Source organism: Malus domestica, chromosome 02, assembly GCF_042453785.1.
Source record: "Malus domestica chromosome 02, GDT2T_hap1".
Classification (NCBI taxonomy): domain Eukaryota; kingdom Viridiplantae; phylum Streptophyta; class Magnoliopsida; order Rosales; family Rosaceae; genus Malus; species Malus domestica.
This window is the reverse complement of record NC_091662.1, coordinates 4,040,180-4,281,721: the sequence shown is the minus strand read 5'-3', so window position 1 is coordinate 4,281,721 and position 241,542 is coordinate 4,040,180. Positions and strand designations below refer to the sequence as shown.

The 241,542-nt window shown below is 38.6% G+C and overlaps 23 protein-coding genes, 6 long non-coding RNA genes and 1 pseudogene across 46 annotated transcripts; 23 read left to right on the top strand and 7 right to left on the bottom strand.

Moving 5' to 3' along the window:
* The first annotated feature begins 4,136 nt into the window (after window positions 1-4,136).
* On the top strand, window positions 4,137-20,668 carry LOC108170050 (disease resistance protein RUN1-like). The gene is made up of 9 exons (XM_070806309.1): window positions 4,137-4,991; window positions 12,217-13,579; window positions 13,695-13,761; window positions 14,562-15,210; window positions 16,426-17,515; window positions 17,898-18,176; window positions 18,308-19,084; window positions 19,181-19,939; window positions 20,172-20,668. Exons 5-8 carry the CDS (start codon window positions 17,414-17,416, stop codon window positions 19,772-19,774), a joined length of 1,752 nt encoding a protein of 583 aa, XP_070662410.1. The 5' UTR covers window positions 4,137-4,991; window positions 12,217-13,579; window positions 13,695-13,761; window positions 14,562-15,210; window positions 16,426-17,413; the 3' UTR covers window positions 19,775-19,939; window positions 20,172-20,668.
* LOC139188709 (uncharacterized) lies at window positions 6,018-12,256 on the top strand. The gene is made up of 2 exons (XM_070806394.1): window positions 6,018-11,758; window positions 11,977-12,256. Exon 1 carries the CDS (start codon window positions 9,316-9,318, stop codon window positions 9,988-9,990), a length of 675 nt encoding a protein of 224 aa, XP_070662495.1. The 5' UTR covers window positions 6,018-9,315; the 3' UTR covers window positions 9,991-11,758; window positions 11,977-12,256.
* A 13,065-nt stretch (window positions 20,669-33,733) lies between the features above and the next one.
* On the top strand, window positions 33,734-35,406 carry LOC139188752 (uncharacterized). Of its 2 annotated transcripts, none has more exons than XR_011572001.1 (3): window positions 33,734-34,021; window positions 34,116-34,187; window positions 35,077-35,406. It is a non-coding gene; the product is annotated as an uncharacterized lncRNA (long non-coding RNA). The 2 variants fall into 2 exon arrangements; XR_011572000.1 differs by lacking the exon at window positions 35,077-35,406 and adding an exon at window positions 34,482-34,623.
* A 5,275-nt stretch (window positions 35,407-40,681) lies between these two features.
* Window positions 40,682-52,031, top strand: LOC103452746 (disease resistance protein RPV1-like). Its single transcript, XM_070806263.1, has 16 exons — window positions 40,682-41,003; window positions 41,162-41,202; window positions 41,573-41,677; window positions 41,888-41,942; window positions 42,022-42,204; window positions 42,762-42,817; window positions 43,348-43,428; window positions 43,884-43,976; window positions 44,891-44,936; window positions 45,381-45,467; window positions 45,720-46,460; window positions 47,792-48,887; window positions 49,371-49,667; window positions 49,784-50,566; window positions 50,667-51,472; window positions 51,806-52,031. The coding sequence occupies exons 11-15, from the start codon at window positions 45,808-45,810 to the stop codon at window positions 51,273-51,275; spliced, it is 3,438 nt and encodes a 1,145-aa protein (XP_070662364.1). The 5' UTR covers window positions 40,682-41,003; window positions 41,162-41,202; window positions 41,573-41,677; window positions 41,888-41,942; window positions 42,022-42,204; window positions 42,762-42,817; window positions 43,348-43,428; window positions 43,884-43,976; window positions 44,891-44,936; window positions 45,381-45,467; window positions 45,720-45,807; the 3' UTR covers window positions 51,276-51,472; window positions 51,806-52,031.
* An 85-nt stretch (window positions 52,032-52,116) lies between these two features.
* Window positions 52,117-52,496, top strand: LOC139188751 (uncharacterized). The gene is made up of 2 exons (XR_011571998.1): window positions 52,117-52,294; window positions 52,373-52,496. It is a non-coding gene; the product is annotated as an uncharacterized lncRNA (long non-coding RNA).
* A 901-nt stretch (window positions 52,497-53,397) lies between these two features.
* On the bottom strand, window positions 53,398-57,727 carry LOC103449395 (uncharacterized). The gene is made up of 10 exons (XR_003776920.2): window positions 57,516-57,727; window positions 57,342-57,404; window positions 57,154-57,244; window positions 56,929-57,047; window positions 56,791-56,840; window positions 56,196-56,499; window positions 55,971-56,038; window positions 55,574-55,651; window positions 54,812-54,922; window positions 53,398-53,868 (listed from the first exon to the last, which is right to left on the bottom strand). It is a non-coding gene; the product is annotated as an uncharacterized lncRNA (long non-coding RNA).
* A 20,483-nt stretch (window positions 57,728-78,210) lies between these two features.
* LOC103419296 (disease resistance protein RUN1-like) lies at window positions 78,211-144,996 on the top strand. Its single transcript, XM_070806305.1, has 11 exons — window positions 78,211-78,238; window positions 80,240-80,303; window positions 82,475-82,541; window positions 137,390-138,019; window positions 139,919-141,014; window positions 141,206-141,490; window positions 141,611-142,459; window positions 142,560-143,436; window positions 143,675-143,776; window positions 143,920-144,022; window positions 144,862-144,996. Exons 4-8 carry the CDS (start codon window positions 137,487-137,489, stop codon window positions 143,112-143,114), a joined length of 3,318 nt encoding a protein of 1,105 aa, XP_070662406.1. The 5' UTR covers window positions 78,211-78,238; window positions 80,240-80,303; window positions 82,475-82,541; window positions 137,390-137,486; the 3' UTR covers window positions 143,115-143,436; window positions 143,675-143,776; window positions 143,920-144,022; window positions 144,862-144,996.
* LOC139188750 (uncharacterized) lies at window positions 80,776-81,617 on the top strand. Its single transcript, XR_011571995.1, has 2 exons — window positions 80,776-80,914; window positions 81,135-81,617. It is a non-coding gene; the product is annotated as an uncharacterized lncRNA (long non-coding RNA).
* LOC103452726 (disease resistance protein RUN1-like) lies at window positions 83,422-88,245 on the top strand. Its single transcript, XM_070809912.1, has 6 exons — window positions 83,422-83,669; window positions 83,784-84,071; window positions 85,007-86,099; window positions 86,291-86,614; window positions 86,734-87,588; window positions 87,685-88,245. The coding sequence occupies exons 1-6, from the start codon at window positions 83,422-83,424 to the stop codon at window positions 88,243-88,245; spliced, it is 3,369 nt and encodes a 1,122-aa protein (XP_070666013.1).
* Window positions 88,243-92,264, top strand: LOC103426716 (3-hydroxyisobutyryl-CoA hydrolase-like protein 3, mitochondrial). Of its 7 annotated transcripts, XM_070806421.1 has the most exons (8): window positions 88,243-88,665; window positions 88,900-89,001; window positions 89,182-89,269; window positions 89,359-89,447; window positions 89,527-90,033; window positions 90,770-90,903; window positions 90,999-91,266; window positions 91,439-91,696. In XM_070806421.1, exons 1-5 carry the CDS (start codon window positions 88,656-88,658, stop codon window positions 89,559-89,561), a joined length of 324 nt encoding a protein of 107 aa, XP_070662522.1. In that variant the 5' UTR covers window positions 88,243-88,655; the 3' UTR covers window positions 89,562-90,033; window positions 90,770-90,903; window positions 90,999-91,266; window positions 91,439-91,696. The 7 variants fall into 7 exon arrangements, with proteins under 7 accessions (XP_070662522.1, XP_070662520.1, XP_070662527.1 ...); XM_070806419.1 differs by lacking the exons at window positions 89,359-89,447; window positions 89,527-90,033 and adding an exon at window positions 91,871-92,264 and having other exon boundaries at window positions 91,439-91,494; XM_070806426.1 differs by lacking the exon at window positions 89,359-89,447 and having other exon boundaries at window positions 89,182-89,238; window positions 89,981-90,033.
* Window positions 93,435-96,749, top strand: LOC139188740 (uncharacterized). Of its 4 annotated transcripts, none has more exons than XR_011571987.1 (7): window positions 93,435-93,665; window positions 93,966-94,043; window positions 94,575-94,647; window positions 94,941-95,002; window positions 95,077-95,145; window positions 95,642-95,904; window positions 96,010-96,749. XR_011571987.1 is itself a non-coding variant. In XM_070806435.1 (6 exons), the coding sequence occupies exons 1-3, from the start codon at window positions 93,498-93,500 to the stop codon at window positions 94,349-94,351; spliced, it is 327 nt and encodes a 108-aa protein (XP_070662536.1). In that variant the 5' UTR covers window positions 93,436-93,497; the 3' UTR covers window positions 94,352-94,647; window positions 94,941-95,002; window positions 95,077-95,904; window positions 96,010-96,749. The 4 variants fall into 4 exon arrangements, 2 of the variants coding, with proteins under 2 accessions (XP_070662536.1, XP_070662539.1); XR_011571985.1 differs by having other exon boundaries at window positions 95,077-95,904; window positions 96,010-96,175; window positions 96,346-96,749; XM_070806435.1 differs by having other exon boundaries at window positions 93,436-93,665; window positions 94,271-94,647; window positions 95,077-95,904.
* Window positions 97,223-98,943, bottom strand: LOC114819194 (1-aminocyclopropane-1-carboxylate oxidase homolog 1-like). Its single transcript, XM_070806370.1, has 3 exons — window positions 98,286-98,943; window positions 97,829-98,153; window positions 97,223-97,618 (listed from the first exon to the last, which is right to left on the bottom strand). The coding sequence occupies exons 1-3, from the start codon at window positions 98,828-98,830 to the stop codon at window positions 97,361-97,363; spliced, it is 1,128 nt and encodes a 375-aa protein (XP_070662471.1). The 5' UTR covers window positions 98,831-98,943; the 3' UTR covers window positions 97,223-97,360.
* Window positions 109,863-112,595, bottom strand: LOC103407243 (dehydrogenase/reductase SDR family member FEY-like). 2 transcript variants are annotated; one of them, XM_070806373.1, is made up of 7 exons: window positions 112,187-112,595; window positions 111,844-111,964; window positions 111,646-111,763; window positions 111,410-111,546; window positions 111,057-111,158; window positions 110,427-110,581; window positions 109,863-110,285 (listed from the first exon to the last, which is right to left on the bottom strand). In XM_070806373.1, the coding sequence occupies exons 1-7, from the start codon at window positions 112,513-112,515 to the stop codon at window positions 110,243-110,245; spliced, it is 1,005 nt and encodes a 334-aa protein (XP_070662474.1). In that variant the 5' UTR covers window positions 112,516-112,595; the 3' UTR covers window positions 109,863-110,242. The 2 variants fall into 2 exon arrangements, with proteins under 2 accessions (XP_070662474.1, XP_028965843.1); XM_029110010.2 differs by having other exon boundaries at window positions 109,867-110,285; window positions 110,489-110,581.
* Window positions 113,136-141,014, top strand: LOC108169351 (disease resistance protein RPV1-like). The gene is made up of 3 exons (XM_017327535.3): window positions 113,136-113,857; window positions 118,079-119,081; window positions 140,922-141,014. The coding sequence occupies exons 1-2, from the start codon at window positions 113,169-113,171 to the stop codon at window positions 118,803-118,805; spliced, it is 1,416 nt and encodes a 471-aa protein (XP_017183024.3). The 5' UTR covers window positions 113,136-113,168; the 3' UTR covers window positions 118,806-119,081; window positions 140,922-141,014.
* Window positions 123,938-132,180, top strand: LOC103408332 (uncharacterized). The gene is made up of 10 exons (XM_029110055.2): window positions 123,938-124,158; window positions 124,471-124,548; window positions 124,916-124,965; window positions 125,086-125,139; window positions 125,414-125,466; window positions 125,561-125,633; window positions 125,928-125,989; window positions 126,064-126,132; window positions 126,607-126,712; window positions 131,908-132,180. Exons 1-10 carry the CDS (start codon window positions 124,090-124,092, stop codon window positions 131,927-131,929), a joined length of 636 nt encoding a protein of 211 aa, XP_028965888.1. The 5' UTR covers window positions 123,938-124,089; the 3' UTR covers window positions 131,930-132,180.
* A 402-nt stretch (window positions 144,997-145,398) lies between the features above and the next one.
* On the top strand, window positions 145,399-146,468 carry LOC139188746 (3-hydroxyisobutyryl-CoA hydrolase-like protein 3, mitochondrial). Its single transcript, XM_070806453.1, has 3 exons — window positions 145,399-145,435; window positions 145,758-145,858; window positions 145,985-146,468. Exons 1-3 carry the CDS (start codon window positions 145,427-145,429, stop codon window positions 146,100-146,102), a joined length of 228 nt encoding a protein of 75 aa, XP_070662554.1. The 5' UTR covers window positions 145,399-145,426; the 3' UTR covers window positions 146,103-146,468.
* A 1,419-nt stretch (window positions 146,469-147,887) lies between these two features.
* Window positions 147,888-163,186, top strand: LOC139188596 (uncharacterized). Its single transcript, XR_011571978.1, has 3 exons — window positions 147,888-148,017; window positions 148,723-148,781; window positions 163,135-163,186. It is a non-coding gene; the product is annotated as an uncharacterized lncRNA (long non-coding RNA).
* LOC139192260 (uncharacterized) lies at window positions 153,398-154,531 on the top strand. 2 transcript variants are annotated; one of them, XR_011576307.1, is made up of 3 exons: window positions 153,398-153,655; window positions 153,739-153,836; window positions 154,193-154,531. It is a non-coding gene; the product is annotated as an uncharacterized lncRNA (long non-coding RNA). The 2 variants fall into 2 exon arrangements; XR_011576308.1 differs by lacking the exon at window positions 154,193-154,531 and adding an exon at window positions 153,944-153,959 and having other exon boundaries at window positions 153,431-153,655.
* A 2,545-nt stretch (window positions 163,187-165,731) lies between the features above and the next one.
* Window positions 165,732-170,052, top strand: LOC103449386 (uncharacterized). The gene is made up of 15 exons (XM_029110411.2): window positions 165,732-165,907; window positions 166,224-166,301; window positions 166,669-166,718; window positions 166,839-166,892; window positions 167,167-167,219; window positions 167,314-167,386; window positions 167,681-167,742; window positions 167,817-167,885; window positions 168,360-168,465; window positions 168,789-168,859; window positions 168,943-169,043; window positions 169,219-169,314; window positions 169,442-169,509; window positions 169,584-169,629; window positions 169,754-170,052. Exons 1-15 carry the CDS (start codon window positions 165,839-165,841, stop codon window positions 169,832-169,834), a joined length of 1,077 nt encoding a protein of 358 aa, XP_028966244.2. The 5' UTR covers window positions 165,732-165,838; the 3' UTR covers window positions 169,835-170,052.
* A 3,337-nt stretch (window positions 170,053-173,389) lies between these two features.
* On the top strand, window positions 173,390-174,051 carry LOC103449249 (small polypeptide DEVIL 10-like). The gene has a single exon (XM_008388538.4). The coding sequence runs from the start codon at window positions 173,477-173,479 to the stop codon at window positions 173,657-173,659; it is 183 nt and encodes a 60-aa protein (XP_008386760.1). The 5' UTR covers window positions 173,390-173,476; the 3' UTR covers window positions 173,660-174,051.
* Window positions 174,052-175,156: 1,105 nt separating this feature from the next.
* On the top strand, window positions 175,157-178,801 carry LOC103406770 (tRNA (guanine(37)-N(1))-methyltransferase 2). 3 transcript variants are annotated; one of them, XM_029110428.2, is made up of 13 exons: window positions 175,259-175,295; window positions 175,412-175,424; window positions 175,598-175,721; window positions 175,816-175,913; window positions 176,007-176,111; window positions 176,225-176,287; window positions 176,469-176,542; window positions 176,822-177,350; window positions 177,433-177,552; window positions 177,664-177,822; window positions 177,954-178,060; window positions 178,277-178,351; window positions 178,444-178,801. In XM_029110428.2, exons 3-13 carry the CDS (start codon window positions 175,627-175,629, stop codon window positions 178,489-178,491), a joined length of 1,473 nt encoding a protein of 490 aa, XP_028966261.1. In that variant the 5' UTR covers window positions 175,259-175,295; window positions 175,412-175,424; window positions 175,598-175,626; the 3' UTR covers window positions 178,492-178,801. The 3 variants fall into 3 exon arrangements, with proteins under 3 accessions (XP_008343983.2, XP_028966259.1, XP_028966261.1); XM_008345761.4 differs by lacking the exon at window positions 175,412-175,424 and having other exon boundaries at window positions 175,157-175,295; XM_029110426.2 differs by lacking the exon at window positions 175,412-175,424 and having other exon boundaries at window positions 175,201-175,301.
* A 1,154-nt stretch (window positions 178,802-179,955) lies between these two features.
* Window positions 179,956-181,888, top strand: LOC103426636 (glucan endo-1,3-beta-glucosidase 5-like). Its single transcript, XM_008364716.4, has 2 exons — window positions 179,956-180,508; window positions 180,748-181,888. Exons 1-2 carry the CDS (start codon window positions 180,162-180,164, stop codon window positions 181,868-181,870), a joined length of 1,470 nt encoding a protein of 489 aa, XP_008362938.2. The 5' UTR covers window positions 179,956-180,161; the 3' UTR covers window positions 181,871-181,888.
* A 1,074-nt stretch (window positions 181,889-182,962) lies between these two features.
* On the top strand, window positions 182,963-185,620 carry LOC103426635 (uncharacterized). Its single transcript, XM_008364715.4, has 4 exons — window positions 182,963-184,164; window positions 184,251-184,475; window positions 184,582-184,673; window positions 184,769-185,620. Exons 1-4 carry the CDS (start codon window positions 183,061-183,063, stop codon window positions 185,478-185,480), a joined length of 2,133 nt encoding a protein of 710 aa, XP_008362937.2. The 5' UTR covers window positions 182,963-183,060; the 3' UTR covers window positions 185,481-185,620.
* A 921-nt stretch (window positions 185,621-186,541) lies between these two features.
* Window positions 186,542-189,889, top strand: LOC114827808 (uncharacterized). Its single transcript, XM_029110458.2, has 3 exons — window positions 186,542-187,174; window positions 188,765-189,017; window positions 189,318-189,889. The coding sequence occupies exons 1-3, from the start codon at window positions 186,842-186,844 to the stop codon at window positions 189,704-189,706; spliced, it is 975 nt and encodes a 324-aa protein (XP_028966291.1). The 5' UTR covers window positions 186,542-186,841; the 3' UTR covers window positions 189,707-189,889.
* Window positions 189,890-190,535: 646 nt separating this feature from the next.
* On the bottom strand, window positions 190,536-192,838 carry LOC108171421 (cyclin-dependent kinase F-1-like). Its single transcript, XM_029110443.2, has 2 exons — window positions 192,249-192,838; window positions 190,536-191,661 (listed from the first exon to the last, which is right to left on the bottom strand). The coding sequence occupies exons 1-2, from the start codon at window positions 192,732-192,734 to the stop codon at window positions 190,753-190,755; spliced, it is 1,395 nt and encodes a 464-aa protein (XP_028966276.1). The 5' UTR covers window positions 192,735-192,838; the 3' UTR covers window positions 190,536-190,752.
* Window positions 192,839-195,211: 2,373 nt separating this feature from the next.
* LOC103449213 (rac-like GTP-binding protein ARAC7) lies at window positions 195,212-198,005 on the bottom strand. 3 transcript variants are annotated; one of them, XM_029087575.2, is made up of 9 exons: window positions 197,860-198,001; window positions 197,553-197,730; window positions 197,313-197,400; window positions 196,966-197,075; window positions 196,803-196,866; window positions 196,629-196,696; window positions 196,469-196,534; window positions 196,209-196,315; window positions 195,212-195,476 (listed from the first exon to the last, which is right to left on the bottom strand). In XM_029087575.2, the coding sequence occupies exons 2-9, from the start codon at window positions 197,649-197,651 to the stop codon at window positions 195,446-195,448; spliced, it is 633 nt and encodes a 210-aa protein (XP_028943408.1). In that variant the 5' UTR covers window positions 197,652-197,730; window positions 197,860-198,001; the 3' UTR covers window positions 195,212-195,445. The 3 variants fall into 3 exon arrangements, 2 of the variants coding, with proteins under 2 accessions (XP_028943408.1, XP_028966297.1); XR_011571977.1 differs by having other exon boundaries at window positions 195,557-196,315; window positions 197,553-198,001; XM_029110464.2 differs by having other exon boundaries at window positions 197,553-198,005.
* A 2,529-nt stretch (window positions 198,006-200,534) lies between these two features.
* Window positions 200,535-202,413, bottom strand: LOC103449231 (peroxiredoxin-2B-like). Its single transcript, XM_008388522.4, has 3 exons — window positions 202,083-202,413; window positions 201,733-201,812; window positions 200,535-201,000 (listed from the first exon to the last, which is right to left on the bottom strand). The coding sequence occupies exons 1-3, from the start codon at window positions 202,235-202,237 to the stop codon at window positions 200,747-200,749; spliced, it is 489 nt and encodes a 162-aa protein (XP_008386744.1). The 5' UTR covers window positions 202,238-202,413; the 3' UTR covers window positions 200,535-200,746.
* A 7,941-nt stretch (window positions 202,414-210,354) lies between these two features.
* LOC103418025 (protein SODIUM POTASSIUM ROOT DEFECTIVE 2-like) lies at window positions 210,355-214,545 on the bottom strand. Of its 2 annotated transcripts, XM_070814052.1 has the most exons (6): window positions 214,390-214,545; window positions 213,857-214,028; window positions 212,165-213,755; window positions 211,058-211,226; window positions 210,842-210,917; window positions 210,355-210,739 (listed from the first exon to the last, which is right to left on the bottom strand). In XM_070814052.1, exons 3-6 carry the CDS (start codon window positions 212,230-212,232, stop codon window positions 210,615-210,617), a joined length of 438 nt encoding a protein of 145 aa, XP_070670153.1. In that variant the 5' UTR covers window positions 212,233-213,755; window positions 213,857-214,028; window positions 214,390-214,545; the 3' UTR covers window positions 210,355-210,614. The 2 variants fall into 2 exon arrangements, with proteins under 2 accessions (XP_070670153.1, XP_008354403.2); XM_008356181.4 differs by lacking the exons at window positions 212,165-213,755; window positions 213,857-214,028; window positions 214,390-214,545 and having other exon boundaries at window positions 211,058-211,455.
* Window positions 214,546-217,241: 2,696 nt separating this feature from the next.
* On the top strand, window positions 217,242-225,058 carry LOC103406764 (probable ADP-ribosylation factor GTPase-activating protein AGD14). Its single transcript, XM_029087590.2, has 13 exons — window positions 217,242-217,656; window positions 218,119-218,225; window positions 218,838-218,899; window positions 219,093-219,180; window positions 219,284-219,345; window positions 219,420-219,516; window positions 219,646-220,104; window positions 220,644-221,264; window positions 221,741-221,845; window positions 221,956-222,036; window positions 222,249-222,519; window positions 222,635-222,680; window positions 224,553-225,058. Exons 2-13 carry the CDS (start codon window positions 218,130-218,132, stop codon window positions 224,689-224,691), a joined length of 2,127 nt encoding a protein of 708 aa, XP_028943423.1. The 5' UTR covers window positions 217,242-217,656; window positions 218,119-218,129; the 3' UTR covers window positions 224,692-225,058.
* A 2,531-nt stretch (window positions 225,059-227,589) lies between these two features.
* Window positions 227,590-232,856, top strand: LOC103426713 (disease resistance protein RPV1-like; annotated as a pseudogene).
* Window positions 232,857-241,542: the final 8,686 nt, after the last annotated feature.

Here is a 241,542-nt window from a genome sequence, read left to right as displayed (position 1 = left end):
AATATACTGAAAGCCTTAAGGGAAGGGATTCCTATTTTTCAAAAAAAATGGGAACACCCTATTGATCGTTAAATATAGCTTTAATGAAATTCTATGGTTGAGATTCTGTGGTTTGTGATTTAATCTCAACCACAAAATTTCGTTAAAGTCAAATCTAACAGTAAAAAAGGTGTCCACATTTAAAAAAACAAGAATGGAAATCCCTTCTCTTAGAGCAACTCCACCCATGCATGTAGGCCGGGGGACAGGGGAAAAGAAAGGCCCGAGGGCTAGTCAATCAGCTCCAGTCTTGAAGAGCCCGAGCTCGTGGAGAAGGCCCGAGCAGAAGGCCTGTCAATTTGTGACAGCCGTGAGCCCGAGCTCTTCACCCATTTTTTTTTTTTTTGTCAGGCGCGTGCACCCCACTCGCGCGTGGGGGCGCGTCGCCTGACAGCTTTTCAGAAAAGCAGCCCACTTTTGCAGTTGTCTCAGTTACCATTGGGAAGCCACGTGGTTTCCCACGGTCCGTTCGATCTCAACGGCTCTTTCATTTGGACTGTTGGATCTCAACGGTAAAAAAAATAAAACAAATCTTATTTAATATCAACCGTTCGATTTCAGATCAACGGTCGATATTAATATGCTTTATAAATAAAGAAAAAATAGTTTTAAAATTAAGAAAAATTACCGTTGTGACACGTGGCACAATCTGGAGTGTTGGAATTCAATTTTTTTTAAATCCAACGGCAGAGATTAATTATTTGAAAAAAAAATTAAAAAAAATGGAAAAAATCCGAAAAAATTGTAAAAAATCTAAAAAAAAAAATTTGTAAAAAATTGTTTTTACTTTTCTATAAATACCACTTCTTCTCCATCTACCTTACACCACAATTTCATATTTTCTTACCAATTGGAATTACATAAACACACCAAATAAAATTACATAAACATACGAAATAATAAAAAACTCACTACAAAAAACACACCAAATAAAATTACATAAACATACCAAATACAAACAAACATACTAAATAAACTTAAGTATCTTCAGCTTGTTTTAATGTCCACTGGTGCTCTATCAAGTCAATTTGCCGATCATTGTGCATAGATGACATTTGAAGTGCAGTATATCGTTGAATGACCATTTCATTGTAACGTTCATCCCTTTCTAATGGCTCATGTTGCACGGGTTCTTTGGTGGCATCATGCGCACAATATATCCGTGTTCTTGAATTGTTCATCGTGTCTGGCTCTGGCTCATATTCATCAACCGCATCATAATCGAACTCATCTTCCACAATCATATTGTGAAGAATGACGCATGTCATCATGATGGATCAAAGTGACTCTACATCGAACATTCTGGCAGCACCCCTGACGATCGCCCAACGAGCTTGAAGGATACCAAAACAACGCTCCACATCCTTCCTGCACCCCTTTTGACAGCTTGCAAAGTGTTTTTCCTTTGCACTTCGCGGACGTGGCACTGTTTTGACAAATGTTTCCCACCGTGGGTAAATGCCGTCAGCTAGATAGTATGGCCCGTCGTACCTACGTCCGTTGACGATGTACGTGACTTTTGGTGCCTTTCCTTGCAGGATGTCGTTGAACGCTGGGGATTGGGCAAGGACGTTGAGATCATTTTGAGCCCCCGGAACCCCGAAAAAGGCGTGCCATATCCATGTATCAAAAGATGCCACTGCCTCCAAAATGATAGTTTTTGATCCTTTTATGTCCCCATATGCGCCTTGCCATGCACTTGGACAATTTTTCCACGTCCAGTGCATACAATTGATGCTTCCTATCATCCCAGGAAAACCTCGCATCTCGCCCTTCTTCAGAAGCCTTTGCAAGTCCCTACAAGTAGGTTTTCGGAGGTACTATGCGGTGTACAAAGATTCGACTGCTCCGCAAAACCTCATAAGGGCCTCAAGAATGGTTGATTTCCCCATCCTCGTTATCTCATCCACTTGGTCTACAGATGCTCCATACGCAAGCATCCGCAACGCAACAGTGATTTTTTGCTCAGGCAGGAAACCCATAACACCACAAGCATCATTCTTTTGCACAAAGTAAGAATCATGGTTGTAAACATCAGTCATGATTCTGTTGAACAAATGTCGTTCCATTCTAAAACGACGTCTGAAGTACGTATCAGGAAATGCACTGTTATGGACAAAGTAATCGTCCAATAGCTCTTCACCCCATCGTTGCCTGCTTCTACCAAGGTTTCTTGAACGGTTGGGCATGCATATCTGAGCAACAGTCTGGATGACTCAACGGGAATGTGAGGCTCTGGCCATTCTTGTTTCGTCGTCTCTCCTTCTACGCTCCTCATCCTCATCCATCTCATTTTCGGCTATCTGAAGGTTGAACATTCCTTCAGATTGGTTAAACAATTCTTCCTCTTGCTGATCGATTTCCCACATCATCCTTGATGAAGAAGAAGACATTGTAATGATGGATGGTGAAGAAGAAGCAGAAACTATGAATAATGAGATAGAAATGTTGAGAAATTTGGTGTGAGATTTGTGAGGATGGATGGTGGATTATATGGATGATTCAGAAAGGATTGGATTGTAGATAAGGCCACGTGGCATGCCGTCATTCGTTAAAAATCTGATCGAAATCTATCCTCAAATATTATGAAAAGATAATGAAACGTGACAAGATCGTATTGGATAAAAATCTTATCGAAATCGATCTCCAATAATTATCTTTTCGAATAATGACACGTGACGCAATTTTGAACGAGTTAAAATCTGATCGAAAGATATCGTCAAAGATTATCAAAAGATAACGACATGTGACACGATGACATTGGATAAAAATCTTATCGAAATCCATCGCTAAATAATTGTTTTTTTTATAAAATGACACGTGGCGCAACGAGAACGATTTAAAAAATCTTATCCAAAATTACAAATAATTTTATTTTGTATTATTTAAACAAACAAAAAAAATTAATATTTTATTGCCTATTGCCAGGGGGGAGGGCTCCAAGGGTGGAGATGCAAATGACAATTATTGTTCATTAATGGTAGTTACTATTTATTAAAGGCAGTTACTGTTCAAAAAGGTGAATTCAATAGTAGATTGTCAGAGAGGAGGGCTCCATGGGTGGAGTTGCTCTGTAGGGCTCTATATATACCTATATTAAATCTCAAACACAAAGCTACTGTTTATTAAAGTGGCTAGAATGCCCTCAAATTACTCTTTGATTGTGCCTTTTTTCACTTTCGTTCACAGCAAAATGGCAGATTTGCCCTCAATTTCCACGCGTCGATCATCGCTTAAAATGATTCCTCCTCTACTCGCTTCTCTTCATTCCGCATTCTCGTGAAAAAAAAAAATCAGAGCGCTTCGCGAATCCTGTCTTCGTCAGCCAGCTCTACATTCCCCGTTCATTTTCGTCCTTGGCACAGTGGAATGCTACCCACGCGTCGATAATCGTGACTTCTTGAATTTCGTTTGCTGCTGCTGATCTGCAGGTAAAGCTTCAATTTCCATATAAAGTTTCCATTTTTCATGATTTCTGGAATTTGGGTTTTAAACAATGGAAGTATTGCTAGATTCTTATCATTATGTGCAAATTACTGGTGATTTGGATTGGTGCCTGAGATTTAGAGAATGGCTCGCAGCTTTAATTTCTTTTTCCTTCATTATTACTGTTTTAAAAAAATTTATTACTTTTTCCTTCAATCTGTTGGAATTTTGAACAATTATTGCTTCATCGGAATTTGGGTGGTCAAAATTTTGAATTAGAAGAAACCCATTTGATTAATATTTTTGGTGGATTGGCCTTGTGTTTTCTCTGTTATTTCTTCCCCAGTTGGAAAGTGGAAGCCCCAACTGTGAGCTCAGAGCTTGAATTTCTCAATCATTCGTTTCTCTGCACTCTCATCATTCACTCTTGATCCTCTCTCTGAGGAACTGGGTAATTTTCCAGCTCTATCAAGTAATACTCCATTTAATTGCTTAATTTAGGTGTTTTGTTTATCTTTTCCTAATAAATTTCCTATATGTTTCAGTTATAAATTTTTCTCATCTATTAGCAAACAAGTTTCGGTATGTTCTTACTTCTTCTCATGGAAAAATGTTTTGTTTTTAGTAATCGGCAGGCTTAATGTATACGACATTATTTTTGTTTTTGGCAGCAAATCACAGGCAATTATTCTCAGAGTCTTCGTTTTTATAATTTATTTTCTTAGTGAAGGTGTAATTCTTGTGTAATTATCTTTTTTCTTGATTCGATTTCTTTTATTTCTGTGATTTTACTCGGGGGGAGGCTGTTTCATACCTTGCATGCAATAAGTATTATATTGGATGTCTTTTTCTGAGCCTTCCCAACCTCCCCCCCAAAACAAAAAAAAAAGTTATTTTTTGAGAGGAAATGTTCAATCTCTTTGTTTACAAAGGATATCTCTGATTTCGGCTTGGGTATCAGGCCTTCTTAATTATCATCTATTAATCTTTCCATTCATAGTGAAGCTTGATTATTAACCTGTTTTGCGGTGGCCACGTGAACCATTCTGTATTCTTCTCTGCATTCTCTCCTTCCTTTTAAGAAATTACATTTCCTTTCACAACTTCAACCCAAACCATTAAGTGACAAGCATATTCACGGAGGTAGTTGGTGGTTCAAATACCAATTTCAGGCATCGATACTCCAACTCTGTATCAACATTTTTTGGATTGCATAGGTAATTTTTTTTGGAGTTGATAGTAATGAAAATTTTCTTTAGTTTCACATGTGCTTATCTATCATTGTTACTGGGCAATAATTTCTTTAGTGCCCTACATATTTTGGCTTATTAGATTGGCCTTCATTCGGTGCTTATCTGTGATTGTTAATAATTGCTGGGACTTTCTGGGTTGCAAATTCTCGAACAGAATTTGACTTGCAAAATCCATTACAAAACTGAAGACATTCCTTCTGTTTTTAACTTTTTACCTCTCCATTGTTGGTTAAGGTATCAATTTTGTTGATTTACATGAAGTTCACAAGACATGCAACAAAAAAAAAAAAAAAAAAAAAAAAAAAAAAGGGAACAAGGCATTGCCTAAAGATGAGATATCTATCGGACGAGTTTCTGTTTTGAACCTATTGTAGTCATTTTGTTTTGCAGTTTTAGTTATCAATTAAATTCCTTCATTGCTAATATTACTGTCTCCTTTAAGCATCTTCATTGAATACAACAACAACAACAACAAAGCCTTTTCCCACTAAGTGGGGTCGGCTATATGAATCCTAGAACGCCATTGCGCTCGGTTTTGTGTCATGTCCTCCGTTAGATCCAAGTACTCTAAGTCTTTTCTTATAGTCTCTTCCAAAGTTTTCCTAGGTCTTCCTCTACCCCTTCAACCCTGAACCTCTGTCCCGTAGTCACATCTTCGAACCGGAGCGTCATTCAGCCTTCTTTGCACATGTCCAAATCACCGGAGCCGATTTTCTCTCATCTTTCCTACAATTTCGGCTACTCCTACTTTACCTCGGATATCCTCATTCCCAATCTTATCCTTTCTCGTGTGCCCACACATCCCACGAAGCATCCTCATCTCCGCTACACCCATTTTGTGTACGTGTTGATGCTTCACCACCCAACATTCTGTGCCATACAACATCGCTGGCCTTATTGCCGTCCTATAAAATTTTCCCTTGAGCTTCAGTGGCCTACGACGGTCACACAACACGCCGGATGCATTCTTACACTTCATCCATCCAGCTCGTATTCTATGGTTGAGATCTCCATCTAATTCTCCGTTCTCTTGCAAGATAGATCCTAGGTAGCGAAAACGGTCGCTTTTTGTGATCTTCGCTAGATTGCTCCGGTCATTAGTGTGGATAAGTATATAAATGGATAGAGATAGGAAAGCAAACACAAGATGTACGTGGTTCACCCAGATTGGCTACGTCCACGGAATAGAAGAGTTCTCATTAATTGTGAAGGGTTTACACAAGTACATAGGTTCAAGCTCTCCTTTAGTGAGTACAAGTGAATGATTTAGTACAAATGACATTAGGAAATATTGTGGGAGAATGATCTCGTAATCACGAAACTTCTAAGTATCGGAGTGTGGTGTCGTCTTGACTTGCCTTATCTGTCTCATAGGTAGATGTGGCATCTTCTCTGGAAGTATTCTTCCTCCATCCAGGGGTGGTATCTTTAACTGGTGGAGATGCACAAGGTAATGTATCAATTTCACTTGAAGCTTACTTGTAGTTTCAGGCTTGGTCAAGCGCGATACAAACCATGTAGTAGGAGTCCCCCAAGTCGCCGAGCTAGGGGGTCTGCTGAAAGAGGTGACAGACAAGGTAAGCAATCAGAGCTCCGACTGATTGTTCACCTTCTCCCCATCTTGCAGCAGCATGAAGGATAAAGAGAAGAAAAATGAGAAGAGATGATATGAGATACTTTTGCTTTTGAAGAAGTAACTTTCCACAGGCTTATTCTTGAACTGAGCTGGAGGGTTTTCTGGTTTCCTCCAGAGTATAAGGTCGACTGAAGAATTTGAGGGTCAAAACAAGTCCATCAAATCTAGAGTACGTTCCACCCTGCTGATATGGGATACTTTTGCTTTTGACAGAGTAATGGATGTATCGGCACGTGTGCTGTTATGCTTGTCTCCACATGCTTCCTTGTATCCTTCGCACTTGCCCTATCTGTTCCTCAAGCAGATGCGGAATCTTCCTTGGAAACATAAGATGTTGAAGATGAGTACTCGAGAGCAATGCCAGGTAAGTAATCAGGTAAGGGGTTCCAGGCAGTCAGTTTCTGGCTGGAAGCTTGATTCCAAGTGCTGACTGATTGCTCTCTTTCTCCTTGTCTTGCAGGTAAAAACAAGGCCAAAGGAAAAGACAGGGAAAAAGCATGATATGGGATACTCTTGCTTTTAACCCTGATGATATGAGATATTCTTGCTCTAGTATAGCTTGTTTGCAGAGGTATTATCGGGGGGAAAGAAAGCTGAATATTTCGAAAGGCTTCGTTGGGAGTGCCCTCTCAGATATGATGAAAGGTTGAGCATTTTTGCAGGTCTGCCTGTCTGTTGGGGATGGAGGTCGACATATATAGGAGTCTCCCTAACAAGTAGTAATGCTATTCCTTTACCCTGCTTGGTCATAGTACGGTAGTGGGAGCTGCCAGTTTCACATGTTTTAACTCTGTCAGAGCACTTTGAAAAAGTGGTCTGTGGTATCTGGCTCTCGAGATTCGGAGAACGATGCCTCTTTGATTTTTGAGAAAGCAATCATGCTGGGGGTCTGGCTCTCGAGATTCGGAGAGCAGTGTCTCTTCGATTTTTGAGAAAGTAATCATGTTGGGAGTCTGGCTCTCGAGATTCGGAGGGCGGTGCCTCTTCGATTTTGGAGCAAGCAATCTTGTTGGGAGTGTTGTCTCGAATGTGAGTAAAGGTTGGGCATGTTTGCTAGTCTACCTTGCCACGAAGCACAAAGGTTGACACACAGGGACTTTCCAATTATCCAGCAATGGTACTGTTCCTTTACCCTCTCTTCGATTTTGAGAAAGTAGTCATGTTGGGAGTCTGGCTCTCGAGATTCGGAGGACGGTGTCTCTTCGATTTTGGAGCAAGCAATCTTGTTGGGAGTGTTTTCTCGAATGTGAGTAAAGGTTGGACATGTTTGCTAGTCTACCTTGCCACGAAGCACAGAGGTTGACAAATAGGGACTTTCCAATTATCCAGCAATGGTACTGTTCCTTTACCCTTGTGGGTAATAATATGGTAGCTAGACCTTCAAAATTTATGTGTCTAAACTTTGTTAGTGCTGTTTCTTTGCTATTCTTTTACCTTTCTTGGTCAGAGCGATGTAGTGGGAGCTGCAAGCTTCACGTGCTCAACTTTGGCAGAGAACTTTGGCAAAGTTATCTGTGGTACCCATGAGCTATTGTTGCGTGTGGGAAGTGGGTGATTGAACAGTAAGATTCATGTGCTTTCTACTTCACCAGAAGTCTTCGACAGAATGCCCATAATTTCTGCAAAGCTGAGTGTGCGTGTGACAGGTGCTGACAAGGCTAGAAAAGTAGGTGCCTCTTCGATTTCTGAGATCGGCCCTCGTGGTCTCTGAGCAGCCCAGCTTTTGAGAAAGCGAGCGCCTCTTCGATTGATTCGGAGAACGATGCCTCATCGATTTTTGAGAAAGCAATCATGCTGGGGGTCTGGCTCTCGAAGATTCGGGGAGCAGTGTCTTTTCGATTTTTGAGAAAGTAATCATGTTGGGAGTTTGGCTCTCGAGATTCGGAGGGCGGTGCCTCTTCGATTTTGGAGCAAGCAATCTTGTTGGGAGTGTTTTCTCGAATGTGAGTAAAGGTTGGGCATGTTTGCTAGTCTACCTTGCCACGAAGCACAGAGGTTGACACACAGGGACTTTCCAATTATCCAACAATGGTACTGTTCCTTTACCCTCTCTTCGATTTTTAAGAAAGTAGTCATGTTGGGAGTCTGGCTCTCGAGATTCGGAGGACGGTGCCTCTTCGATTTTGGAGCAAGCAATCTTATTGGGAGTGTTTTCTCGAATGTGAGTAAAGGTTGGGCATGTTTGCTAGTCTACCTTGCCACGAAGCACAGAGGTTGACACATAGGGACTTTCCAATTATCCAGCAGTGGTACTGTTCCTTTACCCTTGTGGGTAATAATATGGTAGCTAGACCTTCAAAATTTATGGGTCTAAACTTTGTTAGTGCTGTTTCTTTGCTATTCTTTTACCCTTCTTGATCAGAGCGATGTAGTGGGAGCTGCAAGCTTCACGTGCTCAACTTTGGCAGAGAACTTTGACAAAGTTATCTGTGGTACCCATGAGCTATTGTTGCGTGTGGGAAGTGGGTGATTGAACAGTAAGATTCATGTGTTTTCTACTTCCCCAGAAGTCTTCGACAGAATGCCCATAATTTCCGCAAAGCTGAGTGTGCGTGTGACAGGTGCTGACAAGGCTGGAAAAGTAGGTGCCTCTTCGATTTCTGAGATCGGCCCTCGTGGTCTCTGGGGAGCCCAGCTTTTGAGAAAGCGAGCGCCTCTTCGATTTATGAGATCAGCCTTCGAGGTCTTTGAGCAGCCCAACTTTTGAGAAAGCAAACGCCTCTTCGATTTCTGAGACCAACCCTCGTGATCTCTAAGCAGCCCAGCTTTTGAGAAAGCAAACGCCTCTTCGATTTCTGAGCAGGCGCCTCTTCGATTTTTGAAGCTCCGTTGAGTGCAGATTTTTATAGGGGCTGGCATTAAGTTCCAAAGCACACTTGAATCTCCACCAGTAGAAGCTTCATTCTTGCACTTCTAAGATCTTGATTTGTCCGACCTCTTCTCTCTTCAACACCTTTGAAAATGTCTGGCCCCTCCGACCGTTGTTTTGACTTGAACCTTGTTGAAGAGGCAGCCCCGCCTTCTCCAGACAACATATGGCGCCCATCCTTCGTCTCCCCTACTGGTCCTCTTACCGTTGGGGATTCCGTGATGAAGAATGATATGACCGCTGCGGTGGTGGCCAGGAACCTTCTCACTCCCAAAGATAACAGACTACTTTCCAAACGGTCTGATGAGTTAGCTGTTAAGGATTCGCTGGCTCTCAGTGTTCAGTGTGCAGGTTCTGTGTCTAATATGGCCCAACGCCTATTTGCTCGAACCTGCCAAGTTGAATCATTGGCGGCTGAAGTGATGAGTCTCAAACAGGAGATTAGAGGGCTCAAGCATGAGAATAAACAGTTGCACCGGCTCGCACATGACTATGCTACAAACATGAAGAGGAAGCTTGACCAGATGAAGGAAACTGATGGTCAGGTTTTACTTGATCATCAGAGATTTGTGGGTTTGTTCCAAAGGCATTTATTGCCTTCGTCTTCTGGGGCTGTACCGCGTAATGAAGCTCCAAATGATCAACCTCTGATGCCTCCTCCTTCTAGGGTTCTGTCCAGTACTGAGGCTCCAAATGATCCCCCTCCGGTGCCTTCTCTTTCTGGGGCTCTACCGACTGCTGAGACTTCTCCTAAGCAACCTTTGTGAAGGCTCCCTCTTGTGTGTTTATTTTGACTCATGTATATGTACATATTTGTAGCTTATCGGGGATATCAATAAATAAGCTTTCCTTCATTTCAACGTATTGTGTTAGATACACCAAAGCCTTCTTCGCTAAGTTCTTTGAATTTTCTTTTGTTGAAGCTTGTATGTTGAAGCTTTCTGAGTGGAGCATGTAGGTTGGGGTAGTGTTCCCTTAATTTTCCGAGTGAGGAAAACTTCTCGGTTGGAGACTTGGAAAATCCAAGTCACTGAGTGGGATCGGCTATATGAATCTTAGAACGCCATTGTGCTCGATCCTGTGTCATGTCCTTCGTTAGATCCAAATACTCTAAGTCTTTTCTTAGAGTCTCTTCCAAAGTTTTCCTAGGTCTTCCTCTACACCTTCGGCCCTGAACCTCTGTCCCATAGTCGCATCTTCTAATCGGAGCGTCAGTAGGCCTTCTTTGCACATGTCCAAACCACCGTAACCGATTTTCTCTCATCTTTCCTACAATTTCGGCTACTCCTACTTTACCCCGGATATCCTCATTCCTAATCTTATCCTTTCTCGTGTGCCCACACATCCAACGAAGCATCCTCATCTCCGCTACACCCATTTTGTGTACGTGTTGATGTTTCACCGCCCAACATTCTGTGCCATACAGCATCGCCGGCCTTATTGCCGTCTTATAAAATTTTCCCTTGAGCTTCAGTGGCATACGGCGGTCACATAACACGCCGGATGCACTCTTCCACTTCATCCATCCAGCTTGTATTCTATGGTTGAGATCTCCATCTAATTCTCCGTTCTTTTGCAAGATAGATCCTAGGTAACGAAAACGGTCGCTCTTTAGTATTTCTTGATCTCCGATCCTCACCCCTAACTCGTTTTGGCCTCCATTTGCACTGAACTTGCACTCCATATATTCTGTCTTTGATCGGCTTAGGCGAAGACCTTTAGATTCCAACACTTCTCTCCAAAGGTTAAGCTTTGCATTTACCCCTTCCTGAGTTTCATCTATCAACACTATATCGTCTGCGAAAAGCATACACCAAGGAATATTAGTGGTGAATTGTATTCCAGTTTAATTAGGGGCAGAACAGGTAAACTTATTCTACGTTTCTTTCGTTTTTAGTTGAGCATTTATTGGTATTTTCCACAAATTTTTGGATTGTTTAAGTTTGACTTTCCCACTTAGTGGGAAAAGGCTTTGTTGTTGTTGTTGTTGTTGTTGTTGTTTAAGTTTGACTTTGATGATTGTGGCGTTTCAGATAAAGGTATATCCCAAACCTAATAATTTTGTTTGGTTGTTTCTTCCTTTTTCACTTCTCTTTTTTTGATTTCCTGTTTATATATTCTGTATTTTCTCATGACAGTTTTGAACCTTTTCTTTTCTGAATTTGTATGCTTTATGGGTCATCATTTAATCTGCTTAATTATCATCGTGATCAACTAAGATATCACTTTTTCAAACACTATAGACTTTGAGTTATTGGTTGAATTATGAATTGAGAAGTGGACAATGCCATTAAAAAATTGCTAGGAGTAGGAGGATGTTCTTGGCACACTATAAGAAGTTTTCTTTTTCTTTTTGGCAAGTTCATATTCATAATTCCGTTATCAGTGCATTTACTTTCCCATGATTTCTCATAAATTGGACGTGAATGTATTTATAGATTTTTATTTTTTTAGCCAGACAGAGGATTTGATTGAGCAACAGGTGCATCAACCATATATTATTACTACAACTGTACGACGCCTCAGCGTTACAAGGTTTTGAAATTACCTCTCTCTTTTTTGGTTTTTGACAGATTATATGAGATTTTATTGCTGTTAGTTTAATGAAGTTCTCGATTCATCACCATATATTTTTTTCAACTTCTACCATTTGGTTTCTGTTGACTTTAACTCTGAGTTGTGGTGTTTGTGTTTTCTAAATTTCTTCCAACAGCTTAGTTTTAGTTTGATTTTGTTTGCATATATCTCTTCAGAGCAATTCTTGGAGTTGCAATCCTACCAGCCACGAAAAGGAAAGTTATTGAGAAAATCTGGAGCGAAGGACCTCCTAAATTATTATGGCCACCAGAAGCTGTAAGTCCTTTTTTAGATCATTCAACAGGGAGATGGTAATCTCCATGACAACTGCTCCAAAAGCAATAGCTCATTTTCCCCCGGATTGACCAAAATATCAACTTCAAAGCAAGTTTTGTCGGGTGTAATGACATTTGTAGGGCAACAAACATTTAACTAATCAGATTTAATTTAGGGCAATTTTGGATTTGCTTTCATTTGTTTTGATTTGTAATTTTATAAGCAATTTTGAGTTTGTGTGAAAAATAATATTGTTTTTATTCTCTCTCTCTCTCTCTCTCTCTCTCTCTCTCTCTATCTCTCTATCTCTCTCATATGTTTTTGGGGAGTTTGAGTCCTAAAGTGTGTTTCTGTTTCTGGGTTTTGAGTGTTTTGTTGTTTTCTAAAAGTGGCAATCAGTGTTGTGTATTTTATGCATGATAAAACTTAGTGTAGTACTGTGGTGTTCATTTTTGGTTAAAAGTTAAAAGAGTCTCTTCTTAAGATTTTGGTCGATTCATATCCCACTTAGACCAATCTTCAGCGTATACTATCAAGAAACATGTTATCACATGACTGAAATCATCTATTTACATTGATAAACATTCAATTACGACATGATTGATATGGATATATAGACCCAATAGCTTTAGCTATATGTTATAGTTTTACACATAAAAATTGAATATATCAATTTGAAATCTTTCAACCATGTCATTCAACAGATACCATAAACTGCCATACTTTTATGAACTCTGTAGAAAAGGAATTTATATGCAACATGATCTGAATGACTACATAAACTGCTTATAAAATATCTTTTCAAATATATAAGGAGAAAGAGTGATGGTTCTCAACGCGTCTTTATTGTTGCCCAAGTTTTTGCTAATTTTGAAAGCTATGAATTGCTAATGGGCTTACTCTTTTTTTGTGTGGAATTTTCAGAATTTTGGGTCGTCGGAGGAAGAACTTAGTTGCTTGACATTTTGAGGTATGTACTTTGCTTTACTTTTGTTTTAGTTTCTTCAATTAGATACAGTTAATTCACACCAATGCTTTTGTTTCTGTTGGGTTTTTGAGTTTAAACTTTATCCGGAATCATTTGGTGGGTGTTTGGAACTTTGGAATCAGATTTTCAATTGGTTTTGTGAAGTCCTAACTTTTAATTTCATTTGGGTCTGACGTTGAGTTTAAAACTTTATCTGGAATCATTTGGTGGGTGTTTGTAACTTTGGAATTAGATTTTTAATTGGTTTTGTGAAGTCCTAAGTTTTATTTTCATTTGGATCTGACCTTTTAGCTATCATTGAAAATAATCATAAAAAGTAAAGTTGTGCATTCCTTAATTCAGTCTTTGGCAAGCCATCATGCATGATAACCAAGTAACTGGTTTTTAGTAAATGTTGATTTTGGAAAATTCTTTGTTTAAATTTCTAGTTTCTGATGAATTCTTCATTTAGAGTTGGTGGCCAACAATCGACCCACCACAAATTTTAGATCAAGATTTGAGCATGCCTTAAAAGTGTAAGTCATTTTTCCATTCTCTTTTGTTGATTTTGTCATCTGGGTTTCTAAGAAAGCTTGCACCTCGGTTCGTTTCTGACTAGGATGTTACCTTTTTATCTGTATTGTTTGGAAGATTTCAGAAAGCTTGCATTCAAGTTTGGCTCTTTGAGTAGGACTTCAGGATTGAAGGCTGAATTATTGTAAGTCTGTTTTCTTTTTCTTTTGTTTTTGCAAACGAAATTTGAATTATGTTCAACTATGGATTATAGTTATTTTGTTGATGTTGTTACACTACTCATGATTACTAATCTTGTACCAATCGTCTTTAATACATTTTGCAAAATGACATTTGTGGAATAATTTCTCAAAACTCATTTGTTATTTGTCCTTTATGCTTCCACGACTTCACAACTTTATAGGCGACCTTGCTATCCCACAGTTGAATCTGATTAATTTGTCAAAAAATTTCCAAGTTATGAAGTTTACGTATTCTGGAACTCAGTTATATATATATATCTATATATCATTCCATAACTTAATGCATGTAGATAGAAAAAAATTTACCATCTTTTGATGTGGATTGTATCGTAAAATCTTTTGTATGTAAAACTTTTTCCAACGTTTTCAATGTAAATAGTATTAATCTTCAATCACACAATCTATTATATATTTCAAAGATAATCTTTCTTACAATTTCAAATCACGTAGCAACACGCGGGTAAAAATTTCTAGTACAAACGAAAGTTGTTTCTCCTATTAAAATATCTCTGTTGAAATATATTATAAATGAAGATGGGCAGGTTGTTTCTCCTATGAAAATATGTCCATTGTTTCTCCTATGAATAGCTGTAATCACAGCCAAGAATCATTTGGATAGTCTTTTCTCCTTTCATTCGTCTTTTCCTCTCTCTTTCTCTGCACTTTCCGGCCAACATTATGTCGTTTCTCAAGTCCATACACCAACATTATTATATTAAAACTTTGTTCTTGTTGACTGAAGGAGCTTGACTTGGGTTTAGGTATTTCAGGATCATCCGTTCGACAGCACGAGCACAACTACTGCCATTTTTCAGTCGTGATCTGAACCACTGCAGCGCCATAATGGTGGATACCGCCATGACGACCCACGAAGCCTCCTCTTCATCGTCCTCCAAGTCAAAACTTTGGAATTACGACGTGTTCTTGAGCTTCAGCGGTGTAGACACACGCAATGGTTTCACGGGCCACCTCCACAGGGCATTAACGGACAGGGGATACCAGGCTTATATTGATGAGGACGATCTAAAAAGAGGGGAAGAAATACAAAAAGAACTGTTCCAGGCAATCGAAGAATCGAAGATCTCTATCATTGTCTTCTCAAAGAGGTATGCGAGTTCGAGTTGGTGTCTTAATGAGCTGATGAAGATCATCGAGTGCAGAGACAAACTGGAGCGCCATGTTTTGCCAATATTCTATCACGTTGATCCTTCACATGTCAGGAACCAGAATGGAGTTTTAGCCCAAGCATTTAAGAAACACAAAAAGAACATTCGTAAAGAAAAAGATGACAAGAAACGTGAAGAAAAACAAGAAAGGGTAAAGCAGTGGAGAAATGCTCTTAGAGAAGCTGCAAATTTGTCTGGCTACCATCTTCAAATCACTGATAATAGGTAATCATTCACGTGCTTTTCAATATCTAAGTTGCATTACTCTAATTAACATGCTTAATTAATACGCCTTAAATCTCATATCAAATCTAGAGGAAAATTGTAGCTTTGGTTCCTAAACTAAAATTTCATTATATTTTGTCCTTGAACTTGATAAAATATGGAGCGTTAGTCCTTCGTAACCAATTCCTTTCAGTTTTAGTTAAAAGTGTTTACAACTTTACATGTTAGTTTCACCTATATTATATATACATACATATATATACATATATACATACATACATATATATATACATACATACATACATACATACATACATACATATATATATATAATTGCAGGCCTACCTCATCCCACCAACACTCGCAGGCTCGCAGCCCACCCCTTCACCTTCAATCGTTGATTCCCACCCCGTCAACCTCCCACTTCCAACCCCCAATCCCTAATCCCCACTCCCCAGCCGACCCCAACCTTTAGCCCACGGACCACAGCCTTCACCCGAACCCCGAACCCGCATCCCACAAATTTCTTGAATCTTACCTTTCGAGACAGCGTAGATGAATGTCATTGTGAAGTCGTTTGCAAGGTGAGGTGTGTTCCAAATTTGGATGAGGAACTTTTCTTTTGTTTTGGCTGTTGGGAAAGTGCTACAATGGTGTGGCTGGGGTTTGGAGAAGGTGAGGCGGAAGGGAGGATGGGAGAGAGTTAACTTTTATAATTTAAAGTATTTTTTTTTCTCTTTGTTTCTCAATGCTTGTATTTATTTTCTTTTATTTGAATTTTCAAGCAACGTGGCATCTAATAAACAAAAATATGGAGCCCACAAAGACGACGTTATCAAATTAACAGAAAATCTTACGGTGTTAACATGGAGGGACCAATGTTCCATATTTTGTTAAGTTCAGGGACGAGATTTAATGAATTTTTAGTTTAAGAACCAAAGCTACAATTCGATCATAGTTCATGGACCATTTCTCCAATTTCTTCTAAAATCTAAACCATAATGAGTTTAATTGATACACCAAACTTTAATATATCAGTGAATGAATTTGTTTCTTTTATTGAAGTTGATCACAAACTCACATACTAGCTAGTAGCTAGTTAGTGTGTATACACACACACACACACACACACACACACACACACGAAGGAAAGAAAATTGTTTGTGTACTAATAGCTCCTACTGAGCTTACTAAGCTTGCCAATTCAATTTTCAGTTGCGAAGCACAGCGTATTAGAGAAATTGTTGACAAGATTATTCCGGAATGGCTTCGGAGAGCAAACAAATTACATGTGGCCAATCACCTGGTTGGAATCAATTCTCGCGTTCAAGATATTATCAGTTATCTTTCAAGTGGTGGATCAGATGATGTTCGCATGGTTGGAATTTGGGGGATGGGTGGATTGGGTAAAACAACAGCTGCCAAAGCCATTTATAACAAAATTCATCATGAGTTCCAATTCAAAAGTTTCCTTGACAACGTTAGTGAAAAAGATCTGGTTGTTTCGCAAAAAAAACTTGTTTCTGACATCTTGAAACAGACCAAGCCTGAGATAACCAGTGTTGATGAAGGTATCGGCCTGATAAAATATCATCTCCAACGTAGAAGCGTACTTGTCATTATTGACAATGTAGACAAAATGAAACAACTAAATGCAATAGCTGGAAATTGTGATTGGTTTGGCTTAGGAAGTAGAATTATCATAACGACACGAGATGAACATTTACTACGCCAAGTTGGAGTGGACAAGATATATCCGCTTCATAAAATGAATGAAGAAGAAGCTCTGGAGCTCTTTAGTTGGCATGCCTTTAGAAATTGTTGGCCTAATGAAGGATATCTTGAACTCTCAAGGAAGATCGTTTCTTACTGTGGAGGTTTGCCACTAGCACTTGAAGTTTTAGGCACTTTTTTAATTGGAAGAACCATAGCAGAGTGGGAAAATCAATTGGTAAAATTGAAAACAACTCCTGAAGGAGAAATAATACAACGACTAAGAATAAGCTTTGAAGGGCTAGATGATAAACAGAAGGCTATATTCCTTGACATATCTTGTTTCTTCATTGGATGGGATAATGACTATGTCACAAAAATATTAGATGGATGTGACTTTTTTGCGACAATAGGAATGAGTGTCCTTCGTGAATGATGCCTTATAACTGTTGAAGACAACAAGTTGAATATACATGATTTGCTTCGAGAAATGGCCAAATTAATCATTTCTGAAAAATCCCCTCGTCACCCTGGAGAATGGAGTAGGTTGTGGAACCAGCAGGAGGTCACTGATGTATTGAGAGATAAATCTGTAAGTACATTCCCTATAAAATTTTGTATTAATGCATCGTACAAGAAAAGCAAATATGTAACCCACGTATAGCTGTCATACATTAAAAACATTTATGTGTAAATATATGTATTCAGAGGTCGCACTTGGTGCGATGGCAAGTGCCTTCGCCCATGAGCGGTAGGTCTCGGGTTCGAGACTTGGGAGCAGCCTCTCCATAAATGGGGGTAAGGCTAGCCGACATTCACCTCTCCCAGACCCTGCGTAAAGCGGGAGCCTTGTGCACTGGGTACGACCTTTATGTGTAAATATATGTATTCGCATTAAGAAGCTCAATTAGCAAAATCACGTAAAATAGATGCACATAATCCTTTTCTTACCCAGTATAATGTGTTGTTAACAGGGAACTAAAGAAGTTGAAGGACTTGTTGTAGGTTTCCCTGATCTTCTGTCTCCAAGTATCAGTACAGAAGCATTTGCCAATATGAAGAAACTGAGACTGCTCCAGCTCTACAACGTGCAACTCAATGGAGAATACAAACATCTCCCCAAAGAGTTAATATGGTTGTGTTGGAATGAATGCCCTTTAAAGTCCATACCAGATGACTTCTTTGATCAACCAAGACTAGTTATTTTAGAGATAAAGTATAGCAAACTGGTACAAGTTTGGGAGGGCTCGAAGGTACAATCGATTACACATGATGATGTTAAGTTTCTATTTGTTTTTGGATTTCCTTCTCTCTTTATTTATTTATTTTATGAGATATTCCTTTTGGATATTAATTTTAATTTTTCTTGGATTTTGTGCAACAGTCGCTTAAAAACTTGAAAATCCTTGATTTCAGTGGTTGCTCTGACTTAGAAAAATCACCAGACTTATCAAATCTCCCAAGTCTTGAAGAGTTGATATTGGAATGGTGTGAGAGTTTGTCCGAGATTCACCCCTCCATTGGTCATCTTAAAAAACTTTCTTTGGTGAACCTCACAGGCTGCAAGAATCTTATTTCTCTTCCTGGGGATTTCTACAGGTCCAAATCCGTTCAGACTCTTGTTCTTGATTTTTGTGGGCAATTCAGTGAACTGTCCGAGGATTTAGGGAATATGATATCATTGAGAGTACTTAAAGCATATGAGACAGCCATAAGACAAGTACCGCGTTCCACAGTAAGATTGAAGAATCTCACTCATTTATCTCTAGGATTGACGAATCTCACTCATTTGCAATTTCCCGATTCGTTACTCAGCTTAGACTTTTTAAGAAATTTAGATCTCTCATCTAATGATTTTCATACCCTACCCAGCCTCAGTGGTCTTTCAAAGCTTGAAAATTTGTGGTTAGGTTACTGCCATAACCTTCATACAATCTATGGTTTACCAACAAATTTGAAATTTCTGGATGCGTCTCGTTGCTATCGTTTGATAACAATGCCAAATTTTTCGAAAATGTCGAATATAAGAGAGCTAAATGTACGTGATTCACATGCACTCACTGAGGTTCCAGACTTGGATAAGTCATTAAACTCCATGACATGGATTGATATGACGTATTGCGCCGAACTCACCGCTGATTTTATGAGGAAAGTCCTAAAGGTATCTCTCTCTTTAATTGTCTTCCTATTGGGCACATGCACACACACAACGCACATGTACATGTATATATATATGACACTTGCACTGTGTATATAGGGATGGACTTCTTGCGGATATGGTGGCATTTTTCTCAATGGGAATTATGTTCCTGATTGGTTCGAGTTTGTCAACGATGGTAATAAAATCACTTTTGATATCCCCCCGAGTGATGGTTGTAATTTTGAAGGGCTGACTCTGTTATGCTTTTATTGCTCAAGTCCTTCTCAGTTCGGCCCTTATATCAGATGTAAAGATAGTCATCCTCTTGCCAGGATTGATATAAATAATACCAAGCGTACTGAGTTGCGGACCTGCATAAGCAAGGAAGATTGGGTTATAAAAATGCGCGATTGTTACGCCAAAAAAAGAAAAAACCTCATGCGCGATGTTGTATATAAAGAATGTTTTCTTTGGCAGGGACAAATATCGAACGATAAGCTCAATTTGCAAAGCGGGGATACAGTTGATATAACTTTTGAAATGCCAGAGCCATACGTTACATTAGATAATGTGACAATTAAGGGAACAGGGGTTAATCTAGTATGGGACAAACCTATGAAGGAAAATGAGCACGATTTTGATGGTGATGGTGGGTTTTTGATCCAGAGGCACAACCAAGGTGGTGATGCATCGTCATCATCACATGTTTGAGTCAGATCACAATCAATAAATTTCAACTTTTTCGATTTTTGAGTCACTCTCATAAGAGGGACGAGCGACCCAAATTCTGAGCAAATCCCCTCGCCTTCTCCGCACCTTTGGCGTCGCCGTCATCACCCTCGGTCGCCCCCCGAGCTCTCAACGCCATAAACCTAGGTATGTAGATAAACACACAAACGCATATGTATACATGTGTATATCTGTAATTGCTTTTGATTTGGAGATGATTTGAATTTTTGAGCTTGAACTTTATGGCATCGTATTGATTACAAGTCTATGTTATTGCATTTGTTATAAGACGAAACGTTAGATTCAAATTTCGAAGAAGTTAGCTCTTTTTGGAAGAATTTTGTGTTTCTGTTTAAGTGGGAATTGTTGGAAAATGCAGATTTGGATGTGAAATACAAGAGCTATCTGGATGAATGGGAATCTGACCCAAATGTGAAGTGTGTTCTTGTTGATAGCCGCTCGGCTCGTGCCTTTTGTGGCAGTAACGCCCAGAACTCGTATTTGAATAGTTTCTTATCTTTCCTGGCAATTTTACACTTCCATTTTAGCATGTAGTTGAATAAGTTTTTCTAGATATGTATGTTCAGCTCTTTTGGCAGTTATTTTGGTTTTTGGGTCTCTTAGGTAAGGTTTTGAGAGTGACCAATCATGGTAAATGCAGGTAAGGATATTAAAGTTGTTGTTGCCGAAATTCAAAAGGACAAAAAAGAAAAAAAAAGAACAAGGCACTGCCTAAAGATGAGACATCTAACAGACGAGTTTCTGTTGTGAACCTATTGTAGTCATTTGGTCTTGCAGTTTTAGTTATCAATTCAATTCCTCCATTGCTAATATTACTGTCTCCATTAAGCGTCTTCATTGAATATTTCTACTAAATTTTTCAGGCTGAAGAGGATGACGAGAATATTAGTGGTGAATTGTATTCCAGTTTAATTAGGGGGAGAACATGTAAACTTATTCTACGTTTTCTTTCGTTTTTAGTTAAGCATTTATTGTTATTTTCCACAAATTTTTGGATTGTTTATGTTTGACTTTGATGATTGTGGCGTTTCGGATAAAGGTATATCACAAACCTAATAATTTTGTTTGGTTTTTTCTTCCTTTTTCGCTTCTCTTCTTTTGATTTCCCGTTTATATATTCTGTGTTTTCTTATGGCAGTTTTGAACCTTTTCTTTTCTGAATTTGTATGCTTTATGGGTCGTCATTTAATCTGCTTAATTATCATCGTGATCAACTAAGATATCACTTTTTCATACACTATAGACTTTGAGTTACTGGTTGAATTATGAATTGAGAAGTGGATAATGCCATAAAAAATTTGCTAGGAGTAGGAGGATGTTCTTGGCACACTATAAGAAGTTTTCTTTTTCTTTTTGGCAAGTTCTTCATATTCATGATTCCGTTATCAGTGCATTTGCTTTCCCATGATTTCTCATAAATTGGACGTGAATGTATTTATAGATTTTTATTTTTTTAGCCAGACAAAGGATTTGATTGAGCAACAGGTGCATCAACCATATATTATTACTACAACTGTACGAGGCCTTAGCGTTACAAGGTCTTGAAATTACCTCTCTCTCTCTTTTGGTTTTAGACAGATTATATGAGATTTTATTGCTGTTAGTTTGATGAAGTTCTCGATTCATGACCATATATTTTTTCAACTTCTCCCATTTGGTTTCTATTGACTTTAACTCTGAGTTGTAGTGGTGTTTGTGTTTTCCAAATTTGTTCCAATAGCTTAGTTTTAGGTTGATTTTGTTTGTATATATCTCTTCAGAGCAATTCTTGGAGTTGCAATCTTACCAGCTACGAAAAGCAAAGTTATTGAGAAAATCTGGAGAGAAGGGCCTCCTAAATTATTGTGGCCACCAGAAGATGTAAGTAATTTTTTAGATCATTCAACATGGAGATGGGATTCTCCATGACAACTGCTCCAAAAGAAATAACTCCTTTTCCCCTGGATTGACCAAAATATCAACTTCAAAGCAATTGTCAGGTGTAATGACATTTGAAGGGCAACAAACATTTAACTAAACAGATTTAATTTAGGGCAATTTTGGATTTGCATTCATTTGTTTTGATTTGTAATTTTATAAGCAATTTTGAGTTTGTGAAAAATAATATTTTTTTTATTCTCTCTCCTCATGCACTCTCTTTCTTATGTTTTTGAGGAGTTTGAGTCCTAAGTGTGTTTCTGTTTCTGGGTTTTGAGTGTTTTGTTGTTTTCGTCTGGTAAAGTATTGTTCTTGCTCTAAAAGTGGCTATCAGTGTTGTATATTTTGTGCATGATAAAACTTATGAGTGTAGTATTGTGGTGCTCATTTTTTGGTTAAAAGTTAAAAGAGTCTCTTACTAAGATTTTGGTCGATTTTTATCCAACTTAGACCAAACTTCAGCGTATACTAACAAGAAACATGTTATCACATGACTGAAATCATCTATTTACATCGATAAACATTTAATTACAACATGATTGATATGGATATATAGACCAAATAGCTTTAGGTATATGTTATAGTTTTACACATAAAAATTGAATGTATCAATTTTAAATCTTTCAACCATGTTGTTCAACAGATGCCATAAACTGCCATATAATTTTGAACTCTGTGGAAAAGGAATTTAACTGCAACATGATCAGAATGACTACATAAACTGCTTATAAAATATATTTTCAAATACACAAGGAGAAAGAGTGATGGTTCTCAACGTGTCTTTATTGTTGCCCAAGTTTTTGTTAATTTTGAAAGCTATGAATTGCTTACGGATTTACCCTTTTTGTGTGGAATTTTCAGAGTTTTGGGTTGTCGGAGGAAGAACTTAGTTGGTTGATATTTTGAGGTATATACTTTGCTTTATTTTTGTTTTAGTTTCTTCAATTAGATACAATTAAGTCACACCAATTGGTGGGTGTTTGGAACTTTGGGTTTTTGTTTCTGTTGGGTTTTTGAGTTTAAACTTTATCCAGAATCATTTGGTGGGTGTTTGGAACTTTGGAATCAGATTTTCAATTGGTTTTGTGAAGTCCTAACTTTTAATTTCATTTGGGTCTGACTTTGAGTTTAAAACTTTATCTGGAATCATTTGGTTGGTGTTTGTAACTTTGGAATTAGATTTTTAATTGGTTTTGTGAAGTCCTAACTTTTATTTTCATTTGAATCTGACCTTTTAGCTGTCATTGAAAATATCATAAAGGTAAAGTTGTGCATTCCTTAATTTAGTCTTTGGCAAGCCATCATGCATGATAACCAAGTAACTGGTTTTTAGTAAATGTTGATTTTGGAAAATTCTTTGTTTAAATTTCTAGGTTCTGATGAATTCTTCATTTAGAGTTGGTGACCAACAATCGACCCACCACCAATTTTAGATCACGATTCGAGCATGCCTTAAAAGTGTAAGTCATTTTTTCATTCTATTTTGTTGATTTTTTCATCTGAGTTTCTAAGAAAGCTCGCACCTTGGTTCATTTCTGACTAGGGTGTTACCTTTTTATCTGTATTGTTTGGAAGATTTCAGAAAGCTTGCATTCAAGTTTGGATCTTTGAGTAGGACTTTAGGATTAAAGGCTGAATTATTGTAAGTATGTTTTCTTTCTTTTTCTTTTGTTTTTGCAAACGAAATTTGAATTATGTTCAACTATGGTTTATAGTTATTTTGTTGATGTTGTTACACTACTTATGATTACTAATCTTGTACCAATCGTCTTTAATACATTTGCATTTTGCAAAATGACTTTTGTGGAATAATTTCTCAAAACTCATTTGTTATTTGTCCTTTATGCTTCCACGACTTCACAACTTTATAGGCGACCTTTCTATCCCACAGTTGAATCTGATTAATTTGTCAAAAAAATTCGAAATTATGAAATTTACGTATTCTGGAACTTAGTTATATATATATCATTCCATAACATAATGCATGTAGATAGAAAAAAATTTACCATCTTTTGTATGTGGATTGTATTGTAAAATCTTTTGTATGTAAAACTTTTCCCAACGTTTTCAGTGTAAATAGTATTAATCTTCAATCACACAATCTATTATATATTTCAAAGATAATCTTTTATACAATTTCAAATCCTGTAGCAACGTGTGGGTAAAAATTTCTAGTAAAAACTAAAGTTGTTTCTCCTAGGGCTGGGCATGGGCCGGGCCGGGCCCAGGGCCGGGCCCAATTTTGAAGGGACCGGCCGGACCCAGGTTTAAAAGAAACAGGTCGGGCAGGGGCGGGTACAACTAATTTTAACACAGAAACCTGACCTAACCCGGCCCGGGTCCACGGGTTATTTTTTTTTTTCTTCTCTTCTTCTTCTTCGTCGACAGAGTCAAGAGCGCTCGGAATCGGTTGAGTCGCACCAGATTGGGCAGTCACCAGCCGAATTTGAAGCCTCGTGACTCGTGTGGTGGCTGATTTGATGTCGACGCAGTCGATTCGAGGGGTGGGAGGGAGAAAGAGAACCCTAAAGTTCTCTAAATCTGGGATGCCATCGAGGACTCGAGGAAGACAATCGAGGTTGCTGGCTCGTCGTGGTGGTCGCCAGGGCCCAGACTCGCGACGGGGTTGATGTCGGGGTGGTGGAGGAGGTGACTGACGGAGAGTGACGGAGAGTGACAGAGTGTAGTGGAAGAACCGTGGAGGGAATGACGCACGCGGGAGAGAAACGATCGAGGACTTGAGTGATAGACATAGGGGAGACCTAGGGTGAAACTAACGGTTAATAGCGTCTGCGATGGTGATGGTCGCCACGGCGGTGATGGGTGACGATGGTGGTGAATCGGTGGTTCTGTGTTCGGTGATGCCGACGAGGAGAGAGAGTAGTGGGATTTGGGGATCGATCCAGGAGAGATAGGAGTCGGATCATAGTTTCTAGAGTATTCGAGCAGTAAGCCCACATGGGCCATTGCCTTGTGTAGTAAGCCCACAACATATTGTCCAGGTTCCAATCAGTCCATTTTAGGAACGGGTCGGCCCGGGGCCCCATGCTTGTACAAATTTGAACTCGACCCGCCCCATAAATACCACCTCCCCGCCCCCACCCCGTTTCTTCTTTAAAAAAATAAGACCCGGCCTGTACCCGCCCTGAACCGCCATTACCCGCCCCGACCTGCGGTTCCTGGACCCGTTTGCCCACCCCTAGTTTCTCCTATTAAAATATGTCTGTTGAAATGTATTATATATGAAGATGGGCAAGTTGTTTCTCCTATGAAAATATGTACGTTGTTTCTCCTATGAATAGCTGTAATCACAGCCAAGAATCATTTGGATAGTCTTTCTCCTTTTGTTCCTCTTTTCCTCTCTCTTTCTCTGCACTTTCCGGCCAACATTATGTCGTTTCTCAAGTCCATACACCAACATTATTATATTAAAACTTTATTCTTGTTGACTGAAGGAGCTTGACTTGGGTTTTAGGTATTTCAGGATCATTCGTTCGACAGCATGAGCACAACTACTGCCATTTTTCAGTCGTGATCTGAACCACTGCAGTGCCATAACGGTGGATACCGCCATGACGACCCACGAAGCCTCCTCTTCATCGTCCTCCAAGTCAAAACTTTGGAATTACGACATGTTCTTGAGATTCAGCGGTGTAGACACACGCAATGGTTTCACGGGCCACCTCCATGCGGCATTAACTGACAGGGGATACCAGGCTTATATCGATGAGGACGATCTAGAAAGAGGGGAAGAAATAAAAGAGGAACTGGTCCGGGCAATCAAAGAGGCGAGGATCTCTATCATTGTCTTCTCAAAGAGTTATGCGGACTCGAGTTGGTGTCTTGACGAGCTGGTGAAGATCATGGAGTGCAGATACAAACTGGGGCGACGTGTTTTGCCAATATTCTATCATGTTGATCCTTCACATATTAGGAAGCAGAACGGAGATTTAGCTCAAGCATTTCAGAAGCACGAAGAGGGCATCCATGAAGAAAAAGATGACAAGGAACGTGAAGCTAAACAAGAAAGGGTAAAGCAATGGAGAAAGGCTCTTACAGAAGCTGCAAATTTGTTTGGCCAACATCTTCAAATCACTAACAATGGGTAATCATTCACCTGCTTTTCAAGTTTTGAAACATTTTAGTGAATGAATTTCTTTCTTTTATGAAGTAAAGACAATTGTCTATGTACTGATAGCTCCTACTGTTCATTGAGTCCCACTAACGCTTACGAATTCAATTTTCAGGCGCGAAGCAAAGCTTATTAGAGAAATTGTTGACAAGATTATCCCGGAATGGCTTCCGAGCGCAGAAAAATTACATGTGGCCAAGCACCCAGTTGGAATATATACCCGCATTCAAGATATCATCACTTATCTTTCAAATGGTGGATCAGATGTACGCATGGTTGGAATTTGGGGGATGGGTGGATTGGGTAAAACAACAGCTGCCAAAGCCATTTATAACCAAATTCATCATAAGTTCCAGTTCAAAAGTTTCCTTGCCAACGTTAGCGAATATGATCTGGTTGATTTGCAAAGAAAACTTGTTTCTGACATCTTGAAACAGACCGAGTCTAATAAGATAACCAGTGTTGATGGAGGTATCAGTCTGATAAAAAATCATCTCCGACGTAGAAGCGTATTTGTCATTGTTGACAATGTAGACAAAGTGGAACAACTAAATGCAATGGCTGGAAATCGTGATTGGTTTGGCCCAGGAAGTAGAATTATCATAACGACACGAGATGAACGTTTACTAAAGCAAGTGAACATGAAAGTGGACAAGACATATCCGCTTCAAGAAATGAATGAAGAAGAAGCCCTGATGCTCTTTAGTTGGCATGCCTTTGGAAATAGTTGGCCTAATGAAGGATATCTTGAACTCTCAAAAGAGGTGGTTTCTTACTGTGGTGGTTTGCCACTAGCCCTTGAAGTTTTAGGTTCTTCTATGACTGAAAGAACCCCAGCAGAGTGGAAAAGTCAATTGAAGAAATTGAAAAAATTTCATGATGAAGGAATAATGAAACCGCTAAAAGTAAGCTTTGAAAGGCTAGATCCTACGCAGAAGGATATATTCCTTGACATATCTTGTTTCTTTATTGGATGGGATAAGGACGATGTCGCAAAAATATTAGATGAATGTAAGTTTTTTGCAACAATAGGAATCAGTAACCTCCGTGAACGATGCCTTATAACTGTTGAAGACAAGAAGTTGAATATGCATGATTTGCTTCGAGAAATGGCCAAATTAATCATTTCTGAAAAATCCACTCGTCCCCCTGGAGAATGGAGCAGGTTGTGGATCCCTGGAGATGTCTATGATGTACTAACAAATAAATCTGTAAGTAGATTCCCAAAAAAAATTTGTATTAATGCATCGTACAAGAAAAGCATATATGTAACCCACGTATGCCTATTATACATTAAAAAATTCATGTGTAAATATATGTATTTGCATTAAGAAGCTCAATTAGCAAAATCACGTAAAATAGATGCACATAATCCTTTTCTTACCCAGTATAATGTGTTGTTAACAGGGAACTAAAGAAGTTGAAGGACTTGTTGTAAGTTTCCCTACCAATTCGAGGGAACTGGGACTGATCCACCGCGTGCAGCTCCGTGGAGAATTCCCTTTAAAGTCTAGTTGTATCAGTACAGAAGCATTTGCTAATATGAAGAAACTGAGACTGCTCATGCTCCAGAACGTGCAGCTCAATGGAGAATACAAACATCTCCCCAAAGAGTTAGTATGGTTGCGTTGGGAAGGATACCTTTTAGAGTCCATACCAGATGACTTCTTTGATCAACCAAGAACACTAGTTATTTTAGAGATAAAGCATAGCAAACTGGTACAAGTTTGGGAGGGCTCCAAGGTACAATCGATTACACATGATGATGTTAAGTTTCTATTTGTTTTTGGATTTCCTTCTCTCTTTATTTATTTATTTATTTATTTATTTTATGAGATATTCCTTTTGGATATTAATTTTAATTTTTCTTGGATTTCCCCAAAGAGGTCGCACTTGGTGCGATGACAAATGCCTTCGCCCATAAGCGGTAGGTCTCGGGTTCGAGACTTGGGAGCAGCCTCTCCATAAATGGGGGTAAGGCTAGCCGACATTCACCTCTCCCAGACCCTGCGTAAAGCGGGAGCCTTGTGCACTGGGTATGACCTTTTGGATTTTGTGCAACAGTCGCTTGAAAACTTGAAAATCCTTAATCTCAGTAATTGCTGTGACTTAAAAAAATCACCAGACTTATCAAATCTCCCAAGTCTTGAAGAGTTGATATTGGGAAGGTGTGAGAGTTTGTTCGAGATTCACCCCTCCATTGGTCAGCTTAAAAAACTTTCTTTGGTGAACCTCACATGCTGCCATAATCTTATTTCTCTTCCTGGGGATTTCTACAAGTCCAAATCCGTTCAGACTCTTGTTCTTGATTTTTGTAGGCGATTCAATGAACTGCCCGAGGATTTAGGGAAGATGATATCATTGAGAGTACTTAAAGCGTCTGAAACAGCCATAAGACAAGTACCGCGTTCCACAGTAAGATTGAAGAATCTCACTCATTTATTTCTACGGAAATCATGGTTTACCACTGATTTCATTTTAAGGGGGCATGTCACACAATTTCCCAATTCGTTACACGGCTTAGACTCTTTAAGAAATTTAGATCTCTCATTCCAGCGCTTAAGCGATGATGCATTCCCAAAAGATTTTGGGAGTCTAATTTCTTTGCAAGATTTGTGTCTCACATGTAATGATTTTCATACCTTACCCAGCCTCATTGGTTTTTCAAAGCTTGAACGTTTGCAGTTAAATTACTGCCGTAACCTTCATACAATCTATGGTTTACCAACAAATTTGAAATTTCTGTATGCGTCTGATTGCTCCCGTTTGGTAACAATGCCCAATTTTTCGAAAATGTCGAATATGAGAGAGCTACATGTATGTGATTCACGCGCACTCACTGAGGTTCCAGACTTGGATAAGTCATTAAACTCCACGACATTTTAATATGAGGTACTGCCCCAAACTCACCGCTGGTTTTATGAGTAACGTCCTAAAGGTATCTCTCTTTAATTGTCTTCCTATTGCGCACATGCACACACACAACGCACATGTACATTGTGTGTGTGTATATATATAAATATGACACTTGCACTGTATATGTAGGGATGGACTTCTTGCGGATATTTTTTTCAAAGGGAAATATGTTCCTGATTGGTTCAAGTTTGTCAACGATGGTAATAAAGTCAGTTTTGATATCCTCCCGAGTGATGGCATTTTTCTCAATGGGAATTATGTTCCTGATGTTCCTGATTGGTTTGAGTTTGTCAACGATGGTAATAAAGTCAGTTTTGATATCCTCCCAAGTGATGGCATTTTTCTCAATGGGAATTATGTTCCTGATTGGTTCGAGTTTGTCAACGATGGTAATAAAGTCAGTTTTGATATCCTCCCGAGTGATGGTCGTAATTTGGAAGGACTGACTCTATTATGCTTTTACTGCTCAAATACTAATGAGTCAAGAAGCCCTTATGCCAGTTGTGGAGAATGTCATCCTCGTGCCAATATTGATATAAATAATACCAAGCGTACTGAGTTGCAGACCTACATAGGCAAAGAAGATTGGGTTATAAAAATGTGCAATGTATCTGGAAAATGTTATCTTTGGCAGGGACAAATATCGAATGATAAGCTCAATTTGCAAAGCGGGGATAAAGTTGATATAACTTTTGAAATGCCAGAGCCATACAGTAAATATGGTAATGTGACAATTAAGGGAACAGGGGTTAATCTAGTATGGGACAAACCTATGAAGGAAAATGAGCACGAATTTGATGGAACAGGATTTTGATCCAGAGGCACAACCAAGGTTGTGATGCATCGTCATCATCACATGTTTGAGTCAGATCACAATCAATAAATTTCAACTTTTTCGATTTTTGAATCACTCTCATAAGAGGGACGAGCGACCCAAATTCTGAGCAAATCCCCTCTTTACAAAACCCTCCAAATCCCCTCGCCTTCTCCGCACCTTTGGCGTCGCCGTCATCACCCTCGGTCGCCCCCCGAGCTCTCAACGCCATAAACCTAGGTATGTAGATAAACACACACACGCATATGTATATATGTATATATCTGTAATTGCTTTTGATTTGGAGATGATTTGAATTTTTGAGCTTGAACTTTATGGCATCGTATTGATTACAAATCTATGTTATTGCATTTGTTATAAGACGAAACGTTGGATTCAAATTTCAAAGAAGTTAGCTCTTTTTGGAAGAATTTTGTGTTTCTGTTTAAGTGGGAATTGTTGGAAAATGCAGATTTGGATGTGAAATACAAGAGCTATCTGGATGAATGGGAATCTGACCCAAATGTGAAGTGTGTTCTTGTTGATAGCCGCTCGGCTCGTGCCTTTTGTGGCGGTAACGCCCAGAACTCGTATTTGAATAGTTTCTTATCTTTCCTGGCAATTTTACACTTCCATTTTAGCATGTAGTTGAATAAGTTTTTCTAGATATGTATGTTCAGCTCTTTTAGCAGTTATTTTGGTTTTTGGGTCTCTTAGGTAAGGTTTTGAGAGTGACCAATCATGGTAAATGCAGGTAAGGATATTAAAGTTGTTGTTGCCGAAATTCAAAAGGACAAAAACACGCCTCTTGTGCTGAAGGTTTCTACATTACGCTTTGCTTTGAACTAAAGTTGTTTCTTGTTTAGGTGCTTATGTGATAGATTGTTGGTCTTTGATGTTTGTGCTGTTTCATGTCATGTTGTTTATTGTTTCACTTCATTGTTCCTTTTTGTGTTATTTTTTTGCCATAGAGAGATAGTTGGTGTCCGATAAGTTGGCACTTTGATTCATTGATAAGTAATAACCCAGATTTAGATTACCTGCGGGCGGTGATGTGAAGCAGATCACGGCCAAAAACCAACCACCGAATATGATTGTTGTCTAATTGTGTCCTTTAAACTATATAGAATAACAGACTTATAACCTTACACCGTCTTCTAAAATCCAGATAATATAAGATGACTTCCTTCTCTACCATATAAGATGTAATTTTGGTAATTTTCATAGTGCATGGATTTACAACTAGCAAGACGATTGACCCTTGCAAAATCATTGATGATTAAGCCTTAATACAAGCAAGCAAGCCCCTTTTAACAAAATTCATGCGTTAGAATCGTAATGATGTATTTGCTGATAAGCCTAAAAGTTCAAAGTGAAAATCACTTATATGAGTTCTGCTACTTCTTTAATTGCTTTGGCTATTCAATCTCGTATAAATGTCATAAATTGCAGCTAAGATTGTGCTTTCAGCAAGTATTTATTAATGTTCAATACATACGATTGTTTTTTTTTCTTTTGTAATTTCATGTTTGACATTCTCGGGCAACCTACAACATCTGATCATTTGTTTAGTCGTGATTTTGCTTGAACTTGGGTAATATGATTTGTATTGGTTGGATAGGATTCATATCTTTTCTAAGCTACCATTTCTTAAGATTGAGAGGCTACCGGTATGATACTTGTGCTGCATGTTTTTCAGGTATTCACTGCTGAGTATTCTCTAATATGCAAAATCTCTGAGTACAAGAAGCCCTATCTTCATGGATGGCATAACAATGGGCTTTGGTGTTGGCCTATCAGGTCACGGTCACTACCAGATCATTACAGAGGTATTATTGCCTTGTCAGACAGAGATTGTCAATGTTGTGAATTACATTGCCTTTTTGAATTTTTTGTGTCTTAACTTTGTATGGATACATTTCAGAGGACTGTTCTTGCTATGGCAGAGAATGTAATTTGTTTGTTCCCAGATGTTGGGTTTTCACGTATAGCGGCAAAGAGTCCAGGAGGAGGATCTGTAGGTATGTCTTTTCTATACTCCAGGCGCAATTTATTTCCTATGACTGAAGCAAGCTGTTTTTCCAGTGTTGATAAGGAGAAATGTTTAGATTATAAGAATATAAAGAGAATGGCCTGTACCATTTCTCTGTTTGATTCATGCATCAATTCTTAGTTCTGTATTTGTTTTAAGTTTAACACTGTCATGTCTTTCTTGGCGCTTATCTTTGACTTACTGGGAAAAGGATTTCAACACCATCGGATGCGCTGTATGTGGGTCTTGGGACCCATTTTGTCCCATCTCAAAACTTTAGCTATTTGTGCCAAAGAATCAAGGTGAGACCTTTAGAGCTTAGCTTTTACAAAACTAGTTGTAAATTATGCCTTCTGCATGAATTTTTGCCTTTCTTCATTCAAAACCATCTGCAATATCCCCCCAAATAGAGAGAACTTTAACAATGCTGCTTATGAAACATTTAACAGATGGAGAGGTGGAGAGCTTCAAGTGGATTCGGTGATGCATGTTGCAAGCATCATACGGAGGACACAATATTTCAAGCCAAATTGCTCTTTTGTCATCATTGACTTCCTTTCCCGACACGGGTATTTCACTTTCACTACTGATATTCTTATAATAAGTGATCAGATACGAGAGAAACTCACACCTGGAGGATGCCTCTATGATGGTATCTCAAACCATTCATGCACGGCCAAGTATTTTAACCACTATGTGACTCCCTTCCACAAATCTGATTTTTGTTTCTTGTTAATGCAGGTACATTAGCCCCGAGTCCATCAGATACCTGGATCTACTACAAAGTTTGAGAAGTGGCGATTGTTCCTAATTGTACATTTTTCTTTTTTGGTACTGCCTGATTGTGTTTTTTTTTTACTCCTGTTTCTTCCCCGGAATTACAGAAAGCTAATGTTACAAACTAGGCAACTAAAGCAGCTTTCTCCAAATGCAGCTGTTTCTTCTTCTCTGTATCGCTCGTTAATGAAAAATAACTAATCTAGCTTAAAATTTGCATCGAGTTTCGTCTAATCTTCTTCTCTGTATCTCACAATTTTTCGGCCCCTTTTGTCAACTAACTTCGATATTTCTTCTTTTCTACATTCGTTTGTCCTTGATAATTTCTTGAGGTGCCTCCAAATACTGAAGACGGTTGTGAAAAGATGACTGCTGACTGCTGTATGTTCTCCCAGTAGAAAAACACATTATCGCAATCGTTGTCAACCGCCTGTGTCTGCTTGGAACAATGTGAGACAGTCCCCTCTCTTGAGCACTACACTGCCGAACCAAAATTTGCAACCGGAAACACCAAACTCGAGAAACAGGATGTGAAATAAGAACAACACAGCAAGAGCCATGACGAGAGACTCAATACGTTGTAAGAAATCCAAACTTGTCTTTGTATTTCCTTCTCTACAGTGCTAAGTAGTGTCGGGACTGCAACGAAACCCAATCCATGCTCTATGCCCGGAACCGTGCCGTGCCGTAAGGGTAAGTGTGATGGTTTCGTCAAGAAAATGAACAAAAAGTGGAACTTGCCGTGTCAGGGTCATAGGACACCAGAACCAGAATATTGAACAATGAACTTGCCGTGTCAGGGGAAATGTGAGAAAAAAGCATATTGGCTAGTGATTGTGAGTCCAAATTCTTGACTGGAGGTTGGCGTAAATTGCCTCTTCACTCGTTGCATAATCAAAGTAGCGCATAATCTTTCAGTTTATTCGCTCATCGTCAATTAATTTTGGATAAAATCTTCACAGTGTAATAAAGTAGTAGAGAGCATGTTATTCACGTGTCAAGCTTGACAGCCACACATATTCTCATAACATCCGATATATATTTTTCACTGTCTAACTTAATAATATGACACATGCGGAAATATACATGAATTGATATTAATAACAACCTTAATGGCAGTAGGTTCCGGGATATTCTTCCTTGCGTGAGAATCTTCTAGGCTTGTCACCTAGGTATATCCCTTCTACGTAGGATTTTCATGTTCATTTTAAGTTTTAACTGCAATTCATAATGAATTTAGGAAGATAGTTTGTTATAGCACTGCTCATGGGAGTTTTCTTTTCGTTTATTAGATTAGCCAATCTGCCCGAAGAGGTGAAGAAGGAACTTGAAGATCCTCATAGTAGCTAAGTCATTTTAGTCCCATTGTTATGCTTTCATTTTAGTCCCAATAGAGAAAAATTCCAAAAATTCCTGCCTGAAAGATAGTCTCATCTCAACTCTTGGATTTGTCACAGACTATGGTCTTGGCATTATTAACTAATATTTACGTAGTTTTATTGCTTTTCTTGGGAATCTTTACAAAGTCTTATTGCTTATCTTCTTTTTACCTGCCATCCATGTTTAGGTACAATTTTGGATGGAGTCATGGAAAAGAGAAGCTGGAATCTGGAAAGCCTGGTATCACTTTATGTTCTTTGTTTTAAATTTTGTTTCTTTGGAAACTCTAAGAACGTAGGATCATTCATTTTCCGTTTCTGTTCTGGTTTTGCAGATACGTTAAAAGGCTCGTTTTATGCAAATCCAATATTGGAAGCCCTACAACAGATGAATCTCTAATTCAAAGGTAAAAGTCTATAGGGACATCAATCATAATCTGGGTCCATGTGGGATCTGTTTTGTCTGAGGTCACACAGTATACGGCTCAGACCAGAAATGTTCGGCAAAACTATTGTTTGTGTTAGTTATGAATAACTATCATACATTTGATACAAGGTTTCTTAGAATTAGCCAGGACAAATCGTCTTTATGCTGGGATATGTTTATCTTTATTTATCCTATTTGAGAACTTACAGATTTTGTGTAAACAGAACATAATACTTTGTGTCTGCTCAGATTTTATTTGTGATCTGTATTGTAGGTATCCATCATACTGTGGTTCAAATATATGGCCCAATAGTGAATTGCCAGAACTAGAAGTCGGTATGTTTTCCTTTAATTTATGATTGTATTTTTTCATGATTATGTCGTCACTGCATGTAACTTTTGATTTGTAGCCTTCAAAGCTCTTGGAGTTGGGCTTATGGTCGCATATCACTGTGACAGATACGGTATAGTCTTTGTTGTTAAGGTTTACACTAAGAGAGCATAGCAATCTTGTTTAGTGTTTTTCCGGTCGCATTTTACACTGAAGTTGTTTGGGAGCAGCCTCTCCATAAATGGGGGTAAGGTTAGCCGACATTCACCTCTCCCAGACCCTGCGTAAAGCGGGAGCCTTGTGCACTGGGTACGACCTTTATTTTACACTGAAGTTGTCATGACAATTTCCTGCATGATTTTGTTTCTGTCCTGGCCAGAAAACAAGTGTCATATTAGTGTATTACGAGCACTCATAAGACCTAAGATATAAGTTGAGATGACACAACCTATGATCTTGATAAAGGGTTAAATCAAGATTTCTGAATGTTTTACATGATTTCATCACAAGAACTTTAAACTTATTGTCTCTCGTGCAGAAGGGATAAAGAATGCTTTGAGCCCGAACGTTGAGGAGTTGAGTGTGTGACGGAGTGGCATGTGAAACTAAGTTAAATGAAACTACATGAGGAGAAAGCACTTTCACTTGGACGCTTTTAGTGCTTTTGTACTGCGTTCTATATGGCCAGTTATGAACTAACATTCTGATTGTGGTTATTTGCGTGGACTTGTTGGAGGAATATGAATTATGCTTTCGGTTTCTGAATATCCATAGTTTGATGCACTACTATCTGATTATCCAATTAAACCCAAACTTAAAACCATTCGTAAATATACAGAATAGTATTAGCCAAAATGGCGTTAAGACCTCCTTTAGTCTCAATAAGTTTGGTAAACAAGAAGGTGCTCGTAGAAGCTTTGTAAAAGCGTTTACCTCTCAATTGAAGGTCTTGTGTTTGAATCTCCTATCTAATAGTGACACAAATCCCTTGCAAAGGGGAGAAGGAAAACACTTTGGTAGGGAAGTGCTCCCCTCTAGCTCCACTCTTGAGAACGTGGTAACTAACTTCTTAATGAACAACCTACAAGTCTGACCATGTGTCACCCGTACTGAATATTCACTAAATGTGATGTAGCATATGCACTCAACTAATATGGTTACAATTTGTAATTAGATGGACCGGTTTTGACTAGGGATGGGTAAATACTCATTGGTTATGGGTAACTGCGGTTATCCGCCTATTTAAATTTCACGGTTACAGTTATGGGCGTTTACTCGTGAAATTTAAATGGGCGGTATGGGTATTAACCGTGGTTATAAACGGGTAACCATTTACCCATTTATTTTATATATGTAAAATTAACACAAACCATGTTCACTATCGGACAAAACTTAGATCAATGCTATTGACTATAGTGCATGATTTCTATAGCTAATATAATATAGTTTTCCTTAACCACTTTAAATTTCATGGTCCATTATATATATTATACATTCTGAGTTAAATAACCCAAGAATACTGTCTTTTAACAGTTTTCGTAACCAAAGAATACTTAGCAAATTTTATATTACCTTCATTGCTAACAATTAAAAATATTGTCTGTAAACTATTATTTCAATTATTGAAATGGTATAAGGACTTAAAAATTAAAATACGGAAATGTATGATGAATGTACTACAACGGTGTTTAATTGTTAGAAAAAGAAAATTATGACAAATTTTTCTTTTTTAATTTTCAAGTTGTTAAAAAAACACGTAGATGCGTGAAAAATGAGTAAATGGTAAAAAAGAAAGGATAAACGGGTTTAAAAATGATAAATGGGTAAATGGGTACTAAACGGTTACGGTTAAATGGGTACACGGTTATGGTTATGGTTAACCGTTTATAAACGGTTATGGGTATGGGTATAACCGTTTAGACAATTACCCAACGGGTAAACAGTTATGCATGTATGAGAATAAACGGTTATGGATAATTAACCGCGGTTACCCGCCCGCCATAACCGTTGCCCATACCTAGTTTTGACAAAACGCAACAACTTCTTATTAAAGACAGTCTTACAAGTCTGATCATGACACTGTTACAATTGGATTGTGACATCCCACATCGCTCAGAGGAGTGATACTTAAATGTATATTCTCATCCCTACCTATCACGAGGCCTTTTGGGAGTTCACTGGCTTCGGGTTCCGTAGGAACTCCGAAGTTAAGCGAGAAGGGGGCCAGAGCACTCCCAGGATAGGTGACCCACTGGGAAGTTGCTCGTGAGTTCCCAAAAACAAAACCGTGAGGGAATGGTAAGCCCAAAGTGGACAATATCGTGCTACGGTGGTGGAGCGGGCCCGGGAAGTGTTCTGCCCCGGGCCGGGATGTGACAATGGTATCAGAGCCAATCCCTGGCCGGAAGTGTGCCGACGAGGACGTCAGGCCCCTAAGGGGGGTGGATTGTAACATCCCACATCGCCCAGGGGAGTGATCCTTAAATGTATATTCTCATCCCTATCTAGCATGAGGCCTTTTGGGAGCTCACTGGCTTCGGGTTCCTTCGGAACTCCGAAGTTAAGCGAGAAGGTGGCCAGAGCACTCCCATAATGGGTGATCCACTGGGAAGTTGCTCGTGAGTTCCTAGAAACAAAACCGTAATGGCGTGGTCGGGGCCCAAAGCGGACAATATCATGCTACGGTAGTGGAGTGAGCCCGGGAAGTGGTCTGCCCCGAGCTAGGATGTGACACTCAAACCCTTTATTTACGGCCGGATGTTTTAACTACTATGTGATGCGTTTACAAAAATACGCAAGTTTACAAAAAAACTCAAGCCCTATTGAGCGAGCCTTGCTTTCAGTTGTGTAGAGTTGCAATTGAACTTTCTAGTTTTCTGAGATAATGTCTTCCACATGTACGTGGTTAAGTTGATAACTGTAAATAAGTTTTTACGTTACACAATTAACTTACAACTTGGACCATTGAAATTTATTATAATGGATCGATAGGGTCTGCAGTTTCGTGCTAGTTTCTTTCCTCTTCCCCCCATACCGGCAAGAAAGTCATTTCATCCTTTGAAAACATTGTTTATATATGCATATATGGCATCCATTTGGGTGTGTTATATGCAGGTTCATTTGACTAATTAATTACGACCTGACTACTAAACTAAACAAAAATAGTATGCATATATGGCATCCATTTGCGTGTGTTATATGCAGGTTCATTTGACTAATTAATTACGACCTGACTACTAAACTAAACAAAACTAGTTAACCACTTGCTAAGGAATCCAACTGTCTAATAAATACATTAGTTAATTAGCTCCAGTAAAATTCATTTAGGGTTGTTGCTTACATATATAAAAAGACAGCGTTAGCTACCTTGTCCCTTCAAAACATTGTTTATATATGGCATGATGCCATCCATTTGGGTGTATTGTATGGTTCATTTGACTAGTAAGGAAAGATAGCTAATACAAGTTTAATCCTAATGTCCACTTTGCATTAGTTTTTAGCAGTGGAGCCTAAAAATGGTCCATTTGGGTGTATTATATGGTCGGTCCCCATTTGGATCTATTATATTAGAACACCACTTAATAGTTAATACAACGATCAAATAGATTGTTGTTCTAAGTTCATATCTTGTAAATAGTTGAATCATTTATCGCTTATCTTAAATAATTGTTTTTAATTATTCTTTCACATTTTGGGTCTTTTTTCTAATCACTTTAGTTTAGTATGTGGTTGTTGCCATGTTACTTCTCAAATGCTTCCAAATTCCAAACTAAAATAATGCGTTGTTGATAGTTGAATAGCTGTAATCACCCCAAGAAGTAATTGCTTATAACCTATTGGTTAGTCTTTGTCATTCCGTGTTGACTTCTTTCTTCCTTTCCTCTCTTTCACTGCACCTTCCCCGCCGGCCGATAGTATGTCGTCTCTCAAGTTCATACACAAACGTTATTAAAACTTTTCAATTCTAGCAATGTGAGACAATGAGATAACCGAAAAAAATTATGGTCAAACTCTAACGTGTATAACATCCATTTTGGATATGGTTCATTTGCCTAGTAAGGAAAGGCGCAGCTAATAGAAGTATAAGCCCAACGCGCATTTTGCAATAGTTTTTAGCGAACCATTGGGGTGTATTATGTGGTCCACCCCCATTTGGATGTATTATATCAAAGCACCGCCTAATAGTTAATACAGTCATCCAGTAGATCGTGGTCCCATGTTTGAATCTTGTAAATGACTGAATCATTTACTACCCACCTTGAATAATTGTTTTTAATTGTTTCATATTTGTGTCTTTTCTCCTATCACATTTGGGATTTTGAGGGAGTCTTTTTACCATTTCTCCTTCATATAATAGTTTATATGAACTCAATAGAAGTTGTGTTGAAAAAGAATGCCAATCTCATAAAACCGGAAAATCTACAAAAGTTGAATAGCTGTAACCACGGCCTCTTGGATTTTAAATTTAATTTTGTGTAACAATTGCTTGGGAAGTTGAAAATTATTAATGTCACTCATACACATAACCTAACAAAATCACCAAACTTTTCAAAGCTTCAATGGTTTTTCAAAGCTTGAAACACAATATTTAGATTAGTGCGAAAATTTTCGCGCAATCCTCTTCCCCCATACCGGCAAGAAAGTCATTTCATCCTTCGAAAACATTGTTTATATATGCACATCCATTTGGGTGTATTATATGGTTCATTTGACTAATTAATTACCACCTGACTACTAATCTAAACAAAAATAGTTAACCCCTTGCTAAGGAATCCAACTGTCTAATAAATACATTAGTTAATTAGCTCCAATAAGATTCATTTAGGGTTGTTGCTTACATATATAAAAAGACAGCGTTAGCTACCTTGTCCTTTCAAAACATTGTTTATATATGGCATGATGGCATCCATTTGGGTGTATTGTATGGTTCATTTGACTAGTAAGGAAAGATAGCTATAAAAGTCTACTCCTAATGCCCATGGTGCATTAGTTTTTAGCAGTGGAGCCTAAAAATGATCCATTTGGGTGTATTATGTGGTCCGTTCCGATTTGGATCTATTATATTAGAGCACCACTTAATAATTAATACAACGATCTAATAGATTGTTGTTCTAAGTTCATATCTTGTAAATGGTTGAATCATTTATCACTAATCTTGAATAATTGTTTTTAATTATTCTTTCACATTCGGGTCTTTTTTCTAATCATCTTTGTTTATTATGTGGTTGTTGTCATGTTACTTCTCAAATGCTTCCAAATTCCAAACTAAAATAATGCATTATTGATGGTTGAATAGCTGTAATCACCCCCAAGAAGTCATTGTTTATAATCTATTGGATAGTCCTTATCCTTTCGTGTTTGTTACTTTCTTTCCTCTCCTTCACTGCACCTTCCAGGCCAACCAGTAGTATGTTGTTTCTCAAGTTCATACGTGAATGTTATTATATTATGAACTTTTCAATTCTAGCAATGTGAGACATGATAACAAAAAGAATTCTGCTCAAACTCCAACGTGTATAACATCCATCTTGGTGTACTATATGGTTCATTTGCCTAGTAAGGAAAGGCGTAGCTAATAGAAGTATAAATCCTAATGCGCATTTTGCAATAGTTTTAGCAGTGGAGTAGCTTAAAACGACCTATTGGGTGTATTATGTGGTCCACCCCCATTTGGATGTATTATATTAGAGCACCGCCTAATAGTTAATACAATCATCCAGTAGATCGTGATCCTACGTTTTGAATCTTGTAAATGGCTGAATCATTTACCGTCCACCTTGAATAATTGTTTATAGTTGTCATTTCACATTTGGGTCTCCAATACTTTATAATATATATATCATTTTATTTTATAATTTATATATCACAATACAATTATGTGTCATTTTAAGTGTAAAAATATATTTATTTATTTAATATAGAGTAAATTTACTTAAATTCGCATAGACAATAAGCCTCGCCTAGCCACAACATCTATTATATTAGAACCTTGTATAATATATGGACCTAGCTCTTGTTATGAAATATTATTGATTAATTATATAAACCAAGCCAAGTCTTGACTTTTGGGTTCACAGCAAAATGGCAAATTTGCCCTCAATTCCCACGCGTCCATCATCGCTTAAAATGGTTCCTCCTCTTGTCGATTCTCTTCATTCCTCTTTCCCTCTCTCATATAAAAAAAAAAATCAGAACGTTGCTTCTCGAATTCTGTCTCCCTCAGCCAAGCTCCCCATTCCCCGTTCATTTTCGAACTTGGCACAGTGGAATGCAACCCACGCGTCGATAATCGTGACTTCTTCTCCGCTTTTCCTTTCCTTTACGTTTTTCTCTCTCGCCGTCCAACCTCTCACGAATTACAAACAAGGTGCTTTCTTGCTGGAAAAACCACTGAACCAGTAGAATTTTCCTCGGTTCTTCAATTCGATTCGAACAATTTTTTTACCCAGAAAAGCTAGCTTCCTGGTGAGTATTGCAGCTTTCTCAGTGTGGGTGTTTCAATTTCGTTTTTGTGATTTTGGATTTGCAAATTTGTTTTCTGTTCAATTTTCCTTTTGTGATTTTGGGGGGTTTTGTTTATCGATTCTCTCACTCATCTCTCAACTCTCTCTCTCACTTTTGAGGTACATGCCGTTGGATTCCGTTTGCTGCTGCTGATCTGCAGGTAAAGCTTCAATTTCCAAATAAAGTTTCCATTTTTCATGATTTCTTGAATTTGGGTTTTTAAACAATGGAAATACCGCTAGATTCTTATCATTATGTGCAAATTACTGGTGATTTGGATTGGTGCCTGAGATTTAGAGAATGGCTCGCAGCTTTAATTTCTTTTTCCTTCATTATTACTGTTTTCAAATTTTTTATTGCTGGGTATTGATAATTTGTAGTCTGTGAGGGCTTCAATCTGTTGGAATTTTGAATGGTTATTGCTTCATCGGAAATTGGGTGGTCCAAATTTTGAATTAGAAGAAACCCATTTGATTAATATTTTTGGTGGATTGGCTCTCTCTGTGTTTTCTCTGTTATTTCTTCCCCAGTTGGAAAGTGGAGGCCCCAACTTTGAGCTCAGAACTTGAATTTCTCAATAATTCGTTTCTCTGCACTCTCATCAGTCACTCTTGATCCTCTCTCTGAGGAATTGGGTAATTTCCAGCTCTATCAAGTAATACTCCATTTAATTGCTTAATTGAGGTTTTTTGTTTCTCTTTTTCGCTCTTTCATCAGTTCATTGGCTTTGTTGTCCGGCTTAAGTAAATGGGAAATCATTAATTGGCATTGTTCAAGATATAATTATGTGTTGTTGGATTTATGAAACGATTTGGCTAATGAAGAGAGTGGTTTTTTGTATATAGATTACACACATGTGGGCTGATCTATCTTTCCTAATAAATTTCCCATCTGTTTGAGGTATAATTTTTCTCATCTATTTGCAAACAAGTTTCGGTATGTTCTTACTTCTCCTCATGGCAAAATGTTTTGTTTTTAGTAATTGGCAGGCTTAATGTATACGACATTATTGTTTTGAGGGTGGCCACGTGAACCATTCTGTATTTGTCTCTGCATTCTCCTTCTTTTAAGAAATTGCATTTCCTTTCACAACTTCAACGCAAACCATTAAGCAAACAAACATATTCACGGAGGTAGTTGGTGGTTCAAATACCAATTTCAGGCATGTATCAACATTTTTTGAATTGTATAGGTTATTTTTTTGGAGTTGATAGTAAGGAAAAATTTCTTTAGTTTCACATGTGCTTATCTATCATTTGTTACTGGGCAATAATTTCTTTAGTGCCCTACATATTTTGGCTTATTAGATTGGCCTTCATTCGGTGCTTATCTGTGATTGTTAATAATTGCTGGCGGACTTTCTGGGTTGCAAATTCTCGAACAGAATTTCTGACTTGCAAAATCTATTACATAACAAAAGACATTCCTTCTGTTTTTAACTTTTTACCTCTCCATTGTTGGTTGTGTCAAAAGTATCAATTTTGTTCATTTACATGAACGTCACAAGACGTGCAACCAAAAACAAAAAAAAAAAAAGAACAAAAAAAAGAAAAGAACAAGGCACTGCCTAAAGATGAGACATCTAACAGATGAGTTTCTGTTTTGAACCTATCGTAGTCAATTGGTCTTGCAGTTTTAGTTATCAATTCAATTCCTCCATTGCTAATATTACTGTCTCCATTAAGCGCCTTCATTGAATATTTCTACTAAATTTTTCAGGCTGAAGAGGATGACGAGAATATAAGTGGTGAATTGTATTATTAGGGGGAGGACAGGTAAACTTATTCTACGTTTCTTTCGTTTTTCGTTGAGCATTTATTGTTATTTTCCACAACTTTTTGGATTGTTTATGTTTGACTTTGATGATTGTGGCGTTTCAGATAAAGGTATATCCCAAACCTAATAATTTTGTTTGGTTTTTTCTTCCTTTTTCGCCTCTCTTCTTTTGATTTCCCGTTTATATATTCTATGTTTTCTTATGGCAGTTTTGAACCTTTTCTTTTCTGAATTTGTATGCTTTATGGGTTGTCATTTAATCTGCTTAATTATCATCGTGATCAACTAAGATATCACTTTTTCATACACTATAGACTTTGAGTTAGTGGTTGAATTATGAATTGAGAAGTGGATAATGCCATAAAAAGTTTGCTAGGAGTAGGAGGATGTTCTTGGCACACTATAAGAAGTTTTCTTTTTCTTTTTGGCAAGTTTTTCATATTCATGATTCCGTTATCAGTGCATTTGCTTTCCCATGATTTCTCATAAATTGGACATGAATGTATTTATAGATTTTTATTTTTTTTAGCCAGACAAAGGATTTGATTGAGCAACAGGTGCATCAACCATATATTATTACTACAATTGTACGAGGCCTCGGCATTACAAGGTCTTGAAATTACCTCTCTCTCTTTTTTGGTTTTTGACAGATTATATGAGATTTTATTGCTGTTAGCTTGATGAAGGCCGACTGACGCTCCGGTTCGAAGATGTGACTACGGGACAGAGGTTCAGGGCCGAAGGGGTAGAGGAAGACCTAGGAAAACTTTGGAAGAGACTCTAAGAAAAGACTTAGAGTACTTGGATCTAACGGAGGACATGACACAAAACCGAGCGCAATGGCGTTCTAGGATTCATATAGCCGACCCCACTTAGTGGGAAAAGGCTTTGTTGTTGTTGTTGTTGTTGTAGCTTGATGAAGTTCTCGATTCATGACCATGTATTTTTTCAACTTCTACCATTTGGTTTCTGTTGACTTTAAATCTGAGTTGTAGTGATGTTTGTGTTTTCTAAATTTCTTCCAATAGCTTAGTTTTAGTTTGATTTTTTTGTATATCTCTTCAGAGCAATTCTTGGAGTTGCAATCTTACCAGCTACGAAAAGGAAAGTTATTGAGAAAATCTGGAGAGAAGGGCCTTATTATGGCCAGCAGAAGCTGTAAGTCCTTTTTTAGATCATTCAACAGGGAGATGGTATTCTCCATGACAACCGCTCCAAAACCAATAACTCCTTTTTCCCTGGATTGACCAAAATATCAACTTCAAAGCAAGTTGTGTCGGGTGTAACGACATTTGTAGGGCAACAAACGTTTAACTAATCAGATTTAATTTAGGGCAATTTGGATTTGCTTTCATTTGTTTTGATTTGTAATTTTATAAGCAATTTTGAGTTTGTGTGAAAATTAATATGGTTTTTTATTCTCTCTCCTCGCACACACTCTCTCTCTTTCTCATGTTTTTGAGGAGTTGGAGTCCTAAGTGTGTTTCTGTTTCTGGGTTTTGAGTGTTTTGTTGTTTTCTTGGAAAGTATTGTTCTTGCTCTAAAAGTAGCAATCAGTGCTATGTATTTTGTGCATGATAAAACTTATAAGTGTAGTATTGTGGTGCTCATTTTTTGGTTAAAAGCTAAAAGAGTCTCTTATTAAGATTTTGGTCAATTTTTATCTAACTTAGACCAAACTTCAGCATATACTTCACATGACTGAAATCATCTATTTACATCGATAAACCTTCAATTACGACATGATTGATATGGATATATAGACCCAATAGCTTTAGCTATATGTTATAGTTTTACACATAAAAATTGAATTTATCAATTTTAAATCTTTCAACCATGTTATTCAACAGATGCCATAAACTGCCCTATTTTTTTTGAACTCTGTAGAAAAGGAATTTATATGCAACATGATCAGAATGACTACATAAATTGCTTATAAAATATCTTTTCAAATACATAAGGAGAAAGAGTGATGGTTCTCAACGCATCTTTATTGTTGCCCAAGTTTTTGCTGATTTTGAAAGCTATGAATTGCTAATGGATTTACCTTTTTTTTTGTGTGGAATTTTCAGAGTTTTGGGTCATCGGAGGAAGAACTTAATTGCTTGATATTTTGAGGTATATACTTTACTTTACTTTTGTTTTAGTTTCTTCAATTAGATACTGTTAATTCACACCAATGCTTTTGTTTCTGTTGGGTTTTTTAGTTTAAACTTTATTCGGAATCATTTGGTGTGTGTTTGAAACTTTGGAATCAGATTTTCAATTGGTTTTGTGAAGTCCTAACTTTTAATTTCATTTGGGTCTGACCTTGAGTTTAAAACTTTATCTGGAATCATTTGGTGGGTGTTTGTAACTTTGGAATTAGATTTTAATTGGTTTTGTGAAGTCCTAACTTTTATTTTCATTTGGTTCTGACCTTTTAGCTGTCATTGGAAATCATCATAAAAGTAAAGTTTTGCATTCCTTAATTCAATCTTTGGCAAGCCATCTTGCATGATAACCAAGTAAATGGTTTTTAGTAAATGTTGATTTTGGAAAGTTCTTTGTTTAATTTTCTAGGTTCTGATGAATTCTTCATTTAGAGTTGGTGACCAACAATCGACCCACCACCAATTTTAGATCAAGATTCTAGCATGCCTTAAAAGTGTAAGTCAGTTTTCCATTCTATTTTGTTGATTTTGTCATCTGGGTGTCTTAGAAAGCTAACACCTCAGTTCATTTCTGACTAGGGTGTTACCTTTTTATCTGTATTGGTTGGAAGATTTCAGAAAGCTTGCATTCAAGTTTGTCTCTGCACCTTCTGGCCAACATTATGTCGTTTCCATACGCCAACATTATTATATTATAAACTTTGTTCTTGTTGACTTAAGGAGCTTGACTTGGGTTTAGGTGTTTCAGGATCATCTGTTCAATAGCACAAACACAACTACTGCCATTTTTCAGTCATAATCTGAACCACTGCAGTGCCATAACAGTGGATACCGCCATGACAAACCATGAAGCCTCCTCTTCATCCTCCCCCAAGTCAAAACTTTGGAATTACGACGTGTTCTTGAGCTTCAGCGGTGTAGACACACACAGTGGCTTCACGGACCACCTCCACGCGGCATTAACAGATAGGGGATATCAAGCGTATATCGATGAGGACGATCTAGAAAGAGGGGAAGAAATAAAAAAAGAACTGGAACAGGCAATCGAAAAATCGAAGATCTATATCATTGTCTTCTCAGAGAGGTATGCGGATTCGAGTTGGTGTCTTAACGAGCTGGTGAAGATCATGGAGTGCAGAGACAAATTGGGGCGACATGTTTTGCCAATATTCTATCACGTTGATCCTTCACATGTCAGGAAGCAGAATGGAGTTTTGGCCCAAGCATTTAAGAAACACGAAGAGAACATCAGTAAAGAAAAAGATGACAAGAAACGTGAAGAAAAACGAGAAAGGGTAAAGCAGTGGACAGAGGCTCTTAGAGAAGCTGCAGAGTTGGCTGAAGAATTTCAGAAGCACGAAGAGGGCATCGGTGAAGAAAAGGATGACAAGAAACGTGAAGCTAAACAAGAAGGGATAAAGCAGTGGGGAGAGGTTCTTACAAAAGCTGCAAATTTGTCTGGCTACCATCTTCAAATCACTGATAAGAGGTAATCATTGTGCTTTTCAATATTTAAGTTGTATTACTCTAATTAACATGCTTAATTAATACACCTTAATCTCTCATATAAAATCTAGAGGAAAATTGTAGCTTTGGTTCCTAAATTAAAAATTCATTATATTTTGTCCTTGAACTTGATAAAATATGGAGCGTTAGTCCTTCGTAACCAATTCCTTTAAATTTTAGTTAAAAGTGTCTACTATATATATATATATATATATATATATAATTGCAGGTAATCATTGTGCTTTTCAATATTTAAGTTGTATTACTCTAATTAACATGCTTAATTAATACACCTTAATCTCTCATATAAAATCTTGAGGAAAATTGTAGCTTTGGTTCCTAAATTAAAAATTCATTATATTTTGTCCTTGAACTTGATAAAATATGGAGCATTAGTCCTTCGTAACCAATTCCTTTAAATTTTAGTTAAAAGTGTCTACTATATATATATATATATAATTGCAGGCGTACCTCATCCCACCAACACTCGCAGGCTCGCAGCCCACCCCTTCACCTTCAATCTTTGATTCACACCCGTCAACCTCCCACTTCCAACCCCAAATCCCTAATCCCCACTCCCCAGCCGGCCCCAACCTGTAGCCCATGGACCACAGCCGTCACCCAAACCCACATCTCACAAATTTCTTGAATCTTACCTGTCGAGACAACGTGGATGGATGTCATTGTGAATTTGTTTGCAAAGGGAGATGTGTTCCAAATTTGGATTATAAACTTTCTTTGTTTTTGCTGTTGGGAAAGTGCTACAATGGTGTGGCTGGGGTTTGGAGGAGGGGAGGCGGAAGGGAGGATTGGAGAGAGTTAACTTTTATAATTGAAATATTTTTTTTTTCTTTTTCTTTCTCTATGTTTGTATTTATTTTCTTTTATTTTGAATTTTCAAGCCACGTGGCATCTAGTAAACAAAAATATAGAGCCCACAAAGATGACGTCATCAAATTAACAGAAAATCTTACGGTGTTAACATGGAGGGATGAATGCTCCATATTTTGTTAAGTTCAAGGACAAGATTTATTGAATTTTTTAGTTTAAGAACCAAAGCTACAGTTCAATCATAGTTCAGGGACCATTTCTCCAATTTCCTGTAAAACCTAAACCATAATTGGAGTTTAATTGATACACCAAACTTTAATATATCCATGAATGAATTTGTTTCTTTTATTGACGTTGGTCCCAAAATCACATACTAGCTATAGTAGATAGTTTGTGTGCACACACGCGCGCGAAGGAAACAAGGAAATATACTAATAGCTCATACTGAGCCTACTTACTAAGCTTACCAATTCAATTTTTCAGGTGCGAAGCAAAGCTTATTAGAGAAATTGTTAACAAGATTATCCCGGAATGGCTTCCGAGCGCAGAAAGTTTACATGTGGCCAAGCACCCAGTTGGAATATATACTCGCATTCAAGATATCATCACTTTTCTTTCAAATGGTGGATCAAATGTTGTTCGCATGGTTGGAATTTGGGGGATGGGTGGATTGGGTAAAACAACAGCTGCCAAAGCCATTTATAACAAAATTCATCATGAGTTCCAATTCAAAAGTTTCCTTAACAACGTTAGTGAAAAAGATCTGGTTGTTTCGCAAGAACAACTTGTTTCTAACATCTTGAAACAGAACAAGCGTGAGATAACCAGTGTTGATGAAGGTATCAGTCTGATAAAACATCATCTCCAAAGTAGAAGAGTACTTGTCATTATTGACAATGTAGACAAAGTGGAACAACTAAATGCAATAGCTGGAAATCGTGATTGGTTTGGCCTAGGAAGTAGAATTATCATAACGACACGAGATGATCGTTTACTAAAGCAAGTGAACATGAAAGTGGACGAGACATATCCGCTTAAGGAAATGAATGAAGAAGAAGCTTTGAAACTCTTTAGTTGGCATGCCTTTGGAAATAGTTGTCCTAATGAAGGATATCTTGAACTCTCAAAAGAGGTTGTTTCTCACTGTGGTGGTTTGCCACTAGCCCTTGAAGTTTTAGGTTCTTCTATGATTGAAAGAGTCCCAACAGAGTGGAAAAGTCAGTTGGAGAAATTAAAAAAAATTCCTCATGAAGGAATAATGAAACCGCTAAGAGTAAGCTTTGAAAAGCTGGATCGTACACAAAAGGCTACTTTCCTTGACATATCTTGTTTCTTTATTGGATGGGAAAAGGACTATGTCGCAAAAGTATTAGATGGATGTGAATTTTTTGCAACAATAGAAATCAGTGTCCTCTGTGAACGATGCCTTGTAACTGTTGAACGCAACATATTGTATATGCATGATTTGCTTCGAGAAATGGCCAGAGTAATCATTTCTGAAAAGTCCCCCGGTCACCCTGGAAAATGGAGCAGGTTGTGGAATTCTCGAGAGGTCACCAATGTATTAACAAATAAATTTGTAAGTATATTCCCAATAAAATTTTGGATTAATGCATTGTACAGGAAAAGCATATATAACCCACGTATGTCTATTATACATTTTTTCTTTAACAAAATGTCTATTATACATTAGACAACATTCATGTGTATATATGTTAGTTGCACAAGGAAAGCTCAATTAGCCAACAATAGTACTCGCATTTATTCATAGTACGTGATTTTGCCTAAGTAACATATCAATAATGAATTATCCATTTATTGATACATTTGGATGTCTAAATTAAGTGATCTCTGATTCAAATTTTTTGTAATGATTATAAGAGTAAGAAATTGAATGGTTCCACAATGAAAATTTGTACGATTAAGAAATGTTATTTGCAAGCGGCAGAATGAGCTTGTCACCCCAAAGGGGGAATGCAAGTATAATTCATTATGCAAAATCATGTAAACATATGCAAATAATCTATTTCTTACTTAAACTTTTTTTTTTTTTTTTTAACAGGGAACTGAAGAAGTTGAAGGACTTGCTCTAGATATCCCTTATCCCGGGTTACCAAGCTCTGACAAGACTAGTTTCAGTACAGAAGCATTTGCCAATATGAAGAAACTGAGATTACTTCGGCTCGACTACGCTAATAAGCTCAATGGAAAATACGAACATCTTCCCAAAGAGTTAATATGGTTCTGTTGGAGTAAATTCCCTTTACAGTCCATACCAGATGACTTTTTAAATCAAGAGAAACTAGTTGCTATACAGATGCACGATAGTAAATTGGTACAGTTTTGGCAGGGTTCCAAGGTATAATCAATTACACGTCATAATGTTCTGTTTCTATTTGTTTTTGGATTCCTTCTTTTTTATAAGATTTTCTTTTTGGATATTAATTTCAATTTTTCTTTGGTTTTGTGCATTAGTCGCTCTCGCTCCAGAAGTTGAAGATCATTGATCTCAGTTTTTCTAGTGACCTAATTAAATCACCAGACTTTTCACAAGTCCCAAATCTTGAAGAGTTGATATTGGAATACTGCAATAAATTGTCCGGAATTCACCCCTCTATTGGTTATCTTAAAAGACTTTCTTTGGTGAACCTTAGATTCTGTGACAATCTTATTTTTCTTCCAGGGGATTTCTATAAGTCGAAATCTGTTGAGACTCTTTTTCTTTCGTTCTGTTCAAATTTCAAAAAACTGCATAAGGATTTAGGGAAGATGATATCATTGAAAATACTTGATGCAGATTCCACAGCCATAAAACGAGTACCACCTTCCATAGTAAGATTGAACAATCTCACTCGGTTAGATCTCTCATGGTGCAAATTAGATGATAATAAAATCCCTAAGGATCTTGGGAGTCTAATTTCCTTACAAGATTTGAATCTTAAAGGGAATTCTTTTTGTAGCCTACCGAGCCTCAATGATCTTTCAAAGCTTGAAACTCTGAAGCTCAGTAAATGCAGAAATCTTCATACAATCCCCAATTTACCAACAAATTTGGAAGTCTTGAAGGCACCTGGTTGCCCTACATTGAAAATAATGCCCAATTTTTCGGAAATGTCAAAGATGAGAAAACTGAATTTAAGTGATTCGTCCAAACTCACTGAGGTTCCAGGCTTGGATAAGTCATTATCCTCCATGACATTGATTGATATGAAAAGGTGCACCAATCTCACAGATAATTTTAAGAAGAACATCCTACAGGTATCTCTCCCTCTTTCTTTTAATTGCCTTCCTATCGTGCGCATGCACGCACAAACGCACATGTACATGTATATATATGACACTTGCATTGTTTATATAGGGATGGACTTCTTGCGGATTTGGTGGCATTTTCTTCCATGGGAATTATGTTCCTGGTTGGTTTGAGTTTGTCAACAATGGCAATAAAGTCAGTTTTGATATTCCCCGGAGTGTTCGTAATTTTAAAGGCCTGACTCTATTCTGCTTTTACCACTCAAAAAATAATTATTATTCTCTTCACATTACTGTTATAAATCACACCAAGCGTACTGAGTTGCGAGCCTGCATAGCCATACGCGGAGAAGAAATAGACGGAGAAGAAATAGACGACATGCCTGAACCTGATTATATTTGGCTAGGACAACTATCGAACGATAAGCTCAATTTGCAAGGCGGGGATAAAGTTGATATAATTTTTGAAGAACCTTTTGTAAGTGTGGATCCTTATTATTTATTTACTGTTAAGAGAACAGGAGTTAATCTAGCGTGGGATAAGCCAATGAAAGAAAATATGCTTGCTATGAATAGTGCTGGTTATGTTTCTGACCCACATCCAGCTTGGTTCTATGATGAGGCAGAACCAAGCCATGAATCATCTGATAATAGTAATCCCAGTAATCAAATGAGAATTACTACAGATGACAGAAAGGGGAAAAGGCAAAAATTTTGAAGTGAAAGCATCTTCTGTCAAGATTAAGTCACACCCAGATCGGTTCTATGGTGAGACACGATCAAGGTCGTGTTGCATTGTCATCATCAGACTCATCCTCATCATCACATTCTGAGCTCCTGGACTACAGATTACCTCCAGCTTCATCATCAGCAAGTCAACATTTCATACTTCTTTCAGATTCTTATGATTTTCCAGTAAGTAATTGTTTTGAATTTTGAAGACATATTGCATCCGGAAACATTTCAACATTACAAAAACCCATGTAAAATTTCAACATTTCTTTAATTGCTAAGATTGTGCTTTCATCATTTATTTACTAATGTCCAACACATACGATTTTTCCTTTTGTAATTTCATGTTTGGCATTCTCGGGCAACCTACAACATCTGATCATTTGTTAGTCTTGATTTTGCTTTGACTTGGGTAGTATGATATGTATTGGTTGGATAGGATTCATTTCTTTTATAAGCTACCATTTATAGTATTCTCAAGATTCAGAGGCTAGCGATATGATATCTGTGCTGCAGGTTTTTCAGGTATCCACTGCTGAGTATTCTCTAATATGCAAAATCTCTGTGCAAGAAGCCCTATATAAGCTTCATGGGTGACATAACAGTGGGCTTTGGTATTGGCCTATCAGGTCACCGGTCGCTACCGGATCATTGCAGAGGTACTATTGCCTTGTCAGACAGAGATTGTCAATGTTGTCAATTACATTGCAGTGGCTTTTCAAATTTCAGAGCACTGTTCTTGCTATGCGTTTCCGATGCTTTAGTTGGCATCATCACATTGTCTAATGCGTTTGTTGAGATAAAAGCAACTCCATTGTTGATGCAGTTCCCAGGATCCCCTTCAGAACATTGAAACAACTGTGGCCAAATTCAGCAGCAACCCAGATTCTGGAACGCAACTCAAGAGGCTTTTGCCTCAAATAACTTCAGCATTTGGTGTAAATAAGTCGGTTCTTGAGACAATTGATGAACTTAAAAAGCAGCAGCTGAGTTCAGATGCTACTGGTAAGTTTGTCGTACTCTTCTATTGAGAGGCTTGTATGTCACTGTCAAGTATTTTCGACCAAATTGTTTCTATTGCAGTGGAGTGGGCTAACAAAGCTCTTCAAGGTCTTGGAGAGGGTGCTCCTTTTTCACTTTATTTGACAAAAAATTACTTCTCCAAAGTTGGCATCTGCGCTTGGGAAAAATGACAACCAATTATGAATTATCCAGTGAGTCTGGACTTCGTACCTTTTCGTTTCTTTCATCACATGGTTGCATCCTTTTGATAGGTTTTGTTTTGTAGTATTTCACATTTTCTGTGAGTAACATGTGCTTTACTTGACCAACAAAAGTTGACTGATGTGATAATATCGCCTTGCTATAAGATCGTCTTTGTGGACTGAGTTGCTATAAGATCGCCTCTACAAGACCTACAGTTATATAATCATCTTACTTTCTGTATATCAGAACGGATCTTTATCTTTGGCTTCGGTTTCTTGTCAATGCAGAATCCGAAGTGGAACCTGTCAAGGTTAGAGGAGGTGAATCAGAGTGAAGTGGAAGCTCTCTTGGAGCCATTGAGCCCGAACGTTCAGGACTTGAGTGTGTGACTGATTGGCATGTCAAAACTAAGTTAAATGAAACTACATGAGAAGAAAGTACTTTCACTTGGACGCTTTTAGTGCTTTTGTACTGCGTTCTACATGGCCAGTTATAAAATAACATTGTGATTGTGGTTATTTGCGTGGACTTGTTAGAAGAATATGAATTATGCTTTCAGTTTCTGAATATCCATAGTCTGACGCACTACTCTCTGATTATCCAATTAAACCCAAACTTTAAACCATTCGTAAATATACAGAACAGTATTTGGCGTTAAGACCTCCTTTAGTCTCAACGAGAAAATATGCCCGCGTGTTGCTGCGGGACTTGAATGCACCCACCTTAACTGCATAAATAAGATATATTTAACCTGAATAAATTAAGACACATGCACCATGCACTCGTCTCTTAGTTATAAGAAAACTTGTTTGCAATGCTGAGAAAAAGCTTATTATTGTTGATAAAAATGCACACAACACCAATGGATCATGCCATAAAAATTACACCATGAAAAATCCAGAGACCAAAATCCCCGCTGGCAGAATTTATTCACATCAAATTTAAAATCTAACACCATACGATCAAATGTTAATCAAACACACAATCTCAAAAAGCCGAAACCATGTTAAGCAAAAGAAACAGAAGGAAAAGAGTGAAGATGTAAGCATTGATAAGAATATGAAAAGTGGCAGCACTGATATCATGCACACATAGGGCAATGAAATATCGGAACCAGCAGCAACAAATAGAACCAAGAAGGAAAAGGATTGATAAAATAAATAAATAAATAAGAAATAGGACAGAGGCACAAACCAACGACATGAGCTCAGTTTTTTCACCATGAATTTTGCATGGCCTGAAATCAAGAAAAGGATGTGTTTACCGGGATTTTGAAGTGGACGCCTGCAGTCCGAATGACAGCGATCATCCCTCTTTTGTTGGTCCAGAACCGACCCGGGACACTCATACGAAATCCAAAAAGGCAGCATTATCTGGAAGGAACATGCGAAGCTGTCAACAACAACGAAGTAAATATATAGTTCCATAGATGCAAACAAAATAACACTATGGCATGATATTTGATTAAGATCAGTCTCTACCAATTTGATGGCAAAAACACACCTCTCCCATACGGGAATGAACCTAACCATTTAACGAAAAAAAGACGAAAACCCATGCGGGAATGAACCTAACCGCACTGCATGCACTCGCATAGACTGCATACACATACACTCACACACACCGAAGAATGAACGCATTATATTCAGTTAGCACCATTCAACTTTAATAGCAGTGAGACCTTCCAAAGGCACAGCCCAATTGGCCTCGGTTCAAAGAACCAAATTGAGAACTACAGTTCAATTTTAGAAAAGTTGTACGAGGGAAAACAAAAAAGAAAAAAAGAGAGACAAAACAATCCTATAACCACAACTGAAAAACAAAATCAAAATGAACAGAATAAAATATCAGCAGAGCATGAACACTAACTAACATCCTTTGGAAACATGTTCTGGTTACGTATAATATATATGCGCATAAATTAAGAAAATGGCTTGAGTGCCCTAGCAATGGTCTTTACGCTGAACCAAATCACTATTAGGTTAATTGTATTGATTCACGCATCTTCTTTTATGTCTAAATATCTACTAAATTGCCCTACAAAAATGAAATAAAACTAATTAAAATTCCCAATGTATATGAGAAATACAACTTTTAAAAGTGTGAGAATATATGCAGCACCAAGATGTTGCAGAACTCACTGCCCCAATTTAAGATTCGGTTTTTGTCCAATGTATGTATATGCTTATATACATCTGAGAATTTGCTTTGCAACAGTTGCTACTCTCATCGTCTTTTGAGAGAGATAGATACAAAGGTAAAGATTACAATGGGGAATAGTTAAGAATCCCTCTAAAATACTAAAGAAAAACATACCTAGAACGGAGTAAACAACTGCTTGTCTCCATAGTAGCTTCTCAGAGCATTTATGCTGTCAGAAAGATAGTGCTCCACTCCAGAAGGATGGACACATGTACCAGATGGAGACTGACCCAAAGAAAACATAATTAAAAGTTAGCATCTGATGAACAATTAAGGTGATGCAAAAGGGCAACACGTGATGTGAAATTATTATACCAAATATCCAAAGTCTGTTAATCTAATCACCCAATAAAATAAAATAGAAATTAAGCACAATAATATCAAAATTAAAAGGAAGGAATAACATGAAACCTTGTGCATAGAACGTTCGTGAGAATGAATCACACAACAATCAAGGGTGGACAAAGCACAAATGTGACACTGAAAGGGGACCTAACGAACACCCCCATCTCTCTCTGCAATTGCAGCAATCCCTCGGGTTTGAGGAAGCAAATGGAAAACGAAATGTTTTTCCATCCCCTACCCATACCCATACCTCCCTTACCCGTTCCCTCTACCCTCGCAGAAAATCCTCCCATCTCTCTCTCACCCTTGTCCCATCTCTCTGTCTGCAAATCGCAGAAAAGAAACCCTAAACAAATCCCTGAAATCCCTCGCCTAAATCCTCCCACATTTCTCTCGGACACACTCTCTTTGCAAAATCTAAACCAGATCTCCTAAATCCTATCTCATACACCCCACAAACAGCAAAGAAGCCAAGATATTAAAGCAATCTCTACATAATACTTTGAAACAATGAAACAAAATGGTACTTACTTGTTCCTTGTCCAAAACCGTTGGTGCCGCCGCACATTGTTATCAATTGTGGGTTTATCAAATCCTTCATGGCTTAGACTGCATGAAGAATTAGAATCTAAAAGATAAATATATGCTGTAAATCATCATATAAATGTAACTGCATTTAAAAAAAAAGGAATGAAAAAATTGAATTCTATTTCATCAGTATGTAACTGCATGAAAAGTTACATTGAATGCAGACTCAATCAATTTCCCCAAAGTCATTGTTAATCTGAAAATCAATACCAAACCCATAAATACCACCATTGAATTTGGCAAAACCCAAAAACAAAAAACATAAATTTACTCGTATAATCACAGAAAAACGTGAAATTTGAGCACCCATTTGGCCAAGTTAAAGAATAAAGGCACTCACATCATCACAGTACTCTTTGGGAAGATCTTCTAATACTGGTTCTTCCTTTTTCTTGCTCTTCCTCAGAACTGCCATTAAAAAACCCAGAGAAGCACACAAATTCAGAAAAGATAAGGTCCAAAACTGCCATAAAAATCCAGAAAGCATACAAATTTATTAGAAAAAAAAGTTCAAATTACAAAAACCAACTGATGTGAGTGAGTAGTGAGAGGTTGTGTTAGGCACCTGAAACACGTTTTGGTTTCAATTGAAAGGGCCAGAGCCTTGCATGCGAGGAAGATGACGATAGGATTCCAGAGACAGAGAAAGGAGGAGTAAGACGACGGAGGTGAGAGAAGGGAGACGGCGGCGAGAGGAGGATAGGACAGAGGCAAGTGCCAGAGTTTCTGCTTGTCTGCAAAATTGGCAAAATTGGCACACAGGTTCACAACTCGTCGTCTTCCCTTTATCAATGGCTCCTTTAAATATCCAAATGATCAAGGTCGATCGTGCTCGCAGAATACTTGATGAGCTCCTTTTGGTAATCCACCTAAAACAAATAAGCACAATATCTATGTAAACTAGCATTTCACTCAATTATACATTAAGCAGTATGTTTCTATATTTTAAATCCTGTTATGATAACAGGTAAATATAGATGATACAAAAGTAATTTAGTTTCATCATGCATATTTTCGCACTATTTAGTAAAGAACTCGGCCAGACTTGATTCCGAATGACATTCACAATTTCATATAGAATTTCAAAAGCCAGAGATTACAATAAAATTTCACAAAGAAAGCAAATTGTAATATAAGTCTGATCTACAATTCGGATTTACCTGGATATGGTGATTTACGTTTCCATTGGAATTTTTGCATGCATTTACATCTGATGAAAAAATAATACATCATTAGTTGGCAGGAAGGAACTTTGATAAGCAGATAAAGAAGTACGATTGAATATAAGTTTCATGTACCCTGAAGTTGTTTGTTCTTGCTACAGAATACTCGCATCTGTTGCAGCCGCTTCTATTTTCTTCATGGTTTCAGTAATGGTATGCTTGGGTCCAATTCTTGTTGTCTTCTATTTCTCATCCTAAATTAAGTTAACAGTTCAACATTATTCGTTATAAGCTAAAAAAGTAGGATTAGTTATTTTAGTAAATCTATTTCTTGTAAACTTGCCTGTTCCTCGAACATACCTGACAAATCGAGATCATTTGACATGGCTATCAATTGGAATGCATTTATAAAACTCGAGGATTTGGGAATTATTGTCTCCGCCACATTTTCCTGCAATGAAAATAGCAATTGTAACAAAAATCAGATATTTGGATCGAAGGTAAGATTCTAGCATTTTCTCCGTATCACAATCATGCAGAGCTTTTACCTCAATTGAATCAAATCCAACACCAACCCATCACAGCTCGATGATCACTCAAAAGTCAGAACACTGAACGCAAAAATCAACAAAATTTCCCCATTTTAAATTATAATTCGTTTCATATTCTTTAATCCACTAAAAAAGCAAAAAATTAAAATTAAAATTAAATTAAAAGTGAACCTGGTGGTCGTGGGTGCCGCTGCCGATGAGGAGGTTGAAGGGATTGATTTTAGCTTTTTCATTGAAAAGCTGGCTTTCTTCTTTTCCTTGCAAATCGGATTCTATTATGTGTAGCTCTTCTTCTTTTTGTTCCTTCAAAACTTTGTTCAGCATTCGCCTGAGGAGAGGGGAAATGGTTCAGAGCGAGGTGTCTCCATTGCTGCGACCCTGTCCATTGAACTTTTTGCAGTTGCTTTTAAGCTTCGCTCCGTCCCTCTACAAGTCGCATGCCTTCCCCTCACCAAACCCCTCTCTCTCTCCCTCCCCCTCCATCCTTCCCTCTCTCTCCAACTCTCTCCCTCCTTCCTCTCTGCAAGTCGCATGCCTTCCCCTCACCAAACCCCTCTCTCTCTCCCTCCCCTTCCCTCATTCCCTCTCTCATCCTCTCTCCCTCACTCCTCTCTGCAAGTCGCATGCCTTCCCCTCACCAAACCCATATCTCTCCCTCCCCCTCCCTCATTCCCTCTCTCCTCCTCTTTGCAAGCAACATGCATTCCCACCAAATCCCACACCGAGCCATCGATCCCACCGAATGCAACCCTAACTGACAACAATGCCCACCTAACTTGTTCGCTTCAGGAATTCCCGTCGGGCAAGTTTCCTGGTCGGCGAGATGCACAGCTCCCCTGGAGGTTTGGCGTCGGTTGAGGGCTGCTGTCGGGCTTCTGCTTCACGGTTGGGCTCTGTCGGGCAAGTTTCGTCAGGCGAATCTTTATCGGGCAAGACTCGTCGGGCAAGGCTCGTCGGGCAAGGCTGAAAGAGAAGGACAAAGTTAACTTTGAAATGTGCCTTTGTGGGGCCTTAGGTGTAGGCCTTGAGGCTCACAATCAAAATTAACTTTTAGGTGCTCAGGCGTGCCACTGCCATCTTCAGCATGGCAGATATGAAATGGATGTCGAGTTTTAGTTGTATGTATATATATATGTGCCCGAGGAACCGGGTTAGTTATGATAGGTGCCTTTGTGGGGCCTTAGGTGTAGGCCTTGAGGCTTCCCATCGGTTACTAAACCAGTACTCGAATACATAATACTTATTCCATTGATTGCAGGAGTTTTATAACTATTATACTTCTGATTACCTGCGTCCGAGAGATAGAACAAACCCAAATATGTGCCTTTGTGGGGCCTTAGGTGTAGGCCTTGAGGCTTTCTATCAGAATTTGTTCTTTCTACTCAGAACGCTCTAGATCGCAGAACGGAATGAACCCAAATAGGTGCTTTTGTGGGGCCTTAGGTGTAGGCCTTGAGGCTTCCTATCAGAATCCATTCCATGCATAAACGTTCTATGATAATCATCATATAATAGAAATAAAACTAAGTGGTAGGTCGATTACTTGCGCCCCAAGTAACTTTGGACTTCTCGTTTATCAAGGATTGTCGTGGATGGGTTAAGTCCACATAAGGTTCTTTTTTATGCCTTGAGGCCAAGGACTTTTAACTGATCAAATATGCATGCCCGAGGGCTTAGGACTTAGATCTGATTTGAATACTGAAGATCTATTCAAATCGGGTCTATGTACTGAGAAAGCTTTTTAATGGTCATCTTGCTAGAAATAACTTGCATATAACTGGGATCATACAACATATTACTAGGCTTAATGAATGAAAAGACAAAAAATACAAAGCATAGAAGGTCAGGCAAGGTTAAACCTTATCAGGCAAGGCTGCTCGTCTTGCAGGCTCCTATCTTTGTAGTTTTGTTAAAGGTCTGAAAGTTTTGAGAGAGGGAGAGAGATTACAAAAGGTGAATCGATACTACAACAAGGTTGAACAAGGTAGCAGAGCTATTACAAAGGTTTGAAGGAAAGGTTATCCCGCGATGGATGAAGGCTTGGGCTGACTACAGCTTCGTTTTGAAGGCAAATATGGCTTTTGAGCAGAGTTTGTGCTTGCATTTGTTTGTTTGATTGAGTGTCCTTAATCCTGATTTCTCTTTCTTCTTTTATAGACAACCCAGCATGTCCTCCTGTAGCAACAGCCTTGCCCGAATGTGGTTTGAGGGTGATGACTCATCAGCTTTTTTACATGTAATGCCACCATAAAGTACTTTATGGGCTGTGTAGCTGGTCAGTCTATACCACTTGACCTTTGGGTAGGTGGGCAAGTGGTCTTCATGAGCTGCACCAAGTCAGAGGAGACCCTTTCCTGCTTTTCTAGGTCTCGGCTGGGCTTCGGCCGACTCTTCCTTCAGGCCTTCTTTTGGGCCTTCTTTTGCTTGGGCCCAAAGTTAAGTTTTGATCCAAACAGTGCCCCCTTCAATTGATATTTAGCCTGGAATTCCAGGCGCCAATATTAATTGAAAAGTTCTTCATGCGGCTGCATCTTTGCCCTTGGAACTTGTGTTTTTTGGATGAAATTAATGGCACCCGGAGTCTCTTGATCTTCCCACGACCTTTGAACTGTCCTCTGGGTCCTATAAATTCTGGCTTGGAACCCCTCCTGTCAAAACCATCTAATCTTCCTCGGAAAAAAAAAAACTGAGAAATGGGTTCTTCAGATTTTGAGTGGAGTTTCCTAAAACTCCCTTTTCGTGAGAAAAAAGGGGGTTTCATCAAATGACTGCTATCTCCAACACCATTGGTCGAACACCCTGCTATCCCCAACACCCTTGGTCAGGCGAGTTCTTCACGAAGGCTTGATTTCCTGCTTGCTGCCGTCATAAGTCAGGCTTCACCATCACATATGGTGGTGGCTCTGTCGGATGATCCTCTACCAAGCATATGTTGGCCGCACAACCCGATCACCTGATCGGGTTCCATCCATGAAGACATCGGAAAACCAGCTGAAGAAATCACTATACTTAGAGAGAATCAAATGTAATATGTAGAAATTGAATCTTTTGTTAATTTCACCAATTTGTCGACATGAAATAAAAATTATTTCAGCAACTTTTGTCTTTTTGTTTTCTTTGAATGGTTGATGAACAAACACTGCATATGAAACTCCCGACGCCTGCTTTACTTTGCCCCCTCTTCAATGTAACAATCTCTAACATCCCATAATGTAGGACAGTATTTCTTTAAGAATTTAACATTAATGGGATGTTTCTGCCCATTTCCTTCGAGGTATGCTAGGTAGTATCCTCCTTTATTCAAAACTCGACTAATAATGAAAGGACCTTCCCATGTCGGGCTCCACTTTCCAAAGCCCCTGAGCTGAGCTCCTAGCGGGATGACTGTTTTCCACACTAAATCTCCTTCTTTGAAAGACTTTATCTTCACCTTCTTGTTATAAGCTCGGGCAACAACTTTCTTTCCTTCTTGAATCTGGTTCAAGGCTTCAATTCGGGCTACATCCAAGTCTTCAATTCCTTGACACATGGCTTCGATGTATTCTTCACTATGTAACCCAAATTGGTTCTGAATTCTGACCGAACTTACATTGATCTCCATAGGGAGTACCGCATCTTGCCCGAAAGTTAAAGCATAAGGAGTTGTCCCTGTTCCTGCCCTCTTGGAAGTTCTGTATGCCCACAAAGTGTTCCCCAGCCTTTCATGCCACTTTTCTGGACTATCTACCACCATTCTTTTGATGATGTTGACCAAGATCTTGTTGCTGGCCTCTGCTTGGCCATTTGATTGAGGGTAGTATGGACTGGATTGGATCATCTTTATTTTGTACTTGCTTGCAAACTCCTCAACTTCTTTTGAGATAAAAGATGGCCCACGATCCGTTACTATAGTTTCGGGCACCCCATACCTGTGCAGAATCTTGGTCTCGATAAAATTCTTGACCTCGGCCGAAGTTATGGATTTTACTGTTGATGCTTCCACCCACTTGGTGAAGTAATCCGTTGCCACAATTATGAAAGTGTGCCATTTACTAGAAGCTGGATAGATTTGCCCGATGAAGTCCATTGCCCATCCTCTGAAAGGCCAAGGCTTGACTACTGGATTTAAAGGTACTGAGGGCACATGCTGGAGAGGTCCGTGCCGTTGACATTCTTCACAACCTTTGGCATAAGACTTGCAATCTTTTTCCATGTCGGGCCAGAAATAACCATATCTTCTAAGCAACCACCTCATCTTAGTTCCTGCCTGATGTGCTCCACATACCCCTTCATGTACTTCGGCCATTACCCTCATGGATTCTTCTTGGCCCAAGCATTTCAATAGTAATCCATCTGGAGTTTTCCTTAGCAAGTTCTTCGCCCACAAGACATACTTGGTTGCTTGCTGTCTATTCTTCTTGCTTGTAGGTGAAGAGGGATCCTTCAAATGACGAATGATAGGGGACCTCCAATCTTCTATTTCGGTTTCTAGAGCTATTACATCCAGGCTGAATCCCCTTTCTAAGATAGAAGGGAGGTTCCTTCTTTGGATCTCGACATCTACCCCATATCTTCTCTCCTGTATTGGCACTCCTGAGGCTAGTTGTGCCATCTCGTTGGCTGCTAAGTTGGATTCCCTGGGAACATGATTGACTGATATCTCAGAATCCCAGAAACTCAGTAATTGCGTAGCCGTCAAGTAATATCCTGCCATGGTAATATGTCTGCACTTGAACTCCCCATTTAGCTGGTTTATTACTAACTCTGAATCTCCAAAGATCTCCACCTCTACTGCCCCCAGATCCATCAAGATTTCCAGACCAATTATCAAAGCTTCATACTCTGCCCGATTATTAGTATTTCCTTGGTAGTCTAGGAGGAATGAATAATAATGATAGACCCCATGAGGGTTTATAATCACAATCCCTGCTTCTTAAGCCTTCTGAGTGTGAGATCCATCAAAATATAACCTCCAAGGAGTGATCCAGAGACCAGTCACTCTTCTTATCTCTTGCTGGACCCAATCTTCTTTGCCCGAGATATCTTCTCTTAGCGGGATCCAAATGCTAGTGACCTCCAGGCTTCCTGGGATATTGATTACTTCGTCTTGAGATTCTTGATGTTCGGCCAGGAAGTCAGCAATTGCTTGGCCTTTGACCGCTCTCTGGGGTACATACTGGAAACTGAATTCTGACAATGCTAGAATCCACTTCCCAATCCTCCCTGTTAGCATTGGCTTTGACAACATGTACTTTATCACATCTGTCTTGGCGATGATGTGTACGTGACAAGGTAACATGTAATGCCTTAGCTTGCTGGCAGTGAAATATAGAGCCAAGCATAATCTTTCCACTGGGGAATATCTAGTTTCTACCTCGGTCAGAATCCTACTGAGGTAGTACGATGCCTGCTCCTTCCCGCCTTCATTATTTTGGGCTAGCAAACTCCCGATTGACTTCTCTAAGGCAGAAATATACAGCTTTAAGGGTTTTCCCCTTTGAGGTGGCACCAACACTGGTGGAGAAGTTAAATAGACCTTGATGCTGTCAAAGGCTTGTTGATGTGGTGGTCCCCACTCAAAGTTTTCTTTATCTTTCAGTCTTAATAAAGGAGTCAACGGCTGGATCTTGCTCGCTAAATTGGCAATGAATCTCCTCAAGAAATTGATTTTGCCCAATAGCCTCTGGAGTTGTACCTTGTTGGTGGGTGACGGTGACTCCATTATTGCCCGAGACTTGTTCTTGTCTACTTCTACACCTCTTTGATGCACCAGGAATCCCAAGAAGTTGCCTGCTCTCACTCCAAACACGCACTTCTTTGGATTCATCTTCAATTTGTGGATCCTCATCCTTGTTAATGCTTGTCTGAGGTCTTCCAAATGCTGCTCTTCTGTCTTAGACTTCACTACGATGTCATCAATGTATACTTTCATACTCTGGCCAATCAGATCGTGAAAGATGACATTCATTGCCCTCTGGTAGGTGGCACCAGCATTCTTGAGCCCGAATGGCATGACCAGATATTCATATACCCCCACATGACCGGGACACTTGAATGTTGTTTTATGTATATCTTCTGAAGCCATCTTTATCTGATTATACCCGGCATTCCCATCCATAAAAGATAAGACTTTATGTTTTGCTACTGCATCTATGGATAGATCGGCCATGGGCATAGGATACTCATCTTTTGGTGTAGCACTATTAAGATTTTTGTAATCAACACAACATCGTACTGCTTTTGTTATAGCTTTTAAAACGGGTACAATGTTGGCTAACCACTCTACATATTTGGCCGGTCTGATAAAGCCAGCTTTTACTAGCCTTTCGATCTCTTCTTTGACATTTTCTTCTATCTCCTTTGACATCCTTCGTGGTGCTTGCTTAACTGGTTTATATCCCTCCTTGATGGGCATTCTATGTTCCACCAAGGCTGAATCTAACCCTGGCATCTCAGTATAATGCCAAGCAAAACAGTCTTTGAACTCTCGCAACAGATCGACAACCTTTGCCCGATCATCAACCCCCAATAAACCACTAATTTGTATTGGTCTCGGATCCTCCTTTGTTCCTAGCAATAACTTCCAGAGGATCCTGGACTTCTGGTGGTGGCTTATCCGGTTCTGCACACAAAAACTCGACCAACTCCGGGCTCTCGGGCAGGTCTTCTGGCCCGTCTAGATCGTATCTCCCACCTGCTATTCCTGCTCTTCCTTGTCCAAGAGCTCTCTTTCTTGCCTTCTTCCATTCTCATACACCAACAGTCTTTTAATCAGGGATCTGACTGCCATTACCTGATCTTTTTTCTTCTGTCCAGTCATTGATGGTGTAGGGGATTTGGGATGATACAAGGTCTATCTCACTCATCTCTTGTGAGGAGCATTCCTTGTTCCAAAAGCTTTTGGGTCGTCACATTGGTAGGGCGGCCGTTCTCATCAGCTCCTGAACATTTCAAGATTCCTACGTTGGGGTTGTAGAAACTTGTTTCCGCAACGTTGGCTGTGGGGAGAAATGGCCCTGATTCGGCCTCCACCATCTCCCAAAAACCTGGTCCTTCTGTGCCCGCCTCATGGTAAACAGCTACCTGTTGATGAAGAGTGGAGGGTATGGCCAGACTTTGGTGGATCCAATCTCTTCCGAGTAAGGCTCCATAAGTGGAGGTGCAGTCCACCACAAAGAATGCCAGCATGATTTGCTTAGACCCCAAATCCACTTCTAAAGGCAATATCCCATGGGTCTTGGTGATAGCGCCTGAGAAGCTAGAGACCGTGAGGTCTGTCGGAATAAGATCCTCCGTTCCTCTTCCCATTTTCTTCATTTGCTTGGCTGGTAACACATTAACAGCTGCTCCACCATCTATTAAAATTCTTTTGAAGGGCACACATTCCAGGTGAGCTGTAACGTATATGGGCTTCAGATGGTTGGCTAGCGAGATGTTCGGGCGGCTGAACACCATTTCATCGGTATAAATCCTTAAAGGACCACTTTTGGATGCTTCAGAAGTTTCAGCCTTGCCCGATTCTCCTTCTTTGACTTCCTCTATATTGACATGTGCCATCATTGGCTCAGTTGTCAAGTAATCACCTTCCATAGTAGCTGGCTGATCAGGTCGGGCACCAAACGTGGCAGATAATACGTATGTCATGTTGATATGGAAATTACTAGGCTCGAGCAAATCTTCTTTCTTGCTCCCAATCTGGTCCATAAACTCATCCAACCAGGCCATGGCATCGGCTGGAAGTAGTGGTTCTGGTGCCCCCTCCTGTTGCTGTTGATTCATGCCCGCATATAGTGTTTGTTTTGGAACTTCACCAAAAGGATCTACCAATGGCAGAGAAGGTGGTTTCCTTTCAGATGAAACAGCTCCAACGCAAGTAGGCTTTGGCTTCCATCCAGGGGTTGGCACCATGATCAGATCTTCTTGAGCTCTCCTCAAGATCCTATACTTCCCAGGGTGCTGGTTCTGCGGTACATGATTCCCCACACCTTCTTTTTTGCTGCTGGCATTTTCCACCTCTTTCTTACTTCTCCAGCGGAGCTGATTACTTCCCCCAGATGATGTCTTCTCCAGTTTTTTATTCTGGGAGGCTTCAGATGTTGCGGGGGTCTTCAGAGAATTCATGTAGGCTTTGTGCTGCCTTTGAACTCTCCTGATCATAGAGGCTCCCATCGGTTTAGTAGGCTCCCATCGGTTTAGTAGGCTGTCCATTCTTCCATCCTGGTCGGCGAAATGCACAGCTCCCCTGGAGGTTTTGCGTCGGTTGAGGGCTGCTGTCGGGCTTCTGCTTCACGGTTGGGCTTTGTCGGGCAAGTCTCGTCAGGCGAATCTTTATCGGGCAAGACTCGTCGGCAAGGCTCGTCGGGCAAGGCTGAAAGAAAAGGACAAAGTTAACTTTGAAATGTGCCTTTGTGGGGCCTTAGGTGTAGGCCTTGAGGCTCACAATCAAAATTAACTTTTAGGTACTCAGGCGTGCCACTGCCATCTTCAGCATGGCAGATATGAAATGGATGTCGAGTTTTAGTTGTATGTATATATATATGTGCCCGAGGAACCGGGTTAGTTATGATAGGTGCCTTTGTGGGGCCTTAGGTGTAGGCCTTGAGGCTTCCCATCGGTTACTAAACCAGTACTCGAATACATAATACTTATTCCATTGATTGCAGGAGTTTTATAACTATTATACTTCTGATTACCTGCGTCCGAGAGATAGAACAAACCCAAATAGGTGCCTTTGTGGGGCCTTAGGTGTAGGCCTTGAGGCTTCCTATCAGAATTTGTTCTTTCTACTCAGAACGCTCTAGACCGCAGAACGGAATGAACCCAAATAGGTGCCTTTGTGGGGCCTTAGGTGTAGGCCTTGAGGCTTCCTATCAGAATTTGTTCTTTCTACTCAGAACGCTCTAGACCGCAGAACGGAATGAACCCAAATAGGTGCCTTTGTGGGGCCTTAGGTGTAGGCCTTGAGGCTTCCTATCAGAATCCATTCCATGCATAAACGTTCTATGATAATCATCATATAATAGAAATAAAACTAAATGGTAGGTCGATTACTTGCGCCCCAAGTAACTTTGGACTTCTCGTTTATCAAGGATTGTTGTGGATGGGTTAAGTCCACATAAGGTTCTTTTTTATGCCTGGAGGCCAAGGACTTTTAACTGATCAAATATACATGCCCGAGGGCTTATGACTTAGATCTGATTTGAATACTGAAGATCTATTCAAATCGGGTCTATGTACTGAGAAAGCTTTTTAATGGTCATCTTGCTAGAAATAACTTGCATATAACTGGGATCATACAACATATTACTAGGCTTAATGAATGAAAAGACAAAAAATACAAAGCATAGAAGGTCGGGCAAGGTTAAACCTTATCAGGCAAGGCTGCTCGTCTTGCAGGCTCCTATCTTTGTAGTTTTGTTAAAGGTCTGAAAGTTTTGAGAGAGGGAGAAAGATTACAAAAGGTGAATCGATACTACAACAAGGTTGAACAAGGTAGCAGAGCTATTACAAAGGTTTGAAGGAAAGGTTATCCCGCGAGGGATGAAGGCTTGGGCTGACTACAACTTCGTTTTGAAGGCAAATCTAGCTTTTGAGCAGAGTTTGTGCTTGCATTTGTTTGTTTGATTGAGTGTCCTTAATCCTGATTTCTCTTTCTTTTTTTATAGACAACCCAGCATGTCCTCCTGTAGCAACAGCCTTGCCCGAATGCGGTTTGAGGGTGATGACTCATCAGTTTTTTTACATGTAATGCCACCATAAAGTACTTTACGGGCTGTGTAGCTGGTCAGTCTATACCACTTGACCTTTGGGTAGGTGGGCAAGTGGTCTTCATGAGCTGCACCAAGTCAGAGGAGGCCCTTTCCTGCTTTTCTGGGTCTCGGCTGGGCTTCGGCCGACTCTTCCTTCAGGCCTTCTTTTGGGCATTCTTTTGCTTGGGCCCAAAGTTAAGTTTTGATCCAAACACAACTTTTACCCCCAACCGTGTGATGTTAACCCCATACGGGCATTCCCATCATTCGAACTGATGGCATCTTCGTTAAAAGCTAAAAGCATCTGAGTGGCAATCTTGTAAATAAACTGAAATGTGGTCTAAAACACTGTTCATATGAATAGTACGATTTCCCCTCCTACTTTAGACTCAAGTAATTTGCATCGAGTTTCTTCTTATCTTCTTTTTCTCTGTATCTCACAATTTTTCGTCCCCTTTGTCAACTAACTTCGATATTTCTTCTTTTCTACATTCGTTTGTCCTTGATAATTTCTTGAGGTGCCTCGAAATACTGAAGACAGTTGTGAAAAGATAACTGATGACTGCTGTATGTTCTCCCAGTAGAAAAACACATTATCACAATCGTTGTCAACCGCCTCTGTCTGCCTGGAACAACGTGAAACAGTCCCCTCTCCTGAGCACTACACTGCCGAACCAAAATTTGCAACCGGAAACACCAAGCTCGAGAAACAGGACGTGAAATAAGAACAACACAGCAAGAGCCATGACGAGAGACTCAATACGTTGTAAGAAATCCAAAGTTGTCTTTGTATTTCCTTCTCTACAGTGCTAAATAGTGTCGGGACTGCAACGGAACCCAATCCATACTCCATGCCCGGAACTGTGCCGTGCCGTAAGGGTAAATGTGATGGTTTCGTCAAGAAAATGAACAAAAAGTGGAACTTGTCGTGTCAGGGTCATCGGACACCAGAATATTGAACTATGAACTTAAGGCATGAGAAAAAAGCATATTGGCTAGTGATTGTGAGCCCAAATTCTTGACTGGAGGTTGGTGTAAATTGCTTCTTCACTCGTTGCATAATCAAAGTTGCGCATAATCTTTCAGTTTATTCGCTCATCGTCAATTAATTTTGGATAAAATCTTCACAGTGTAATAAAGTAGTAGAGAGCATGTTATTCACGTGTCGGGCTTGACAACCACACATATTCTCATAACATCCAGGGCCGGTCCAGAGATTTTTGAGGCTCGGGACGACACAAAAAAAAGTGCCCTAACTTCATATAAGAAAATTATTTATTTTCACACGTAAGACATTAATAAAATTATACTTAGAAAAGCACTTCAAACTCAATAATTTAGAAACACAAAAGGACTAATTTATTTTGTATTGAGAGAAGAAAACCAAACAACTCTGGGCTTATAAGTAGATAGACGATGAGTTTTGTTTTCCATTTGAACTTTGAAAGTGTTTTTGTATAAATCATGAGGTGTTTTTTCTTATTTACTAACCTTGTCAATATGGGACTAAAAACAATAATGATGTTTTCGAGTCCTTAATTGATATGTATTAGTAATGAATGAGCATTAAATTAAATATTTTGATAACACGTCATATAATTTACAAATTTGCGCTACAAATTTGGTTTACGTATTACTCATTGTTGAAGATTGGACTTGAATTGAAACGAATATTTAAAAATAACAACCTACATAGCTACTAGCTAGTAACTAAAAATAAATTAACAACCAAACAAAAATTTGTTAAAATTGAAAAAAATAAACATGCCCAAAGCGTTTCGAACTTAGGACCTCTTGCTAATTTTAAACAACAAAAACCATTGCTTCTAATTAAACTTCTTGATCCTTTAACCAAATTTTATAAATTTATACTCTTATGAAAAGAAATTTGTAAAAATTAGAAAGTAAAAATTAGAAATTTATAAATTTAGCTTTGGATCGAAATGGAATCGCACGTTAGAGAATTAAAGCGTTTCATAATCTTCACATGAACCATCCGCCTAAAATAATTAATAAAAACCTTAATTAGAATATCCTTATTTCATATTTTGTTATTTTTCCCAATTGAATCCTTTCTTTTTTGCCGGAAACAACTTAAATATTATTAAAGACCCAATGCATATTACATCCCAATTCAAAGTTTTAGAATTTAATACAAATTAGTGCTGGTTTTAAAGTCTTTTAAAAATGAATAAAGGTGAATTTGAACATTATTAATATGATAGTCCATTGTGAGGTTAAGCTCATCCCCTCCCTTAAAGTAGATAATATCGTTTGTTCAAAAATAAAAAAGACTAGACACACTTTTGTTAAATTAATTTTGGGTTCCAAAAGCGCTTCAAGTGCTCAAGATATGTGATTTTTGTAGAAAGTAATCCAAATGACTTTTTAGAATCCACTTGGTTTTACTAAGGATTGATTTAAAGAACATTTTAATAAAAAACGCTTTCAGTTATTATAAAAATATTTTCAAACAAATTTTTAATAGTACACAATTAATTTTAAATTTAACTAATACTTATACCTATTTAATATAGGGGTGTGATATCCACACACCCCTTTTTACTTCTCACACACCCTTTTAATTTTCGATCGTTAGATCAGATGAAATGAAGAAGATCAACGGACAGAAATTAACAAATGGTGTGTGAGAAGTAAAAAAGGTGTGTGGATAGCACATCCCTTTAATATATTCGTCTCCACCTTCAATTTTTTGCCACACATCATGAACGTGAATGTATTATTTGGTTTGGAGGGAAAGGGAATTGATACTCAACCTCTCTTCTTTCTTTATTCCTAAAAAAAAAATTTGAAATTGACAATCACGCCTTTCGCTCTCAACCTCCCTCCCTCCCTCCCTCCCTCCGATATAAAAACCCTCCTTCCGCACCAAAATTGCTCTTCGTTCCCACGGATTCTTCCCCATCGTCACGCTCCAACCGCCGTCTTTCCCGCCAAATTTATTGTCGAACTATGCCTCCGTCCTCCGACCCCGCCGTCCCCACCGTCACACCAGTCACCATATCCTACTCCGAGCTCCAAGTAACTCTCTCTCTCTCCCCCCCCCCCTCTAAGTTCTTTTTGCGGTTGCCGAGAAAATTGAGCATGAGAGTTTGGTTTGATTGCCTATAATTTTTTTTTTTCTGTTTGGGTGCTCAGAAACTCAAGAGAATTCGTTGAAGTTAGAGCAAAATTTTATTTCAGTTGACTTTTTGGTTGTTATTCTCTTCATTTTCTCAGCAACCAAACAGAATCTAATTGTTTTATTCATAGTTTTGTTTAATTGCTATGTTTTAACTCGTCGATCATGTCGAGAATTCGATTTTTCTAATTGTCGTTTTTTGATTTTGGATTGATACAGGACAGGGACAAAGATTTGTCAGTGAAGATTGAAGAAGGATTTGGACCAAATGGGTTGGGAATCCTATCAATCACTCAAGTATGATTTCGTTATGCGATTACCGTTTTTAATTACTGATTATCTCTCTTCCATTACCAGTTTTGGTAAGTTAAAACTATATGTGCAGAAAGAATTTGTTAACGAATCGGTTAAAAAGATAAACCACATGAACTTGCATATGTAATGTCGGGGTACTTTCTCCGTCATGTAGATTGTAGATTGTGCTGTTTGGGCAACGATATTTTGCTCCATTATTCCATTCATAGCTCATAAGTTATGATGTCTCATGCTATTGTTTTGATGCTTCATACCTAATCGATTCTCATGAGCGCTAGCGTTTTGTTGTAAACTGATACGTATTTTCTTTCTAGCATCTTTGTAATTGTTTCTTTGAGTTTCCAATTGCAGGTTCCGGGATATTCTTCCTTGCGCGGGAATCTTCTAGGCTTGTCACCTAGGTATATCCCTTCTACGTAGGATTTTCATGTTCATTTTAAGTTTTAACTGCAATTCATAATGAATTTAGGAAGATAGTTTGTTATAGCACTGCTCATGGGAGTTTTCTTTTCGTTTATTAGATTAGCCAATCTGCCCGAAGAGGTGAAGAAGGAACTTGAAGATCCTCATAGTAGGTAAGTCATTTTAGTCCCATTGTTATGCTTTGATTTCTCCTAAGCCGTTGGCATAATTTTCGTGTAAACACAAACATCAATCTATGTTTTCCTTACAATAGAGAAAAATTCCAAAAATTCCTGCCGGAAAGATAGTCTCATCTCAACTCTTGGATTTGTCACAGACTATGGTCTTGACATTATTAACTAATATTTACGTAGTTTTATTGCTTTTCTTGGGAATCTTTATAATGTTTTATTGCTCATCTTCTTTTTACCTGTCATGCATGTTTAGGTACAATTTTGGATCCAGATAATATAAGATGACTTCCTTCACTACCATATTAGATGTAATTTTGGTAATTTTCATAGTGAATAGATTTACAACCAGCAATACGATTGACCCTTGCAAATGTTGTGTGAAAGCTTCAAATATGAAACCAAAGCTAATACGGCAAAATATGACAAGACAAATAATCCAAAAAACACAAGGATTTATACTGGTTCGGCGTAAGCCTACGTCCAGTTCCGAGACGGCGAGGAAATTCCACTAATATCAAAAGGAAATTACAAATAGAGTTTTAACTCTCAAACCTAAATCCCACATACAACCAATAGCTCTCACTCAAACTAAGAAACAAATGGAGAAGAAGAAACACATATCAAAATCCTTCTCTCCCAAAAGCTACACAAGTAGCACCAACATCTTTGATTGAGTGATTACTAACAAAATTTCAAATGGGAGAGCCGAACGCTCTTCTTGGTATCTCTCGGCTTCTCCTCAAACATATAGCAGCTGCTGCTGCCTTAGAAAATACCAAAAAAAAGCTCTTTTGTCAAGTTGCAAAGGAAGGAGCCAAATAAACCCAATTCCATTTGACTATAAAAAATCCAAAGTTACAAACATCATTATGACCTTCCTTTTTCTTTTCAACAAACATCATCATTGTGTCTTTACTCATGATGATGTCCACCAAACTTTTCTTTGTTTAATAGCCGAAAGGAGAGTTGGCTTGTTGTTCAGTCGGCCGCTAATTTGGCCACTATCCAACGGCAAAATCATTGATGATTAAGCCTTAGAATCGAAATGATGTATTTGTTGATAAGCTTAAAAGTTCATAGTGAAAATCACTTATATGAGCTCTGCAATTTCTTTAACTGCTTTGGCGATTCCATCTTGTATGAATGTCATAAATTGCGGCTAAGATTGTGCTTTCAGCATGTATTTATTAATGTTCAATACATACGATTATTTTTTTCTTTTGTAATTTCATGTTTGACATTCTCAGGCACCCTACAACATCTGGTCATTTGTTTAGTCTTGATTTTTCTTGAACTTGGGTAATATGATTTGTATTGGTTGGAGAGGATTCATTTCTTTTCTAAGCTACCATTTGTAGTTTTCTTAAGATTCGAGAGGCTACCGATATGATATTCGTGCTGCACGTTTTTCAGGTATTCACTGCTGAGTATTCTCTAATATGCAAAATCTGAGAGTACAAGAAGCCCATATAAGCTTCATGGATTTCATAACAGTGGGCTTCGGTATTGGCCTATCAGGTTACCATCATTACAGTGGGCTTCGGTATTATTGCCTTGTCGGACAGAGATTGTCAATGTTGTCAATTACATTGCAATGGCTTTTTGAATTTTGTGTGTCGAACTTTGTATGGATACATTTCAGAGGACCGTTCTTGCTATGCCAGAGAATGGAATTGGTTTGTTCCCAGATGGGTTTTCACATATAGAGAGGCAAAGAGTCCGGGAGGAGGATCTGCATGTATGCCTTTTCTATCCTCAGACGCAATTTCCGATGCTTTAGTGGGGTTAACGTTAGTTGGCATCATCACATTGTTCAGGGGTCTGGGACCAGCGGAGCACGCGAATGGCAGATAAAAAGGTAAAAGAACAGCACGCGGAGCGGCGGAGGCCAAAACCCCGCACCGAAAGCGCCCCGAAAGCGCGCTCAATAGCACAATATTTAATTATGGAGTGATCTTTTTCCACCGTCCATATCTATAAAAAAGATGTAAGAAAACTCTGTTAAAGTGACATTGTTTATAAATTATCCGCCATTTAATGTATTTGACATAATATTTGCATAAAAATAGGTTAGTTACACTAACGTCGAAGTTAATCAAATTTTACAAAATCCCCTTACGTTTGACATTACACTAAAAGGAGTGTTGGCGTAATATCTTATACGAAAGAAAAAATGTTAGTATAACTAACCCCAAAAACATGAGAAAGTTTTGATTTTGAAAGAATCTCTTTAGCATTCCTTCTTCTTATAATAGTTTATTATGGACTCAACAGAAGTTGTGTCGAAAAACAATGCCAATCTCTCTCTCCATCTTTTCTTGGATCTCCGTTCGAAGAAATGTATAAAAGTTGAATAATTGTAATCACGGTCAATAATTTTTTGGATAATCCTTCCCTCCTTTTTACTTCTCTTTTACCACGGCACATCTTCATACATAATAGTTTATTATGGAATCTTCAAAAGTTGCTTTTAAAAAGAATGCAATCATCTCACTCTCCATCTTTTCTTCTGTCAAAGCAGCTATTGTATTATATGCGTTCAGGTAATGCTTAAGATTTATAAATAAAATTTACAAATTAAATGATGTGTGAGCATGAACACGTTTATTAATATTTAAATAATAATTTAACGATCAACTTCTATGTCATTTAGTTTACAAATTTAGTATTTTTAGCATTACTCTATGTTATGAATTCTTCGACTTTTTCTTATGCCTGATTATGTTTATCCATGTGATATATAGTCTTGTTCTTCTAGATTACAGGATCCAGGAAAGTTATTATCACTTACTTAATTTAACGAGAAAGGATAAAATATAACAAAATGGTTAAATAACCACGTACTGACTATATTAAGATTGAACAATGGGTGATCATAATTTTCTTGGACTCGGAGATCTAGGAGAACAAGTAATTAATGTTCTAAAAATCTTCGCCTAACGTTAGGCTGCTGATCAGCGTCCTAATTAGTTCTTAAGCATTTGAAAATTAAGAAAGTGCGCTAGACCTGCTTAGGTATCCACATAACTCGCTTAAACCGTAATTCTCATTTAGATAGAAAATTGATAACATTGATTTTGTATTTTGATTTTTCCAATAAAATAGAGGCTTGTATGTTGCTATCAAGTATTTTCTATCAAATTGTTTCTATTGCAGTGGTGAGTGGGCTAATGAAGCTCTTTGTGGCACATTTATATAACGGTAATGAAAAAAATGAGGAATTAAATTAAGGAGGAGTTGGAATGAAGAGAAGTCAGAATCAGATTCTTGTTGAAACTGTTTACTTAAATGTTCTGAAATCAGAATATAATTCCATAAAGATTTTTACTAATTCAGCAGAATCGAATTATAAACCAGTATGATTACTAAAATACCCTTGTCCCAAATCAAATATTTTATATACTTTAATGAGTTTATAAAGGATAGTCTTGGAAATAAAAAAAGTAAGTGAGGACATAAAGGGAACAAAAGTGTTATTCCGATTGTCCAAACAAGCAGGAATTGAATTACAACATATATCTAGGGAATCAAATTCCACCAATACAAGGAATTGAATTCCAAAATTTGTGTGGGCCCCATTGCTTTTTTTATTCTCCATGTTTAGTAAACATCAGAGTACTCCGTAATCGAAATTCAATTCCACATTCTTATTCTGATTACGTGTACGTAAACACGCCCTTAATGTCTGGGGAAGGGTGCTCCGTTTTCACTTTTTTTTTTTTTTTTGGAAAGACACTTTCTTTGAGACAAACTTAATTCGCTAAAGTTGCATCTGCGCTTGGGGAAAATGACAACCAGAGTGAGTCTGGACTTTGTACCTTTTCGTTTCTTGCATCACATGGTAGCATCCTCTTGATAGGTTTTGCGTTGTAGTATTTCAAATTTTCAGAAAGTAACATGTGCTTTACTCGACCAATACAAGTTAACTGGTGTGATGAAACTGAATATCGCGTTGCTATAAGATCGTCTCAATTCTCACATGTCGATCATCGCTTAAAATGATTCATCTCCTCGATTCTCTTCATTCCGCCTTCTCTCATAAAAAAAAAAAAATCAGGAAGCTGCTTCTCAAATTCTGTCTCCAACCTCGCTTTCTTTGGCTCCCAAATCGGCTTCTCTCGCTGTCCAACCTCACGAATTACAAACAAAGTGCTTTCCTGAGACTAATTTTTAGCATTTATCCTTCGTATAATAGTTTATTATGAAATCAAACAGAAATTGTGGAATCTTTGAAAGTTTTTAGAGCATCTTTATGAGTTCGGGTAATGCTTTGGATTTGTAAATAATAGTTTACTTCCCACGCGTCGATCATCGCTTAAAACGATTCCTCCTCTTCTCGATTCTCTTCACTCCGCTTTCTCGAATTCTGTCTCCCTCAGCCAGCTCCCCATTCCCCGTTCATTTTCGTAATTGGCGCAGTGGTAAAATATATTTACTGTTGTGGTAAAATAAGTTAAATGAAACTACATGAGAAGAAAGCACTTTCGCTTGGACGCTTTTAGTGCTTTTGTACCGTGTTTTCCTTGGGCATGTGATGTGACCAACTAACATTGTGATTCTCTTTTTGTTGAAGGGCACAACTACTAATTGCATGGTCTTTTGTACTCTACACTTATTAGTGGTTAAGTTGAAGACACTATCGATTTTGATTCCTCCTCTTGAGTTTTAAATTATATTTTGTGTAATAGTTGCTTGGGAAGTTGAAAATCGATAATTTCAGTCATTCACATGACCTAACAAAATCACCAGACTTTTCAAAGCTTTAGTGGTCTTTCAAGGTTTGAAACGTTGTACTTAGATTAGTGTGAAAATCTTCATGTTGTCCCCAATTTAACAACAAATTTGAAAGACACGGCGATTATCTTTGGTAGAGACATATGCCAGAACTATAATTGTACCATATTTTATACGTGACTATTATTTTTTATTATATATTACAACGAATCGAGTGTCTGTAGTTTTGCGCTAGTTTCTTTTCTCTCCCTCCACACCGATGGCGCCAAGAAAGTTCAAAATGGTCACTTATTAAGGATTGGTTTGAGTACTCTCAAAGAAAGCAACTTATTAAACTACTGTCAATAAAAGTAGAAAAAAGTACAGAAAATGAGAAGTAGGGTGTACTATGCTTCTAAAAAAGTATATTTTTTTTTCTTTTTCAAAGTATAATAATTAACGCTCATTTAATGAACTTTTCAAATAGTATACCTCTACATGTTTTACAAATTACAATTTTTGCTCATACATTATTGTCTTTGACAATTATTATATCACATTAAATAGTATATATTTTATAGTTATTTAATATATTCAAAGTAATTTATATAAAAATTTACCAAACACTTTGACATTACTTTTTTTAATTAAAAACACTTTTACAAAAAAAAAGTTTACTTTACAACGGTTTAATAATGTGAAAAGAAACCATTATTTTTTAGAGAAGAGTGAAAAGAAACTTAATCAAATAGAGAGAGGCGTAATCAACAACATAATATTTAATTATGAAGTGATCTTTTTCCACCGTACATGTCTGTTAGAAATATGCAAGAATACTTTTTAAAGAAAACTAATGAAAATGGCTTGAAAATTTTGAGTTTTAATGATAAGAACAAAATAAAGGGTAAAGTGAATAGTACCAAGATTGATTTTTTAGTGTAAAAATATGGTTTTTCGTTAAAGTGAACAGTACCGGGTGCTTTTCGTTAAAGTTCCCTACTTTTTAAAGTGAAAGTGTCTATAAACTATCCGCTACTTAGTGCTTGTTTGGATGTGTTTTTAAAATAACTGAAAACGTTTTTTGTGAAAATGTTTTTTAAACCAATCCTTAATAAAAATGTAAGTAAATTCTAGAAAAACATTTAAAGTGCTTTCTGGAATAAGCACATAACTGGTGCTTCTTGCATAAAACAATTTAAGTGCTTTTGGAACAAAAAAATATTTTATTTAAAAACGTTTTTAGTCATTTTAAAAACACATCAAAACGAGCTCTTAATGTATTTGGTAAAATATTTTACAATATTTGCACAAAATAGATTAATTACACTAACACTCCTAAAGTTAGTCGAGTTTTCACAAAATTCCTTTACGTTTGAGACATTACATTAAAAGGATGTTAGTGTAATATTTCAAACGTAAGACTATCTTAAACCACAGAAAGTGTTAGTGTAATTAAGTCTAAAAACATAAGATAGCTAAAAAGTTCATGAAAAGCATCGATTTTGAGAGAATCTGTTAAGCATTTATCCTTCGTATAATAATCTATTATGAAATCAAAAGAAGTTCGGTTGAAAAAGAATGCAAATCTCACTCATGTTAAGAAAATTTACAAAAGTTGAATAGCTGTAATCACGATTCACGAACAATAAACTTTTGATAATCTTTCCTTCCTCTCTTTTACCACGGGGCACATCTTCATATATATTAGTTTATTATGGAATCTTAAAAGTTGTTTTGAAAAGGAATGCAATCATCTCACTCTCCATCTTTTCTTCTGTCAAAGTAGCTATTGTATTATAAGTTCGGGTAATGCTTTAGATTTGTAAATAATAGTTTACTTCCCACGCGTCGATCATCCGCTTAAAATGATTCCTCCTCTTCTCGATTCTCTTCATTCCGCTTTCTCGAATTCTGTCTCCCTCAGCCAGATCCCCATTCCCCGTTCATTTTCGCACGCTTCGATAATCGTGACTTTTTCTCCGCTTTTCCTTTCCTTTTCGTTTTTCTCTCTCGCAATTCTCAGCTTCCGTCGTTCTCCAACCTCGCTTTCTTTGGCTCCCAAATCGGCTTCTCTCGCTCTCCAAGTTCCAACCTCTCACGAATTACAAACAAGGTGCTTTCTTGCTGGAATAACCACTGAACCAGTAGAACTTTCCTCGGTTCTTCTATTCGATTCGAATAAAGTTTTTACCCAGAAAAGCTAGCGTTTCCTGGTCAGTTTTACAGCTTTCGTGTTTCAATTTCGTTTTTGTGATTTTGGATTTGCAAATTTGTTTTCTGTTTAAATTTCCTTCTGTGATTTTGGGGGTTTTGTTTACCGATTCTCTTACTCATCTCTCAGCTCTCTCTCACTTTTGAGGTACATGCCGTTGGATTCCGTTTGCTGCTGCTGATCTGCAGGTAAAGCTTCAATTTCTATATAAAGTTTCCATTTTTCATGATTTCTTGAATTTGGGTTTTAAACAATGGAAATACTGCTAGATTCTTATCATTATGTGCAAATTACTGGTGATTTGGATTGGTGCCTGAGATTTAGAGAATGGCTTGCGGCTTTAATTTCTTTTTCCTTCATTATTACTGTTTTCAAATTTTTTATTGCTGGGTATTGATAATTTGTAGTCTGTGAGGGCTTCAATCTGTTGGAATTTTGAATGGTTATTGCTTCATCGGAATTTGGGTGGTCCAAATTTTGAATTAGACGGAACCCATTTGATTAATAGTTTTGGTGGATTGGCTCTCTGTGTTTTCTCTGTTATTTCTTCCCCAGTTGGAAAGTGGAGGCCCCAACTTTGAGCTCAGAGCTTGAATTTCTCAATCATTCGTTCTCTGCCCTCTCATCAGTCACTCTTGATCCTCTCTCTGAGGAGCACTACATATTTAAAGGTGATGCCGGTATGTGATTCTCACTCCATCTCATCTCTCTTTTTTTTAATCTTACTGGGTAATTTTCCAGCTCTATCAAGTAATACTCCATTTAATTGCTTAATTGAGGTTTTATGTTTCTCATTTTCGCTCTTTCATCAGTTCATTGGCTTTGATGTTGGGCTTAAGTAAATGGGAAATCATTAATTGGCATTGTTCAAGATATAATTCTGTGTTTTTGGATTTGTGAAACGATTTGGTTAATGAAAAGAGTGGTTTTTTGTATATAGATTACACACATGTGGGCTGATTTATCTTTCCTAATAAATTTTCCATCTGTTTCAGGTATAAATTTTTCTCATCTATTTGCAAACAAGTTTGGGTATGTTCTTACTTCTCCTCATGGCAAAATGTTTTGTTTTTAGTAATTGGCAGGCTTAATGTATAAGACATTATTCTCACGGTCTTCGATTTTATAATTTATTTTCTTAGTGAAGGTGTAATTATTGTGCAATTATCTTCTTTCTTGATTCGATTTCTTTTATTTCTGGGATTTTTAATCGGCGGGAGGCTGTTGCATACCTTGCATGCAATAAGTATAAAATTTGATGTCTTTATCTAGCCTTCCACCCAATCCCACCCCTCACAAAAAAGGTTATTTTTTAGTGGAAATGCTCAATCTCTTTGTTTACAAAGGATATCTCTGATTTCGGCTTGGGTATCAGGCCTTCTTAATTATCATCTATTAATCTTTCCATTCATAATGAAGCTTAATTGTCAATCTGTTTTGAGGTGGCCACGTGAACCATTCTGTATTGTCTCTGCATTCTCTCCTTTTAAGAAATTATATTTCCTTTCGCAACTTCAACCCAAACCATTAAGCAAACAAACATATTCACGGAGGTAGTTGGTGGTTCAAATACCAATTTCAAGCATCGATACTCCAACTCTGTATCAACATTTTTTGGATTGCATAGGTTATCTTTTTTGGAGTTGATAGTAATGAAAAATTTCTTTAGTTTCACATGTGCTTATCTATCGTTGATACTGGGCAATAAGTTCTTTAGTGCCCTGAATATTTTGGCGTATTAGATTGGCCTTCAAGCCGACCGCACTTAGTGGGAAAAGGCTTTGTTGTTGTTGTTGTTGTTGTTGTATTAGATTGGCCTTCATTCGGTGCTTATCTGTGATTGTTAATAATTGCTGGTGGACTTTCTGGGTTGCAAATTCTCGAACAGAATTTCTGACTTGCAAAATCCATTACAAATCTGAAGACATTCCTTCTGTTTTTCACTTTTTACCTCTCCATTGTTGGTTGTGTCCAAAGTATCAATTTTGTTGATTTACATGAACTTCACAAGACATGCAACAAAGAACAAGGCACTGCCTAAAGATGAGACATCTAACAGACGAGTTTCTGTTTTGAACCTATTGTAGTCATTTGGTCTTGCAGTTTTAGTTATCAATTCAATTCCTCCATTGCTAATATTACTGTCTCCATTAAGCGTCTTCATTGAATATTTCTACTAAATTTTTCAGGCTGAAGAGGATGACAAGAATATTAGTGGTGAATTGTATTCCAGTTTAATTAGGGGGAGAACAGGTAAACTTATTCTACGTTTTCTTTCATTTTTAGTTAAGCATTTATTGTTATTTTCCACAAATTTTTGGATTGTTTATGTTTGACTTTGATGGTTGTGGCCTTTCGGATAAAGGTATATCCCAAACCTAATAATTTTGTTTGGTTTTTTCTTCCTTTTTCGCTTCTCTTCTTTTGATTTCCCATTTATATATTCTGCGTTTTCTTATGGCAGTTTTCAACCTTTTCTTTTCTGAATTTGTATGCTTTATGGGTCGTCATTTAATCTACTTAATTATCATCGAGATCAACTAAGATATCACTTTTTCATACACTATAGACTTTGAGTTACTGGTTGAATTATGAATTGAGAAGTGGATAATGCCATAAAAAATTTGCTAGGAGTAGGAGGATGTTCTTGGCACACTACAAGAAGTTTTCTTTTTCTTTTTGGCAAGTTCTTCATATTCATGATTCCGTTATCAGTGCATTTGCTTTCCCATGATTTCTCATAAATTGGACGTGAATGTATTTATAGATTTTTATTTTTTTAGCCAGACAAAGGATTTGATTGAGCAACAGGTGCATCAACCATATATTATTACTACAACTGTACGAGGCCTCAGCGTTACAAGGTCTTGAAATTACCTCTCTCTTTTTTGGTTTTAGACAGATTATAGGAGATTTTATTGCTGTTAGTTTGATGAAGTTCTCGATTCATGACCATATATTTTGTCAACTTGTACCATTTGGTTTCTGTTGACTTTAACTCTGAGTTGAAATTGTGTTTTTGTTTTGTAAATTTCTTCCAATAGCTTAGTTTTAGTTTGATTTTGTTTGTATATATCTCTTCAGAGCAATTCTTGGAGTTGCAATCTTACCAGCTACGAAAAGGAAAGTTATTGAGAAAATCTGGAGAGAAGGGCCTCCTAAATTATTGTGGCCACTTGGTGCGATGGCAAGTGTCTTCGCCCATAAGCGGTAGGTCTCGGGTTCGAGAGTTGGGAGCAGCCTCTCCATAAAATGGGGTAAGGCTAGCCGACATTCACCTCTCCCAGACCCTGCGTAAAGCGGGAGCCTTGTGCACTGGGTACGACCTTTTTTTATTTAACATGGAGATGGGATTCTCCATGACAACTGCTCCAAAAGCAATAACTCCTTTTCCCCTGGATTGACCAAAATATCAACTTCAAAGCAATTGTCAGGTGTAATAACATTTGAAGGGCAATAAACATTTAACTAAACAGATTTAATTTAGGGCAATTTTGGATTTTCATTTGTTTTGATTTGTAATTTTATAAACAATTTTGAGTTTGTGAAAAATAATATTTTTTTTTATTCTCTCTCCTCACGCACTCTCTTTCTCATGTTTTTGAGGAGTTTGAGTCCTAAGTGTGTTTTTGTTTCTGGGTTTTGAGTGTTTTGTTGTTTTCGTCTGGTAAAGTATTGTTCTTGCTCTAAAAGTGGCTATCAGTGCTGTATATTTTGTGCATGATAAAAACTTATAAGTGTAGTATTGTGGTGCTCATTTTTTGGTTAAAAGTTAAAAGAGTCTCTTACTAAGATTTTGGTCGATTTTTATCCAACTTAGACCAAACTTCAGCGTATACCATCAAGAAACATGTTATCACATGACTGAAATCATCTATTTACATCGATAAACATTTAATTACAACATGATTGATATGGATATATAGACCAAATAGCTTTAGGTATATGTTATAGTTTTACACATAAAAATTGAATGTATCAATTTTAAATCTTTCAACCATGTTATTCAACAGATGCCATAAACTGCCATATAATTTCGAACTTTGTAGAAAAGGAATTTAACTGTCATTTGGATCTGACCTTTTAGCTGTCATTGAAAATAATCATAAAAGTAAAGTTGTGCATTCCTTAATTCAGTCTTTGGCAAGCCATCATGCATGATAACCAAGTAACTGGTTTTTAGTAAATGTTGATTTTGGAAAATTCTTTGTTTAAATTTCTAGGTTCTGATGAATTCTTTATTTAGAGTTGGTGACCAACAATCAACCCGCCACCAATTTTAGATCAAGATTCGAGCAAGCCTTAAATGTGCAAGTCATTTTTCCATTCTATTTTTTTATTTTGTCATCTGGGTTTCTTTGAAAGCTAGCAGCTCGGTTCATTTCTGACTAGGGTGTTACCTTTTTATCTGTATTGTTTGGAAGATTTCAGAAAGCTTGCATTCAAGTTTGGCTCTTTGAGTAGGACTTCAGGATTGAAGGCTGAATTATTGTAAGTCTGTTTTCTTTTTCTTTTGTTTTTGCAAACGATATTTGGATTATGTTCAACTATGGTTTATAGTTACTTTGTTGATGTTGTTACACTACTCATGATTACTAATCTTATACCAATCGTCTTTAATACATTTTGCAGAATGACATTTGTGGAATAATTTCTCAAAACTCATTTGTTATTTGTCCTTTATGCTTCCATGACTTCACAATTTTATAGGCAACCTTGCTATCCCACAGTTGAATGTGATTAATTTGTCAAAAAAAATATAAGTTATGAAGTTATGTATTCTGGCACTTAGTTATATATATCATTCCATAACATAATGCATGTTGTAGATAGAAAAAAATTTACCATCTTTTGTATGTGGATTGTATCGTAAAATCTTTTGTATGTAAAACTTTTTTCAACATTTGCAATGTAAATAGTATTAATCTTCGATCACACAATCTATTATATATTTCAAAGATAATCTTTCATACAATTTCAAATCCCACAGCAACGCGCGGGTAAAAAATTCTAGTACAAACTAAAGTTGTTTCTCCTATTGAAATGCATTATATATGAAGATGGGCAGGTTGTTTCTCCTATAAAAATATGTCCGTTGTTTCTCCTATGAATAGCTGTAATCACAGCCAAGAATCTTTTGGATAGTCTTTGTCCTTTCATTCCTTTCGTTCCTTTCTTATCTCTTTTCCTCTCCCTTTCTCTGCACCTTCCGGCCAACATTATTATATTATAATATTTGTTCTTGTTGACTGAAGGAGCTTGACTTGGGTTTAGGTATTTCAGGATCATCCGTTCGACAGTATGAACACAACTACTGCCATTTTTTAGTCGTGATCTGAACAACTACAGTGCCATAACGGTGGATACCACCATGACAACCCACGAAGCCTCCTCTTCATTCTCCTCCAAGTCAAAACTTTGGAATTACGACGTGTTCTTGAGCTTCAGCGGTGTAGACACACGCAATGGTTTCACGGGCCACCTCCATGCGGCATTAACAGACAAGGGATACCAGGCTTATATCGATGAGGATGATCTAGAAAGAGGGGAAGAAATACAAAAAGAACTGTTCCAGGCAATCGAAGAATCGAAGATCTCTATCATTGTCTTCTCAGAGAGGTATGCGGATTCGAGTTGGTGTCTTAACGAGCTGGTGAAGATCATGGAGTGCAGAGACAAACTGGGGCGACATGTTTTGCCAATATTCTATCATGTTGATCCTTCACATGTCAGGAAGCAGAACGGAGTTTTAGCCCAAGCGTTTAAGAAGCACAAACAAGACATCCGTGAAGAAAAAGATGACAAGGAACGTGAAGATAAACGAGAAAGGGTAAAGCAGTGGAGAAAGGCTCTTACAACAGCTGCAAAGTTGGCCGAAGAATTTCAGAAGCACAAAGAAGGCATCGGTGAAGAAAAGGATGACAAGAAACGTGAAGCTAAACAAGGGGTAAAGCAGTGGGGAGAGGCTCTTACAAAAGCTGCAAATTTGTCTGGCCACCATCTTCAAATCACTGATAATAGGTAATCATTCTCCTACATTTCAATATTTAAGTTGTATTACTCTAATTAACATGCTTAATTAATACACCTTAATCTCTCATTTAAAATCTACAGGAAAATTGTAGTTTGGTTCCTAAACTAAAAATTCATTATATTTTGTCCTTGAACTTGATAATATGGAGCGTTAGTCCTTCGTAACCAATATCTTTAAGTTTTAGTTGAAAGTGTTTACAACTTTACATGTTAGTTTCACCTATATATATATATATATATATATATAATTGCAGGCCTACCTCGTCCCACCAACATTCGCAGGCTCGCAGCCCACCCCTTCACCTTCAATCGTTGATTCACACCTCGTCAACGTCCCACTTCCAACCCCCAATCCCTAATCCCCACTCCCCAGCCGGCCCCAACCTATAGCCCATGGACCACAGCCTTCACTTTAACCCCGATCCCGCATCCCACAAATTTCTTGAATTTTACCTTTCGAGATAGCGTGGATGGATGTCATTGTGAATTTGTTTGCAAGGGGAGATGTGTTCCAAATTTGGATTAGAAACTTTCTTTTGTTTTGGCTGTTGGGAAAGTGCTACAATGGTGTGGCTGGGGTTTGGAGGAGGTGAGGTGGGAGGGAGGTGGGAGAGAGTTAACTTTAATAATTTAAAGTTTTAAGAACCAAAGCCACAATTTGATCATAGTTCAGGGACCATTTCTCCAATTTCCTTTAAAATCTAAACCATAATTGGAGTTTAATTGATACACCAAACTTTAATAAATCAATGCATGAAATTGTTTCTTCTATTCAAGTTGGTCACAAAATCACATATTAGCTAGTAGCTAGTTATTGTGTGTGTGTGTGTGTGTATACACACACACACGAAGGAAAGAAGGAAAATTGTTTATGTTCTAATGGCTCCTACTAAGCCTACTAAGCTTACCAATTCAATTTTCAGGTGCGAAGCACAGCTGATTAGAGAAATTGTTGATAAGATTATTCCGGAATGGCTTCTAAGCACAAACAAATTACATGTGGCCAAGCACCCGGTTGGAATCAATTCTCGCGTTCAAGATATTATCAGTTATCTTTCAAGTGGTGGATCAGAAGTTCGCATGGTTGGAATTTGGGGGATGGGCGGATTGGGTAAAACAACAGCTGCCAAAGCCATTTATAACCAAATTCATCATAAGTTCCAATTCAAAAGCTTCCTTGCCAACGTTAGTGAATATGATCTGGCTGATTTGCAAGGCAAACTTGTTTCTGACATCTTGAAACGGAACAAGTCTAAGATAACCAGTGTTGATGAAGGTATCAGTCTGATAAAAAATCATCTCCAACGTAGAAGCGTACTTGTCATTATTGACAATGTAGACAAAGTGGAACAACTAAATGCAATAGCTGGAAATCGTGATTGGTTTGGCCCAGGAAGTAGAATTATCATAACGACACGAGATGAACGTTTACTAAAGCAAGTGAACATGAAAGTGGACAAGACATATCCACTTAAGGAAATGAATGAAGAAGAAGCTCTGAAGCTCTTTAGTTGGCATGCCTTTGGAAATAGTAGGCCTAATGAAGGATATCTTGAACTCTCAAAAGAGGTTGTTTCTTACTGTGGTGGTTTGCCACTAGCCCTTGAAGTTTTAGGTTCTTCTATGGTTGAAAGATCCCCAACAGAGTGGAAAAGCCAGTTGGAGAAATTGAAAAAAATTCCTAATGAAGGAATAATGAAACCGCTAAGAGTAAGCTTTGAAAGGCTAGATCCTACCCAGAGGGATATATTCCTTGACATATCTTGTTTCTTTATTGGATGGAAAAAGGATTATGTCGCAAAAATATTAGATGGATGTAACTTTTTTGCAACAATAGGAATCAATGACCTCCGTGAACGATGCCTTATAACTGTTGAAGACAACAAGTTGAATATGCATGATTTGCTTCGAGAAATGGCCAAAGTAATCATTTCTGGTAATTACCGTCGTCCCCCTAGAGAATGGAGTAGGTTGTGGAACCATCAAGATGTCACTAATGTATTGAGAGATAAATCTGTAAGTACATTCCCAATAAAATTCTGAATTAATGCATTGTACACGAAAAGCACATATAACTCACGGGTGTGAATTATACAATAAGTAACATTCATCTCAATTAGCCAACGATAGTACTTGCATGTACTCATACATGTAAACGTATGCAAATAATCCGTTTCTTACACATTAATATAACCTTTTGTTAACAGGGAACTGAAGAAGTTGAAGGACTAGCACTATATTTCCCTCCTTTCCCTGAATGGCTAGCACCATATTTCCCTTCTTTGCCTCCAAGCTCTAACATGCCTAGTTTCAGTACAGAAGCATTTGCCATCATGAAGAAACTGAGACTGCTCAGGCTCTACAACGTGCAGCTCAATGGAGAATACAAACATCTCCCCAAAGAGTTAATATGGTTGCTTTGGGAAGGATGCCCCTTAAAGTCTATACCAGATGACTTCTTTGATCAACCAAGACTAGTTATTTTAGAGATAACGAATAGCAAACTGGTACAAGTTTGGGAGGGCTCCAAGGTACAATCGATTACACATCATGATGTTATGTTTCTATTTGTTTTTTTATTTACTTCTCTTTTTTATATGAGATATTCCTTTTGGATATTAATTTTAATATTCCTTTGATTTTGCAACAGTCGCTTGGAAACTTGAAAATCCTTAATCTCAGTTATTGCCAGGACTTAAAAAAATCACCAGACTTATCAAATCTCCCAAATCTTGAAGATTTGATATTGGAAAGGTGTGAGAGATTGTCCGAGATTCACCCCTCCATTGGTCATCTTAAAAAACTCTCTTTTGTGAACTTCATAGCCTGCAAGAATCTTAATTCTCTTCCTGGGGATTTCTACGAGTCCAAATCCGTTCAGATTCTTGATCTTTATCTATGTTGTCAATTCAGTGAACTGCCCGAGGATTTAGGGAAGATGACATCATTGAGAGAACTTAGAGCATCTACCACAGCCATAAGACAAGTACCGCGTTCCACAGTAAGATTGAAAAATCTCACTTATTTATCTCTAGAGCGTGTGCAATCGAAGTTTCCTTTGCAATTTCCCGATTCGTTACACGGCTTAGATTCTTTAAGAAATTTAGATCTCTCATGGTGCAGATTAAGCGATGATGCATTCCCAAAAGGTTTTGGGAGTCTAATTTCTTTACAAGGTTTGAATCTTTCGGGTAATTATTTTCATACCCTACCCATCCTCAGTGATCTTTCAAATCTTGAAAGTTTGCAGTTAAGTAACTGCCGTTACCTTCATACAATCTATGATTTACCAACAAATTTGAAATTTCTGGGTGCATCTAGTTGCTATTGTTTGGTAACAATGCCCAATTTTTCGAAAATGTCGAATATGAGAGAACTGGATGTAAGTGATTCACACGCACTCACTGAGGTTCCAGACTTGGATAAGTCATTAAACTCCATGACATGGATTGATATGAGTAACTGCACCAAACTCAGGATTGATTTAAGGAGGAACATCCTAAAGGTATCTCTCTTTTTAATTGTCTTCCTATTGGGCACATGCACACACACAACGCACATGTACATGTATATATATATGACACTTGCACTGTGTATATAGGGATGGACTTCTTGCGGATATGGTGGCATTTTTCTCAATGGGAATTATGTTCCTGATTGGTTCGAGTTTGTCAACGATGGTAATAAAGTCAGTTTTGATATCCCCCTGAGTGATGGTCGTAAGTTTGAAGGGCTGACTCTGTTATGCCTTTACTGCTTCAATCCTTATCAGCCAAGAACTTGTATCAGATGGAATGGTCATCATCGTGCCAGTATTGATATAAATAATACCAAGCGTATCGAGTTGCACACCTGCATAAGCAAGGAAGATTGGGTTATAAAAATGCGCGATATTGTATTTAAAGAATGTTTTCTTTGGCAAGGACAAATATCGAACGATAAGCTCAATTTGCAAAGCGGGGATAAAGTTGATGTAACTTTTGAAATGCCAGAGGCATTCAAAAAAATTCATTATGTGACAATTAAGGGAACAGGGGTTAATCTAGTATGGGACAAACCTCTGAAGGAAAATATGCACGGTTTTGATCCTGAAGATGTGTTTTTGATCCAGAGGCACAATCAAGGTGGTGATGCATCGTCATCATCACAATCAGTTCGATAAATGAAGGCAAGTCCATATTTCATATTTCTTTCAAATTTCTTTCAAATTTCAAGTTTCCCTCTGGAGCCACCGCGGCAGTTCTTTTTTCCCGGTAATTTAATCGAAATATCAAGGGTAGTCCGGTCTAGAAGCACAAAAATTATATCTCTCTCTACACTGACAGAGTCACTCTCGAACGGAAGTAATGGGAAGCTTATTGGGAGGAGCGACCCAAATTCTGAGCAAATCGTCGTCCGCTTTCTTCTTCCTCAATCCAAATTCGAACCTCCCTCTTTACAAACCCTCCAAATCCCCTCGCCTCCTCCGCCCCTTCGGGATCATGGCCGCCGCCGACGCGTTCGTCAAGAGCAGCATCCACCCAATTGGCGTCGCCGTCATCACCCTCGGTCGCCCCCCGAGCTCTCAACGCCATGAACCTAGGTATGTAGATAAACACACACACACGCACATGTATATATGTATGTATCTGTAAATGCTTTTGATTTGGAGCTGATTTGAATTTTTGAGCTTGAACTTTATGGCATCGTATTGATTACAAATCTATGGTATTGCATTTGTTATAAGACGAAACGTTGGATTCAAATTTCGAAGAAGTTAGCTTTTTTCCAAAGAATTATGTGTTTCAGTTTAAGTGGGAATTGTTGGAAAATGCAGATATGGATGTGAAATACAAGAGCTATCTAGATGAAGGGGAAGCTGACACAAATGTGAAGTGTGTTCTTGTTGATAGCCGCTCGGGTCGTGCCTTTTGTGGCGGTAACGCCCAGAACTCGTATTTGAATAGTTTCTTATCTTTCCTGGCAATTTTACACTTCCATTTTAGCATGCAGTTAAATAAGTTTTTCTAGATATGTATGTTTAGCTCTTTCGGCGGTTATTTTTGTTTTTGGGTCTCTTAGGTAAGGTTTTAAGAGTGACCAATCATGGTAAATGCAGGAAAGGATATTAAAGTGGTTGTTTCAAAAGGACAAAAACACCCCTGTTCTGCCGAAGGTTTCTACATTACGCTTTGCTTTGAACCAAAGTTAGTCTTTGATGTTCATGCTGTTTCACGTCATGTTGTTTATTGTTTCACTTCATTGTTCATTTTTGTGTTGTTTTTTTGCCATATAGAGATAGATGGTGTCCATTAAGTTGGCACGTTGATTCATTGATAAGCATAGTTGCCGGATTCGGTGAAATGGTGTCCGAATCCCGTATCGGTACGTACGCACCAGTACTTTTTGGATTCGGTGGTCAGTTCGGTGATTCATCCAATAATCTTTAATAATTTTTAATCAGAATACAGAAAAGAAAAAACACCTTTAATTTTTTGAGAAGAGAGGATGGAAACAACTGGAATTTTGGGAAGCTCTCCATCAGGTAGAGGGCAGACGAAGAGAAAATGTTTAGTTTAATTGTAATTTTTACATTTTTTTATTGTGTTAGTGGGGGGGGGGGACCCATCTGGGTAAATAACTAGTTGCTTATAAAATAATCAATTTAAACAAAAATAGTTGTTTACAATAACTATAAATATTATTGTAAAATGTATATTATAAATATTTTTAATTTATATTTTTAACGAATTAAGAACGGATCGAACTAAATATCGTGCTGTCTATGTATACTCTCTAACGAATGATACTTTAGGTTACCATCGAATTCCGTACCCGAACCGAATCAGGAACTCGAACTGTATCCGTATCTGGCAACTATGTTGATAAGTAATAACCCAGATTTAGATTACCTGCAGGCGGTGATGTGAAGCAGATCACGACCAAAAACCAACCACCGAATATGATTGAGGTCTAATTGTGTCCTTTTAACTATATATAATAGCAGACTTATAACCTTACACAGTTTTCTAAAATCAAGATAATATAAGATGACTTCCTTCACTACCATATTAGATGTAATTTTGGTAATTTTCATAGTGAATATATTTATAACTAGCAATACGATTGACCCTTGCAAAATCATTGATGATTAAGCCTTAATACAAGCAAGCAAGCCCTTTTAACAAAATTCATGTATTAGAATCATAATGATGTATTTGTTGATAAGCCTAAAAGTTCAATGTGAAAGTCACTTATATGAGTTCTGCTACTTCTTTAATTGCTTTGGCTATTCAATCTCGTATAAAAAAAAAGGTCGTACCCAGTGCACAAGGCTCCCGCTTTACGCAGGGTCTGGGAGAGGTGAATGTCGGCTAGCCTTACCCCAATTTATGGAGAGGCTGCTCCCAAGTCTCGAACCCGAGACCTACCGCTCATGGGCGAAAATTGCGGCTAAGATTGTGCTTTCAGCATGTATTTATTAATATTCAATACATACAATATTTTTTTTTCTTTTGTAATATCATGTTTGACATTCTCGGGCAACCTACAAATCTGATCATTTGTTTAATCTTGATTTTGCTTGAACTTGGGTAATATGATTTGTATTGGTTGGAGAGGATTCATTTCTATTCTAAGATACCATTTGTAGTTTTCTTAAGATTTGAGAGGCTGCCGATATGATATTTGTGCTGCACGTTTTTCAGGTATTCACTGCTGAGTATTCTCTAATATGCAAACTCTCTGAGTTCAAGAAGCCCATATAAGCTTCATGGATGGCATAACAGTGGGCTTTGGTATTGGCCTATCAGGTCACGGTCGCTACCGGATCATTACAGAGGTATTATTGCCTTGTCAGACAGAGATTGTCAATGTTGTGAATTACATTGCCTTATTGAATTTGTTGTGTCCTAACTTTGTATGGATACATTTCAGAGGACTGTTCTTGCTATGCCAGAGAATGTAATTTGTTTGTTCCCAGATGTTGGGTTTTCACGTATAGAGGCAAAGAATCCAGGAGGAGGATCTGTAGGTATATCCCCACAAACAGATGGAACTTTAACAATGCTGCTTATGAAACATAACAGATGGAGAGGTGGAGAGCTTCAAGTTGATTCCGTGATGCATGTTGCAAGCTCCATACGGGGACACAATGTTTCAAGCCAAATTGCTTTTTTGTCATTGACTTCCTTTCCCGACACAGGTATTTCTTTTTCACTGCTAATATTCTTACAATAAGTTATCGGATACGAGAGAAACTCACACCTGGAGGATGCCTCTATGGTGGTATCTCAAACCATTCACGCACGGCCAAGTATTTTAACTACTATGCGACTCCCTTCCACAAATCTGATATTTGTTTCTGGTTAATGCAGGTACATTAGCCCCGAGTCCTTCGGATACCTGGATCTACTACAAAGTTTGAGAAGTGGTGATTGTTCCTAACTGTACATTTTTCTTCTTTGGTACTGCCTGATTGTGTTTTTTTTACTCCTGTTTCTTCCCCGGATTTACATAAAGCTAATGTTACAAACTAGGCAACTAAAGCGGCTATCTCCAAATGCAGCTGTTTCTTCTTCTCTGTATCGCTCATTAATGAAAAATAACTAATCAAGCTTAAAATTTGCATCGAATTTCTTCTTATCTTCCTCTTTTTTGTATCTCTCAATTTTTCGTCCCCTTTTGTCAATCAACTTCGATATTTGTTCTTTTCTACATTCTGTCCTCGACAATTTCTTGAGGTGCCTCCAAATACTGAAGACGGTTGTGAAAAGGTAACTGCTGACTGCTGTATGTTCTCCCCGTAGAAAAACACATTATCGCAATCGTTGTCAACCGCCTCTGTCTGCTTGGAACAATGTGACACAGTCCCCTCCCCTGAGCACTACACCGGCGAACCAAAATTTGCAACCGGAAACACCAAGCTCGAGAAACAGGACGTGAGATAAGAACAACACAGCAAGAGCCATGAAGAGAGACTCAATACGTTGTAAGAAATCCAAAGTTGTCTTTTTATTTCCTTCTCTACGGTGCTAAGTAGTGTTGGAACTGTAACGGAACCCAACACATACTCTATGCCCGGAATCGTAAGGGTAAATGTGATTGTTTCGTCAAGAAAATGAACAAAAAGTGGAACTTGTCGGGTTGGCGAATATTGACTCTTCACTTGTTACATAATTAAAGTAGTGCATAATCTTTCAACTTGTTCACTCATCGTCAATTTTGGATAAAATCCTTAGGGAGTAATACAAGTTGAGCATGCTATTTGCGTGTCAGACTTGACAGCCACGCATATTCTCGTAACGCCTTATATGTATTTTTCATTGTCTAACTTAGTAAACGTAATACATGGGGAAATATACATGAATTGATAATTAATAACAATCTTAATTATATTTTTCACTGTTTAACTTTGGATCGAGGCGGAACCTCACATTAGAGAATTAAAGTGTTTCATAATCTTCATATGAACCATCCACCTAAAACAATGAATAAAAACCTTAATTAGAATATCCTTATTTCCCATTTTTTTATTTTTTCCAATTGAATTCTTTCTTTTTTTGCCGAAAACAACGTAAATATTATTGAATGAGGAAATACCCAATACATATTACATCCGGCCAATTCAACATTTTTTAATTTGATACAAATTAGGGCTCGTTTTAAAGTCTTTTAAAAATGATTAAACACATTACTTAGTACTACGATTTAAGGCATTCCTCCTCACTTGTAAGTGAGAGGTCTTAAATTCAATTTTCGCAAAGGCGAATTTGAATCACATTATTAATGTGCTAGCTCATTGTGAGGTTAAGTCTACCCTCTCACCTTCAAGATAGATTATATCCTTTGTTAAAATAAAAAATAATAAAAAAAGACTAAACCCACTTTTATTAAATTAATTTTGGATTCTAAAATTGCATTTTTTGTAAAAAAGTACACCAAATGTTTTTTTGGGATCCACTTGGTTTTACTAAAAGTTGATATAAAAAACATTTTAACCAAAATTACTTTCAATCATTTTAAAAACACTTTCAAACAAATCCTTAATAGTACACAAATAATTTTAAATTTAACTAATACTTACATGTATTTAATATATTTGTCCTCACCACCAATTTTTGCCGCACATCGTGATCGTGAATATATTCTTAGGAAAACTAATGAAAATGATTTGAAAACTTTGAGTTTCAACGATAAAGACAAAATAAAGGTTAAAGTGAATAATAGCAGGTTTGATTTTTTAGTGTAAAAATATAATTTTTCATTAAAGTAAATAGTATCGTGGACTTTTCGTTAAAACTCTCTATATTCTTTGGTTTGGAGGGAAAAGCAATTGATGCTCAACCTCTTTTCTTTCTTTATTCCTTAAAAAAAAAAAAGAAATTGACAATCACGCCTTTCGCTCTCAACCTCTCTCCCTCCCTCCTATATAAAATGCCTCCTTCCGCACCAAAATTCCTCTTCTGTCCCACGGATTCTTCCCCACCGTCAAAGTCCAACCGCCGTGTTTCCCGCCAAATTTCTTGTCGAACTATGCCTCCGTCCTCCGACCCCGCCGTCCCCACCGTCACACCGGTCACCATATCCTACTCCGAGCTCCAAGTAACTCTCTCCTCCCCCCTCTAAGTTCTGTTTGTGGTTGCCGAGAAAATTGAGCATGAGAGTTTGGTTTAATTGGCTTTAATTTATTTTCTGTTTGGGTGGTCAGAAACTCAAGAGAATTCGTTGAAAGTTGAGCAAAATTTTATTTCAGTTGACTTTTTGGTTGTTATTCTCTTCATTTTCTCAGCAACCAAACAGAATATAATTGTTTTATTCATAGTTTTGTTTTAACTCGTCGATCATGTCGAGGATTCAATTTTTCTAGTTTTGCGTTTTTTGATTTTGGATTGATTGATACAGGACAAGGACAAAGACTTGTCAGTGAAGATTGAAGAAGGATTTGGACCAAATGGGTTGGGAATTCTATCAATCACTCGTGTATGATTCCGTTACGCGTTTTGATAAGTTAAAAATGCTTAATTCTGAATCACCAGTGTTAATTACTGATTCTCTCTTCCATTACCAGTTATGATAAGTTAAAAATGCTTAATTCTGAATCACATCAGTATCGGTATGGTGATATGTTGTAATTTACTTAATTCTGGTATTATACATATTTGTTTGACAATGGAATTTTCGGTTTCGGGTTGAAACTATATGTGCAGGAAGAATTTATTAACGAATCGGTTAAAAATATAAACCAAAGGCTTACATGTGAAACCAAAGGTTACATGAACTTAATGTAATGTTGCTGTACTTTCTCCATCATGTACATTGTAGATTGCGCTGTTTTGGCGACGATATTTTGCTCCATTATTCCATTCATAACTCATAAATTTTGGATGGAGTCATGGAAAAGAAATCTGGAAAGCCTGATATCACTTTATGTTCTTTGTTTTAAATTTTGTTTCTTTGGAAACTCTAAGAACTTAGGATCAATCATTGTCCGTTTGTGTTCTGGTTTTGCAGATACGTTAAAAGGCTCGTTTTATGCAAATCCAATATTGGATACCCCTACAACAGATGAATCTCTAATTCAAAGGTAAAAGTCTATACGGACATCAATCATAATCTGAGTACATGTGGGATCTGTTTTGTCTGAGGTCACACAGTATATGGCTCGACCAGTAATGTTTGGCCAAACTGTTGTTTGTGCTAGTTATGAATAACTATCATACATTTGATACAAGGTTTTTCAGAATTAGCCAGGACAAATCGTCTTTATGCTCGGATATGTTTATCTTTATTTATCCTATCTGAGAACTGACAGATTTTGCGTAAACAGAACATAATACTTTGTGTCTGCTCAGATTTTATTTGTGATCTGTATTGTAGGTATCCCTCATACTGTGGTTCAAATATATGGCCCGATAGTGAATTGCCAGAACTAGAAGTCGGTATGTTTTCCTTCAATTTATGATTGTATTTTTTCATGAGTATGTCATCACTGCATGTAACTTTTGATTTGTAGCCTTCAAAGCTCTTGGAAAGGTGATCCTTGGAGTTGGGCTTATGGTCGCATATCACTGTGACAGATACGGTATGGTCTTTCTTGTTAAGGTTTACACTAAGAGAGCATAGCTATCCTGTTTAGTGTTCTTCCGGTCACATTTTACACTTAAGTTTTCATGACAATTTCCTGCATGATTTTGTTTCTGTCCTGGCCAGAAAACAAGTGTCATTTTAGTGTATTACGAGCACTCATAAGACCTAAGATATAAGCGTTAAGGCCTCATTTAGTCTCAATAAGTTTGGTAAACAAGAAGGTGCTCGTAGAAGCTTTGTAATAGCGTTTACCTCTCAATTCAAGGTTTTGTGTTCAAATCTCCTGTCTAATGGTGACATAAATCCCTTGTAAAGGGGACAAGGAAAACACTTTGGTAGGGAAATGCTCCCCTCTAGCTCCACTCTTGAGAACGTGATAACTTCTTATTGAACAACCTTACAAGTTTGACCACGTGTCACCCGTACTGAATATTCACTAAATGTGATTTAGAATATGCACTCAACTAATATGGTTACAATTTTGTAATTAGATGGACCAGTTTTGACAAAACGCGGCAACTTATTAAAGACAGCCTTACAAGTCTGACTCATGAGTCAATACAGACCGACAAAAGGTCATAAGTTGGGATGGGGCCTAAGTAAGTAATTGGCCCAATCCAATCCAAAAGCCCAAAGTCCAAGAGAGCAAGCGAAAAAACCGCTACCCTCTCGCTCTGAAAATTTCCACTTTCCATTGGAACTTAGCTTATCCTCTCATACAGTCACGGCCAACTCCAAGACCTCCTAGAAAATAGTAAATCTCTTTTTATATTTCTCATTTTTTAAGTTTCAATTATAATTTTCTTTCTCATTTTCTAAATTATATTTTCCATTCTTCTTCATTCAAAACCATCTTCAGATTCCCCCCTGACATAGAGAACTTTAACAATGCTGCTTACGAAACATTTAACGACGGAGAGAGGGAGAGCTTCAAGTTCATACTCCGGTGACGCATGTTGCAAACATCATACATTTTTCAAGCCAAATCTCTCTTCTGTCATCATCGACTTCCTTTCCTGACATGGGTATTTAACTTTCACTACTGATATTCTTACAATAAGTGATCCGATGGAGAAACTCACACCTGAGGGATGCCATTATGGCCGTATCTCAAACCCTTCATTTACGGCCGGATGTTTTAACTACCATGTGATGCGTTTCCAAAAATCTCATCTTTGTTTTTTCACCAATGCAGGTACATTAGCCCCGAATCCTTTGGATACCTGGATCTACTACATATGTATTAAAATTTGCATCGATTTTCTTCTTTTCTTATTCTCTGTATCTCTCAATTTTTCTTCCCCTTTTGTCAACCAACTTGTATGTTTTCTTTCTACATTCGTTTTTTTCTCTCTCGTCCTTCATTATGGAAGACGGTTGCGAGAAGATAACTGATGACTCCTGTATGTTCTCGCCGTAGAAAACACATCATCGCAACCGACCGCCTCTAACTGCTTGGAACAATGCTAGACAATCCCCTCCCATGTGCACTACACCGGCGAACCAAAATTTGCAACCGGAAATGTACATATCACTTGTCATACATCAATATAGTATAAAAATATAATCTTCTTAGCATTTTTGGCTGCTTTCTCCTCAGCTTCCTCTTTCGTGTACGGGTTATATAGTGTGGAGGATGGACGGGATTGGCTACTTTTTTTAGCTGACTTTACGGAGAGTGATTCTCCAAGAAGCAGTTGGATTATAATAAATACTTTAACAGGTTTTCGACACAATTGTGTAAAACCGCTTCTTACAAATAAAAACATTCTCAAACAAGCCCACACTTATGGTATAATAGTATTGATATGCAACCGCAACCGCAACCACAACCACAGTTGAATTCGTTAAGCGCTAAGCAGCATGCCACAAAAACTGTAAACATGATGAATAAAAGTGTTAGAAAACCCCCTTTTATTTTTTAAATTTTACTTCTTTATTTACTTTTTAAATTTTTTTGCGGAAGATAGAGAGTTCGAAACTATTACAATAATTTATAGGAGGGGAAGTTTGTACCTGAGATGCATGGGTAGAAGCCCAACCCTTTCTACAAGTATATTAGACCATATGCAAACAGAAAACAAAATAATATGCATATCCAGAATTTTGTGGTGCGAAAGCGCTTTCAGATTAAACAAACCAATATATATTTTCATGCAAAATTATTTAGTAGACAGGATTTGTTCGTTGCGGTCTGTGCTCCTCCATGTCTAAGTTGGGATCTTAAAATGAGATAAGGCAGAGGTTCCATCTAGGCCTTTGTCATAGAAATGGGTGTCGTAGTCCCTCACAGTAGTCTCCCTGTACTTTGGAGGGTTGTCTTCTGATACCAACTCCTTAATAGGTCCATAGAGATTTGTAAATGGTAGCAAACCTGTGCTAAAGAAGCTGGCAATGGATATCCTTGGACCTTCACGGTTCGCCAATACCCTGTGTTCTACGCTTTTGAATCTATCATTTGATATGAGCTGAAAATCCCAAAAAGAATTGAACATAAAAGACCTAATTATGATAATCGAAGAATTCTAAGACATATTCTAAGAGAACGCTAACATGCGACCAAAGCTTGTCTCGAGTATTAGTCATTAACAAACTAGCTTAGTTTACGATACTATTCTCTTAATTTAATAGTAGTTTTTAGGGAGAAAAAAAAAGGGCAATTGTATACGTGTGCTTACTTGTAAAAGATCTCCAATGTTCACCACTAAAGCCCCAGGCACAGGGGGTACATCTATCCACTTCTTTTGACGATCAACAACTTGCAGACCACCAATATGATCTTGCAGAAGGACCGTAAGGAAGGAATCATCAGCGTGCTTGCTTGTGCCCAAAGTTAACTCTGGCTGTGGACAAGCAGGATAGTAATGGCCTAAAACCTGTAGCCCCTTACTACAATCTATGCTATTCAAGTGGCTTGGCTTTAGCCCAAGGGCCTCCGACAACAACTCGAACAACAATTTCCCCAACTCCATTACTCGCTTTGAATACTCGATCAGTACGTCTCTGCAAGTTGAAAACCAGGAAAGCACATTAAACTTGTCAAAAGTATGGAGTTTAATGATCTAATCCATCAAGGAAGGAATCTGCACCAGGTTAATGTCACCAATTAAACCAGAGAATTGGGTTGTCAAATACCTGCATACTTCTGGCAAGTCTTCTGGCTTAGGAGGATATGGAGCCATGTAACACTTAAAAGTATCCCTCCAATTCGTTGCCAGTGAACTATAAAGATCAAAGTTGCTATTGTAAAACAAAGGTTTAGAGTGATCACGAGTGTAAAACTCTTTCTTGACTCGAGTGTCCTGCTCATAAAACCCACGTACCCCATCCTTTATCGCCTCCAGAACACCTACAGGTATCCCATGATTCACTATTTGAAAGAAGCCCCAAGTCTCTGATGCCTCTCCAACTTTTGCAACAATCTCATTGCGCTTAGTTGGATTACCATGGTCTTCAAGGTCTATTAGCGGAATGCTAAACTGGGTGGCTTCTGAGTCAGTGCTTGTATTGTTGATGGAGTACTGATCGTCCAATTGTGGTGGTTGATGAAAAATTCTAGGAACCTCGGCTATCCCGGCATCAACAAGACCCTTAACGCCTTCCCTTGTCTCATCAAAAGCTTTCACTTCGCTTTTTCGATCGTAATTGTTTGGAACCTCATTGGTGTTGGGAGCTACCATCTTCGCTTGTGACAAATTGGTAAAGCTTGAAGTTTTAGTGGATATGAGGGTAATACTAGGTGTGGTTCAGACAATAATGAGTGGGCAGGAGTTGGAAGAAAAGAACCCAATCAACATTAGAAGAAAAAAAACCCCACACGAAACTATAACAAGGCAAAAAAGACAACTTATGGTGATATGTCAAAGTAGCACAAGGAAATCAAGAATCTCACCAATGAACCCCAGCCAGATCAACATCATAGTTAGCAAAGCAATCCGCAACTTGTGCCATATCTATCTATCTATCTACTTGTAAACCCAGAGTTTTTTTTTTTTTTTTTTTTTTTTTTTTTTGGAGAACCTCGGCGGTACGAGGGAAATTTATTGATAAGAAAAAAGAAAATACACCTAGACAGGGGGGGACATAAACCTAACCCCTCATAGAACAAGAGAAAAGAAATACAAAAAAGGGGGGGACATGCACCTTACCCCTTTTGAGAAAGAAAATACAAAAGAGGGGGGGACATAGACCGTACCCCTCTTGGAAAAGAAAATACAAGGAAAAGACTGGGCGGACATAAGCCCAAACCCCTCAATAAACCTAAAAGGTAATAACCTGCAAGACAAGCTGCAAAACAAAAGGGAATCCAAAAAAGGTTAGGAAAAGAAAGGAGAACACACATCAAGAAGAGGAGACAAACCTGTAGGTTGGCATGCCCAAGAAATCTGAGTGCAGAGGAGGAAGGATCTCTATAGGGGGAGTGGAATGCCAAACAAGGGAAGATGATAGAAGCCCTAAATTGGCTAATTTGTCAGCCACAACATTCCCTTCTCGAAAAATATGAGAGCAACGAAAAACCATGTTCTGCAAATGGAGAGTACAATTGTTCCAGCGTGTCTGGAGAGACCAAGGGGGAGAGAAAGATCCAGAAGCAAAACATGATATTACACTAGAAGAGTCGCTTTCAAGCCATAAATTTAGCCAGCCCCGCGTGTGGGCCAATTCGATAGCAAGGATGACAGCATGGAGCTCCGCATAGAAAGAAGTACGATGACCCAAGCTTAGGGAGAAACCACCAAGAAAATAACCTGCAGAGTCACGAAAAACCCCGCCACATGCCGCAGGACCCGGATTACCTTTAGCAAGGCCATCAGTATTCACTTTAACCCAAGAAAAAGGAGGGGGGAGCCAATGAACAGGGACAATAGAAGGAGCTTTACAGGAGTTAGGCGATATTCCAAGAGAAACTAAAAGTTGCCTATCCAAAATGCCTCGTACATGGCCAGGGGTGAGAGCTCCAACCTGCCTAATCCAGGCCGAGGTGGAGCGGAAGAGACCAGAGTTTTTTTGTTTCATTCTCACGATACAAAATAAATTAGTTTTTCCTTGTTTCTAAATTATTAAGTTTAAGTGTTTTTGTAAGTATAATTTTATCCATGTCTTACATGTGAAAACAAATAATTTTCTTATATAAAGTGAGCATATTTTTTTACGTCGCTCCGGGCCTCAAAAATCTCTAGACCGGCCCTGCCGGAAACACCAAGCTCGAGAAACAGGACGTGAAATAAGAACAAAACAGCAGGAGCCATGTCAAGAGACTGGCTACGTTGTAAGAAATAAATAGTTGTCTTTTTATTTCCTTCTCTACAGTGTTGGAGCTGTGACGGAACCCAACCCATATTCTATGCCCGGAACCGTGCCGTGCCGTAAGGGTAAATGTGATTGTTTCGTCAAGAAATTGAACAAAAGTTGGAACTTGTCATGTCAGGGTCCTCGGACGCCAGAATATCGAACCATGAACAAAAGGCATAAGAGAAAAGCATATTGGGTTTAGTGATTTGTGAGGCCCAAATTTTTTACTGGAGTTTGGTGAAAATTGCCTCTTCACTCTTTGCATAATTAAAGTCATACATAATCTTTCAACTTATTCACTTATTGTCAATTAATTTTGGATAAAATTCTCACAATGTAACACAGTAGTAGAGTATGCTATTCACGTGTCGGGCTTGACAGCCACGTATAAGCTTCGTGGCCATAACAATGGCCTTTGGTATTGGCCTATCGGGCCAAGGTCAGTACCGGATCATTACGAAGGTACTATTGCGAGAGAGACAATTGTCAATGTTGTCAATTACAACTGTGGTGAAATTCAGCAGCAACCCAGATTCGAATCGCAGCTCAGGAGTCTTTTACCTCAAATAACTTCAGCATTTGGTGCAAATAAGTCGGTTCTTGTGGCAATTGATGAACTTAAAAAGCAGCAGCAGAGTTCAGATGCTACTGGTAAGTTTGTCAATGCCATTTGTTTATCGATGATGAAATGAAATCTGTCTTACTCTTCTATTGAGAGGCTTGTACATGGCTGTCAAGTATTTTCTATCAAATTGTTTCCGTTGTAGTGGTGGAGTGGGCAAATGAAGCTCTTCAAGGTTGCATCCTTTTGATAGATTTTGTGTTGTAGTATTTCACATTTTCTGAGTGAGTAACATGTGCTTTACTTGATCCATACCAGCTAACTGGTGTGATGAAAACTGAATATCGCGTTGCTAGAAGATCGTCTTTGCGGAATGATTTTGCTGAAGGTGTGCGGGCAGTTTTGGTGGACAAGGATCAGGTTCGTTAATTATGCTCAAGATTCCTTACTTGAAAATCACTTGCTGACGGAGTTGCTGCAACATAAACCATTACAGCCTATACTAGACCTACAGTTATATAATCATCTTACTTTCCTTGTATCAGAACAGATCGTTATCTTTGATGAAATTGAGGTTTTACCATAAAACCAATTGACAATATGGGAAGTAGTCCAAGATCATATAAGCACATAGCAAGTCTTGTCCCTCGCCAATGTGGGACAACTCTCAACACGACCCCGCACATGTGACGGATTTTCAAGCCTACACGTGTACAACAACTGGGTGACGTGGAGCGCATGTGGCCATTGGGCTTCACATGTCGACAACTTGGCTTTGATACCATGATGAAATTGAGGTTCCACCATAAAACAAATTGGCAATATTGGAAGTAGCCTAAGATCATATAAGCACATAACAAGCTTTGTCCCTCACCAATGTGGGAGAACTCTCAACAATCTTTTGCTTCTGTTTTTTGTCAATGCAGAATCCGAAGTGGAACCCGTCAAAGTAAAAGGGAGGTGAATCAGAGTGAAGTGGAAGCCCTCTTTGAGCCATTGAGCCTGAACTTTGAGGAGTTGAGCATGTGACTGACTGGCATGTGAAAACCAAGCCATTGAAATATATTCACCGTTGTGAAAAATAAGTTAGATGAAACTACATGAGATTTGTGTAAGTTCTATATGAGAGCAAACACTTGGTGATGTGGAATGATAAGGAGATAAGGATTGACACTTGTGGTAGACTTATTAGGAGTTGTATTTCTTTACAATTTCAAGTCAGATACATTTTCGATAAAACTAGAACTCTTCTAGCTGATATAATGCATTAGTGTTTCACGGTGATAAGGCTACTCTTTGATAAGGATCAATTAATGAGAGGGTTCCTTATTAAATTCCATGTATAAAATTGAGGTCCCTGATCTCTCCCCTAACTACACAAGTTTACAGAAAACTCAAGCCCCATTGAGCGAGCTTTCAATTGTGTAGAGTTGCAGGAGAACTTCAGTTCTTAATCTTAGTTTTCAAAGACGATGTCTTCCACAGGTACGTGGTTAAGTTGATAATTGTGAATAAGTTTTTACGTTGCACAATTAACTTACAACTTGGACCCTTGAAATTTATTATAATGGATCGATAGGGTCTGCAGTTTCGTACTAGTTTCTTTCCTCTTCCCCTATACCCGCAAGAAGGTCATTTCATCCTTTGAAAAAATTGTTTATATTGCATATATGGCATCCATTTGGGTGTATTATATGGTTCATTTGACTAATTAATTACGACCTGACTACTAAACTAAACAAAAATAGTTAACCACTTGCTAAGGAATCCAACTGTCTAATAAATACATTAGTTAATTAGCTCCAATAAGATTTATGGTTGTTGCTTACATTATATAAAAAGACAGTCTTAGGTACCTTGTCCTTTCAAAACATTGTTTATATATGGCATGATGGCATCCATTTGGGTGTATCATATGGTTCATTTGACTAGGAAAGCTAGCTAATACAAGTTTATGTTAGACGGAGTCAAGTTTCCTCTTCAAACAGAAATTCTTCAGTTGGTTTACTCAGTCAACAACACTTATCAAGTGGAGCTTCTGTTAAAATCATTTGAATTTTTAAATATTTGTTTTATCAGAATTAGTTATAGTATTTGAATTTCAAAATGTAAGCTTGTAAATAGGGTTTTTGAAACCCTGATGTAATCTGAAAAGTGATTATAAAAAGGTTGCTCCCTACAACGTTGAGGGTATGCAATCACAGTGAAAACCTTGTGTAGTCTTACAGCTTTCCTGCGTGTTTTGTCTTCCCTGCAATCCTAGTTCTTATAGTTTAATCCTAATGCCCGTTTTGCATTAGTTTTTAGCAGTGGAGCCTAAAAATGGTCCATTTGGGTGTATTATATGGTTCGTCTCCATTTGGATATATTATATTAGAGCACCACTTAATAGTTAATACAACGATCAAATAGATTGTTGTTCTAAGTTCATATCTTGTAAATGGTTGAATCATTTATCGCTTATCTTGAATAATTGTTTTTAATTATTCCTTCACGTTTGGGTTTTTTTTCTAATCACTTTTGTTTATTATGTGGTTGATGTCTTGTTACTTCTCAAATGCTTCCAAATTCCAAACTAAAATAATGCATTATTGATGGTTGAATAGCTGTAATCACCTCAAGAAGTCATTGTATATAATCTATTGGATAGTCTTTGTCCTTTCATGCATGTTTGTTTCTTTCTTCCTTTTCTCTCTTTCACTGCACCTTCCCGGCCAGCTGGCAGTATGTCGTTTCTCAAGTTCATATGCGAACGTTATTATATTATAAACTTTTCAATTCTAGCAATGTGAGACAATGAGATAACCAAAAAAAATTCTGCTCAAACGCTAACGTGTATAACATCCATCTTGGTGTATTATATGGTTCATTTGCCTAGTAAGGAAAGGGGCTTCTAATAGAAGTATAATCCTAATGCGCATTTTGCAATAGCTTTAGCAGTGGAGGAGCTTAAAACGATCCGTTGGGGTGTATTATATGGTCCACCCCAATTTGGATGTATTATATCAGAGCACCGCCTAAAAGTCTATTGGGGTATCAATCATAATCTGAGTACATGTGGGATCTGTTTTGTCTGAGGTCACACAGTATATGGCTCAGACCAGTAATGTTTGGCCAAACTGTTGTTTGTGTTAGTTATGAATAACTATCATACATTTGATACAAGCTTTCTTAGAATTAGCCAGGACAAGTCGTCTTTATGCTGGGATATGCTTATCTTTATTTATCCTATTTGAGAACTTACAGAATTTGCGTAAACAGAACATAATACTTTGTGTCTGCTCAGATTTTACTTGTGATCTGTATTGTAGGTATCCATCATACTGTTGTTCAAATATATGGCCCAATAGTGAATTGCCAGAAATAGAAGTCGGTATGTTTTCCTTTAATTTATGATTGTATTTTTTCATGATTATGTCATCACTGCATGTAACTTTTGATTTGTAGCCTTCAAAGCTCTTGGAAAGCTGATCCTTGGAGTTGGGCTTATGGTCGCATATCACTGTGACAGATACGGTATTGTCTTTGTTGTTAAGGTTTACACGAAGAAAGCATAGCTATCCTGTTTAGTGTTTTTCCGGTCGCATTTTACGCTTAAGTTGTCATGACAATTTCCTGCATGATTTTGTTTCTGTCCTGGCCAGAAAACAAGCGTCATATTAGTGTATTACGAGCACTCATGAGACCTAAGATATAGGTTGAGATGACACAACCTATGATCTTGAGAAAGGGTTAAATCAAGATTTCTGAATGTTTTACATGATTTCATCACAAGAACTTTAAACTTATTGTCTCTCGTACATAAGGGATAAAGAATGCTTTGAGCCCGAACGTTGAGGAGTTGAGTGTGTGACGGACTGGCATGTGAAACTAAGTTAAATGAAACTACATGAGGAGAAAGCACTTTCACTTGGACGCTTTTAGTGCTTTTGTATTGCGTTCTATATGGCCAGTTATGAACTAACATTCTGATTGTGGTTATTTGCGTGGACTTGTTGGAGGAATATGAATTATGCCTTCGGTTTCTGAATATCCATAGTGTGATGCACTACTCTCTGATTATCCAATTAAGCCCAAACTTAAAACCATTCGTAAATATACAGAATACTATTAGCCAAAATGGCGTTAAGACCTCCTTTAGTTTCATTAAGTTTGGTAAACAAGAAGGTGCTCGTAGAAGCTTTGTAAAATCGTTTACCTCTCAATTCAAGGTCTTGTGTTCGAATCTCCTATCTAATAGTGACACAAATCCCTTGTAAAGGGGAGAAGGAAAACACTTTGGTAGGGAAGTGCTCCCCTCTAACTCCACTCTTGAGAACGTGGTAACTTCTTAATGAACAACCTACAAGTTTGACCATGTATCACCCGTACTGAATATTCACTAAATGTGATGTAGCATATGCACTCAACTAATATGGTTACAATTTGTAATTAGATGGACCGGTTTTGACAAAACGCAACAACTTCTTATTAAAGACAGTCTTACAAGTCTGATCATGACACTCTTACTTAACATTCATTCGCTAATTCAAAACCTCAAATTTCTAGTTTAGCACGTTCACCTTAGCCAATACCGACCGACAAAAAGTCAAGTTGGGATGGGGCCCAAGTAAGTAATTGGCCCAGTCCAAACCAAAAGCCCAAAGTCCAAGAGAGCAAGTAATTGGCCCAATTTATTCGCTCATCCTCTCTTACTGTCACGGCCAACTCCAAGACCTCCTAGAAAATAGTAAATCTCTCTTTTTATTTCTTATTTTTTTTAGTTTCAATTATATTTTTCTTTCTCATTTTCTAAATTATATTTTCCATTCTTCTTCATTCAAAACCATCTTCAGTTCCCCCTGGCAGAGAGAACTTTAACAATGCTGCTTATGAAACATTTAACGACGGAGAGATGAAGAGCTTCAAGTTGATACTCCGGTGACGCATGTTGCAAACATCATACATTTTTCAAGCCAAATTTCTCTCTTGTCAGTTGTCATCATCGACTTCCTTTCCCGACACGGGTATTTAACTTTCACTACTGATATTCTTACAATAAGTGATCCGATACGAGAGAAACTCACATACGAGGGATGCCACTATGGCAGTATCTCAAACCGTTCATTTACGGCCGGGTATTTTAACTACTATGTGATGCGTTTCCAAACCGTTCATATCTTGTAAATGATTGAATCATTATCACTTATCTTGAATAATTGTTTTTAATTATTCTTTCACATTTGGGTCTTTTTATTAATCACTTTTGTTTATTTTGTGATTGTTGTCATGTTACTTCTCAAATGCTTCCAAATTCTAAACTGAAGTAATGCATTATTGATGGTTGAATAGTTGTAATCACCCCAAGAAGTAATTGTTTATAATCCATTGGATAGTCTTTGTCCTTTCGTGTTCATTTCTTTCTTTCTTTCCTCTCTTTCACTGCACATTCCCGATCGACCGGCAGTAAAGTATGTTGTTTCTCAAGTTCATACGTGAACGTTATTATATTATAAAATTTTCAATTCTAGCAATGTGAGACTATGAGATAACAAAAAAAAATCTGCTCAAACTCCAACGTGTATAACATCCATCTTGGCGGATTATATGGTTCATTTGCCTAGTAAGGAAATGCGCATCTAATAGAAGTATAATCCTAATGCGCATTTTGCAAAAGTTTTAGCATGTAGGAGCTTAAAACGATGTGGGGTGTATTATGTGGTCCACCCCCATTTGGATGTATTATATTAGAGCACCTCCTAATAGTTAATACAACCGTCCAGTGAATCGTGGTTCTACGTTTGAATATTGTAAATGGTTGAATCATTTATCACTCACGTTGAATAATTGTTTTTAGTTGTCGTTTCATATTTGGGTCTTTTCTCCTATCACTTTTATTTATTATGTAGTTGTTGTCATGTTACTTCTTAGATGCTTACACATTTTAACCTAAAATAAAACATTATTGATGGTTGAATACTTGTAATCACCACCAAGAAGTCATTGTTAAATCTATTTGATAGTCTTTGTCCTTTTGTGTTCGTTTCTTTATCTCTCTCTTACTCTTCTCTGCACCATCCCGACCGGCATTTTGTCGTTAGTCCATACGCCAACATTATTATATTATAAACTTTGTTCTTGTTGATTGAAGAAGCTTGACTTGGGTTTATGTATTTCAATATCATTCGTTCGGTACACAATCACAAATACTGCCATTTTTTAGTCGTGATTTGAACCACGGCGGTGCCATAACGGTGGATAACCGTAACAACCCGTTCTGAAAGTAGGTGCAAATTACGATTATGCCCTCGTGTTGGGCTTTGTCATTCCGGCCCAAATCTTTGGGCGTGGGACTCTCAAACCCAAAAATCCGGCCCACAGTTTTTGTTTTTACCTCACCCGTGACAAATCTCTCCCTTCTTCCCCTTGCTCGACACCTGTCACTCACTCTCTCTCTCTAACTCTCAAATTCTCTCATTCTCTCTCTAAACTCCGAGAGCTTAACCCTTGCTCTCACTTTGATTCTCTCACAAACCCAGCCCCAAAATCACATATTTGGAATCCCTGAGACTCAAGGAACTCGAATATATCTTTGCATGCATCATCGGAGCACCATTTCAGTGATCCACCCTTGGAGCCAAGAGTTTCAAGCTTCGAAACTCAAAACCCAGGTGAGATTTCTCGTTTAACCTTTATATTCATGGGTTAAATCCTGTCCGGTGATGATTTGAGGTCCATTTTTGGACTATTTATTCATGCACACTTGTTTTCTTCGAAAACCCAGATTTTCCGGCGAAACCCGACGGCTTGCGAGACAATTGTTTTTAGTTGTCGTTTCACATTTGGGTCCTTTTTTCTATCACTTTTGTTTATTATGCGGTTGTTGTCATGCTACTTCTTAGATGCTTACACATTTCAACCAAAGAAGTATGCTTACACATTTCAACCAAAGAAGTCATTGTTACAATCTATTTGATAATCTTTGTCCTTTTGTGTTTGTTTCTTTCCTCTTTTTCTCTCTCTTACTCTTCTCTGCACCTTCCCGACCGGCATTTTGTCGTTTCTCAAGTCCATACACCAACATTATTAGGGTGCGTTTGTTGCGCCGGACTGTCTCGGGCTGGACTAGCTGCCGGGACTAAGCTGGACTGGCTTAGACTGGACTAAGCTGGACTAATTTAGTGAAGCGTTTGGTGTAATGTCGGACTAAGAAGCAGGATAAGAAAAACAATACTGTTCACCAGATTTGTGTTTGCTTAGACTAGGACTACAAATTTTTGCCATTGTGTAATAGAGTAATGCTACAAATCTCATGATATGAGTTAATTGGAGCATATTTTTGCCATGTATATTATGAATCTTAAAAAAAATTGACAATTGTTTTGTTTCTATTACCTGCTAATAGAATTGGGTTTAATTTGCAAATGTAGCTTGGTTTAAACTCTATCACCCAACAGAAGAAAAATAATAGTGCCCAATACATGCAACTTCAACAAATACAAGTACATAAGAAGATCTCCATAATTTAGAAAATCTTAGTTAACATTAGTTAACATTAGCCAAAATAGATCTCCATAATTTACAAAATGGCTAGTTAACATAAGCCAAAATACTAGTGCAAAGCTAAGTTATAAGCCATAACATAAGATTGTATGATTAATAAAATACATCCATGTTAACATTAATAAAATACATCCATGTTAACATTAGCCAAAATCTTCATCCACTTGCGTTGTCGCTTAAAAGCCTTTGGACGAACACTTTCTTGAGTTCCGGTTTGATTGCCCTGCACACACACACACACACACTGCATACATACACACACACACACACACACACACACACACGGCATACACACACACACACACACACACACACACATTGCATACATACACACACACACACACATTGCATACATACACACACACACACACGACATACATACATACATACACACACACACTGCATACACACTCACACACATACTCACACGGACATACACACTCTCACACACGGACATACACTCACACACACCATGCATACATACATACATACATACACACACACATTGCATACATACACACACACACTGCATACATACACACACACACACACACGGCATACATACACACACACACACTGGTCAGATGCACACACTGCACTCACACGGACATACACACTCTCACACACTGACATACACTCACACACACCCTGCATACATACATACACTGCATACATAATCAAATTGTACTACTTAAGTTGGTTCAAACTTACACACAATACACACACACACTACACACACACACTACACAAACACACACAATACACACACACACACACGACCACAATACACAAACACACACACACACACAATACACACACACACTACACAAACACACACACACACACGGCCACAATACACAAACACACACACACACACAATACACACACACACTACACAAACACACACACACAATACACACACACACACACACACACACACACACACACACACACACACACACACACACACACACACACACACACACACACGGACACAATACACAAACACACACACCCACACACACACACTACACAAACACACACACACACACATATTACACTTACACACACACATATTATACACACACACACACACACACACACACATATTACACTTACACACACAAAGATTACACACACACACACAGATTACACACAGAGAGAGGAGAGATTACATACATACACACACACACACAAAGATTACACACACACACACAGATTACACACAGAGAGAGAGATATTACATACACACAGATTACACACACACACACACACACACACACAGATTACACACACACACACAGATTACACAGAGAGAGAGAGATTACATACACACAGATTACACACACACACACACACATAGTATACACACACAGATTACATACACACACATATTACACTTACACACACACAGATTACACACACACACACACACATACAGATGCACACACACAGATTACACACCCAAATTTTTACTTGGATGCTCTACCAGGCCAAATCAGTCTTTCAATCTCAGCCGTTTAAGAAAATGCATTGGTTCCCAGATTGGACCACATCATCTACCAATCTTCTTCCCCACAAAAACAAAAATAACTCAAATAAAGAAAAAAACCCATTTAACAGAAAACCAGCGGCGGCGCCTGGGGTGCTTACGACGGCCGCCAGCAAAGTAGTGAATGTTGCAGCAAATAAGGTACTAGATGATACGCAGCCTGAACAATCCTGGGTAGATCCCTTGCCTGTAATTAATTGAAATCCAAAATGATACATAAAATTCAATATACTATACTGTATATGTAAATAATATTTGAACGTAAAATCTTCAAGGTACATAAAATAATAACATGCAAGACTGTCAATTAGAACTTTCATATAGAAACCTTGAAGGCACATCCTTCTTCGAGATAACAAGGAAGGGAGGGGAACGCGTCAAGATACTTACAACATTAGTCTGGACAATTCCAGGTGAAACGCACACTACACTAATGCCAGATTCAGCAGGCAGCCGCTTATGTAGGACACTACTAAACATAATCTGCAATCCATATACGACTAGGTTAGAGTAGTCTTGTTTTAGCGTCGAAAATTATATACATACCACCGCAGTTAATTGACATTTAATTATGTGCAAGTGTCCAGCCTTGGGTAATAGATGACCAGCTTTTACAAACTAATAGAAAAGAGAGATCAAAGCAGAAGTTGAAACCATAAAAATTAAAAAAATTAAAAAAAAATTAAAAAAAAAACACAAGCAGATTATAGCACCCAATCATCAAGCACTTGATCAATGTACAGGTCCAAGTAACTAAAAAGATCTAAATAAAGACAGAGGCACCTGTATTTCAAATATATATATATATATATATCGCACAAAGTAGTTAAACTTTACAGATCAAGAGGACCTGAATTCATTTCCACAAAGATGGATAGGAAGAAAAGCTTGTAGCTCTTACAAGCTTGTTCCAGCTAAAATATGGAAACCATCAAACAATAAAGACTTTCAAGACCACCTGTGCCAACTTGCTGCTTGAGTAACCCACTAAGCTTGTATATTTTCTTTTCCTGGAAACAACGTTCATGTCTTCTGTGTCAACAAAGCCAACATAATGCATCTATATAAAGAAAGAACGAGCATTCTCAGATTAACATAACAATAAAACAAGAATATCAAACTGTGAAATACATTTATAGTGCCAATCTAAAAACCTAAGGATGTATCTACAACTAGTTAGCATATATGCCAACTAGTTTTTCTTTCCATGTGTGTGTACGTAGGTGTGCGAATGTTATATATATCATATATACCCAGAAAAGCAAAAGTAGAAGAGTGTAAAATTGTATGCATGATGACCATGGAACTTACAACGGAATTCAAATTAACAATTCGACTCGGAGATCCTCTAATAAGGGAAGGCAATAGCAAGACGGATAGCAACGCTGGAGCCAGATGATTCACTTGCAAGTGTTCTTCGTAACCATCTTTAGAAAACTTTTGCGGCTCTGAACACACCAATGACAGTGTAGTCCAGCAAATGACCGATCAGATTCTGAAGGGATGAACATTTGAAATCAGGTAAAAATGTCAACAAAGCGATCAACCTCCAATTGAAAATATCCCAGCATTGTTGATAAGAACATGGAGAGGTCCTAAACGAGCATTCCATGCTTCGGCAAATCTCACAACAGAATCCAATGAAAGCAGATCAAGTTCCATTACCTATTAAAGTTAAACAATAGTATTGTTTGTATATAATTAATGAAATGTAGATATTAGCGTTGGCCCTGTTAATAAGTTACCTCAATATTGAGAGGAAGCCCCATTCCAGACCATTCATTTTGCCACTTCTGGATCAACTCATTAGCTGCTTTCGTATTCCTCACCGCCATTACAACATGCGCGCCTGATTCCGCCAGCTGCCTGTTCAGTTTTCATGTTTAAGCAAAACTAATTCAAAATTCACAATTGAAACTGAGAAATGGGCACCAGGTTATCAAAATTCTCAGTAACCAAACAGTGGGACCCCTAAGTCTTAATGCAATCTTGCAAATTGAGTTGATTTATTTATACTAAACAAACAAGCTAACAAGAAAACTGAAATCGTCAATGTTTGGAGATTTGAAGGAAGGAGAAGGAGGAGACCTGGCGATTTCGCGGCCGATGCCGCTGGTGGATCCAGTGACAATGCAAGTGAGATCGTTGATGGGAGGCAAAGGCATGGGGTTGGGCACCAACGAGAAGCTTTCGTCGATGAGGGTGAGGAGAACGACGACGAGGAAGCAGGGCAAGATCGACGACGAGCGACGAGCAGGACGAGGGACGTTGGGGATCCTCGCAGAGATGAGGACGAGCAGGACGTTGGGGATCCTCGCGGTTTTCTCTCCGTGCTTACGAGTCCGCCCAAAATTGGGGTTCTTCGTTAAGAACTTGTAAGGAGGCGTGTAATCCGAGCGAGTCCCACCTAAGCCCATTAAAGCTAATCCGGTTGCACACCAAACACAGGACTATAGTCTAGTCCAGTCCAAGCCTTGCTAATCCTGTCAAACAAACGTGCCCTTATATTATAAACTATGTTCTTGTTGATTGAAGGAGCTTGACTTGGGTTTAGCCTTTTAGGTATTTCAGTATCATCCGTTCGACAATCAGATATAGTTAATCCACACCAATGCTTTTGTTTCTGTTGGGTTTTTGAGTTTAAACTTTATCCGGAATCATTTGGTGGGTGTTTGGAACTTTGGAATCAGATTTTCAATTGGTTTTGTGAAGTCCTAACTTTTAATTTCATTTGGTCTGAGGAATTCTTCATTTAGATTTGGTGACCAACAATCGACCCAGCACCAATTTTAGATCAAGATTCGAGCATGCCTTAAAAGTGTAAGTCATTTTCCATTCTATTTTGTTGATTTTGTCATCTGTATTGTTTGGAAAATTTGAGAAAGCTTGCATTCAAGTTTGTCTCTGCACCTTCTGGCCAACATTATGTTGTTTCTCAAGTCCATACGCCAACATTATTATGTTATAAACTTTGTTCTTGTTGACTGAAGGAGCTTGACTTGGGTTTAGGTATTTCAGGATCATCCGTTCGACAGCACAAACAGAACTACTGCCATTTTTCAATCGTGATATGAACCACTGCTGTGCCATAACGGTGGATACCGCCATGACAAGCCACGAAGCCTCCTCTTCATCCTCCTCCAAGTCAAAACTTTGGAATTACAATGTGTTCTTGAGCTTCAGCGGTGAAGACACACGCAATGGCTTCACAGACCACCTCCACGCGGCATTAACAGACAAGGGATACCAGGCATATATTGATGAGGATGATCTAAAAAGCGGGGAAGAAATACAAAAAGAACTGGAACAGGCAATCGAAAAATCGAAGATCTCTATCATTGTCTTCTCGGAGAGCTATGCGGATTCGAGTTGGTGTCTTAACGAGCTGGTGAAGATCATGGAGTGCAGAGACAAACTGGGGCGACATGTTTTGCCAATATTCTATCACATTGATCCTTCACATGTCAGGAAGCAGAATGGAGTTTTAGCCCAAGCATTTAAGAAGCACAAAAAGAACATCCGTAAAGAAAATGATGACAAGAAACGTGAAAAAAAACGAGAAAGGGTAAAGCAGTGGAGAAAGGCTCTTAGAGAAGCTGCAGAGTTAGCCGAAGAATTTCAGGAGCACGTAGAGGGCATGGGTGAAGAAAAGGATGACAAGAAACGTGAAGCTAAACAAAAAGGGGTAAAGCAGTGGGGAGAGGTTCTTACAAAAGCTGCAAATTTGTCTGGCTACCATCTTCAAATCACTGATAATAGGTAATCATTCACGTGCTTTTCAATATTTAAGTTGTATTACTCTAATTAACATGCTTAATTAATACACCTTAATCTCTCATATAAAATCTAGAGGAAAATTGTAGTTTTGGTTCCTCAACTAAAAATTCATTACATTTTGTCCTTGAACTTGATAAAATATGGAGCGTTAGTCCTTCGTAACCAATTCCTTTAAATTTTAGTTACAAGTGTTCACAACTTTACATGTTAGTTTCACCTATGTATCTATATAAAATTGTAGGCCTACCTTATCCCACCAACGCTCGCAAGCTCGCAGCCCACCCCTTCACCTTCCATCTTTGATTCACACCCCGTCAACCTCCCACTTTCAACCCCCAATCCCTAATCCCCACTCCCCAGCCGACCCCAACCTGTAGCCCACGGACCACAGCCTGTTGAATAAGAAGAGTATCCAAGATAACTCTAATGATCCCAAGAAGAAGAAAAATAGAGCACACTCTTAAAGAAAGCTCACAAAACAAACTAATTAGCAAAGCTTTTCTTATTTAGCTCTAGGCTTTGTTTTTCCTTGGATGAATTACAAGGCTTGGGGACTTGGGTATTTATAGCAAACCAAATGAAAGCTACTTAATTAAACTAAGATTATTTACTACCACACAAAACACATTAATTGCACCTAATTATTTGTTTTCACACACAACCTAACTTTGCCTAACTTTGCTTTGTTTTCACACACAACCTAACTTGCCTAACTTTGCAATTGTAAGCACTTACATCATCAAACTAGATATGGACTTGGACTTTAGATTGGGTTGTGGATTACTTATGGTTTTGGGTTGACATTGATTCTCAACACTCCCCCTCAATGTCAGCTCTCATTCTTTTCTCCATGCTGAGTTGACGACGAAACTTTTCAAACTTGCCAGTACTCAAACCTTTTGTGAACAAGTCTGCAATTTGATCATCTGTATTGATTTGTCTCATCTCAATATCTTCTTGCAAGACCTTCTCTCTAATGAAATGGTAGTGTACCTCCACATGCTTAGTTCTTGCATGAAAGACTGGATTTTCTGCCAAGCGAATTGCCGATTGGTTATCACAGTACAGTGGTACTGAATAATCTACTGGTTGATGTAGATCACTCATCAACTGTACCAGCCATGCATTCTCTTGAGCTGCCATTGCTGCTGCTCGATACTCAGCTTCAGTGGTTGACAATGATGTCGTCGGTTGTCTCTTGCTACACCAAGAGATGGTTCCAGAACCAAGCTTAAACATATACCCAGTTGTTGATCTCCTGGTGTCATGATCTCCCGCATAGTCAGCATCACAGTAACCAACTAACTTGCAGTCTTCACCTTTCTTGTACAAAAGACCATAGTCAATTGTACTCTTCACATATCTCAGTATTCGTCGAACTGCTTCCAAATTAGGCTTCTTTGGATTTTGCATGTACCGACTCATCACACCAACTGCATAAGAAATGTCAGGTCGAGTCAAGGTTAAGTAGATCAAACTACCTACCAATTGTCGATACATCGTCGCATCTTCCAAATCTTTTCCTTCATATGCACTCATTTTGACATTTGGCTCCCGATCCAGCTCTCCATGAAGAAAAGCATTCTTAACATCCATCTGCCACAGATTCCAGTCTTTGTTGGCTGCAAGTGCAAGTAGGACTCGTATAGTTGTAAGTTTCGCCATTGGACTAAACGTTTCATCATAGTCTAGTCCATACTGTTGAGAGAAACCACGAGCTAACAATCGTGCCTTGTACCTCTCGATTGACCCATCTGGACGGCGATTTATCTTGTAAACCCACTTGCAGGATATGGATTTCACATCTCTTGGCTTTGGCACGAGATCCCAAGTCTGATTTTGCTGAAGTGCATCGATCTCTTTTTTCATAGTTGTCATCCACTCAGAACTCTGCGATGCTTCTTCGAACGTCTCAGGTTCTGTTGATTCTTCAATTATGGCTGCATTGGCGTATTTAGGATTTGGCCTTCGTGTTCTTGTTGACCTTCGGAGTTGAGATTGTGGAGTTGATTCTTCCGTTTCACTCGGCCCACCTTCTTCGTTTGGTTGTTGATACACGCCAGTTTCCCAAGGATTCTGAGCCACTCTTTGTTCGACATCATTGCCATTTGGATCTCCTGATTCATCTGAAATTGGTTGGAGTTGGATAGTATGCTCCCCCATCTTCTGTTGCAGCTGTTCTCCAAATTCTCTAGAGTCTGGTAGCACCTCCTTCTCTGATGACCACCAAGAGGACGCTTCATCAAACACCACATCTCGTGAAGTGTAACATCTTCCACTTGTTGGATCATTATTGTAGTCAATTCGTTCTGGTGTTGTTACCGTGAGAGCTAATTCTTCTTCCTCTGTAGCGAATAATGCTTCAGCATCCCAGCCATCTTCACTATTCTCCTTCGAACTGGAAGTAGCAGTATTACTTTCAGCAGGCTCTTTCTTGGTCCAGCAATCTTTCGCCATGTGGCCCATCTTCCCGCAGTTGTAACACTTGCCACTAAACTTTTTACTATTACCGCGATTCTTCCAAGCTCCCCCAGAATGAGAGCCTCCATTTCCTTGGTGACTTTGCACCTTTTCTCCATCCTTTTTAGATTCACTACCAGTGTACCGCTTGAAGGTGCCTTTGCTTTTGTTGGTGTAGAGCGCTTCCTCTTCACTCTTCAGTGAGACTCCTCCCATTTGCTTGGCCATAGCTTCTTGACCTGCAAGCAAATTTTCAAACTCAACAAGCGATGGTTGTGTCGGCCATCCTTGTATAGCGGCAATGAACCCTCGATATTCGGGTCTCAAACCATGGATAATTATTCTCTTCATCCTGGTTTCCCCAATAGGAGTTGTTGGATCTAATTCTGAAATTTCGCGGCATATCGACTTCACCTTGTGAAAGTACTGGGCAATCGTCATGTCGCGTTGTACCATCGATAGCAACTCATTCTCGAGAAGTTGCAATTTTGTATCGTTCCTCTTCGAAAAGAGTGTAACAAAAGTGTCCCATGCTTCCTTTGGCGTTTTAGCATCTCGAATGTGCTCCAACATTTCTTCTTCTATTGTGGTCTTTAAGGCAAACATTGATTTGCCTACTTTAATTTTCCACTTTCGCAAGATGCCATTAGCATCTTCCGCTGCCGGTTGTGTAACTTCACTACCACCGACAACCTCCCACAAGTCTTGACCTTGAAGGTAAGACTCTATACACGTTGCCCACGTGTTATAGTTTTGGTTGTTGAGCTTATTGATTCCTCCAACAACTTGAAGATCACCCATCGTATCGGCAAGACTTTGACTACACCGAACAAGCTTGAGTGACTACCGTGCAGAGTAATACACTACTCTCGACACAAAGAAGCTCCCTCTCAAGGTTTGTGATAACCCCAGCAATAATCTCAAGAAATCTTTTCTGATGTGGAAGATCAGTCAAAACTGCAACCACAGAGCATACTCGGAATTTCAAGAGACTTTACAACCAATGCTCTACCAAGAACGATCCCTGACCGACTTGGCTCTGATACTAATTGTTGAATAAGAAGAGTATCCAAGATAACTCTAATGATCCCAAGAAGAAGAAAAATAGAGCACACTCTTAAAGAAAGCTCACAAAACAAACTAATTAGCAAAGCTTTTCTTATTTAGCTCTAGGCTTTGTTTTTCCTTGGATGAATTACAAGGCTTGGGGACTTGGGTATTTATAGCAAACCAAATGAAAGCTACTTAATTAAACTAAGATTATTTACTACCACACAAAACACATTAATTGCACCTAATTATTTGTTTTCACACACAACCTAACTTTGCCTAACTTTGCTTTGTTTTCACACACAACCTAACTTGCCTAACTTTGCAATTGTAAGCACTTACATCATCAAACTAGATATGGACTTGGACTTTAGATTGGGTTGTGGATTACTTATGGTTTTGGGTTGACATTGATTCTCAACACAGCCTTCACCCGAACCCCGAACCTGCATCCCACAAATTTCTTGAATCTTAATTGGAGTTTAATTGATACACCTAACTTTAATATATCCATGAATGAATTTGTTTCTTTTATTGAAGTTGGTCACAAAATCACATACTAGCTAGTAGCTAGTTTGTGTACATATATATATACAGAGACACGCGAAGGAAAGAAGGAAAGAAAATTGTTTATATTAGTACTAATAGCTCCTACTGAGCCTACGTACTAAGCTTACCAATTTAATTTTTCAGGCGTGAAGCAAAGCTTATTAGAGAAATTGTTGACAAGATTATCCCGGAATGGCTTCCAAGTGCAGAAAAATTACATGTGGCCAAGCACCCAGTTGGAATATATACTCGCATTCAAGATATCATCACTTATATTTCAAATGGTGGATCAGATGTTGTTCGCATGGTTGGAATTTGGGGGATGGGTGGGTTGGGTAAAACAACAGCTGCCAAAGCCATTTATAACCACATTCATCATAAGTTCCAATTCAAAAGTTTCCTTGCCAACGTTGGTGAATATGATCTGGTTGATTTGCAAGGAAAACTTGTTTCTGACATCTTGAAACATACCAAGTCTAAGATAACCAGTGTTGATCGAGGTATGGGTCTGATAAAAAATCATCTCCAACGTAGAAGCGTACTTGTCATTATTGACAATGTAGACAAAGTGGAACAACTAAATGCAATAGCTGGAAATCGTGATTGGTTTGGCCCAGGAAGTAGAATTATCATAACGACACGAGATGAACGTTTACTAAAGCAAGTGAACATGAAAGTGGACAAGACATATCCGCTTAAGGAAATGAATGAAGAAGAAGCTCTGAAGCTCTTTAGTTGGCATGCCTTTGGAAATAGTTGGCCTAATGAAGGATATCTTGAACTCTCAAAAGAGGTTGTTTCTTATTGTGGTGGTTTGCCACTAGCCCTTGAAGTTTTAGGTTCTTCTATGATTGAAAGAACCCCAACATAGTGGAAAAATCAGTTGGAGAAATTGAAAAAATTTCCTGATGAAGGAATAATGAAAGCTCTAAGAGTAAGCTTTGAAAGGCTAGATCCTACACAAAAGGATATATTCCTTGACATATCTTGTTTCTTTATTGGATGGGATAAGGACGATGTCGCAAAAATATTAGATGGATGTAACTTTTTTGCAACAATAGGAATCAGTGTCCTCTGTGAATGATGCCTTATAACTGTTGAACACAACAAGTTGAATATGCATGATTTGCTTCGAGAAATGACCAAAGTAATCATTTATGGAAATCCCCGTCGTCCTCCTGGAGAATGGAGTAGATTGTGGAACCATCAAGAGGTCACTGATGTATTGAGAGATAAATCTATAAGTACATTCTCGATAAATAAAATTTTGTATTAATGCATCGTACATTAAAAACATTCACGTATGCCTATTATACATTAGAAACATTCACGTGTAAATATATGTATTTACATAAAGAAGCTCAATTAGGAATAGATGCAGATAATCCTTTTCTTACCCACTATAATGTGTTGTTAACAGGGAACTAAAGAAGTTGAAGGACTTGTTGTAGGTTTCCCTGATTCGTTTCCAAGCTATATGCAGGCTAGTTTTAGTACATAAGCATTTGCCAATATGAAGAAACTGAGACTGCTCCAGCTCTATGACTTGCAGCTCAATGGAGAATACAAACATCTTTCCAAAGAGTTAATATGGTTGTGCTGGGATAGATGCCCTTTAGAGTCCATACCAGATGATTTCTTTGATCAACGACGAGAACTAGTTATTTTAAAAATAACGTTTAGCAAACTGGTACAAGTTTGGGAGGGCTCCAAGGTACAATCGATTACACATAATGATGTTATGTTTCTATTTGATTTTCCCTCTCTTTTTTACGAGATATTCCTTTTGGATATTAATTTTAATTTTCCTTTGATTTTGTGCAACAGTCGCTTGGAAACTTGAAAATCCTTAATCTCGGAAGTTGCCATGACTTAAAAAAATCACCAGACTTTTCAAATCTCCCAAATCTTGAAGAGTTGATATTGGAATGGTGTGAGAGTTTGTTCGAGATTCACCCCTCCATTGGTCATCTTAAAAAACTTTCTTTGGTGAACCTTGATTACTGCAGGAATCTTATTTCGCTTCCTGGGGATTTCTACAAGTCCAAATCCGTTCATACTCTTATTCTTAATGGATGTTTGCAATTCAGTGAACTGCCCGAGGATTTAGGGAAGATGATATCATTGAGAGTACTTAAAGCATCTTACACAGCCATAAGCCAAGTACCGCGTTCCACAGTAAGATTGAAGAATCTCACTCATTTATCTCTAGCGCGCATGACGTTTCCTTTGCAATTTACCGATTCGTTACACGGCTTAGACTCTTTAAGAAATTTAGATCTCTCATGGAACAGTTTAAGCGATGATGCATTCCCAAAAGGTTTTGGGAGTCTAATTTCTTTAGAACATTTGAATCTTTCATTTAATGATTTTCATACCCTACCCAGCCTCAGTGGCCTTTCAAAGCTAGAAAGTTTGCGGTTAAGTTACTGCAGTTCCCTTCATACCCTACCCAGCCTGAGTGGTCTTTCACAGCTTATAACTCTGGAGTTAAGTAACTGCTATATCATTCACACCCTACCCAGCCTCAGTGATCTTTCAAAGCTTGAAAGTCTCTGGTTAGATGATTGATATGGCCTTCATACAATCTATGATTTACCAACAAATTTGAAATTTCTTTGTGCATCTGATTGCTATAATTTGGTAACATTGCCCAATTTTTCGAAAATGTCGAATATGATAGAACTGAATGTACGTGATTCAAGCGCAATCACTGAGGTTCCAGGCTTGGATAAGTCATTAAACTCCATGACATGGATTGATATGCAATGTTGCACCAAACTCACAGCTGATTTTAGGAGGAACATCCTAAAGGTATCTCTCTCTCTCTCTCTCTCTCTCTCTAATTGCCTTCCTATGGCGCACTTGCACACACACAACGCGCACATGTACATGTGTTTGTGTGTATATATCTCTCTCTCTAATTTCCTTCCTATGGCGCACTTGCACACACACAACGATCACATGTACATGTGTTTGTGTGTATATATATATATCTCTACTAATTAATAAAACTCATTGTCAACCAAAATCCTATGAAATTACCAGTTTAACCATCTAATTAAAACAGAACATGAATAAGAAATATGAGGCAGAAATGTAATTTCACACAACCAAAATTTGTTTTTTTCTTTCAAGGCCTCACCTATATGTAATCTTTAACATATTTCTAATTATAAAAATAAAAAATTAAATAAAAAAATTTCCCACTCCCACGTTCTCTATCACTCGCTTCCTCTCTCCTATTTCAAAAACAAAAATAAAAAAATTTCTCACACTTTGTGTGTGCCCATATGCTAGTATATATGACACTTGCATTGTATATATAGGAATGGACTTATTGTGGATATGGTGGCATTTTTCTCGGTGGGAATTATGTTCCTGATTGGTTTGAGTTTGTCGAAGATGGTAATACAATCAGTTTTGAAATTCCACCGAGTAATGGTCGTAATTTTGAAGGACTGACTCTATTCTGCTTTCACCACTCAATACCTTATATCAGATGTAAAGATGGTCATCCTCGTGCCAGTATTGATATAAATAATACCAAGCGTACTGAGTTGCAGACCTGCATAGGCAAGGAAGATTGGGTTATAGAAAAGGGTGATATTATGTTTAGAGACTATTTTCTTTGGCAGGGACAAATATCGAACAATAAGCTCAATTTGCAAAGCGGGGATAAAGTTGATATAACTTTTGAAATGCCAGATAGAAATGCTCATTATGTGACAATTAAGAGAACAGGGGTTAATCTAGTATGGGACAAACCTATGAAGGAAAATGTGCACAATTTTGATCCTGATGGTGTGTTTTTGATCCAGAGGCACAATCAAGGTGGTGATGCATTGTCATCATCATATGTTTGAGTCAAATCACAATCAGTTCGTCAAACGCCTCTTTCATTTTTCGATTTCTTAGTTCGATAATGAAGGCAAGTCTGTATTTCGTATTTCTTTCAAAATTTTATGATTGTTCAAATGTTTTGAATTTGGCCAAGTATTTTAATTACTATGCGACTCCCTTCCACAAATCTAATCTTTGTTTTTTTTTTTGTTAATGCAGGTACATTAGCCCCGAGTCCTTCGGATGCCTGGATCTACTACAAAGTTTGAGAAGTGGCGATTGTCCTTGTATTTGTTTTAAGTTTAGCACTGTCATGTCTTTCTTGGTGCTTATCTCTGGGAAAAGGATTTCAACACCATCGGATGCGCTGTATGTGGATCTTGGGACCCATTTTGTCCCATCTCAAAACTTTAGCTATTTGTGCCAAAGAATCAAGGTGAGACCTATAGAGCTTAGCTTTTACAAATACTAGTTGTAAACTATGCCTTTAGCATGAATTTTTGCCTTTCTTCATTCAAAACCATCTGCAATATCCCCCCAAACAGAGAGAACTTTAACAATGCTGCTTATGAAACATTTAACAGATGGAGAGGTGGAGAGCTTCAAGTTGATTCAGTGATGCATGTTGCAAGCATCATACGGAGGACACAATGTTTCAAGCCAAATTACTTTTTTGTCATCATTGACTTCCTTTCCCGACAAAGGTATTTCACTGTCACTACTGATATTCTTACAATAAGTGATCCTATACGAGAGAAACTCACACTTGGAGGATGCCTCTATGGTGGTATCTCAAACCGTTCACGCATGGCTGAGTATTTTAACTACCATGCGACTCCCTTCCACAAATCTGATCTTTGTCTTTTGTTAATGCAGGTACATTAGCCCCGAGTCCTTCGGATACCTGGATCTACTACAAAGTTTGAGAAGTGACGATTGTTCCTAATTGTACATTTTTCTTTTGTGGTACTGCCTGATTGTGTTTTATTTACTCCTGTTTCTTCCCCGGATTTACATAAAGCTAATGTTACAAACTAGGCAACTAAAGCGGCTATTTCCAAATGCAGCTGTTTCTTCTTCTCTGTATCGCTCGTTAATGAAAAAGAACTAATCTAGCTTAAAATTTGCATCGAGTTTCTTCTTATCTTCTTCTCTGTATCTCACAATTTTTCGTCCCCTTTTGTCAACTAACTTCGATATTTCTTCTTTTCTACATTCGTTTGTCCTTGATAATTTCTTGAGGTGCCTCCAAATACTGAAGACGGTTGTGAAAAGATAACTGCTGACTGCTGTATGTTCTCCCAGTAGAAAAACACATTATCGCAATCGTTGTCAAACGCCTCTGCTTGGAACAATGTGAGACAGTCCCCTCTCCTGAGCACTACACTGCCGAACCAAAATTTGCAACCGGAAACACCGAACTCGAGAAACAGGACGTGAAATAAGAACAATACGTTGTAAGAAATCCAAAGTTGTCTTTGTATTTCCCTCTCTACAGTGCCAAGTAGTGTCGGGACTGCAACGGAACCCAATCCATACTCCATGCCCGGAACCGTGCCGTACCGTAAGGGTAAATGTGATGGTTTCGTCAAGAAAATGAACAAAAAGTGGAACTTGCCGTGTCAGGGTCATAGGACACCAGAACCAGAATATTGAACTATGAACTTGCCGTGTCAGGTAAATGTGAGAAAAAAACATATCGGCTAGTGATTGTGAGCCCAAATTCTTGAGGTCGGTGTAAATTGCCTCTTCACTCGTTGGATAATCAAAGTTGCGCATAATCTTTCAGTTTATTGGCTCATCGTCAATTAATTTTAGATAAAGTAGTAGAGAGCATGTTATTTACGTGCTCAAGATATGCGGCTTTTGTATAAAGTAATCCAAATAACTTTTTAGGATCCACTTGGTTTTACTAAGAATTGATTTGAAAAATATTTTAATAAAAAACGCTTTCAGTCATTTTAAAAATCCTTTCAAACAAATTTTTAATAGTACACAATTAATTTTAAATTTAACTAATACTTATACCTATTTAATATATTCGTCTCCACCTTCAATTTTTGCCACGTCATGATCGTGAATGCATTCTTTGGTTTGGAGGTAAAGGGAATTGACGCTAAACCTCTCTTCTTTCTTTTGAAATTGACAATCACACCTTTCGCTCTCAACCTCTCTCCCTCCCTCCCTCCCTCCCTCCCTCCCTCCGATATAAAAACCCTCCTTCCGCACCAAAATTCCTCTTCGTTCCCACGGATTCTTCCCCATCGTCACACTCCAACCGCCGTCTTTCCCGCCAAATTTATTGTCGAACTATGCCTCCGTCCTCCGACCCCGCCGTCCCCACCGTCACACTAGTCACCATATCCTACTCCGAGCTCCAAGTAACTCTCTCCCCCCCCCCTCTAAGTTCTTTTTGTGGTTGCCGAGAAAATTGAGCATGAGAGTTTGGTTTGATTGCCTATAATTTTTTTTTTTCTGTTTGGGTGCTCAGAAACTCAAGAGAATTCGTTGAAGTTAGAGCAAAATTTTATTTCAGTTGACTTTTTGGTTGTTATTCTCTTCATTTTCTCAGCAACCAAACAGAATCTAATTGTTTTATTCATAGTTTTGTTTAATTGCTATGTTTTAACTCGTCGATCATGTCGAGAATTCGATTTTTCTAATTATCGTTTTTTTATTTTGGATTGATACAGGACAGGGACAAAGATTTGTCAGTGAAGATTGAAGAAGGATTTGGACCAAATGGGTTGGGAATCCTATCAATCACTCAAGTATGATTTCGTTATGCGATTTCCGTTGTTAATTACTGATTATCTCTTCCATTACCAGTTTTGGTAAGTTAAAACTATATGTGCAGAAAGAATTTGTTAACGAATCGGTTAAAAAGATAAACCACATGAACTTGCATATGTAATGTCGGGGTACTTTCTCTGTCATGTAGATTGTAGATTGTGCTGTTTGGGCAACGATATTTTGCTCCATTATTCCATTCATAGCTCATAAATTATGGTGTCTCATGCTATTGTTTTGATGCTTCATACCTAATCGATTCTCGTGAGAGCTAGCGTTTTGTTGTAAACTAATACGTATTTTCTTTCTAGCATCTTTGTAATTGTTTCGTTGAGTTTCCAATTGCAGGTTCCGGGATATTCTTCCTTGCGCGGGAATCTTCTAGGCTTGTCACCTAGGTATATCCCTTCTACGTAGGATTTTCATGTTCATTTTAAGTTTTAACTGCAATTCATAATGAATTTAGGAAGATAGTTTGTTATAGCACTGCTCATGGGAGTTTTCTTTTCGTTTATTAGATTAGCCAATCTGCCCGAAGAGGTGAAGAAGGAACTTGAAGATCCTCATAGTAGGTAAGTCATTTTACTCCCATTGTTATACTTTGATTTCTCTTAAGCCGTTGACATAATTTTCGTGTAAACGCAAACATCAATCTATGTTTTCCTTACAATAGAGAAAAATTCCAAAAATTCCTGCCACAAAGATAGTCTCATCTCAACTCTTGGATTTGTCACAGACTATGGTCTTGGCATTATTAACTAATATTTACGTACTTTTATTGCTTTTCTTGGGAATCTTTACAATGTTTTATTGCTTATCTTCTTTTTACCTGCCATCCATGTTTAGGTACAATTTTGGATGGAGTCATGGAAAAGAGAAGCTGGAATCTGGAAAGCCTGGTATCACTTTATGTTCTTTGTTTTAAATTTTGTTTCTTTGGAAACTCTAAGATCTTAGCATCATTCATTTTCCGTTTGTGTTCTGGTTTTGCAGATACGTTAAAAGGCTCGTTTTATGCAAATCCAATATTGGATAGCCCTACAACAGATAAATCTCTAATTCAAAGGTAAAAGTCTATAGGGACATCAATCATAATCTGAGTACATGTGGGGTCTGTTATGTCTGTGGTCACACAGTATATCGCTCAGACCAGTAATGTTTGGCCAAACTGTTGTTTGTGTTAGTTATGAATAACTATCATACATTTGATACAAGGTTTCTTAGAATTAGCCAGGACAAATCTTCTTTATGCTAGGATATGTTTACCTTTATTTATCCTATTTGAGAACTTACAGATTTTGCGTAAACAAAACATAATACTTTGTGTCTGCACAGATTTTATTTGTGATCTGTATTGTAGGTATCCATCATACTGTGGTTCAAATATATGGCCCAATAGTGAATTGCCAGAACTAGAAGTCAGTATGTTTTCCTTTAATTTATGATTGTATTTTTGCATGATTATGTCATCACTGCATGTAACTTTTGATTTGTAGCCTTCAAAGCTCTTGGAAAGCTGATCCTTGGAGTTGGGCTTATGGTCGCATATCACTGTGACAGATACGGTATAGTCTTTGTTGTTAAGGTTTACACTAAGAGAGCATAGCTATCCTGTTTAGTGTTTTTCCGGTCGCATTTTACACTTGAGTTGTCATGACAATTTCCTGCATGATTTTGTTTCTGTCCTGGCTAGAACACAAGTGTCATATTAGTGTATTACGAGCACTCATAAGACCTAAGATATAAGTTGAGATGACAAACCTATGATCTTGAGAAAGGGTTAAATCAAGACTTCTGAATGTTTTACATGATTTCATCACAAGAACTTTAAATTTATTGTCTCTCGTACAGAAAGGATAAAGAATGCTTCTCACCTTACAACTAAATGATATTGACATTTTCCACAGCCCTGGCCAAACAAAATGCCATACTCTTCTCCAACTGTTGTTTTTGCTTAATTAGCTTTGATGTTACTTTTCTGTATTGTATAGTTGTTGATCTATGGTGACCCTTTCAAATTTTAATGGGTGCTTTAACAGTGTCAAAAGCAATCAAAATGCGCGAGGATGAAGGCCTTGAACAAATACTGTTTCGATCTCGCTGTCATAAAGGGCGTCTACTTTATTATTTTCCAACAAAAGAAAGGTGATTATATTATATATCGTCATTTTTTCCATAGGTGATAATTGAGCAGTTAGTTGCAAGTTCAAATTCGTCTCTCAGGTTTGGTAGTATTTTTAGTCAATCATTTTGCTATGTTGTGATATAAGATACAGGAAAGGTTCCCTTCTTTTATGAAGCCCATGTTAACTTAAAGGAAATACACTAAGTGTTATCATCTCTGGGCGGTGAACAAGGCTAAGTATTGTTAGCATACAGACTATGATCTTGTATGAGTGTTTCAATTAATGTATAAAATACTGAAGAAAGGAAGAGAGTAAGAAATCTAGAGAGAGAGTGAGAGAATTCAGCTTGAGGAAGAAGAAACGAACTCTGCATTGTTTCATTCATTCACACACACTTAGCACATGTAGCAAGAGGAAATATTAATTAATCTAAGATTACATCTTAGCTGCACACTTGGACTATGATCCAAGGGCTGATATTTAAAACTGACTTCTTATTATATTTCAGCAAATACACTTATAAACTAACACTCCCTTCTAAGTGATGTGCTGAAATCACTCCCAAAGCTGTCCTCAGTACTTCAAATCGATCCCTTGCCAAAGCTTTAGTGAATATATCTGCAACCTGCTCTTCAGTCTTGCAGTATACCAGATCAATCTCACCATCTTGAAGTGCATCTCGGATGAAATGAAATTTCCGATTAATGTGCCTGGTTTTGTGATGATGAACTGGATTCTTTGATATGGCAATTGCTGAGGTATTATCACACAACAACTTAGTTGGTTCTGCTTGTTCTTCCTCGAAATCAGAGAGTACAAATCTTAGCCAAATGGCCTGTGCAGTAGCTTCTGCTGCACTGATGTACTCTGCCTCTGCAGTTGAAAGAGCAACACTGCTTTGTTTGATTGAGGCCCAAGAAAACACACCAGAACCAAGATTGAATGCATAGCCAGATGTACTCCTCATATCATCTTCACTTCCACTCCAATCACTATCACAATAACCAACCAACACTGCTCCTTTTCCCTTTTCATAGACAACTTCATAGGTCACAGTGCCTTGTATGTATCTCAGAACTCTCTTAGCTGTCCCCATATGCTTCTTGGTAGGATTGTGCATAAACCTAGCCAATAAGCTTGCTGCAAACATAATATCTGGCCTTGTTGCTGTCAAATATAGCAAACTTCCCACCATTTGTCTATATAAAGTCTCATCTGCCAGATCACTTCCATCTACTTTTGTAAGTTTTTCATTCATAGCTAATGGTGTTGCAACCGGCTTACAATCCCTAAGTCCAAATTTCTCAAGCAAAGTCTTTGCATATTTCTTTTGATGCAAGAAGATGTAATTATCTGTTTGCAATACTCCAAGACCAAGGAAATGATGAAGTAATCCTAGATCAGTCATCTCATATTGTCTCATCATCTCACCTTTAAACTCAGCTATCATCTCCTTTGAACTCCCTGTGTAAATAATATCATCTACATACAGTGACACAATAAGAATGCCACTGTGAGATGTCTTGATATAAAGAGTAGCTTCACTCGGACTTCTGTGGAATCCAGCCTTTGCAAAATAGGAATTTATTTCTTCATACCAAGCTCTTGGAGCTTGTTTCAAACCATATAAAGCTTTCCTGAGCCTGTACACTTTGTCTTCCTTGCCCTGTATAACAAAACCAGATGGTTGATCCACATACACCTCTTCATTCAACACTCCATTTAGAAATGCAGACTTTACATCTAACTGAAATAATTTCCATCATTTCTGTGCAGCAAGGGCTACCAAGGTTCTCACAGTATCAAGTCTTGCCACAGGTGCAAAAGTTTCATTGAAATCGATTCCAGGCTTCTGAGAGTACCCCTTTGCAACCAACCGTGCTTTGTTTTTCTGCACTGAACCATCCAGATTTAGTTTTGTTTTATAAACCCATTTGACTCCAATGATTGGTTTATCAAATGGTCTATCAACAAGATCCCAAGTATGATTCTTCTCAATCATAGAGATTTCATCTTCCATAGCCTTCTGCCATGATTCATCCTTGGCAGCCTCTTCAAAACATTCGGGTTCTATTATGCACAGATTACACTTTTCATATATTTCTGCAATGTTTCTGTACTTGAGAGGAGTGTGATCAAAATCCTGTGGACCTGTCACTCTTTCTTGATCAGATAGCTCAGTAACTAAATCTGACCCAACATTCTCTTCACTGACTTCACATTGTGTTTCAGAATCACAAGCACTTCCTTCACAGTTTTGTTCTCCTGCAGACATTTCAATGATCTGGATACTCTCCCTTCTTTCCTTCTGTGCATTCCAATCCCAACATGCTTCTTCATTAAACACAACATCTCTGGAAATAGTCACCTTTCCAGATTCAATGTTATACAGTCTATATCCCTTCTCACAACTACCATATCCCAAGAAAATACACCTCTTGCTTGCCAAATCGAGTTTTTGTCTCTGTTGACTTGGCACATGAGCATAACACAAAGAACCAAACACTTTTAGATGCTTAATTCCTGGTTTTCTCCCACTGTAAGCTTCAAAAGGTGTCTTCTTATGTAAGGCTTTGGTTGGGCATCGATTCAGAATGTACACAGAGGTATTGACTGCCTCAGCCCAGAATTCAAGTGGAACCTTCTTCTCCAACATAAGACACTTAGCCATTTCCACGATGGTTCTGTTCTTTCTCTCTGCCACACCATTTTGCTCTGGTGTGTATGGAGTGGTAAGTTGTCTTTCCAGGCCTACATCTTCAACAAATCTGTTAAATTCCATTGAGGTGTATTCACCTCCTCGATCACTCCTAAGCTTCTTCAGTTTATATCCACTCTGCAACTCTACAGTAGCTTTGAACCTTTTAAACACATTGAGAACTTCAGATTTATGCCTTAGAAAATAAATCCAACACATCCTGGTGCAGTCATCTATAAAAGTGAGAAAGTATCGATTTCCAGCTGTTGTAGTTGTCTGCATTGGTCCGCAAATGTCACTGTGTATAAGCTCAAGAGGAAATGATGCTCTAGTAGTGGCTTCTCTTGGAAATGCTTCTCTGCATTGTTTGCCAAGAACACAGCCTTCACACACTCCTTTAATTACTTTGATCTCCGGTAACCCGACCACCAATTCTTGTTCCTGCATCAATTTCAAACTGCTCATGTTCAGATGACCCAATCTTCTGTGCCACATAGCAGTAGAAGGACATACATTTGCCCTGTAGGCAATATGTATTCCAGACTGTAACTTCATTGGAAAACTTCGATTTCCCTTCATTGGTACTCTGGCAATCAGGTTGGAATATGAGCTATCATCATAGATCTCTACTTTATGACCTCCAAACACCAAGTAATAACCGTGCTCCATCATTTGACCTACACTGAGCAAATTTTCTTTCAATCCAGGCACAAGCATAACCTCCTTGATATATCTCTTGCCTATTTTAGTTTCAACCATAAGACTTCCTTTACCAGTTACATCAACAAGCTGTCCAGTACCCATTTCAACCTTTGCAGTCACATACTTGTCAATATCAACCAGTAGATCCTCCCTTCCAGTCATATGATTACTACACCCACTATCTACATACCATACATCTTCACATCCTTTTACACTAGTATTAGTTTGATTACTAGCATAAAACATGATTGGTGTAGAGTCTACCTGAGTGGCATAATTAAGCTGTTGCACTGCCTTCTTGCTATTACAGTCCCTTGCTAGATGACCAAACTTATCACAGTTGTAACATTTTGGTTTGCCTTTGAATCGACACTCACCAAAATGTAGCTTGCCACAATGCTTACAAGAATTTCTAGCCCCATCTGTGGGTTTGTTATCCCACTTCTTGCCTTTGTCCTTCCAATTCTTATGGTACTTGGCATTTTGATTTCCAGTAAACTTAACTGGTTTGGGATTCACACTAAGGCTAGCAAATGCTCTCTCAGTTTTATTTTCAGAATGCCAATCAATCCTTAACTCAAAACTCTTCAAAGAAGCCACCACCTCTTGTACCTCAATCACATCCAAATCTTTCGAATGCTCAATAACAGAACAGATAGAGTCATAAGCTGATGGCAAACTAATTAATAATTTCTGAACAACTCTCTCTCGAGATAATTCCTCTCCATAGCTCCGCATTTGATTTATCAGATCAAATAGTTTTGTAAGATAAACAGAAAGTGATTCATCATCTCGCATTCGGGTATATTCAAATTCCCTACGAAGACCTTGCAATTTAACACTTCTAACCTGTTTATCACCATGGTATTCTTGCTGCAGAATGTCTCATGCGCCTTTTGAAGTTTCTTCATGAGAGATTCTGGGAAATATCTCATCTGAAACAGCGCCCTGAATCAGACCCAGAGCTTTAGCATCCTTCATGAGCACCTCAACAAGCGTCATCCTCCCAGCACCACTAGACTCTTCTTTGTCTTTCTTCTTCGCCTCAGATTCATCAATCTTCTTCAGATCTGATTCATCGAAACCCTTTTCAACCAGATTCCACAATCCGTAGGACTTGAAAATGGTCTTCATCTTAATACTCCAGAACTTATAATTTTCACCATTGAAAATTGGTGCTCTCACCTCACCACTACCCGATCCTTCCATGTTAGACTCAGATCGCAATCAACTCGATCGCAGCTTTGAGTTGCTGGGTAGCTCTCTTCACAGATCCAAATGCCCAGTATCAATTGATCGAACACAGCTCTGAGGCCATGTTAGCATACAAACTATGATCTTGTATGAGTGTTTCAATTAATGTATAAAATACTGAAGAAAGGAAGAGAGTAAGAAATCTAGAGAGAGAGTGAGAGAATTCAGCTTGAGGAAGAAGAAACGAACTCTGCACTGTTTCATTCATTCACACACACTTAGCACATGTAGCAAGAGGAAATATTAATTAATCTAAGATTACATCTTAGCTGCACACTTGGACTATGATCCAAGGGCTGATATTTAAAACTGACTTCTTATTATATTTCAGCAAATACACTTATAAACTAACAAGTATGTCGTTTCTCAAGTTCATACGCGAACGTTATTATATTATAAACTTTTCAATTCTAGGAATGTGAGACAATGAGATAACAAAAAAAATTCTGCTTAAACTCCAACGTGTATAACATCCATCTTGGTGTATTATATGGTTCATTTGCTTAGTAAGGAAAGGCGCAGCTAATAGAAGTGTAATCCTAATGCGCATTTTGCAATAGTTTTAGCAGTGGAGGAGCTTAAAACGATCCATTGGGGAAGCTCTCTTCGAGCCATTGAGCCCGAACGTTGAGGAGTTGAGCGTGTGACTGACTGGCATGTGAAAACCGGAGCCATTGAAATTTACCGTTGTGGAAAATAAGTTAGATGAAACTACATGAGATTTGTGTAAGTTCTATATGAGAGCAAACACTTGGTGATTTGATTAAAGATATGTGGAATGATAAGGAGATAATGATTGACACTTGTGGTAGACTTATCAGGAGTTGTATTTCTTTACAGTTTCAAGTTAGATACATTCTCGATAAAACTAAAACTCTTTTAACTGATATAATGCATAAGTGTTTCAGGTTGATAAGGCTACTCTTTGATAATGATCACTTACTGGGAGGGATCCTTATTGAATTCCATGTATAAAACTAAGGTCCATGCTCTCTCCACTAAATACGCAAGTTTACAGAAAACTCAAGTCCCATTCCCATTAAGCGTGCCTTGCTTTCAGTTGTGTAAAGTTGCAGGAGAACTTTAGTTCTTAATCCTTGTTTTCTGAGACAATGTTTTCCACAGATACGTGGTTAAGTTGATAACTGTGAATAAGTTTTTACCTTGCACAATTAAGTTACAACTTGAACCATTGAAATTCATTATAATGGATCGATAGGGTCTGCACTTTCGGGCTAGTTTCTTTCCTCTTCCCCCATACCGGCAAGAAAGTCATTTCATCCCTTGAAAACATTGTTTATATATGCATATATGGCATCCATTTGGGTGTATTATATGGTTCATTTGACTAATTAATTACGACCTGACTACTAAACTAAACAAAAATAGTTAACCACTTGCTAAGGAATCCAACTGTCTAATAAATACATTAGTTAATTAGCTCCAATAAGATTTAGGGTTGTTGCTTACATATATAAAAAGACAGTGTTAGGTACCTTGTCCTTTCAAAACATTGTTTATATATTGCATGATGGCATCCATTTGGGTGTATTATATGATTCATTTGACTAGGAAATATAGCTAATACAAGTTTAATCCTAATGCCCATTTTGCATTAGTTTTTAGCAGTGGAGCCTAAAAATGGTCCATTTGGGTGTATTATATGGTTCGTCCTTATTTGGATCTATTATATTAGAGCACCACTTAATATTTAATACAACGATCCAATAGATTGTTTTTCTAAGTTCATATCTGTAAATGGTTGAATCATTTATCGCTTATCTTGAATAATTGTTTTTAATTATTCTTTCACATTTGGGTCTTTTTCTAATCACTTTTGTTTATTATGTTGTTGTTGTCATGTTACTTCTCAAATGCTTCCAAATTCCAAACTAAAATAATGCATTATTAATGGTTGAATATCTGTAATCACCTCAAGAAGTCATTGTTTATAATCTATTGGATAGTCTTTTTCCTTTTGCGTTCGTTTTTTTTTCTTCCTTTCCTCTCTTTCACTGCACCTTCCTGGCCGGCCGGAGTATGTCGTTTCTCAAGTTCATACGCAAACGTTATTATATTATAAACTTTTCAATTCTAGCTATGTGAGACAATGAGATAACAAAAAATAAATAAAAAATTGTGCTCAAACTCCAACGTGTATAACATCCATCTTGGTGTATTGTATGGTTCATTTGCCTAGTAAGGAAAGGCGCAGCTAATAGAAGTATAATCCTGATGCGCATTTTGCCGTAGTTTTAGCAGTGGAGGAGCTTAAAACGATCCATTGGGGAAGCTCTCTTCGAGCCATTGAGCCCTAACGTTGAGAAGTTGAGCGTGTGACTGACTGGCATGTGAAAACCGGAGCCATTAAAATATATTTACCGTTGTGGAAAATAAGTTAAATGAAACTACATGAGACTTGTGTAGGTTGTATATGAGAGCAAACACTTGGTGATTTGATTAAAGACATGTGGAATGATAAGGAGATAAGGATTGACACATGTGGTAGACTTATCAGGAGTTGTATTTCTTTACAGTTTCAAGTCAGATACATTCTCGGTAAAACTAAAAGTCTTCTAGCTGATATAATGCATAAGTGTTTCACGGTGATAAGGTTACTCTTTGATAAGGATCACTTAATGGGAGGGATCCTTATTGAATTCCATGTATAAAAATGAGGTCCCTGCCCTCTCCACTAAATACGCAAGTTTACAAAAAACTCAAGCCCCATTGAGCGAGCCTGGCTTTCAATTGTGTAGAGTTACAAGAGAACTTCAGTTCTTAATCCAAGTTTTATGAGACGATGTCTTCCATAGATACGTGGTTAAGTTGATGACTGTGAATAAGTTTTTACCTTGCACAATTAACTAACAACTTAGACCATTGAAATTTATTATAATGGATCGATAGGGTCTGCAGTTTCGTGCTAGTTTCTTTCCTCTTCCCCCATACCGGCAAGAAAGTCATTTCATCCTTTGAAAACATTGTTTATATATGCACATATGGCATCCATTTGGGTGTATTATATGGTTCATTTGACTAGTAAGGAAAGATAGCTAATACAAGTTCAATCCTAATGGCCATTTTGCATTAGTTTTTAGCGGTGGATCCTAAAAATGGTCCATTTGGGTGTACTATATGGTCGGTCCCCATTTGGATCTATTATATTAGAGCACCATTGAATAGTTAATACAATGATTCAATGGATTGTTGTTTTAAGTTCATATCTTGTAAATGGTTAAATCATTTATCGCTTATCTTGAATAATTGTTTTTAATTATTCTTTCACATTTGGGTCTTTTTTTCTAATCACTTGTGTTTATTATGTTGTTGTTGTCATGTTACTTCTCAAATGCTTTCAAATTCCAAACTAAAATAATGCATTATTGATGGTTGAATAACTGTAATCACCCTAATAAGTCATTGTTTATAATCTATTGGATAGTGTTTGTCCTTTCGTGTTTGTTTCTTTCTTCCTTTCCTCTCTTTCCCTGTAACTTCTCGGCCGGCTAACAGTATGTCGTTTCTCAAGTTCATACGCAAACGTTATTATATTATAAACTTTTCAATTTTAGCAATGTGAGACAATGAGATAACAAATAAAATTCTGCTCAAACTCCAACGTGTATAACATCCATCTTGGTGTACTATATGGTTCGTTTGCCAAGTAAGGAAAGGCGTAGCTAATAGAAGTACAATCCTGATGCGCATTTTGCAATAGTTTTAGCAGTGGAGTAGCTTAAAACGATCCATTGGGGTGTATTATGTGGTCCACCCCCATTTGGATGTATTATATTAGAGCACCGCCAAATAATTAATACAACCATCCAGTAGTTCGTGATCCCACTTTTTGAATTTTGTAAATAGCTGAATCATTTACCGTCCACCTTAAAAAATTGTTTACAGTTGTTGTTTCACATTTGGGTATTTTCTCCTATGTTTTAATACTTTATAATATATATGTCATTTTATTTTGTAATTTATATATCCCAATACAATTATGTGTCATTTTAAGTATAAAAGACATTTATTTATATAATATATAGTAAATTTACTTAAATCTGTCTAACAGCTAGGTCCTAACTCGTTGTCCGATTAACGTCTAGCATCTATTAGAATCTTGTATAATATATGGCCCTAGCTCTTGTTATGGAATATTATTGATTAATTATATGGGGTATGCTATCTACACACCCTATTTTACTTTTCACATTCCTTGATAATTTCTGTTCGTTGATCTTCTTCAATTCATCTGATCCGAATATCGAAAATTAAAAAAATGTGAGAAGTAAAATAAGGTGTATCACATTCCAATTATATAAAAGGAAAATTAATGAAAAGAGTTTGAAAACTTTGAATTTTAACGATAAGCACAAAATAAAAGGTAAAGTGAGTAATACCATGATTGATTTTTTAGTATAAAAATATATTTTTTTTGTTAAAATAAATAATACCAGAAACTTTTCGTTAAAGTTTCACTCTATAAACCAAGTCAAGTCTTTACTTTGGTGTATTTTGATGCTTCTTTCTTCAATGGTTGGGTTCATTGCCCGTTCGTTTTCGTCCTTGGCACAGTGGAATGCTACCCACGCGTCGATAATCGTGACTTCTTCTCCGCTCTTCCTTTCCTTTTCCTTTTTCTCTCTCGCAATTCTCAGCCTCTGTCGGTCTCCAACCTCGCTTTCTTTGGCTCCCAAATCAGTTTCTCTCGCTGTCCAACCTCTCACGAATTACAAACAAGGTGCTTTCTTGCTGGAAAAACTACTGAACCAGTAGAATTTTCCTTGGTGGTTCAATTCGATTCGAATAATTTTTTTACCCAGAAAAGCTAGCTTCCTGGTGAGTATTACAGCTTTCTCGGTGTGGCTGTTTCAATTTCGTTTTTGTGATTTTGGATTTGCAAATTTGTTTTCTGTTCAAATTTTCTTTTGTGATTTTGAGGGGTTTTGTTTATCGATTTTCTCACTCATCTCTCAGCTCTCTCTCTCTCTCTCTCTCTCTCTCACTTTTGAGGTATATGCCGTTGCCTGACCATTTTCCTTTTGTTTATCGATTTTCTCACTTATCTCACTCAGCACTCTCTCTCACTTTTGACGTACATGCCGTTGGATTCCGTTTGCTGCTGCTGATCTGCAGGTAAAGCTTCAATTTCCATATGAAGTTTCCATTTTTCATGATTTCTGGAATTTGGGTTTTAAACAATGGAAATAGAACTAGATTCTTATCATCATGTCATGTTCTACTAATTTTTTCAGGCCGAACTGGTAAACTTATTCTACGTCTTCTTTCGTTTTTAGCTGAGCATTTATTGGTATTTTCCACAAATGTTTGGATTGTTTGTGTTTGACTTTGATGATTGTGGCGATTCAGATAAAGGTATATCCCAAACCTAATATTTTTGTTTGGTTTTTTCTTCCTTTTTCGCTTCTCTTCTTTTGATTTCCCGTTTATATATTCTACATTTTCTTATTGCAGTTTTGAACCTTTTCTTTTCTGAATTTGTATGCTTTATGGGTCGTCATTTAATCTGCTTAATTATCATGGTGATCAACTAAGATATCACTTTTTCATACACTATATACTTTGAGTTACTGGTTGAATTATGAATTGAGAAGTGGACAATGCCATAAAAAAATTGCTAGGAGTAGGAGGATGTTCTTGGCACACTATAAGAAGTTTTCTTTTTCTTTTTGGCAAGTTCTTCATATTCATGATTCCGTTATCAGTGCATTTGCTTTCCCATGATTTCTCATAAATTGGACGTGAATGTATTTATAGATTTTTATTTTTTTTAGCAAATCAAATCCATTGAGCAGCAGGTGCATCAACCCATATATTATTACTACAACTGTACAAGGCCTCAGCGTTATAGCCAAGAATCTTTTGGATAGTCTTTGTCCTTTCGTTCCTCTCTTTCCTCTTTTCCTCTCTCTTTCTCTGCACCTTCCGGCCAACATTATGTCGTTTCTCAAGTCCATACACCAACATTATTATATTATAAACTTTGTTCTTGTTGACTGAAGGGGCTTGACTTGGGTTTAGGTATTTCAGGATCATCTGTTTGACGGCACGAACACAACTACTGCCATTTTTCAGTCGTGATCTGAACCACTGCAGTGCCATAACGGTGGATACCGCCATGACGACCCACGAAGCCTCCGCTTCATCCTCCTCCAAGTCAAAACTTTGGAATTACGATGTGTTCTTGAGCTTCAGCGGTGTAGACACACGCAATGGCTTCACGGGCCACCTCCACAGGGCATTAACAGACAGGGGATACCAGGCTTATATTGATGAGGACAATCTAAAAAGAGGGGAAGAAATACAAAAAGAACTGTTCCAGGCAATCGAAGAATCGAAGATCTTTATCATTGTATTCTCATCGATGTATGCTAATTCGAGTTGGTGTCTTAACGAGCTGGTGAAGATCATGGAGTGCAGAGACAAACCGGGGCGACATGTTTTGCCAATATTCTATCACGTTGATCCTTCACATGTCAGGAAGCAGAATGGAGTTTTAGCCCAAGCATTTAAGAAGCACAAAAAGAACAACCGTAAAGAAAAAGATGACAAGAAACGTGAAGAAAAACAAGAAAGGGTAAAGCAGTGGAGAAATGCTCTTAGAGAAGCTGCAGATTTGTCTGGCTACCATCTTCAAATCACTGATAATAGGTAATCATTCACGTGCTTTTCAATATTTAAGTTGTATTACTCTAATTAACATGCTTAATTAATCTCTCATATAAAATCTAGAGGAAAATTATTCCTAAGCTAAAAATTCATTACATTTTGTCCTTGAACTTGATATATATATATATATATATATATATATATATATATATATATGCCTAGGCCCAGTGCGGGCAGGGTGACCGTCCGGAACTCAAAAAAATTGGGGGCACCAAAATTATTAGGGTGGTATATTTATATATGTTTTTATAAGAGTATGAATTTATAAAGTTTGGTTTAGTGACAAAGAAATTTAACTAGAACTAGTGGTTTTGTTGTTTAAAATGAATGAGGTCTTAGGTTCAAAATATCATGTGTGCTTATTTACATTCCAATTTTTACAAATTTCTTTTCATAACAGTATAAATTTATAAAATTTGGCTAAATGATCAAGAAGTTTAATTAGAAGCAATGATTTTTGTTGTTTAAAATTAACGAGAGGTCCTAAGTTCGAAATGTTATGTGCATATTTATTTTTTTCAATTTTTACAAATTTTTGTTTGGTTGTTAATTTATTTACTAGCTCGTAGCTTTGTGGGTTTCTATTTTTAAATATCCGTTCCAATTGAAGTCTAATATTCAGCAAAGAGTAATGCGTAGACCAAATTTACAAATAATATTACGTGTCATCAAAATGTTTAATTTAGTGTTCATTTATTACTTAATACATATCCTTAAAGACTCAAAAACATTAATATTTTTTTAGTCTTATATTGACGAGGTTAGCAAATAAGAAAAAATAACTCACAATTTATACAAAAACACTTTAAAAGTTCAAAAGGAAAACAAAACTCATAATCTATCTACTTGTAAGCACGAAGTTTTTTAGTTTTCTTCTCTTGATACAAAATAAATTAATTATTCCGTGTTTCTAAATTATTGAGTTTGAAGTGTTTTTCTAAATATAATTTTATCGATGTCTTACGTGTGAAAACAAATATTTTTTTTATATGAAATGAGGGCACATTTTTTGACGTCGACCCGGACCTCAAAAATCTCTGAACCGACTATATATATATATATATATATATATATAATTGCAGGCTTACCTCATCCCACCTACACTCGCAGGCTCGCGGCCCACCCCTTCACCTTCAATCGTTGATTCACACCCCATCAACCTCCCACTTCCAACCCCCACTCCCTAATCCCCACTCCCCAGCCGACCCCAACCTGTAGCCCACGGACCACAGCCTTCAACCGAACCCCGAACCTGCATCCCACAAATTTCTTGAATCTTACCTTTCGAGACAGCGTGGATGGATGTCATTGTGAATTCGTTTGCAAGGGGAGATGCGTTCCAGATTTGGATTAGAAACTTTCTTTTGTTTTGGCTGTTGGGAAAGTGCTACAATGGTGTGGCTGGGGTTTGGAGGAGGTGAGGCGGAAGGGAGGATGGGAGAGAGTTAACTTATATAATTTAAAGTTTTTTTTTTCTCTTTCTTTCACTATGTTTATATTTATTTTCTTTTATTTTGAATTTTCAAGCCATGTGGCATCTATTAAACAAAAATATGGAGCCCATAAAGACGACGTCATCAAATTAACAGAAAATCATACGGTGTTAACATGGAGGGACCAATGCTTCATATTTTGTTAAGTTCACAGACGAGATTTCATGAATTTTTAGTTTTAAGAACCAAGGCCACAATTTGATCATAGTTCAGGGACCATTTCTTTAATTTCCTCTAAAATCTAAACCATAATTGGAGTTTAATTGATACACCAAACTTTGATATATCAATGAATGAATTTGTTTCTTTTATTGAAGTTGGTCACAAAATCACATACTAAAAAAAAATTGTTTACTGAGCCTACTAAGCTTACCAATTCAATTTTCAGGCGCGAAGCACAGCTTATTAGAGAAGTTGTTGACCAGATTATTCCGAAATGGCTTCTGATCCCAAGCGAATTACATGTGGCCAAGCACCCGGTTGGAATCAATTCTCGCGTTCAAGATATTATCAGTTATCTTTCAAGTGGTGGATCATATGATGTTCGCATGGTTGGAATTTGGGGGATTGGTGGATTGGGTAAAACAACAGCTGCTAAAGCCATTTATAACCAAATTCATAATAAGTTCCAATTCAAAAGTTTCCTTACCAACGTTAGTGAATGTGATCTGGTTGTTTCGCAAAAAAAACTTGTTTCTGACATCCTGAAACAGACCGAGCTTGAGATAACTAGTGTTGATGTAGGCATCGGTCTGCTAAAACATCATCTCCAACGTAGAAGCGTACTTGTCATTATTGACAATGTAGACAAAGTGGAACAACTAAACGCAATAGCTGGAAATCGTGATTGGTTTGGCCCAGGAAGTAGAATTATCATAACGACACGAGATGAACGTTTACTAAAGCAAGTGAACATGAAAGTGGACAGGACGTATCCGCTTAAGAAAATGAATGAAGAAGAAGCTCTGAAGCTCTTTAGTTGGCATGCCTTTGGAAATAGTTGGCCTAAAGAAGGATATCTTGAACTGTCAAAAGAGGTTGTTTCTTACTGTGGTGGTTTGCCACTAGCCCTTGAAGTTTTAGGTTCTTCTATGATTGAAAGAGCCCCTGAAGTTTGGAAATGTCAATTGGAGAAATTGAAAAAATTTCCTGATGAAGGAGTAATGAAACCACTAAGAGTAAGCTTTGAAGGGCTAGATCCTACACAGAAGGATATATTCCTTGACATATCTTGTTTCTTTATTGGATGGGATAAGGACCATGTCGCAAAAATATTAGATGAATGTAACTTTTATGCAACAACAGGAATCAGTGACCTCCGTGAACGATGCCTTATAACCGTTGAATACAACGTATTGAATATGCATGATTTGCTTCGAGAAATGGCCAAGGTAATCATTTCTGGAAATTCCCGTCGTCCCCCTGGAGAATGGAGTAGGTTGTGGAACCGTCAAGAGGTCATTAAAGTATTGAGAGATAAATCTGTAAGTACATTCCCAATAAAATTTTGAATTAATGCATCGTACATGAAAAGCACATATAACTCACGGATGTCTATTATACATTAAGTAACATTCATCTCAGTTAGCCAACAATAGTACTTGCATGTAATCATACATGTAAACATATTCAAATAATCCGTTTCTTACACATGAATATAACATTTTGTTTACAGGGAACTGAAGAAATTGAAGGACTTGCTATAACTTCAGATCGTCAGCTTCGAAGATCTGACAGTTTCAGTACAGAAGCATTTACCAATATGAGGAAACTGCGACTGCTCCTGCTTTGCGACGTGCAGCTCAATGGAGAATACAAACATCTTTCCAAAGAGTTAATATGGTTGCATTGGAATAATTGCCCTTTAAAGTCCATACCAGATGACTTCTTTGATCAACCAAGACTAGCTGTTTTAGAGATAACGTTTAGCAAACTGGTACAAGTTTGGGAGGGCTCCAAGGTACAATCGATTACACATGATGATGTTATGTTTCTATTTGTTTTTGGATTTCCTTCTCTCTCTTTTTTTATGAGGTATTCCTTTTGGATATTAATTTTAATTTTTTATTTTGTGCAACAGTCGCTTGAAAACTTGAAAATCCTTAATCTCACAGGTTGTGTTGACTTAAAAACATCACCAGACTTTTCAAATCTCCCAAATCTTGAAAAGTTGATATTGGAACAGTGTGGGAGTTTGTCTGAGATTCACCCCTCCATTGGTCATCTTAAAAAACTTTCTTTGGTGAACCTTAGATTCTGCGGCAATCTTATTTCTCTTCCTGGGGATTTCTACAAGTCCAAATCCGTTCAGACTCTTCTTCTTGATCTATGTTGTCAATTCCGTGAACTGCCCGAGGATTTAGGGAAGATGATATCATTGAGAGTACTTAAAGCATCTGTCACAGCCATAAGACAAGTACCGTGCTCCACAGTAAGATTGAAGAATCTCACTCATTTATCTCTAGCGCGTGTGAATTCGGAGTTTCCTTCGCAATTGCCCGATTCGTTACACGGCTTAGACTCTTTAAGAATTTTAGATCTGTCATATGATTTTTTTCATACCCTACCCAACCTCAGTGGTCTTTCAAAACTTGAACGTTTGTGGTTAAGAAATTGCCTTAACCTTCATACCCTACCCAGCCTCAGTGATCTTTCAAAACTTGAAAGTCTCTTGTTAGATCATTGCTTCTGGCTTCATACAATCTATGATTTACCAGCAAATTTGAAATTTCTGGATGCGTCTAGTTGCTATCGTTTGGTAACAATGCCCAATTTTTCGAAAATGTTGAATATGAGAGAACTGAATGTAAGTGATTCACACGCACTCACTGAGGTTCCAGACTTGGATAAGTCATTAAACTCCATGACATGGATTGATATGAGGGAGTGCCCCAATCTCACGGCTGATTTTAGGAGGAACGTCCTAAAGGTATCTTTCTCTCTAATTGTCTTCCTATTGCGCACATGCACACACACAATGCACATGTACATGTATATATATAGATATGACACTTGCACTGTATATATAGGGATGGACTTCTTGTGGATATGGTGGCATTTTTCTCAACGGGAATTATGTTCCTGATTGGTTCGAGTTTGTCAACGATGGTAATAAAGTCAGTTTTAATATTCCCCCAAGTGATGGTCGTAATTTGGAAGGGTTGACTCTGTTGTGCTTTTGCTACTCAAATCTTTATAAGTCAAGCTCTTATATCAAATGTAAAGATGTTCATCCTCGTGCCAGGATTGATATAAATAATACCAAGCGTACTGAGTTGCAGACCTGCATAGGCAATGAAGATTGGGTTATAAAAATGCGCGATGTATCTGAAAACTGTTTTCTTTGGCAAGGACAAATATCGAACGATAAGCTCAATTTGCAAAGCGGGGATAAAGTTGATATAACTTTTGATATGCCAAAGATGTACTATAACTCTCCTTATGTGACAATTAAGGGAACAGGGGTTAATCTAGTATGGGACAAACCTATGAAGGAAAATATGCACGATTTTGTTCGTGGTGCTAGGTTTTTTATCCAGAGGTACAATCAAGGTGGTGATGCATCGTCATCATCACATGTTTGAGTCAGATCACAATCAGTTCGTCAAACGCCTCTTTCAGTTTTCGATTTCTCAGTTCAATAAATGAAGGCAAGTCCATGCTTCATACTTCTTTCAAATTTCAAGTAATTTAACTGAAACATCAAGGGTAGTCCGGTCGAGAAGCACAAGAAATATCCCCCTCTCCACACCGACACAGTCACTCTCAAACGGAAGTAATGGGAAGCTTAAGGGGAGGAGCGACCCAAATTCGAAGGGCAGCGTTCGTCAAGGACAGCGTCCACCCAATTGGCGTCGCCATCATCACCCTCGGTCGCCCCCCGAGCTCTCAACGCCATGAACCTAGGTATGTAGATAAACACACACACACACACGCATATGTATATATGTATGTATCTGTAAATGCTTTTGATTTGGAGCTGATTTGAATTTTTGAGCTTGAACTTTATGGCATCGTATTGATTACAAATCTATGTTATTGCATTTGTTATAAGACGAAACGTTGGATTCAAATTTCGAAGAAGTTAGCTTTTTTTCGATGAATTTTGTGTTTCTGTTTAAGTGGGAATTGTTGGAAAATACAGATATGGATGTGAAATACAAGAGCTATCTGGATGAATGGGAATCTGACCCAAATGTCAAGTGTGTTCTTGTTGATAGCCACTCGGCTCGTGCCTTTTGTGGCGGTAACTCCCAGAACTCGTATTTGAATAGTTTCTTATCTTTCCTGGCAATTTTACACTTCCATTTTAGCATGTAGTTAAATAAGTATTTCTAGATATGCATGTTTAGCTCTTTCGTCGGTTATTTTTGTTTTTGGGTCTCTTAGGTAAGGTTTTGAGAGTGACCAATCATGGTAAATGCAGGAAAGGATATTAAAGGGGTTGTTGCCGAAATTCAAAAGGAAAAAAAGCACACCTCTTGTGCTGAAGGTTTCTACATTACACTTTGCTTTGAACTAGAATTGTTTCTTGTTTAGGTGCTTACGTGATAGATTTTTAGTCTTTGATGTTCGTACTGTTTCATGTCATGTTGTTTATTGTTTCACTTCATTGTTCCTTTTTGTGTTGGTTTTTTGCATGTTGATTCATCGATAAGTAATAACCCAGATTTAGTATACCTGCATGCAGTGATGTCAAGCAGATCAAGGCCAAAAACCAACCACCTAGTATGGTTGAGGTCTAATTGTGTCCCTTTTAACTATATATAATGACAGACTTATAACCTTACACAGTTTTCTAAAATCCAGATAATATTAGATGACTTCCTTCACTACCGTATTAGATGTAATTTTGGTAATTTTCATAGTGAATAGATTTACAACTAGCAATACGATTGAACCTTGCAAAATCATTGATGATTAAGCCTTAATACAAGCAAGCAAGCCCCTTTAACAAAATTCATGTATTAGAATCATAATGATGTATTTGTTGATAAGCCTAAAAGTTCAAAGCGGAAATCGTTTACATGAGTTCTGCTGCTTTGGCTGTTCAATCTCGTATAAATGTCATAAATTGCGGTTAAGATTGTGCTTTCAGCATGTATTTATTAATGTTCAATACACGATTATTTTTTCTTTTGTAATTTCATGTTTGACATTCTTGGGCAACCTACAACATCGGGTCCTTTGTTTAGTCTTGATTTTGCTTGAACTTGGGTAATATGATTTGTATTGGTTGGAGAGGATTCTTTTCTTTTCTAAGCTACCATTTGTAGTTTTCTTAAGATTCGAGAGGCTACCGATATGATATTTGTGCTGCACGTTTTTCAGGTATTCATTGCTGAGTATTCTCTAATATGCAAAATCTCTGAGTACAAGAAGCCCTATATAAGCTTCATGGATCGCATAACAATGGTCTTTGGTATTGGCCTATCAGGTCACGGTCGCTACCGGATCATTACAGAGGTATTATTGCCTTGTCAGACAGAGATTGTCAATGTTGTCAATTACATTGCAATTGCTTTTTGAATTTTGAGTGTCTAACTTTGTATGGATACATTTCAGAGGACTGTTCTTGCTATGCCAGATGGGTTTTCACATATAGTGGCAAAGAGTCCGGGAGGAGGATCTGCAGGTATGCCTTTTCTATCCTCACTCCTCAGACACAATTTCGGATGCTTTTAGTGGGGTTAACTTTAGTTGGCATCATCACATTGTCCAATGCGTTTTGTTGAGATAAAAGCAACTCCACTGTTGATGCAGTTCTTAGGATCCCCATCAGGACATTGAGAAGCGCAACTCAAGAGTCTTTTACCTCAAATAACTTCAGCATTTGGTGCAAATAAGTCGGTTCTTGAGACAATTGATGAACTTAAAAAGCTGCAGCAGAGTTCAGATGCTACTGGTAAGTTTGTCAATGCGATTTATCTATTGAGCGGCTTGTATGTCGCTGTCAAGTATTTTCTATCAAATTGTTTCTATTGCAGTGGTGAGTGGGCTAATGAAGCTCTTTAATGTCTTCGAAAGGGTGCTCCGTTTTCACTTTATTTGATACAACATTATTTCGCTAAAGTTGCATCTGCGCTTGGGAAAAATGACAATCAATTGTCCACAGTGATCTACCTTTTCGTTTCTTGCATCACATGGTTGCATCCTTTTGTTAGGTTTTGCATTGTAGTATTTCAAATTTTCATAAAGTAACATGTGCTTTACTTGACCAATACCAGTTAACTGGCGTGATGAAAACTGAATATCGCGTTGCTATAAGATCGTCTTTACGGAATGATTTTGCTGAAGGTGTACGGCAGTTTTGGCAGACAAGGATCAGGTTCGTTAATTATGCTCAAGATTCTTTACTGTAAAATGACAGAACAATTACAGCCTCTACTAAATCTACAGTTAATAATCATCTTACTTTCCGTATATCAGAACGGATCTTTATCTTTGGCTTCAGTTTCGTGTCAATGCAGAATCCGAAGTGGAACCCATCAAAGTTAGAGGAGGTGAATCAGAGTGAAGTGGAAGCTCTCTTTGAGCCATTGAGCCCGAACGTTGAGGAGTTGGGTGTGTGACTGACTGGCATATGAAAACTACCCGAACATTGAGGAGTTGGGTGTGTGATTGACATGTGAAAACTAAGTTAAATGAAACTACATGAGAAGAAAACACCTTCCCTTGGACGCTTTTAGTGCTTTTATACTGCGTTCTACATGGCCAGTTATGAACTAACATTGTGATTGTGGTTATTTGCGTGGACTTGTTAGAAGAATATGAATTATGCTTTCGGTTTCTGATAATCCAAAGGCTGATGCACTGCTCTCTGATTATCCAATTCGTAAATTTGTAGAATAGTATTAGCCAAAATGGCGTTAAAAACTCCTTTAGTCTCAATAAGTTTGGTAAAAAAGAAGGTGCTCATAGAAGCTTTGTAAAAGCGTGTACCTCTCAATTCAAGTATTCAAGTTCTTGTGTTCGAATCTCTTATTTAGTGGTGACACAAATCCCTTGTAAAGGGGAAAAGGAAAACACTTAGGTTGAGAAGTGCTCACCTCTGGCTCCACTTTGGACATGTGACAACTTTTTGTTGGACAATCCTACAAGTCTGACCATGTGTCACATATATTGAATATTCACTAAATGTGTAATGTAGCATATGCACTCAACTACTATCGTTACAATTTGTAATTAGCTGGACCAGTTTTGACAAACACGACAACTTCTTATTGAAGACAGCCTTACAAGTCTGACTACATGTCACTCTTTCTGAACATTCATTCGCTAATTCAAGACCTTAAATTTATAGTTTAGCACGTTCACTTTAGCCAATATAGATCGAAAAAAGTCGTAAGTTGGGATCGGGCCTAAGTAATTGAATGGTCCCAATCCAATCCGAAAGCCCAAAGTCCAAGAGAGCAAGTGAAAAAGACCCCTACCCTCCGGTGACGCATGTTGCAAACATCATACGGAGGACGCAATATTTCAAGCCAAATTGCTCTCTTGTCATCATTGGCTTCCTTTGCCGACACGGTATTTCACTTTCCTATTGATATTCATGCAATAAGGAATCTGATACAAGAAAAACTCACACCTGTAAGATGCCATTATGTATCCTTCGGATACCGGGATCTACTACATATTTATTAAAATTTGTACCGAGTCCCTTAGCACAGTGGAATTGTCACAGCTCGTCCCGGAATTATTAATTCCGAGGACGTGAGATGACCAATGTGACCTTAAACGGGATTAAGGTGTGTAAATGTATGACATTTGTTTTACTTTAAGATCCTAAACTAGGGTTAGATTTATATTTGTATGTGTTAATTTGTGCTTGGACTTAGGTAGGGCCTCCTACCCTGAATTCCCTCCCTAAAACCCGTAACCTTTCTTCTCTCTTCTTCTTTCATTCCAGACTCTCTCTCTCTCTTATTCTTTTCTGAAAACTCTCTCATTCTCTCTCTTACTCTCGAACTCACGGCAACCACCAAGAACCACCACAATCTTGTACCAACGTTCCATTTAAGACCACCATCGTGATCCTGGGGACTTCACGAGCACGGGGATACCAATTTCAGGTGAGTTTCACTTCGAAAACCCTAGTTCTAAAGTTGCCGTGAGATGACACTGTTCATGAGCTTTGAATTGGTTACGTTTTAGGCTAAAACAAGATCACAGCGAGTTTAGTAAGGTCCCAAGGAAGCTCGGAGTGCTTCGTTGGAAGTTTTTGGACGTAAGAACACGGAGATCGACAAGTTCAAAGTTTGGCCGGAGCTTTCGAGGCGTTTCCGGCGAATCCCCGGCGAGTTAGGAGTCGAGGTAGGTATCAATCTCTTCGTCTCGTCAAGTACTACAACTTTCCTTTTTGTTTCACTCAATTTCGTTGAGTATTGAAGAAGTTATACTCATTTGAAAAATACCCAGTTTCCGGCGACCTCCGAGGCTTTCGAGGCAGTTTCCGGCCAAACCACGGCGAACTAGGTGTTGTGCAAGGTACCATTCTCTTTTTCTCTTCAAGGGCTACAACTTTCGTTTTTGAATCACTTGATTTCGTTGAGAAATGACAAAGTTATGGCAATTTGAAAAACTGCCCAGAAAACGGCCGCCGGAAAAACCAGTCCGGCGACCCAAGGAAGAAGAAGGTGCTACAGTAAAATAAAAAAAATAAAAAATAAAAATAAAATTATTTTAAAAATATGTCGACGTCCGTGACGTCGAGTAGATCACTGTGGTATATTCATATACCTAAATTGAACACCGTATGAGAAAGTTATTGAGGATTGTTGGTTAGGTGTTCGAATAACATTTTATAGTTTTCACATTAGGTGAAAATGTGAATTGATGATCCGACCGTTGGATCATCACCAAACTTTGATACGTTGTAATACGTAATATTTGAGGATTATTGGAACTTACGGATTGGGAATCCGAGCTACGGATCTTCCGGAATTGGAATTGTAAGTCCATAATATAAAATGTTAACCGTCACTTAGTTTTGGAAATTGACGGAGATCCGACCGTTGGATGGTAATGAAATTTTAGGATGTTGTACTAGAGGTATAATGTGGACCTCTGGAAGTTATGGATTTAAAATCTGAGTGGCAGATCTTCCGGATCGATCAACGTAGTGACGTATTTTATATAAATTATGTATTCTATCGATATGAATTCTGAGCCTGGATTTGATTACTATTCTAGGTGGCGATCGTCATGACGCCTTGATGTGTGGTGCTAGGGAGTTGTTGGACGAACTCCAGGTGAGTGGGCAGTTTTGTTTTCCGTATATATATATATATATACTTGACGTTTTCCCAGAAATTGAAATTTAATGAAAGTATGCTTTAAATGCAATGTATAGAATTATATGAAAAACGTGAATTGAAACGCTATGCATGAAAGTATATGAAAAGTATATAGAAATGTGAGTCGAATTGCCATGCATGAAATGATATGAATTGATATATGATGCATATGAATTGGTGCGGCGGACGCACAGGTGAGTATCAGGTAAGTATTTAATTACTGTTATGATGATGATGATATATATTGAGCTCAAATCCTGCACCATGGTTTAGTGCTTATAGTATTCACCGCATCGCACGCTCGTCTTGGATCCAAGTAGATGCTAGTCGTACAGTCCACGCGGAGTGGGTACGACAGGCCAGTCGCGAGAGTGTTAGTGAGATTCCGACTGGTGGGTGACCTTAGATTATGTGCACAGATGATTTATGAGAAGCACTAGAACGTAACTTGTGTGCAGAAGGCCGGACGGGTCACAGAGGTGACTCCGGCAGAGTGAGAGTGATATATTTTGAGCTCTAGGTTCAACCGTACAGGGCTATTAGAGGGCCTACGGTTGATTACTTTCTTGCACCTGATATGATTATTGTTGATGCACAAAATCAGCGAAGACTTTGGTACAACAGAAAGTGTCAGGTTTTATGACCTTCGCTTGGTTGCTTCGGTCACTAGTGAGGATAAGTACGTAAATGAATAGAGACAGAGAAGCAAACACAGGATGTACGTGGTTCACCCAGATTGGCTACGTCCACGGAGTAGAGGAGTTCTTATTAGTAGTGAAGGGCTTACACAAGTACAAAGGATCAAGCTCTCAATTTAGTGAGTTCTTGTGAATGATTTAACACAAAATGGCATTAGGCAATATTGTGGGGGAATGACCCCTATTTATAGAAAAACTTGTAGCTTTGTCACATTGACATGTGTCATGTTATGATTGGTTCTTGATGTTGACACGTGTTGCGCTCTGATTGGCTTCTAATCTTGACACGTGTCGAGTAGTGATTGGCCTCCTGGTCGGAGGGGAACTCTTCTGGGTCCTTGACAGTATAGCGTTGGCCGGTGCTCGGTAGTTTCGGGATTGGTCAAGTATGGTACAAACAGTGCTCCCCTAAGTTCCCGAGTGAGGGAAACTCCTCGGTTGGGGACTTGCAAGATCCAATCCCTTGAGTAATCACGAAACTTCTAAGTACCGAAGTGTGGTCTGATCTTCATCTGCCCTTCTCTGGAAGTACCTTTCCTCCATCCGGGAATGGTGTACTTAGCTGATGTTGACGCACAAGGTAATGTATCAATTTCACTTGAAGCTTAGTTGTAGTTTCGGGCTTAGTCAAGTGTGATACAAACCCTATAGTAGGAGTCCCCCAAGTCGCCGAGCTAGGAGATCTGCCGAAAGAGGTGACAGACAAGGTAAGCAGTCAAACTTCCAAGTAAGCAACCCAGGATCAGAGGTTTGACGTCGGCTTCCGGTTGATTGTTCTCATTCTCCTTGTCTCTCATTCAACTGCCAGGATAAGGAGAAGCAAATGGATAAGAGATGATATGAGATACTTTTTCTTTTGAAGAAGTAACTTTCCACAGGCTTATTCTTGAACTGTGCTGGAGGGTTTTCTGGTGCCCTTCAGAGTATAAGGCCGACTCAAAAATTTGAGGGTCAAAACAAGTCCATCAAATCTAGAGTACGTTCGACCTTGATGATATGGGATACTTTTGCTGTTGACGGAATAATGAATGTGGTATGGAAAGGTGTCGTGCTGTAGTGATCTGTTTCAGCTCACCGTTGAACCTTCTGCTTCAATCTTTTGCATGGCAGAAGTGGTGTGCAACTTTTGCATTTAAATGGTCCTTCAGAACATTCCTTCATAGTGACTCATCCACGCTTGGCAGCTTCAGTGTAAAGAGCCAATATCTGATCAACTGTCATGAAGTATTTGCCGGTGGAATTCGTGACCTTGACAGCAGTTGAGGATGAGTACTCGAGAGCAATGCTAAGTAAGCAACCAGGCAAAGGCTCCAGGCAGTCAGTTCCAAATTGGAAGTTTGATTTCAGGTTCCGACTGACTGCTCTCTTTCTCCTTGTCCTGCAGGTGTGGACAAGGACAAAGACAGAGACAGGGAGAAAGCATGATATGGGATACTCTTGCTTTCGACCCTGATGATATGAGATACTCTTGTTCTTGGTGTGGCTTATTTGCTGAGGTATTATCGGGGGGAAATAAAGCTGAGTATTTCGAGAGGTTATGTTGAGGGTGCCTTTTCGAATGTGAGAAAGGGTTGAGCATTTTTGCAGGTTTGCCTGTCCGTTGAGGAGGGAGGTCAATGTATATAGGGATTTCCCAATAACAAGTAGTAATGCTATTCCTTTACCCTTCTTGGTCACAGCAATGTAGTGGGAGCTACCAGCTTCACGTGTTTTAATTTTGTCAGAGCACTTTGAAAAAGTGGTATGTGGTATCTGGAAAGCTGATATTACGTGTGGAGATTACAGACAAGCTTTATCTAAGGAAATCTGGCTCTCGAAGTTCTGAGAGTTGTGCCTCTTCGGTTTTCGAACAAGCAATCCCGTCGAGGATCTGACTCTCGAGATTCGGAAAGCGGTGCTACTCCGGTTTTTGAGAAAGTAATTATGTTGGGAGTCTTTTCTCGAATGTGAGTAAAGGTTGGACGTTCTTGCCAACCTGTCTTGCCGCAAAACACGGAGGTCGACACACATAGGGACTTTCCAGTTGTCAAGCAGTGGTGCTGTTCCTTTACCCTTATGGGTAATAGTAGGGTAGCTGGAACTTCGAAATTCTCGTGCCTAAACTTTGTCAGAGATCTTTGACAAAGTTATATGTGGTACCCGAGGAGTTGATGGTGCATATGGAGAGCGGTGATTGATCAGTAAGATTCACGTGCTTTCTACTTCACCAGAAATCTTCGACAGAGTGCCCGTAATTTCCGCAAAGCTGATTGTGCATGTGACAGGTGCTGACGAGGCTGAAAAAGCAGGTGCTTCTTCGATTTCTGAGATCGGCCCTCGTGGTCTCTGAGCAGCCCAGCTTTTGAGAAAGCAGACGCCTCTTCGATTTCTGAGATCGGCCCTCGTGGTCTCTGAGCAGTCCAGCTTTTGAGAAAGCAAACGCCTCTTCGATTTCTGAAGCTCCGTCGAGTGCAGATTTTTATAGAGGCTGGCATTAAGTTCCACAGCACACTTGAATCTCTACCAGTAGAAGCTCATTTCTTGCACTTCTAAGATCTTGATTTGTCTGACCTCTTCCCTCTTCAACACATTTGAAAATGTCTGGACCCTCCGACCGTCGTTTTGACTTGAACCTTGGAGAAGAGACAGCCACGCCTTCTCCAGACAACATATGGCGCCCATCCTTCATATCCCCTACTGGTCCTCTTACCGTTGGGGATTCTGTGATGAAGAATGATATGACCGCTGCAGTGCTGGCCAGGAACCTTCTCACTCCCAAAGATAACAGACTACTTTCCAAACGGTCTGATGAGTTGGCTGTTAAGGACTCTTTGGCTCTTAGTGTTTAGTGTGAAGGTTCTGTGTCTAATATGGCCCAACGCCTATTTGCTAGAACCCGCCAAGTTGAATCATTGGCTGCTGAAGTGATGAGTCTCAAACAGGAGATTAGAGGGCTCAAGCATGAGAATAAGCAGTTGCACCGGCTCGCCCATGACTATGCTACAAACATGAAGAGGAAGCTTGACCAGATGAAGGAATCTGATGGTAAGGTTTTACTTGATCATCAGCGGTTTGTGGGTTTGTTCCAAAGGCATTTATTGCCTTCGTCCTCTGGGGCTGTACCTGGTAATGAAGCTTCAAATGATGAACCTCCAATGCCTCCTCCTTCTGGGGTTTTGTCAAGTACTGAGGCTCCGGATAACCACCCTCCGGTGCTTTCTCTTTCTGGGGCTCTACCGACTGCTGAGACTTCCCCTAAGCAACCTTTGTGAATGCTCCCTTTTGTTTGTTTATTTTGACTCATGTATATGTACATATTTGTGGCTTATCGAAAATATTAATAAATAAGCTTTGCTTCATTTCAACATATTGTGTTAAATACACCAAAGCCTTCTTCATAAAGTTCTTTGAATTTTTGCTTTTGTTGAAACCTGTATTGTTGAAGCTTTGTGAGTGAAGCATGTAGTTTGAGGTAGTGTTCCCTTAATTTCCCGAGTGAGGAAAACTTCTCGGTTGGAGACTTGAAAAATCCAAGTCACTGAGTAGTCACGAACTTTTGAGTACCAAGGCGTAGTAGCATATGGTGGGAGTCCCCCAAGTCTTCAGGCGAAGAGAGTTGCCGAATGAGGTGTCTCGCGTGTTACTAATTTGTCAAAGTAACGAATTCTTGTTTCGATGTCACACATTCGTATATGCTTTATCTAAAAATATTTCCAACTTTTGTGTGTTTGATGCTGCATGCTATTGACTAGACAAGATCAAGTGCAATTAGTGGCTTTTCTCTCTTTTTCATCTTTTCTTTGGTGGAATTGCTTTTCGTTTCCACTAATCAGCCTGAGTGGATGCAAGATAACACCTTTCTCTATAGCTCAGATTGCAAAGTCGTCTTCATGAAAGTTTTTCCTTATCTTGTGAACTACAACATATCCAAATTTGAGATCCATCGGAGTAGTACAACTTCAGAAATTCAAGTATGATGAGTAACTGTTCATCAATGTTCTGTTAATCCGTCAGACTTGTTGTGAGCTTCGAAACTCCATTTTCTCTTGTTCAGATCAACATACTTTCTTCATCGAAGTTGTTCCTTAACTTGTGAACTACAACATATCCAAATTTGAGGTCCCTCGGAGCAGTATAACTCCAGAAATCCAGGTATGATGAGTGACTGTTTATCATTTGTCTGTCAACCCGTCAGATTTGTTGTGAGCTTTGAAACTCTATTTTCTCTTGCTCAGATCAGCATGCTTTCTTCATTGAAGTTGTTCCTCAGCTTGTGAACTACAACATATCCAAATTTGAGATCCCTCGGAGCAGTATAACTCCAGAAATCCAGGTATGATGAATGACGGGTTATTATTTTTATGTCAACCCGTCAGATTTGTTGTGAGCTTCGAAACTCCATTTTCTCTTGTTCAAATCGGTATGCTTTCTTCATTGAAGTTGTTCCTCAGCTCGTGCACTACAACATATCCAAATTTGAGATCCCTCGGAGCAGTATAACTCCAGAAATCCAGGTATGATGAATGACTGGTTATTATTTTTCTGTCAACCCGTCAGATTTGTTGTGAGCTTCGAAACTCCATTTTCTCTTGTTCAGATCGGTATGCTTTCTTCATTGAAGTTGTTCCTCATCGACTCTTTCATAACATATCAAAAATTCAGGATGAACTAACGGTTAAATATTTCCAGATCTTCGAAACATCACAACAGCTTCGAAATCTGCAAGAAGCCGACTATCATGTTTGGAGCTTCAACACTTTAATTTCCGTCGCTCAAACAGAAATGGTTCCTTCTTGAAAGTTGTTCATATGCTCAAGAACTATAGGGTGTCCAAAATTCAGCTCCATTGGAGAAGAGCAGAGGTTGCAGAAATTTGATAGATGAAAGGAGGCGGAAGAGGGAGAGAGAGAAAAAGTCTCTTGGGTTGGATTTCTATTTTGGGGCAGATTCCAATTTTTGTAGCACCTTCATTATTGATGAATTGCTTGTACTTTTGTCCATTATGAAATTTGGGACTTTGGCTTGTTATTGGATCTATTATAATATGTTTGGGAACATATATAAGTGAATAAATAAGAAAAAAAATTTTGGGCCCTTGTGGGTGTAAAACAAAAAATGTTTATGTTTACCCAAGTGTTTTTGTACAAGTTCAAGGGCATCTTGGGTTTTGTGAACAAAATTTGTTTATTTGGAGCAAGGTTTTGTGTTGAAGCTTTGTAGGTGAAGCTTTGGTGTTGAAGCTTTGTGGGTGAAGCTTTGGAGGTGAAGCTTTTCGGGTGAAGCTTGTTGGGTGAAGCTTTTTAGGTGAAGCTTTGTGGGTGAAGCTTTTTAGGTGAAGCTTTTCGGGTGAAGCTTTTTGGGTGAAGCTTTTTAGGTGAAGCTTTTCGGGTGAAGCTTTTTGGGTGAAGCTTTTTTAGGTGAAGCTTTGATGGTGAAGTTTTTTGGGTGAAGCTTTTTAGGTGAAGCTGTTTGGGTGAAGCTTTTTAGGTGAAGCTTTGATGGTGAAGCTTTTTGGGTGAAGTTTTTTAGGTGAAGCTTTGTGGGTGAAGCTTTGGAGGTGAAGCTTTTCGGGTGAAGCTTTTTGGATGAAGTTGTTTTTTTTTTTTTTTTTTTTTTTTTTTTTTTTTTTGGCGCTTGACACGGTCTTCATTTGCTTGTTTTGTAGTGACTGTGGAAGACAGATTGCTTTCTGATTGAGAAGGGTTCCGGCATCGCTTGCTATGAATGTAAAAGAGTGAGGGCTGAGTTGGCTAAATTACCTCTTTATTGAATTCATTGCCAAATGGCCTTCATTACATAGGATGCCGAACGGCTATAGCTCAACATTTGTACATCGTGAGTCTATTTGTAGTAGTACTTCAAGTGATCAGCGTTCCATGGATGGCCAAGGGTCTTGCCATCGGAGCTTCTAAGTGTGTAAGAGCCAGGGCGACTGATGCCAATGACTTCATACGGTCCATCCCAGTTTGGACTAAGTGTGCCTTCACTCGGGACTCTGTCGCAGAGTAATCTTTTCTTTAAGACCCAGTCTCCTATTTTGAAAGAACGAGGCTTGACCCTAGAGTCATAATAGTTGGAGATGCGCTGCTTGTAGGCGACATTCCTCAAGTGAGCTTGGTTTCTGTGTTCCTCGACTAAATCCAAGTTGAGGGTGAGTTGTTTGTCATTTTCACTTTGAATGTAGTTCTGGACTCGGAATGTTGCTTGCTCGAGCTCAACAGGGACAACCGCCTCTGTGCCAAAGGCAAGTGAGAATGGAGTTTCTCCTGTTGAAGTCCGATATGAAGTGCGATATGACCAAAGAACTTGGGGTACAAATTCTGGCCAACAGCCTTTAGCTTTGTCCAAGCTGGTTTTCAAAGTGCGCTTGATTATTTTGTTGATGGCCTCAACTTGTCCATTAGACTGGGAATGAGCTGGAGAGGCAAAGCATAAGTTGATGTTGAACTTAGAGCAGAACAACCTGAACTTCTTGTTGTCAAACTGTCGCCCATTGTCAGTGACTATCGCATTGGGAATGCCGAATCTACAAAGGATGTTCTTCCACACGAAGTCTTCTATCTTTGCCTCAGTAATGGTTGCCAAGGGTTCTACTTCGGCCCACTTTGTGAAGTAGTCCACTGCAACGACTGCGTAACAGACTTTGCCCTTCCCTGCCGGCATTGGGCCGATCAAATCAAGTCCCCACTGGGCGAAGGGCCAAGGGCTGATCGTAGGAGTAAGAGGCTCTGGAGGGGAATGAGGAATAGTTGCATATCGTTGACATTTGTCACATGAGCGGGATACTTTGATGGCATCCTGGCATTCATGTTGGGCGACTGATGCCAATGACTTCATACGGTCCATCCCAGTTTGGACTAAGTGTGCCTTCACTCGGGACTCTGTCGCAGAGTAATCTTTTCTTTAAGACCCAGTCTCCTATTTTGAAAGAACGAGGCTTGACCCTAGAGTCATAATAGTTGGAGATGCGCTGCTTGTAGGCGACATTCCTCAAGTGAGCTTGGTTTCTGTGTTCCTCGACTAAATCCAAGTTGAGGGTGAGTTGTTTGTCATTTTCACTTTGAATGTAGTTCTGGACTCGGAATGTTGCTTGCTCGAGCTCAATAGGGACAACCGCTTCTGTGCCAAAGGCAAGTGAGAATGGAGTTTCTCCTGTTGAAGTCCGATATGAAGTGCGATATGACCAAAGAACTTGGGGTACAAATTCTGGCCAACAGCCTTTAGCTTTGTCCAAGTTGGTTTTCAAAGTGCGCTTGATTATTTTGTTGATGGCCTCAACTTGTCCATTAGACTGGGGATGAGCTGGAGAGGCAAAGCATAAGTTGATGTTGAACTTAGAGCAGAACAACCTGAACTTCTTGTTGTCAAACTGTCGCCCATTATCAGTGACTATCGCATTGGGAATGCCGAATCTACAAAGGATGTTCTTCCACACGAAGTCTTCTATCTTTGCCTCAGTAATGGTTGCCAAGGGTTCTACTTCGGCCCACTTTGTGAAGTAGTCCACTGCAACGACTGCGTAACAGACTTTGCCCTTCCCTGCCGGCATTGGGCCGATCAAATCAAGTCCCCACTGGGCGAAGGGCCAAGGGCTGATCATAGGAGTAAGAGGCTCTGGAGGGGAATGAGGAATAGCCGCATATCGTTGACATTTGTCACATGAGCGGGATACTTTGATGGCATCCTGGTGGAGTGTTGGCCAGTAATATCCTTGGCGAAAAGTCTTGTGTGCTAGGGACCGAGATCCAGCATGATCTCCACAGACTCCCTCATGTATTTCCCGAATGACGATTTCCGCCTCGGCAGGCGTAAGACACCTTAAGTATGGCAGGCTAAAACCTCGCTTATAGAGTTGATCATTGATGATCAGGTAGCGGGTAGACTTGTATCGAATTTGCTTAGCCTGGACTTTATCATTTGGGAGGGTGCCATGAGCAAGGAAATTATAGATCGGGGTGATCCAACTATCCCCCCGTTGTAAGTTGCATACTTCTGCGGCCATGGTGCTTGGTGTTGCCAACAGTTCGACATGAATTTTTCTTCCAATCTTGTCTTCCACAGCTGAGGCGAGGCGAGCCAGGGCGTCTGCATGACTGTTTGCCGCTCGAGGAACTTGGGTGATCTGGTAGTGGAAGTGCTTGAGCAAAAGTTGTGTTTGCGCAAGATATGCTGCCATGGAGCTGTCCTTAGCATCAAAGTTGTTGGTAACCTAGTTGACCACTAATTGGGAGTCACTGAAAATATCAATTTGTTTAACCCCGAGGTGTTTGGCCAAACGTAATCCTGCTAGAAGGGCTTCATACTCGGCCTCATTGTTTGATGCCTTGAATTTGAAACGAAGAGCATACTCCATTGCTACTTTGTCGGGCGTAGTCAAGACTAGTCCCGCTCCACAGCCCTGTTGGTTGGATGAGCCATCAACATACAGACTCCATGCTGAGGTCGTTGATTCTACTTTCTGAGCTTCCGATGGTAATGAAGCTACTGCTTCAGGTGTAGAAGCAATGTCAACAGGATATGTGAAGTCGGCGATGAAATCTGCTACTGCTTGGCCCTTCTCAGCTGGCTTTGGTTGGTAGGAGATGTCAAACTCACCCAACGCTATTGCCCATTTGATCATTGTGTCAGGACTTTGGAGTATCTGTCGAAGAGGATAATTGGTAAGCACGATGATGGAGTGCGCTTGGAAGTAAGGGCGGAGTTTTCGAGCAGACATGACCAATGCCAGAGCCAATTTCTCAATGTTAGAGTACCGTGTCTCCGCATCTTGTAAGGCTTTGTTAGCGTAGTAGACAGGTCGCTCAATATTCCCATCCTTTCGAATGAGAACGGAACTTACGGCTGAAGCTGATACCGATAGGTAGATAATGAGAATGTCTCCTACCTCGGGCTTGGAGAGTAGAGGGGCTTTACTCATGTACTCCTTGAGGTTTTTGAATGCCTCGGCACATTCATCAGTCCATGTAATGTACTTCCTACTTCCCTTAAGTGCTTTAAAAAAGGGAGCACATTTGTCTGTGGCCTTAGAAATGAACCTGGTTAAGGCTGCCACCTTGCCAGTAAGGCTCTGGATGTCCTTTGAAGTTACCGGTTCCTTCATGTTGAGGATTGCTTTGATCTTCTCAGGATTAGCTTCAATGCCTCGTTGGCTAATCATGAAACCTAAGAATTTGCCAGAGCCTACGCCGAAGGCACATTTGTTGGGGTTTAACCTCATTCGATACCTCTTCAAAATAGTGAAAGTTTCATATAGGTTGGTGATGTGTTGGTCAGCATGTTTGCTCTTGACTAACATATCATCAACGTAAACTTCCATGCCCTTCCCAATCTGCTCGGCGAACATTGAGTTGACTAGTCTCTGATAAGTCGCTCCTGCATTCTTTAGGCCGAAAGGCATGACTTTGTAGCAGTATAGTCCTCTGTCGGTAGTGAAGGCTGTGTGTTCTTGATCCGAAGGGTTCATGAGGATTTGGTTGTATCCTGAGTAAGCATCCATGAAGCTCAGGAGTTCACACCCGGCCGTAGAGTCTATAAGTCTGTCAATAAGAGGAAGAGGGAAGCTATCTTTCGGACACCCTTTGTTTAGGTCGGTGTAGTCAACACACATTCTCCACAAGACCTTTTGAAGCAAAAGACTTTCTTTGGTCGGATTTTTCTTAACAAGGACCACATTTGCTACCCATGTCGGGTAATTGACTTCGCGGACAAAGCCTATGCCTTTGAGTTTTTCAACTTCTGCTTTCATTGCCTCGTATCGTTCAGCGTCATAAGATCTTCGCTTCTGTCTCACCGGCTTGATCTTGGGGTCAATACTCAAACGATGACAGATGACATCGGGAGAGATGCCTGGCATGTCCTCGTATGACCAGGCGAAGACTTCAGTGTTCTCTTTCAAAAAAGATATCAATGCTAACCGAAGGGGTGGTGACAATGTGGTGCCAATCTTCACCATGCGATCTGGATAATCTCTTGAGATAGGTACCTTCTCCAACTCTTCAGCAGGTTGGGCTTGCTGGGTGAAAGAGTCATCTCGAGGATCATCGGGTTGATTGTTGCTATCAGGAAGATCCAAGTTCGCTTCATCTAGGCTGGTCTTTGTGACTTGGTCATGTACAGACAGGGTTTCCTTGGGTCCGGGCAAGTGTTGTTGCTTAACTGAAGTGTTGTAACATGATCGTGCACTAAGCTGATCTCCTCTGATGTAGCCGTTGCCATGGGGGGTTGGAAATTTCATCAACAGCATATGCGTGGATACCATAGCCTTGAGATCATTGATGCCTGTGCGCCCAAAGATGACATTGTATGCCGTTGGGCAGTCAACCACTAGGAAGTTAGTGGTAATGGTAGCCGTGTAAGGGCCTGTACCAATAGTAAAGGGTAAATGTATGCTCCCTAAGGGTTGCACGATATCACCGGAGAAGCTTATCATAGGAGAAATCGAGCGATCGAGCAAGTGTTCAGCTACACTGAGTGCCCTGAAAGCTTCGGCAAACATGATATTGACCGAAGCCCCTGTGTCTACGAGGATTCGTCGAACATCAAAGTTGGCTATGTGAGCCTCCACGATCAATGGGTCGTTATGAGGGTAGATGATGCCTCTTTCTTCCTCAGGGTAGAAACATATCGGATCCCAGTTAGGTTTTTTATACTTCCCTCCCCTGATGTCTTCCACGTGAAACACTTGGTGACCAGGCCTCAGACTTCGTTCACTGTTTTTCATGGCCCTATTGGAAGATTCAGATATGGGTGTGCCGCCGCTTATGGAATATATGACATTCACCTGGCGTTGGTTACGGTTATCCCTTTGAGGGTGAAGAAGGAATTGATCAATTTTTCCTTCTCGTGCCAAAGCTTCAATACGATCACGGAGGATGATACATTTCTCGCTATCATGGCCGTTATGCTCATGGTAGCAACAAAACATGCCCGCGTTATTCGGGGGCGTGTAATCTGGGTGCCTCGGCTTTGGCTTTGGTATCAGGTGAGCTATGCTGGGGTAAATAGCCGCGCATGTGGCATTCAAGGGCGTGTATGTCTCATACCTTGAGGTATGGGGTATCTTGACGCGGGTTTGACCCACTGCATTGACTGCCTGGGGGCGAGCGTTATTGTGGCGATACCCTTGGTTATCGGGATAGTGTCCCTTACTCTTTTTACTAGAAGGAGAGTGGTGAGGATGGAAATCCTTCCTCTTGCCTTGAAATTGATATGTCTGTTGATTCGGTGAAGCATTATGCAAGGCATGGGGAGGTGCCACTGCTGTTTGGAAAGTCGAGGTCTTCTCATTTAGGTGAGTCTGGCTTCTACCTCCCACTTGTTGATAAAGGATGGTTGTAGGGGGTTTCTCCTGATATGTCTTTGCCTCGGCGGAGGCATGGTTATAAGCATGCGCCATCACCTCAGAGTAAGTCTTCCAAGTATTGACATTGATCATGTATTTAAAGAAACAATCACCTAGGCCTGCCGTGAAGGCTTTAAGGGCAGTCTTGTCGTCTGCCTCGGCACACCGGGAGTATTCATGGCTGAAGCGGCCAGCATACATACGTAACGACTCGTCTGGCTTCTGGCGGATAGTGTACAGGTCATCTGCAGAGTGCAAGCGATCGGTTTGGAAAATGTGTTGGGAAACAAATAGTTTCCTCAATTCCTCAAATGAGTCTACCGTCTCAGGTGTAAGACGACAATACCAATTTAGAGTTCCGCCAGAGAGGGTGGAGGGGAAGATAAGACATCGCTCTTCGTCGGTGTGCATCCGGTATGCCATGGTGGACTCAAAGAGGTTAAGGTGCTCAATCGGGTCCTCTTTCCCAGTATAAAGTTGCAAGCCAAGCTTCTGCTTTGTCTTTGCTTGAAGGGGGGTGTTGAGGATCCTCCTTGTAAGAGGGTCAGGCCTGGGTTGGTTCCAGTCAGGTATTTCAGCCTGACGTTCAGCCTTCAACTTGTTTACTTCCTCAAGAAGTTGTAGGACAAGGGGGTCCTGAGCGGAGTTATGTGCCACTGGAGCTTTCTTTCGTAAATCTTCATCTCCTCTTGGAATTAGGAAGGTTTGATCAAGGGCATGTGATTTTTCCCTGGACTCGCTGTACTGGCTTCCAGGGTATGTCTGTCGGAACACCTATGAGTCCCCTGTACCCTCATGTCTCTCTAGGACTTGTTGCCCATTCCCCAAGTTGGTGGCCGGCTCGGGCCGTGGCAGGGGACCGAGTCTCTCAGAAATCCTTGGGTCATTGATCTTTGAGCTTATATGGATGGAATTCTCTCGACGTTGCTTCAGGAAATCCCAACAATCGCGAAAGACGGCTTTCGATCCTTCTGCCCATTCAGCAAAGATGTGTCTCCCTCCGCTTCTCATGGTTCGGGTCGAAGCAACTGGGTTAAGAGAAGCCTCATGTTGATTATCAAATCGAGGGGTAATTTGTTCCCTATCAGGGATATCTATGTCGAATGCATGTGACCCTCCGTGTTGGAGGGCACCCAGTTGATGGTTGACTTCCACGGGGGCAACAAGCTCGCGTGTCTGAGCTTGCCTAGCTTCGTGAAGTGTCTCGAAGAGCTTCTCATATTGCTCCTGGAGGACCTCATTCCTCATTGCTATCTTGTTGTTCTGAGCTTCCAACTCATCGACTTTAGCTTGAAGAAGAACTCGTTTTCCTTCCTTCTTTCGTTGTTTCACACTATGTGCAAGGGGGGTGTCATTCTGTGTGTTGTGGCTTCATTCGCTTCCCATGCTGGAGAGGGATGCCTGATCAAAAGAAAGTGTACGAATGATAGAAACCAGCTTGACACAGCTGAAGAGAGTAGGAATAAGTGTCGTTTCCCACAGACGGCGTCAAATGTTGATGCACAAAATCAGCGAAGACTTTGGTACAACAGAAAGTGTCAGGTTTTATGACCTTCGCTTGGTTGCTTCGGTCACTAGTGAGGATAAGTACGTAAATGAATAGAGACAGAGAAGCAAACACAGGATGTACGTGGTTCACCCAGATTGGCTACGTCCACGGAGTAGAGGAGTTCTTATTAGTAGTGAAGGGCTTACACAAGTACAAAGGATCAAGCTCTCAATTTAGTGAGTTCTTGTGAATGATTTAACACAAAATGGCATTAGGCAATATTGTGGGGGAATGACCCCTATTTATAGAAAAACTTGTAGCTTTGTCACATTGACATGTGTCATGTTATGATTGGTTCTTGATGTTGACACGTGTTGCGCTCTGATTGGCTTCTAATCTTGACACGTGTCGAGTAGTGATTGGCCTCCTGGTCGGAGGGGAACTCTTCTGGGTCCTTGACAGTATAGCGTTGGCCGGTGCTCGGTAGTTTCGGGATTGGTCAAGTATGGTACAAACAATTATGTTGATGCATTCATACCTTATTACTGTTGAGATGATGTGGCATGACATAATTAATATGAGAAATGTTGAGATGATGTGGCATGGCATAATTGTTATGAAAATGTTGAGTTAACGACTTGAAGTCTTGAGAATATATATGTATATATATTATATTTACATTTTACGGAAAGTATACAGGTTTTACGGAGATGGGTTACAATGTGTTGAGAAATGTTGGATTTGAAAATAATTGTTTTTGGTGACCCACTCAATTTTGGTTTTGCGCCCCTCCAGGTTCAGGAATCACAAAGGTGTGGTGACTACGAGGAATTCGACGGTGTTCTGACAGATTGCACAAAAATTAGGACTCACCTTCGGGTGTATCAACTTATAAATTGTATAATTAAAGCTTCCGTACTGTGCAAATGGTTACGTCACTCTCACGTGACGGCCAGCATGCCCTCCTTCGGGACGGGGTGTGTCAGGAATGCTACCCACGCGTCGATAATCGTGACTTCTTCTCCGCTTTTCCTTTCCTTTTCGTTTTTCTCCCTCGCAATTCTCAGCTTCTGTCAGTCTCTAACCTCGCTTTCTTTGGCTCCCAAATCGGCTTCTCTCGCTATCAAACCTCTCACGAATTACAAACAAGGCTTTCTTGCTAGAAAAACCACTGAACCAGTTGAACTTTCCTCGGTTCTTCAACTCGATTCGAATAAATTTTTTACCCAGAAAAGCTTGCCTTTCGTGGTGAGTTTTACAGCTTTCTCAGTGTGGGTGTTTCAATTTCGTTTTTATGATTTTGGATTTGCAAATTTGTTTTCTGTTTCAATTTTCCTTTTGTGAATATGGGGGTACATTAGCTACTATGCGACTCCCTTCCACAAATCTGATCTTTGTTTCTTGTTAATGTACCTGCATCTACTACAAAGTTTGAGAAGTGGCGATTGTTCCTAATTGTACATTTTTCTTCTTTGGTACTGCCCGATTGTGTTTTTTTTTACTCCTGTTTCTTCCCCGGAATTACAGAAAGCTAATGTTACAAACAAGGCAACTAAAGCAGCTGTCTCCAAATGCAGCTGTTTCTTCTCTGCATCGCTCGTTAATGAAAAAGAACTAATCTAGCTTAAAATTTGCATCGAGTTTCTTCTTATCTTCTTCTTCTCTGTATCTCACAATTTTTCGTCCCCTTTTGTCAACCAACTTCGATATTTCTTCTTTTCTACATTCGTTTGTCCTTGATAATTTCTTGAGGTGCCTCCAAATACTGAAGACGGTTGTGAAAAGATAACTGCTGACTGCTGTATGTTCTCCCAGTAGAAAAACACATTATCGCAATCGTTGTCAACCGCCTCTGTCTGCTTGGAACAATGTGAGACAGTCCCCTCTCCTGAGCACTACACTGCCGAACCAAAATTTGCAACCGGAAACACCAAACTCGAGAAACAGGACGTGAAATAAGAACAACACGGCAAGAGCCATGACGAGAGACTCAATACGTTGTAAGAAATCCAAACTTGTCTTTGTATTTCCTTCTCTACAGTGCCAAGTAGTGTCGGGACTGCAACGGAACCGTGCCGTGCCGTAAGGGTAAATGTGATGGTTTCGTCAAGAAAATGAACAAAAAGTGGAACTTGCCGTGTCAGGGTCATAGGACACCAGAACCAGAATATTGAACTATGAACTTGCCGTGTCAGGGTAAATGTCAGAAAAAAGCATATTGGCTAGTGATTGTGAGCCCAAATTCTTGACTGGAGGTTGGTGTAAATTGCCTCTTCACTCGTTGCATAATCAAAGTTGCGCATAATCTTTCAATTTATTGGCTCATCGTCAATTAATTTTGGATAAAATCTTGAGAGTGTAATAAAGTAGAAGGGAGCATGTTATTCATGTGTCGGGCTTGACAGCCACACATATTCTTATAACATCCGATATATATTTTTCACTGTCTAACTTAATACTGTGACACATTCGGAAATATACATTAATTGATATTAATAACAACGTTAATTGTCTTTTTCACTGTTTAGCTTTGGATCGAAATGGAATCGCACATTAGAGAATTAAAGCGTTTCATAATCTTCACATGAACCATCCGCCTAAAATAATTAATAAAAACCTTAATTAGAATATCCTTATTTCATATTTTGTTATTTTTCCCAATTGAATCCTTTATTTTTTGCCGAAAACAACTTAAATATTATTAAAGACCCAATGCTTATTACATCCCAATTCAAAGTTTTAGAATATAATACAAATTAGTGCTGGTTTAAAAGTCTTTTAAAATGAATAAACACGTCTCTTAAAAATAAATAAACACTTCACTTAGTATTACAATGTAAAGGTATTCCTCTTCATTTGTAAGTAAGAGGTTTTAGATTTGATTTTAAAGGCGAATTTGAACAACATTATTAATATGATAGTCCATTGTGAGGTTAAGCTCATCCCCTCCCTTAAATTAGATAATATCATTTGTTCAAAAATAAAAAAGACTCAACACACTTTTGTTAAATTAATTTTGGATTCCAAAAGCGCTTCAAGTGCTTAAGATATCTGGTTTTTGTAGAAATTAATCCAAATGACTTTTTAGGATCCACTTTGTTTTACTAAGAATTGATTTAAAAAACATTTTAATAAAAAACGTTTTCAGTCATTTTAAAAACAATTTCAAACAAATTTTTAATAGTACACAATTAATTTTAAATTTAACTAATACTTATACCTATTTAATATATTCGTCTCCACCTTCAATTTTTGCCACATCATGATCGTGAATCTATTCCTTGGTTTGGAGGGAAAGGGAATTGATACTCAACCTCTCTTCTTTCTTTATTCCTAAAAAAAAAATTTGAAATTGACAATCACGCCTTTCGCTCTCAACCTCTCTCCCTCCCTCCCTCCTATGTAAAACCCTCCTTCCGCACCAAAATTCCTCTTCGTTCCCACGGATTCTTCCCCATCGTCACGCTCCAACCGCCGTCTTTCCCGCCAAATTTATTGTCGAACTATGCCTCCGTCCTCCGACCCCGCCGTCCCCACCGTCACACCAGTCACCATATCCTACTCCGAGCTCCAAGTAACTCTCTCTCTCTCTCCCCCCCCCTCTAAGTTCTTTTTGTGGTTGCCGAGAAAATTGAGCATGAGAGTTTGGTTTGATTGCCTATAATTTTTTTTCTTCTGTTTGGGTGCTCAGAAACTCAAGAGAATTCGTTGAAGTTAGAGCAAAATTTTATTTCAGTTGACTTTTTGGTTGTTATTCTCTTCATTTTCTCAGCAACCAAACAGAATCTAATTGTTATTCATAGTTTTGTTTAATTGCTATGTTTAACTCGTCGATCATGTCGAGAATTCGATTTTTCTACTTATCGTTTTTTTATTTTGGATTGATACAGGACAGGGACAAAGATTTGTCAGTGAAGATTGAAGAAGGATTTGGACCAAATGGGTTGGGAATCCTATCAATCACTCAAGTATGATTTCGTTATGCGATTACCGTTGTTAATTACTGATTATCTCTTCCATTACCAGTTTTGGTAAGTTAAAACTATATGTGCAGAAAGAATTTGTTAACGAATCGGTTAAAAAGATAAACCACATGAACTTGCATATGTAATGTCGGGGTACTTTCTCCGTCATGTAGATTGTAGATTGTGCTGTTTGGGCAACGATATTTTGCTCCATTATTCCATTCATAGCTCATAAATTATGATGTCTCATGTTATTGTTTTGATGCTTCATACCTAATCGATTCTCGTGAGAGCTAGCGTTTTGTTGTAAACTGATACGTATTTTCTTTCTAGCATCTTTGTAATTGTTTCTTTGAGTTTCCAATTGCAGGTTCCGGGATATTCTTCCTTGCGCGGGAATCTTCTAGGCTTGTCACCTAGGTATATCCCTTCTACGTAGGATTTTCATGTTCATTTTAAGTTTTAACTGCAATTCATAATGAATTTAGGAAGATAGTTTGTTATAGCACTGCTCATGGGAGTTTTCTTTTCGTTTATTAGATTAGCCAATCTGCCCGAAGAGGTGAAGAAGGAACTTGAAGATCCTCATAGTAGGTAAGTCATTTTAGTCCCATTGTTATACTTTGATTTCTCTTAAGCCGTTGGCATAATTTTCATGTAAACACAAACATCAATCTATGTTTTCCTTACAATAGAGAAAAATTCCAAAAATTCCTGCCAGAAAGATAGTCTCATCTCAACTCTTGGATTTGTCACAGACTATGGTCTTGACATTATTATCTAATATTTGCGTGGTTTTGTTGCTTTTCTTGGGAATCTTTACAATGTTTTATTGCTTATCTTCTTTTTACCTGCCATCCATGTTTAGGTACAATTTTGGATGGAGTCATGGAAAAGAGAAGCTGGAATCTGGAAAGCCTGGTATGACTTTATGTTCTTTGTTTTAAATTTTGTTTCTTTGGAAACTCTAAGAACTTAGGATCATTCATTTTCCGTTTGTGTTCTGGTTTTGCAGATACGTTAAAAGGCTCGTTTTATGCAAATCCAATATTGGATAGCCCTACAACAGATGAATCTCTAATTCAAAGGTAAAAGTCTATAGGGACATCAATCATAATCTGAGTACATGTGGGATCTGTTATGTCTGTGGTCACACAGTATATGGCTCAGACCAGTAATGTTTGGCCAAACTGTTGTTTGTGTTAGTTATGAATAACTATCATACATTTGATACAAGGTTTCTTAGAATTAGCCAGGACAAATCTTCTTTATGCTAGGATATGTTTACCTTTATTTATCCTATTTGATAACTTACAGATTTTGCGTAAACAGAACATAATACTTTGTGTCTGCTCAGATTTTATTTGTGATCTGTATTGTAGGTATCCATCATACTGTGGTTCAAATATATGGCCCAATAGTGAATTGCCAGAACTAGAAGTCGGTATGTTTTCCTTTAATTTATGATTGTATTTTTGCATGATTATGTCATCACTGCATGTAACTTTTGATTTGTAGCCTTCAAAGCTCTTGGAAAGCTGATCCTTGGAGTTGGGCTTATGGTTGCATATCACTGTGACAGATACGGTATAGTCTTTGTTGTTAAGGTTTACACTAAGAGAGCATAGCTATCCTGTTTAGTGTTTTTCAGGTCGCATGTTACACTTGAGTTGTCATGACAATTTCCTGCATGATTTTGTTTCTGTCCTGGCCAGAAAACAAGTGTCATATTAGTGTATTACGAGCACTCAGAAGACCTAAGATATAAGTTTAGATGACAAACCTATGATCTTGAGAAAGGGTTAAATCAAGATTTCTGAATGTTTTACATGATTTCATCACAAGAACTTTAAATTTATTGTCTCTCGTACAGAAGGGATAAAGAATGCTTCTCACCTTACAACTAAATGATATTGACATTTTCCACAGCCCTGGCCAAACAAAATGCCATACTCTTCTTCAACTGTTGCTTTTGCTTATTTAGCTTTGATGTTACTTTTCTCTATTGTATAGTTGTTGATCTGTGGTGACCCTTTCAAATTTTAATGGGTGCTTTAACAGTGTCAAAAGCAATCAAAATGCGTGAGGATGAAGGCCTTGAACAAATACTGTTTCGATCTCGCTGTCATAAAGGGCGTCTACTTTATTATTTTCCAACAAAAGAAAGGTGATTATATTATATATCGTCATTTTTTCCATAGGTGATAATTGAGCGGTTAGTTGCAAGTTCAAATTCGTCTCTCAGGTTTGGTGGTATTTTGGGTCAATCATTTTGCTATGTTGTAATACAAGATAAAGGAAAGGTTCTCTTCTTTTATGAGCCTATGTTACCATAAAGGAAATGCACTAAGCGTTATCATCTATGGGCGGAGAACAAGGCTATGAATGATATTTGATGGTGAAAAGGGTTTAAAAGAATAAATTATACTGCCGTATGCAATCTTTTGGCTCCCAGAGGTATTATATTAACAAGTAAATTACGACCTGCAGTAATCCTACTGAAGATAATAGAGACATGTCTTCTTGGTGTGGATGGCATACAGACCATGGTTCACTGACAGGTGATCATGTTTAATTAGAATATCTTGGTTATTAGTTGGGACTCTTTCGTTGTGCTTAATTTTTGCTTCAATTTGATGTATAGGTCTGACCTGTGCCATGTTTACGCGAGATGCTGCTGAAATACCTTGCCCTGACAGTGGTGCTGGCCTTTATATTAGGACACGAACTGATCAGATTGTCAAAGTACGTTTTCTTTTTCTCGAAATTCTAGTTATGGAAGATAGAGTTGAGGGGATGCTTCTTGTATAAAGTTTATAACATGCCTTTTTTGAGCAATCTACATGTGATGACTGTGATTAATATGATTTGGAAAGATATGTATGTTCTTAAAACTAACTTGGTTCACTTCGCGTGTTAGGTCGTTTTTGGAGAAGATGCAATAGCATACCAAATTGGCGAAACCACTGAAGTTCTGTCAAGAGGCTATCTTTGTGCAACGCCTCATTGTGTCCGGGTACTTTTTCTACTACTATATTTGAGTTTGAAATTCTTTTCTTCTTCTGATGCTCCTTCAAAACCAAGTTTTTCCTTTGGATATGCCCAATAACAGTCATTGTTTCGATTCACTGGTTGCTTGTCAGGCACCCAAGGGAGCGGAGGCTTCTGGCCTTGATCGTTCAACATTTGCCTTATTCATGCAACCAGACTGGTGTGCACAATACTTGCCACACATTTGATATCATAAGAACGGTTGTTTGTAGCTAAGCACGGTTCATTTTGCAGGGACGAAAAGCTTAATTTTCCGGAGGAGGTTCATATCCATAAAGAGGTAATGTACTTTGAACCCCAAATTAACCACATCAGACATGAAATTACAAACACAAATCAAAACGTTCGGCTTGCATTCCTCTGCTGTGTTTCTTTTTGTTTTAATTCGGGTCTTGTGTTTTCAGTTAATTCCACCAAACGGTGCTCTTACCTTCGGAGAGTACACAGAGAAGCTCCTTGACAAATACTACCACCTGAAAACATAAACGCCGGCGTATTTTTCGTCGAAGAATGATGATGTATAGGGACTGCATCACTGTAGTTGGTAATCTAGTACCTAAACTAAACTGATGGAAGTGTCTCCAATTGCAAGATTAATTTCTTGTTGGCAGATCACTTCTATCAAGTTCTTACTCTAAAGTACATGTTCAAAGTTCAATTACCATAACCACACAATTAGGAGAGATAAAGCGTTTGCATAGTCTACCTTTCTTCTGCCACTCGTTTGAAACATAATATTGAAATCCAATCCTACGTCCTACCTGCCACTAGCGGATGACTATATCTTATATACGTTAACTACCAAAACATGAATTATTTTCTTGACAGTAGGAAAGAATAAAATGCAACATGAAAATTATTGATTTGCTATCTAAGTAAGAGTCGCGACTTAAGCGGGTCTAGACGGGTTAGATGGGATTTTTTAGACCAATGATCTTATGTGTGATGATTGCAAAAACATTAATTATTTTGTCAATTGTAGGTAAGAATTTCTCTAATAGTAAACACTAAAAAAAATTCATATCCAATAGCGGGCTAAAAGGTTACTTGGCTAGCCAAGGGTTACCTCGCCAGACAAAGATAGACGGCCGGGTGGATCGGGCTATATGTGGTTAGTGAAGCGCATGTAGGCTTTATTGCATGCTAAAATTAATAAAATAAAATAAAATTGTTATCCAACGATTTTTATTGTATAATTTTATAATATCAAAAATAAGAAAAAAATATATATCTCGAACTAACTCGAGATGGCCTGAGAGACTTCACTACCTAATCCACTAGAGACCAGATTTTGTTGTAGGCGCAAGTGTTAAGAGCAAACTCTTAAAAAATGAGCTGACTCAAAGTTCATTTAATTCATCCATATGAATAATTATAACTCCAATGCGTGATTATTTAAGTGCATCTTTACTTTTAAAAAATGAGCTAGGCGAGAGTCTAGTCAATTTGTATTAAAATATTATTAAATTTTTTAATAAAATAATAAATAATATTTTTTTTAAATTTCGGATAGAATTTTAACCAATCTTGTCATGCCACGTGCCATTTTCCGAAAACATAATTTTTGTGAAAGATAGTTAGGTATTTATATAAAAAAATTCTTAAAATTTTTTTTTCCTGTATTTTAAAACAATTTTTAAATTTTTTTTATTAAATTAATTAATCTAGATTGTTAGATTTCAAAAAGAATTAAATCCAACAGCCCCAAAGTGGACAAGTGGCCCACGGGAAAATTCTAACATTTTTTTTATGTTAGAATGCGCGTTCTCATGCACCTGTGACAAAAACAAGAAATTCACACGTCAGTCTAGTGTCATGTAAGTCTGCCTCTTGCTCAGTTCATTTTGGGCCATCCTATTAGGTCTGGGTGGAGTGGCTTTTTTGGGGGACTGATCTGAAAAATAAACTTTTGACTAGCACATTTGTTAGGGATGGAAGTGCTCTAATTGTTTACTAACAAATGGTATAATGTCGACAAGAAATCGCCTCTCGTATCCCAAAACGGGCATGTCGTTTACGTTCCAATGCGCGCGGTGGCCGACCTGCTGGTCACAGTCAAGCTTCCAAGACGGCCTCTAGCGTCTAGAAGCATTAAAAAAACACGTGGATAATGTCGACAGAGGAACGATAGCACACAAGATATTTTAGTCTAATTAGTTTAATTGGATAAGGACAAAAGTGACACGATGGATGGTCGTAGGATGCTACAGTAGTGCGGGCTGCACGTGGACGTTGATCATTGGACAGAGATAGCCAATCTTAATTTCCACACGCGAGACATCCTCGCCAAATTATTTATATCCTCAAATCATATATGTTCATCGTAATCATGCAATTAAAAATTATTAAAAAAAATTATTTAAATTAAATATAAATCATACATAACGAAAATTAATCACACAATACATAATAAATAAATGTGATTAATTTTTTTTTAATATCCTCACAATATATAACGAAAATTAACCGCACAATACATAATAAATGAATGTGATTTAGAAGATTTTCAAAATCTCCACAAAAAGATCCGGTGAGGATCCTCTCTCTTTCCATACGGCTTCTCCTCGCTTTACCATCGGAGAGTTTCAATATTGTCCCTACAATTTTTTGACCGGAATATTGTTGTGTTTGCAAAATTACTTGAATGCCCTTCTTGCTACAAAAGCTACTATTTGACCCACAGTTACATCATGTGTGGAATAATATTTATAATGAATGATATTATTCTTAATATTATTGGTTGATAAATTAATTATGTTGGTGACGTCAGGGATTCTAGAAATCTTCTCACATGCTCCAAATTTGAGAGTTTTTTTTTTAATACATTAATTTATTAGTAAATTGTTCTTTTTGTGTGATCTAATCATTGGTAATGATAATTTAAATAATATCTCGTTTAAATCAAGCATATTTAGCCTTTCATTCGATAGTATGTGTGTTCAACATTTTTGTTAAATTAATTAAGTTAACTTTAACCTTAATTATGTACTCCAAAAAAAAAACTTTAATCTTTAATTAGAGAAAGTTATTGTGCAAGGGAATATAGAAGAGAGAGAAAACATTATTTTTTTTAAACAAGACATGCATGTTGTAAACTATTATAATTTATATTGAAAGAATATAAACTTAAGTGTAATAATAAGATGCATGTAATGATTCTTTAGTTGGGGCAATATTAATATTTTAATTTACATATTACAATAAGAGAACGAAAGATAATTTAAATTTTTTTTTACAAACAATAGCGTTAATGTGTTAAATTGTTTGTTGTTAAGAAAAAGGGAATCGATAATAATCGAATTTGCACCAAGATGCATAAGCAGAGGTGGAGCCATGAAGGGACCAATAAGGCCCTAAGCCCATCCTAATATTTTTTTTTTCATGCTAAAAGGTTACAGATTAGGAGTTTCAAGGTTTTTCCTTCGGCTCAGCTGCTCATGGGCTAATCCAATGTTTTTCCTTTTATTTCTCTCACTAGGTTTGATTTGATTTGAAGTTGGTGACTCCTATGAAGTTCAGGTAATTCCTTGCTTTGAGCTTGGGAGGGAGAGAGAAAGAAGGAGAGAGAGATGGGCTTTCTTTTTTTTTTTTTTTTTTGTACATTTTTTATTCCTGTTCTCTTCTTCTATTCTTTTTCCGTCCAAAATTTTTTTTTGAATCAACTAGGGCCATGATATTAGTTGATTGTTGGTTTGGAATTGAGTTTAAGAAAGATGATGATGATGATAACAACATCATATTAGACATAAACGACGGTGGTCGATGGTTTAGAACATAACATATTGATTTTGCTTTAAATCAAGAGAGTGTTTTGGCTGAGAGTTTTGTGCCTCTCCGAAACTAAAATTCTAAACTCTATCACTGTACATAAGCTTAGTTAATTTCCATCACTCTCTCGCTAGTAGTCAAGGGGCAATAACATAAAAATGAGCATGAATGACTTCATCAATTTGAAGATGTGGGACCGCATATGTCTGCGCTCATCTCTCTCTCCCTCTCTCTCTCTCTCTCGAAGATGAGCCTATAAAACTCTATAAACCACCTCCGCACCATCCATATATTCCTTCAGCACTACTCTAATCTTATTCTGTTACCCACCACCAATCTCCGCCGTCAGCAGCTCTCCCATGGCAACTTCTTACTTCCAACAACCGCAAACGCGCCAAGCTCGACGCCGCAAAAGCCACCGGAAGATCGGGTTCAGGAAACGATGCCTGATGATGGCAAAGCAACAGAAGACACGGTTCTACATCCTCGGACGCTGCGTTTCCATGCTTCTCTGCTGGCACGACCACTCCATCTCAGATTAGCAAGCTCCATAGTCACAAACTGACTGGTCCAAGTGACGCGGCGGAATGTACAAATAGAAGGATCAACAAACGTCAAATCCGATAGCATGTACTGAAATCAATCATCAATCACCCGAAATCCGATAGCATGGATTCCTATTGATGGTTCTGTTCTTCAACTCCGGCAAGAGTCAAAAACTGAAAGCTGAAGAAAAGCCGCGGTTGGTGGCAGTGCTTTTGGGTCGAGGAGGACTCGATCAAAGTCAATTGCTTCATTGTAATTGTGACTTTAGATTTTGCTTCTTTTAGTGTATGTGACATATACATACAGGAATCCATGTACATATTGAGAAACTTGAAAGGAGATCAAAGATCAAATGGAATACAAATGGTTCACTTCACATAGTCCTTAATATTTTGTGTTGGTTGAATGAACATATGGGATTAATTTAGTAGTGAAAATGAAGTATTTCATAAAACGAAAATGTTAAGATCAATAGTGCACGTACGCATGCATTGATTTTGTTATTTGTGTTTATAAATCACAGAACAGAAACATCTAGATTAGCGCACGAGCAAGATTGATCATAGGGAACTTTAACGAAAAGCATCCGGTACTGTTTATTTTAACGAAAAACCATATTTTTACACTAAAAAGTCAATCCTGATACTATTCATTTTACCATTTATTTTGTTCTTATCATTAAAACTCAAAGTTTTTAAGCATTTTTTATTAGTTTTCCTTTGATCGATCATAACGGTTTTCATCATTCATAAATCATACTAGATGAGGAGCATACTATAGAGAAAATGAAATTGAAATGTTGAAATCAATCACGCATTTATATATGGGCTAATTTGACAAATCATACTTATGAATATCACAAAGCGGGGACAATTAGACTGGCGTATGAGTTTATTGATTCTAACACTCGTCTCTTTCATAAATCATACTAGACAACGAAACAATGAACCAGTTCTACGAAAAAGAGAAACTAAATTATGTGGTAACAGAGAGAAAGAAAATGCGACAAATAACATGAGATAGGTAAGTGCAACAAGGATTAAAAAGCCGTAGTCTAATTTGGTTCCTTGAAGTTGCCGTCAAATGTCAATTTGTGAATAAAACGGTAAGATGGACTTGTTGAGCTACTCTAATCCATCACGTTATCTAATCAGATGGGAAAGGTATATTGGTTGAGCAGCAATATATAATATATAATATATAATATAATAATACCAAAGTCAGAAATAGGGGCTGTTTATATGTGAAATTAACGGAAGGACTAAGCGGATCAGTAGGAATAATAAAATAAAACGAGAGCTGTAAGAATTGGGCAATTGTTGATTGGAAAAAGATAATTCGAAGTTAAGTGCAAAGAGTGTTGTAATAAAATCGTAAATTTTTCTAAAAAAGCTGAAACAAGCCCAATAGTTATATGGGCCGTTCACTTTCAAATTGGGAAATAACCAAAGCCCATTTCGTTCGAGTAGCATCACCAGCCCGCAAACCTCTCCACAAAAACGACACCGTGCTAAACCAGTATCCCACTACCCGCCATTGAATTCGTTAAACCCTAATCCCTCTTTTTTTGAGCAGTCTGTAGCTAACCGTTAAACCTCTTCCAGTTCCCCAGTTCTCCCATCTTGCCACAAGGTAAAGGTCATCTCCTTCTCTCTCCTCTCTCTCTCTCTCAATAATCTTTGATTTCTGTAATTTCCGACGCATTTTCTCGACATTGATCTGGGTTTTTGTAATTCTGGCTAGTGAAGATTCAAACTTTTGGTACGTTGGAGTAAATATTGATCTGGGTTCGGTTCGTTTTTGCTCAAAATCCAAAATTTTGATTCTTTCATTAAAATTTTCACTATTTTATTTGTTTGTTCATATATATATATATATATTTGCAATTGCAAAGAGAACCGAGAATTAACAGTGAATTAATTGTTCAATTCCAGGGTTTTTTTCCTCTTTCACAGAGAAGAAAATGTTGGATGAAAGCAAATTCGACGTGCACTTGAAATTGTGGGCACTTCGAATCCCTCGCGAGCTCTGCAAGGTCGCCACTCGAATACTAAACGGGTACTCTTCTCCAAGACGTCATTTCTCTGTTTACTTGGCAATGCAATGCAATGCCTTGTGTGTTGTAATTTGGATGGAATTTTTAATTTTGTAGATATTTGCTTGATAAACCCCGCATTAAGCCGATTACTGAAGACCCGACATGCGAAAAGAATCGCTACATGATACTATCTGAGAGGGTCCAAGATTCCGGTAACAAGTGTTGAAGTTTTTGAGTTGATTTGTATTTATTATTCTCACAACATGCATAAATCAGTAATTTGAAATTTTGTTTGTTTGAGGCAGAACTATCTGATATTCCTGAATCAAATCTCAATGAACTGAAGGGTTTATGCAAGATTGAAGTAGTTCCATATTCATTGACACTTGGGTACTCATATTGGGGTGCAGGTCGATTTGATGCTTTTTTGGTATCTTATTGATAAATTTGAATTCTCATTTGAATTTTTTATCCTGCATATGTTGAAAGGTGTTCAAACTCATACCACTTATTATGATTTCAGACCATATATTGAAGCAGATTTTGCCTCCGGGACTCGAGGTTCCTTCATCTTTTGAAACAATAGTTAAGTACTCAATTCATGATTCTGTTTCTTCTCCGCATCCTCATTCTTTCGACAGGGCTTAACAGTTGCAAGTTACCGTCAACAACTTGACAACCCGTTGTTTATCTTTTATTTTTAGTTTAGTATACAAGGTAGTGTTGACCATCTGATGTTGGACTAACACTGCTTCATGGTCCTGCAGGTCATGTTGCCCATCTGAATATTCATGACGAATTACTTCCCTACAAGGATGTGATCGCAAAAGTTATCTACGATGTATGTTAACATATCCTCACTTTTACTTATAATTCGCTCAGAGTGTGTTTCCTTGTGTACATGCTCAAAATGTTTTAGTTGTCCCAGCTGGACTTCTACGCTTCCACTTTTTTCTCACATGGCCTTGTTGTCTTGGCAAGTTATTGTTATGGAGCCTTCTGTTTTTGTAAGATTAGTGTCACTTCTTGCTATCTCTTTATATATGCAATTTCACAATCATCACAAAAATGTACCATGTCTACATACATTTACATCTTGTTTGACCTTTTTGTATATCAGAAAAATTATCCAAGAATCAAGACAATTGTTAATAAAGTTGGAACAATTGAAAATGAGTTCCGTGTGCCAAAGTTTGAAGTTTTAGCAGGGGAAAATGATATGGTTACAGAAGTGAAACAATATGGAGCAGCTTTCAAGCTTGATTACAGCCTGGTCTACTGGAATTCAAGATTGGAGCATGAACATATAAGGCTAGTTTCTCAGTTTCGAGCTGGGGAAATCATATGTGACATGTTTGCTGGTATTGGTCCTTTTGCTATCCCTGCAGCACAGAAGGGATGCATAGTTTATGCAAATGACTTGAATCCGGATAGCATTCGTTATCTGAAGATCAATGCAGAAACTAACAAGGTTGACGATCGTATTCGTGCATACAATATTGATGCGAGACAATTTATTTCTCAATTGATGGCTGTGCCTGACTGTGATGAAAAATCAGATTCTGACGTCTCCATACTGAAGAAGAATGGTGACAAATGTGCTGTTGATGGCAATCAAGAATCAAAATCTGAAAATGGAAGGCTAGCAGGTAATATACACTTCTAGTATTGTGATCTTTTAGTTCATGTGAATTTTTTCTTTCAACCTTCTTAACCGTCGGTTTCTTGCAGCTGAGGCGAAAGAAGTACCAGATGCTGTTATTTGTAATGTGGACACTTTACAGGGTTCCAGCAGGAATGCTGATTCATCAGTACCTCCTGTTAAAAGACCTTCAGATAGCTGTCAATCAGGTAATCATGGGAACCACAACTAGGTGCTTCGTCATCACAGAACCTGATGTAGCGACCAATGCTTAGGAAAGTGTTGATGACTAATTTATTTCCTTGCATTTACCTTTTCAGAGAATGAAAGTGTTGATGGCACTAACATCTCTGTAGCTGGTAGGAGAAAAGGAACCAAGACTAAGAGAATGAGAGGTCCTGAGATCTCTGCTGTTAAGACTTGGGAGCATGTTGATCACATGATAATGAATCTACCTGCTTCTGCTCTTCAATTTCTTGGTACATATGTCTTTTGTGGATAGTTTTGGTCCTTCATTCTGGCCGTAGTAAACATGTTATTTTGTTTTGTTATAAATACCACTTCCTCGGTAATCTCTGTGTGAACTATATCTGCATATATTTTCATTCAGATGCATTTAGGGGTCTGATCCAGAGAAAATATTGGACGGGATCTCTTCCTTGGATCCATTGCTATTGCTTCATAAGGGCAACTGAAACACAAGAATATATTAAATCAGTAAGTTTTATATGTATCGTTATTAAATACTATTTCATTCTAACTAAAAAGTTCTGATAATCACACCAGTCCTTTAACTTGGGACTGTCTGGCGTCCACTGGTTGCATAGGCAATTGGCTTTTGATTTGATCGCATTCACTCTTTTCCTAATGAGCCAGTGCAGTCGTCCGCTATATGCATGTTCCAGTTCTTCTTACACTTTTCCAACTATGTAGGTGGCAGAATCTGCTTTGAATGCCACTATAAAGGATCCAATATTTCATAGGGTCAGGGATGTCGCCCCAAACAAGGTATTAGTATTTGGAACTATTTATAGCTCCACAGATGCACAGATATGCTTTCATGATACTTACCGTCTTCTCATCTTTGATTCATGTCACAGGCAATGTTTTGCTTAAGCTTTAGACTGCCAGAAGGGTGCCTTATTTAAGATGTCACTCCGCTTATTCTGCTTCTCGGGAGGAAGAAGCACTTATTGGCCTCGGATACTATCCTTCATTCTATTAGTGGGAAGAATATGCAAATTGCGGGTCGTTGCTGCTGGTTTTCTGTTCACCAAGCCAGTACAGAAATAAGCACACACAGAACAGTCTAACGGCTAAGAAGGCGAAAACCCTACACTCTACGAGCAACTGCTGTCTGTTGAATTACTTGTAACCTTTCGTGTAGACGGTGTCAGATTCTAAGAAGTGTAACAAATTATTATATTTCATTTTATTACCGTACAGTAAATTTTTGCATACTATCTGTACCGTGGTGGGGAGTCCTTTTACTTCATGGTTTGTGCATGCAGAGAGTAGTTAGTGTGTTATACAATCAAGCGTGACAAGAAACTTTCATGTAAGTTTATACTTTATGGAACATGAAGTTTTTGGCCGTTCGATCCTAAGCGGCCAAAACTCCCTATACACCGGATGATGGAAGAATTTTCGATACAACTGCTTCTCAGGCTGTAGGGACAAGGGAGGCATGTAGGAATTGGTAATACGATGTGTCAGTTTAGCTTTCCCTTCCTTTTCCTTTGGAATTGCACGATATACCATATGGCACAAAGCCACTTTTTAGTGGCGATAAAGGATGGAAAAAGCAACAGAAAAATAGAGCCTGCAAATTAATGGTAAAATTAACACGTAGGTTTTGGCTGGAAAGTTGGCGTCTTGGAGTACCCTCTTTTAAGTTTTCTTCTCAAAAGAGTAGTCAATGGCTTTCTTCTCATGGTCTCACTATCTTCGTGTTCCCATGCATTTTCCCAAAAGCCAAAAGCTACTAATAAAGTAGTTGGAAAACTTGAGTAAAGCTGTTTGATCAGGACAACTTTCATATTGGGTGGACCACTGTCGAGTTTTAAAAGCTACTAAACCAGTTGAGACACTTTAGCAGGGTTGTCTGACTAAGACAACTCTCATCTTGTGTGGACTAGCGATGGAAGCTACTAAACTAGTAGGAAACTTTCAACAAGGTTATATGATCAAAAGAGCTCTCACATTGGGCAGACCAGCACTTAGTCGGTTGGAACCAAAGAATAAGGAGTTTTATACTTTTGTGAGAGCTACCTTACCAACGACGTGGGTTTAGTATTCATATTTATTAAATTAACACTAGTCATATACGACTATAGTTTAGTGGTATTCATTTTCACTTGTGAATGAGAGGTTTTAGGTTCGATTCTTGCCAAAGGTGAATTTGAACCACGTTATTATGGCTCGCCCATTGTGAGGTTAAGTCCACCGCCTTCTTTTTTAGTGTAGATAATATCGTTTGTTAAAAAAAATAATTAAAAAATAGCATGGGCTGGCAACCATAACTGAATAACTGAATTAAGCAACGAATCTTTTTTTTTTTTCCTGCTTTTCTCTCACCTCCCCATGAAAGTTCCAACACTGAAATTCTAGAGAGAGCGAGAAAGTTGCACTTTTCACTGTATATATTCAGGAAGAAGGAACCAAAAGAATTCCCCTCTTCCTCCCTCTCTTTCTCTCTCTTTCCTGCATCTCCCAAATCATTGGAGCCTCGAAATCTTTCTTGATTCTTGCTCCATTCAACAAAGATTCAGATTCTAAGACAACCCTTTTGAAGATTTTAACCAAAAGAAATCGGAAAATGTCACAAGAAAGAGTGCATCTCTTGACATTAGTACTAATCCTTCTTGTTTTCATGACGATGGTCGAGAAAGGTGCGAGCTTTGGAGTGAACTGGGGGACCATGGCGACCCACCAGCTCCCGCCGGAGAAGGTAGTCCGGATTCTGGAGGACAACGGATTCGACAAGGTGAAATTGTTCGAAGCGGACGAGAGAATATTGGCCGCTCTCACTGGGACTAAAATTGAGGTGATGCTGGCCATACCCAATGTCATGTTGCAGGAGATGAGCCAGGATCCTGTGGCTGCAGCTACTTGGGTGGATGCCAATGTCACAAGTTACTGCTACTCTGGTGGAGTTGTTATCAAGTTACTATTTCCCTTTGATTGCTTTCTTTTCTGGTTTTTTAACTGTTTAGTGTGACCGCTACTTGTTTCCTAAAATGTCTGAATGAATCAAATCCTTTTTCTGTGCAAGTCGGGTTTTAAGGGCACGTTGCCCTAGCCAACTGACCTAACTCACATGTCCGTTCTTGTAATTGTCATTGTGATTGTTACTTGTTTCTGAAAATGTCTCGGTGATTGTTGTGGCAATTGGGTTTTTTCAGGTATGTAGCTGTAGGCAATGAGCCCTTTCTGAAAACGTACAATGGCACCTATCTACAAACCACATTACCAGCTCTCAAGAACATCCAGGAAGCCCTAAACAATGCAGGACTTGGGTCACAAGTCAAAGCCACCGTCCCCTTCAACGCCGACGTCTACTTCTCCCCTGACTCAGACCCGGTTCCATCTACTGGAGACTTCCGCCCTGAAGTTCGAGACTCCATAATCAAGATCATCCAGTACTTGTACACCAATGAGGCACCATTCACAGTTAACATTTACCCTTTTCTCAGCCTCTATGGCAATTCCTATTTTCCTTTCGGGTTTGCATTTTTCGATGGAAAAAGCAAGCCGATTAAAGATGGTGATCTGCTCTACACCAATGTGTTTGATGCAAACTTTGACACCCTAGTTTGGTCTCTGACCAAAGCCGGCTTCCCTGAAATGAAGATCATAGTTGGAGAGGTGGGCTGGCCAACTGATGGTGACATAAACGCGAATATCCGCAACGCGAAGAGGTTCAATCAGGGTATGATCCAGCATGCCATGAGTGGCAATGGAACCCCAGCAAGGACAGGCAAACTCGATGGCTACCTATTCAGCCTTATTGACGAAAACATGAAAAGCATTGCTCCCGGAAACTTTGAGAGGCACTGGGGGATATTCGAGTATGATGGGAAGCCGAAATATGATCTGGATTTGTCAGGCGCTATGCGAAACAAGGGCCTTGCAGCTGCAGAAGATGTGGAGTATATGCGGAGAAGTTGGTGTGTTTTGGACCCAGATGTTAAGTCTTTGGATGATTTGGCAAAAAGCATTGACTATGCTTGCACACTCTCAGATTGCACTTCATTGGGATATGGAAGTTCTTGCAACAATCTCACTCTCCAAGGGAATGCTTCGTATGCATTCAACATGTATTACCAGGTGAACAGCCAGAAGAGCTGGACCTGCGATTTTTCGGGTTTGGCTGTGGTGACCGATGAGGATCCTTCCGTTGGGGACTGCGAGTTTCCGGTGATGATTTCGTATGCTGCTCCATCACTGTTGCACAGCAGGGGACTTTTGCATTTTGTGATGAAAATTGTGGGAGGATTTCTGTTGTATTTGATGATTCTGCTATGACATAAAAGCTTTCAAGAAGTCATGGTTCCAAAAGTAGAGAGTTTTGTTTGGTGGGTTCAAGATTATAATATCGGATGGTCTTTAATATAAAAGTTTCAAAAAAATTTAGACAAAACAACATTACAAACCACAAAATTAAATTTGTCAACGACGAGGTTTATAATCTGAAAACGTTTTATGACAATTTTATTATCTATAGAAGGAAAAAAAACACTTATTTGCATATAAAAAAATAGTGTTATCCACACATTTATTTTTACTGTTCACACACTCATCTCAATTTTCGTTTTTTAGTCTGGAGAATGAGGAAAGAGAACTTGTTTTTTTATTTGTTTTTAAATAACCTGACTAGAAATGACGTCATATAGCCAAATCGTTTTAAGAAAAATAAAGCCTTCTTTGTTTTCTCATCTGCTGCACGAAGCCGATGCACCAGCACATCCAAGTCTCCTCTCTTCCGTCACCTTTGCAACCGTTGAATGGTCCTCGAAGGTCCTCACAAATGCTTCTCCGGGCATCCGATGACCATCCGAATCCATGAATATCTCCGCCGCACTAACTTGTGCACAGTTTTGTTGCAGAATGATAGGACACTGCACTACTTGCTTTTTGGCTTTTGAAATAGAGAGAACCAGCTATCTGTTGTGCATAACTGCATATGGTATTCTTCACCTACATTAACAACTCTATGTGCTTATGAAACATTTGGAGTTCAAGTTTTTGAACTGCTCATGCACAAGTTTTTTCTTACGGTTATCCGAACCATGTAAACGTTACATACAAAAGTAGTCCCTTCGTTTATTGCTGAGTTGCATTGTTAACTTGAAATGTCACGATTACCCTTCTTTTAAAACCTATGTGACATTATGTTACTTGAAGCTAACCTTTTTTTACTTGTCTTTGGGGTGAAAACAATTACCCTTCCTTTAAACGGCCATGGTCTCAGTTCTCAAAGACTCTCAAATTCCCCCTTCTTTTAAACGTAACGGTAACGAAGCACAAGCCCCTGAATTCAAACAGTCAAGGGGAATTTGAATTTGAAATTTAATAACGGCCAAATAATATCCGGGCCCACCTTTTCCTTTGCAAATACCCAGTAGAGAGTACTCCTCCACAGATTCAAACCTCCACCTTCTCTCTCCGTCTCTCTCTCTCTCTCTCTCTCTCTTCTCACTCACACACACACAACAATGGCGTCGCTCACTCCAGGAATCCTCCTGAAGCTTCTCCAGTCAATGAACTCCTCTACCAAAGTCACCGGCGACCACCGCTCCGCCCTCCTCCAAGTCATCGGCATAGTCCCTGCTCTCGCCGGCTCCGACCTCTGGCCCAACCAGGGCTTCTACGTCCAGCTATCCGACTCCCTCAACTCCACTTATGTCTCCCTTTCTGATCGTGACACCGACCTCATCCTCACCAACCGCCTCCAGCTGGGCCAGTTCGCCTACGTCGACCGCTTCGATTTCGACTCCCCAGTCCCCCGCGTCGTCGGAATCCGTCCCATCGCCGGTCGACATCCCTTCCTCGGCACCCCGGAGCCCCTTGTCGCCCGTATCTCGGCCTCGAAACGAGAGTTTGTGATCCAGCCTGTGTCGGATTCCGACCAGTCCACCGATTTCATGGCGATTTACCTGTCCAATAAGAAGCAGGAGCAGGTTGTGAGGAATGACAACAAAGAAGCCAAGGTTGAGAAGGCACGACCATCAAGGCAGCCTCTTGCTCCTCGAGACAATGTCAATTCGGGTGGGAATGTGAATTCGAATTCAAGTACAGATGAGGCTAAGAAGATCCCCGATCGGCCGGCTTCCAGGTTTTCATCTCCGGCCGGTGCAAAGAGGCCCGTGTCAGTCGGAAAGAAGAACCCGGCGTCGGCTGAGAGAGATCCATCCCCCGCAGGAAAAGGAAAGAGATCGGGATCTCCAGCCCCGTCGAAATGCGTTGTTCCGAGCTTAATTGTGGCGAAGGAAGAGAACCGGAAGGTGTCGAAAGAGGCGGCGATTATAGTGCCGTCGAGGTACCGACAGCCATCCCCAATTGGGCAGCGGAGGCAGCCTTCACCAAATTCCCGGAGGGCTTCGCTTTCTCCCGGGAGGCGGTTGTCTGGAGGAGTGAAGGACTCTGCTGCCAAGAAGAAGACGATAAGTATCGTTGCAGGGATTTCGAAGGTTTCAGAAGCCCTCATTGGGTCTGGAAAGAGTAATCGGAAGGGCTGGGATGAGTCGCCGATGGTGGAGGAGAAAGAGAAGCCTTCGGCCAAGATCAAACCAGATTTGCAAGCATTTATAAGGACTCAGGTAGTTTTCCCTTCTGTGTGTATCTCTGGAAGCAAAATTTTGATTTACTTACTACTCTGCATATTCTGAATTCTGTGTCTTTGCAGGCTGCTCTTGCGCGACGATTAAGCGATGCGAAAGGTGGAAGTCCGAATGGCGGTGATGATTCTTCCGGCAATGAGAAAACAAAATCTGGGTCACCGGCAGATTTTGTGGTCCAAGAGAAACCCAGCTGCGCAGCAGCTCCGAGCATCACCGTCCATGAAAAAAAATGGACTGATGGAAGTGTCTCACTTGATGCAGTCTCTTCAGACCTCGCAAGGCTTGGAAAGGTATAATCTTTGGCATTAGATGCAACTTTGTTTTCGATGAAAATTGCGTTATCGAAATAGATTATGATCAATATGGACTAAAGTTCTAAACCGTATCGGATTGCAGGAAGCTTTGCAGAGGAAAGTTCTTGCTTCTGCAGCTGCAGCTGAAGCACTCGAGGAGGCCATTGCCACTGAGTCTCTTGTGAGGAAATTAAGGTAATTTGATCATTCTGTTTTGTAGCCTTAAATTTGTTTAAGGAAATGTTCTGCCACTGTCGTCGAATTTCAATTATCTTTTTTTTCTATCTCAGCATGTTTGCGGAACTCTCTTCCACATCCAAGGTCGGGAACCCTCTACCCGCCATTGACCGCTTCTTTTCGATCTATGATGAAGTTGTTAAATCAACCACACTTGTTGAATCAATTGCTGGTAATCGCAATTCGGATACATCTAACAATGCTCAAATTCCCACTGAGCAATCGAAACCCGTTTCACTTTGGGTTGAAGCTGCTTTAGCTACTGATCTCGGCATTGTCTCTCTCCTTACCACCCAAGACAATGAAACTCCATCAGCTCTGCAGAAAAGTCTGTCAAAACGACAATCCCTCAACACACCTCCCAAATCCCATCTCAAGATTTCCCCTTCCTCTTCACCGCAGTCCAATGCTCGCGTTGGGACGTGGACAAAGGGTCACGGAATGAAAGACACAGTCGAGCTTGCCACTCATCTGCAATCCGAGATGCAAATGTGGTTTCTGCAGTTTGTTGAGAAGGCCCTTGATGCCGGTTTTCGTGTGTTTGGAGAGTGCGCAGCTGATGGTGGCAAACTGCCAATCGACAGTGGCTCCATTGCAGCTGTTCTTTCGCAGTTGAAGCGGGTGAATGAGTGGCTGGATCGAGTCGTCTCGAAAAGGAATGAACTGAATGCGAAGGTTGATCGGCTGAAGAGGAAGATCTACGGCTTTGTTATTCAACATGTTGGGACGACGGTCGACAGCTCCACCCCTCTTGCTTCCTCTTGATTCCATTTCAATTTTAACTTATTTTGGTCAATATGTTATTAGTTTATATGAACTGTGATGCCTTCATATCTTATTTGTACTCCCAATTTGTCACAAATGCTTGATGTGGTAATCATATTTCTATCTTTTAATCGAACAAATTAAGCTTGTAAGATGAACGGGTGAGCTTTATCAACAAAGATATTGTCACTTGAGACTCACGCACACCACATGGCGTAACCAAATTGTACATGTGATGTATCCCCTAAACCCTAGCCCCAAGTCAGTGATAGAGACCTAGGATGGGACGTAATGGTAGTCGGAATGGCGCTCAAGAGGCAAAGTGGGAAAACCAAGGCTAAGAAGAACGCTCGGCCTGCATCATTCTAACATAACGCACCATTTCGGCTGAACATATGTCACGTCATCGCCGAATGTCTGGTTGATAGGTGAAAAGGTGTCAGTATGCTAGTCTACATAGGTGGCGCATTAAATGCCAAATAAGGAAGATCCATGGTTGAGGGGTTCATTGAGTGCTATATAAAGGGGTGAGAACCTCCTATATTGAGGTCAGACAACCAAAGAGAGAAAGAGTTCATATATTAGCCAAGCATTATTTCAGTCTTGCAATCAATAGAATCCAAGCAATACAGTAGATATAGTTAACTTTGAGTGCTAACAGAGGTCATATAGTATTGAGTTTACTATTTTTATTTTCTTGTAAATTAAATTAATTTGGAACATCGTTCTATAAAAATAATATTAATTTTTTTGAGCAATAAATTTCGAAAATAAATTTTATTTGTGTTTGTAATTGGTTATCCACAAAATAAAAATCGATACATCGGTTACACTGAGGAAAGCGCGTCCAAATCATATGCATGGAGGCCACATGCCTCTCTTATCCTGACCACTCCCTCAACACACACGAAAAAGACCCACCTCTTACAAAAATCCAAGCCCACCAGGCCCCACAAACAAACCCATCCTGACCGCACAACAAATTCTTAATCACTAACGCATCCGACGGCTAGGATTCACTCACACCCAAGTACTAGATTTGTATATAAAAAGCCCATCACAGATTCGTACGCCGTCTGCCCGTTCGGGTTGAAAATCCTGAGACTTTCACTCATCAGCCGAGCTCACCAAAACGCGTCGTTTCGAGCTCGTCCCTCTCTCGGATCCTCACCAACCTCAAAACTCCAATCTCCGAATCGAAAATCCCTGTCAAAACCCTAATACTTTTCCCTCCATCATTTCCGATTGTGCCCCTCGCACCCCGCCTGAGCTCCGTGACCAGAACCGTAACTTCACCGAAAATTCGCCGTTTGGCGACGCGGATAATTCTGCCGTCTGGACTTTGCGGCGGGTGGTGAGAAATGGCGGGCAGGAAGGACGAGTCGGTGGTCCTGAACAGAACCAATGTTTTCGCGGCGCTCGGGAGCTTGAAGAAGAAGAAGAAGGGCGATAAGAGCTCGTCGAAGAGCTCGAAAGGGGGCGACGCAGCTCAGAACTCCGGGGAGGCGGAGAAGGAGGTGTTTTGGGCGCCGGCGCCCCTTATCGCGAAGTCGTGGGCCGATGTGGATGACGAGGACGATGATGACTACTATGCAACTACAGCTCCGCCGGAAATGGGTTGGGCCGGCGAGGATTCGAAGGCGGTGAAGGAGAGCGAGCTCGAAGCCGAGCATGCGGAGACCGTCGGTGAATTGGTATATTTTATGAGCTTTTTTGTTTTTGTTTTTTTGTTTTTTGTGATCTTGTTTTCGGATAGTGCTAAATTGGGAAAGCTTGTATTGTATATGTGTGTGCAGAAATGTGTTTTTGGATATGATCGGTTTTTACTCATGATGTAGTAAACTGTAGAAGGAGGTATTTTTTTTTTTGTTTGTGTGTATTAATTGATGAGGGGATAGGTGAATATGAACGCTGTGGTTTTGCTTGTGATATCACCGATTTTCGTTGAAGCAATAGGATTTGGTAGTTTTTTATTCTACTTTTGGAATGAATGAGGTGATGTTTAGTGAAAGGTTTTAGATGATAAGATTTGGTAGGAGTTACGGAATTTATTGAATGTTCATATCTGTGGATTTTGTGGAATCCTTGTCTAATTTGGATCGTCCTGTCAATCATTTATTTTAACGGTAGTAGATGCAGATGTTTTAACGGTAGTAGTTACTGCTTTCTCTGTAATGGACTGAAATCTGCTATGTTTTTCCTACAAGTGTTAAGGCACCGCATCTTTTATAGAGGGTGCAAATCCTTTAAGGTCGTGTTAAGTCACCGCACGTTAGAAAATGAGATCTTTTGAATCCCAATCGTCACTGCAATCTATGTAACGGTTAAAATCTACTCTGCTTTGCCCACGCGTGTTAAGTCACCGCATCTTTGATGCTATGAAATGGTTTATTTTTTGGCTTTTGCGGAGACAATTGATTGTCTTTTCGCCATCTTGACTTGTGGGAATTGAGTTTATTGTTCCGTTAGGAAGTAGCTATATCTCATCTGTTGGTATCCATGGTTATCCATGATCTGTGTTCTTTCAGCATGCATAGATTGTCATATTATACTAGATGTGGCTGACCAATTGATAGTTTTCTTCCTGTTGTTGTCACGAGATAAAAACCACATCCACACGTGGACGTGCGTCTCATTGGAATGATTCTCGTTTAGGGGATCCTAAATTTGTTCTTTTGTTGGTTTCATTATGGTATTTTTTGGTGCATACATTAGAGAATGAATTGATGTTCCATTATCAAAACATATTTATGAGACTAAGTGATTCCTTGTAAGTAGCTTAGGCAGTTTCATTGTGGAACCCCAGTGTATATCCCAGATTTCTAAAGAAAGCTTGGTCTTGATTGCTGATTGATTTTGTGGTGGACGGAGCCAATCAGGTGACTATGATTCAAAAGGCCCTGATTTGTTTGTGTTTGGTGGATTTTGGGCAACCACTCTTTGAAACAATGAACTATAATATCATTTCATGCTTATGATGCATCCTTACTATCAAATGTATAAACCTTAGGTGTAAAGTAGATCGGTATTTGAAAAGCATAATGCCAAAACTTTTGTTGATAATTGGAAAACATTGCTTTTATGGCTGAAAAACATCCAAACGAGTTTTGTGCGTGCGTGTTTAAGGGTACTGATGCTTCTCTATTTAGCTGTAACAATTATTGTCTTATTTGAAAGTCAACTTCATACAACGGAGATGTCATTTTTTTCAACCTCGAAAATCATTTGAGTACTATTCCTCTGGTTATATTGTGGAATTCTTATATATATGTACCGATTTCCAGGAAAGTGAAAGTGAGGAGGAAGGTCTTGATGAAGTTGATGACGTTGACGAGGAACATGAAAATGAACTTGAAGCCTCGGTCGAAACTGAGCCAGTTAAGAAGCTCCCTGAACCCTCTCCAGCCCCTAAGGAGACAGAAAGGCAGCTTTCTAAGAAGGAACTGAAGAAGAAGGGGCTTGAAGAACTTGAAGCAGTTCTTGCTGAGCTAGGATACCCTACCAAGACCGAGACCAGTGGCCAAGATGACTCCAATGGTATGTAGCTTTATATGGATAAGTTTCTGCGTGCCATTTATTTGTAGCATTAATGCTTGTTACTATCGTTTGAGTTTTTACATTAGTACTGATGCAAACTGAGTTTCTGTTTCCAGAACCTTAAATACTATGCTAAACATGCTCAAGTTTTCACGGAGTGAAAAAAAACCTTCATTCCTCCTTAGGGACGCAATGAGAATATTCAGTTGATTGTATCTCACTGCGTTTGACATCTTCCAAATCAATTAGTTTTTTGTATTTTTTACACGAGCTGCATTTTGACCATACCTTTGCATGCAGGTATTGCCCAAGAGAAGAAAGCAGAGAATCAAAATGGCGATGTGGACAAGAAGGAGAATGTCACTGGGGAGAGCAAAGGTGCAAAAAAGAAGAAAAAGAAGGACAAGTCAGCGAAGGAGCCGAAAGAACCCCAGGACCAGCCTGATGGCACAAATGGTGGAAGTGCAGCAACAGATGAAAATGCTGGGACAGAGAAGGGAGAAGATGCATCTACTGGTGATGTTAAAGAGCGGCTGAAGAAAGTGGCGTCCATGAAGAAGAAGAAATCAAGCAAAGAGATGGATGCGGCCGCCCGAGCTGCTTCGAGTGAAGCTGCTGCCAGGAATGCTAGGCTAGCTGCAGCGAAGAAGAAAGAGAAGAATCACTACAACCAGCAGCCGGTGCGGTAAGCCGGCTATAGATCTTTAGTTTTGTTCCATTGTTTTGTTTCTCCCATATGAACTTGTACTTTTGTTTATTTGTTGAAGGGAACAATAAACCTTTTGGGAAAACAGTTTTGCGAACTTCACTGTCGAGAAGATAGTTCTTTTACTTAAAAGGAAGAAAGGAAAAGTATGGTTATATTTTGGAAACTTTAACGAAAAGCTCCTGGTACTGTTCACTTTAACGAAAATCCACATTTTTACACTAAAAGGTCAATCATTGAACTATTCATTTTACCTTTTATTTTGTCCTTATCGTTAAAACTCAAAGTTTTCAAGTCATTTTCATTAGTTTTGCTTTATATTTTCTTACCTTTTTCCGTTCATGCTGAATTTAAGAAACTTCGTATCGTCCGACTTTTGTTTTCTATTAGGCACTGTCTTCCTTTTCCAGTGCAACTTCTGTGGGCATGTCCTAGTTCTTAAGACCATTGGCACGTTTACTTGGAATGGGGAAAGTCATAAATCGAGGAACGGAACGGAACAAGGGAGTAAAATACAGGGCAAGTCGGGAATCGAAATGATTTCAACCTGTAAATGCTTGGGAATGAAGAATCATAATGATTTCAATTTCTATTCTCGCCAAGTAAACGTGTAATATGTGGGTTCTGCCAGGGCAGACCGGGTTGTGTACCAGTCCGGCTTGTCCTCTTGAGGTTTCACCTAAAATTAATTGGCGACAGAGGAGTGACCCAACTTCTCGATATGGAACAATTCTTCACATTCTACAAGTCACCCTTGGGCTTGGGGCTTAAGAGGGAGGGATTAACAGAATAAAACCTCAAACAAGTGAAAATTTGAGTAAAATTGTGGATATACTTCATAATATCTGAGCCTTTGGTTTAAATACAAAGGCCAGAAACAGTAATCCACAACAAATCCCTGGTTCCTTTTACAACTACACACTCCAACATGCCTGAAATCGGTAGATTTAGATTACCTTAAAAATGCGTTCCCCGAAAGCCTTACGCAATAAATAACGTAGCCATCGATGGCATCACAATCCTTCGAACTCAAAAAGACTGAATGTGAGAACCAGTTGAGGTAGTATTTACAGGGCGAAAGTCGTCAAAATCAGAGTCGGAACCCATATCTTCATAATCGGGCCAGTCACCAGGAGAGGCGGAACCCATATCTTTGGTCTCAGGGACGTGCAGCTCGGATAGAGGAACTGGAAGAGGCTCTTCACTGAAATACTTGTCCTGCAGGAGCTCCATAGCCGTAGCTCTCTTAGCTGGGTCGTAACAAATAAGTTTCTTCACCAGAGAGACTTCGGCAGGGGAACAGTTGGTCAGGCAGGCCTCTATGCCGACTGGATTTTCTACTTTATTGAACGATATTATCCTGTAATCAGGCAGTTTAAGACACCCCGGCCACGCCTCCTCAGTTAAGTTGCCCAGAACACTGATGATTCTGCTGAGCTGGTCGATATCAGCAGTTCCAGGAAAAAGTGGCTCTAGCGTCAAAAGCTCGGCAAAAATGCAGCCCAACGACCATAGATCTATCTCTAAACCATAGTCTATGGATCCGTAGAGTAGTTCCGGAGCTCTGAACCATCGAGTCCCAACACAGGATGTCAGAGCTCCATTTCTGTCATTTCCGCCCTCTGCCTCATAAGAATACGAACCCCTGAAAAGATCATCGTCTATGTCGCTTGCTGTACATGTTGCTATACAAGATGTATCTCCATCAGGAACGTTTGTATCTTTATCCAAACCTTTTGCCTTGACCTCATCTAACACTCGAAAATATTCCTCTTTGCTCATAGTTCCCTGTTCTTGAGCTCTGTACCCTTCTTCACATGACTCATCTTTTTCGGGAATCGCTTCAGGTGGCTGAAAGGCACTCTGACTGGGAGCGCTTCGTTCATACAGTTGTGGGTTTTCATCAGGAACATATCCCGCCTCCAAGAGTATCCTAGCCTAAACATCAAAACACGACACATAACACAAACAATTCAATGTTGTTGACATGTAAAATTAAACAGGGTACGAATCAAAACCAAATACGGAAAAGTAGTAGCATAAAGCCGGAAATATGAATCCTCACTACAAATAAAAGATGCTAATCTTCTGCAGCCACTGGCTTGTTGAACAAATTATTCCAAACCCTTCTAAACTACAAAGGACAATGTGATAAGCTTCCTTAAACTTTACGTTCAACAAATGCTGGAACACGAAAATTTCGATCCAATGATATATCAAAACGAATTAATCTGTGTTTTCATTTCATCCAATCAAATAATCTCATAATTCAAAGTCAGTCAGAATCTATGAAAATTTTGATTGAAACCCCTCCGCCGCTGTAAAAATTCATGTAAAAGTTCCAATTTTTCAACCAAAATTGATAAATTTAACAAATATACATTATAAACTGATAATCCAAAGCAGCTCCCACCAAATTTAATCCGCTACATGTATAAATTTATAATTTTTAAACCAAAATTTCCCAATTTTCTTCTGAAATAAACAAAATTCAACAAAAAAAACCCACAAAAATTCGAAATTACCTGACCAAAATCGGCCAGCTTGAGAACTCCATCGTCCCCAATCAACAAATTACAGGGCTTCAAATCGCGGTGGACCACCATATTCCGATGACATGAGTCAACCCCCGATAGGATTTGCAGCATCCACCGCTTGACCTCGCCGCTCCCAATCCCACCCTCCCGTTTCTTGGCGCTTTTGATCACAGTGGCGAGGTCAGTGGTCAGGAATTCGAGGACGAGCACGGCGTCCTCGTCCTCGCGCCAAAAGTACTCGTACAAAACGATGACGTTGGGGCAGCTGTGGAGGGCCTGGAGGGCCTCGATTTCTCGGAACGCCGACTGGTAGTCGTGGACCTCCTTGAGCGCGACGGTGAGGTTGTCGGAGAGGCGGATGGCTCTATAGACATCGGAGTAGGCTCCGGATCCGACCCGCTCCAGGATCTTGTATTTTGCGATGATTTCGGGTCGGCTGTGGATGCTCCAGCTCTTCGCTGGTGGAGAGTCCATATTAATCGGGCGAGAGAGAAGCAGAGAGAGACAGGGACGGAGAGGGAGAAGAAGATGAAGAGATGCGCGAGCAAACACGTGCGAAGTTTTTTTTCCTTCTTTTCCTGAAACGGGAGGTCCGCACGTGACAAAGAAGAATATTTTTTTTTTATTACAACCGATATTATTATACATGTAGTGCTAGGAAGACTAATTTGTATATTAAACTTAAAAATTAAATGGTCACTCAGTACTACGGTTTTATGATATTCCTCTTATGTAATAATTCAATCATCAACTTACATGTTATTTAGTTTATAAAATTTAGTCCAATACAAATTTAGTCTCTAGCATTAATCTTAGGGAATTGTTATTAGCACTCCAAAAATCTCATTTTACACTCCAAACTTTCTATATTTGGAAAGAAAAATACACTTGTGAAGAGTGTAGAATGAGATGTTTGGAGTGCCAATAACACTTTCCTAATCTTATTACACTAAGTAAGGAGAGCTTAAATCCGGAACACAATGAGTAAAAAATGAAGAGGTAACGGTCGGTTTTCTCCCAAAACATGTAGTAAGTAGCTGCCAATTTCTTCTGAATTTTAATTTTAGCCGATTACCTTTATGAACTTTTATAATTGGCCAATTTCCTCCATGAACTTTGATTCCCCCTAAATCCTTTAAGACCATCTCCAAAGAAAATGTCAAATTATAAGAGTTAAATTACAATTGATGACTGATGTGGTAATCTGAAGTCTTATGTCAAATTTTGTACTTCTCAAACCGAATTGTCAAATATTATTTTATTATTTAAATAGAGCGTTAAATGATTGTAATTATTAAAAAAAATATTGAAACAAAATTTTTATTGGTTGAAATGTTAGTGGAATAAGGGACCTACTATTAAAATGAATTAAAAATAAAATTGACATTGATGTCAAATTTGACATCAAATCACTAAGCTTTCAAATCCGGTCAGCAAATAACATTTCAGTTGGAGAGATTTTTGATGTCAAATATGTACAGTGGCATTCCATCTAGGATTTTGACATCTTCTTTGGATATGCTCTAATACAAACAAAAAGTGTACGGAGTGAACTAGCGGAAGATAAGAAGGAAAAAAAAACAATTTTTTGTCCATATTAGAGACAAAATTATCTTTCTGCAATTATAAAATTCAAGCACAAGAAAGAAATTGACCAATTGCAAAAGTTCAGGAGGTAATGGGTTAAAATGAAAGTTCAATGAGGAAATTGGCTAATTATGAAAGTTCATGAGAATAATTGGCTAAAATTAGTGATTTGACATCAAATCACTAAGCCCTCAAATCCAGTCAGCAAATAACATTTCGATTGGAGAGATTTTTTATGTCAAATATGTACAATGGCATTCCACCTAGGATTTTGACATCTCCTTTGGAGATGCTCTAATACAAACAAAAAGTGTACGGAGTGAACTAGCGGAAGATAAGAAGAAAAAAAACAATTTTTTTGTCCATATTAGAGACAAAATTATCTTTTTGCAAGGTGATGGGTTAAAATTAAAGTTCAATGAGAAAATTGGCTAATTATGAAAGTTCAGGAGGGTAGTTGGCTAAAATGAAAGTTTACGAGAAAATTAGCAGCTCCTTACAAATTCAAGCGAAAAACTAAATCAACCGTCAACAACCACATCATGTAATTTACAAAACGTAATTTTAAAAGACAGTCTCTCTAGCATTACCCTTTTGTAAGGATCAGGATTCTCTCCTAAGCTGATGGAGAGGATCTTCCTGACCAAGCCTATCAGGCCGTTCAATTTTTATCCAACGGTTATAATTATTATAACTTTTAAAGGGACCCTGTTTGTAACCGTTAGATAAAAATTGAACATCAGGAGAATCCTCTCCATTTGCTCAGGAGAGGATCCTGATCCCTTTTGTAAAACTTCCCAAGACCAAAAAGCCATCCTTGGTCCTAGTGTCTCTCACTGCAGGTGAAGCTGTCAATGGAAAGCTAAAATCATGGGACTTGGATTGTCTGCCCTCCAATTTTTGTGCCCTCCTCGTTCCCTCCTGTTTTTGTGGTCACGGTTAAGCCACGTCAACATTTTATATTACTATTTCTTTTTGTTTTATTATTTTTATAAAAAAATAATATAAAATATTGACGTGGCTTAACCGTGACCACACAAAACAGGAGGGCACGGGAAGGGCACCTAAATGGGAGGGCAGACAATCCAAGTCCAAAATCATGTGGGTGGATAGCAGATTTGTGCATGGTCTCACCTGCATTGTTTCTACAAAATATAGGACCACTGCATTCATAATTTCTCTACCTGACAGCCATTTACTTATCCATCTAATTCTTTCTGTCCTCATTCATTAGGGTCTTTCAGGACGAAAATTCTAGAGTGCGTTGATGTATGCATACATTGCTGAATTGAACGGCTAGATGCGTGCTAATCAGTGAAATTTAGCGGGTATATCGGAGCCACTTAAACAGAAGAACAAAATTATTTTCTTGGTAGCAATACCGGAGAGAATGAACAATTCCCCTCCATTTCCCACTCCTTTCAGTTGGCGAAATCAAAACAAACATGTTTCGGTTTAATTTAACGATACTTGAACATACAATACACACATAAGAATATATGGCCTGTAAGGATTAAGCCAGGAAACCCGCAAGAGCAACTGCTAAAAAACAACGTTATGTTCCAAACCGCAGGCGGTTAGCATTCTTTGGCTTCGTCCTAGACATCACAGCCTCCACACACAATGCTTCTGCAATCAGGAAGAGCAATATGTTTTGTTAGTACACCAAATGTCAGTAAATTGCGTTTAAAGTTCAAGAAAACAATTACCATAAGACCGATCATAAACTCTTCACTCGGGTCACCCCATCAATGGAGAGGACAACGATTTAGTAGTCATTCTCAAATCTCAACACCATTTCACATCTTCTATGCCTAGTCACTTTCGATGTTCCAGGTTAACGATTATAAGGACGAGCGCTATGCAACAACAATGTACATCCTAAATTTGTCAACTAATGAAGAACAGAGACAGCTCAATCATAAAGTTTTCGCTTTCGTTTCAAAATTTTAATCGAGGAATTACTTGGCTATTTCTGGATATGACAGCATAGTTATGTTCATCCCTAATTAGTTCGCCATATGACCTCCTTGGACCACAGCTAGCAAACATTGAATGAATCGAAGGACACATATTCTAACCATTTTGTCCTGTTGGTGTTTGGTTTCTTTTCTCGTTTTTACTTCGCTGATGACATGTCTATCTAGTGATACATATCGATCTGTAAGCAGAGGGCGGAGTTCAAGATCCTCGACTTAAGTAAGATTTTGTGATTCGCAAAAACGAATAAGATTTTGTGATTTGGTTTATGAAACTATTGTCATTTCTTGAACGGCTAAACCTCATCGTGTTATTATTCCTTGAGTTGAACATAAACTATTGGGGTAACATAAAACACCACAGAATGAAAGCAGTACTTACGCAATTAAGCAAGCAGATCTCCGGTGCCTTTTCTTCTGAGCCACATCCTTCCTTCTCGGAGGTTGAAGAACAACCTTAATGGCAGTATCGAAAACAGCTTTGACATTCTAATCAAATTCAAGCAGAGTTTATCAATAAGCATTCTTTTTCAAGCAAGAACATATACTAATTTATCACGCTCGGTAAAATAATTGTGTCATTGACAACATTAGGCATCAAATATCCCTGGAATTTTAACTATATTCTTCTAAGTTGTCTACCTGCTGAGTCTTCGAGCTGCACTCGATATAAGCTGCAGCACCTACTTGCTTTCTCAGCTCCTCACCCTGCATACTAAGCATAATTAGACACTTCCACATGAACACAAATGCTTTATCGAAACAACAATCTTGAAGAACCGAAACAAAAGGAAACAATTACCTGAGCAGAAGTTATGATGTTGGATGATCCCATATGATCAGCTAGGTACCCCATGTCCTCACGAAGATCTTAAACACAGAGAAATATATAAGCAAAAATGCTGATAAATTATACTCCTAAAAGACACCCTATCAAACTATCGGAGAAACAAAATCGCCAAAGTTGTTGCCTTACCTAGCTTTGTCCCAACAAGAACAATCGGAACATTGGGAGCAAACCTACGAAGTTCCGGCATCCACTGTGAAAATATACCAGAATGTATGTATCTTAGTCAGTAAAACATCAAATCCAAGCATCTATGTCAGCACAAATGAATAATCAGCCATGGAATCAGTACCTTCTTAAGAACATTCTCATAGCTTGCCCTACTAATTAAGGAGAAAGCTAACACAAATATGTCTGCACCTCTATAACTCAGTGGCCTCAACCTGCTGTAATCCTCCTGGCCTTTAAAAATCAAAATACAATAAAGGGTAATCTGTAAAAACTCAAAAAAAAATAACCAAAAATCCAATATCCAAACTCTGAATCCCAGAAATCAGCAACACTAAAAGTGTAAAAGGAGGGCAACCCCAAGCCAACAAGGCTTCCCGCCGCTTTAAGAAGGTGACGGAACCCACTTTGTGAGGGTGGGGAAACGTCTATCGTATGCAAAATTTAGTGCAAGGAAAACACAAAATTTACCTGCAGTGTCCCATAGCCCCAGGTTCACTATGTTCCCATCAACAGCAACATTTGCACTAAAATTGTCAAAAACTGTTGGTACATAATCCTGCCACAAAAATATAAAGGATGTAATTTTTATTTTCTGTTTAGTTTTTAGCTTGATCTATGACAGAAATCCCACGAAATATTCAAAAAATTAAAAAAACAAAGGAAACAAAGAGCATTTTTTAGGTGGATATTTAAAGTTGCAAGACTCACAGTGGGAAACTTGTTGCTGGTGTAACAAATGAGCATACAGGTCTTCCCAACAGCTCCATCACCAACAGTGACACATTTAATGAACTTAGAAACACTCATTCTCTCAACCCCAAAACTTGAAATTAAAACCAGCTAGCTTGTAGGTAATTAAGCACTTGAGCCAAAAGCACTTCTAGTTCTAGGACATACACATGTAAATGTGAAATGAGCTTTAAAAAGTTGAGCTTAAACAAAAAGCTGAACAGAAGAAGCGGTGGAAGAACAAGAAGCAGAAGTAGTAGAACGAGAGCTCAGAACATTGTCTGACCTTTTGTTGAGGTGTGAGATGATATAGAAGCCAAGTCCTTCTTCTAATTTCAAGAAGAAAGATTTAAAATTTAAGAGAGAGAAAGTTAGGGGAGAGAGAGAGAGAGAGAGAGATGTGTTGCCTGTGGTCAAACGACTCAAACGGTCTATAGCTCTACTTTTTGAGTCCCTCTAAGGACAATTTTCAAATCCAACAGAAATATTTTTTGAATTTACTGAATAAGGGGCCCCTCCATTTTTCTTTGCTGGTTTCCAACTTGCAGTCACATTCATGGCAGGAAATGAACTTCCAATGGTAAACCTGTAAAAATGCAAACTTTGTTACAGTTTCATCATCTGCATTTCTGTGCTTTTAGATACTGGAAAGTAATTTGGATTTTCAAAAGATTGAAAAAAGGCATAATTTTGTTTTAAAATTGTTTTCTATTGTCTTTTAATACAACTTTAGTGGTTAAAGTATTTTTATTCATCAAATTGCCCAAAGCTTAAGTTTCATTGATGTCTCAAAAAGAACAATAAAACGGCTATATCGTATTTAAACTTATTTCGAGTACTAATAATAATTTTCGAACAAAACTGTATTTCAGATTACAACAAACAATAAAATGGCTTGCATTACTATAGCTAAACTTTTTTTTGGGTTTAATTTTTTTGGGTGTTTCCCAAAATTTTCCCTTGTTTATTGACATTTTTTAGTAAGTGTATAAAAAACCAAAGTATTTTTTGAAATTATTCTGTGAGAGAAGATTTGGCACAAAATCGAATATAAACATTTTATAATTCATATAGTCAGCTTCATTTAATAAATCTTAAACAATAAGATTTTTTTCAATGTTTTGTCATGTTTGCCACGTAGAAATAGAACAACAGTTGAAGGGAGCTTTATATATTTTAATTTTCTGTCTTTTCCTGTTATGTTAAAATACTTGGTTAATTTATAAGGAAAACTAATGTAAAGTATTTGAAAACTTTGAATTTTAATGATAAGGATAAAATAAAGGGTAAAATGAATAATACCAGGTTTGACTTTTTAATGTAAAAATGTGGTTTTTCGTTAAAGTGAACAGTACCGTGAGCTTTTCGTTAAAACTCCCTAATTTATAATTATTCAGATAATTTAAACTGTCATAGAATCTATAACATTTTTTTTATCTTTGCTAATTGCCATTATGTGATAGACGTGCAACGCCTGGAACGATTATTATAAATATAAATCCACATGCTTGATTGCCGACCGTTGCTTTCGATTTGTCACGCATCTCAAATTTATTTATTTTTATTTATTTTCTTAAGAAACTCAAATATTTAATTAATTAATCACCTCTTCAACTTAAATATAAATATTTGCAATCAAGTCAACACTATTTTTTTTTTTACTAAAACTGTTTTATAAAATAAAGTATATTTTTCTTAGGTTATTTATTCTTTCAATTGGTAACCTAAATCTAAGCATTTTTTGAATGATGATTATTTGACAAGTTGCCAAGTGTTTGGGGTTTCTTAGGTGATCCTGCATTGTTTGTACAAATGTTGACTTTATTTTGACAGATTCATGGCGCTTTAAAAAGTGGATGGAGCTGTAGACACAACAATCACCCAACTCCAAAAATCACCATTTTCATAATGTTCATTTGGCTCATTTGTTAATATAAAAATTCTACGATGTTCTGGTTTATGACAATGTATTGAAGCAAATAGAGCAAAGAAATTTCAATTTTTTTTGTGGTATTTGAGCAAGTTGTCTCATCTTATGCGTGAAACTCAACGGTCATACGTAATCTATGTCACCTAATTTGTATTATCCACATGTTAGGCTAAAAAATTTGTCACATATGAGGAGGCGTGTTGAGAATAAATTATACATTGATAGGATGAGAGAGTTTGCATGTGCTTAAAATTAAGTTGAACTACTTTCCATATTATCAATTAGTTTTATGACGGATTCTCAATTTCTCCAAGAATCAATAATCTAACAGAAATAATTCGATGTAATTTATGCTTTGATGGATGCAAGAAAAATCCTTGTTAATATTGTCGAATATATGTTTCCTCTCCTTCAACCTCAATACTTAAAAATGTTTATTTACTTAAAATGAGAGAAGTCAGTATAATGAAGAAAGAATGCAACTGAGAATCTGAGATCAAGTACTCTTATAATCAATCTAATTATTTATTTTTCGAGTATTTAATATTATTTAATTTCATAGTGTGTTGTAACCCCATACGAACTAGTAACTAGAGTAGTTTAAACACCGAGGCGTTCATAAACACACAAAAAAATTCAAAAATTAGAATAACTCCAATATTCATTTCAACTCATTCTAATATATAATATAAACATGCTTAATCATGTGATTAAGGGGGTGGAATCTCATTCCTTGATTTGGGCTAATCTATGCTTGAAAAGTTTGAGACACCATCATATAAATCCTCCTCAAAAACAGGGTGAAAACAATGTTCAACCCTCCATTCACGCTTCAAACAGTCACCTTGACGTCTCCATGTCATATAAATCCTCCTAAAAAACGGGATGAAAACAATGTTCAACCCTCCATTCACGCTTGAGATATAATCACCTTGACGCCTCCATGTCATATAAATCCTCCTCAAAGAGGCGGAAAACAATGTTCAACCCTCCACTGAGGATTCTGGAAGAATCTATTTTTCACAAAAAGCTGTAAAATCCTTTATCATCATTTAAATATCCTTCCTCATATATCACAAAATAGCTCCCTTATTTTCATTACACAAACTACTAAACAGAAGATTTGAAGATCCACATAGATATAAAATGTCACCCGACTAAAATGGCCAGAGACGATACATATAGGGAAGCTCAAGTCTCAGATACAAGAGGGAGCAAACTGGGGGTGAGGGAATGTAAATATTCAGAGAGCCTTGAGGATGTCATCGGCGCTGGAGATGGTAAATTCTCCCCCACTCTCGATATTTGCGGCCTTCACCTTGAGGTCTTCGATCAAGAGAGCAAACCTCTTAGAACGAATTCCGAGCCCTTTCTCTGAAAGGTCTAGCTCCAGGCCGAGATCACGGGTGTATTTCGCTGAGCCATCAGCAAGGAAAAGAACATCTTTGTTATCGGGGTATGTTTTTGACCAAGCCTTCATCACAAAGGGATCATTCACTGCAAACACGAATCAAAGCCTTAAGTTCGATATCTGATTCAACAACATTTTCAAAGGATCAATCAAAGGGTACACCACAAGTAAGCATGAAAACAAATATCGTCGGCGGACAAATTCACATGGTATTCTCATGAGCAATTGATAGACCATACAAGCTATCATTCGCGAGCTGATATAGTAGCCTCTGTTACAAAACCACATCAAGTAACTACAATATACCAGCAATGCATACAGCGACAAGGGGAGGGTAATAGCAAGAAGACCAACTAATCGAATCTTATGTCATGAAGGTGTGTTCGTGTCCAATGCGGAACAACTAAGAACAAGCAAACTGCAAGTCAGCTGTAGATTTACTTGCACTGACTACGAAATGCAATTGACGTTCCACCCCCATCAGACGATGATCAATCAAATATTTAGGAACACTTAAGTAATCACTCTCGGTATACACAGGAAGCATTTTCCTAACTCTACGAGATAAGGGGAGGGGGGAATCGAACTAATCGAGCTACAAGCCCCTTGCAAGTTAAGTTCTTTGATCACTAAAGTTAGCATTAACCTTAATCTCTTGTATCCCACATACAACTCTCAAAAAAGTTAAATGGCATTTATCATGTGATCTAGCAAACCAAATCACAACCACACGTACAATCCATGATCAACAGAACGAAAGGGCAAAAATTCAAGTAAATTGAAATTAACAGAAAATATAATTAAGTGAGAAGTAATACCGCTAAGACACAGAATTTTCTCAACACCCTTCGATTTAAGCTCATCTGCTTTCTCAATGAATCCAGGCACATGCTTCAAACTGCACAACCACAGCAAAAAACCAACCTCAAATTCTCAGCAAAATAACAATCATTCAAAAAATCAACAATCGTCCGATTCAAACCAGTCACCAATCTAAACCGTCCACTTCACAAGTAACAAATTCACACCAAAGCAAGCAACTTTACCAACGTGGGGCTCATTTTATATAACATTTTCCTACCATTTTCCCGGGAACCAAATAGTGGGTAGGGTTTGGCAGAAAATTCTATATCCCGAAAGTTCGGAGATCGAAAGATTCGAGCTTTACCTGCAAGTGGGGGTGAAGGCACCGGGGACGCCGAAGAGGATGACTTTTTTGCCGGCGGCGAGGGAGTGGACGCTGACGGATTGGACCTTGTCTTCCTCGTCGAAGTAGGAGAGTGTGCCGTCCGGAATAACATCGCCGACTGCAATCGGAGCCATAGCTTTGATCTGCGGTTATGGTGATTCGTACGGTGGAGGATGCTTGATAAGGGTGCGCAGTTGTTGTATAGGATTAATAGAGCCTTTTATATATAGGGACTACTAGGGACTCCCCAGTAGGGAGTAGAGTGTGATGGACTTCAGTGATTTTCTCAATTGGATTTGATAAATATTTTGGGGTCCGGTTTTTATTTTTATTTTCTTTGTAGTGGGTAGAGAAAGATTTACATTTACCGTACGGTAATGTATTGGTCTGTAGACTAATAGGAAAATAATTTTTACTTTAAAATATTTTTTAGATACCGGTAATTAGTGGCAGCTTTTTTCTCTCGTTACATTTAGGAGCTTAATTTGTAGTATATCGATATTTTTACATTAAGAGAATAAAAAATTCGGTTAAACTCCTTAATAAGTAGCCTAATTTGATATCGAATCCATTATCTATGAGATTCAAACCTAAAACCTCTCAATGAGGAGGAATATCACTAAACCGTAGTACTAAGTGGCTTAAGGAGAAATTTTTTAGAATGCTTAAGGTACATTACATTACAGTTGGTTTATAGAGTTGTGTTCTTGCACAGTGAAATATCTCTCTATCTCAAGAGGTGGATATAGAGTGTGATTTGAAAATAATTTTTTTAAGTCCTCTCTAAAATGAGAGTCTGAGTCCATTGAAGATAGATGCTCTAATATAATATTATATATAGATTTGGGGAGTTCCTTTTTTTTTTTTCTACACAACGTTATATGTAATAGGCTCAGGTTATATAAATCCAGTAATAAATATATGATGATTTCTACGAAGATACAAAGTTTTTTTTGGATTTTTTTGTTTTTATGCATAGCTTAAGGAATAAAATACGATAGCTAAGAGATACAATTAAGTACATATATATACGATGGTATTTCAAGAAGATAATGTAATTTATTTTCCTATGCCTTAATTTATCCGTCGGGGCAACAAACTTTTAGCCTTTGGGACTTTACCGTGCATCAAAGTTCTTTGGTGGCAACGCCAAGTGTTGGTTTTTTTTTTTTTCCGAGCGGCAGCTATCACTTGAAGAAATCCAGTAGAGTTATTGTTTGGAGGAACTTGAACATAAAGGGAAGATCCCAAGAAGAAGAGAACAGTGGACAAGAACATGAGCTCTACAGGGACTCAAAACCATACAACCCAACCAAGTTGAACCTGAATATAAACTATGACTGTCGCTGCAAGCATGACTGACACTCTAACTGAAGCATATAATACCAACTGAAGAAGCTCCGCAAGCGCCTTTCGCTCTTCGGGTTGTCTGGATTGTCCCGTTGATCGGTACCAGAGGCCAAGGAACACGGTTTATGCCACCGGATCCGACTGACATGATGCCGAGTTAGGCGAAGATAAGCATGACTTGAGCTGTGATTGCTGGAACACATTTGTATTTCTACGGGTCGCAACGATGTGGCCGTGCTTGTGGAAATATTTCTGTTAGCCATAGCACCACCATTCCGTTCACGAAAAAATATGGAAACTATTATTGGACATACAATGTAATACATGTTAGAGTTCTATGGAACAGCAGAGCACAAAACCAAGAAGAAATCAATAAGTTTTTTATTTCAACCAAGAACGAAAACGAAAATGGAGATGCGAAGAAGATGAAGAGCTCTGTGCATTTTTTGATTTCATTCAGCTATGACTGAAAATGATTAAAAAGCAACAAACGTAGAGTGGGGTAAGATATAGCCGTTTGAAGGCGCACTACCTCTCCCATTACACAAACTCACGTGTATCTCACATGCTCACATATGAGTGAGATGTTATACCATGAGACACACATACATTTAGCCTATTAGCTTTGATTTAATCTCAGCCTTACATTTCAAAACTAAGAGAAAAGAGACTTTGAATTATAATGAAACAGAACACAACAAACACAAGGCAGCTGCAAGGCTTAAACATCAACACTCTCCTCTAAGCTGGCAGCTGACTTTACTCCTAGCATTTCTCTGAAATCGTTGAACTTCTCCTTTGGTAGTGCCTTTGTCAGGATATCTGCCATTTGTTCTTCAGATTTGCAATAAACAAGTTCAATCTCATTCTCTTGTATTGCATCTCTGATGAAATGAAATTTCCTGCTAATGTGTCTTGTTTTCTGATGAAACACAGGATTCTTGGCAATAGTTATTGCTGAAGTGTTATCACACATTAGCACAGTAGGTTCAACTTGTTCTTCTCCGAAGTCTTCCAACACAAATCTTAACCATTTGGCCTGAGATGTTGCTTCAGCAGCACTTACATATTCTGCTTCTGCAGTGGATAATGCCACTATGTTTTGTTTAACTGATGCCTAAAAGAACACACCTGAGCCAAGATTGAAAGCATACCCTGATGTACTTTTCATGTCATCAATACTCCCAGCCCAGTCACTGTCACAATATCCAATAAGAACTGTTGACTTTCCTTTTACATATTCAATGCCAAAATCCATAGTACCTTGAATGTATCTCAGTACTCTTCTTGCTGTTCCCATATGTTTCTTAGTTGGACCATGCATGAATCTTGCCAAGAGACTAGTACCAAACATTATATCTGGTCTAGTAGCAGTAAGATACAGAATACTTCCCACCAATTTCCTGTATTCAGACTCATCTGCAGCTTCACTCCCATCATTCTTGCATAACCTTTCATTTGCTGCCAGTGGTGTTACCACAGACTTACAACCTTGTAGTCCAAATTTCTCCAGCAGTTTCATTGCATATTTCTTCTGATGTATGAAGATGCTTTTCTTGGTTTGAACAATTCCCATACCAAGAAAATGATGTAGAATCTCAAATCAGTCATCTCATAATGCTGCATCATGTCGTTTTTAAATCTGTCAAGCATTGTGTCACTACTTCCAGTGTACACAATATCATCAACATAGACAGAAACTATGAGAATCCCTGACTTTTCAACCTTAGTATATAAGGTGGCTTCATTAGGACTTCTTTTAAAACCTGCCTTGGTGAAGTAAGAATCAATTTCATCATACCAAGCTCTTGGAGCTTGTTTAAGACCATATAATGCCTTACTTAACTTATACACTTTATCCTCCTTGCCTTGTATGACAAATCCTTGAGGCTGATCAACATAAACTTCCTCTTTGAGTACACCATTAAGGAATGCAGATTTTACATCTAACTGGAATAGTTGCCATTCTTTCTGAGCTGCAAGTGCAATCAAAGTCCTTATGGTGTCAAGCCTAGCAACTGGTGCAAAGGTCTCATTAAAGTCAATGCCTGGCTTCTGTGAATAACCTTTTGCAACCAGTCTAGCTTTGTTTTTCTGAATGCTTCCATCAAGGTTCAGTTTTGTTTTGTATACCCACTTCACACTTATCACAGGTTTGCTAGATGGTCTATCTACCAGCATCCATGTATTATTCCTCTCAATCATGTCTAGCTCAGCTTGCATAGCTTTCATCCAAGACAAATCTATGGCAGCCTCTTCATAATTCTCGGGTTCCATAATGCATACATTACACTGTGCAATGACTTCATTTAAGGATCTCCATTTCTTTGGAGTAGAATCATAACTCTGTGATAGATCAATGTTTGAGCTTGGATCATCAGCATTAGTATTCAAATCATCTAGTGAAGTATCAGAAATAACCTCAGGAAATACACTGCCATCTTGAACATTTGACACTTGAGTTAGATTAGATTCTGCCATATCAGTAGTGATCGATACACTGGACTGTTTTCCAGAGCTGTCATCCCAATCCCATCTAGCACTCTCATCAAATACTACATCTCTAGACAATATAATCTTACTAGTGATAGGATCAAATAATCTGTATCCTTTCTCACTGGTTCCATAACCCACAAACACGCATTTGTGACTGTTGCACTCAAGTTTGTGTCTTAAATTCATGGGAACATGAACATAGCATACTGACCCAAAAATCTTCAAGTGTGCAATTCCAGGTTTTCTTCCACTATAGGATTCAAAATGAGTCTTTTTATCCAAAGCCTTAGTGGGACATCTGTTGAGGAGATACACTGCAGTGTGCACAGCTTCTGCCCAAAACTGGTATGGCATGCCCTTTTCATGTAACATAGTTTTTGCCATCTCCACCACAGTTCTATTCTTTCTTTCTGACACACCATTCTGTTGTGGTGTGTATGACATGGTTAGTTGTCTTTGAATCCCAGAAACATTGCAATAGTCACTGAATTCAGAAGACAAGAACTCACCACCTCTATCACTTCTTAGATACTTGATTTTGTACCCACACTGCAATTCTGTCATTGCTTTGAACCTTTTGAAATACTCCAATGCCTCAGATTTGTACCTCAGAAAGTAGACCCATGTCATTCTCGTACAATCATCGGTGAACAGAATGAAGTACTTGTTTCCAGCATTTGAGGCAATTTGCATTGGACCACAGATATAAGTATGTATCAATTCAAGTGGGAATTTAGCTCTCCAAGCAGATTCTCTTGGAAACTCATCTCTATGTTGCTTACCAAGCATACATCCTTCACAGACATTCTTGGAATTTTCCAAGTGAGGTAGCCCATGAACCATTTCTTGCTCCCTGAGTTGCAGCAAACTCCTTGTGTTTAAGTGCCCTAACCTCTTGTGCCAAATCTGAATGCAATGAGATACACTAGCTTTTAATGCTAGTGATGTGGCATGCATCATTGTTAAAGGAAAACATCTGTTGCTAGTCATTTGAACCTTAGCAACCAGTCCATTCAAGTTCCAGCTATCAAAGATACAAACTGCATTATCACCAAATAGCAGATAGTAACCATGTTCCAACATTTGCCCCACAAACCAGGCGCTAGCATTACTTCTTGTATGTGCTTTCTTCCCATCTTGGTTTCAATGACTAGTGTGCCTATTCCTGCTACACTCACAACTTCACCAGTTCCCATTTTTACTTTTGCATTCAGATTTCTACTCACATTCACCATCAAGCTTTCATTTCCTGTCATGTGGTTGCTACAACCACTGTCAATATACCAAGTGTTATTGACCTTCACCTGAGACACAGAGTTGCAAGCAAAAAATAATGTTCCCATATCATCAACCTGATTTGCATAGTTAGCCTTCTGCACCACTTTGTTCCCATTACAGTTTCTGACTTCATGACCAAATTTATTGCAATTTGTGCATTTAGGTTTTCCTTCAAACCAGCACTTTCCATAGTGCAGTTTATCACAGTGTTTGCAAGCTGTTTTGTTCGAATCATGAGAATTATTCTGCTTAGAGATAAAATTAGGCTTAGTATCCCACTTTTTCCCTTTGTTCTTCCAACTTTTCCTTGATTTCTGTGTACCAGAGAACCCACTGGGTTTTTGAAACTTAGACACAACATTTAGACTAGCAAATGCCTTTTCAGTAGAGTGATTAGTATGCATATCAAGCCTTTGTTCATAACCCTTCAGAGAAGCAACCACTTCTTGGATTTCAAGTGTTTCAATATCCTTTGAGTGTTCAATCACAGCACAGATAGAGTCATAACTTCTAGGCAAGCTTATAAGTAATTTTTTAACAACCCTCTCCCTAGATAGTTCTTCACCATAACTCCTCATTTGATTCATGATGTCAAACAGTTTAGTAAGATATGCAGACAAAGATTCATCATCTCTCATCCTAGTATACTCAAACTCTCTGCGTAAACCTTGTAATTTCACATTTCTAACCTGTTTATCACCTCTGAATTCTTGATGTAGGATATCCCAAGCTCCTTTGGAGGTTTCTTCATTAGAAATCCTGGGAAAAATCTGATCAGACACAGCTCCTTGAATCAACCCAATGGCCTTAGCATCCTTCATTATGATCTCCGCAACGTTTGTTGACATTTGAGTAGCTGCATCCTTCTCCTTCTTTTCATCAGCTATCTCAACCACAGTAGATGACTCTGGGATAGTAAACCCAGTCTCTACAAGATCCCAAAGTCCATGAGACCTGAGAATGGTTCGCATTCTGATATTCCAGAATTCATAGTTCTCGCCATTGAAAATGGGAGTACGAAGTTCAGAACTCATTGATCCAGCCATGTTAGACACAGATCTTCGATTTGAAGATTTAAGAAACTCGATTCTTCAGCGATTCACTGAAGAACCCAGAAAACACAGATTCACGCCCAGATTAAAGCGATGAACTAGGCTCTGAGGCCATGTTAGAGTTCTATGGAACAGCAGAGCACAAAACCAAGAAGAAATCAATAAGATTTTGATTTCAACCAAGAACGAAAACGAAAATGGAGATGCGAAGAAGATGAAGAGCTCTGTGCATTTTTTGATTTCATTCAGCTATGACTGAAAATGATTAAAAAGCTACAAACGTAGAGTGGGGTAAGATATAGCCGTTTGAAGGCGCACTACCTCTCCCATTACACAAACTCACGTGTATCTCACATGCTCACATATGAGTGAGATGTTATACCATGAGACACACATACATTTAGCCTATTAGCTTTGATTTAATCTCAGCCTTACATTTCAAAACTAAGAGAAAAGAGACTTTGAATTACAATGAAACAGAACACAACAAACACAAGGCAGCTGCAAGGCTTAAACATCAACAATACAAACGTGTAATCTTTTCACTTCAATTGGGCTCTTCCATCTTCCGGGCACCCTTTCCTCCCTATGCGGCATAACCAGGTCCAGGAGCATGTTGAGGTTCATCGATTACAAGCGGATTCGTGAATTTCACATGATTAATTTTTTTGTGCACGTAACATATTTGACAACGTAACGTAATTCCATGGAGAATTAGGGCAAACTTTGCTTACAAATAGGCTAACGATTGTTCCCAAAGAAATCACATGAAACAGACCCCAGAGAGAATCGGAGAGAAAAGCTCCGATGTTAGGCGTACAATTCAACATGGCTGACCACAAGAACAAGTTACCAGCTCCAGTAGCGGCGTCCAAGTGATATCCAAATACCAAGTACAAGATCATATGAGCATGAAGACCATAGCTTGCAACCTTTTCGAATGCCTCTTTTACTGCACACAAAAAAAATTCACATAAACCTTAAGTTGACTCTCAAAAAGTAAAGTTATACTCAAAACTAGGGATACCGCAAAGGTAGTCCGGCTATGAATCGTATATCCGTTCTTTATGAACATCCTGCACAGAGAATGATCTGGCCAGATAAGAGAGCTTACAAATGATAAAAGGCATGGTTCTAAGGCCACCCTTCATGATTATGACCTGTTTGGTGGTGGTTTTGTTTTGGTCTGAAGAGACCAGCTTCATCTCTGCACCCATTATTTTGGTCTCAGAAGAATGCGATCTTTGATATATATATATATGATATCAAAGAATGTAGTTAAAAGAGATGGACATAGATAGAGATTTAAAAGCTTAAATTGGGTAGGCAGAGATGCCCAAAACCGTTTGACAATAGGTAGAGATGCCCAAAATCTTTTAAATTACTAGTGTGAGATCGAATGATCTATGAGAGCACATATATTTGGTATTCACGTACAATAGATAAGGGTGATTCTAGAGAGATTACATTTTGTAGATGGCATTTAAACTCTCTCTCCAGTAGAGATAGGGTCCACAATACAAGTAGGTTCCACTCTATTAGATGTGGTTTCCCTACCAATTTTTCAATAGGTAATGCTAGAGAAATCATTTATTTAAACTATATTTTGTAAACTATTTGACGTTGTTGTTAATAATTAAATTATTGCTTAATTATTGATTAGCATGCTTATTTCTTATTGGTGTCACATCAATCATTTGCAAAGTTTAGATGGAATGATTCCTTTACTAACACAATGCAGCCAACTCCATTTGTTTGAACAGCTTCCATTGAGTCTCTGCACCTATTATTTTTTGCAGCCAACTCCATTTGTTAGAACAACTTCCACTGAGTCTCTGCACCTATTCTTTTTTATTCTCAGTTTATGAAACCCTTGTTTATTTTCATAAAACAGGATTTGGCTTAGGATTGATCATTTAAAAAGTTGGTCTACTTAGTTTCACTCTTTTTCAATAGATAAAGAGAATACCGTTTTTTGAATGACGGAAAATGTTAGGAGGATCATATTTTTAGCCCATATTTTATATATCATATGATGTGGTGGTTGATGGCTAGATTCTTTATCACATCATGTAGTTTACAAAATATAATTTAAATATATGGTCTCTCAAACACCACCCTCTAAATAACTATTACAAGACTTTCATTTCTGACGTCAGATAACACTCTCAAACCCAAGTTAATCTGGCAATGATAATATATACAGTGCCATCTTACAATTAAGATGCCAAACGATGGATGATTCGACAAGAGATTGCAATTGCATTTATCGGGTACATAGACCGAACTTAAAAGTGTACTATATCATAGTGCCTATATTTTGTTCCTCATTTCATCATGAGGAGTTCCAAATCTCAGCACTTTTAACCTTGGAGATGCTCTCTAGCACTTCGAGAGGAAGAACGTCTCCAATCACAACCACCATCTTGCTCTCCAAGTCTACTTTGTAAGAAGTTACGCCTGTAAATATATCAGCAGCATTTGGTTACAAGATAATAAGTATGTACGTATGTACGTATGTACGTATGTATGTATGCATGTATCAAACAAGATAATTTATACCTTCCATCTTTGAGATATGCTTCTCAACTTTTTTGGCACAGCCATAACAGTGCATGGAAACCCTTAGCATAACCATCTGCATAATTTTTTTTCGCCAACAGAAAATCAATCAATCTTCTTCGAACAAACATTGAATCTACTGAGTTATCCAAATCATTCTAATCTTAGCCACCAAACGAGGCCAACAGTGAGAGGAATGAAACGAGAGAATAATACCTTGGGCTTCAACTGAAAGGCCAACGTCTGTTTTCCGGCAACGACATCCTTCAGTTTTAGAAACTGATCCTTTTCGCCGGTTACCAACGGACTTCTTTCGAACTCATCTAGGTGTTCCGACCAGTTCATGCAGAAACAAGAACCTGAGCCAGCAGAAGAAAGACAAAACCTGTCCAGCACCCCGCCCAAACTTAGCTTCCCCATTGCAACAACCAGCGCAAACTTCTTAGCCAAACAAACAGAGACACAAATATAAAGCCCAACAGAATTTCCCAACACAAGTAATCTCTACACCCGATCTGTCCTTCCCAGTTAACCAACCAACTGCCTCAGTGTTGTAATCCAACGCAGACCAGTGTGAACATTATAATAGTGTGTGTGGGGGGGAGAGAGAGAGAGAGAGAGAGAGAGAGAGAGAGGCTAAGGGTCAAATATTCATTGGGGTGGACAAATTAAAGCTGAGCAGAACCCAATGAAGCCGATGAAGGAGGAAAGGGAACAAGACGCAATAATTTATAAATTGTATAACTCAGCTGGTCAAAAAAATTAAGTAGGGGATCCAAAAACCCAGAAAAAAGCAGTGCTTTATAAACTGTAAACCAATTCTTATACCAAAAAAACAAAACCCCAACTAGATTTTGTCATGTGATCACAGACTCCTAAATTCTCCAAAGTACAACTATTGAGTGAGAAAGTTTGTTTGAGATGAAGCTGCAAGTGAGCTCTCTCTCTCTCTCTCTCTCTCTCTCTCTCTCTCTCCCTCTCTCTCTCTCCCTCTCTCTCTCTCTCACATGTGACAATTCTGCTAAAGAAAGAAACCTAATATGCAATAAAAGCTGGTGAGGATGTGCCTGAAATGTCATGTGACTGAGAGGTGAATGGAGGGAAGAAAAGGAAAAGCTTATAGTGACCAATGGAGGAAGTATTGCAACATACCACACTTTATGACATGTGATGACTACTAGGAACACATCCAAGTTAGAGGCAAAGAATATGTTTATATATAATATATAGTTTAATTAATTTACATAAGCATCATGAGAAGTGATTTCTGCACACCATTTTTCTCTAACTTTACTACTCACAAATACGAGATAAAGGTCGTACCCAGTGCACAAGGCTCCCGCTTTACGCAGGGTCTGGGAGAGGTGAATGTCGGCTAGCCTTACCTCCATTTATGGAGAGGCTGCTTCCAAGTCTCGAACCCGAGACCTACCGCTCACAAATACGAGATATGTTTAAAAAACAGTAATGTTTGGTGAGCGCCTAAACTAATTGCATCAAGATAAGTGCATGTTGGTCGTTTAACATAATATTAAGAGTAAAGTAGAGTGATTAACAACCTAATCCGCATGGGTTGGTGAACCCTTCCAAGTAACCCGAAAGTGCTTGTGATGATCGATAATATAATTTATAAAACACTACAAGAACTGAAATATGTTGACAGTTTTGTCATGGCCTTGAATATCAAATGGAAAATGGGACAGACGGCCATCCATTATTGGAGCCCCATGAGCTCACACTAACAATTATATGATAGAATAATTTCACAAAAAAAAAAAAAAAAAAATAGTTGGTCCATGTGACAGTAGTGAAGAAGACATGTTAGTCACGTGAGGAGTACATGACTGTTGCTAAATGCAAACAAAAAAAAAAAGGTGGCAAATTGCATGTCTGTAACTAGAGGGGAGCAGGCACCACTCATATGGCCTGGTTTTGTTGGGTAACCAACTGGAGTACTGCACCTTTTGGTTATGGAGCGATGGACAGAGCTTCGTTTTTCAGCTGATGGACTGGGAAATGTGGCCATGACAGCAACGATGTGGGATTTATTAGGTTGTACCACTAACATGACAAGTTCTAGCATAATTGACGTATGTCTGCGAGACCTCTCACACATAAGTGGGTCTAAGTTGAACCGACTTGTGGGTAGGTTCACTTTTTTCATGAGAGGTGCCGCATTGAGATGTAATATGCTAGTTTCTCCACTCACACACCCACATCGATGAAAAACCACACTAACTAGAAAATGTATAGTGGAAACACATGTGTGTAAGCATTTCAAATATGTGCATTGTGCAATGCATGAAACCTAAATTTTTTTAAGGGGTGTGAAGGAAAACTAACATATCACACGAGTATATACATTATTTCTATCTATTTTTCCCATCACATGACAGTCTCAAGTTCTGAAATCTCAAATCTGGTAGCTTGTTTCACTACCTTTTCTTCCAAAAGACAAAAAATAACAAGTTGGAGATATCCAACATATACATACATTCCACACGTTTAAATATTACCAGAAAGATATATAGTAATTAGCAAACAGTTTAATTAAGCAATAAGAGAATTCCATACCTGGCAAATAGAAGTGCACATCTGACGCTAAAAGAATTGTTTAGGGATAATACAAACAATTCGTATTACCGATAAATATTGCAAAACATCTAATTTTCACATGGCATGAGATGAATGACTATAACAGAATTGTTTATGTATAATTTAGGTTTAATTAATCAAAGCACGAGGATTTAATTAAAGACAATCTCAGCCTAGTTACTGTAGACATGCATGCATGCAATAGTAGTAGCTAAATCACTTAACAGCCAAATCCCATGTGTCCAAGTTGTGTTTCAAACTTAAAGTTAGTAATTTTATGACAAAATTATCCAATGCCGACGGATATCCCGCAACTATCCTGCAAGATTAGTCATGCATTAAAGAAAACTGTTAGATTACAGGAAATTAACACGCATTACCAATACAAAATTTTTGAAACTATAAATTCAAACGTATTACCTCGGTTGCAATACGATAAACGCTATTAATCACTCGAACTACAACCCATTGCTTGTACTTGTACATATGATACATTCGATATACTGCGAGTGGCTAAAAATGGTCAGTGTGCCAGAGCAGTGAATTGGCACGCCATTGTGGCAATGCAAGAGTCGAGATCCGCTGCGGATTTCTGTGTCCAGAGCACAAGAACTTGTTAGGCTGTTGAAAAGAAAGAAAGAGAAATTTATACTCTTAGTTTTTGTGAGGTGTGCTAACGAAATGGACTAATAAGGATTACATGATTTAAAATGAATGGTTTGAATCTCTAAGTCCGTCGGAGTAGATCTCATTTCACACTGCGGGGCACCATCCATGTCCAGAGTAAAAGGAATTTTAGACAGCAAATTCTACACCGACATCAATTTAATAAGCTAATTAACTATAACACGTGATTAGCCACTAGGCGTTTCGTCCTCCGTTTCTTTCGTTTCTTGTCCACACAAAAGCATAATCTCAGTCGACAATTGCACGACAAATCAAATATTGAGTACCTGATCTGCCCCTCGAGCTCCGATTCTCCGAATCGATCATCGTCGAGTCTCACGTCAATCGTAACGCTGCGTTCTGCGAATCGCTCTCGTGCCTTGCTTCTTTTACTTCTTTTTCTTCTTCTCAACTTCCACGGCAGAAGAATTGACGAGCGCGCCAAATTGGAAGCAGCAGTAGATAGAGATATAAAAGATGAAGACTCGAGCCCATATAAAAAAATAAGGAAAGCTAAGCCCAAATGTTGAATGGGCCGACAACCTAGCCCATTTAGATCAAGCTAAACCTTTTTTTAAATTTTACTAAAATTCTATATTTAAATACTTAAAATTACTCAATATTATTTACCCAAAAAAAACCCCAATATCAAGTAATTATATTTGTGAAATACTCATAGTTAATAAATAAACATTTTACTGTCAAAATAACTAACTTCTTCTTAAAAATGAGAAAAAATAAATAAATTTAACATTATTATTTTTATATTGAATTTTGACTACAGAGGTACAAAATCACGTAATTGTTTTCATTTTCCATTCATTATGTATCATATTTCACAAAGGTATACAATAAGATATGATTGTTTTGGTTTTAATTTGTACGTACCATGTTTCACTCACTCACTCACTATTAGGTTGATCGTGGTTAAACTCCAAATAGATGTTTTCTCTCCTATCCAAGTGGAGGCACTGGCAATTAGAGTTGGGCTTGAGACTACGATTGAACGGGGCTTAGATATGATCGACTTCGAGAGTGATTTGCTTTAGATCGTCTCGGTGCTGCAGGACTCTTCTACTAATATGTTGCACATGGGACCTATTATAGAAGATGTAAAGCACACGTTGTCTGCGGTTGTTAAAGCTTGTGTTGCCCACATCCGTCGCCAAGCTAACTCGGTTGCTCATTGATTAGCTCATTTTGCTCTCCGTTGTGGTAATGATTGTACTTGGTTATATGCTCCTCCATTTATAATGTGATTTTCTTGAGGAGGATGTTCATGTACCTTTTACTAATTAGCCTTTTCATGGCTTCAATGAAATATATGCCGTCCTTTCTTCAAAAACAAAAAACTAAAAAACAAAACCTAAATTATTTCACTCACTCACTCACTCACTATAAGGTTGATCGTGGTTAAACTCCAAATGGATGTTGATTACTTTACATAACACATTATAACTAAATTAGTAACCACTTTAGTCTTATAGAATGCTTGAATAATAGTATGCTAGCAAACTAAGCTATAAATTATTTTCTTTTCTTAGGTTCAACAAATTTATAATATAATTTATATAATTAAAAAACACATAGACTTAGGTCACATGTTTTAGAAATACTTTTGATTAATAAAGCGATAGTCATCTGTTCCGGATTTCACTGTCCAAAGCTTAAGAACCAAGCAATCATGATCATTCAAGTTGGATTCGGCTATAACCATTAACGCATTCTACTGATCCACCTTACACAAATCAAAGACTTCGAATTTTTCGATATTTAAAGTTTGGACACTAAGATCCGAAGAGGATCCAAATTCTTAATAAAGGTACCGGTGTATTTGATTATTCAATTAAACTCCATAGAATGATGGTGATGTGACTCCAAATACACGGATGTTGGATTCGTTTTGTCCATCTATGCAAACTATAATCTCAACCAAATATTGATTTTGTTGAAGGCTATTGACTCTCATAATTCTCTTGTATCTAATTGCATAAAAGAAAGAAAAAAAAAATAACGATGAATAATAATGTTTTTTTTCTTCTATTTTTTTTATTAAGATTGAATTGAAGCTTATTTAAAAGAAAAATAAATAAATACAAAGATTAAGCATGCATTTTAATAATGATGACTAAATGCCGTTGTGACATAATACGCCAATTTTCAATGCAAAGTGACATAATAGTATGATGGCATTACTGCCAGCTAAGGGTTGGTCTTATATGCATGTCATAGAGAGACATACATGTGCAACCAAGGTTTAAAAAAGTAGGCGTTAGTTAGATGATGACAGGAAAGGATCTAACAACTACAGACCTAGACGAAGTTTTTAATTTTAATTAAATGTTTATTATATAATATTAAAAACATACAAAAAAAAGTGACAACAACCAGATATGGCTGCTTAGAGCTGCCTAGACCATCTAAGCGGCCTCCTAATGGCCGTCTAGATACTTCATCGATTTCTCTAAATGCTTAGGCCCTAATCAAGGTTCTTGTTTAGCTTCTATGTGGCCATCTAGATCGCTTTTTAGAACAATGTGTTGGCTTCCAATATAATTTGCATGTAGCATCGCAAACTCTGATGAAATTTGGACTACTAAGGTTAACAACAAAATCACATCTGAACAAATGTAGAATAGTGCAAGTATATAAAGAAATAAATTGAAAAAAAATTCGGACTGGAAAATAATTACATTTCAAAACTACTATAGTTACTATGTTTGACAAAACCTCAAATTTAAAGGTGTCTTATTGACGAGGGAGATACAAGTGGTTTTCTTATTCTAAAGATTTGCATATCAAATTCGTTTGTAATTCTATATAATAATTGTGTCTAATTTGAAGGGGTGAAATTTTCTGATTGCATGAGTTTAAACAAGGTCAAATCACATATTTGTTTAAAATTTAAAATGACGAAAAATACTTATGAAATCTAGAAACAGTTGTCATTATCTTTTTTATTAAGAATTCATCAAAACAAATTACGATTGTTAAACGCTTCTTCAATAATGGACACAGTTGAAATACTTCAACAAGTTGGACGCACTTCCAACAAAAACGTCAAAAACTTAAAAAGCACTTTATCTAAAAGTGCTTCTTACATAAACATTCTCAAACGGTGAGGTGATCAGTAGAAATTGCCCAAGGGTAAATTGACCGTTAATCAATCAAGTCGCCTTGTATGACCGCGGATTGTGGTTCCAAGCTTACGAAAGCAATGCTCCCGTCAATATAGCGAACGAGCGCCACGATCGTAGGGACAAGGTAATCCCCCTGTGTCCGAGAACACCGTAAAATATCCCATTTCCTCATTCTCTCTCTCTCTCTCTCTCTCTCTCTCTCTCTCTCTCTCTAACATTTTGTAGGAATCAAAAGCAGAGTCTGATTAAGCTCTGAGCTGTAGAACAGCCATAGCCACGCGCCCTCCAAAGATCTGTTACCTTCCATTGATACACACCAAGCGCGGTAGCGGGTGGATCTCGGCGACGCCGTCGTTTGGATAGAGTCCTGCAGAAGTAGAACAGCTTCTTCTCCTTCATCCGCAGCGAGTTGAGGTCAGTACTATTTGTTTCTCGAGGTTCTGTATAGATTCCGATTTGTCCCTGCTTGTTCAAATGCTCGTCGGCGGCTCTGATTTTTCAGATCCGCCGCAGTACGGTGGTTTCTGCACTGAACAGGCGGTGGTCTGTTTGGTTGCTTGGAAAATGTTGGCTGAGAAAATAAATTTTGGAGTTAATTGTTTAGTTTAGGGCTTGAATTTGTAGAGGATTTCGATTCGATGTGTTTATCGACTGTTTGGTTTAGTTTAGTCTAGGTAAGTTCATTGCTTTCTGGAAATGAAATCGATGCAAAACTTTAAAATCCATGATATTGAACTAGGTTTGTAGGAAATGGATTTGCCGGTTAAAGATTTCGGCGTAATTTGATGAAATTCTAGTGGCTAAGTTATGATCCAATTCCTCGTCTTGTCCGAATTTATGTTTCTATGGTATTAATTGTGGCTTATGATGGAATAGGGAGTGTGAGAATGGCAAGTCGAAAGGAAGACGAGAAAAATGAACGAATTATTCGTGGCCTTCTTAAACTTCCTGAGAATCGCAGATGCATCAACTGCAACAGTCTGGTACACAATTTATTGCTTTCATGTTCGTTCATTGTTGCTTTCGTTGGTTCACGCGCCACTTGTACGTTTTAGGATCATATTCTTTGTATCTCATTATGGTTTAACGGTAGATGGAATTTGGTCCAAACTACATTACTGAATTTATGTAAAGTAACATTAACTTATATTTTACACGAGTCAGCAAGAAACTCGATGATAGACGTGATTGAATCCAGCAGTCAAGCTATTGGAGAATGTAACTTGGATCGTGATACTAGTATTTTTTCAGAGAGAAGAACCCTAACACTTCTTCATATACTTCTAAACTTAGGCTTAGACTCATAGAGCTTATTATAGAAATTATACTGTTACAATGTATTTAGCAAACCAAATGTATTTTGTGTTCTTGCGCAAAAATGCAAGTCAGATTAAGTATCACACAGACTGTATTTTATATGTAGCCTGGCAACCTTAGAAACAAATTAGTACCTTAGGAGCAATATTTATGTCCAAATTTTTTGTCATGATATGGTTTTGAGTTCAACAAGTGCTCGTGGGTAAATTTATACCTAAAGAGTGATTTTGTGGTTACAACTTACGTTCGTTCTTTTAATTTCATTTTCTGCCAAGCAGGGGCCACAGTATGTTTGCACAAATTTCTGGACATTTGTTTGCACAAACTGCAGTGGAATACAGTAAGTCATGATGTGCTCTACTGCATTATTTCTTAAAAGATATTTTCCTTTCCTCTGTATGCGTGCGTACAGACAGTAGAGGCGGAGGGGGATGCTGGGGTGTTTTTTTATTGAAAATTATACTCCTTTCATGTTTCATGGGCACCACTTATTGATTTGCTTGCATCGTGTTAATTACACGAAATGTTTCCAGCCGAGAGTTCACACACCGTGTAAAATCAGTATCAATGGCCAAATTTACTTCACAAGAAGTCAGTGCCCTTCAAGAAGGGGGAAATCAGGTATTCATGCATCTCTCTTCTCAGGTCTTGGAGATACGTGAGATGTTATTTCTATCTAATCTTCTCAGTTTATTTTGGGCTCCTCTCTACTTCCCCATTACAGCGTGCAAAGGAAATTTATCATAAAGAATTGGACCCGCAACGTAACTCCTATCCTGACAGCAGGTTAGTACTCTTTTATTCAGTTTTATATTAGTGCTAGTAATGACTGTGGTTCTGATTCAAATCTTTGATTCCAGTAATGTCGAGAGGCTTCGAGACTTTATTAAGCATGTGTATGTGGATAGAAGATATACTGGTGAGAGAAACTTGGACAAGCCTCCAAAGGGGAAAATGGTGAGCTATCCTTTATACCAAGTGCTACCATATACCTAAAGTCAACAAACTGATTCAGTTTATTCTTATACCACAATGAAATTGTCACAAGTCTTTCTGGGTTTAAGTTGTTAAGTACATGTCATACAGGGTGAGAAAGAAGATTCCTATGACAACAGAAGAGTGGATTCATACCAGGGTGGCTCTCGAAGCCCACCATATGATGATAAATATGAGCGTCGTTACAGTGATAGGTCTAGTCCTGGTGCAAGAAGTTATGATGGGCAAAGAAGTCCGGGATATGATCAAGAAAGTCGTCAGTCTAGTGATTATAGGAGAAGTCCTGGTCGCCCTGAGATTGTGAATGATTGGCGTCGAGAAGATAGATTTGGAAATGGGAGTCGAAATGATGATCGTAGAATATCTGATGGAGATTCTAAAGTGGAAGGAAGATCACCTGAACGACCAGGAGATCTAAATTCGTCAAGTCCCCCTATTGTACGGCCTGTTAGAGAGATTTTGGGGGAGAACACAGTACCTCTCCGTATAATTGAACCTCCAAAAGCTAACAGTGCTAGAGCTACTGATAGCTCTGTGCAGCATACACAGGTGATGGTTCTTCTCATCTGAATCATCTTGGTGTTATATTGTTTTCATTTACATGTGAGACCAGTATAATGTTTCAGCCGTTATAAGTAAAAGAGCTGCTAGTGCCCATGGATACATATTGAGTCACAATCAATGTGATCGTAATCCCTTGCATGTCTGCAATTTTAATCCGTATTTCCTAACTGTAGTGGTCAACAGTCAGAAAGCATTTTATTGTCTGATTATTCAGTTCAGTTTATGATTAAATTGGCTTGAACTAATACATTGCTGGTGTGCGTTATGTTTGGTTACTTTGAGTTTAATTGCTGCTCATTATTCTCATAGGTTTGTGTGAACAAGTGTAGATGCTCTCTTTCTGCTATTTTTTAGTCAACTCCATGCAGCTTACTTGTTATGCTTCACACTTTCCTGTAATGATATCTATGTTAGTTCTGTTATATAGAAGGTGATTGCATACTTTATTTGTTTGGGTAATTTTGTCTTTTCCTTCCCAAAATAATAAGTAAAGTTGTTCTTTTACTGTTTTAAAATAATTTCAGAGAAGTGTGTCGTCCAGCAGCTTGGCCTCCTCCAATGGGAACCCAGTGGAAGTGAAGCTGGAGACTTCAAGTTTAATTGATTTTGATGCTGATATCAAACCTGCTCCAGCTGTTGTAGTTCCTCAAGCACAACAAACTACTGTAGCTCAAACCTACCCACAGCCTGCAAATTCAACCAATGACAACAATTGGGCCTCTTTTGATGTTACTCCAGCAGTGAAAGCACCTCAAGCTCCTGCGAATGTGAATTCATTAGAATCTCTGCTATCACAATTGTCAGTTTCAGCACCTGTCCCTAGCAATGTTTCTGGGACTGCAGGTAATATTGGTGCCCCCACAGTTGCACCAGTAAACAGCTTGTCAACATTTCCCCCTGTTGCTGCTCCAGTTCCTGCCCCTGGATCTCAAGCATTCCCAGTAAATGGTGGTAATTTCCATGTTAAAGATCCTGCTTCCGGGCAATGGCCTACCATGCAGCACCAACAACCTTCTTTATACCCTGGTACTGGGGTTCAGTCTGCTGGACAACAATATATGCCTTCCATTGTTGGAACTTCGACTGTTGCATCACAATTGTCAGCTGGGGAAGCAAAATCTACTGGAAGAAGAGAACTTCCTGCGGTAATTATACTTTTAATTGGCTTTGTTGGCATCATGATAATATATAAGCATAAGCTAGATGTACATTTTTGTCCCATATTTTAAGCCCAATTCCACGTTAACCCTTGTTCTAATTTAAATTAGTTTACTTTATAGTGGGTAGCATTTCGTTTTAGATTGTCACATACCGAAAATGTGAATTTGTGCACTAATTTTGCCAAATTTCAATATGACCAACACGACAAATGTGGAATTGAGCCAATTTGAAATGTAAACTTCTTTACCTTCAGAAAAATTTCAATTTTCCATCAACCATGTGACCAAACTGAAAATTTGGTCGCACTGAAAATGTTGCAGACTATAAGGGTAAATTTGTTGAGGTTACACTACACTACAGGGACCAAAGTGCAATTTGAACTAAATGTTAGGGACCAAAAATGTAATATCGTTTTATAAGTCTGTACTCATGTATTTGTTGAAATCTGAATTAATTGCAGGATATTTTTGCAATGAACTATTCATCTTTTCCCGCACCAGTTCCTGGATGGCAAACTGGTCCTCCTCGTGGTATGGGGTTTCCTATGCCATATAACACTGCGGTGGTATTGTCTCTCAACTCGACATTTTAAAGATAATGAGTTGGTTCTCTTCACAAAATGATTGGTATAAACCACTTTTTAAACTCATTGTATTTGAATTTCTGTTTATATAGCCCATGCCCAGTTTTCAGCAGTCTTCAAAGTCAGCAAACCCATTTGATGTAAACAGTGAACCTCCAATACAATCCTCAGCGGTACGCTATTTCAGTTCATCTTAAGTTATCCTAATCAATGCATCTCTACTTTTTGGGTCATAGTTTGCTCAAACCAATAACTCACCAGAAAACTCGCATTATTAGTTAAGAATCAGGGCTGAAGTATTTGTTTTTAGCTCGACATGTTTCTGATATCTCATCAATTGAGGCACAAATAATTTGAAGCTTGTTGATGTGTTTTCTTAATGCAGTTTCCTTCCTTGCAAGCTCCCCTACCAAATGCCCAGACTTTATCCCCATCAGGTTTAATGCGCACGTCCAGCCTTGGTACTCCCTCATCAGCATGGATGCCCCTCCAGTCATCACCATATTCATCAGCGGTTCCTCCCCAAGCACCACAATATGCATCCCAAGTGCCTCCCCAAGCACCACAATATGCATCACAAATGCCTTCCCAAGCACCGCCGTATACATCACACGTGCCTCCCCAGCCACCACAATATGCATCACAAATGCCACCAAGTAATATATTGCAGCTTTTTCCCTTGTTCTTTTCCTTGTAGGAAATAGTGAAAAATAGTTTCTGTCAGTCTTTTTAATTGGAAATGACCGTTGAATTGTGGTTTGATAACTTCAGGGCCCTACATGGTGCAACAACTTCCGAGCAGCGTGCCACCTCCCGGGTAAACCATAAACTTGAGTTTTTCATTTACTTTTTACTTAGCATCGGATAGGGCCGTCTCTGAGATTTTGGGGGCCTGCGCGAAATTTATAAAAGGGCCCCTCTTTAAGATAGTATTAAAAAAGTAAAACAATGTATTGATGTTATAAAACAGTTGCTTAAATCAACATTGATTGCAAGTTTACAAATGTCATTAATTATAAATAAAAAAGCTACAAACATAACCTTCACTACATAATCAAAAGCAGTTCAATCTTAAACAACCAAACATGAGAAAAAAAAACTTCAAAACTCTTAACTTTAAAGTTCACTTGAATATATGACCTTATTATATAATAAAATTGGAAAACTATTGTTTTTAGGGTGTTATTATTGACAATCAGAATATGTCAGTTTACTAGAAATATTTATATTGACTAATGCTAGGGATACTAAATTTGTAAACAAAATTTTGTAAATTAAATGACGTGTAAGTTGATAATTGATTTATTACTTAAGCATTGATAAACGTGGTCATTTCCTATTGGTGACTCATCATTTAGTTCACAAATTTAGTCTCTCTAGCATTACCCTTTTATATTTAGAAGGGAACAAAATTTACTCTTATTAGGATTGCATAATGAGATTTTAGGGTGCGTTTGTTGCATCGGACTATCTCGGATTGGACTAGCTTCAGGGACTAAGTTGGACTGGCTTAGACTAGACTAAGCTGGACTAACTTAGTGAAGCGTTTGGTGCAGTGTCGGACTAAAATAATTTTTTTTAAAACTCTTAATTTTTTTAATTCATTTTTAAATTATAAAAATTATAAAATAAAAATTATATTTATAAAAATATCTTTTGCCTTAGGTTTTTTTTTTTAATATTCTGCAGCTTTCCCCTACTCTTTTTTGGAAGGGGCTTCCCCTTTCTCTCTCATAGCCGCTTCCCCCTTTCCTCTTTCTCACAATTTTGCAGACGACACATCTCTCCCTCTTCACTTTCTCTCACATCTTCACTTCCTCTTTCTCCCTTAGTGCAGAGGTATCAGTGCTCATCCCACTCGTCGTCAAAAAAAACTCCCCCTCTCACAGCTAAGCAAAACGAACAAATAAAAAAATCAACAGATCCCATGGTGCGATTTGGATTTTGGTGGTATTGGAACAACTAATGTGCAGCTGATGGAACGATAGATGCACAATGATTCTGTAAATTTGTTTTTGTTTTTTGTTTCGAATTCTTGGTTGGATTTTTGAAAATGGGTTTCAAACTCTGGGTTGTTTTGAATTTTGGGTCAAATTATGGGTTTCAGATTGCACTATCTGGTTTTAAAAATGGTTGAGCAAGTGAGGAAGAAGAAGATGGGACGGGCGAAGCGAGGAGAGACGAAGCGAAGTTAATTGGTCTTAGCAGTCTGCCCAAAATTGGGGGGTCTCGCTAACACCCTTTAGCGAGCCCATTAGTCCATGCGAGTCCCACTTTGTCCCATTAAAGTTAGTCCCTGCTGAAACCAAACACAGGCTTACACAAAAACTTACTCTAGTCTAGTGAAAGCTAGAGAGGGCAAACAAACACACCCTTAAAGTACTAACAAAAGCAATTTTCTAAATATATAACATTAGATGGCAAAAAATTTGGGGGCCCTTCAAATTTGGGATCCTGCACCTTTTGCTTTCCCTCAACGCCCCCTCTGGATAACACCGAACATCTAAAATAAGTAGGTGCTCCGAGTTTTCTTCTGTATGGTTCTTCTACTTCACTAGCTGTCCTCCTAAAACTTTCTTGCATTTCTGAATATAAATTCTGCATGTATTCAGTCCCCACAGTATAAATATGCATTTTGATGAGATAATTTGTTGATTGCGGTTTCCCAACGTATTTTTCATACTTGTAGGTATCAAGGGGCAGGAGGCTTTGGCACCGGCGGGGCTTCTTTTGGTTCGTTAAATGTGGATCAACAGCTGGCAGGTAGATTCTCAGCGCCTGCTACCCCAAATCCATTCCCTTCAGCCGGAGGAAATCCATTTGGGTAGATGAAAAAAACACAAGATGTCTCTAATCCCATTTACGGTAAGCATCATCTTGCGGCTGCTGCCCGTCCGATCTCTAGTTTTTAAGTTACCCGATGCAGCCTAATGCGAGATTGTTTTATTGGATCATCACCGGGGGTCGGTCGCAAGTCAAAAGGTCGACTTCCCCCGTCATGTACAATTTGTTTGTTGTTTGTTGTTTGTAAGAAAGTGAGTGAGAGAGAGAGAGAGAGAGTATATAGTTCAAAGGGGGATTAAGTTGTAGAGTTTTATTTTGTTTTTGTTTTTATTTTCCTTTTTTATTTTCGTCGCCTACTTTGTTGTATGATTTTGCAATCGCATTATTATGTTGTGAGTTGACTGAGTCTAAGGCAATTGGTGGAACAGTAACAATGATCTTACAAAAGGGTCCTCATGATGTGGATGCAGAGAATATTAAAATAAGACCTTTAATTCTGCAAAATCGTCGTGCTTCGCGCGAGGCTGGGCCACTGCATAAAGAAGTTATTGATGTGGGAAAAAGAAAGAAAAATAATATAAAAAAATAAACAGTTTTGAATGCATACTCACAAGAAGAGAAGAAAAAATAAAAACATAATAATATAAAAAAAGAGGTTGATAGTGAGTTGGTGGAGGTGAAGGTTGGGATGGATGGATTCTGATCAAGAGTATGGATCGTTAAATGAAAATTTAACGACTAATTATTATAATTTTAAAGGAATCTTTCTGTTTGTAGTCATTGAATTTTTATCTAACGGTTCACATTTCTTTAATTAGAAGGATTTTCATCTTGGGTTGAGAAGAGGATCCAAATCCGGGATGGATCGAGAAGCCTCGGAGAAAGTAGAGGGGTGTGGAAATCAAAAGTATGGAGGTGAAGAAGAAGGGTATCAGCAGACAAAATTGTAATCGAGTAGGTTTTCTGTAAGTCTAACAATTTGGTCTTTTGATGTTACATTTGGATAGACGCAGAAATCATCTTTTTATTTTAAGTTTTAATTATACAAAAATAAAAATTATTTTTTATTATTTAAACATTTTAAGTCTATATAGCTATATTTAATTAGACTTATGGGTTGTGGAACCTAGTTACATGTTATATCAGCACATAACGAAATTTTTTACAAAATTATGACGGAATTACCACATTGACATGACATCTATTTTTAGGGACTTCATTTATTGATTTTCAATTTCAAGACCATCTTAATTGGACGAGTCAATTTTAGAAACTGTTTTGTGATAAATTTTTTTTTTATGTTATTATGTGGTTATTGCCATGCTAATTCTCAAATGGTTTCAAATTTATATCTACCAAACCTCAGCAGATTAACACTGTTCATAATGTGAGAGAGCACACTGTTTGTTAACAGTGAAAGGGCGGAAATACCCTTGGTTTCTGTTTTGGTCTCCATACTGTTTACACGTTACTACAGTAAAAAGTCCGTTTTGTCCTTCCCGGCCTCGAGTCTGTCATCAGCACTGGATTCGGTTCGTATTGCCTGCTTTGTACAGTTAAAAGGATAAAGTAATGGGTTGTGGGACAAAAAATATAAGATTAAAAAAAATGTAAGGGTTCCCACCTGTCCCCCCCTCTCTCTCATCTCTCATCCCTCACGTCTCTCTCCTCATTTTTATTATTTTTCCGTCTGCCTTTCTTTCTCTCTCAAGCCTCTTTTTCTCCGTTTCCGATCTTCTCATCTTTTGAAATTAAGAAATTTCAGGTTTTTAGAGGTTTATGCAAACCAAACTTACCCCCTCTCCGCCTCCGCATCAGCCGCAGTAGCTGCTGCCATGATGCTCCAGCACCAGCTCATGATGTCCAGATCAGGCGCCGCCGGCTCCGGCTTTGGTCCCATGGGATTGTCTTTGGGAAACAACGGCGACTTTGACCGCTCCAACAACGACGTCGGCGACTTTGCCCACAAGGTGCCGACAAGAAGGAAGAAAAATAGTAATAAAATAAACAAAGAGTTTTGAATGGTGCACTGCCCCATGTGGGAAAATGAAAGAAAAATAATATAAAAAAATAAAAAGTTTTGAATGGGTACTCACGAGAATAGAAGAAAAAATATAAAAAAAAAGTATTATTGGTACTTAAAAAATTTTATTTTACATATATTTTTTTTAAATATAAAAAAACATAATAATATAAAAAAAAGTTTTGAATGGTGGACGGCAATAAACAAATACAAAGTTTTCCTTTTTTTATTTCTCTTTCTTTCCCGCAGGCCGCAGCTTCCCTTTCTTATTTCTCTCTCTCCCGCTGTTTTCTTTTGTTTTGGAGTTCAGGGTTTTGTTCCGTTTGTGCTTTTGCTGCTTTCAAATCTGGGTTTGTGAGTTTTGTTCTGCTTTTTGTCTTTTTATTTGTTTTGCTTTTGAGGTTTTGCATTTTTCCCTGCAACAATGATGTTGTTGGTCTGCCGTGTGTGGTGTTATTTCGTTCGGGAGTATTTCCAATTTTAAGTGCTTTTTTCCCCTTTTTTTTGTGCTTTTGTATTCATCATTTCACAGGTTCTCTCTTGAGGATTTGCACTTGGAGTTCTTGCTGTCTTTGTCAGGTAATGAGGTTTTAGACTTCTGTCAATATTTACATTTGTTGGTGTTGTTGATCTTTGTTTTTTATTTTCAAACTGTTTAGCTTGGTATTGTTATATCGCATCCAGATTTTTTAGTTCAGTCTCTAACTATATTATTGTGCTGCTAACTATATTATTGTGGCACTTAAATTTGATGTAGTGTAGAGATAAAACTAGCGATAGCTAATTATCATTGTTTCCTCAGATGCAATCATGATAGCTAATTATCATTGTTTTCAATGTTTTTAATATTTTTAACACAGTGAAGTAGAACAAATATCTGAAACATATATACAAGATGTTGATCAAGTTCCGATCAAGTTGTTGAAAAGAAAATCCTCCCCAACCAGTTCAAATACAGATCTTGCTCTGCACAAAAAAAAACTAGGTAACTCTGGTTTACTATTAGTTCTTCCATGCTATATATCTATTCATTACAACTGTATTAACATTTTGTTTCAGTTTTAACTTCCTTTTTTTATTTTTTTTATTTGATGATCCAAATTGTTTATTTGCAGTGACTGCTTCAAGGAAAAAAGTTTTCCTTGAGTGTTAGATGATGTTATCATGTCTTTTCCAAAACAGACAAGTGTTGCTTAATATTTTGTGTGTGTAAATAATTGATCATAACTTGAATTCTCCATTCTTTTTGTGTATATAAATGATGTGCTCTTCTAGGATATTTTATGTTAAAGTAGTTATACAAACGAAGCATTGGGATGACTATCAATGAGGAATACTAGGCTAGCCATTTTTGTATATCAATGACAAGGCATTTAACAATGTCTTTTCTCTAAGTTATATAAACTTAGATAGCTTTGTAAAAATATTGCTCCATTTTTTACTTAGTGTTTGACATCATCGGATCGGTAACACAAACATAACCACTGTCCTTTTTTTTTCAGTCGTGATCTGAACCACTGCAGTGCCACAACGGTGGATACAGCCATGACAGCCCGCGAAGCCGCCTCTTCATCCTCCTCCATGTCAAAACTTTGGAATCGCGACGTGTTCTTGAGCTTCAGAGGCGAAGACACGCGCAGTGGCTTTACGGGCCACCTCCACGCAGCATTAACAGACAGGGGATACCAGGCTTATATCGATGAGGAAGATCTAAAAAGAGGGGAAGAAATAAAAGAACTGTTTTGGGCAATCGAAGAGTCAAAGATCTCTATCATTGTCTTCTCAAAGAGGTATGCGGATTCGAGTTGGTGTCTTGATGAGCTGGTGAAGATCATGGAGTGTAGATCCAAATTGGGACAACGTGTTTTGCCAATATTCTATCATGTTGATCCTTCACATGTCAGGAATCAGAACGGAGATTTAGCTCAAGCATTTCAGAAGCACGAAGAGGGCATCCGTGAAGAAAAAGATGACAAGGAACGTGAAGCTAAACAAGAAAGGGTAAAGCAATGGAGAAAGGCTCTTGCAGAAGCTGCAAATTTGTCTGGCCACCATTTTCAAATCACAGACAATGGGTAATCATTCACCTGCTTTTCAAGATTTGAAACATATTGGTGAATGACTTAATCTCGCATATAATTAACATTTTACAGAAGCTAAAACCTAAACCGTAATTGGAGTTTAATTTATGAATTACTTTCTTTCTTTTATTCAAGTTCGTCACAAAATCACATACGAGCTAGTTAGTATATATAATATATATGAAGGAAAGATAATTATTTATGTATTGATAGCTCCTACTGAGCTTTCATTGAGTCCTACTAATGCTTACGAATTCAATTTTCAGGCGCGAAGCAAAGGTTATTAGAGAAATTGTTGACAAGATTATTAAGGAATGGCTTTCGAGGGTAGACAAATTACATGTGGCCAAGCACCAAGTTGGAATCAATTCTCGCATTCAAAATATTATCACTTATCTTTCAAGTGGTGGATTAAATGATGTTGTCATGATTGGGATTTGGGGGATGGGTGGATTGGGTAAAACAACAGCTGCCAAAGCCATTTATAACCAAATTCATTCTAAGTTTGAATTCAAAAGTTTCCTGGCCGACGTTAGCAACAATACAAGTAAACATGGTCTGGTTAATTTGCAAGAAAAACTTATTTCTGACATCTTGAAAGAGAAGCCTCACATAAGCAGTGTTGATGAAGGTATCAGTATGATAAAAGATCTCCAACATAGACGGGTACTTGTCATCATAGACAATATAGATGAAGTGGAACAACTGGATGCAATAGCTGGAAAACATGATTGGTTTGGTCCAGGGAGTTGAATAATCATTACGACACGAGATGAACATCTACTAAAGCAAGTGGACAAGAGATATATGTTTCCGGAAATGAATGAAGAAGAAGCTCTTGAGCTTTTTAGTTGGCATGCATTTGAAAATAGTTGGCCTGATGAAGGATATCTTGAACTCTCGAAAAAGGTTGTTTCTTACTGTGGAGGTTTGCCGCTAGCACTTGAAATTTTAGGTTCTTTTTTTATTAAAAGAACCATGGGAGCAGCCTCTCCATAAATGGAGGTAAGGCTAGCCGACATTCACCTCTTCCAGACCCTGCGTAAAGCGGGAGCCTTGTGCACTGGGTACGACCTTTTTTAACCATAGGAGAGTGGGAAAGTCAATTGGAGAAATTGGAAAGAACTCCTCATGGAAAAATAATAAAACCACTAAAAATAAGCTTTGAAGGGCTCGATGATACACAGAAGGCCATATTCCTTGACATATCTTGTTTCTTTATTGGATGGAATAAGGACTATGTCGCAAAAGTATTAGATGCATGTGGATTTTTTGCAACAATAGGAATCAGTGTCCTTCGTGAACGATGCCTTTAACTGTTGAACGCAACGAGTTGAAAGTGCATGATTTGCTTCAAGAAATGGCCAAAGTAATCATTTTTGAAAAATCCCTTGGCCACCCTGAAAATTGGAGTAGGTTGTGGAATCCTCAAGATGTCACCGATGTATTGACAAATAAATCTGTAAGTACATTCCCAATACAATTTTAGATTAATACATATATAAACCACGTATGTCTATTATACATTAAACATCATTCATGTGTATCTGTAGTTGCACAAGGAGAGCTCCATTAGCCAACAATAGTACTTGCATATATTTTCCCACGTGATTTTGCCTAATGAATAATACTTGCAATTCCTTATTGGGTGATGAGCTCATTCCTTTACTTGCAAATTTCATAAACGAAGATCATTTAGTCAACTATATCAAATAAATCAATGGTATAGGTACCAAGTGACATATTAATGATGAATCGTCTATTTATTTGAGAAATTTGAATGACTAAATTAAACAATCCCCGATTCAAATGATGTTTTTGTAAGGATGATATTCAAATGAAGATTAAGAAATTGAATGGTTCTAAATATGAAAATTATATGATGTTCAAAAGGGGAACATGAAAAATTGAAATTTGTATGATATGGTTGTCCATTATTGAATTAATTAATTAAGTGTCGATTAACATGCTTGTTTCTTATTTGTGACACATCATTTGGTTTGCAAGTTTGGTTAAATTTTTTGGTGTCCTAGCATTACCTTTCCGAATATGAAATATGAAGTTTGTATGATTTTTTTGTAAGTAACTTTTTTTTTTTTTTTTTTTTAACAGGGAACTAGAAAAATTGAAGGACTAAGTCTAGATTTGCAAAGCTCTGATACGGCGAGTTTCAGTACAGTAGCATTTGCCAAAATGAAGAAACTGAGATTGCTTAAGCTCCGCTACGTAGAGCTCAATGGAGAATACAAACATCTTCCCAAAGAGTTAATATGGTTGTGCTGGAAAGGATGTCCTTTAAAGTCCATACCGGATGATTTTTTTAATCAACCAAGACTAGCTGTTCTAGACATGCAGTGGAGTAAACTGGTACAAGTTTGGGAGGGTTCCAAGGTACAATCAAGTACAGATGATGATGTTCTGTTTCTATTTGTTTTTGGATTTCCTTCTCTTTTTTTATGAGAATTTCTTTTTCGATATTAATTTCAATTTTTCTTTGGTTTTGTGCCACAGTCGCTTCAGAAGTTGAAAATCATGAATCTCAGTTGCTCCCGTTCCCTAATTAAATCGCCAGACTTTTCAGAGCTCCCAAATCTTGAAGAGTTAATATTGGAACGATGTGACAGTTTGTCCGAGATTCACCCCTCCATTGGTCATCTCGAAAGACTCTCTTTGGTAAACCTTAGAAACTGTTGCAGTCTTAGTTCTCTTCCGAGGGATTTCTATAAGTCGAAATCTGTTGAGATTCTTCATCTTAATTTATGTGATAAATTCAGAGAACTGCATGAGGATTTAGGGGAGATGATATCATTGAGAATACTTGAAGTAGATAGTACATCCATAAGACACATACCACCTTCCATAGTAAGATTGAAGAATCTCACTCGTTTATCCCTAGGAAATGTGAACAAAATTCGTTTGCCCTCTTCGTTACACGGCTTAAACTCTTTAAGGAGTGTGAATCTTGCATGGTGCGATTTAACTGAAGATGAAATCCCGAAGGATCTCTGGAGTCTAAGTTCCTTACAATACTTGTATCTTCGTGAGAATGATTTTCATACCCTACCCAGCCTCAGTGGTCTTTCAGAGCTTGAAATATTGTGGTTAACTTCATGCAAAAATCTTCATACAATCTTGGGATTACCAACAAGTTTGAGTTCTATGTATGCCGTTGATTGCCCTGCATTGGAAACAATGCCGGATTTTTCAGAAATGTCAAATATGAGAAAACTGAATGTAAGTGATTCACTCAAACTCACTGAGGTTCCAGGCTTGGATAAGTCATTAAATTCCGTGGTAAGGATTGATATGCAAGGGTGCACTAATCTCACAGTTGATTTTAAGAAGAACATCTTACAGGTATATCTCTCTCTCATTGCCTTCCTATCATGCACATGCACACACAAACGCACATGTATATATATGACACTTGCATTGTATATGTAGGGATGGACTTCTTGCGGATTTGGTGGCGTTTTCTTCCCTGGGAATTATGTTCCCAATTGGTTTGAGTTTGTCAATGATCATGGCAGTAAAGTCAGTTTTGATATCCCCTCGAGCGATGGTCGTAATTTTGAAGGGCTGACTCTATTATGCTCGTACTCCTGCAATATATCAGTTCGTCCTCCTTCAATTGTCATTACTGTTATAAATATTACCAAGCGTACCGAATTGCGGACCAGCATAATCAAAGAATTTAAGAATAGAATATTCTACAAACCTGAATCCCATCATATTTGGCAGGGACAATTATCGAACGATAAGCTCAGTTTGCAAGGCGGGGATAGAGTTGAAGTTGATATAAATTTAGTGGGATCTTCTACCTTTACTTTTGCTTCTTATACATTGAACAGAATAGGGGTTAATCTAGTATGGGACAAACCTATGAAGGAAAATGTGCGTAATTTGATTTCGGGCAAAGGTGGTTATGTTTTTGACCCACATCCAGCTAGGTTCTATGGTGAGGCACAATCAAGATGGTGATGCATATCATCATCACGCTTATCATTACATATGTAAGCCATATCACAATCAGTTTATCAAACACCTCTTTTGTTTTTTGCTTTCCCGATTAGATAATGAAGACAAGTACATATTTCATACTTCAGATTCCTATGAATTTTAAAGGAGGAGGGGGAGGGCGTCAGGTAGTCGACAGCCGGCACTCCATGATCACGTCGAATCCTTATGAAAATGAATCCAGAACAAAATCGCGCTAAAGCTAGGGCGTCACCCGTAAGTGGCGCGCTGTGTGGCCCGAGCACAGTGATAAGTGAGCAAGGGTCGTTGTATCTCCATCGGCACCCGGATGCAGTGTTAAATGAGCAAGGGGGCCATAGAAACTTCCTTTCGAACGACTCCACTCAAAGTTGTTTGGGAGCATATGCTCCTATCAACTTTACCCGGGACACACAAAAGAAGTACTTTGATCCTATTAGACGGGGGAGGGTGAAGAAGCTAGGACAGAAGGGTAGAGTTCAAGAGAGCAAAATGCGTTTAGGAACGTGGAATATAGGAACCTTAACGGGAAAATCTATGGAAGTAGTGGAAGTTATGGTGAGGAGAAGGATAAATATTATGTGCCTACAAGAAACTAAGTGGGTTGGTAGTAAGGCAAAGGATCTAGAAAACTCAGGGTTTAAACTTTGGTATTCGGGCACAAATAGAACGAGAAACGGTGTTGGCATCATCGTGGACAAGACCTTGGTACAAGATGTTGTAGATGTCAAGAGGGTAGGAGATAGAATCATGGCAATCAAGATTGTAATAGGACAAGAACTTATCAATGTGATTAGTGCGTACGCACCTCAAGTAGGGTTGGATACGAGTTCGAAGGAGAAATTTTGGGAAGATCTTGGAGACTTGGTGCAAGGAATTGCTCAGACGGAGAAGTTATTTATAGGAGGAGATTTAAATGGACACGTGGGCAGGGAGACAGGCAACTATGGAGGTTTTCATGGTGGCCATGGTTTTGGGGAGAGAAACGAGGATGGGGAAGCTATCTTGGATTTTGCAATGGCATATGGTCTCTTCTTAGCCAACACCTTCTTTAAGAAGAGAGAAGAACATGTGATCACCTACAAGAGTGGGTCGTCAAAAACACAAATAGATTTTCTTCTAATGAGGAAAGGGGATCGTATAACTTGTAAGGATTGCAAAGTTATACCAGGAGAGAGCGTGGCTAATCAACATCGCTTGTTGGTGATGGATGTACATATCAAAAGAGTAAGACAAAAGAACAAGACTTGGAAGTGCCCAAGAACTAGATGGTGGAATCTAAAAGAAGAAAAACAAGCCATTTTCAAAGAGAAGGTAATCACCCAATGTGTGTGGGATAGAGAGGGGGAAGCTAGCCAAATGTGGGATTCCATGGCTAGTTGTATCCGAAAAGTAGCAAAAGAGGTATTAGGAGAGTCCAAGGGCTTTGCCCCACACCAAAAGGAATCTTGGTGGTGGAATGAGGAGGTACAAACAAAGGTGAAGGCTAAGAAGGAATGTTGTAAAGCCTTATACAAGGAGAGGACCGATGAAAATGGTGAAAGGTATAGAAAAGCGAAGCAAGAGGCGAAGAAAGCTGTCAGAGAAGCTAAGTTAGCGGCTTACGACGATATGTATAAACGACTAGATACCAAAGAAGGAGAGTTGGATATCTATAAACTAGCTAGAGCAAGGGAAAAGAAGACAAGGGACCTAAACCAAGTGAGGTGCATCAAGGATGAGGATGGAAATGTTCTTGCTACAGAGAACGCGGTTAAAGACAGATGGAGAGGTTATTTTCATAATCTTTTCAATGAAGGACATGAAAGGAGTGCTTCTTTAGGGGAGTTGAGTAACTCAGAAGAGTGTAGAAACTACTCCTTTTATCGTCGAATCCGGAAGGAAGAAGTGGTTGTAGCTTTGAAGAAGATGAAGCATAGAAAAGCAATAGGCCCAGACGATATACCAATCGAAGTGTGGAAAGTTTTGGGAGAGACAGGTATAACATGGCTCACTGACCTTTTCAATAGGATTTTGAAAACGAAGAAGATGCCAAATGAGTGGCGAACGAGCACTTTGGTGCCTATCTACAAGAATAAGGGCGACGTACAAAATTGCATGAACTATAGGGGTATTAAGCTAATGAGTCATACAATGAAGCTCTGGGAGAGAGTCATTGAGCATAGATTGAGGCAAGAGACACGGGTTTCGGACAACCAATTCGGGTTCATGCCAGGGCGCTCAACCATGGAGGCAATCTATCTCTTACGAAGATTGATGGAAAGATATAGAGATGGGAAAAAGGATTTACACATGGTCTTTATAGATTTGGAAAAAGCGTATGATAGGGTCCCAAGAGACATTCTTTGGAGGATTTTAGAGAAGAAAGGAGTACGAGTAGCATATATCCAAGCTATAAAGGATATGTATGAAGGAGCAAAGACTGCCGTAAGAACTCATGAAGGACAAACCGAAAGCTTTCCCATAACTGTAGGATTACATCAAGGCTCATCCTTAAGTCCTTACCTTTTTGCGTTGGTAATGGATGAGTTAACAGGACATATTCAAGATGATATTCCTTGGTGTATGCTTTTCGCAGACGATATAGTGTTGATAGATGAAACTCAGGAAGGGGTAAATGCAAAGCTTAACCTTTGGAGAGAAGTGTTGGAATCTAAAGGTCTTCGCCTAAGCCGATCAAAGACAGAATATATGGAGTGCAAGTTCAGTGCAAATGGAGGCCAAAACGAGTTAGGGGTGAGGATCGGAGATCAAGAAATACCAAAGAGCGACCGTTTTCGTTACCTAGGATCTATCTTGCAAAAGAACGGAGAATTAGATGGAGATCTCAACCATAGAATACAAGCTGGATGGATGAAGTGGAAGAGTGCATCCGGCGTGTTGTGTGACCGCCGTATGCCACTGAAGCTCAAGGGAACATTTTATAGGACGGCAATAAGGCCGGCGATGCTGTATGGCACAGAATGTTGGGCGGTGAAACATCAACACGTACACAAAATGGGTGTAGCGGAGATGAGGATGCTTCGTTGGATGTGTGGGCACACGAGAAAGGATAAGATTAGGAATGAGGATATCCGGGGTAAAGTAGGAGTAGCCGAAATTGAAGGAAAGATGAGAGAAAATCGGTTACGGTGGTTTGGACATGTGCAAAGAAGGCCTACTGACGCTCCGATTAGAAGATGCGACTATGGGACAGAGGTTCAGGGCCGAAGGGGTAGAGGAAGACCTAGGAAAACTTTGGAAGAATCTATAAGAAAAGACTTAGAGTACTTGGATCTAACGAAGGACATGACACATGATCGAGCACAATGGCGTTCTAAGATTCATATAGCCGATCCCACTCAGTGACTTGGATTTTCCAAGTCTCCAACCAAGAAGTTTTCCTCACTCGGGAAATTAAGGGAACACTATCCCAACCTACATGCTCCACTCAGAAAGCTTCAACATACAAGCTTCAACAAAAGAAAATTCAAAGAACTTAGCGAAGAAGGCTTTGGTGTATTTAACACAATACGTTGAAATGAAGGAAAGCTTATTTATTGATATCCCCGATAAGCTACAAATATGTACATATACATGAGTCAAAATAAACACACAAGAGGGAGCCTTCACAAAGGTTGCTTAGGAGAAGTCTCAGCAGTCGGTAGAGCCCCAGAAAGAGAAGGCACCGGAGGGGGATCATTTGGAGCCTCAGTACTGGACAGAACCCTAGAAGGAGGAGGCATCAGAGGTTGATCATTTGGAGCTTCATTACGCGGTACAGCCCCAGAAGACGAAGGCAATAAATGCCTTTGGAACAAACCCACAAATCTCTGATGATCAAGTAAAACCTGACCATCAGTTTCCTTCATCTGGTCAAGCTTCCTCTTCATGTTTGTAGCATAGTCATGTGCGAGCCGGTGCAACTGTTTATTCTCATGCTTGAGCCCTCTAATCTCCTGTTTGAGACTCATCACTTCAGCCGCCAATGATTCAACTTGGCGGGTTCGAGCAAATAGGCGTTGGGCCATATTAGACACTGAACCTGCACACTGAACACTGAGAGCCAGCGAATCCTTAACAGCTAACTCATCAGACCGTTTGGAAAGTAGTCTGTTATCTTTGGGAGTGAGAAGGTTCCTGGCCACCACCGCAGCGGTCATATCATTCTTCATCACGGAATCCCCAACGGTAAGAGGACCTGTTGGGGAGACGAAGGATGGGCGCCATATGTTGTCTGGAGAAGGCGGGGCTGCCTCTTCAACAAGGTTCAAGTCAAAACGACGGTCGGAGGGGCTAGACATTTTCAAAGGTGTTGAAGAGAGAAGAGGTCGGACAAATCAAGATCTTAGAAGTGCAAGAATGAAGCTTCTACTGGTGGAGATTCAAGTGTGCTTTGGAACTTAATGCCAGCCCCTATAAAAATCTGCACTCGACGGAGCTTCAGAAATCAAAGAGGCGCCTGCTCAGAAATCGAAGAGGCGTTTGCTTTCTCAAAAGTTGGGCTGCTTAGAGATCACGAGGGTTGATCTCAGAAATCGAAGAGCCGTTTGCTTTCTCAAAAGTTGGGCTGCTCAAAGACCACGAAGGCCGATCTCAGAAATCGAAGAGGCGCTCGCTTTCTCAAAAGCTGGGCTCCCTAGAGACCACGAGGGCCGATCTCAGAAATCGAAGAGGCACCTACTTTTCCAGCCTTGTCAGCACCTGTCACACGCACACTCAGCTTTGCGGAAATTATGGGTATTCTGTCAAAGACTTCTGGGGAAGTAGAAAACACATGAATCTTACTGTTCAATCACCCACTTCCCACACGCAACAATAGCTCATGGGTATCACAGATAACTTTGCCAAAGTTCTCTGCCAAAGTTGAGCACGTGAAGCTTGCAGCTCCCACTACATCGCTTTGACCAAGAAGGGTAAAAGAATAGCAAAGAAACAGCACCAACAAAGTTTAGACCCATAAATTTTGAAGGTCTAGCTACCATATTATTACCCACAAGGGTAAAGGAACAGTACCACTGCTGGATAATTGGAAAGTCCATGTATGTCAACCTCTGTGCTTCGTGGCAAGGTAGACTAGCAAACATGCCCAACCTTTACTCACATTCGAGAAAACACTCCCAATAAGATTGCTTGCTCCAAAATCGAAGAGGCACCGTCCTCCGAATCTAAAGAGCCAGACTCCCAACATGACTACTTTCTTAAAAATCGAAGAGAGGGTAAAGGAACAGTACCATTGCTGGATAATTGGAAAGTCCCTGTGTGTCAACCTCTGTGCTTCGTGGCAAGGTAGACTAGCAAACATGCCCAACCTTTACTCACATTCGAGAAAACACTCCCAACAAGATTGCTTGCTCCAAAATCGAAGAGGCACCGCCCTCCGAATCTCGAGAGCCACTCTCCCAACATGATTACTTTCTCAAAAATCGAAGAGACACTGCTCCCCGAATCTCGAGAGCCAGACCCCCAGCATGATTGCTTTCTCAAAAATCGGTGAGGCACCGTTCTCCGAATCAATCGAAGAGGCGCTCGCTTTCTCAAAAGCTGGGCTGCTCAGAAACCACGAGGGCCGATCTCAGAAATCGAAGAGGCACCTACTTTTCTAGCCTTGTCAGCACCTGTCACACGCACACTCAGCTTTGCAGAAATTATGGGCATTCTGTCGAAGACTTCTGGTGAAGTAGAAAGCACATGAATCTTACTGTTCAATCACCCACTTCGCACACGCAACAATAACTCATGGGTACCACAGATCACTTTGCCAAAGTTCTCTGCCAAAGTTGAGCACGTGAAGCTTGCAGCTCCCACTACATCGCTCTGACCAAGAAAGGTAAAAGAATAGCAAAGAAACAGCACTAATAAAGTTTAGACACATAAATTTTGAAGGTCTAGCTACCATATTATTACCCACAAGGGTAAAGGAACAGTACCACTGCTGGATAATTGGAAAGTCCCTGTGTGTCAACCTCTGTGCTTCGTGGCAAGGTAGACTAGCAAACATGCCCAACCTTTACTCACATTCGAGAAAACACTCCCAACAAGATTGCTTGCTCCAAAATCGAAGAGGCACCGTCTTCCGAATCTCGAGAGCCAGACTCCCAACATGACTACTTTCTCAAAATCGAAGAGAGGGTAAAGGAACAGTACCATTGCTGGATAATTGGAAAGTCCCTGTGTGTCAACCTTTGTGCTTCGTGGCAAGGTAGACTAGCAAACATGTCCAACCTTTACTCACATTCGAGACAACACTCCCAACAAGATTGCTTGCTCCAAAATCGAAGAGGCACCGCCCTCCGAATCTCGAGAGCCAGACTCCCAACATGATTACTTCCTCAAAAATCGAAGAGACACTGCTCTCCGAATCTCGAGAGTCAGACCCCCAACATGATTGCTTTCTCAAAAATCGAAGAGGCATCGTTCTCCGAATCTCGAGAGCCAGATACCACAGACCACTTTTTCAAAGTGCTCTGACAAAGTTAAAACATGTGAAACTGGCAGCTCCCACTACCGTGCTATGACCAAGCAGGGTAAAGGAATAGCATTACTACTTGTTGTTAGGGAGACTCCTATATATGTCGACCTCCATCCCCAACGGACAGGCAGACCTGCAAAAATGCTCAACCCTTCATCATATCTGAGAGGGCACTCCCAACAAAGCCTTTCGAAATATTCAGCTTTCTTTCCCCCCGATAATACCTTTGCAAACAAGCTATACTAGAGCAAGAATATCTCATATCATCAGGGTTAAAAGCAAGAGTATCCCATATCATGCTTTTTCCCTGTTTTTTCTTTTGGCCTTGTTTTTACCTGCAAGACAAGGAGAAAGAGAGCAATCAGTCAGCACTTGGAATCAAGGTTCCAGCCAGGAACTGACTGCCTGGAACCCCTTACCTGATTACTTACCTGGCATTGCTCTCGAGTACTCATCTTCAACATCTTATGTTTCCAGGGAAGATTCCGCATCTGCTTGAGGAACAGATAGGGCAAGTGCGAAGGATACAAGGAAGCATGTGGAGACAAGCGTAACAGCACACGTGCCGATACATCCATTACTCTGTCAAAAGCAAAAGTATCCCATATCAGCAGGGTGGAACGTACTCTAGATTTGATGGACTTGTTTTGACCCTCAAATTCTTCAGTCGGCCTTATACTCTGGAGGAAACCAGAAAACCCTCCAGCTCAGTTCAAGAATAAGCCTGTGGAAAGTTACTTCTTCAAAAGCAAAAGTATCTCATATCATCTCTTCTCATTTTTCTTCTCTTTATCCTTCATGCTGCTGCAAGATGGGGAGAAGGTGAACAATCAGTCGGAGCTCTGATTGCTTACCTTGTCTGTCACCTCTTTCAGCAGACCCCCTAGCTCGGCGACTTGGGGGACTCCTACTACATGGTTTGTATCGCGCTTGACCAAGCCTGAAACTACAAGTAAGCTTCAAGTGAAATTGATACATTACCTTGTGCATCTCCACCAGTTAAAGATACCACCCCTGGATGGAGGAAGAGTACTTCCAGAGAAGATGCCACATCTACCTATGAGACAGATAAGGCAAGTCAAGACGACACCACACTCCGATACTTAGAAGTTTCGTGATTACGAGATCATTCTCCCACAATATTTCCTAATGTCATTTGTACTAAATCATTCACTCGTACTCACTAAAGGAGAGCTTGAACCTATGTACTTGTGTAAACCCTTCACAATTAATGAGAACTCTTCTATTCCGTGGACGTAGCCAATCTGGGTGAACCACGTACATCTTGTGTTTGCTTTCCTATCTCTATCCATTTATATACTTATCCACACTAATGACCGGAGCAATCTAGCGAAGATCACAAAAAGCGACCGTTTTCGTTACCTAGGATCTATCTTGCAAGAGAACGGAGAATTAGATGGAGATCTCAACCATAGAATACGAGCTGGATGGAAAGAGTGCATCCGGCGTGTTGTGTGACCGTCGTAGGCCACTGAAGCTCAAGGGAAAATTTTATAGGACGGCAATAAGGCCAGCAATGTTGTATGGCAGAGAATGTTGGGTGGTGAAGCATCAACACGTACACAAAATGGGTGTAGCGGAGATGAGAATGCTTCGTGGGATGTGTGGGCACACGAGAAAGGATAAGATTGGGAATGAGGATATCCGAGGTAAAGTAGGAGTAGCCGAAATTGTAGGAAAGATGAGAGAAAATCGGCTCTGGTGATTTGGACATGTGCAAAGAAGGCCGACTGACGCTCCGGTTCGAAGATGTGACTACGGGACAGAGGTTCAGGGCCGAAGGGGTAGAGGAAGACCTAGGAAAACTTTGGAAGAGACTCTAAGAAAAGACTTAGAGTACTTGGATCTAACGGAGGACATGACACAAAACCGAGCGCAATGGCGTTCTAGGATTCATATAGCCGACCCCACTTAGTGGGAAAAGGCTTTGTTGTTGTTGTTGTTGTTGTAGTTGTTTTGAATTTTGGAGATATATTGCATCTAGAAACATTTCAACATTACAAGCAGCCATATAAGACATTCATCAAAATATTTGACAAATACTACTCGAATTTGCAAAAATATTGGGCCTGCTTCCACCACATATTCCAGGAATTTACTTTTAAGGTTAGAAAATCATTGATAATCTCAAGATGCCAGTCAATATATGGTTTCCACTACTTTTTCATTAATCTTGGCTTGCCCTGACATGTTAGCATAAGGTTTGAATTACCTTTTCTACTACCTTTGCAGTCGATGAACTCGTTTGCACAATTAAAAAATAGTTAGTCTTTTATTGGATTCCCCAAAACTGTAGACGAAATTGTTTGTAAGATCGTAGAGT

Excerpts from the sequence above, each read along its gene's own strand:
- LOC103449213 (XM_029110464.2), bottom strand. The coding sequence starts at position 197,651 with ATGAGTGTTTCTAAGTTCATTAAATGTGTCACTGTTGGTGATGGAGCT. Across the intron at positions 196,697-196,802 it reads TCTTGTTGGGACAAAGCTAG|ATCTTCGTGAGGACATGGGG; the intron begins GTAAGGCAACAA and ends TCTGTGTTTAAG. Across the intron at positions 196,535-196,628 it reads ACATCATAACTTCTGCTCAG|GGTGAGGAGCTGAGAAAGCA; the intron begins GTAATTGTTTCC and ends CTTAGTATGCAG.
- LOC114819194 (XM_070806370.1), bottom strand. The coding sequence starts at position 98,830 with ATGGTAGCTCCCAACACCAATGAGGTTCCAAACAATTACGATCGAAAA. Across the intron at positions 98,154-98,285 it reads GACTTGCCAGAAGTATGCAG|AGACGTACTGATCGAGTATT; the intron begins GTATTTGACAAC and ends TTCAACTTGCAG. Across the intron at positions 97,619-97,828 it reads ACATTGGAGATCTTTTACAA|CTCATATCAAATGATAGATT; the intron begins GTAAGCACACGT and ends TGGGATTTTCAG.
- LOC108169351 (XM_017327535.3), top strand. The coding sequence starts at position 113,169 with ATGAACCACTGCTGTGCCATAACGGTGGATACCGCCATGACAAGCCAC. Across the intron at positions 113,858-118,078 it reads CTTCAAATCACTGATAATAG|GCGTGAAGCAAAGCTTATTA; the intron begins GTAATCATTCAC and ends TTAATTTTTCAG.
- LOC139188740 (XM_070806435.1), top strand. The coding sequence starts at position 93,498 with ATGCCTCCTTCCGCACCAAAATTCCTCTTCTGTCCCACGGATTCTTCC. Across the intron at positions 93,666-93,965 it reads TATCCTACTCCGAGCTCCAA|GACAAGGACAAAGACTTGTC; the intron begins GTAACTCTCTCC and ends TGATTGATACAG. Across the intron at positions 94,044-94,270 it reads GAATTCTATCAATCACTCGT|GAAGAATTTATTAACGAATC; the intron begins GTATGATTCCGT and ends CTATATGTGCAG.
- LOC103426636 (XM_008364716.4), top strand. The coding sequence starts at position 180,162 with ATGTCACAAGAAAGAGTGCATCTCTTGACATTAGTACTAATCCTTCTT. Across the intron at positions 180,509-180,747 it reads TCTGGTGGAGTTGTTATCAA|GTATGTAGCTGTAGGCAATG; the intron begins GTTACTATTTCC and ends GGGTTTTTTCAG.
- LOC139188709 (XM_070806394.1), top strand. The coding sequence starts at position 9,316 with ATGTCTGGCCCCTCCGACCGTTGTTTTGACTTGAACCTTGTTGAAGAG.
- LOC103452746 (XM_070806263.1), top strand. The coding sequence starts at position 45,808 with ATGACAAACCATGAAGCCTCCTCTTCATCCTCCCCCAAGTCAAAACTT. Across the intron at positions 46,461-47,791 it reads CTTCAAATCACTGATAAGAG|GTGCGAAGCAAAGCTTATTA; the intron begins GTAATCATTGTG and ends TCAATTTTTCAG. Across the intron at positions 50,567-50,666 it reads TTAAGAAGAACATCCTACAG|GGATGGACTTCTTGCGGATT; the intron begins GTATCTCTCCCT and ends TTGTTTATATAG.
- LOC108170050 (XM_070806309.1), top strand. The coding sequence starts at position 17,414 with ATGGCCAAATTAATCATTTCTGAAAAATCCCCTCGTCACCCTGGAGAA. Across the intron at positions 17,516-17,897 it reads ATGTATTGAGAGATAAATCT|GGAACTAAAGAAGTTGAAGG; the intron begins GTAAGTACATTC and ends TGTTGTTAACAG. Across the intron at positions 18,177-18,307 it reads AAGTTTGGGAGGGCTCGAAG|TCGCTTAAAAACTTGAAAAT; the intron begins GTACAATCGATT and ends TTTGTGCAACAG.
- LOC103449231 (XM_008388522.4), bottom strand. The coding sequence starts at position 202,237 with ATGGCTCCGATTGCAGTCGGCGATGTTATTCCGGACGGCACACTCTCC. Across the intron at positions 201,813-202,082 it reads GCCTTCACCCCCACTTGCAG|TTTGAAGCATGTGCCTGGAT; the intron begins GTAAAGCTCGAA and ends GTGGTTGTGCAG. Across the intron at positions 201,001-201,732 it reads GAAAATTCTGTGTCTTAGCG|TGAATGATCCCTTTGTGATG; the intron begins GTATTACTTCTC and ends TCGTGTTTGCAG.
- LOC103452726 (XM_070809912.1), top strand. The coding sequence starts at position 83,422 with ATGACAACCCACGAAGCCTCCTCTTCATTCTCCTCCAAGTCAAAACTT. Across the intron at positions 86,615-86,733 it reads AAGTTTGGGAGGGCTCCAAG|TCGCTTGGAAACTTGAAAAT; the intron begins GTACAATCGATT and ends ATTTTGCAACAG. Across the intron at positions 87,589-87,684 it reads TAAGGAGGAACATCCTAAAG|GGATGGACTTCTTGCGGATA; the intron begins GTATCTCTCTTT and ends CTGTGTATATAG.
- LOC103407243 (XM_070806373.1), bottom strand. The coding sequence starts at position 112,515 with ATGGGCTTAGGTGGGACTCGCTCGGATTACACGCCTCCTTACAAGTTC. Across the intron at positions 111,547-111,645 it reads TGGGATATTTTCAATTGGAG|AGCCGCAAAAGTTTTCTAAA; the intron begins GTTGATCGCTTT and ends TGGTGTGTTCAG. Across the intron at positions 110,286-110,426 it reads AAGAAGGATGTGCCTTCAAG|GCAAGGGATCTACCCAGGAT; the intron begins GTTTCTATATGA and ends AATTAATTACAG.
- LOC103449386 (XM_029110411.2), top strand. The coding sequence starts at position 165,839 with ATGCCTCCGTCCTCCGACCCCGCCGTCCCCACCGTCACACCAGTCACC. Across the intron at positions 166,302-166,668 it reads GAATCCTATCAATCACTCAA|GTTCCGGGATATTCTTCCTT; the intron begins GTATGATTTCGT and ends TTCCAATTGCAG. Across the intron at positions 167,886-168,359 it reads ATATCACTGTGACAGATACG|TGTCAAAAGCAATCAAAATG; the intron begins GTATAGTCTTTG and ends GTGCTTTAACAG.
- LOC103418025 (XM_070814052.1), bottom strand. The coding sequence starts at position 212,232 with ATGGAGGTAAGGCTAGCCGACATTCACCTCTCCCAGACCCTGCGTAAA. Across the intron at positions 211,227-212,164 it reads GCGGGAGCCTTGTGCACTGG|GTTTTGTCTTTCTTCTGCTG; the intron begins GTACGACCTTTA and ends GGTGCTGGACAG. Across the intron at positions 210,740-210,841 it reads GCATATCTCAAAGATGGAAG|GCGTAACTTCTTACAAAGTA; the intron begins GTATAAATTATC and ends ATATATTTACAG.
- LOC103419296 (XM_070806305.1), top strand. The coding sequence starts at position 137,487 with ATGACGACCCACGAAGCCTCCGCTTCATCCTCCTCCAAGTCAAAACTT. Across the intron at positions 141,015-141,205 it reads AAGTATTGAGAGATAAATCT|GGAACTGAAGAAATTGAAGG; the intron begins GTAAGTACATTC and ends TTTTGTTTACAG. Across the intron at positions 141,491-141,610 it reads AAGTTTGGGAGGGCTCCAAG|TCGCTTGAAAACTTGAAAAT; the intron begins GTACAATCGATT and ends TTTGTGCAACAG.
- LOC108171421 (XM_029110443.2), bottom strand. The coding sequence starts at position 192,734 with ATGGACTCTCCACCAGCGAAGAGCTGGAGCATCCACAGCCGACCCGAA. Across the intron at positions 191,662-192,248 it reads AGCTGGCCGATTTTGGTCAG|GCTAGGATACTCTTGGAGGC; the intron begins GTAATTTCGAAT and ends TTTGATGTTTAG.
- LOC103449249 (XM_008388538.4), top strand. The coding sequence starts at position 173,477 with ATGGCAACTTCTTACTTCCAACAACCGCAAACGCGCCAAGCTCGACGC.
- LOC103426716 (XM_070806419.1), top strand. The coding sequence starts at position 90,835 with ATGGATGGCATAACAGTGGGCTTTGGTATTGGCCTATCAGGTCACGGT. Across the intron at positions 90,904-90,998 it reads GCTACCGGATCATTACAGAG|AGGACTGTTCTTGCTATGCC; the intron begins GTATTATTGCCT and ends GATACATTTCAG. Across the intron at positions 91,267-91,438 it reads GACTTCCTTTCCCGACACAG|GTACATTAGCCCCGAGTCCT; the intron begins GTATTTCTTTTT and ends TGGTTAATGCAG.
- LOC103406770 (XM_008345761.4), top strand. The coding sequence starts at position 175,627 with ATGTTGGATGAAAGCAAATTCGACGTGCACTTGAAATTGTGGGCACTT. Across the intron at positions 175,722-175,815 it reads GCCACTCGAATACTAAACGG|ATATTTGCTTGATAAACCCC; the intron begins GTACTCTTCTCC and ends TTAATTTTGTAG. Across the intron at positions 176,288-176,468 it reads TTCATCTTTTGAAACAATAG|GTCATGTTGCCCATCTGAAT; the intron begins TTAAGTACTCAA and ends ATGGTCCTGCAG.
- LOC103426635 (XM_008364715.4), top strand. The coding sequence starts at position 183,061 with ATGGCGTCGCTCACTCCAGGAATCCTCCTGAAGCTTCTCCAGTCAATG. Across the intron at positions 184,476-184,581 it reads ACCTCGCAAGGCTTGGAAAG|GAAGCTTTGCAGAGGAAAGT; the intron begins GTATAATCTTTG and ends ATCGGATTGCAG. Across the intron at positions 184,674-184,768 it reads TCTCTTGTGAGGAAATTAAG|CATGTTTGCGGAACTCTCTT; the intron begins GTAATTTGATCA and ends TTTCTATCTCAG.
- LOC103406764 (XM_029087590.2), top strand. The coding sequence starts at position 218,130 with ATGGCAAGTCGAAAGGAAGACGAGAAAAATGAACGAATTATTCGTGGC. Across the intron at positions 221,846-221,955 it reads TGCCATATAACACTGCGGTG|CCCATGCCCAGTTTTCAGCA; the intron begins GTATTGTCTCTC and ends CTGTTTATATAG. Across the intron at positions 222,520-222,634 it reads TGCATCACAAATGCCACCAA|GGCCCTACATGGTGCAACAA; the intron begins GTAATATATTGC and ends TGATAACTTCAG.
- LOC114827808 (XM_029110458.2), top strand. The coding sequence starts at position 186,842 with ATGGCGGGCAGGAAGGACGAGTCGGTGGTCCTGAACAGAACCAATGTT. Across the intron at positions 187,175-188,764 it reads CGGAGACCGTCGGTGAATTG|GAAAGTGAAAGTGAGGAGGA; the intron begins GTATATTTTATG and ends ACCGATTTCCAG. Across the intron at positions 189,018-189,317 it reads TGGCCAAGATGACTCCAATG|GTATTGCCCAAGAGAAGAAA; the intron begins GTATGTAGCTTT and ends CTTTGCATGCAG.
- LOC103408332 (XM_029110055.2), top strand. The coding sequence starts at position 124,090 with ATGCCTCCGTCCTCCGACCCCGCCGTCCCCACCGTCACACTAGTCACC. Across the intron at positions 125,634-125,927 it reads GATAAATCTCTAATTCAAAG|GTATCCATCATACTGTGGTT; the intron begins GTAAAAGTCTAT and ends TCTGTATTGTAG. Across the intron at positions 126,713-131,907 it reads TATTTTCCAACAAAAGAAAG|TTTTAGCAGTGGAGGAGCTT; the intron begins GTGATTATATTA and ends ATTTTGCAATAG.
- LOC139188746 (XM_070806453.1), top strand. Across the intron at positions 145,859-145,984 it reads TTTTGGCAGACAAGGATCAG|TTTCGTGTCAATGCAGAATC; the intron begins GTTCGTTAATTA and ends CTTTGGCTTCAG.